At 45.9% G+C, this 224495-nt stretch overlaps 1 protein-coding gene across 1 annotated transcript; it reads left to right on the top strand.

The window, feature by feature from the left end:
- Positions 1-42520: 42520 nt before the first annotated feature.
- KCNH5 (potassium voltage-gated channel subfamily H member 5) lies at positions 42521-220069 on the top strand. The gene is made up of 11 exons (XM_053404510.1): positions 42521-43014; positions 60358-60481; positions 63741-63847; positions 68247-68375; positions 84649-84764; positions 85472-85864; positions 101670-102099; positions 157337-157536; positions 173601-173853; positions 188707-188903; positions 218606-220069. Exons 1-11 carry the CDS (start codon positions 42942-42944, stop codon positions 219551-219553), a joined length of 2970 nt encoding a protein of 989 aa, XP_053260485.1. The 5' UTR covers positions 42521-42941; the 3' UTR covers positions 219554-220069.
- The last annotated feature ends 4426 nt before the right edge of the window (positions 220070-224495 follow it).

Genomic DNA, 224495 nt, shown 5'->3' with positions numbered 1-224495 from the left:
CACTACATCCACTCCATGGACAAAGACAACAGACCAAGGGTACATATTGATATAGGAATGTATTAGATAAAATGTAAAGAAATATACAATAATAAGAGTACAGTCATACCTCGGGTTTCAGCCGCTTCAGGTTGCGTTTTTTCGGGTTACGCACCCGCCGAAACCTGAAAGTACCGGAACGGGTTACTTCCGGGTTTCGGCAGTTGCGCATGTGCAGAAGCGCCAAATTGCAACCCGCGCGTGCGCAGACGCGCCGCTGTGGTTTGCGAACGTTCATCCTACACGGATCACGTTCGAAAAATGAGCGTCCACTGTACATTCATTTGTAAAAAAGGAATATACAACAGGATAGACAGGAAGTCCAAAGTGTTGGTACATATATGATTTTGGAATAGTTTTTTTGTCCTTGTTTTTTCTTCTTTAGGTATATAAACTTTGTCTATAAACTTTGTATACATGCTGAAAATTATATTATAATAAGCCTTGTAATGTAATATGATAGTGTTTACCGATGTAACATAAGAACGTTAATAAATAAATAAAACTTTAAAAATAAAATAAAACTCAAGAGAAGTGAAGGGGGTCAGAAATGTTGAGAGTCAATTAGGGATTTTTGGAATGTAGGGTGAGGAATTGACTTTCTTGAGCTCCAAACATCCTATGGCATTCAGTGTGGAAGGAATGGCTGGCTAGTTGGAGCACTCTTGTTAGAGAATGAGGATATACCGACACATTTCTATTGCAGCTCTCACTTGTTATATACCAGGTGCAGGGAGCCTGGAGAAGGCATCCGTGTGTTGCTAGACTCCAACTCCCATCATCCTCTGCTCTTGCCAAGCTGGCTGGGGCTGTTGGGAATTGGAGTCCAGCTTTATCTAGAGGACCACCCCCCTCCCTCGCCCGTTCCATACCCCTGTTATAAATAGTGAAATGGGCCTAAAAGGGATAGATGCCAAAGACACAAGTCCCATTAATAAAATTGTGTGCGTGCGCGTGAATGTTTGACCTGCGCTAACAATGTTGCTATTCTTATTGCTATCGAGGCAGAAAGAAAATAGCCTCAACGAACGTTCTTAAAATACGCTGCTTTCTTCTGCAGTTTAATCTTGGCTATATCCAGGCTTGAGCCTTTGAGCTCTGCTGCTAATCTGTCCACCCACCCACAAAGAAATCTCTGTGTTTTCCACTTCTGCTGGAATCTGAAATTCCGCCCCCCCCCATCAGTCCTACATCAAGTCTTAAAGTCAAAAGTGACCGGGTTGTGCTGTAGCACCAGCCCCCCGGTGGGTGAGACCTGCACCCCCAACAGCAGTCTCTTTCCCTCCTCCCACACTTTAAAGCACGACCTGAATATTGTTTTTCAAAGGGCACAGCTGCACCAAAGCCTTCCTTTTGCAGGGGAACTGCAGCTCTCATAGCAAGCTTGGATTAAAGTATCGTGCACACCCCAAAACTACAGTTCCTGGGGTTCTTTTTGGGGGGGTGGGGGGGAGCCACATGGCAATTAAACCGTTTGCAGTTGAGCTGTTCCCCAATCTTAAACACTTTTAGACTTTTCAATTCAGGTGATCCTTTTCCAGTCTAGGCTCCACCACTGATGTGCAGCTGATCTCTTAGCGGTGGTAAGATCTGCGCTAGTTTAGGGGCTGATGGGAATTGTAGTTCCAAACATCTGGAGGATGTCAGGTTGGCAAAGGCGGTATACGGGACATTTATGCAAGCAGACCTTCTGCATCCCTGTTGAAGCATAGTGGAGGACGGCGAGCATCCTAAAACACCTTCATCAGTCAGCAGTGCATGAGACTCTTAATTTCAGGCTTGTGGGTTCGAGCACCACGTTGGGCAAAAGATTCCTGGGCTGCAGGGGGTTGGAGTAGATGACCCTCATGTTCCCTTCCAACGCTACAGTTCTACCATTCTATGAATGCTTTGGTCATTATCTGAATGCATGTAAAACAACAACAACATATTACTTCTACCCTGCCTATCTGGCCGGGCCTCACCAGCCACTCTGGGTGGCTCCCAACATAATATTAAAAAGAGAATCAAACATTAAAAACTTCCCTAAACAGGGTTGTCTTCAGATGTCTTCTAAAAGTCAGATAGTTGTTTATTGCCTTGACATCTGACGGGAGGGCGTTCCACAGGGCGGGCGCCACTACTGAGAAGGCCTTCTGCCTGGTTCCCTGCAACCTCACTTCTTGCAGTGAGGGAACTGCCAGAAGGCACTCGGAGCTGGCCTCAGTGTCTGGGCTGGACGATGGAGATGGAGACACTCCTTCAGGTCGGAGGCCATTTAGGGCTTTAGAGGTCAGCACCAACACTTTAAATTGTGCTCGGAAATGTACTGGGAGCTGATGTAGGTCTTTCAGGACCAGTGTTATATGGTCTTGGCAGCTACTCCCAGTCACCAGTCTAGGTAAAGGTAAAGGTAAAGAGACCCCTGACAGTTAAGTCAGTGGACCGGCCCCCTGCTGAAAAAGTTTGCTGACCCCTGGTTTAAAACAAACACAAGGAACTAAAACAAACATACTGGGAGCCAGTGTAGGTCTTTCAAGACCATAACTGCTGTTATGTGGTCTCGGCGGCCACTCCCAGTCACCAGTCTAGCTGCCGCATTCTGGATTAGTTGTAGTTTCCGGGTCACCTTCAAACGTAGCCCCACGTAGAGCGTATTGCAGTAGTCCAAGTGAGCGATAACTAGAGCATGCACCACTCTGGCGAGACAGTCTGCAGGCAGGTAGGGTCTCAGCCTGCGTACCAGATGGAGCTGGTAGACAGCTGCCCTGGACACAGAATTGACCTGCGCCTCCATGGACAGCTGTGAGTCCAGAATGACTCCCAGGCTGCGGACCTTCACCGCCTTCACTGGTTCTGATTTAAAAAAGAGTTAGAGAGCTGGGTATCATCCGCATACTGATGAACACCCAGCCCAAACCCCTGATGATCTCTCCCAGCGGCTTCATGTAGATGTTGAAAAGCATGGGGGAGAGGCGGAACCCTGAGGCACCCCACAAGTGAGGGCCCAGGGTCTGAACACTCATCCCCCCCCACTTTCTGGACATGACCCAGGAGGAAGGAGAGGAACCACTGTATAACAGTGCCCCCTGTGCCCCCTTGCATCTTGCATTTCAACTGGAGTTCTTCCTCTTTGTGAAATTTCTCTACTTCAAACTATCCCTCCCAAACTGTATCTGCAGTGCGCCGTTCCATCCTGACTCCTGAAATCCATTCCTCCATGTCCAAAATCATGGGGATGACATTGCACTGTGGTGAAACATTCTGATGACTTATTTTCTCAAGGCTCCCGTCATCATTTTTACAAGGGAATGGGGGAGAGAGAGAGAGAGGGAAATAAACCTCCCTTAAAACTCCATCCACTGGCAAACAATGCTCCTTAGTCATCAAGAATCTCTGTGTTACCAGGATCGACGTGCCTGTTCTTGGGTAATCTGCCTACGCGTGATCTGAGGAACATTCTTCAAACAAGCCAGAATCCTTCCGCTGTAGGCCAGAGAAGGCTTTTGTCACAACACAACCGGGGTCTCTCAAAGGAAGGTTAATCCCTAATCTGTCAGGACCCCAGAGTCCAGGAGACAGCGGTAAGGATGGCGGAGAAATTCGATTCCGCCTGCATTGCATGACAAATCCACCTAATTCGCTGCTTCCTCAATAATACGCAAACCGAAACACAGCCACCCTTCAATGTTCACACTTCTCTGAATGTTGCAGTGCCGTAATGTGTACAAAAACCCATATGCCGAGGGTAAAATGTGCATATAAATGAGCAAAAGTCATACAAAAACTGCATTATGTTCGGGGAAATGGCTTTGCCAAAAGGGGTGTGTTAGGCGATACTGCAAAAATGTCTAGAGTGGGACGGATTTGCATTGAAATGTTGATTAATTTTCATGAGGACCTAGTAATTCTGAAGTGGAAACGTGGAGAACTGTACTGAAGGTTTTTTGTTTTTGTTTTTTTAAAGAGAAATTGAGAGAAACTGACGTTCACAGCTTTGCCCATGACAAGTAAGCAGGAGATGGAGTTGGAGGCTGCAGGACTACCAAGTAAGAAGTGGATCACGATTCCTGGCTCCAGTGTTGGTGATCTGAGACTGGCTAGCAGGAACCCACTGAAACAATTCTCAAGGCCTGTAGAAGGGGAGCAGGACCCTCACAGCCACCTTCTCCTTGGCTCAAGGAGTTGATCGCCTCCCACTGCACCTTCCCAGCCCAGTAGAGCAGGGATGTCAGAACGTAAGGAGAGCACTCCTGGATCAGACCAAAGGCCCAATCCAGTCCACCATCCTATTCTCACTGTTGTCTACCATACAGATGGCATTTATAAGTGGTCCACGTTTCACAAATGCCATCTGCAACTCCTCAAAAGATTCCATCAACGGTGCCTCTGAAAATTTTTACACATCACTTGGGAAGACAGGCGAACTAATGCCAGTGTACTGGAAGAAGCAAAGATTACCAGTGTTGAAGCAATGATTCTTCAACATCAACTTTGTTGGACTGGTCATGTTGTGTGGATGCCTGATTATTGTCTTCAATCTATTCCGAACTTAAAAATGGAAAGTGTAATGCTGGTGGTCAACAAAAGAGGTTCAAAGGCAAAATTTTAAAAATGGAGTATAAAGGTAAAGGTAAAGGTACCCCTGCCCGTACGGGCCAGTCTTGACAGACTCTGGGGTTGTGCGCCCATCTCACTCAAGAGGCTGGGGGCCAGCGCTGTCCGGAGACACTTCCGGGTCACGTGGCCAGCATGACAAAGCTGCATCTGGCGAGCCAGCGCAGCACACGGAAACGCCGTTTACCTTCCCGCGGTCCCTATTTATCTACTTGCACCCGGGGGTGCTTTCGAACTGCTAGGTTGGCAGGCGCTGGGACCGAGCAACGGGAGCGCAGCCCGCCGCGGGGATTCGAACCGCCGACCTTTCGATCGGCAAGCCCTAGGCGCTGAGGCTTTTACCCACAGCGCCACCCGCATCAACAATTGGGAAACACTTGCCTGTGAGCGCTCCAACTGGAGAACAGCCTTTACCAAAGGTGTCATGGACTTTGAAGACACTTGAACTCAGGACGAAAGGGAGAAACGTTCTCAGAAGAAGGCACGCTTGGCAAACCCTCACCGTGATCAACTCCCACCTGGAAACCTACGTCCCCACTGTGCAGATCCAGAATTGGCCTCCACAGTCACTTACGGACTCACTGTTAAGACCGCGTTTATGGAAGACAATCTTACTTGGCTATGAGTGATCGTCAAAGAAGACCATACAGATGTCTACAGGATGTATGCAAGCAAGACCTGAGCACATCTAATGCTAGCCTCACCTTTGAAGAAGGGCCAGAGCTCAGTGGCAGGAGACATGGCTGGGTGTTCTGTTATCCCTGGCATAGGCGTAATGGAGGTGGGGGAAACTGCTGAAACTCTCTTGTCTTCACAGCATTTAAAGAGACAGGGATCCCGTTCTCTGCAGCTGATCCGTCTCACAGCAGAAGGATTCTAAGCTGACGACCCCAGCCTTGAAAAGCTAAGTGTAACGAAGCGGTGGACCAAGAGGGAATATATTGCATTATTATTATTATTTGGAGTCCCTCCACTGAAAATGACATCGTTTTGTAGCTTGTCGGGTTGACCCTCATCTTTAAAGTATGCTATTTCCCCCCAAAGGCAAATATTGCGTAATGTGAATTGCAAAATGATTGCTAGCTAACTTGCGATGGGGTGTGTGTGAGAGCCAGTGGGGAGGAAAGGGGAGCCCGGCGCATTAATGCGCAGTTATTTCTGAATATACTGACCGTGAAGAGTGTCGAGTTACTCGCTCACGGAATACAGCTGTTGCCCCTGGAGCAGAGCAGAATCGACGTTTCCAGCTGCTTCGTTCATCGCTTCACAGTTTTAATTTTAGTTTTCCACAGCAGATGTGATGACACATCGGGAGTTCTGAGTTCATGCAACGACTTGTGGGAATGTCCGTGTTCTTGGATTCCCAGCAGAGCCCTTGCTTTTCCCTTAGGTCTAACTTCTGCCTCCCTCCTTCTTCCCCCTTCGCTCCACTGCCTTCTTGAAAGTGTTTTCCTGCAGTGTCTTTTGCTTCCTACGGCTTGCTTTTGCTTAATCCCCAACCAACTTTATTATCTGTAACACTCATCCCGGGGATCTCCTTGCTGACAAACGCCATCTTCCTAGGCAGCTGGCTAGCAAAGGGTCCCCCAGGACGGATACCATTTTCAGAAAGAACTGCAGCTCAGTGGAAGAGCACATGATTTGCATTCTGGACACCCCAGGATCAACCTGTGTTATCTTCAGGTAGAGTTAGGAGATCCCCCAGTCTGAACCTTTGAGGCATGTGTAAGGAAAAAAAATAATCCCTTGGGGGTTCAGTATGGAGACACATATCAAATTCCCAATTAGCCAGCCTTTATTCAGGGATGCATTAATTAATGGTGACTGGGAGTGGCCGACGGGACCACATAACACCGGTTCTGAGAGATCTGCATTGGCTCCCAGTACGTTTCCGAGCACAATTCAAAGTGTTGGTGCTGACCTTTAAAGCCCTAAACCACCTCGGTCCAGTATACCTGAAGGAGCGTCTCCACAACCATTGCTCAGCCCAGACACTGAGGTCCAGCACCGAGGGCCTTCTGGTGGTACTCTCACTGCGAGAATGAGGTTACAGGGAACCAGGCAGAGGGCCTTCTTGGTGGTGGCACCTGCCCTTTGAAACACCCACCCACCAGATGTCAAGGAAATAAACAACTACAGTGGTACCTCGGTTTAAGAACAGTCCGGTTTAAGAATGATTTGGTTTACCAACTCCGCAAAACCGGAAGTAGTGTCTTGGTTTGAGAACTTTACCTCAGTCTAAGAATGGAATCCGAATGGTGGAACGGCACCAGCGGTGGGAGGCCTCATTAGGGAAAGCGCACCTCGGTTTAAGAACAGTATCGGTTTAATAACGGACTTCCAGAACTGATTAAGTTTGTAAACCGAGGTACCACTGTATCTGACTTTTAGAATACATCTGAAGGCAGCCCTGTTTAGGGAAGTTTTTAATGTTTGATGTTTTATTCTGTTTTTACTGTTCTGTTGGGAGCCGCACAGAGTGGCTGGGGAAACCCAGCCAGATGGGCGGGGTATAAATTGGCTGGGTTGCCCCAACTACTCTGGGCAGCTTCCAACACACATTAAAATAATAATAGAACATCAAACATTAATAGTAACGATCAGACCCTGTATAAAAAGTCACAATAACTTTAAAATAAACAATGCATATCAAATAAAGCAATACCCAATAATCCATTAGGATCCAATACTAAACAGTAAAATCAAACATCAGCAAATAATGATCCAACAGTTTACACTTATCAATTACAATAAAGGATTACTAATCTATAAAATAGCAGCAGATCACAATGCATAAAAAGGTAAAGGTAAAGGACTCCTGACAGTTAAGTCCAGTCGCAAACGACTCTGGGGTTGCGGCGCTCATCTCGCTTTACTGGCTGAGGGAGCCGACGTTTGTCCACAGACAGTTTTTCCAGGTCATGTGGACAGCATGACTAAGCCGCTTCTGGTGAACCAGAGCAGCACACAGAAACGCTGTTTACCTCCCCACTGGAGTGGTACCTATTTATCTACCGTATTTTTCGCCCTATAGGACGCACTTTTTCCCCTCCAAAAATGAAGGGGAAATGTGTGTGCGTCCTATGGGGCGAATGCAGGCTTTCGCTGAAGCCTGGAGAGCGAGAGGCGTCGGTGTGCACTGACCCCTCTCGCTCTCCAGGCTTCAGGAAGCTATCCGCAAGCCTTGCAAGCCCAGCGGGAGTTCCCGCGAGCTCGCAAGGCTTGCAGGCAGCAGCCTGCATCCCAAAGCACGGGGCGCCCTCCGGAGGATGCCCCATGCTTCGCGCAGGTGTCTGCAAGCCTTGCGCACCCGGGGGATCTCCTCCCAGGAGCACAAGGCTTGCGGGCGGCAGCCGGCAGCGCGGAGCATGGGGCGCCCTCCGGAGGACGCCCCGTGCTTCACGCAGGTGTCTGCAAGCCTTGTGTGCGCAGGGGAACTCCCCCCGGACGCACAAGGCTTGTGGGCGGCAGCCTGCAGCGCGGAGCACAGGGCGCCCTCCGGAGGACGCCCCATGCTTTGCGCAGGTGTCTGCAGCCTGCCGCCCGGCACGTAGAGCGCCCTGAAGCAGAGCGCCCCTCGCGCCGGGCAGACACCTGCAGTGTGGGGAGCTCCCCACGCTGCGGATAGCAGCCTGCCGCCCGACATGCGGGGCACCCTGAAGCAGAGCGCCCCTCGTGCCGGGCAGACATCGGCCAGCCCCACAAGCTCGGGGGACAGCGGGGAGGCACAGCGCCGCCATCCCACTGTTCCCCGACCTGGTTTTGGGGGGGAAATAAAGGAAAATTTTTTTTCCTTTATTTCCCCCCCAAAAAAGTAGGTGCGTCCTATGGGACGGAGCGTCCTATGGGACGAAAAATGCGGTACTTGCACTTTGACGTGCTTTCGAACTGCTAGGTTGGCAGGAGCTGGGACTGGGGAATGGAATCCCCGTCACAGGGATTTGAACCGCCATTTAAAAGGGTCAAACTGAGCAACAAGGACACACAGCTTACAAAATTATTTTTAAAAGCTATCCCTGAACTCCTTTCTTCCCGCTGCTACTGCTGTTCTCAAATTCATGGTCTGGGAAAGGCTCACAGGGCTGGAAGGTGGGGCAAGGCAGGTGGGAAAGCTATTACAGAGGTACCTCTGGTTGTGAACGGGATCCGTTCCGGAGGCCCGTTCGCAACATGAAAGGAACGCAACCCGCGGCAGCGTGTCTGCGCATGCGTGAGTTGCGATCTGCTGCTTCTGTGCATGCACGTGATGCCATTTTGCACGTGTGCGCATGCGCGAGTGGTGAAACCCAGACGTAACCCTTTCCGGTACTTTCGGGTTGCCGCGGGACGTAACCTGAAAGAACGTAACATGAAGCGGACGTAACATGAGGTATGACTGTACAGGACAGAGTCCGAAGGAGTCCATTAGCACACACCCTATATAGGAAATGTACATCATGTCATCCCAGCATCCCACCATCTCTCATCCAGCAGCAGTCCTTGAAAACACTTGCTCAACTCAAGGTTTTTTGCTCAAGGTGCAGAACCCTCCTTGCACCTTACTGGGAGCTGTTTTTCACTCTGGCACGAGGTTCCGCCTAAAGTGGTCCTTGCCAGTTCCGTAGTCAGGCCACACTCTTGCTTACATGGCACTGACCTCCCTGATAATGAGCCTAAGAGAAATCCCATGTCAAGAGTTGCTGCCGTTCAGTGTATACAATGCTGCGCTCGATGGCCTAATGGTCTGACTCAAATACTGCAGAAACCTACCTCTTCTTTTCCTTGGGAGTCAAAGCGGCCCAGTTGGCATTACGGCTGGAACATGTGCTTGCAGCTGACTGCGCCGTGTTCATGGAGATATATATATTTAAACTGCATGCTTGGAAATTAAGAACTGTGGCCTGCTTCCATGGGAAACAATGTGGTTTGTGCCTTGTAAGGGCCTTCCGACCTTAATGTGTGCAAATAGGCGCAAAGGGATTTCAAGAGGAAGCAGTTGAATGGAGAAGGCAGTTTTATAAGTGGGGAAGAGCTGCTCCAACTTCACATCAATCAATTAATGTTGGAATCGGCCAGGTTGACATGGAGGCCTGTAGCTCAGGAGAAGGTTCAACTGCTGGCATCAGAACCAGTGCAGTCTGCAACCCGAAAATGCGCAACTTGCAGCTTTTGTAACCCAAGGTATGACTGTATTATTATTATTATTATTATTATTATTATTATTATTATTAATAATAATAGAGTTTATATACCGCCCTATACCCAGAGGTCCCAGGGTGGTTCACAGAAAAGATCACAACATATATAACATACATAAAACATCTCTCTCCCCCGCTATTTTTAGTTCTGCTTCATTGATCTACAAATACAATATAAACAGAATGATGCTCAAGTGATTGACTGGCTGACTCACTAACCCGTGGGGATACAAAAGTGGTTATGGCTGGCGCATGGCGCATAAATCTTAAATCTAGGACATGGAATTCACTCCAGAATGCAGCCCCATCACTAGAAAAGCTTTGAAACAGAACAGCTGGAGGTCTCTACTTCAAAACAGAGCACTTAAAATCTACTTCAAAATGTCCAGGGCGCTTTGAGTTCAGGGATTTTTGCACTGCCCTCGGTCATCTCTTCTGCAAGCTCAATGTACCCATTTCCTGCAATCTCTCCTGACGTTGCTTGTTTCCATACCCCTGACCAACTTCTTTTGCTCTCTGAACTTGCTCCAATTTGTTTCCAGATTACAGTCATACCTTGGGTTGCGAACGTGATCCACGCGGGAGACACGTTCACAACCCGCAGAGCTTGCAGCCTGAAGCGCCGTGTCTGCGCACGTGTGTGACGCAATTTGGTGGTTCTGCGCACGTGCATGATGTCATTTTGTGTTTCTGCGCATGCACGAGCGCCGAAACCCGGAAGTAACCTGTTCCGGTACTTCCGGGTTCGGCACGGTCCGCAACCCGAAAACGTGCAGCCTGCAGCGTTCGTAACCCGAGGTATGACTGTATTATTATTATTATTATTAATTGAGTTTATAGACCACCCTATACCCAGAGGTCTCAGGGTGGTTCACAGAAGAGATCACAACATATATAATCAGATTAAAAACTACAACCCCTCCTCAACTGAAAAGAGCCACAATTAACAGGGACGTGTTTCCCTTGTCTCTCTTTTGGCAGAGGTCATCATACAGGGCGACCAAAGCAGTTTCTGTGCCAAAACCAGGCCTAAACCCCAATTGAAATGGATCCAGAAAATCAGCTTCTTCCAAAAGTGCCTGGATCTGGTCTGCAACCACTCGCTCCAGAACCTTGCCCAGGAAAGGGAGATTAGCAACTGGCCGGTAGTTAGTTAGGTTTTCTGAATGTACCGTTTTAAACCGTCCCTTTAAAAGCTTACACCCAAACCACGGAAGGATGGTTTTGGCCAAGAAGTACCGTATTTTTCGCCCTATAGGACGCACTTTTTCCCCTCCAAAAATGAAGGGGAAATGTGTGTGCGTCCTATGGGGCGAATGCAGGCTTTCGCTGAAGCCTGGAGAGTGAGAGAGGTCGGTGCGCACCGACCCCTCTCGCTCTCCAGGCTTCAGGAAGCTATCCGCAAGCCTTGCAAGCCCGGCGGGAGGTCCCGCGGGCTCGCAAGGCATGCGGGCAGCAGCCTGCAGCCCACAAGCTTGGGGGATAGCGGGGAGGCGGAGCGCCGCCACCCCGCTATTCCCCGACCTGATCTGGAGGCTGGCGGGGGGGAGAAGCAAGCTTGCTTCTCCCCCCCGCCAGCCCCACGAGCTTGGGGGATAGCGGGGAGGCGCAGCGCCGCCACCCCGCTATTCCCTGACCTGATCTGGAGGCTGGCGGGGGGAGAAGCAAGCTTGCTTCTCCCCATCGCCAGCCCCACAAGCTCGGGGGACAGCGGGGCAAGCCGCTGCCCCACGGAGGCTAGAGAGGCTGTCCCTGAAGGCAGAAGAGGGAGACGGAGCGCTCCGTCTCCCTCTTCTAGCTTGGGGTAGCTTGGGGATGGCTGCGCAAACCTGCGGGGGGGGGGGAATAAATTTTTTCCCCTTGATTTCCCCCCCAAAAAACTAGGTGCGTCCTATGGGCCGGTGCATCCTATAGGGCGAAAAATACGGTATATTGATGAGGGCGATGAATACCGTATTTTTTGCTCTATAAGACTCACCTTTTCCCTCCTAAAAAGTAAGGGGAAATGTGTGTGCGTCTTATGGAGCGAATGCAGGCTGTGCATCTATCCCAGAAGCCAGAACAGCAAGAGGGATTGCTGCTTTCGCTGCACAGCGATCCCTCTTGTTATTCTGGCTTTTGAGATTCAGAATATTTTTTTTCTTGTTTTCCTCCTCCAAAAACTAGGTGCGTCTTCTGGTCTGGTGCGTCTTATAGAGCGAAAAATATGGTAATTAAGAGCGAAAGAATTCACACCGTAAAAAGTCTGCTTGGCCACTGCGGAGAATATGGAGACAAAGCACCTTATGGTGGAACCCAAGGAAAGCAGTTCAATTAAACGTTAGTACCCTGATAATCACAGCATTTCAGGGAGCTTTCAAAATGCAGTTTAGCAACCCAACGGACATGTGTGGAGCTCTGGCAATCTGTTCAGCTACAGCCTTGGCTAATTGTGCTTGGGGAGTTTTTAAACCATCAGTTTATGGGTTTGGCTCCAACAGGGTGTGATTCAATGTGAAGTGAGAGTTTGCTTGCTCTCGAGATGGCTGAAAAACAAATAAAAACCCCACATGAAACCCTGTACATTTCAGTTTCTCATTTTGCCAACCATAAGTTGCATTATTATTATTTTTAAGAAAAAAATCTGAATGAAAACTCACATGCATTTTTGTGTCAGTTTCTCCTCAATATATACATGTGTCTTTGAATGCAGTTTTGCTCAATCTAAATCTGGGGCTGTCCCTGGAAAATAAGGACACTCGGAGGGTCTGATAATATATTGATTGTAACGTAAGACATCTGAAAGCAGCCCTGTTTAGAGAAGTTTTGAATGCTTGATGTTTTGTCGCATTATTATTATTATTATTATTATTATTATTATTATTCTGTTGGGAGCCACCCATTCTGTTGGGGAAACCCAGCCAGATGGGCAGGGCATAAATAATAAATTATAATAATATTATTATTATTTCTAAGGTCTTCAGCTTGCTTTGGGAAGCATTGCCTGCTCAGTGCACCTGCTTGAGAAGTTTAGGAATGTTCAGATGAGATCTCTTGGATTCTCTCACAAGATCTCTCAAGAGCACCCCAGATCCTTTGCTCCTCTGAGTGAAGGATAAGCAATACCATTGCCAGAAACTTTATTGTCAGTTAACTTTTGTCAGTACTTGAGCCCAGCTTGGTGGGTTGCTGTTCTTTCTTCTTCTTCCCAATATTGAATTTATTCTGTATTTGCTGAATTGTTGATTTTTACTATTTTGCATTTGTTGACACGTTTTGTATTTTGTATATTCGCATTTCCACAGTTCTCTGTTTTGATGTTTCGAATGTTCATTGTAAGCCGCTTTGGGCAATGGCACATTGTGGAAAAGTGGCATATAAGTAAAATCAATCGATCAACAAGCATTAGCAGGTTCTCCTTTCACTTAATTGCAGTATCTTGCTGATGATGACTGAAAAAGCTTGTGAAATATACTCGGAGTCGAGTGCGGATTTCATGCTCTCTATTCAACTCATAGTGGTGAGGAGGAATGGAAGTTCCCCCAGAATGTCTGCTTTATATACATTATTTACACAATGGGCCCCACGTGATTGGCTAATTCCGGGATTCACCTGTAGGCCAATCAGGTTGCAGATTTACTTCCACCTGGAGCTGGATTGGGTGGCTCCTGTGGACCAATCAGACTGCTGCATTCTGGATCCTATTGTTCTAGGGCCAATCAGACTGCTGCATTTTTGATCCCATTCAACTTGGTACATAACAGGTTGCCACATACAGGTCATAACAGACCTCTCGAGTGTTCTGACAGGGGGTCTAAGGTTTAAAACTACTCCAAAATCTGGTCACTTTACCTCACTCTCATCTTTGTAGAGGGAGGTTACCACAGATCACATAGAAATGGATTAACAGTTAAATATAGGGACGTGGGTGGCGCTGTGGCTTAAACAAACCACTGTGCTGCTTGGGCTTGCTGATCGGAAGGTTGGCGGTTTGAATCCCTGTGACAGGGTGAGCTCCCGTTGCTTGGTCCCAGCTCCTGCCAACCTAGCAGTTCGAAAGCACGTTAAAGTGCAAGTAGATAAATAGGTACCACTCCAGCGGGAAGGTAAATGGCGTTTCCATGAGCTGCTCTGGTTTCGCCAGAAGCGGCTTAGTCATGCTGGCCACATGACCTGGAAAAACTGTCTGTGGACAAACGCCGGCTCCCTCGGCCAATAAAGCAAGATGAGCGCGCAACCCCAGAGTCGTTCACAACTGGACCTAACGGTCAGGGGTCTCTTTACCTTTACCTTTTATACAGTTAAAGAAGTGCTTTTCTTTCTTAAAAAATTTAGGGGTACTCTCATTTTGACTCAAGAAAACCACCATTTTATCGTTCAACTTGGGGAAAATAAATACAGTAAATGTACAAAAGTACGAAGATTCACAAAATATGAATACCCGTGCAACCCCCCCAAAAAAACCACTGAGTTAAAGCACTTAAAGCCACAATCATGAAGCAATTTCCCTGCTTTTGCTCTGTTACTCTGAATATTTCAAAGTTTTTTGCACCTCCCTCCAGGTCTGGTTGGCTGGCAACAAGTTGTGGGGATTTGGTAAAGTTTGCTTAAACCATAGGGAAATCTGGTTTCTCCTCCCCCCTCCCTTTTGCTAAAATGTGGTACTTTTCCTGTAAACCGCAGTGATGGTTTCTATCTTTCTCCCCCTGGTGGTCAGTATGTGTGACAGCAGCCAATCAATTGAAGGAGAGCACCAAGCTGCTGAACAAATACTTTATAAAACCTTAAATGACCTTCAAAGAAGCATTCCAAAGCCACAATGCACCCGTTTCCCCAAAGCGCACAGCCCTGAAATAATAACGAAGTGCATCTGATTGATCGCCTTGCGCTGATTAGCTGTAGAAATGGAATTTATTTTATCTCCCTCTACCCCCTGTCCTACGAACTTAGGGATTTTTCCATGTGTTTCTTCCCACTTATCCTCATGACAACCCTGTGACGCCGATAGGTATTTATTTATTTCGTTTAAAACATTTGTCGTCCACTCCCCCCCACACCAGGAAAGGATCAAGGCAGCTAACAGCGAAATGAAAGCATTATATAATCATCATATATTTTTATAATAGAGGAAAATGCACCAACTTTCTTTCTTTCTTTCTTTCTTTCTTTCTTTCTTTCTTTCTTTCTTTCTTTCTTTCTTTCTTTCTCTCTCTCTCTCTCTCTCTTTCTTTCTTTCTTTATCATTTATTTATTTATTAAAAAGATTTTAAATATACAAACATACAAACATACATTTCATACAATCCTTAAAAGTGTTCAAACATACCTACACTCAATCCCACGAATAATTCATTTTCCCATCAGCATCCATCACCCCTCACCCCACCTTTGTGTTTGACTTCCAATCTACTCAATTGCCATTTCTTTCCACTTCTATTACTTTCTTTCACACACCTTTAACCTTTAACTTTCTAATAGGCCAGAGGATGTAATGAAAAATACACAGACCAGGCATATATCCCCCAACCAGCAGAGTCTTTTCAGCAATGGCACCCTGATAACATCTCTCTCTCTCTCTCTCTCTCTCTCTCTCTCTCTCTCTCTTCCAACAATCATTTAACATAGCTTCTTATCCTATACAAAGTTTTAGACTTCTGTCAACAACCTCTGAAGTTTTTCTGTTCTTTATCACTTATTCAGCATTTCTTAATTTCTCTATTGTCCTTAACTAATATTTTTTTCCCAAAGTCTTCCTTGCAATATTTCACAGAGTCCTCCTTATAGAACTTCGTGCGGTCTTACTAGCATAATCTGTTTATTACAATTGCTTTTCAAATAGTTCAAATATTTACTCCAGTCCTCCAAAAATCTCTGATCCCGCAGGTTTCGAATCCTGCCTGTTAATTTATCTAATTCTGTATAGCCCATTAATTTCATTTGCCATTCTTCTTTCGTCGGTAATTCTTCTGGCTTCCATTTTTGTGCCAACAATACTCTTGCTTGCCTGCGCCCTGAGAACATCTTGCATCTTCTCTTTCCAAGACAACTCTCTTTAAATCAGACAGAAGGATATGCCAGTGATGTGTTTTCTTCCTAAATACATAAAGATGTAAGACTGTCATTGTGCAGCCTGCGTAGGAGGAGTTGTAGTGCTTTGGCACAGCTGGGTGGGTGGGGGGAGCAAAAGACAAGGCAGGTTTCAAAATGAAAGTTTAAAAAAAGCAGAGGCTTGAATAAAACAGGGATAGGGGGATTATGAACCTATGTGGACCCTGAGATCATCCTTTGAGGCCTTTCTTTGTGTGCCACCTCCAGGTGAGGTCCAGAGGGTGGCAACACGGGAACAGGGCCTTTTCTGCAGTGCCTCCCCGTTTGTGGAATGCTCTTTCCAAAGAGGCTCACCTGGTGCCTTCATTATACAGTGGTACCTTGGTTCTCAAACTTAGTCTGTTCCAAAACCAAAGCTTTCCCATAGAAAGTAATGCAAAATGGGTTAATCCATTCCAGACTTTTAAAAACAACCCCTAAAACAACAATTTAACATGGATTTTACTATCTAACAAGACCATTGAGCCATAAAATGAAAGTAATAAGCAATGTACCGTACTATATAAAATAAATAAGACAGTATTGTAGATGATAAAAATTTAAAAAACACTTTTTTTCTTACCTGCACTGACGATAGTCATTGTTTGGATGGGGGGCTTTTATCCATTTCCACAGTCACACAATCAATCAATCAATCAATCAATCAGTAGCTGAACTGGGTTCCACACAGTCACAAAAACAAATTAACCAAAAAAGCCTCAAAACCAAAAACGCAAAATAAATAGCAAAAACTAAAGCGCAAAACTTAATCCGCTCTGGAACTCCGTTTGACTTCCGAAATGTTCGAAAACCAAGGTGCCGCTTCTGCTTGGTGCAGGTGCCCCAGAAACAAGAGCCGACAGCCGCATCGGACATTTGGCTTCCAAAAATCATTCAAAAACTGGAACACTTACTTCTGGGTTTTCGGCGTTTGAGTACCAAGGCGTGTGAGAACCAAGGTACCACTGTATACCTTTAGGCGCCAGGCAAAAACATTCCTCTTCAACCAGGCCTTTGGTTCTGATTGACACCTGACAGCCCTTTTAAATGTATTGGGGTGGTGGTGATTATGTATTTTTTATATATTGTAATTTTATATTGTGAACTGCCCTGAGATCTACAGACTTGGGGTGGTATACAGATTTAATAAATAATAATAACAATTTTGGAAGATGTAGTTCAATATGATGTGATGGTTTCCCCAGTAGTGATGTATGGAAGTGAAAGCTGGACTATAAAGAAGGCTGATCGCCGAAGAATTGATGCTTTTGAATTATGGTGCTGGAAGAGACTTTTGAGAGTCCCATGGACTGCAAGAAGATCAAACCTCTCCATTCTTAAGGAAATCAGCCCTGAGTGCCCACTGGAAGGACAGGTCCTGAAGCTGAGGCTCCAATACTTTAGCCACCTCATGAGAAGAGAAGACTCCCTGGAAAAGACCCTGATGTTGGGAAAGATGGAGGGCACAAGGAGAAGGGGACGACAGAGGACGAGATGGTTGGACAGTGTTCTCGAAGCTACCAACATGAGTTTGACCAAACTGCGGGAGGCAGTGGAAGGCAGGAGTGCCTGGCGTGCTCTGGTCCATGGGGTCACAAAGAGTCGGACACGACTAAATGACTAAACAACAAGTTCAATATCATATGGAGGGTGCTACACCCACCACACCAACACTTTTTACCCTTCCATTTACGCCACCATGCCAAATTTGATGACACCATGGAGGGTCAGAAAAATGTTGGTGCGTTCCTGCTGTTGGTGGGTGAAGCACCGGGATCAGCTACCCCCACCGTCCTGCCATAGCTGAACTGTCTGTCAGTCACTCATCCCAAGAGCAGCAATGAAGGAGATACGGTCCCCTTGATGGACACATCAGGAAGAGATGTGAACAATTGGCTTAGGTGGACCTGATCCAAACTTCGTCAAGATCATTAAGGAGGTGGCAAGTCCCCATCTTCCGAAGAGCAGATTTGCAGCTACTGGGGAAACCGGCACACTTCATCTGTGATTCAACAAGACATTTCTAAAGCCTCAGGAAGGCCACTGGGGAGGCCCTGTCCATGCAATTGCACTGCGCTTCTTCATAAGTCTTTAAGGAGCTAAGAGGCAGTAGGAAAACAATGGCAGAAGACCAACAGGCAGTCAATTAAAGTGACACAAAAGCCCGAGGGGAAACGCCGGCTGCCTCACTCACGCAGATGTCCTGGGTGAGAAGCAAGAGCCGCAATTCTCCCACAATGCACAGGGGGTAGAGAGCAGCCAATTCACTTCCTTCACAGGCAGCCGTGACTGGTATCCCTGCCTGCCTGTCTGTCCCACCCAATCACAGATTCACAGCCCACGAAATGGACTGGCAAGTCTAACGCGGTGAATCGTGAACGGGGAATTTAGCTGAAAGCGAAAATTCAGGGGTTCTTTCTCCTCTGGTGAAACTTCAGAGACATTTAGAGGGAATTCAGATGAGAGTGGACAGGACACCTGATTTGTGTGTGTGGGGGGGGGAGGATGTGTGTGTTCTGTCCATCCCTAGTTTGCTAGGGAACTTTTAACGAAAGGAACGCTGGTGTGACTTGATGCAAATGGAAGCATTTCAAGGGATTTCAATACACTGAGTATATGCCCCTTAAACCTCACCAGGTTGTAGAGCTCCTCTGGGTGGCCGAGCCATCTCTTGAACAGCTCCATCAGCTTCCAGTCTCACCGTCTCCTTGGAAGGGTTTCTAGTCCCTATGAGTCCCTGGCGGCTCCTCTTCCTCCCTCCCCGCCCGTACAGCCTCCTCTGCCGAGATGCCCGGACAGCCCCGAAGAAAGCGCCCCCTCTATTTCCAGGGGCTTAAAATAGTAATTGTTGTTGTGGTTGTTTAGTTGTTTAGTCGTGTCCAACTCTTCGTGACCCCCTGGACCAGAACACACCAGGCCCTCCTGTCTTCCACTGCCTCCCACAGTTTGGTCAGACTCATGTTTGTAGCTTTGAGAACACTGTCCAACCATCTCGTCCTCTGTCGTCCCCTTCTCCTTGTACCCTCCATCTTTCCCAGCATCAGGGTCTTTTCCAGGGAGTCTTCTCTTCTCATGAGCTGGCCAAAGGATTGGAGCCTCAGCTTCACAATTTGTCCTTCCAGTGAGCACTCAGGGCTGATTTCCTTAAGAATGGAGAGGTTTGATCTTCTTGCAGTCCATGGGACTCTCAAGAGTCTCTTCCAGCACCATAATTCAAAAGCATCAATTCTTTGGCGATCAGCCTTCTTTATGGTCCAGCTCTCACTTCCATACATCACTACTGGGAAAAGCATAGCTTTAACTATACGGATAAAATAGTAATTAGTATTTAAAGCCCTGTCTGCATTATACAGTCATAGCTTGGGTTACAGACGCTTCAGGTTGCATTTTTATGGGTTACGGACCCGCTGAACTCTGGAAGTACCGGAATGGGTTACTTCCGGGTTTCGGGGGGGGTCGCATATGCGCAGAAGCGCTAAATCGCGCTTTGCACATGTGCAGAAGCGCCAAATCCCACCCGCGCATGCGCAGATGCACCACTGTGGGTTGTGAATGCTGCGGGTTGCGAACGTGCATCCCGCACGGTTCACATTCGCAACCCGAGTGTCCACTGTAGATTGAAAGAGGCACCATACCACTTTAAGCCATCATGACTTGCCCCAAAGAATTCTGGTAGTTCTCACTTGGCATAGGGCCCTGAGAGGTGTTAGGCCATTCCTATTCCCTTCACATCAGTATGGCTGGCTTATCATTTCTTACTTCCAGGTATTCCAATATATTAATAATATGTCTCACATTATCCTTCAATTGCCTACCTGGCAAGAAACCTCCCTGGTCTTTATGAATTAAATCATTTAATATTGTCTTCAATCTGTTGGCCAAGATGTCCGCAAAAAGTTTATAGTCATTGTTTAACAATGATATTGGTCTGAAATTTTTAACACTCTGACGGTCCGTATCTTGTTTGGGGATCAACGTTATGTAAGCCTCCTTCCAGGAGTTTGGTATTTTCCCTTTTCCTTGTAAAATAGCATTCATTGCTTCCCCTAGAGTTCCTTAGGAAAAGGGATAGACAGTTAAACCACCCTGCAAAATGACAGCTGACTTGACTTGAGCAGCCTGAAGGGAACTGGGCCGCTTAAGAAGATCTGTGTGGAACAGGGATTACTTGGCACAAAAAGAGACAAGAATGGAGAGGTAAACTGGCTTTGAGACCTGACAATAGAGGTTTTTGATGGGAGGAAGATTACTCCCAGAGATATCCCTTACAGTGGTACCTCAGTTTAAAAACTTAATTCGTTCCAGAGGTCTGTTCTTAACCTGAAACTGTTCTTAACCTGAGACACCACTTTAGCTAATGGGGCTTCCCGCTGCCACTGCTCCGCTACCATGCAATTTCTGTTCTCATCCTGAAGCAAAGTTCTTAACCTGAGGTACTACTTCTGGGTTAGCGGAGTCTGTAACCTGACGCGCCTGTAACCTGAAGCATATGTAACCCGAGGTACCACTGTATTTCAAGGGGAGGCTTGTATGGCCGAAGCCATACAAAGATCAGTCAGAACCATTTCTGTTGTCATGGTCCAGATTCCCAACAGTGAGCTGGACAGAGGCTTGGAGAGGTTGGGACTAGATGAGTAATGGCCACAGTAGCCCCGGATCTGGAACCTGACACTGAGCTTGAGTCCAGAAACCAGGGACCGTTGGAATATGACACCTGTGAAGCTACACAGCTTGAGCCAGGAGCTCCAGGGACTGCTGCCCTTGAGCCAGGGGGACTCCCCAAGGAACCAGCATCCTTGCCCCCCAAAAAACCTTGCTTGCCAGGTCTCAACACCACCGCAGGCAGTGTGCCTGGCGAGAAGCAATGTCCCTATGAGGACTTCCATTTTCCAGCAGGCGGGCAGAGCCTGGGCTGGGTAGTCAGGCTGAAGAATTTATTAGAAACATAATTGTTGGAATGAGATGCTGGGCCAGATAGAGTTTTGCTCCGATGCAGCAGGGCTTTTAATGGTCTTATGTTCAGAATGTGGCTGTTTTCTAGAACACCAGTCATGCCGCTGAAGTGTGAAATTTGGATCTGGCGAGCAGGCACTGAACAAACTTGATCTCCGAGCGCGGAAGGGAAAAAACGTCGCCTGGTGAAACAACGGCTGATTCCAACAGCACTTTCTCTTAATTAAGTCTTTGAAGCCAAAAGCACCCTTTTATATTATCTATATATATATCAGCTAGTTCAAGCAGTACTTCTGAAATGTTTTAAGCTCATACCCCACATCCTAAATGTAGGCTGTCCTTCTGGGACACTGATTTGCTGCCTGTGTGAGGGTGCAACATTTTTTGCACGTTGCCAGGAGATATTGAATCTGTTCAGATAGGGGAGGAATAGGAGCGCACCTCTTGAATTAACTGTGCACAGGGTTGAGCTATAAGAATATATGATGAGCCTGCAGGATCAGGCCAAAGGACCATCTATTTGCCTGTAGGAAATCCTCAAACAGAACTCAAGCACAGGAGCACCTTCTATGATTTCTCTTTTTTTAATAATAATTTTTATTAATTTTAACATATAAATTATAATACATACCACAAAACTTCACCACATATACAATCTTTTTTGGACTTCCATCAGCACCTCTGATGACCCACCGTTTTTATCACTTCTTATGCATTTCTTAAATTCATATTGCCTTTAATTATCTTAACTAACCATCCTCCCCTTTATTCATTTTTGCAATAGTTCCAATAATTCACCTCACAAAACTTCTTGCAAACCTACAAACGTAGTCTGATCATCACAATTACTTTTCAAATAGTCTGTAAATCCTATGATTTCTCAACCTATCTTACAGGGTTGTTGTGATGGAAAGCAGAGGAGAATATGCCTGCCACCTTCAGCTTTTTGGAAGAAGAGTGGGGTATGAATGTATTAGTAATAATAATTCAAAATATAAATACATAAACAAGCCAGGCTGCATAAATATATGCCAAGCTCTTTCCCTGGAAGGAATCCAATGTTCTCCTGGAGTGAGGCAAGCAGTCTCTTGAGACAAGGCTCGAAACAGAATTTATTTAGCTAAATAGAATTCAACCTTTGGCCAGCGCCAGGGAGCGAGGCGGATTGCTTCCCTCATTTCCAAAGCGCTTTTAAATAGTTCAGCCAAGCAAATTCCATGTACAAATCCAAAATGTAACATCTGTCGAAAATGATGTACCGGTGGTATTTGACTCCTACTAAGCTGTCAAAGTGCAAGTAGGTAAATAGGTACTGCTCCGGCGGGAAGGTAAACGGCGTTTCTGTGTGCTGCTCTGGTTTGCCAAAAGTGGCTTAGTCATGCTGGCCACATGACCCGCAAGCTGTTCACCAGCTCCCTCAGCCAATAAAGCGAGATGAGCGCCGCAACCCCAGAGTTGGCCACGACTGGACCTAATGGTCAGGGGTCCCTTTACCTTTAAGCTGGCAAAAATGTATAGGGCAAGCGCAAATGTCTGCTGGAAATGCAAAGAAAAATAAAGTACTTTTAATCATATGTGGTGGACTTGTAAGGTGGCAAAAGCTTTCTGGGAGATGATATACAATTAAATGAAAAAAGAAATGTTTAAAATAACTTTTGTTAAAAAAACCAGAAGTGTTTTTTATTAGGAATTACAGGTACCGATATTCCAAAGGACCAGAAAAGACTACTTATGTATGGAATAATAGCCGCTCGGATGCTACTAGCCCAGAGATGGAAAGAAGACGAAGTCCCTACCAGAGAAGAATGGCAAGCCAAGCCGATGGACTATGCCAAAATGGCAAAGCTGACTGGAAAACTCAGGAACCAAGAGGATAAAAACTTTACCAAAGAATGGGAAAAATGTATAAGCTATTTAAAAGACCATTGTAAGCAGATGGAAACACTGGCAGGGTTTTGATTTCACTTGTAGTGTGACAATTATCACAGAAAATATGGACTGATATAATAGAGTATGGAAGAAGATGCAGTTGTAATTGATCAAAACGGGACTCCGGGGAAGGGATGGGGGGAAATCCCTGAGATTTGGAGGAATCTCTGTATATGGTTGTTTTCTGAATTTTTTAAAAATAGTTTTGTATTGTAGAATCAAGTAAAAATGTTTTTTAAAAAACACAGAACAAAAACAAATGTGGCATCTGTAGCTGTTTCCGTGCACCCAAACTGCAAGGCTGGCCTCAGGTGGACCACTTCTGCAGGCGACTTGTTTTTCTGCTGATTCATTAAAAAGGCGGGGGGGGGGTCTGCTGCCCCTCTTCCCCCAACAGGAAGGCAGCTCATGAGATAAGAAGGCCTTGAAAGGCCTGGAGCATTTCTAAGCAACTAGCACAGAACTGTATAGGAGGGACCCCCAAATGTGGTGTAGTGGTTAAGAGTGGTAGACTCGTAATCTGGTGAACCGGGTTTGCTTCCCCGCTCCTCCACATGCAGCTGCTGGGTGACCTTGGGCTGGTCACACTTCTCTGAAGTCTCTCAGCCTCACTCACCTCACAGAGTGTTTGTTGTGGGGGAGGAAGAGAAAGGAGATTGTTAGCTGCTTTGAGACTCCTTAAGGGGAGTGAAAGGCAGGATATCAAGTCCAAACTCCTCTTCCTCCTCCTCCTCCTCCTCCTCCTCCTCCTCTTCTTCTTCTTCTAGAGCCAGTATGGTGTGAGAGCCAGTGAGGTGTAGTGGTTAAGAGCGGTAGACTAGTAATCTGGTGAACCAGGTTCGCTAGCACAGAACTGTAGAGTTAGGAGGGACCCCCCAAGTGTGGTGTAGTGGTTAAGAGTGGTAGACTCGTAATCTGGTGAACCGGGTTCGCTTCCCTACTACTCCACATGCAGCTGCTGGGTGACCTTGGGCCAGTCACACTTCTCTCTGAAGTCTCTCAGCCCCACTCACCTCACAGAGTGTTTGTTGTGGGGAGGAAGGGAAAGGAGAATGTTAGCTGCTTTGAGACTCCTTAGGGTAGTGATAAAGCGGGATATCAAACCCAAACTCCTCTTCCTCCAAATCCAAACTCCTCCTCCTCCTCCTCTTCCTTCTTCTCTTCAAGGGTCATCTAGTCAAACCTCTGAAATGAAACCTACTGCAACATGATGCAACTCCATCTGATGTGTAAGAAAGATCCTTTCCTTAAGTACCACCAGGCTTCTCAATGTTACCTTACCAGATTTCTCATTTCAGATGTGATGTGTCCCCTGCTTCCCTCCTCCCCATCTGGCCCTACCAAGCAGTTATACAGGGATTTGTGACGTATTCCATGTGTTTTCTTGTTCAAGCTCTTCTTAAATTGGATTGCCTCTCCCGGGCTCCCAATCTCACGGGCAGATTTGTAGGAATCCTTTAGAGATATGACATGGCATTACTGTAAAAGCTCTTCCGCCCTTATTGTCACAGCCCTGCAGGGTCAACGCGGATGACACGGGAGGATTAACGTCAGCAGCCTTGCTCCCGAGCAATTTATACAGACCGGATTTGACGAAACACTCTTAAACAAATAATTCAGATCCTCCTTTCGGTTTATCCCTCATTCACCTCCCTGCGCAAGTTGGCTGTCGAGGTTTCCCAGACGCCGTTGAAGATGTTTTGAGGGGTGGAGGAGAAAACTGCAACTTTCCTGTTTTTCAAACACACATGGGGGGGGGGGGAAGTACTGCAGCTAGATCCGTGGTTATGTGTGCTGGTCCCAGGGGGGGTTACTGTGTGGCGTGGTCTAAGTCCAGTCCTAGGTCGAGGGTATGGAGGCTGTCCATCAGGGGCGAAGTGAGGTCCAAAGCGAGGAGTCGAGCGTGGTCAGGAACTATGGCAGGAGAGCAGGTCAGGATGCCGGCAGGAACAGGTTACCAACGATGTTGCTCCCGCAACCTGGGACTGGCTGACTGGCCTTTATCTCCTCTGAGGCATAGGGCGGCCCCGGTCCACAGGTGACTCGCCTCTCCTGGCCTGGAGGTGAGCACTCCTCCTGCGAGAACTTAGTTCCCCCGCCTCTCTGCCCTGAGCCTCTGCAGCTCAGGAGAGGCTGGAGGGTTACCGGACCCAGAGGCAACCTCACCTTCCCCTGACAGGGCTGGGAGAGGAGCACCTGCAGGCAATGGGTCCTCGATCAGCTCCGGAGCCAGAGCGGATTCAGCTGGTGTCTGCTCCTGAGGATCCGGCACAGGTGAGGGCCCTTCAGGTTCAAGCCCCTGCCCCGGCTCAGCCAGCCCTGGAGGCGGGGACTCCTGTGCAGGCTGGGATTCCTCAGGTTCAGCCTCTGAATCAGATTCCCAGGCCATCACATTATGCAAAGAATCATTGACATAGAGAGACAACAGGACTGTACAAGGGACCCCAATTATAAAATCATAGAAAATGGGAGATACGTAGCCGCTCCAGCAGCATATCTCTATGTCCTCACATCCAGAAATGCAAGAAGGGCTTTTACTCTTGCTAGAGTCTCGGCCTTGCCCTCACTGGTTCTGGAAGGCTCCTATAGAAGGGTCCCGTATGCACAGAGACTTTGCGCCTGCCCCTTAGGGGAAATAAGAAGCCTCGAACATATATTTTTTAGATGTCCTTTTTATGTTGAGATTCGTAGAGACACCATTGATCCTTTGCTGAAGAGGCTCGCCGATCTTTCAGACAAGTCTAAACTTAATTCTCTCCTCTTAGGCAAAGATCACAAGACGACCTGGCTAGTAGCCAGATTCTGTGCCCAGATTTGTAGGCACAGATCATCCTCTAGAATAAAATAGCTTACTAGGGAAATGCTGAAGTTGCCCTTTGGGGCGCCTCAGGGTCAATTTTTTTCAGTAGCCCAAATCTCAGTTGTACGGGTGTATGCATATATCTCAATTTTAACTCATGAGCTATTGCTGCAATCTGCTCCGATTGTATATTTTATCTTTATGAACTCTGTTTTTATTGTGTTATGTTATGTGAGCTGGTCTTTGACTGTAATAAATTATCTATCTACTGCAGTGTGCAAGTGAATTTTGCTGGACTCCTTAGCAGGACTGAAACAACACAGGCTTCTCTAGATTTTTGCCTTGGATTATTTCTGCAGAAGCAGTTAGGCAATTTGCAAACTCAAGTTTAGGGCTAGGATATCTGAAGGACACACTTGCATCCATAATAGCTTCCCTTGGCTTTGCAATCTGTTTAAGACACCCTTATAACTGTCCCACCAGTGTGGGCTGTTGGATTGGAAGGCATTGGGGACAGGGGCTTTTCAGTGGTGGCTCCACACCTTTGAAACTCCCTTCCGACGGAAATATATATGGATGCATCTTTTCCATTCTTCAAGAAGTCCTTAAAGACATTTGTATTCCAGTCTGTGTTTGGTTAATGTAAAACATTTTATTGGTGCTGTTTATAGGTTAATGGGGTTGATGTTTGCTTGTTGTTGTCAATTATGATGTAATTACAAAACAAATGATGTGTGTTTTACATTTTCGTAAATTACCTAGTGAGGACAGAGTGCCAAATATTTAAAATAAATCAATGCATAAGCTAGTGCTTCCATCTGTATGAGTTTTCAGCGCGTACTTTGTAATTTTTATTCAAGTGGATTAGGGGTTTATAATTAAAAATGTGAATTCATTTTAAAAGAAGAAGAAGAAGTAAATGGAAAATGAAACAAATGAGCCTCATTTGCTTAGTTTGCTTTAGCTGGGAAAATGAATGGAAATCCAAAGAAATTGATTCTGAATGAAAGTTCATTCATTTTTCATGCACTAGACTCTCTTTTGCTCTTTTCTATTAGAATGAAAAAATAGATGCATTCTGCAGCAGCCTGTACAGGTCACATAAAGGATACAAAGGTGTGGGCAGAGAGGGGTGTGGGGGAAGGTAAAGGTAAAGGGACCCCTGACCATTAGGTCCAGTCGTGACCAACTCTGGGGTTGCGGCGCTCATCTCACTTTATTGGCCGAGGGAGCCGGCATACAGCTTCCGTGTCATGTGGCCAGCATGACTAAGCCGCTTCTGGCGAACCAGAGCAGCACACGGAAACGCCGTTTACATTCCCACCGGAGCGGTACCTATTTATCTACTTGCACTTTGGCGTACTTTCGAACTGCTAGGTTGGCAGGAGCTGGGACTGAACAACGGAAGCTCACCCCATTGCGGGGATTTGAACCGCCAACCTTCTGATCAGCAAGTCCTAGGCTCTGGGGTCCCTTTACCTTTACCTTTAATCTTCATACAGGGAAATTCTGCTGGTGAAAAAACAGAACTCCACAGCTCCATCTGGTGTCGTAGTGTTATAACACATATAAAACGCTTTATCTTTACAAATGTAGCTGAGTCCTTAGTTTACATGGAAGTGCTTTGATCTGCAGCAAGTGCTATACAGATATATTTATTAATTATTATAATTATAGTTTGTCCGTTTCAGACCTAAGATAACAAGAGGAATATAATTTCCTTAAAAAGATGTTGAACCATCCCTCGCATCTCAAACAGCCATGCCTGCCCTGGACCAGTGGTACCAGTATAAATGGTTATGTTATTTAAGCACCCAGTGGAGCAGCAAATTAGGGACACTTTCCGTGTTAATTAATTAGTCATGTCCGACACAGCTGCAGGTCTAAAGGAAGAAGCAGCAGCAACGGAATTACTACAAGCCAGATCATATATCAGGAGATCCTGTGTCTATCTTGCATTTTAGCCATAGTGTGAAGCAATTAAAAAAAACACAGGAAACGGTCACAGAGTGAAGAATGGAAATTTGATATTCTGGAAACGTTAGGTGTTTGAGGTCTTTAGCATTGGCTCGGAAATTCACCTACAGCAAATGGGCCTTATTTTCCGTGGCAGATGGTCATCTAATGTCAGGCTTTGGGTAATCCTATGCCTCCTACGGTGGCAGCAAAGAAGCAGAGAGAAAAAAAAGAGTTCTTACCAATTAGTTTATTCAATAATCACAGAGAGAGGCAAAGGAATGCGGTCTGTCTCTAAATAATAGCGTTGCTCCAAGTAAAGTCCCACCCCCTATGTCAGTGTGGTGTAGTGGTTAAGAGCAGTAGACTCGTAATCTGGTGAACAGGGTTCGCGTCTCCGCTCCTCCACATGCAGCTGCTGGGTGAACTTGGCCTAGTCACACTTCTCTGAAGTCTCTCAGCCTCACTCACCTCACATAGTGTTTGTTGTGGGGGAGGAAGGGAAAGGAGAATGTTAGCCGCTTTGAGACTCCTTCGGGTAGTGATAAAGTGGGATATCAAATCCAAACTCTTCTTCTTCTACTCTTCTTAAGCACCATCATTCTCCAGCTGATGATGTATTCTGAAGACATAAGAAGGGCCTGCTGGATCGGGGCTATGGCCAGTCTGGTCCAGTATCCTGTTCTAAGAGTGGCTACACAGATACCTGTGAGAAGCAGGAGCTGAGCACAAGAGCACCCTCCTTTCCTGTGGTTTCTAGGCAGAGACGTACCCAGGGGTTAGTGAAACTGGCCCCTGCTGGTGTGTGTTTATGTGTGCGCAGGTCCTTCTGCTTTACAGGTGGAACTTGGAAGCAGCTATGCAGGAGATCTGCTCCTGCCTCTTATTTATTTCACAGGTAACCAAGGTAACACAGGTAAGTCTCAGAACAACACCACAAGCGCTTTGGAATAAGTTGGCTCTGCATCAGTTCTTTTCGCCGAAGGAAGAGCTAAGACCTTTGATGTGTTTAGCAAATTTAAATGAAAAGGTCCTTCCATAGGAGGAGGAAGCAAAGAACTTCTCAGTGCCTAAAGCCACTTTGCAGCTGCCCCTTCCCAGCGATGGTTCTCTGGTGCTACAGAAGGCAAGAAGAGCAGCATTTCAAATCCTGCATGTGGCGAAGTTATGCAAATGGAGAGAGAGAGAGAGACTATGACCCATTTTAGTTTGGGTGGTATTTTGGGAATGGAGAACAGCAAGCGCTACTTTCCTTTTCTTGCACTGGGTGTGCTGCACTGCCCTTTTAACATGCCTTTTGGCACTCATCTCTTCGCTTGATGTCCAAACTATATTTATAATTGAGATGGACCTTTGTTTTTAAATATATATTTCCCTAGGCTGAGATGGTTGAGGCTGGAATGTAGGGCAGCTCTAAGCATTCCTGACTGCGTTTTGCCTCTCAGTGATGCATATCTGGTCATGTTTATAGAGCTATGTGGGCAGCTCTTGCCTGGTGCCTGGGCAGGCAGCTCCGTATGTGCCTGCCACACCATGCCAACCACACACACACACACACACACACACAAACACACTTTCAGATAGATAGAAGCAAATGACCCAGGAGCCCAGGAATTTGCCTTTCACTGAGCCAGGCAATTGGTCCATTTGACTCATTGTTTTCTATAACGAATGACAGTCATCCTCTGTGGTTTCAGGCGCAGGAAATCCTCAATTCCATCTTCAGATGCTGGGAACTGAACCTGGGACCTTTTGCATGTAAAACTGGTGCATTTTTGCATGCAAAACATGTACCGTATTTTTTGCTCTATAAGACTCACTTTTTCCCTCTTAAAAAGTAAGGGGAAATGTGTGTGCGTCTTATGGAGCGAATGCAGGCTGCGCAGCTATCCCAGAAGCCATAACAGCAAGAGGGATTGTTGCTTTCACTGCGCAGTGATCCCTCTCGCTGTTCTGGCTTCTGGGATTCAGAATATTTTTTTTCTTGTTTTCCTCCTCCAAAAACTAGGTGCATCTTGTGGTCTGGTGCGTCTTATAGAGCGAAAAATATGGTACATAGCTACGACATTTCCCTTAGAAAACCAACAGTAAGCTGTCAGTTCTCGTGGTTTTGAAGAGAGGTAAACAAAGCTATAAGAAGAGACCTTGTACCAACTCAGACCATTAGTCCATCTAGCTAGCTATCATTTAACCTGACCAGCCCAGATGTGCTTTTCCCCTTGTATTTCCAAGTCACTTCCCCACATAGGCCCAAGACCATCAGTGTTTCCCATGGACGAGTCTATAAACCATTTGTATAATTGGGAAAGTGCTCCCTTTTGCTGCTTAATCAAGCTCTTTTTGCGTTATGTTGGCATGTATTCCTAACCAAATGGGATACATTCATATCAAATATAATGGCCCCTACAGTATTCCATCTCATGCCTAAACTGGTTTATCTTCTGCTTCAGATAAACACTGTTTTCTAGCTGCTAGCTGGTGTATCTTCTTGCTTCCCAACCACTCAACCTATATATTTGTTTTCAAAGAGATGTTATAAAAACACCTCAAGTTTCTGTGGCTCTCTCCTCGCAAGGAAACCATGGAAGGCACGACACATCTCACCTCAGCTTTCTATTTTCGGGCATTGGCATTGCAAAAACTCTTGCTAAGCTCAAGGAAAAGACAGCGATTAAGAGCAGCCAAGGCATCGACAATTGATTCGGGAAATGTGATGCTCTCAGGCAAAACAGTTACAATACAGCAGAGTTGCATAAGATTTGTAAATGTCTTATTATCTGTGGGAGCTAAGAATGCTGATCGATGTAGATTTCTTAGCGCTTTGGGTGGAAATGTGTTCACATAGAAAGACAGTATGTATATATTTTTATTCAGATTGTAAGTAAGATTATTGCACATTGAACACTGCTCCATCTAAAAATTTTTATGACTCAGCTCAGGCAAAGGATAGAGATCTATTTGGGAGGCTGCTAGTAGTTTTTACTGTTACATTGGCATGGAATTAAAAGAAAATAAACGAGCATTGAAAAACAAACTGTCCTTTTAAAAAGCACATGGTATACTGGAACTGAACCAGATAATTGTATATAATAATAATAATAACAATAATTAATTATTTATACCCCGCCCATCTGGCTGAGTTTCCTCAGCCACTCTGGGCGGCTCCCAATCGAGTGTTAAAAACAATACAGCATTAAATATTAAAAACTTCCCTAAACAGGGCTGCCTTCCGATGTCTTTTAAAAATAAGACAGCTACTTATTTCCTTGACATCTGATGGGAGGGCGTTCCACAGGGCGGGCGCCACCACCGAGAAGGCCCTCTGTCTGGTTCCCTGTAACCTCACTTCTTGCAATGAGGGAACTGCCAGAAGGCCCTCGGCGCTGGACCTCAGTTTCTGGGCAGAACGATGGGGGTGGTCCTTCAGCACCAACACTTTGAATTGTGCTTGGAAACGTACTGGGAGCCAATGCAGATCTCTCAGGACTGGTGTTATGTAGTCCCGGCGGCTACTCCAAATCACCAGTCTAGCTGCCACATTCTGGATTAATTGCAGTTTCCGGGTCGCCTTTAAAGGTAGCCCTACGTAGAGTCCATTGCAGTAGTCCAAGCGGGAGATAACTAGAGCGCATTCGATCCAATGGCACATTTACATTTGACAGCAAATCCTCCCTTTGTTGGTTTCAAGGTTCTGAAAATTGAGGTGTGCATTAGATTCGATGGTGCATTAGACTCCAGTAAATATGGTATTCAGAACTTTGCGGTTTGGAAAAAAAAAATATTTTGGCTCAAGCATGAATTCATTAGATAGGCCACTTATAATCTCTTGGCCTTAGTTCCCCATGCGTTAAATGGGGTAATCATGTTAATGATAGCCTATTCCACTCTATTTCTGTGTGTGGAGGGCAGAAATGATTAATGAAATAATCACGGTAATGAACTTTATGTGGTAGAATACATATGGTAGTATTTTCCATTACATATTTCCTTTGGTTGTGAACAGGATCTGTTCCGGAGGTCCATTCTCAACATGAAAAGCCTGCAACCTGAAGCCCCATATCTGCACAGGTGCGCGGCACGATTTGGCGCTTGTGCACATGCACGAAGCACGATTTAGCGCTTCTGCGCATGCGCGAGCAGTGAAACCCGGAAGTAACCCTTTTTGCTACTTCCAGGTTGCTACGGGACGCAACCTGAAAAAACGTAACATGAAGCAAACGTAACATGAGGTATGACTGTACAGTGCTACCTTGGTACTCAAACAGCTTGGCTCCTGAACAAATCGGCTCCCGAACGCCGCAAACCCGGAAGTGACTGTTCTGGTTTGCGAACATTTTCCGGAAGCCAAACATCCAGCGCAGCTTCTGCAGCTTCCAACTGAGTGTAGGCAGTAGTGGAGCTCCATGCTCTAGCACTGGGGGGCAGAGAGCAGGTGGGGACGGGGCTGGTGCGCGTCCTGGGGGCGTGGTGTGCCGCCAGCGGGGGCGTGGCACCTAGAGCAGGCGGGGGAGGGGGCTGCCACGATGGCACCCCGCCGGGATCGCGCTGCCGGGGGCGGTGCGCTCCCCCCGCACTCCTCTTCCTCCACCACTGAGTGCAGGAAGCTCCTGCAGCCAAGCGGAAGCCGCGCCTTGGTTTTCGAACCGTTTTCGGAGTCGAACAGGCGCCCGGAACAGATTAAATTCGAGAACCAAAGTACCACTGTAATAGAAGCACCCACTGTAAGAAGCAATGTTGGTAAGCTACCAGGTTGGGTGACTTCAGAATGAAGGACCCTTCCTTTTTTTGTTCTTTGGGATCCTAGGAGCAATCAGGGAAGGCTTCAAAGAGTCAAAACGACAGCAGTAAAAGAATTATTTTGTCATGACAAAAAGGGTACAGACAAGCGTTTGCCCGATGCCTGCACACCCCTCTCTGGGCGTGCCAGCCTTTTATACCCTGTAGATTGGACAGTCATCTGATTTCCAAGAAAACACGTGTTTTACGAGAAATGCCATAACAATTAGGTTTCATTTTTCCATATTTGGATCAACTTCCTTATTTCACGTATTTCCAGCCCGTCCTTCCTCCTGTTCCAATAACACCATTCAACCTTGCTCTTATCTCTATCTGCCTAAGCCAGACATTCCTGAGAGAGGCCTATTTTCACTGTAACATCTAAGCAAGAAGAAAAAGCCTTGCTCTTCTGGCTGGTGTAAAAACCTCCCCCCCCTTAAAGGAAGGGGTTTGGGGATAACATATGAGAGAGGAGAAAATGCCTCAAATAGTTTTTGGGATCATATATAGAACAATATTCTAATGGCCCTTCAAGAAGAGGAACAGACCAATTCATGGAGAAGGAGATTATTATGGCTGTGTTCTCTTTCCACTGTTGGAATCGGTACAGCTCTGAAAACCAGGTGCTGGGGTGTATGAGGAGATCACATCCTGCTCGTGGCCTTTCTATGGGCCTCTGGTTGGCTGCTGCGAGAAATGTGTGTCAAACCAACAATCCATGTTTTGCTAGACAGGCACATGACGGGAGCTGAAGCTCATGGAGTTTTCCTGTAAACTTCCTAGAGAGAACTCTGTGAGAGACACCCCCACTGTGCGGGAGAGTTTAGCTATATATTCTCCTACCTTCCCTGGCACTGCCTTTTTCCATCTCTTTTCTGCTCTGCTAGCGAGCTCAGGCACCATTTTAAGCTAGACTTAAGTATGTCTTTGTAACCAAATTACCATTTTAAGCCTGCCTGAACAAAGCCGCTGTATCTGTTCGTCTTCAACAAATATTCTGAGTAAGCAAATGCTATTTTTACCTTCTGCAAGGTGGTGTGATTGTTGTTTTAAGTGGGAGAAAAGGGGGAGATACCAGGAGAATCCAGTCTGCCTCAAAGCATCCTGGATTACTTAAACCACAAGGCTAAAACTAGCCTATCTAAGCTTCTCTTTAAGGACTTGAGCACAAATTTATTGACAGCTACATTAATTATTATAGCTAGGAAAAGGAAGGGGCAAGAAGAATATAAAATTGAAGAATGGTATAAAGAAGTGTGGGATATAGCTATTAATTATAAATTAACGTGTGCCATTAAGATAAGACAGGGAATACACAGGAGAAATGATTTTGAGGAAATATGGAACGTATTTGGAGACTTTGTATTGTTACAATGGAAAGGGGACAAACCATCGCAAGAGGTGTTGAAATTTTGTCAGTTTGGATAGTTACAATGGAATTGTCTCAGTGGTGGGGTGCACATTTTTATTCTTATTTGTTTATGATTATTTATTTGTCAAAATAAAACATAAAAAGCTACAAAGTGATGGAAGCACTCTGCTGAACTCACAAATGTGAGGAAGGACAATCTCTAATAAATATATCCACTACTAGGATCTAATCACATCCCAACACATACACCCCAACATTAAAACATTTAAAAGCAAGACAAGATAAAGGGACCCCTGACCATTAGGTCCAGTCGTGGCCGACTCTGGGGCTGCGGCGCTCATCTCGCTTTATTGGCCAAGGGAGCCGGTGTACAGCTTCTGGGTCATGTGGCCAGCATGACTAAGCCGCTTCTGGCGACCAGAGCAGTGCACAGAAATGCCGTTTACCTTCCCGCCAGAGTGGTACCTATTTATCTACTTGCACTTTGACTTGCTTTCAAACTGCTAGGTTGGCAGGAGCATGGACCGAGCAATGGGAGCTCACCCTGTCGTGGGGATTTGAACTGCCGACCTTCTGATCGGCAAGCCCTAGGCTCTGTGGTTTAACCCACAACGCCACCCACATCCCAAAAAGCAAGACAAAGCAACCATTAAAAGAACCGGTTACTCAAGGGACATATCAAACAGGTGCATAAGAAAGAGGAGGGCGGCATCTCATCCCTGCACTCCTCATAAGAACAAGTGTCTGCTGGATCAGGCCAATGGCCCATCTAGTCCAGTATCCGTTTTCGCAGCGGCCAACCGGATGCCTGTGGGAAACCTGCAAGTGGGACCTGAGTGCGAAAGCCCTCTCCCCTCTTGTGGTTTCCAGCAAGTGGTATTCAGAAGCATTGCCTCCACAGTTGGAGGCAGTGTGGGAATGTTGAGGGTGGCAGAAGAGGATACGGCCTAGGACCCTCGTTCCTACGGGACCGCCTCTCCTGGTATGCCCCACAGAGAAACTTACGGTCTTCAAATAAAAACATCTTGAAGGTCCCAGGCCACAGAGAAGTTAGGCTGGCCTCAACTAGAGCCAGGGCTTTTTCGGCTGTGGCTCTGACCTGGTGGAACACTCTGTCACAAGAGACTAGGGCCCTGCGGGACTTGACATCTTTCCGCAGGGCCTGCAAGACAGAGCTGTTCCGCCAGGCCTCTGGCCAGGGCACAGCCTGACTCCCTCCCTCGGCAATCTTCGCGGAGCTCTGGCCCAATGGTGGCCAGTGGCTTGAATTTAATTAATTTTATAATGAATGATTTTAGAGTGTTGTTTGTGTTGTACTTTTGTATTGTTTTATTGTTGTTAGCCGCCCTGAGCCCGGCTTCGGCTGGGGAGGGCGGGATATAAATAAAATTTAGTATTATTATTATTATTATTATTATTATTATTATTATTATTATTATATATTGATTGTTAATATCCTTCCTAACTTGCACTAGCAAGTTTCTTCACTTAGCAGAGTGCATTCCCCTTCAGCAGAAAGCTGGTTGCAAACTTGTGTGAGTTTTTTAAGACAACAAGCAAATCAATTTGGCTTGTCCAAATTGAAATGTGTTCTAATATTCTTGGCAAGACCCCATTTGAATCCCTCCTAAAAGAATAAAGGCATCACAGTCTTATTCATAAGTAACAAAAAAAGTAGTTTTAACACCACCACCACCACCAAATTTTATTTATACCCCGCCCTCCCTGGCCAGAGCCGGGCTCAGGGCGGCTAACACCAGTAAAATTACAATAGAAACATAATGGGGAGGGGGGGACGGACGGACAAAAAACAAACAAACACCCCAATTTAAAATACAGGTTAAAATGCAATTTTAAAAGCAGCCTCATTTTAAAAGTAGCCCATAAATCAAAACCATAAGGGGAGGGAAGACATAAGGGTCAGACTGAGTCCAAATCAAAGGCCAGGTGGAACAGGTCTGTCTTGCAGGCCCTGTGGAAAGACGTCAAGTCCCGCAGGGCCCTGGTTTCTTGTGACAGAGCGTTCCACCAAGTCAGAATCAGTACTGAAAAGGCCCTGGCCCTAGTTGAGACCAATCTAACCACCTTGCGACTTGGGACCGCCAAGGTGTTGTCATTTGTGGACCTTAAGGTCCTCCGCGGGGCATACCAGGAGAGGCGGTCAAGAATCCTAGAGTTGGAAGGTCAAAACCAGCACATTAAACCTGACCCTGTACTCCACTGGGAGCCAGTGCAGTTGGTAGAGCACTAGATGAATGTGATCCTGCGGCATGATCAGGCAGAGCACAATGTGATCCCTGAAGGCAGGCTTAAGGCTTAAGGCTACAAACATGTACAAACAGGTTTACCCCATATGGAAGAAAACCTGGGGGACTGCTGGTTGGCAGCCAGCAGTCCAGTCCAGGTGAATCAGGAAGTTCGCAGGATGAACTGGAAGGTCGAAAAGGGAGAAAGGTAGCAGCATGACTTGGCCTTTTACCAAGTCTGGAAAGGTCACGCCCACCTACTAGTCACATGCAAGAAAGGATGCTCCAGTCCAGGAGGAACAGGAAGTGGACCAAACATTCCCTTGCATGTCCACTCTAGCAAAACAAGGAATGTGGTACTTGACTGCTCCCAGTGGATTACATCCCACAGGCAGAGCACAGTCTTTGTGGCTAGTAGCCACCGATAGCCCTCTCCTCACATCCATACCAACATCTGCAACATTTCAGAGGTTCCTCCTGGGAGCTGGCTTCTTTTCCAAACTCACCAGCCCAATTGAAGCTGCTGAAACCAGCTGGGAAGTCTCACCACTCAACCGCTCAGAGTTGGATGTGCAAAGCAGAGCAGATGGGGGAGAAGAACTGCGCCATTTTGAGGGTGAGGAGAAAAATGAAGCTGTGAAGCAGAGACAGAGTTAGGGGCTTTGGTCCAAAAAGAAAATTAACGAGCCAAGGATTTGTTTAACGTTTCAGGGATGGTGAGCTAGAGGGGAGAAATGCAACTTGGAAAATAAAATAGAACTTCCTGCCTAAGCAATTTGTTTTGGGTTGGTAACATCGGCCTGGAGTGAATCCTAGAGTAACAGAATCGTGTAGCTGGAAGGGACCCTGTGGGTCATCTAGTCCAACCCCCTGCAAAACATGGCGGACAGGAAGTGTGTATCAGTGGGGAGAGCACACGCTTGGAGCACAGAATGCAGAGCATCATGATACGCTTAATCTCAGGGTTGTGGGTTGACCAGATCACTTGATGCTATAAGCTGGAAGAGACCTGTTCTGCTCCAAGAGCACTAAGAGACATTTTGCAAAGCTTGAGAGAATGTCTAGGCTGAGCCAAGAGGATTTCACCCATCGCTAGTTGTCAGTACAGCTAGTCTCTCTGCTGATTTCTCTTCCTTCACTTTTGGGCATCTGGGAGAGGCTAGGAGGTGGACAGATCTGGAGCCTCTAGCTACTGACCGTAATGCACAGGAAATGCCTAGAAAGCAGCTTCAGTATACAGGTGCAACAAGCAGGGGCTTACCCTAAAACAACAAGAAATGCAACCGAGGCCTGCTGGTGTGGGCTTTTCCTAGTGCAATAACCATTGACCTGGTTTCTAGAACGCCTTGGGTGCAGAGGCTTCGTTCCCCCAGCTTGCAGAGCAGAAGCCAGGCTCATGATCTTGCCAGGCGGGGGAGGCTGCAATGGTTCGAGAATGCTGAGAAAGCTCGCATAGCAATTAATGTCCAGCCTGACTCATGGATTCCATAGGGGCTCTCACTCTGAAAAGGGAAGATGCAGCAGATCTGTTCCCAGAAATAAAACGCTTCAATCTGCAGAGGCGATTGAGCGTCCTGCCCCAGCTGTACTGCCGCCTGTCTCTTTCTGTAGCCATCTGTAGCCTGTCTTGTTTCCCCAGATTGTCCTTTATATAGAACACGGAAAGCTGCCTTATAGTGTCAAACCATGAGTCTAGCTAGCTCAGTATTGTCTGCAATGGTGGGCAGCAACAATCCAAGATTCCAAGCCAGAGTCTCTCCTAGCCCCCCCGGAGATGTTGGGGATTAAACAGATTCTGCATGTGAATCAGGTGCTCTAACCACTAAGCAATGGCCCTTCCCTTCAACTAGAGGCCCATTGCCAAAGCATATCCCAAAAGCTCTTTGAGAAGGCCTTTCTTTTTTTAATCAGTGGGAACTCATGTACCTTGTGAACACTCCACACACCCTTTGTGCATTCAGAGCTTGTCCAGACATGCCTTTTAGCTTCAGGTAATACTGATAAACCTAGACAGCATCTTAAAAAGCAGAGACATCACCTTGCCAACAAAGGCCCGTATAGTTAAAGCTATGGTTTTCCCAGTGGTGACGTATGGAAGTGAGAGCTGGACCATAAAGAAGGCTGATCGCCCAAGAATTGATGCTTTTGAATTATGGTGCTGGAGGAGACTTTTGAGAGTCCCATGGACTGCAAGAAGATCAAACCTCTCCATTCTTAAGGAAATCAGCCCTGAGTGCTCACTGGAAGGACAGATCCTGAAGCTGAGGCTCCAATACTTTGGCCACCTCATGAGAAGAGAAGACTCCCTGGAAAAGCCCCTGATGTTGGGAAAGATGGAGGGCACAAGGAGAAGGGGACGACAGAGGACGAGGTGGTTGGACAGTGTTCTCAAAGCTACCAGCATGAGTTTGACCAAACTGCGGGGGGCAGTGGAAGACAGAAGTGCCTGGCGTGCTTTGGTCCAGGGGGTCACGAAGAGTCAGACACGACTAAATGACTAAACAACAACAACAAATACTGACTACTGACAGATAAAGTCTTGTCTCTATCTTGCCTCTGTGTTGTATTCGGGCACAATGAACCCATTATACAGATTTCTCCTTCCCTTCTAATCGAGACCCTGCTGCAGACCTGTGTTAGGAGATGTTCCAGGAAGCTCTAAGTTTGTAAATAGTTACCAACACCTCTATGAAGCCTGAGGCCAATGCTCAAGGTTTAACAAGCGACACATTTAGACCCTTCCAACCTTTCTTTCACCTAAAGGCAATCCGCTTTCCATCCTTCAGTCTACCTGTTTCCCTGCTGCAGGCATGTCTTAGCAGCCTTTCTAGGGAACTGCATAGAACACCATAACTAATTTATATTAGTTATCAACACTTTCATGAAGCCTGATTCCAACAATTAGGAACAGACAGCACAGTCCCAAAGGATCCTTCATCTCCCCGTATTCTTTCACCTTCCAACATCCTTACCTAAAACTGCTTAGAGGTATTCTTACGACCAAGCAGCATATACAGTTTGTTTCAGAAAAGAAATGAAAAAGCCTTGTCAAAATATCTAGTCCAGGTCCAACAATTTCCAGAAGTTTAGGGGAAAGAAACACAGAAAAACATTTCCCAGGTGTGGCTGAATTTAATTTCCTGATCGGGGAATTAGATTTTAAACATCCTTTCTATTAAATTAGCACATTCTGATGCTGGATGGTTTTCAATATTTGCTCTCTGTCAGCTTTAACTTCTTTTCACCTTGATTGCCTCCACGTCCAGCTTTGCATTAACTTACCTTGATTCTTTGTGCATATTGATGTGCACTTTCAGAAGGTAAAGGCTTGCTTAAAACGAGACGGTTCAATCGAGATCAATACTTGGTGTCAACTAACAGCCAAGAGGGAGCTCCAGAATGACTGAAGTGGCCAAAAACGTGAAGGAGCGGGGGAAGAAAAGGGAACTATCATTGATTTCCTTGCAAAAAGATTCCAACAGGGAGCCAGTTTTCATTTGGGCGGAGAGGAATTTGGAAACTGACAACCGTATCTGTTTTCAGATTACCTGGCTGGATAATATGCAAGGTAGTCTTGAGCAAGAATTAGCAAGTAGATTCATCCCCTCCTACAGCACTTTGCATCTCCCTGCTTTTTTGGGGGAGCAGCTTTGGCGAGATCTGAATAGAAACTAGCAGGAGGACATTATTATGCACACAGAAGAAGGCTTCTCTGGAGAAATCCATAGCTAGATGAAGAAACATGCATACATATAGTACTTTGCCCACGGTCCATGTCCTCATTCCAGATGCTGGGAATGCATGTATGGAATTTTCTTTTTAAAAAGCCATTTGGCAGGTGGAGCAGAGAGGCTGGTGCCTTTCCCCCCTCTCCAAAATCTGATCTGCATTACTCCAGGTTGCTTTGAAAGAGCTCCACAGACACACAGCTGGATGCAGATGTCTTCGTCTATCAAATTTTATTTCATTTTCCTTTCCTTCTTCCTCCCTTCCTCCTTCATATCACCTGATGGGGAATAACACCGATAAGGATATGCAATCTTTCTTTAAAAAGAAAAAGAAGGGGGGGGGGGAGCTTACATTGGTCAGAAGTGCCAAATAAGGATGGGAAAGAGAGCCTGTTAAAAAGGAGTGGCACCAAAACACCACCGTGACGCATTGGCTCCCTCCAAATGGCCGCAGAAGAAATGCTAAGAATATAAACCGAATGGCCGTAGAAATGCATCCAGTTAAATGTGTCATGAACCAACCCAAGTGCCTCATACGGAGGCAGAAAGGGAAGGCTGAAAAATGCTTTTTGGTAAAGACTAATAAAATAAGCAGCAAAGGTGGTTTGGTACTTCTTACTTCCTGAAAGGGGTTGTTGGTAAATAGGAAATAGGAGTCTTATTTACTACTGTCTTTTGCCCAGACTAGACACGCACCAACCTAACAGATAACATACCAAGAGAGTATAATTTAAAACTAGGAATAGGTGAGGGGTCTATGATTTAGTGCTTCCTGGACACCCATTCCGTCAGATCTTGAATGAGAAAGGAGGAATTATTCCTCTGTTATGTCTTTCACTCCCTTTGCAATCCAGTGATGACTCCCACGCTTGAAGTCTAGACTTTGCAGTGGTCTCCTTTCTCCAGTTAACAAAATTTCAGAGCTGGGACAGTCTTTGGAGGTCCAATAGTCCAACCCTTTGCTCTGTTCAGGGTATAACTAGCGCAACGTCACTGCCAGGTAGTTGCGCAACCTCTTTCTAAAAATCTTGAGCAGAAAAGGCTCAGGAAAAGTTCCCAATTGCCCTGGAGGCTGAAGATGGAGGGTTGGGCATAATCAGTTGCTCTGGAATGCCTGTTTGATGGACTCAAAGCTTCAAAGCTGGAGAAGGAAGAGAAACAAGGACCCTTTGTGTGGGGGGATCAATGAGCTGGTGAGGGCAAGGAGAAATTCACCTTAGTCTCAGGTTAGAGCCCCACATTGGGAAAAAAGTTTTCTGCATTGCAGGGGGTTGGACTAGATGACCCTTGTGGTCCCTTCCCACTCTGCAGTTCTATGTTTCTGTGATTCTATGCCGTAATACTGCAGTCGCTTGTACAGTTACTTAGGAATAGGTCCCAAGGCATTCTGCCATGTAAGAATGGTTAGGAGCAGGCTGCATGGCTGTAACCCTGTGTACATTTACTCATGAGCAAGCTCCACTAAAACAAGTGGACAAGGAGCAAAAAAATAAATAAACCGTGTAGGATTGTGCTAAAAGGCTTTAAGGTCCCCACAGGAACCGCTTGTTCCTCTTGACACTTCTCAATATTCCTATATTGGGTTGGTTATTTCTAATTCATCCGAGAACGAAAAGAAACGACTTGCTGGGTCAGGCCCGGGAGCTGTCCAGTCCAGCCTCCTCCTTTCCAGCAGAGACCAGGAAAGATGCCTCAGGGAAGCCCCCAAGCAGAGCTTGAGAACAGCAGCCACCCCCACCTCCTTGCTTGCGTCTCCAGCGGCTGATGTTCAGAGTCGAGCTGCTCATTCCATTGAGCTATCATGGGCGACGACCAAGCGGTCAGTAGAGAAGACATTTCTAGATAGAAGCCCACCCACCTTCTCCCTGCGAGGCAGGTGCAAAAGCCCGCAATGCCTTTCAACATTTCAACGCGCGCACCCCCCCCCCTGCCCCGCAGCTCTTCTGAAGCAGAAAATAAAGTTGCATCTCCCTCCCCACCCATCCTCCTCTCCGGCTAACCTCTCCTCCGTGCCAAACCAATGACTGGAATCATCCCCTAGCCTTTCGCCTCCCCACCCGCGCTCCTTTCTTCCCTTTGCAACCCCCCCCCAACTCCCCGAAGCAAACGCTAAATTATTCAGCCTCCTCCTCCCCTGGCGGAAGGGCAGTTCGGGCGCTCGCCTCGGAGCATCTCGGGCGAAGAACTTTCAGCCCTGGCGACTGACTGTAGGAAGGAAGCAGAGACAGAGAGAGAGACAGAGAATGGGATTCCGGATCAGGCTGGCAACTCAGCCCCGCCTCCTGACGAGCCTCTGATTTCGGGGAAAGCATCCCATAGCCACTCCGGCCATTGGCCTCTTTCTTCTCCCCCGGCTCTCTCCTCCCCCCCACCCTCTCTAGCGTGGGTTTGATGCTCCATCCTGGGACCTGCCCAAGTTGCGCTGCCTTCCCCGCCAGCCTCCAGCAGGTGTGCAGCCGCCTCAGCGCAGCCCCTCGCGCCGCCCGCCCGCCCTCCTCCTCCTCTGCTCGCCTCGCTGGGCGCGTGTGGGTGCAGCCGCAGGTTCCAGAGGGCACCCAGGCTGGGAGGGGAGAGAGGGTGGGGTGGCGGCTCCCTGTTGGCGACCCTTGGAGCGGCGGCGGAGGAGACCTCGGGTGGCGCTCGGTGGATTTCTTGCCCTCCGCAGTCTAGGCGCTCCGGGAGAGAGAGCTGTCCAGGGTGCTGAACGCTCCAACTTGGCAACGCGCTTTGGGATTAAAGCCGCTTCTCCGGAGCTCTTGGGATGCGAGCGCTTGGTTGGCGAGGCAGGAACCGTCTCTCTTCTTCGTCTTCTTTTTAAGGAAAAAGAGTACAGAAGAGTTTGGTGGCTTTTTATATATATATATAAAAAGCAGAGCCTCTCCGCATCTGTTGGAGTCCCCGTTTCCCCGACGCGCCCCTGTTGCGCCCAGGAACGCAAGAAGTGGCCGAATCCGCTGGCTGGGCTGGGTTGACTCTTCGCTGTCCAGCCGCAGGCAGCCCGGTGGGCTTCGGAAGGGCGTGTGGTCATGCTGTCTGCCCGTTGGGGTAGCAGCAGCAGCAGCAGCAGCAACAGCCAGGCACACGCGCAGGCGCAATCCCCTCGGAGGCTGCAGTTCCCGAGCTGTGAGCGCGGCGTTGCCACAGTCTGGGCTTCACCAGCCGCTGGAGCGCTACTACCATGAACTGCCTCGTCCACCTTCCCACAGCTACTCTACGGCACTGGGTGCAAGAGACCTGCCGAGACCCTCCCAGCCGCCCCCGCTGCGACCCCTTGGCTCCAGAGCCCGGCTCTGCAGGCGCAGGATGCCGGGGGGAAAAAGAGGGCTGGTGGCACCACAGAACACGTTTTTGGAGAACATCGTCAGGCGCTCAAGTGGTAAGCGAGGCCCCTCTTCCTCTTCTTCTTCTTCTTCCTCCTCCTCTTGACTAGGCAACGGAGCGGGAGAGCGGGAAGAAAGGGTTAAGTTGCTCCCGAAGTTCGTAAAAGCGCCCCCACACTCCCGGACTTAAGCAAAACGTCTTAAAAGCTGAGGAGTGGTAGTTTCCACAGGGCTAGTTTCTAACCAGAACTTTTATAGGCATATTTAAAGGTGCAATCATTAATTTATTAATTCATCAATAAATTAATTTGTTCGACTCCTCAGCTGCATCATTCCTGTCCTTTCAGCACCTTAACGTACCTGGTGATTTTTAGAGTTCAAGGTGCTGCTCTCAGGGAGCTTGCAATCTAAATTTGACTGCGAGGAAAGATGGACTAGATGGTAGGGCATGACTGGTGGCACCAGGGAAAGAGTTAAAGCAGAGGTGACAGCGGGAGAGACGGAACAGATACAGCTGTTCCTTGCTGTATGCTCCGAGACTCTTGAAAAAGTATGGGTATAGTGTCGGTGTGTGTGTGTGTGTCTCCCGTCATTGGAATTTCCTCTCTTTGACTGAAGAAATTGAAGTGGGTGGCTGCATTATGGCGAGAAGGAAGATTTAATTGCCTTGGGTAAAAAACAACAACAACAATCATCTCTCCATCGATAGAAGCCAGAGGCCCAGAGAAGCCTCAAGGCGATTCTGTGGTTTGGAACAGAAACCGTCAAACAGGTTAAAGGATCGGGGATATTAAACCCTCATTTCCGCCAGCAGTTTACTTTCACTTCTCTCCTGGCCATTCCTGAAAATTCCAGCCCCTCTAGGAATGTAGTTTGGAGTTGAAGGTTTGCCTATGTGGTGAGACGGATTATTTGATAAAGTGTCTAGGAGTGTCCACGAGTAAGCATAACAAAAAAAATTAAAAAGCACACACTTTGCTGGCCAGAGGAAAATACGCTCAGTGTAAAATCTACAGAAAGAACTCACCCTCAGCAGCACTTTATGTTGGCAAACCATTTACACTAAGTTTGCATGGTGCTTTACTGTGTGTGTGTCTGTGCGTAAATGCAGAATAAGGCATGATAAGCAAGGTGTACTCTGAATTTTTCTTAATAATGCTGCCTTTAGATGATTTCTGCTAGTAAACATTTGACATGACTTTAGGAACTTCGTGTATGTGGTCAGTTTGAATGCTATCATACCACAGTGATTTTTATTTTATTTCTAAATACAAACTTCTTAATTTTATCTCTTTTTGAATTAGTGCCCATATCACCTGTGCAGTAATTTATGGAACAACCCTCTTTAACCTGAACTTATTGATTAAGTTATCATGTTTGTATATCTTACCTTTCACCCGAAGAGCTTGGGGCAGCAAAGATGGGGTTGTCCCACTTTATTATGACTGATGGACAGGGCCAGTTTAGAGGACTGTGTCTCCTAACTCAAAGCCATCAAGTGAATTTCATTGCTGAGGCTGTGGTTCTATATCCACTTACCTTGGAGTAAGCGCTATTGAACTCTACAGGACTTACTTCTGAATTGTCATGTATGGAATTGCCCTTCAGTGAGGATCTGAAAACCAGCTTACTTGACTGCATACCTACTAATACACACCAGCGGCTCATACTCTTTCTACATCTCTTTTCTACAATATAGGCCTTTTAAAAATACTGTCATTTAAATGTATCATTGTGTTCTATAGGGTGTGGGGTGTGTGTGTGTATGTAGAATCATAAAATTGTAGAGATGGAAGGGACCCTTAGGGTCATCTAGTCCAACCCACTGCAATGCAGGAATCTCAACTAAAGCATCCCTGACAGATATCCACCTGACATCTCCTAATGTTTTTATGTCTTTGGACCAAGGTGTATGTTCAAAGTGCTTTGCCAAAGAGGTTATAAGGAGTTCTGCTCACCCTGTAATTCCGCTGCTTGGGATTCCTCCTTACCTGTTTCAAAAGTGGCTGAAAATATTCCACGCTGTCCCATTAATGTAAATATGTAAAAGAATACAGATAATCCTTCAAACTGAACTAAGCAAAAGAGATGACGAGGAGAAACAGAGCCCTAACATTTCTTATATGGGTTTTTATTAAGGGATGACCACCATTATATATATATATATTCTCCTTCCAGCCTTCCTGGACTATGAATTCAAACTTAAATGCAATTCTAAAATTTATTCATTTACAGAATTTCTAGGCTGCCTTTCTGTTGTTCAGCATTCAAAGCCATTTGGAAACGATCCAGTACAAAGCAACAGCACATTCTATAATGAGACATTGTTCTATAAAACTTGTTTTTGTTTTTTATAAAAATAATAATTGTTACCCAAATCCAGGAAGGTTAGATTGAGTGTTGGATTACCCAGCAGGCAGATTAAGCACATGTTTAGGGAACTAGCAAATCAGGGGCACACATGCAAAAAAAAAAAAAAGGAAGAAAGGAAGGAAGGAAGGAAAAAAGAAGAAGAAATGCAGAAATGTAGAAATAATTTTACATTTGAGGTTTCAAAAACAGCATTGAAGTAGTTCATCATGGGGAAAATCTGAACTTTGTTAGACTTCCGCTCCGCACTCTTCCCCCATTTTTCTGGTCTCTTTTTTATTACTTATTCCCACCTAAATGAGGGGGTGTCCTACTAACATAGGTAATGCATGAAAATCAGACCCTGTCATGCGTTGCACATGACATACATGCATGCACATTTTGGCACACATGCAACTTTTGTGTCATTTTGAAAATGAAATGTTATTTCCTGTTTTGGTATTGTTTTTATTTTGAATTACATATGTTGGGCACTACAATCTTTTCAGTGCTTATGATCTCTAGAGGTCTTGCTCTGGCCTTGGATTGATCTATCCATGGCTAGTGGTCATGATAAGTGAGACCTGCAACAAAATGTTGCAGTGTGGAGCGCTTCTGTTGAAAGTTACGGCCACTTTACCCCACCCCAATTCCCCCTCCCTTGGACAATAAGTATTATGTGGCCTTTGAGAATGTTAGGTCTTTGTTGAATTGTTTGGGGCTCTTTCCCTTAGGGTTTTGAACCCCACTGATTCCCGATCTTGCAAGGCCTGATCCTGCCCAGTCCTGCAAGACTCTTACGCTTCCCCCTTAAAAATAATGAAGTTGCATAACGAAACAAAGGATTGCATTCAGTGTTAGTCCTGCTCAGGGTAGACCCATTGGAATTGATGGGCTAATGATGAACTTCACACCCCATTAATTTCAATGGGCCCACTCTCAGTAGGATTCAGTCGGAGACAACCCACAGAAAAGAATTCATAGCAAACTAAAAATGCACACTCCTTGCCAATCACATTAAATGTTGTGTACAGTAGCAAATTGGTACGATTCTTGTTTTATGTCCACCAGAAGCAAATCTGAAACGTTCATGCCAGCAGCACAATTCGGTTGTAGATTGCATTAAGCAGAGATTGTAAGAAGCCGTGTACTTCAGAGGAGATGCTCTCCACTCCCCGCCCCGCGAATAAAAAAGTTACCAAGCTGCAAATATGGAAACGCTTTCAAGCTCTTAATTCCATTTATATTTTCAATTACTTTGAGGCTCTTCGTGTACACAGCCAGCTTATGATGACTGTCGTTTAATAATCTTCTTGATATACCACCCAGTGTAAGAAGAGGAACATGGCTGGATCTAGAGCAGCTCCCAGTTTCTCTGTATGTGCAAAATTTGGTCTTTCTAAGCACAACAGGACTCCGGCGTTTATCCCGAGCTAAGAGCTTTGGAAGTCACCTTATAATGACTCAGACCTATTGGTCCATGTAGTTCAGTATTGTCTACACTGACTGGCAGCAGATCTGATCTCCAGACTGGGGTCTCTCCCACTCCCAACCAGAGGAGAACATGAATTGACCCTGGCACATCAACTTGCGATGCAGTTTCTCCACTACTGAGCTATGATACTTCCCTGACCAGTATATTAAAATAAAACTTGCATAATTTGCAGACTGGGTGGTTAATGGCCTTAACAGGTTGGGAGCAGTTCCCTTGAAGGACCACCGTGCCCTGTATGTGCCTATCTAACTGGTTTGATCTGTGGAACTTGTACTTTGACAAGTGCCTTATCATATTCAACCCACATTTTAAAGGAGCCATGCTCAGTCGGTAGAGCATGAGACTCTTAATTTCACGGTCATGGGTTTGAGCCCCATGATGGGCAAAAAGATTCCTGCATTGCGTGTGTGTGGACTAGATAACTGTTGTGGTCCTTGCCAATTCTAGGTAAAGGTAAAGGGACCCCTGACCATTAGGTCCAGTCGTGACCGACTCTGGGGTTGGGGCGCTCATCTCGCTTTATTGGCCGAGGGAGCCGGCGTGCAGCTTCCGGGTCATGTGGCCAGCATGACTAAGCCGCTTCTGACAAACCAGAGCAGCACACGGAAACGCCGTTTACCTTCCCGCTGGAGCGGTACCTATTTATCTACTTGCACTTTGACATGCTTTTGAACTGCTAGGTTGGCAGGAGCAGGGACCGAGCAACAGGAGCTCACCCTGTTGGTGGTAGCTCGGGTTACATACGCTTCAGGCTACAGACTCCACTAATCCAGAAATATTACCTCGGGTTAAGAACTTTGCTTCAGGTTGAGAACAGAAATCGTGCTCCGGCGGCGCAGCTGCAGCAGGAGGCCCCATTAGCTAAAGTGGTGCTTCAAGTTAAGAACAGTTTCAGGTTAAGAACGGACCTCCGGAACGAATTAAATACTTAACCTGAGGTAGCACTGTAGTATATATGCACAAATTCCCATGCAGTCGGATGGAAGTTTGGATGAATGAAGTCACGCATCTGGTTAGCTGTTGAGACTGTGGATGCATGTGGATTCTAATGGGGTTGATGTGCATTAACAATGTTGGACAACCCAACCACCGTGCAGAAGCAGACTGCACTCTCTCTTAGCATTCTACCGCTGACCTTTGCTAGGTTCAGCCTCTTCCTGCCAGTGTGTTCAGCAGAGAGGAAGGGGTTCTCTACATTGGCCAAGGCTAGCAAGGCTGGATGGAGGGGCACCATTAACCCCGCCCTCCCCAAGAGCTGCAGTGTTGGGCTGCTCTGCCAGACAGGGATATCCCTGTAGCTATTGGTTCACCCGCTCTGATGTCAGTGGAAGGTTCACAAACTTCCTTTTTTTAATTTTTAATTTTTTAATTTTTACATATAATTTCCAAAATTCATATAACATACTTTCTTATCTTATACAGTGTTTTGTACTTCCATCAACCACATCTAAAGATTTTTCAATCTTTATCACTTAATCTACATTTCATTAATTCCATTATTACTTTTCGCAATCCTTAACTAACAATTCTCTTCATAATTTTCTCCGCAATATTTCGCACAGTCCTCCTTACAAAACTTCTTGCAGTCCTACTAGCGTGATCTGTTTATTACAATTGCTTTTCAAATAATCCAAGTATTTACTCCAGTCCTCTGAGAATCTCTGGTCCCGCGGGTTTCGAATCCTTCCTGACATCTTATCCAATTCTGGATAGTCCATTAATTTCGTCTGCCACTCTCCTTTCGTCGGTAGCTCTTCTTGTGTTCACAAACTTTCTAACTGCGGAGGGAGACAGCCAATCGTTCCGTTTTGACTGCCACTGCTGTGAAAATAGGCAGAAAGTTGCTTTGGCTGAGAATATCTTTCAGGGCAGAGGCTGGGAGCGGAAAGGGATGCAGGTAGTGGGGTGAAAGAAAATGTGTGGAAATCAAATAGATTGGAGCCCTTATGGTATGGGAGCCCCATAAGCGGACAGCTAAAAGGGTGTCGCCTTTGTGGTAGGGAGCCCCATAAGAATAGTCAGTGGGGGAGGACAGTGGGTCCAGTTGTAATAAAATCTGAGTTTACCTTGTCATGCTGTAGTCAGTCTGTGCTTGACCTACTTTCCCCTTACTTATTCCAAGTCTCTCCTCATTGCTGCATTACGGAACAGGGCAAAGAGAAAGGACAGATCAGTTGGAAGATGTGAACGACTGTAATTCTGACGTTGTTTTCGGGATGATAGTCAGATGGGGCCACTTTTCAGGATGCACCAGAGAATTGGGGTGTTTTGTTTTTTTCTGTTTTTATTATAGGTGCTGGAAATGGTGCAAAGAAGAAGGGAAAAAACCCTGTAAACCTGTAGTTTGCAAAACCTCCCAGGATAATTGCACTCACTCTTTCATTCTGGCCATTTCTTCATCCTCCTTTTTCTTCATGGCCACAGTCTCCCCCTTTTCTCAAATGGGGAATTTGCACCAATGCACCTGTGTGTTCATTCTGCTTCCACAGGCCTTGGTTTCTTCAGTTAATTTGTTCTCTTTCTCAGAACCTTGACGCAACTACTTCATTATGATCCCAGATCTTTAGCACACAAGGTACTAGGCTGTATTCATTAGATGACAGTGGGGGCATGTGGGTGCAATGCTAGACATTCAGGGTTACCTTTGGGTGGACTGCAGTGGTGGAATAAAAAGTCCTGTGCCAGTTTGAGAGGAAGAAATGCAAATGAATGGGGGAAAGACACAAAAATTATGAAAGAGAACCGACGTGAAAATACCCTCATTTCCTACAAAGCCCCATAGTTCTTCTCAGTGATGCTGAGCATTCCCCCCCCCCATGTTTGAGTATTCATAATTAATTTATGCAAATTATGCAAATCGCACTGCATAATTCCATTTCAGTGCAAAAGAAGCTCAAATGCCAATGGAGAGAATGTTTTTCCATTACATATTGGCTGTGGGCTGAAAGGAACAGCAACAGTGAATTCCAATTGTATTTGCCAGATTGATTTCCATCCCAGATATGGGAGGAATAAGGGGGCACCGGTAATTGCAATTCCCGTTTCCACTTTTGATTAGCCACATTGGATATGTTCTTCCTTTGCAGTTGGAGGCAGCAATGGTGCTGAAAGCCAATTGCTTGAAACCACAGGAGAGAAGAAGACTTTTGTGTAGGTTTCCCATTGAGGCATGTAGTTGGCCACTTGAGAAGATGATATTGGATGAGATGGGCCCTGGCTCTTCTTATGTCCTTATGGGATGGGCAACATCCTATATCCCCTTTTAAATGTCTTTGTGAGAGGCATGCCACTGGTTTTTGCTTTTATTATATATCTTCTGGTTTTTATCTTGCATTTTGATGTTGTGAACCGCCGTGCAAACCACGGATGAAGGGTATTCATTTATTAAATACAGATTTGATAAATAAATATGCAGACCTCAGTCATTTCTCCTCCCCTTTCTACTTTTATCCTGCTCAGTGCTGTGTGCATAGCACTTTGTCCACAATGAGCAGAAACAGGACAAATTGTGTTATAAAGCACATATTTGTATTCTGTATTAAGGTTATTGGTAAATTCTCAGTGTAGAATTTAGGTTACCTTGGTAGGTAATTTTGGAATAATAATAATAATAAATACAGCCCAGAGTCCTTTTTATTTACATTAGGTTTGTTCCACATTGTGCTGAACACAGGTAGAGGCCATCTCTCTCTCTCTATACGTGTGTGTGTGTGTGTGTGTGTGTGTGTGTGTGTGTGTGTACTAATTTGCCGATTAGTACAGCTCAGCTATTTGTGCACACAGACTGCACATTCGTCGAGCCTCATATATGAACACCCCGATTCTGTCTGGGCAACCAATGTTTTCAATCTTAAAGGTAAAGGGACCCCTGACCATTAGGTCCAGTTGTGACCGACTCTGGGGTTGCGGTGCTCATCTCACTTTATTGGCCGAGGGAGCCGGCGTACAGCTTCCGGCTCATGTGTCCAGCATGACTAAGCCACTTCTGGTGAACCAGAGCAGCACACGGAAACACCATTTACCTTCCCGCTGGAGCGGTACCTATTTATCTACTTGCACTTTGACGTGCTTTCAAACTGCTAAGTTGGCAGGAGCAGGGACCGAGCAACGGGAGCTCACCCCGTCGCGGAGATTCGAACCGCTGACTTTCTGATCAGCAAGTCCTAGGCTCTGTGGTTTAACCCACAGCGCCACCCGCGTCCCTTTTCAATCTTAGGAACACTTTTAAACCGGAATAAATCCCATCAGTGCCATGCAGTGGTGTAATCTGCAATGCATCCTTTGGTGGCAGTGATGAAGTCTCTGGGTCGTGATGGGTTGATGCATCCTGGTGTCCCAGAAGGGCAAGGCGAAGGGCAACAGGAGAAGTTCATGGGAAGAAGAAGAAGAAGAAGAGTTTGGATTTGATATCCCGCTTTATCACTACCCGAAGGAGCCTCAAAGCGGCTAACATTCTCCTTTCCCTTCCTCCCCCACAACAAACACTCTGTGAGGTGAGTGAGGCTGAGAGATTCAGAGAAGTGTGACTGGCCCAAGGTCACCCAGCAGCTGCATGTGGAGGAGCGGAGACGCGAACCCGGTTCCCCAGATTACGAGACTACCGCTCTTAACCACTACACCACACTGGCTCTCGGGGTTCCCGTGTGTCTCCCGGGGTCTCCCGGGGTTCAGTGTGGGGGAACCCCACACTGGGAGGGGTTCACTGGCTAAATATCAGCTCCCACCATTGAGCACCACTGAACAAGGGAGAGAGTGCCAGCAGCCTTTCTGGAGCGGAATCGGGAGGAAGTAGCAGATGCACCTCGACAGCTATGTCAGCAACAGGCAAGGATGCAGCTGCAGATTGGATAGCAGTGCCTGGAACAGGTGCAGATTATGACACTGCTGGTCCCTTCCAGACTCTGCTGCCCATCCAATAGGCACCCGCATCAGAGGCGTAGCAAGGTCAGGTGGTACCCGGTGTGGAATTTTTTTGTCACCCCCCCTTCTAATTGAAATTATTAAAAGAAGGGAAAATAAGATACTTACAGTTGCAAGTGTTATTTTCTGGTTTATTTGCTTAACATTGTGAGCATAAGCACTTAAAACTCCCCCTACCTTTGATCTCACCCCCCACCTCTCCTCCTGTGTGTTCCAGGGTTTGAGTCCTGAGTTGAGGGAGCTTTTGCTCCTCTCCTTCTCTCCCTTCTCTGCTTGCTTGTTTGCCTGCCTCCTTCCCATCCTCTCCCTGCTTGCCTGCCTGCCTCCTCCAGCAAGTAACCAAACAATTTAACCCCTGTGTTGCAAACAATAGTCAGTAATATCCAAGGCAACACGATGACCAAATACAATGATACGATATCAATATACACTCTTTATATAATATGAAATATATGAAATCACAGAAACAGAAAACTTATGAATCTCTGAAAGTCACAAAATATGCACTCTTAATGATTATATAAAGGTAAAGGTAAAGGGACCCCTGACCATTAGGTCCAGTCGTGACCGACTCTGGGGTTGCGGCGCTCATCTCACTTTATTGGCTGAGGGAGCTGGCATACAGCTTCCGGGTCATGTGGCCAGCATGACTAAGCTGCTTCTGGAGAACCAGAGCAGCACACGGAAACACCGTTTACTTTTCCGCCGGAGCAGTACCTATTTATCTACTTGCACTTTGACATGCTTTCGAACTGCTAGGTTGGCAGGAGTAGGGACCGAGCAACGGGAGCTCACCCCGTCCTGGGGATTCGAACCGCTGACCTTCTGATCAGCAAGTCTTAGGCTCTGTGGTTTAACCCACAGCACCACCCGCGTCCCTATAATGATTATATAAAGAGTGTATATTGATATCGTATCATTGTATTTGGTCACCGTGTTGCCTTGGATATTACTGCTTCCTCCAGCAGCCCAGGAGTGTGGGGCAATGGTGGGCCATCTGCCCCCCGACTCCCAAGCCTCCCCAGAGCTGTCAAAACAAAGGGGGAAGGGGGGAAGGCCACCAGCAAAAGTGGCACAGCTCCCTCCCTTCTCCCAATGGCTCGGGGTAGGCTTGGGAGTTGTGGGGCAGGAAGTGCCCCGAATGTCACCCCCTCAGCGATGACATCCAGGGCGGTCCACCTCACTGCACCCCCTTCCTACACCTCTGCCCACATTTCACTGAACCAGAAGCCCTGGAGATACTGCTGTCACCTTGCCTGACACCTTTTGATAAGGGCACCGCATCTCCGCTTCTCGGGCAGCAGAAGCTGGTAGCTCACCAACCACTGGCAGGGAGAATGGTCTCTTCCAAGGCTGCAATCCTCACCTTGCTTGCCTGAGAGTATGCCTTGTTGAATTCAACAGGACTTACTTCTGAGTAGACGTAGGCTCTCACTGTAAGATGCCATTGGCTGAGGTCCTCTGAGCATTTTGAAGGTGTCACGGACTGAGCTCTCAGGGTCTATGAACTTGGTTGGCTGAGCTTCACGGGAAGTCTAGCTGCCATTGGCTGAGCTTCTCTCAGGGTCTTTAGCTGCCATTGGCTGTCTTATTCTGGGGTTAAGGCGGGGATCAGTAAGCTGCCATCAGCTGACTCCCCAAGCATCACCCTCTGGAAACAGCCATCTAAGTAGGGCTGGAACCACCGCAAAGCGGTACCACCCATCCCTAGCTCCAGAAGGATATCACGGTTGATGGTATCGAAAGCCACTGAGAGGTCAAGGTGAATTAACAGGGACACATTTCTCTCTCCCGACAGAGGTCACCATACAGGGTGACCAAAGCCATTTCTGTGCCAAAACCAAGTCTAAACTCCAATTGAAATGGATCTAGAAAATCAGTTTCCTCCAAGACTGCCCTGATCTTGGGCTCAGGATTTCAGCCTTAATTTCTACGATACTCTACGGCTCACTCTTTTAAAATCTTTCTGGGCCTTTTATCTAGTCCTCTTTCATGATCATGATCCTCTTTTGTGTTTTGGATCTCACATCGTATCTTGACCACTGTTTACAACTGCAAATTTTATTCAGTTCAGAGATGATTGTTTCGATCATAACAATGCAAAGAATTACAAAAACCAGGTAGACAAAGCAAGAAGATAAATGAGAAAGAAGTTTCAAAACATGTATACAGTAAGACAGACGAATGAATAATTATGCAATTAAACAGCCTTAAGACAATTTGCAGCATGACTAGGCATGGAACGCTGTTATGATTCCTCCGCTGCCTTTGCAAGTGAAACAACTTTTTGGATTATGTACCTGTCTTCATTTGCCATCAAAACTCTCTCTCTTTTTTGCCGATTAGACCAAAAAAATTAAAGCAAAGGGGGAGCTGAAGGGGAACCCCACTAATATCTAGCTTCCTTATAAATGGGGCAACCCTACTGGTAATACAGTGGTACCTCGGGTTAAGAACTTAATTCGTTCCGGAGGTCCATTCTTAACCTGAAACTGTTCTTAACCTGAAGCACCACTTTAGCTAATGGGGCCTCCCGCTGCTGCTGTGCCGCTGCCGCACAATTTCTGTTCTCATCCTAAAGCAAAGTTCTTAACCCAAGGTACTATTTCTGGGTTAATGGAGTCTGTAACCTGAAGCAGCTGTAACATGAAGTGTCTGTAACCCGAGGTACCACTGTAGAAACAATTCCCTCCAACCCTGCTCTTCATCTCTACCATACTGTAGTTCCTCAGAACAGTAATGACCATCAAGATCAACAGATGACATTTGCTGGAGCCTGAGATAAGCAGGCACTCTCTTTTCAGAAAGAACAGACCTGGAGCTAGCACACAGCACCCTTGGACAGTTGCCAGCACCCAGACACCCTAGATGGGCCCACAACTAATGCTTGCCTGAAACCCCTCTTTGAAAAAATAAAAAATAGCTGAGGCTAGGACCTTCGTGTGAGCTTCCCGTAGGTGCTTGGTTGGCCACTGTGAGAACCAGCAAGGTTCTTCTTATATTTCCCACAATGCTCTACCAGCAAGGTTCTTCTTATATTTCCCAGAATGCCACTGACCTACATGCCTAAGGTCCAAGCTACCTGAAAGACCCTTTACCCTCATACAAACTTGCCTGGGTTCTCAGATTTTCAGGGGAGGCCCTTCTCTCGGTCCTGCTACCCTCGCAGGCAGGCTTGGTGGCGACACAGGAGAGGACCTTGTCGGTGGCTGTTCCCAGACTTTGGAACTCCCTCTCTAGAGAAGCTGCACTGGCTCCCTCCTTGCTGTCTTTCTGCCAGTACTTTTGGGAACTGACTGCTTTTAATGAAAGGGATGGTGCCATGCTGTTCTTACGACGATTACCTGTATACTTCAAATGGATTTTCTGCAGAGCAGGGACACCCAACTCCCAATAGACTGGGATCTACAAACAGTATAAAAAAACTGGCAGTGATCTACCCATTGTCATTGGATGGACCAAACTTGTTGAGCTTATTTTAGGAAGCCAAAGTTGTTCAGATTTTTTTAGGAAGGCAAAGTTGTAGAGTTTTATTTTTAGGAAGCCAAGCCGAAGTTGTTGAGCTGAAGTTTTTTTTTTGGGGGGGAGGAGATCACTGAGACACCAGAGATCTACCAGGATCTACCAGGAGCACCCAGCGATCTACCAGTAGATCACGATCTATGTGTTGGACATGCCTGCTATAGAGTTTTTAATCCTGTTATTGTTTTCTTGGGCTTTTTTTAAATGATTCCCCCCTTTTGCCTTTAGCTATTCTTATTTATATCTGTAAGGCACCTCGAGGCACTGCCAGGAGGAAAAATGGGGTGTAAATAGCAACAGTAACCACACTTTGGGGCAATGGGAACTTAAATTCCATGTCCCAGAAGGCTCATTATCACTACCTGGTAAGCCGGGGGGGGGGCACTGAACCCAATGCCCGCCTTCCTACCAAACTTGGAAGTAACCTCAAAGTCAGTCCCTAAGATTCTATCACACCCAAGTATGACCAGGATGGGACTATGCAAATGAAGAGGCGGAGATATGCAGATAGGAGCAGGCTTTTTATGGCCAGGTCTCTGGTGTCAGTGAGCAGATGCAGCTCTTGCCCTACTCATCTCCTTGAATTCATTTGGGTGAGTAGGTGCTGTTCATTCTTAGGAAGAAAAGCATAGGCATCACCCCACTTCCTACGTAAAGGTAAAGGGGACCCCTGACTATTAGGTCCAGTTGCGGACGACTTTGGGGTTGCGGCGCTCATCTCGCTTTACTGGCCAAGGGAGCCGGTGTACAGCTTCTGGGTCATGTGGCCAGCATGACTAAGCCGCCTCTGGCAAACCAGAGCAGTGCACAGAAACGTTTACCTTCCCGCTGGAGTGGTACCTATTTATCTACTTGCACTTATGTTATGTACTGAGTTGAGTCTGAATGGTCCTAGAACTTGGACGTGCTTTCGACCTGCTAGGTTGGCAGGAGCTGGGACCGAGCAACGGGAGCTCACCCCGTCACGGGGATTCGAACCGCCGACCTTCTGATCGGCAAGTCCTAGGCTCTGTGGTTTAGACCACAGCGCCACCCGCATACACAGGGGTTAAATCGCCTAAAGTGTGGAGCACCCTCTAAACACCCTTTAAGTGCCCTCTCTGCCACTCTCTCTGCAATCCATACTTGCAGGCTTGCAGATCCACCCGACCCACTTAGAATCGTGTTTTACAATTGTAAAAACAGGCTGCCTCCTGAGTCCAGGGATGTCGTGACAAAATTCCTGCTTATGAAACAATAGCCTGCAATGCCAGGGCCAGGCACCAGGGGTCATCCTGTCTGACATTGCCTCCAGCGGCCAGCAGGATTTAGAAAACACTTGTGAAGTAGAATCACTGGGCAATATTGCCAGTGAATCGTAGAGTGGAGGCAATTGCACACTTGAAGAACAACTCATTGACCTTCTCTCTACTTCAAGGCTAGCCTGAGTTCAATGTTGGGCATGCGGTTATTCCATAAAACACACTGAAACCAAACCCCCCAAAAAGCAGTGTTTCCACTTGAACGGGCAGATTTAATAGATGGCACAGATGTGGTTGTGCTGTTTCTGTTTTATTTTCAAACTGAGAGCTTCCAAGAGGATCTCAGGAAAAGTTATTTTGACAGGCAGGAATTTCAGTCCGTTTCCAGTTCTCAGTTGCTGGCAGTGAACGGCTGACAATATTTTGACAGCCTGGAGGCTGCACAGAAGAAGCAGGCCTTGATTTCTTCTCTGGAGGGTGTGTGTGGAAGGAACTGCGTCAGAGCCAAAGTCCACAATTTGGAGCCAGCTAAGCGCTGCTTCTCTGGACATGGTTGAGGCAGATAGAGGTTCCTGAATGTACAAGAGACTTTCGCAAGCTAGCAAAGAAAAGTTTTCCTTGCTATCTGAACTGTTTTTAGTATTGCCTTTCAATGTTATGGGACCTTAGGGTGGGTGATACTTTTAATCATCATCATCACCGTCATAGTAATACTTGTCTGCTCACAATAGAGATTGACTTGACTACGGCTTTCCGCTTAGTCACTGATGAAAGACAGGCTATGTGAGGAAATCAAGAGAGCCTTAGTCATGTTTAAAAGGAAGAAGGAGCTGTAAACCTGACCTTTTCATTCCGTTGTTCCCTCTGATTTCCTCTCTTGTGACTGGACATAGAAAACTAGCTGTCAAAGGAGATGTGCTCTGGTCTGGCTTTTCCCCTGATGAACTACTTTTCTCTGTGCAGGATATATACATTCAGTCTGAAGCAATATAGCCCAGAAAAAGGATGACAACACCTGCCATTTGGGAGAAGCAGGATGAAGTTTCTCTTTAAAGAGGAACTTACTTTCTTTGAAAGTATCTGAGCTTATAGTGTGTGGCAGTTGAAATCTGCTGGCTGTATGGCCTCTTCTGCCCCCCAGCCCCAAACGGAGCTGCCCTCACAATTGACAGATGTGCCATGGGGAGCTGCCATGCTTTGCTGGCAAAGCAGATTCAATGCCAGGCATCTCCAGGCAGGAGCGTACGAAGTGGAGGGCGGAGGGGGTGTTCCGCTCCAGGTGCCACTCTGGTGTGTGTGTGTGTGTTACAGGATGGCCCCTGCCTCCCCCCAGCTGTAGAGTGGCTGAGGGTGCGCGCAGTCCATATGGGCACTGCCCATGCGGCATCCATACAGGCTGCCTCTTGCATGGCGACTGTACAGGCTGTCACGCATGGGCACTCCATACGGGATGCGGCACATGCGCAGTCCGTATGGAGTGTGCATGTGCCGCATCCCGTACGGAGTGTGCATGTGTGGCATCCTGTATGGACTACACGTGTGGCATCCCATACGGAGTGCGCATGTGCAGCATCCCATATGGACTGCGCATGTACGGCATCCCTTATGGACTTTGCATGTGCGGCATCCCGTATGGACTACAAATGTGTGGCATCCCATACGGAGTGCACATGTGCAGCATCCCATATGGACTGCGCTTGTGCGGCATCCCGTATGGACTGCGCATGTGCGGTATCCCGTATGGACTGCACATGTGTGGCATCCCTTATGGACTGCGCATGTGCGGTATCCCGTATGGACTGCACATGTGTGGCATCCCTCATGGACTGCACATGTGCGGCATCCCGTATGAACTACAAATGTGTGGCATCCCATATGGACTGCGCATGTGCGGCATCCCTTATGGACTGTGCATGTGCGGTATCCCGTATGGACTGCACATGTGCGGCATCCTTTATGGACTACAAATGTGTGGCATCCCGTATGGACTGCGCATGTGCGGCATCCCGTATGGTCGTTGCACATGCGCAATCCGTACAGGGTGCCAATCGCAAGCGGCAGCCTGAACGGAGTGCGCATGTGCAGCATTCCGTACAGAGTGTGCATGCGCGGATGCCACACATGCGCACTCCGTACGGGCTGCCCCGTCCAGGGTACCGGAGAGGGTTTCTCCCCCACTGTCTCCAGGTATGGCTGGGAAAGACTCCTGTGCTTTGGGCTACAACTCCCATCAGTGCCAGGCAGCATAACCAATGAAGAGGGATGATGGGAGTTGTAGTCCTAAACACCTGGCAGGTGTGAAGCCTTGTGAAGCTGCTTCAGAACAAGCCTGTGTGATGCCTCGCTGAAAGGAGAGACTCCCCCCCCCCCAATTGTCAAGTTGTTCCAGCATCTAGGGAGAATCCTTGGATGGTTGTGTTGGAGCCAAAATATGCACACCTGGGGGAAACAGCCATGGCACGAGAGGGAAGACAGATCACTTACGGAATATAAAATTAGTGTGCCTAGAGAAGCTCACTGCCTAATTTTGCATGGACTCATTTTTCATCCTGATGCATCTTTCGAAAAGCTAAAGCAGGCCCGATGAATTAGCCAAAAGAACTGCCACTTTCCAGCCACAGACCCCCCTATCTGGATTTCCCCTAGCTCCTGAACGTACACGGTTATCTTAATTTTGTTTTGTTTTATTCATCCATTCCACTTTCAAGCTGCTCCCCCAGGTGTGTATGTCCTGAGGCAGCCTACAAAACAATCAAACAAGCTCTCAAAATAATTCTAGTTAAAACAGAGCGTTGGGGGAGTGTGGACTTGTTGGTTCTCTCTGGCTTTTGAGACCATTGGCCATGACGTTCTTCTGGAGCAACTCGAGGAGAAATATAAAAATACCGTATTTTTCGCTCTATAGGGCGCACCTGACCATAGGGCACACCTAGTTTTCAGAGGGGGAAATCAGGAAAAAAAGAAGACCCCCCCCAGCTCTGGGAGCAGCGGACAGGCTGCACGCAGCCTGTGCACTTCTCCCAGACCTTCTCCCTGCTATTGCGGGAGGTGGGGGAATTCCCCCATCTCCTGCAAAAGTCCACAGGAGCCACACACCCTTTAAAGAGTGCGCAGCTCCTGCGGGCTTTTTGACTGAGCTTGTGGGGCTGGCAGTGGGGGGAAGTGCTGCTTTCCCCCACCGCCAGCCTCAAAACCATGTTGGGGAGTAGCGTGAAGGTGTCACGTGCCTTCCCGCTGCCTCCCGAGCCTGTGGGGCTGGCGGTGGGGGGAAGCGCTGCTTTCCCCCACCGCCAGCCTCAAAACCACGTCGGGGAGCAGCGCGAAGGCGTCACGCACCTTCCCACTGCCCCCCGAGTCTATGGGGCTGGCGGTGGGGGGAAGCGCTGCTTTCCCCCACCACCAGCCTCAAAGACCAGACTCTCCTGGCTTCAGAAAAGCAACGCAAAGCCTCCGGAGCACACGCTTTGGAGGCTTCGCATTGCTATCGCTGAAGCCAGGGAACCTTCATTCGCTCCATAGGACGCACACACATTTCCCCTTAATGTTTGGAGGCGAAGAAGTGCGTCCTATAGAGTGAAAAATACGGTATTCCTCCTTTCCCAGATGTTTGATGCCTGAAACACCCTGGAAACCCTGAGATCCCTGTTTCTAGAATGCTTTAAATTTTCGAAAAAATGTTTTCTTATTGATGAGCCTGCCCTGGGCACCTTCAGGAGGAAGGGTGAGATGGAAATTGAATTGAATTGATTGATCAATTGCCCTTACCCTGTTTTGACGATCCTACATGTTGAGTACTAACAACAGTAGCTTGGATGGTTTGGGGGAGTACAGTACTTATTCCTCTCTCCCCCCCTTTCTTTCTTTCATTTTAGAATCAAGTTTCTTACTGGGCAATGCACAAATCGTGGACTGGCCTGTAGTTTATAGTAATGACGGATTTTGTAAACTCTCTGGTTACCACCGAGCCGACGTCATGCAGAAAAGTAGTACCTGCAGGTAAGTCGCCTTGGATTGATTTTCTTGGGTGGGGGCCGAATCCTGCTGTGCTTTTGAGTTTCCTCTTTGTCGTGTCATAAAAGGCCGATGCCCGAAAGCTGCCACCTCCGCCTCTTCGCCACCCCATTAGGTGTGCATTCATTTTGCAACAAATGGAAAAGGAACCCCTGTGAGCCTCATTCAATTTCCATTCATTCCGAAACAAATTCGCCAAGGGGGAAAATAGGTGGCAATGGCTAGGCTGTTTTTCAGTAAAAATGGAGGAAAAGGCTGTTCAGACCACATTTTTTTTTAACCACACCAGCCTAATTCATATCTCCCAGCCCACAACAGAGAGAGGAATATAACTACTCTTCAGATTTTTCTTTTTTTGTTGCACTTCTCTGAATTTTGCAATGCAGAGTCATCTTTTTTAAAAAAAGTACCAAAATGAATTAAAAATACATATCTTAGGATAAAAAAGTTTAGAAATTTGTACATTAAGAGAAATTATCATCATCATCAATTTAGTTAACTATCATAATCATTATCATCATTTCTATACCACTTCATTTCTTCTTCTTTTTTAAAAAAACAAAAGCTTGGTTGTTTACAACCTAACAGAACATTAGAAAATATGAAAAGAAAACATTAAAAATTAAAATCAAAGACCCAAAATGCAATTGAGATCTACATTTAAATAATCAATTAACAGAAAACTACCAAAATATTATCTTGAACATAAAAACAAATTGCAAATAGAAATCAAGCACAGATGTAAATATGTCTTTAAATTATTTTTCCGTGTATAAGACGCCCCCATGTATAAGATGCGCCCTATTTTGGGGGACTCCAAATTAAGAAAACACCCCCTCAGCACTACCTGTGTATAAGATGAGCCCCAATTTTAAACCTAATTTTTTGGTTAAAAAACCTAGTCTTATACATGGAAAAATACGGTATATTTTGTGGCTAACTATTTTGCAATGTTTAAATACAAATATTTCTATAAAAAGCACACATATTAATGTAGAAATGGGGTAGGATAGACTTATGAATTAAGTCACATGAAACTGACTCTTAATGGAAATAAACTGGCCCTCCCCACTTTTCAGTGTTCTCATTTGTCTCTATCAGTTCCATTCCACATTCATCCCATTTTGAGTTGGGTGGGGTTATCCTTCCCTGGTGGAGAATGGATTTTGCCAGATGTTACTTTCTCTCCCAGAATGCTCCAGATGTGTGTTCTTCCACTGCATTCTGTTGTTGTTTTAACTGCTTTATTGGTTTTAAAAACAAACAAAACAAAACAAAACAAATAATACAATACAATACAATACAATACAATACACAACCATCAACAAAAGGCAATCCAAGATCAACACTCAATACTACAAAAAGAAAAGATTGAAATCACATGTCATGAATTCCAACATGACTTCCAATCCCCAAATTGTGACTCCTAATTTACATTACGACTGCGCACTTAACTTTATCTCTCCTAGGTTATTCGGTTGTGTTAATTTTGCAAAGTTCTCTTATTTTCATGCAGAAATCAATCCAGGCCTGCCAAAGACTTTAGATTATCACAATGTTCTTTTAAGTACTCTCTGTAAATATTCCACTCTCTATTAAATATTTGATCTGTGTGGTCTTGAAATCTTGCTGTCAATCTGGGGCATTCTGAGGGTGGAAAAATGTGGTTGTGCACAGTCCATCTCACCTCTCCCATCGCCCCGATCCGGAGTTGCAGGCCGGAAAGGGAGGGTCTTGTCATCTGCGCAGTCCCAGGACCTCTTTAGATGCTGCTCAGGGTTGTGTTATTAATGCAACAAAAGTGTCGAAGTCAGCAGTTGCGAGTTACCAGTCTCCGTAAGGTCAGGGAGAAAACAATGGTGTCCAGGGTTGTAAAGACTGCGGAGAGAATAATTGGGAGCACTCTTCCCAACTTGGATCAAATCTATGCTTCCAGGTGTCATAAGAAAGCTGTAGAGATAGTGCAGGATAGTACGGACCCTGGAAACGATCTCTTTCAGCTTCTGACTTCTGGAAGAAGGTACAGGGCTATAAAGACTAGGACTAGCTGCCTGAGAAACAGTTTTTATCCAAATGCGATTTGGTTTTAAACGCAGTGTAAGGTAGTCTCTGTGGGAGTATATTGTATTTAATTATGGGGTATCAGAGTTTTTAGGGGGTTAACCAGGCTGGGATAGCTGGGATAGCAGGCTTGTTGGTTTTTGAATGTCTGATGTAGATTTTTTTGATTTCGTTGTTCTGTATGGGACAATGACAATAAAGATTATTGTATCATAGTCTCTCGAGACAGATGGATGTCAACAACCTTGAGCCAGCTCAGAGTCCACCTGCCCCACCTTGGATCTGATTCCGAATTAGTTGGCGGGTGGGGCAAATGTTTAATTATTATTATTTTAATTTCCTAGGGTGGTAGGGGAGGGAGATGTTGTGTCTCCTTCCTCTCCACTCCTGACCGAGAGAGTGTGTGCCACTTCTGCTTTGCAAACTGCTCCCTTTGCAGAGAAGGTGTTTGCAGAAGTGCACCCTGCAGGATCTGCAATTGCTGAACAGCACCCTGCAGAATTTATCCCCCCTTGCTGTCAGTCCAGTGTGTGGGGGGGGGAGGGGAAGAGGCTGGTGGGAGTTGTAGTTCATCAACATCTGCAGGACCAAAGGTTCCCCAAACCTGCCCTTAAAAAAACCAATGGAAGCAGTCAAATTATCGCATGATAATGAAAGTCAAGAGCGAGTCAGAAATCATTCTCGAGCTCTTTCCCCTAAAATGTGGCATTTGGAGGAGGGTTTCAGCTTTCCTGGTGCTCAGCAAGACGCTCTCCGTTTTCCCAAGTTGAAACCTGTGTGCATATTTCAGAAAATAAATCTTTTATGTATTGTCAGCTTTCTCTCTCTCTCTTTTTTGAAAGCACCGCACTCTGGAAAGTGTACCCAGAGCGTCACTTAAATTGAACGCTATAAGGCAGCAATATAAATCCTTTCCCCCCGGCAACAGACCCCGCCACAATTATTTGCTTTAGAGGGCTTCATAACAATTTTGCAGCTGTAAACGTTGAGCAAAACAAGGTGTAAATCATAGTTAAGCATACATAGGTTGCAATTACACTGCAGTCTGGACCATAAATACGCCTGTAAGGGTGTTGTTAGGCTTGTTTGTTTGTGAAGCCCATGAAAATGTGTATTCTCTCTCTCTCTCTCTCTCTCTCTCTCTCTCTCTCTCTCTCTCTCTCTCCACCTTTCCTTTCTCCAGTTTTATGTATGGTGAACTCACAGACAAGAAAACCATTGACAAAGTCAGACAGACGTTTGACAACTATGAATCGAACTGCTTTGAAATCCTCTTGTACAAGAAAAACAGTACGTATAAACGTGAAATCATTTATTTGTTTTTGTTTAATGTATCCCACCTTTTTCTCCAAGGAGTTCAGAGTGACATGAATGGTTCTCCCCCTCCTCATTTTATCCCCACAACAACCCTGTGAGGTAGGTTAGACTGAAAGGCAGCGACTGGCCCAAGATCCATGACTGGGTGGGGATTTCAAGCGCAGTCTCCCAGGTCCTAGTCAAAGGATAAAGGTAAAGGAGACCCCTGACCATTAGGTCCAGTCGTGACCTGCTCTGGAGTTGCGGTGCTCATCTCGCTTTATTGGCCGAGGGAGCCGGCGTACAGCTGCCGGGTCATGTGGCCAGCATGACTAAGCTGCCTCTGGTGAACCAGAGCAGCACACGGAAATGCCGTTTACCTTCCCGCCAGAGTGGTACCTATTTATCTACTTGCACTTTGACGTGCTTTTGAACTGCTAGGTGGGCAGGAGCAGGGATCAAGCAACGAGAGCTCACCCCGTCACGGGGATTCAAACCGCTGACCTTCTGATCGGCAAGTCCTAGGCTCTGTGGTTTAAGCCACAGTGCCACAAAGGATAAATGGACATAAATCTGACACCAGGAATCACAAGACAGAGAAACCAGTAGGAGAACACTTCAATCTCCCAGAACATTCTATGGATTCTTATCTCATAGAATCATAGAGTTGGAAGAGACCACAAGGGCCATCGAGTCCATTATACATGATAAAGCTATTTTTAGCCATCTCACCCCTTGCTTTTTCCTGTAAGACCAACTGCAGTCGTTAACAGTTGTCAACAGGTTTACCACACCTATCAGCCAATCACCCATTCCCACCACCCTTCTGAGTAATACCCCTCCCCACCCTCCCACTATATATAAGGGTCTGGTGACTTCTGTTTCAGTGTATCTGAAGAAGTGTGGATGCACACGAAAGCTCATACCAATAACTATCTCAGTTGGTCTCTAAGGTGCTACTGGAAGGAATTTTTTTATTTTGTTTCGGCTACGGCAGACCAACACGGCTACCTACTTGTAACTAGGTCCTAGTCTGACATTCTAACCATTGCACCACACTGCCTTGCCGCATGGTTACATTAACAGCTTGTTGCCTTTGAAATCACATACCAACTTTTAGGTGTTTGGGGTTCCAGTGCTTCAAAAACGTCTGCAGAGCACTCAGTTGGCAAAGGGGGACTTATATGGAGTATGAGGACTATGGGATGCTAGAAATTAGCGGTGTCACTGAAACCTGCTAATTACCTGGCACAGAATGTGACTTTGTTTCACTCATACTGCTTAGGGAAATTGCAAACACGGCACTGCACCTCTGAAATATCTTTTCTCTTGCTCAGAATGGAAAATGGGATTCTGCATCTGGGCAAAGGAGTCTTTTCTTGACTTAAAGCTGTTTTTAGTCCAAAACCTGGACATTGATTTGCACTCACACGGAGGTAAAGGAATGCTCAAACGCTGACCCATTTCCAAATTGAGCCAGAGGGAATTTCCCATACTGACTCTTCTTGTGTTCTTATGAAAGATGGAGAAAAACTCTTAGACTGCATTCACACGGCGCTTCGCTCCATTTTTATGTCTTTCCCCTAACTGTTAACTTCCGCATTATAGCTGAGCATCTACAGAATGTGAAAGCAGCTTCTCAAACTATATTGGAACATAGTGAAAGTTTAGTTCTCATTTCTGCGCTATTTGCTTGCAGGAATTTTTTTTCCATGTATTTATTATTATTTACTTATTACATGTATATGCCACTTTTTTTCTTCCAAGGATCTCAAAGTGGTGATTGGCCCGAGCTCATTCATGGCTGAGTGGGGATTCGAACTCTGCTCTCCCAGAGTCCAACACTCTAACTATGACATGACACTGGCTCCCAATAGTTTTAAAGCCATTGACACCATTCCTGGCTGATATTAACAGCAGAATTAACCAATCACAACCTTATTTGCAAATAGTCTGGATATGGGCACTAAGCTTGTGCTATGAGGGCTGGCCAGATCATAAGAAGTTGCCTTACATGAGGTCAAAGCATTTCGCAGTCTGGTCCAGCCTTGCCTTCTCTGACTGGCAGATGTTTCCTCTCGCCCATCACATGACTCATTTCCAGACTGGAGATGGCAGGGATTGAATCTGAGCCTTTCTGTACACAGAGCAGATCAGACCCTCCCAGTGCCCCTATTTTCCAGGGACAGTCCCGGATTTTCAGAAGCCATCCTGGGATAAGGGAGTTTCCTGCCAAATAAGGGACGGTTGACAGCTATGCTCTGGCCCCCGCGATGACCTCTTCTGCTTTGTGTTTCCGCTTGCCTGCCCTTTTGTCTGTGCTGCCCACCTGAGTGCTCCTGTACATGTTAGGCCAAATCCCCCAGGGAACAGCTTGTCCGGATCAGCTGCGCTGGTCACAGTCTCAAGCCCTGTCATTCTTTTCTTTCCAGCTGGTTGCATAGCAAGATCCTGACCTTAAAAAACAGAGATGCACCGCAGGGTCTTCCTGCAGCCTGGATTTCTCGAAAGGAACAGGGTGGCTTTGCAGTTTCTGAACACGAAAGGCCAAGATCTAATAGGAAGAGGCAAATGCGGCCCTCTAACCTCTCTGTCTGGCCCTGGGGACACCCTTCCCAGGCCACGCCCCTGCCTTCCAGGGCACACCCTCATTGGCTTTGCTCAACCCCTTCCTGTCGGTGACTCATAGAAGTCATTTGGTAGCTGACCACACCTCTGCTTGTGTGACGCATCAGCAGATTATATGGAGCTCAAACAAGTCTTTTTTTGTATATAATTTGTTATAAAATTTTCTGTTTTACAATTTAAAATATGCATTTTACATCCTTAAGATATCAATGACTTCCTTCTTCTCTTTCCATGGTTCGTTTTACATATAATAAATCCCTGCATATTTTACAAAAACTATACCATTCAGTATTCCATTATTGCGTCCATCAAAACTTATTTACACTGTTGAATTTATCTTAATGCTGCCAGCGTTTTCAGCTGTACACAATTATTTCCCATATATTCAATAAACGTTTCGCAATGTTCTCTAAATGTATGTTCTTCTTCTCTTATTCTATATGTTAAGTCTGCAAGCTGCGCATATTCCATCAGTTTAAGTTGCCATTCTTGCTTGGTTGGGACCTCGCTCATTTTCTATTTTTGGGCTAACAAAACACGGGCTGTGGTAGTAGCATACATAAATAACATTTTTTTGGCATCGGGGAATTTCAATCTGAATTATCCCCAACAGAAAGGACTCTGGGTTTTTTTTTGGGAAAGCACTTTTAAACGGGACGTGGGTGGCGCTGTGGGTAAAATCTCAGCGCCTAGGACTTGCCGATCGCATGGTCGGCGGTTCGAATCCCCGCGGTGGGGTGAGCTCCCGTCGTTCGGTCCCAGCTCCTGCCCACCTAGCAGTTCGAAAGCACCCTTAAGTGCAAGTAGATAAATAGGTACCGCTTTATAGCGGGAAGGTGAACGGCGTTTCTGTATGCTGCTCTGGTGCCGGTTCACCGGAGCAGCTTCGTCACGCTGGCCACGTGACCCGGAAGTGTCTGTGGACAGCGCTGGCTCCCAGCCTCTAGAGTGAGATGAGCGCACAACCCTAGAGTCTGTCAAGACTGGCCCGTACGGGCAAGGGTACCTTTACCTTACTTTTAAACACCCCCCCCAATTCATTATAGATCATTTCCCAATACTCTGTTTACCCTTTTCCAAGGCCACCACATATGAAAGTATGTTCCCTCCACCTCTTTGCATCTCCAGCACTTATCTGATTCAGTCTTACACATTTTAGCAAGCCCAACCAAGTCTTCAGGGATTTCCTGCTCCAAGGAGAACAACTTATTCCAGAGTTCCTGATTAAGGGGAAAACTCCTCTCCCACACAGTTCAGAATAACAAACTGATTATTGTCTTCAGGCATAAGACAAAGCTAAACACTACAATGTACTATACATTGTTGTTCTGGTCTCTGAAGTCAAGATACTTAGGCACCCACTAACAATATCAACATGCTAGCTAACGCTGCTGTGTAAAACCCACAGCCTTTTCCCCTGACCCCAAATCCTAGAATTCCAGAGTTGGAAGGTAGATCAAGGGTCTAGTCTAACCCCCTGCAATGCAGGAATCTCGGATATCCCTTAAAAAACAAAAACAAAATTATATTGGGCCATGGACGCTCCTTTAATCCCCACACAAAATGAGTCTGTTATATGGTTAAGCAATGTTAGGTTTGCATTTCAGTGTTTAATTCTCCCACTCTGTTCTGTTTGATTAGTTTAAGTGTCACCTAGGATAAGCGGTAATCATGAATGTGAGCCTGCCTCTATGTTATGATTGTGCTCCATGCTGTGAGTGTGTTTATTTTATATCCTCTTATTTTGTTTTTTTTTTAATTACAGGAACACCTGTTTGGTTTTACATGCAAATTGCACCAATAAGAAACGAGCATGACAAAGTGGTTTTATTCCTTTGCACTTTTAAAGATATCACTTTATTCAAGCAACCCATCGAAGATGAATCCACCAAAGGTAATTTTTGAAAGGAATATGTTTGCAAAAGGGTCAAAGAGATCGGGGTGGGTGGGGAGAGGAGAGTGCGTTGACTCTAGCCCAGTTCTTGCATTACTTGTGTGTAAGGGACTCGTGAGTTCTAGCCGGAAGGGGGCTGTGCTTCTTGCCACACCCAGAAAAGCACATCACAGCACTAGCCCCAACCCCAATGGCCACGTGTTGGGTGGGGTTGTCTGCAAGGGAACCCCCACTGCTTCCATGAAAGGTTTCCTTTGCAGCTCAAGGTGTGGGTGTCAGAGGGCAGTGCAAGAAGTGTGTTGTTGTTTAGTCGTGTCCGACTATTCATGACGCCATGGACCAGAGCACGCCAGGCACTCCTGTCTTCCATTGCCTCCCGCAGTTTGGTCAAACTCAGGCTGGTAGCTTTGAGAACACTGTCCAACCATCTTGTCCTCTGTCGTCCCCTTCTCCTTGTGCCCTCAATCTTTCTCAGCATCAGGGACTTTTCCAGGGAGTCTTCTCTTCTCATGAGGTGGCCAAAGTATTGGAACCTCAGCTTCAGGATCTGTCCTTCCAGTGAGCACTCATGGCTGATTTCCTTCAGAATGGATAGGTTGGATCTTCTTGCAGTCCATGGGACTCTCCAGAGTCTCCTCCAGCACCTTAATTCCAAAGCATCAATTCTTCGGCGATCAGCTTTCTTTATGGTCCAGCTCTCACTTCCATACATCATCACTGGTAAAACCATAGCTTTAACTATACGGACCTTTGTTGGCAAGGTGATGTCTCTGCTTTTTAAGATGCTGTCTAGGTTTGTCATTGTTTTTCTCCCAAGAAGCAGGTGTCTTTTAATTTCGTGACTGCTGTCACCATCTGCAGTGATCATGGAGCCCAAGAAAGTTCAATCTCTCACTGCCTCCATTTCTTCCCCTTCTATTTGCCAGGAGGTGATGGGACCAGTGGCCATGATCTTGGTTTTTTTTATTTTAAGCTTCAGACCATATTTTGCGCTCTCTTCTTTCACCCTCATTAAGAGGTTCTTTAATTCCTCCTCACTTTCTGCCATCAAAGTGTGCCCTGGTCCAACTCCAAACCACAGGTGCCTTACCAGGGCTGGATTTACATTTGATGAGGCCCTAAGCTACTGAAGGTAATGGGGCCCTTTATAATGTAATTTTATAATGGGATCAAAATAAATAAATTATGTATTACATGAAATCAATCAGTAGGCATAAGACTCATACCCTTAGTCTATGCTGCCTGATCACCAGTCCACAAACACTCTTTAATATTAGATAACAGGTACAACAGCTTGACCTACATTCAACTGTGCTGCACTGCAGTCTGCAGCTGCATGCTACATATTGCCATGCAACCAGTCCATGCAGAATGTAAAGGTAAAGGGACCCCTGACCATTAGGTTCAGTCGTGACTGACTCTGGGGTTGCGGTGCTCATCTCGCTTTATTGGCTGAGGGAGCCGGCGTACAGCTTCCGGGTCATGTGGCCAGCATGACTAAGCCGCTTCTGGCGAACCAGAGCAGCACACGGAAATGCCGTTTACCTTCCCGCCGCAGCGGTACCTATTTATCTACTTGCACTTTGACGTGCTTTCAAACTGCTAGGTTGGCAGAAGCTGGGACCAAGTAGTGGGAGCTCACCCTGTCATGGGGATTTGAACTGCCAACCTTCTGATTGGCAAGTCCTAGGCTCTGTGGTTTAACCCACAGTGCCACCCGTGTCCCTATGCAGAATGTAGGCACCCTATATATAGAAATGAGCAAGCCAGTGATGTTTTAGGGAGCAGGCTAGCAGGCAGCCCATTACTTACATCACAGGAGCCTACGCAACACAAAACACTGTTGCTGTATGTAGGTTTTGTTATTTTATTTATCTTATATTTTGGAAACGTACATTCAGTTTTTTCTCGCTTTAATTTTTTGGGGGGTCCCCAAGAGAGTAGGTCCCTAAGCTATAGCTTGCTTAGCTCATATGTAAATCTGGCACTGTGCCTTACGCATGAGTAATGGGTAGAGAAATAGGAAAGCAGAGATTTCTGTTCTGACTAGTATTTGTCCCATTCAGTCCTGTTTCTTTTCTGCTGCAGTTCAGTTTCCACCTAAAAGCACACACGTGTTATTCATCTTGCTGTTGTTAGAAGAATTTTAAGGTCTCAAATATAGAATAAATATTCACAAATGCACACATATCTAAACGTATAAACCATGGGTTGGTCTTTGGCTAAGGGGGATGGGCAACGTCAAAAGTCTTTTAAGGTTCCTGCACACTTTTGTTCAGGGTCTCTCCCTCCTTGGGAGGCGAATGGAGGGGAGGGAACTTTGTTGCAACAGAAAAATAAATATCTGCCTCACTTTCCACTGGATCCTGCCTCCCTCCATTCTTCTCTGACCGATCATGGACTTAGGGGACTCAGAGTCTAAGGGGAAGTGGGCAGCAAAAGCCAAACTCCAATTTTTACATCACTGTCCTTTATTTAATCTAAGTTGCAGAACGTAACTTCAATTTAACATTGCGAACTTAAAAACAGCAACGTCAATTAATCTCGGTTGTATTTGCCTGGTTGTTTTCCGTTCCTGACCACAGGATGAGCATGTGAAATATAGCGATTTCCGCTTCCTTTTCCATTTCCATTAGATTTCCCTGACATTCTTAGTAATGTTTGCTATCTCTCTGTTCCTAAAGTGCTATTAGGAATGTAACTAGAATTTCTTCAGCTTGCGAAGAGAAAACGGATGCATTGCTTTCTCCTCCTTGTCCAGTCCGTTTCCAAGACAGATTTCAAAAGGTTAAACATTATCAAGAGGATTTAGGGAATCAGGAAACTCAGGCTGCAGTTCTATTCCAGGATTGAAGAAATATTTTCTTCCCCTGTTCTGGAGATGCTAATGGACAAGGTGGACTTATGCTCTGGTCCAGCGTGTGACAGCTTTTGTTAGATGAACTGGCCCATGTTAAACTTGTATCTGAGACAGGCAGCTTTATTTTGTCAGATGTTGCACTCTGGCGTATGCATAATTCATCTTCTGTCTCATTGCCACACACACAGAGGCTTTCCAGCTGAGTTTATTTTGGAATTATGAACCACAAAGATACATAAATTACAATGGTACTGGGAAATGTAAGAATCGGAGGGAAGGGGGAAGATAGGGAGGCACTAGAGTGAAACATCACTGAAAAGGAATACAATTCTTAGCTGGAAAGCCATATTTCATGTAGAAAAAGATGCAATGATTCTCCCCTCCCACACGCCCTGGGTCTGTGAGATTTGTATATAATACATAAGGAGAATGTCACCATCTCACAATAGTGGAAGAGTATATAAATATGAAGGAGCATTCATTATTCATGGAAAGGGTAAGTTTCGGTGAAAGTAAAATAAACAGAACTAAAATATGGATGCTATCATTCAGCAGACTCCCTGTGCCAATGTCATAGAATTAAAGAATTGTAGAGTTGGAAGGGACCCGAGGGTCATCTAGTCCAACCCCCTGCAATGCCGAAATCTCAGCTAAAGCATCCATGACAGATGGCCATCCAACCTCTGCATAAAAACCTCCAATGATGGAGAGGCCACCACTTCTCATGGGAGTCTGTTCCACTGCTGAACAGCTCTTACTGTCAGAAAGGTTTTCCGAATGCTTAGTCGGAATCTCCTTTCTCGCAACCTGAAGCCATTGGTTTCAGTTCTAACCTCCAGAGCAGGAGAAACCAAGCATGCTCCCTCCTCCATGTGACAGCCCTTAAGACATCAGAAAATAGCTATCATATCTCCTCTCAGTCTCCTCTTTTCTGGGCTAAACATACCCAGCTCCTTCAACAACTCCTCATCAGGCTTGATTTCCAGACCCTCGATCTGCACATGTTCCAGCTTGTCAACATCCTTCTTAAATTGTGGTGCCCTTTAGTTTTAGTTGCCTTTTCTGAAAAGGGTTCCCTACCTCTGCTATATATAGATAAGTCTGGTAAATATGGAAAAAACATTGAAACTGCTCACATAATCAATAGCACTTTGACAAGGCCAATATTGTGTCTTTATGCTGTTGGTTCATAAAAGATCTTGGCACAGAATTCTGGGCTATAGAACAATACCATGCATCTATTCCTTTAAATAATAATAATAAAAAAGTCTGGGGGACGAAGACAGCAGAACCAGAGTTATTTCAAGATACTATCTTTATTAAGGCAATTTGAAGAGTTTGGGATCAATAGCCGCCAGTTATTGCTATAGCAAAATCCCCTTATATAACCAGTTTTCTATCGTGACGTCTTTTCAGAGCGGTAACAAAGCAGATTTTTTATTTTATTTTTTGATGTTGGAAGAAATAGCAGTGAGATAGCTCATGTCCTTACACACAGCACCCTTTCAATGATGCTTTCAGTTTTATGGGGGGGGGGATCAGAGCTGCTCTCTTAGGTAATAAATGCTCTTAATAAGTAGAGCTTCCATGTTTAATTGATTCATCATTTGTTTTTTAAAAAATGCATTGCAGGCTTATGCATGTCAGTCCCGCTGAGTTCAGTGCTCCTTACTCCCAGGTAGGGATGGGAATATCTATCAATTTCAGTTTCTCTCAAGCTGTATTCATGGAAGCATAGAATTGTAGGGTTGACAGGGACCCCCAAGGGCCATCTAGTCCAACCCCTGCAATGCAAGAATCTCAACTGAATAATCCCTGACAGATGGCCTGCCAACCAGTGTTTAAAAACCTCCAGTGGGGGAGAATCCATCGCCTTCCAAAACATTCTGTTCCACTGTTGAGCAGCTCTTACTGTCAGAAAGTTTTTCCTGACATTTCTTGGAATTCAGGGTTGCCATATTCCAAAAAGTAAAAACCAGGACACCCCAAAAGTTTCTGAACCAGAGCAGCACACAGAAACACCCTTTTACCTTCCCGCCAGAGTGGTACCTATTTATCTACTTGCACTTTGAAGTGCTTTCGAACTGCTAGGTTGGCAGGAGCAGGGACCGAGCAACGGGAGCTCACCCCGTCGCGGGGATTCAAACCGCCAACCTTCTGATAGGCAAGTCCTAGGCTCTGTGGTTTAGACCACTGCGCCACCTGCGTACACAGATTTTAAATCGCCTAAAGTGTGGAGCACCCTCTAAACACCCTTTAAGTGCCCTCTCTGCCACTCTCTCTGCAGTCACTCCGTCGTGGGGATTCGAACTGCTGACCTTCTGATCGGCAAGCCCTAGGCTCAGTGGTTTAACCCACAGCGCCACCCGCGTCCCTATGGAAGTTATATTCAGTGCTTTCTTCTGGGAGTATTCAAGGGTACGCAGTACTGGCGCTTTTTTTTTCCTTTCTAGAAGAAAAGCACAGGTCATATTCTAATAGCACCTGGAGGATTAGAATTCCCCATCCCTGTTATTGTGTGTGGATGGTGCCATTCTGGCTCTGTAAGGATCCACATGCAGCACAAGGAACTTGCTATTAGTATGTTGGATCCTGGATCAATGCCCTGATGCAGCTAGGCAAGTAAGAAAGAAGCCATTTCCATTCCAACCTCTCCAACAGCCAGTTCTGTTTCCATTCCACTGAAGCCTAGGTTTCGCTAAATACTTCCTTGCCCTCCTTCACCGTCCGCACAATTTTATTTAACATGCATAATTATTTCCATGATTTATGCAAGTTGTGAATTTGGTGTAACTATCCCCGTGCCATTCATTTCATTGCAGAGGCCAGTCGTTTCAGTGGAAAGGAAAACACAATTTAAGTGCTGTCATTTATGTATCGTTTGTGAACTGAAAACAGCGGCACCGGTGTATATTGACGGTTGTTCCCTGGATTGATTTCTGTTCCGGATACGGGACAAATAAGCAAACAATGGCAATTTATAACCCTTTCCCATTTCCATTAGAATTCTCCCACATTCTTCGATTCAGCACAACACAGTACTCTCTTTTCAAAGGCAGAGCTTCTTTGCATGCAAAACAAGACAACAATTTGCATTTATTATTAAAGCTAATCTTTAAAACATTTAGCAGCAGAATCATGACACATCTAAAAAATTGAACGGGGAGAGGGTTCTGAAATGCCTGTTTTGTGTTTTTAATGAGCTGGCATCCTATAGAATTTCAGTGCCTGTAAAGCGAGGCTGCAAATGTTCCCTGTCTCTCCTCCTACATAGATGATGGGGCCCCAGTAGAGCACTAAGTACGTTTTACACTCTGCTGGCTGACAGGTCCTCCATCATTTGAAAACGCTCATCTTCTTCCTTGAGTAGAGTTTGGCTCAAGGCAAGGCGTCAGCTTAAACAAGTCTTTGCCTCTGCTTGTCTGGGATGAGAATGCCATCGGCCGCGGGCATCTTGCAACTGGCTTCTTTGACATTAAAGGAGGGGTGGGAGACTGGACCTGGCTTGGGGGCCAGATTGTTATCTCCTCCAATAACCTTTATGGGTGGTGGAAAGCGTTTCCTGCTTGTCAATCACCTGATGTGACAATGATGTCAGGTGACCCTCTTTTGCCCCTTTCAAAGCGCTATCTTGACAACTGCTCTGCAAAGGGTTTTTCATGTGCAGTGCCCACAGATCTCTTTTCAGCACAGATTTTTAAGTCAGCCACATAATAATAATAATAATAATAATAATAATAATAATAATAATACAGTTGTACCTTGCATCTCAAATGCCTCGGCTCCCAAACAAATTGGCTCCTGAATGATTGAAACCTGGAAGTGAGTGTTCCGGTTTTCGAACGCTTTTCAGAAGCTGAATGTCTGGCGCGGCTTCCATGGCTTCTGATTGGCTGCAGGAGCTTCCTGCAGCCAATCAGAAGCCACACTTTGGTTTCCGAATGTTTTGGAAGTTGAATGGACTTCCGGAACAGATTCCATTTGATTTCCAAGACACAAGTGTAATAATAATAATAATAATAATAATAATAATGCCCCACCCATCTAGCTGGGTTTCCCCAGCCAGCTTCCAGCTAAATATAAAAACATAATAAAACTTCAAACATACAGGGCTGTCTTCAGATGTCTTCTAAAAGTTGTGTAGTTCCTTTCCTTGGTGCATTGTGTAGTTCTGTAGTGCATCCGGTGTGGTTGCACTGGGAGATTTGCTGCAGGGGGTGCCAAAACAATGCGGTAGACCTGAGTGCGAGAGGCGAGGAGTGTGCGCGCCAAATTTTTAGCATTGCACAAGGCTGAAATTTGAAATCCCAAAGTTTACCACTACTGATGTTTTTCATTGGCTCTTCTTTGCACCCTCCAGCCTGGGTTGGAATGTTTTCATGAGCTATGATTATGCTCATTGCTTGCCTGGAGGGAGGACAGAGACGAGTGTGAGAGTGTGTATAGAAACGAGCATTTTGTATTAAGGTAAAATCACATTTCTTGTTTTGCCTACATTTGCCTCTGGCTCCACCCACTGCTTATTGCATTTATTGATATTGTGCATTTGGAAGCAATAGGATGAATAAAAACTGACTTGGAATAAAAATTGCCCAGTCCAAAAATAGGTTTCAAAAGCTTTACTAACAGAACTTGCTCCAAAACAGAGACTCAAAACAATGATGTTACATCCAAATAGCTGCAGAATATCACGTGCACAGGTGCAACATCTTGTTGTTGTTGTTGTTGTTGTTGTTGTTGTTGTTTAGTCGTTTAGTCGTGTCTGGCTCTTCGTGACCCCATGGACCAGAGAACGCCAGGCACCTCTGTCCTCCACTGCCTCCCGCAGTTTGGTCAAACTCATGCTGGTAACCTCGAAAACACTATCCAACCATCTCGTCCTCTGTCGCCCCTTCTCCTTGTGCCCTCCATCTTTCCCAGCATCAGTGTCTTCTCCAGGGAGTCTTCTCTTCTCATGAGGTGGCCAAAGTACTGGAGCCTCAGCTTCACAATCTGTCCTTCCAGTGAGCACTCAGGGCTGATTTCCTTCAGAATGGATAGGTTTGATCTTCTTGCAGTCCATGGGACTCTCAAGAGTCTCCTCCAGCACCATAATTCAAAAGCATCAATTCTTCGGCGATCAGCCTTCTTTATGGTCCAGCTCTCACTTCCATACATCACTAGTGCAACATCTTAGAAATATGTAATTACTTCACCCAGCGCTGTAAACAAAACTCTGTCTCTCTACACACAGCCTGCATTCGAGCCTGAGGCTGTGTTCCTGGAGATAGTCATTAGCACAGCATCCTCTTTGGTGGCTTGAGAACAAAAGACTAACTCACACACTCAACATGGAGATTTGCAGTGGAATACCCCGTATGATCTAAGTTAAACACCTCGTGGCAGAGTAGCAGAGATACATTCTAAGTTAATTATCAACTGTCAGGCTCTCTGCAACTCTTTTGTTTAGCTTCAGTGGAAGTTTCCATGCTATGCATTTAGCAGTACACATACACCCTTGTGCAAATTAATTGAAACAAAGCATATTTTTTATCTTACTCGTAATTCTATGCTCAAAACAAACACAAAAAGTCAGTTGATCGTTATGGTGTCGGAAGCCTGCAGCCAATAGAAGGAATGGTGTGCTCACCACAATACTGTATATTGAGGTTCTACGAAAGAGAGTTATTCCACAGCTGGAAAAGAGGTATCCTGATGGTACTGGGATATTGCAGCAGGACCTAGCCCCCTGTCTCACATCGAAAGTGGTGAAGAAATTCAGGACAGAGCAGCAAATACAGGTACTTGATTGGCCAGAGAATTCCCCGGACATAAATCCCATTGAGAATTTGTGGGCTATATGCAAAAGTCGTCTCCGTGCTGTAGACTGTATGACTATGGAGAAGCTCATTCAGGTGCTGATTCAAGTGTGGTACAGGGATCCGAAAACCAACAGTGACTGTTGAAAACTAGTAGACTCTATGCCAAACCATGTTCAAATGCTGCTGAAAAATGTATTGTTTAGTCGTTTAGTCGTGTCCAACTCTTCGTGATCCCTTGGACCAGAGCACGCCAGGCACCCCTGTCCTCCACTGCCTCTCGCAGCTTGGTCAAACTCATGCTGGTAGCTTCGAGAACACTGTCCAACCATCTCATCCTCTGTCGTCCTCTTCTCCTTGTGCCCTCAATCTTTCCCAACATCAGAGTCTTTTCCAGGGAGTCTTCTTTTCTCATGAGGTGGCCAAAGTACTGGAGCCTCAGCTTCAGGATCTGTCCTTCCAGTGAGCACTCAGGGCTGCTTTCCCTAAGAAAGAATAGGTTTGATCTTCTTGCAGTCCATGTCATATCCGTTACTAATGTACGTATACATGAGTTTTGTAGATGTATATGTGAGTTTTGTACAATAAACTACATTGTTTGTTTCAATTAATTTGCACAAGGGTGTACAGGCAGTTGTTTTCCATTTCAATGTACAATTAAACAATTATTTTTAACACCGCTAGCATGTGGTGACTGGGAGTTTGCTCCCAAGGAAGTGCATTCCTTGGGCTGTTCTCTCTGCTGCGCATCATGTATACAGCATTGTGTGCAGCTGTTGTGCACAGGTATGGTGGACTGCAAGACGAGCCCAATGACCCTCCCATTGTCTTATGGTGTCACTTCCACTTGTGTGGGCAATGGTCAGTCTGAGAATTGCCATCATTACCCTCCCGCAGTCCTTCTACCCTGAGCATCGTTGTTAACCCAAGCATTTTTGTTACCGATTAAAATCTCGAATGCCACTCTGACACATTGATTTAAACGCCTTCATTATTTCCCTCGCTTTCAGAGATGAGGCAATCCATGACAAAGAGGTTAATTGCAACCCAATAGAGCTACGCTAATGTTTTATTAAGGAAAGAGCTAGTCACGGTGGCCTTTTTCGGCAGAGGAAACCTGCTAATAATAACGTAGCCAGATGGAACCCAGTTCCCGAGACAGCCTTGAGGACAGTGCTGTAATTCGCACCAGTCTGCTTTTGGCAAAGAACAAAACAGAAACACTTCCCTGGTGATGACGTGCTTGGCAGTGGTCCAGGAAAGAGCAATATAAGAAGGTGCCCTGTTCTGGATCAGACTATTTCTTGTCCATCTAGCCTAGCAATCTCCTGTCCAGGGGTAGGCAATGTGGCGTTCCCTAGCTGTTAGAGTCCAACTCCCATCAGCCCCAGCCAGCAAGGGTCAGGGAAGATGGGAATTGTAGTCTTTAGGCCACCACGCTGGGGAAGACAGCCCTTGAGAGCCACAGGTAGATGGGCCAATGGTCTACTATAAGATACCTGGCAGGTTCCAGCTTTGCTACTCATGGTTTAGTTGGACCAGCAGCGGTTCTCAGGGTCCACAGGAAAAGTCATGATGCCAGACTTTTAGACTGGTGATACCAGGGATGAAACCTGATACTTGCACACAAAGTGTGTGCTGAACTACCCCCCTGCAAAAAAATCCCCACTCTCTCAACTGATAAAGACTCTCCATCCTTGGGACATCATCATCACCATCATCATCTATTATTTATACCCCACCCATCTGTCTGGGTTTCCCCAGCCACTCTGGGTGGCTCTCAACAGAATATTAAAAACACGATAAAACATCAAACATTAAAAACTTCCCTAAAAAAGCTCTAAATCAGGACTCAGAAGCTCAGGAGCAGGGGCTGACTGAGGCTGCCTTCAGATGTCTTCTAAAAGTCAGGTAGTTGTTTATTTCCTTGACATCTGATGGGAGGGCGTTCCACAGTGAGGGCGCCACTACCGAGAAGGCCCTCTGCCTGGTTCCCTGTAACTTGGCTTCTCGCAGCGAGGGAACCGCCAGAAGGCCCTCGGTGCCAGATCTTAGTGTCTGGGCTGAACGATGGGGGTGGAGATGCTCCTGCAGCACCAGCCCAGTGTCAGAATCCTCCTTTTCTGGATCATGGAAAGGACTTCCCCCATTTTCATTCCTGCTTTTAGAGCTCAGTAAATCCCACTGGACGCCGTTTTTTGAGCACACTTAGCTCAGATCAGATATGTTAACCCTGCAACCTCCCTCTCAGGCAAACACCCCTTCTAGCTATGCCCCTTCAGAGCAAAGGAAGGGCACCTCCAACATAGGGCAACCTATATGCCATGGAACTGGTTTATACTGTAAGTAAAGGAATTGACACTACCTAGAACTGTCTGGTGTTTTTCCTTTCCATTTGGCACATTCCTCTGGCATGCCCCAACATTTTGATGGCAATTCTGCTTTTCCAATGCACAGACCACCTTCCCCCAGCATCCAGTCTTCTTAAAGTTGAGCGTTGCTAGAAAACATTAAGTTTGATTTATGAGCCAGAAAGAGAGTGTTTGATGACAAAAGGAGGAAACACCCACCCACCCACCCACCCACCCGTCAGTGTACAGCCAGCTACTTTGTTTATTTGTTTGTTCATTTGCTTCCTGCCCTTCTTCACCAGAGCTATGTGACATGTCATGTTCAAGGTCCACGAGCAGATCTCCAGGTAATGATATCTTGAGAGGCATCCACACTGGTGCAGTTTGGAATGATTTGGTTCACCATCTGTATTCAAAATGGCACCCACTAGGCAAAAAATCACCTCCTCCACCTCAGGAACCATCATGCCAAACTGGGTGATGATCTCTTGAGGGGCATCTGAAACCAATAGAGAACAGACAAGACTTTCCAAAATAATATAGTAGATTCAAGCAAACTCTGACCAGAGTTAACAGACACTTTCTAGCCAAGCAAAAACATCCAAGAAGAGTGAGCAGCAGGCCAGTGAGGATTGGGGCTGGGCAGGATCCCAACGGCCAAAGACAGAGGTCTGGTGGGCCTCAGTCAGCGCCTGGTCCTGAGCTTCTGAGCCCTGATTTAGAGCTTTAAAGGACAGAACCAGCACCTCGAAATGGACCCAGGAACAAATCTAGAGCTATCAATTTTAACGGAAAATTAATGTTATGTGATATAATGAATGGACTTCCTTCAGCACTCTTATAATGGTGGCAAAGAAGGTTGTTGTTTTTTTGGAGGTAGCTGGTGGCTGAATGACCCTTCAGCTCTCAAAGACAATGACAGATGTCCAGATTGATTTTCATTGTTCTGGATCAGGTCTCCTCAGGCTTCCTGGCCCTGGAACACTCCATAATCAGTATAATCAGACGAGAAACCAATGGAGAGGCATACTTTATGTTTCGGACTGGGAGTCAGGACGACACAATTACAAAACTGCTCTATTGATTTTTGGCAAGTGAGAGCATTTTACTTTCATTAGCTTAAATGAAGAAGAAGGCTGGAAGCACAGTCTTTCGCCCTGTGTCCTGCCAATCCACTGCACAAGAAGTCGTTTTCGGAAGGTTCATTGATTTGGAGGGGGCGAATGAACAGTACAGGCTCCAGTCCGTGGGAGAAAAAACGTTATTCCCTCCCGAAGGCTAGAATGATCCTATGCTTCTGCAGTTGCTTCAGAAGTCTCAGAGTGGTACCAAGTCAAGGCCATGTCCCAGGCATCTCCATGCAGAAGGCCCTGATTAATGTGTTCTGAGCAGCCAAAACGCTAAATGAATGTTGAGGAAATGTTCCTTTTCTGCTTGAAGAAGTTAACCGCATCAGTGGTGCTCCACCACTGCCAGAGAAGAGCCTTAGGGCTTAGCAGTTGCTGAAGTGTGATGTGAGGGATGGAGTTTGCTCCCACAAGCAGCAGTGATGGCCATCAGCTTAGATGGCTTTAAAAGAGGATTAGACACGGGTGGCGCTGTGGGTTAAACCACAGAGCCTAGGACTTAACGATCAGAAGGTCGGCGGTTCGAATCCCCGCGACGGGGTGAGCTCCCGTTGCTCGGTCCCTGCTCCTGCCAACCTAGCAGTTGGAATGCACGTCCAAGTGCAAGTAGATAAATAGGTACCGCTCCGGCGGGAAGGTAAACGGCATTTCCGTGTGCTGCTCTGGTTCGCCAGAAGCGGCTTAGTCATGCTGGCCACATGACCCGGAAACTGTATGCCAGCTACCTCAGCCAATAAAGCGAGATGAGCGCCGCAACTCCAGAGTCGGTCACGACTGGACCTAATGGTCAGGGGTCCCTTTACCTTTAGACAAACTCATGGGGAACAAGCCCATCAACGGCTTCTAACCCTGAGGGATAGACTTTACCTCTGGGAGGTAGATATGATAGCTATCTTCAACCACAATTTAAGAAGGATATTTACAAGCTGGAACGTGCGCAGAAGAAGGCAACCAAGATGATCAAGGGTCTGGAAATCATTCAGAGGAATGGTTGAAGGAACTGGGTGTGATGGCCTGGGACTGGGACTCGGGCTTGGAACCAGAGGAGACTCAGTCTGCACTGGATCCTTTGCCTCAGGCATCACCTGAACCAAGTTTGGGGCCTGATCCCGAAGAGTCCCAGTCTGCACAGGTTTCCCTGTGCTGGGCTAAGTCAGGGGCCTGAGCCTGCCCTGGCTCCATATGTGGGGAGTACCTCGTTGCCTTCAGCTGGGCAATCACTTACAGCTGCTCCACTGCCAGTTGGGTCAGGAGAGGCTGAGGCGGCCTCTGGGTCCAATAACACACCGACATCTCCTGAGCTGCAGAGACTCAGGTATGAGAGAAGGAGAGACCTGAGTACTTGCAGGAGGAGTGCTCACCTTCGGGCAAAACAGGGAGGTGAGTCGCCAGGGGATCAGGACCAGCCGTTACCCCGACACAGATAAAAGGCTGTCGGGCCCTGCCCCAGGTTGTGGGAGCAATGTTGCTGTATGCTAGAACTTGCCTGAGATCCTGTCCCTGTCCTTGCCTGGTTTCCTGCCTTGGCCCTGTCGGACTGACTCCTAGTGGAACCTTCAGATTCTGTACTGGTTCTGGACTGCATTGCACGGGTTACCGCCGGGCCCAGCACACAGGGTATGTTTAGCTCGGAAACGAGGAGACTGAGAGGAGATATGATGGAGGAAGCTTGTATTTTGCTATTCCAGAGGGTAGGACCCAAACTAATAGATTCAAGTGACAAGAAAGGAGATTCCAACTAAATTAGGATGAACTTTGACAGCAAGAGCTGTTCAACAATGAAATGGATTATTTCAGAAGTTGGTGGGCTGTCCTTCCTTAGAGGTTTTTAAACAGAGATTGGATGGCCATCTGTCAGGGATTCTTTAGCTGCGATTCCCTCATGGCAGGGGGTTGGGCTGCATGAATCGTGAGGATCCTTCTAGCTCTTCAATTCTATGATTCTGTGAAAATATATCAGTAACAGTAATAATACTTATCTGCAGCACCCAGTGTTGTATTTCCGTAGTGGAAGTGGGGTGTTTTGCATGCAGAAAAAGAGTTCCTTTTGAACTTTCAGAATTAGCACCTGCATTTTCCATTTATCTCTTCCCTTCCTGTCCTAGTCCCCAAACCCATTTATTCTCCCTGCCCCATTATCCATTTTGTGTAATGTGTATTAGATTGTTAAATCTGCAAGCAGGGACCACAGTGTTTTCATTGATTGTATGCAACCCACCCTGGGAGCTTAACTGGCTGAAATGCGGGGTACGGATTCCCTTAATCAAATGAACCAAACAAATCAAGGGAATTCATTCCTTCTGTGTTCCTGTCACCTTAAGCAGCCCAAGGTTCTTAATTCTTTTTTTATAAAAAAAAAGGTTATTCTGTATTCAGTAAGCACTGGCTCTGCTGAATGACCAAGGAGGAAAGGGTCAGGCAAAAGCATGTTCTATCATTTTGAGTACAAAGAGGAGGAAATAAAATATTAAAAGCTTTAATCTGATCACTATGCAGATTAATGACCTAAACTTCTGGGAATAAGTATTGACTGACTGACCATCTGCCATCAAAAATTCAAAATAGCTGACTAAGCTGAGATAATTCAGATAAATGTAGGAGTCATAAACAGCATCCAAATATTGCCCTGCAGCAATGGAGCAACCGCCCTCTTCCTGTAATCCATGGTTGGGGGGACATTTTACACCCCAAAGGACCTGTTTGCTCATGTACCACCTGCCAGCAGGTGCATACTGGGGTGGGTGGGGCCAGAAGCAAAAGTAGGTGGAGCAACAGATACCATTTGGTTCAGTAGGCTACATCGAAAAGGGAACAAGCTTGTTTTCTCCTGCTCTGGAGGGTAGTACTCAAATAAATGGCTTTACAAGAAAGGAGATTCCGCCTAAACACCAGGAAGAACTTTCTGACAGTAAGAGCTGTTTGACAGTGGAACAATCACCTTGGGAGGTTGTGGACTCTCCTTCCTTGGAGGTTTTTCAGCAGAGGTTGGATGGCCATCTGTCATGGATGATCTAGTTGAGATTCCTGCAGAGCAAGGGGTTGGATTAGAGGACCCTTGGGGTCCCTTCTAACTCTGAAGTCTACAATTCTATGAGTCTATGATTCTAGCCACACCATAAGGAATGCCAGAGGAGGGAAGGAGGGTCAAGCACACTCCACAAACAAAGAGCTCACTTGCCCACTTGCCCCCCATTTCTGAACTCTTGTCATTAATATGTCACCCACCTACAAATATACTTTGCCCATTCTGTGCCTGCCCAGATTTTGTTTCTGGTGCCACCACTGAACCACACAAAGTCCTTCTACACCCCCATCTCTCCATTTGGGGCAAGTGGCATTATCATGGTTCAATCAAACTTTTCAATTAAGCAAAAACATTCAAAGGCCTGGATGGAGTCTGAAGGCTCGTTAGAGAGGGCTGCAATTGAGCCCTGGACCTGAAGTTCCCCACTCCTGCTATAATAGCAGGGTAGTTACTCTCTGTTAACCTTCCACCCTAGACTCTACAAGCAACAAATCTAGTCCTAGCAAGCCTGGACCATCCACGGCATGCCTTGGAGGAGTGTCTCAGATGCTGATCTTATATAGTTGCTGAGCTAGGATACCTTTTGCCCCTGCCCCTTCTACTTTCCAGCTCTCAATATGATTGTCCTCTGTTTGTTCTCCTTTATGTTGGTCGAACCCCTGTAACTGCACAGTAGGATTTAAAACTCTTAAGGAAAAGAATTTTGGCTATATTGACCCAAGTCCAGTTAGCTTTTTGTTGGCCAAGGAGACTGATGGAATACACTTAGTTGGCTTCATTTGAAGGTCTATTCTGCAGGTACTGATGAATTATCCCTTAAATCCTTGTAAATAATGCTAGATTTATGTAGATTCCAGAGTGCGGATGGGGAAAAGATGATCAGGGAAAAAAGCTTTTCAGTTCATCAGACAATTTTTAAAATCAGTTTAATCCTAGCTATAGATTGGCTAAACATTGCAGACCTTAACGTTCTAAGATGGACTGTAGGAATAGCATTTGGATACCAATGCTGGCACTGGGACATTGTTGCGACCACTATGTTCTGAATGAGAAGATGACCGATGGCCATTGCCAACCAGTGAACCTCACAGTGTTCCCCTTCCTCTTTGCAGGCTGGACGAAGTTTGCTCGATTGACACGAGCTTTGACGAACAGTCGGAGTGTTCTGCAGCAGCTAACGCCTATGAACAAAGCCGAGGTGGTCCATAAACACTCACGGTTAGCTGAAGTAAGTGTCAAACAAATGCTCTCCTCTCCTGATCTGAAACTCTGTGTGTGTGTGTGTGTGTGTGTGTGTGTGTGTCTGTGTCTGTGTGTGTGTATGTGTAACACTGCAGACAGAAAGAACCACCAGCCAAAGTTTCAGGTATAAGCTGCAGGGCCACATTTCCTTTCCCAGGAAGAAAAGACCTTGTTGAGATGGAAGCAACACCAAGAAAGAGAGATAGAGAGAAAGCTTTGATTGTTCTAGGATGGTGATGGAGTAGGATGGGAAGCCAGCAGATCAAAAGGGCAAGAATGAAAAATATTTTTACTTACTGATGATGACAGTAGTGGTGGTAATAATGATTACACACACACACCCATCGTTAGCATTAGAAGACAGGTCCCAGCCCCCAAGATCTTACAACTTATTTATTTAGATGAGGACCTCTACCCCATCCTTTTACATAGGAAATATATTGAGCTGCCTCACACTGAGTCAGACCACTAGTTCATTCAGCTCAGTAATGTCTATACTGACTGGAAATGGCTTTCTAGGATTTGAGGCAAGGGACATTCCCAAAGTTACCTGGAGATGCCAGGGATTGAAGTTAGAACCTTCAGCATACTCTACCACTGAGCTGCCGTCTTTCCTTGAATTGGGTTTGTGGGAGTTCATGATGTAATGAGCAATAACCCATGTGGTAACACCTGCATATCTTTTATTTTAAGGTTCTCCAGCTGGGTTCCGATATTCTTCCACAATACAAGCAAGAAGCCCCAAAGACTCCACCACATATCATTTTACACTACTGCGCTTTCAAGACCACTTGGGACTGGGTCATCTTAATCCTCACCTTCTACACGGCCATCATGGTTCCTTACAACGTGTCCTTCAAAACCAAGCAGAACAACATTGCATGGTTGGTTCTGGATAGCGTGGTGGACGTTATTTTCCTGGTGGACATAGTCCTGAATTTTCACACAACCTTTGTTGGACCTGGTGGAGAGGTCATCTCAGATCCCAAACTCATCAGGATGAACTACCTGAAAACCTGGTTCGTGATAGACCTTTTGTCATGTTTACCTTATGACATCATCAATGCCTTTGAGAATGTGGATGAGGTAAGCAATCTCAATCTGGTTTTGCCCAGGACTGCTTGAGGTTCTGTAGTTTATAATGTTCCGAATGTGGGTCGTGACCAAATGTTAGAGCACTTCCAGTTAAGCTAATTCTCTTGCACTGAAATCAATGAGAACATATGAAGCTCACAAAATCCATAGTAGGTCAAGGTAAATGCCACAGAATAGGGAGCAAGCTTCTGGTCTGCAATGGTGTAAGTCCTAAGATTGGAGTGTGGGGGGAAGGTAGCAGAGTTATTAGGTGAAACTCTCTTGGGTTCACCAGTTTCTGGGGCCCATTGGAACTGGTGGTGCAGAAGGCTGGGAGGTCAACAGTAGGTGTAGCCAGAGCCAAGCTTTCATCCTCATTCTCCTCTCTGCTCAGTTCTACAACGGAAGCACTGAAACGAAGGAGGAGGTGCCACCTTCTGGATTGGTTGTAAGTGGGAAAGCAGGCAGGTAGAGGCTGGTGGAAGGCAGCCTGAGATTGGTGCCCAAATGGACCACTATTCACTGCCTAGGTGCCAACTAGATTTTAGGTTACACCTTGGGATGCTGGCCTGAAGAAAGATACAATGACCCAGTTTGCTTGTAATGCATAGCTAAACAATGGCTTAGCACAAACAAATGGGTTCCCAGAGCAAAGACAGCAGCTGCTGCTCTATTCCTCCACTCTTCCTGCTGCTGCGGTATCCGGGGCTAAGCCATGGTTTGGTTTAGCATTACATCTATTCCCAGGTTTGTGGGTGGTCTCACTCCAGACAAGCTGTGAACTGTAGCCAAGGTTTGCTCTTGGTTTTCTTTTTTTCATGGGGAAGACAAACCATGAACTTGGTTTCAGATGTAACACTTAGCCAAACCATCACTTAGTCCCACGTAACAAGGCAATGGCAGGACTAAAGGAAGAGCCCAGTGGCTGGTCTTCTCAATGAACCCTTGTGTTTGCTTGTTTCTGCCAAACCATGGTTTAGTGTTATTTGAAGACTGGGCCAGTGGCTGATTCCCCTTTTCTGAAAATATATAATCCAGCAATTCTCAAGATCTGTCAACAGAATGAAAAAAGGCAGGTTCTTGGGGGGAGAAAATAGCAGAGACCCTGTTAATTCTTATATTAGCAAAGCAGGATATTAATTTTAGATGGAACACCAGGTTAAACAAGTCAAAAGTGGCAAAATAAGGTAGCTTTACCTGGTGGTTGGAGGGAACAGATATTCAGAATAAAGTCTGATGAAGCTTGCCTCACTCTAATATCTAAATCTGGAATTAAAATGAAAAACTGGCAACAGCTAAAAGCCGATCAACACAAAAACAACAGCAGTCAGGCCCGCAGACAAAGGCTTTTAATAAGCATATTATTTAAGCATTCATTATAACACTACAGATGTCGAGCTTGACACACGAGCAGGACAAAGAGTAAATAATATGCCAAATTAAGAAGTCTTCTTTCTAAATGAAGATGCATCATCTCTTCAACATAAGGCATTAATTCACCCAGTCAAGTAACGTTTCATTTTTAATGCCCACCCTCGAGGCCTGAGCTAAAATTTTAGCATTGCTTATCGGCACCAGATTTTGTCCATGCCGAGAAAACTTGGTCTTTCAAAGAGCAGCAAGAATCATTTTTGAAGGGTGATCAAGACATGCGACCAAGAAACAGATCCATGATGTCTCCCTTGGAAGGTGATGGACTGTCCTTCCTGGGAGGTTTTTAAGCAGATGTTGGATGGCCATCTGTCATGGATGCTTTAGCTGAGATTCCTGCATTGCAGGGGGTTGGACTAGGGATCCCTTCCAACTCTACGATTCTGTGATTCTACTTTGGGCTGCAGCTGGGAATCTCAGGTCTAGGGGGACAGATCCTGGCCTTTTTATCTGGCATCTGGGTCTCTTCCCAAGCCACACCGCTTGGTGACCTCCCTCTTTGATCTCCCTGGGTGCTTGTTCCTGCCTGGAGTGTGTCCTTGAGCTGTGACCATGCCTGGCTGCAGGATGGGGTAAGGTGTGTGGCTGTACCCTGTTGCTCCGCCCACTTTTCCCTCAGGTTCCACCCACCACAGGCATACAGTGCCCTGAAAATTGACCATAGAGGAGTCTGGCCCCTCAACTGAAAAAAAAAAGGCTCCCCCATCTTTGACGTAGGGCAGGCATGTCCAACAGGTCGATTGCGATCTATTGTTCAATTGTGGGGGTGTTTTTGGTCGATCGCGGTATTAATATAAGGGACCCCCCAAATAAGCTCAACAACTCTCGGCATTCTCTTGGCAATGACAATGGGTGATAATAATAATAATAATAATAATAATAATAATAATAATAATTTATTATTTATACCCCGCCCATCTGGCTGCGTTTCCCCAGCCACTCTGGGAGGCTTCCAATCAAGTGTTCAAAACAATACAGCATTAAATATTAAAAACTTCCCTAAACAGGGCTGCCTTCAGATGTCTTTTAAAGAGAAGATAGCTGCTTATTTCCTTCACATCTGAAGGGAGGGCGTTCCACAGGGCGGGCGCCATTACCGAGAAGGCCCTCTGGCTGGTTCCCTGTAACCTCACTTCTCGCAATGAGGGAACCGCCAGAAGTGCTGGATCTCAGCTGAACGATGGGGGTGGAGACACTCCTTCAGGTATACAGGACTGAGGGTAGATCACTGCTAGTTTTTTATATACTGGGAGTAGATAGCAGTTCCTTGGGAGTTGGTGATATAGGGAATGCGGTGTTGTGTTGAGGGCAAGAACCTGCACTGATCATACCAATGACGGGGATTTCATAGTCATAGGGGGAATACCTGCAATTAACAAGGCATTTCCCTTTCTGCCCTTCACCCATTGACACAATGTTGGATATTTCCCACCCCACCCATTGCACACAACGTGTCTGTTTGTCAGAACAGTTCAGCATCTAGCTCAGCATCCAGAAGATTATGCCAATGGCCCATCTCTCCCGTCTATGTCCACCTTCCATAGATGGTCAGTGCCATTAGGTTGGCTACTGTGAGAAGAAGATGCTGGACTAGGTGGTCCATTGGCCTGATCCAGCAGACCCTTATTATGTTCTTATCATGTTCTCACAATGGCCAACCAGATGCCCACCGGAAGCTCACAAACAGGACCTGAGCTCAACGACACAATGCCCTTCCTGTAGTTTCCAGCAACTGGAATTCAAAGGCACTTACTGCATCTGACAGTGGAAGCTGAACATAGCCATTGCATACCCTCCAACATTCCTCCAAAGAAAATAGGGACACCCTATTCCATTTTTATACCCCACCCATCTGACTGCGTTGCCCCAGCCACTCTGCATGGCTTCCAACATATATGAAAACAGAATAAAACATTAAACATTTAAAAAAACTTCCCTGTACAGGGCTGCCTTCAGATGTCTTCCAAAGGTTGCATAATTACTTATCTAAGCTAATAAAGCAGATTGATTGGTTGGTGGATTGTTACTTATCTTCTTGGCTCAAGGGTCGCATAACTCCATGCCCTCCAACATTTCTCTGAGGAAAATAGGGACGTCCTAAGGAAAAGAGGGACATTCTGGGATTGTATCAGGAACCAGGATGGCTTTTGTAAACCCCCTAACTGTCCCTGGAAAATAGGGACACTTGGAGAACCTTCCATTATGATACGATAATCTTTATTGTCATTGTCCCATACAGAACAACGAAATTGAAAAAAATCTACACCAGACATTCAAAAACCAACAAGCCACCCCAGCTATCCCAGCCTGGTTAGCCCCTAAAAACTCTGATACTCCATAACTGAATACAATATACCCACATAAAGGCTACCTTACACTGCGTTTAAAACCAAAATTGCATTTGGATAGAAACTGTTTCTCAGGCGGCTAGTCCTAGTCTTTATAACCCTGTACCTTCTTCCAGAAGGCAGAAGCTGAAAGAGATCGTTTCCAGGGTCCGTACTATCCTGCACTATCTGTGCAGCTTTCTTATGGCACCTGGAAGCATAGATTTGATTCAAGGTGGGAAGAGTGCACCCAATTCTTCTCTCCGCAGTCTTTACAACCCTGGACAGCCTTGTTTTTCCCCTGACCATTGTGACTAGTAGCCATTGATAGCCAATCTCCTCCATGAATTCGTCTCATTCTCTTTTCAAGCCATCTAAGTTGCTGGCCATCGCTGCCTTTTGTGGGGCAAATTCCACAGTTTGACGAATTTGCAGTGTGGGAAAGAGCCTCCTTTTGTCTGTGCTGAATCGGCAAATGTTCGGCTTCGTTGGATGGTGTTAGGTTTTCGTATTCTGAGATACGGGGAGAGAGACTTCTCTCTATCCACTTCCTCCACACCTTGCATAATATTTGTACTGCAACAATGCCCAGAATCCGCAGCCGTGTTGTACAAAGCAACACAATCTGTTGTTGTGGGGATAATTCTAAATACATATTCATCTTTTGGCAGCCTGTAATGCTTCCATTGGCAGCTGCCTTTGTGTTACTGCTAGGGCTGCATTGCTTAACTAACTCTTCTGTTCTAGTCTACAAAAGGCATGCAAACATACGCACACAGCCACAAATAAACATAATTTGGGGAAAGAAAGAAAGAAAAGCAGGAAGGGTGGGGAGGGGGGAATCCACAGTGTTGAAACACAGTCCCTGGAGGTGAATTCAGAGTTTGCATCCTAGAATTGTAGAGGTTTATATGACTTTTATCATGGGTTCTTCCTGGTGACTCCTTTATTGAGCCTTCATCCTGATTGGTTTGCAGGGAGATTAGAGAATCTTGACTATTTAACAAACCTTCACTCTGATTTGTGGGGAGGTTAGATGACGTTGCATCAAAGTGTGGGTTATCCCATGTGTTTCCTCCTCAGTTTCCTTATCAAAGAAAAATCTGATCATTTAGGGGGAGGGGTTTTTGTGCAATCAACTGTAATTGTGCAACCTGAATTTCCTGGTAATTTGTGCGAATCCCACCGGAAAATAGTGGCAGGCTATGACTCAGCCAATGCACAACCCTCTGGTGAGCTGGTGTAGTCTTGTGATTAGGAAGCACAGCTAAAAAGCAGGGGCTCTTGCCTCATATATTGACTCCACAATGGACACACAACAGTTTTATTTATTTATTTTTGTATTTGTCTATTAAGGTTCTGTCCTTCCCTTCCTCTCAGAGGAGCCTAGTACAGCAAACAATTAAACTGCAAAGCAATATAATTTGCAGGGTTTCTAAAACACAACCGAACACACAAACACACAAACAATTTTATATTTGTTCTTAATGCTTATCGTTGGTGATTGCAATGGTGACAACAACAACGAGCGGAACTGAGTAGTTTGGAAGGCTGTGGACTCTCCTTCCTTGGAGGTTTTTAAAGAAAGTTTGGATTCCACCAGGGGTTCTTTAGCTGTGATTCCTGTATTGCAGGGACTAGATGAAGCTCTGCGCCCAACTCTACAATTCCATGTTTCTATGAATAATAATAATGCATATTTGTTTTCCATTGATCTGTGGATTTTAGCCATGTCTTAGCCATAATTTTATTTGTAGACAGTTTGGAGGGCCTTTTGACCAAGCATTTAATACCTTTTCTAAATAGAAAGATCAAGGGCCACAATAGCGAAATAATTTCAACGTTGCCAGGAGCAGTATTTTTCAGCCATGAGTGAACAGGATTCTCTCCTCCACCCCCATTTCACCCAAATGTTAATAATGAGGGAGACAGACACACCTCACCAGGAACTGTGTTCCACAGATGAGGAACTGCCACCGCTAAGACCCTGCCATCATGGCACCACCAGCAGAGAATGGTATTTGGGGTGGGGTAGGGGATGGCTGTGGTCTAAACCATAGAGCTTCTTGGGCTTGCCGATCAAAAGGTTGGTGGTTCGAATCCCTGCAACGGGGTGAGCTCCCGTTGCTCTGTCCCAGCTCCTGCCAACTTAGCAGTTCGAAAGCATGCCAGTGCAAGTAGATAAATAGGTACCACTCTGGCGGGAAGGTAAATGGCATTTCTGGGTGCTGCTCTGGTGTCGGTGTTCTGTTGCGGCAGAAGCAACTTAGTCATGCTGGCCACATGACCTGGAAAAACTGTGTACACAGCAGACAAATGCTGGCTCGCTCAGCCTGTAAAGTGAGATGAGTGCAGCAACCCCAGAGTCGTTTGTGACTGGACTCTTAACTGTCAGGGGTCCCTTGACCTTGACCTTTAGAGAATGGCAACCCTTTGGCTAAGTGCCACAGTGGCAAATGGAGCCATTATATATTTGGAAGGAAATTTAGGTCAACACACTTTTGAAGACTCCTCACTATCTGGTGCACAATGTTTTCTAGCTATAGAGAAATGGAGAATTGTGGCTCCGTCGTATGGAGGAAATGGGATTTGAGTACAGTACTTAGATTCAGAAGAGAAGTTCTGCAGTGATTTTGATGCCAGCAAGGAGATGTAGGTTTACCTGCCAGAAGATGCTGAGACAAGAAGATAATAGAGAGCTTAGAGGAATTTGGACGATCCGACAAGTACTGCAAACAGTACAAGGAGGAGGAAAAAACCAAATCCACATAGCGATGGAGAGCTACATTGACATGGTAAATGAGAGATTAGGTGTAAGACAGAAGAACTATGAGGAAGACAGCAGAACTGCGTGGATGAATATTTTCACAGAAATGATGCGTTGTGCCAAATGCAGAGAGGAGCATTTCTCTTGCTTCCTAATGACCAGTAGTGGACAGAGGATGTTTCTGGAACAGGGCACAGCCCTACCATGCAATGAAGTGGAGCAGACTGCTTCAGGTGGCAGAATTCAGAGGGCTAGGAGAAGGAAGAAATCGATGCCTAAATGTTGCTGTGAAGTTTAAAAGCATCACCTCAAACATAAGTAATAATAATAATAATAATAATAATTTATTTATGCCCCACTCATCTGGTTGGGTTTCCCCAGCCACTCTGGGCGGCTTCCAACCGAATATTAAAAACAATACAGCATCAGACATTAAAAACTTCCCTAAACAGGGCCGCCTTCAGTTGTCTTTTAAAAGTAAAATAGCTGCTTATTTCCTTGACATCTGATGGGAGGGCGTTCCACAGGGCAGGCGCCACTACCGAGAAGGTCCTCTGCCTGGTTTCCTGTAACCTCACTTCTCGCAGTGAGGGAACCATCAGAAGGCCCTCAGCGCTGGACCTCAGTGTCTGGGCTGAACGATGGGGGTGGAGACGCTCCTTCAGGTATACAGGACCGAGGCCATTTAGGGCTTTAAAGGTCAGCACCAACACTTTGAATTGTGCTCGGAAATGTAAGGGGGGGGGGGATAGGTGCTGCTCTTGAGGTAGCAAAGTGTCTTGGGCCACAAAGTTCTGGAGGAAGCTGAAAATAATTGCTCAGCAGCTTTTGATGACTAGAAGAGTTTTTGTTAAAGAGCCTTGATGGCTCGTGGTTCCTAGCTGTTACATATATGCTTGACCGGGATGAGTGTGGCGGCTGGAGAGAAAAAGCTGAATGTTGAAATGTATCAGAAAAGAACACCTAGTCTAGTCAAAGGTCTTCCCTGTCATAGAGACAGGGTGTGTGGGAATGTTTAGGAATGCGGGGGAGGATATATTGTCTAAGATATCCTATCCCAACTTGTCTTTATAAGTTCCACAAAATCAGCAGAGTTAACATTCCCCCTTTTAAAACACACGCACAGCAGATAGCTTGCTCAGACTCGTTAGAGTCTCTGTAAACATTTCCTGGTATTTTCCCTGTTTAATCCCTCCTAAAATAAGATGCTACACAGTCTTCTGTAAAGTATAAAAGGTTTACTCACAAGTAAGCATCTGCTCACACAAAGGTTCCCAGAAGGCAGACTTAAAAGGTTAGAACATAGTTTAAATGTGGTGACTATCTCCTTATGGGAGAAAGCCCCGCTATTCTTCTCTTGGCCTGGAGCCAAGGTTGCATTTTAGTAGTGCTGTCATTAAGATGGCATCGATAGAGACTAGATGGTCGCCAGCCTGTGGTTCTGGTTCTTTTTACTTCAGGAGAGGCCACGCCCATCTCAAGTTACACATAGGAAGTTTCGTCTCAGTCCTGGAAAGCAGGAAGTTCTGGCTGGAGGACTGAGACAACCTTCATGTCTACTCTAGCAATGTTGTGTTTGACTGCACCTGATTCTTACATCCCACAAACAAAGGTGGGTTAAAAGGATCCCAGACTACATACTTGATCCTTTAGGGGGAGTGCAATCCCACCCAGAAAAGGTTGAATATCACATCTTTCTATAAAGCATCCAACTATCTGAAAATACACCTTATCCCATACTACCTGCCCGTGCATTAAGATCAGAAGATGAAATCTACTTGGTTGTCCAAGCAGATACAAGATTTGGAATCCCAGAGAAGGGCCTTTTCAGTGGTGGCCCCTCGCATGTGGCACTTCCCTACTGAGGTGTGTCTGGCCCTGTCTCCTTATACCCATTAGGCAGCTGGTTAAGGCTCACCCTTTCTGCTGGGCATTAGTAGGAGGAAACATCTGATTAAACAAATGGATTTGTTTCGGCTGCTGGTACTGGTAATTGCTATTTGGAGATTTGTTATGCAAATGTTATTTTAAGGATTGTGCTATTCCTTGATTGTATGTATTCCTTTTATCTGATTTGCTTTTTTTGCAAACCACCCTGTCACTTGTGCAAAAGGCACAAGTAATGGAAATAAATGAATCCAAAGCTGGCCCTATCGTTAGACAGAGTGAGGCTGGTGCCTTTGGAACCCTATTTGGGGGGGGGGTGTCTTGTGAAAGGGCTAGTTATTTATCATCATTGCATTTTTACTGCTGGGGAATGGTGGAGTGACTTGTGGGATTATCTGCCTCAGGTGCCAAAATAACTTGATTGGCCTTGGACATTACATATCTTGACTGTTTGTGTGTATTTGTTGCTTTGCTGCAGGCAGCAAAATGTATTGGGCAAGCCCTGGCTTCCTTGGCTGGTTGTCTGAAGGAAGTTTCTGCTTGCCACCAGGTGAACAGCAACTTACAAAGCCTGGTTTGGATACAGGAGACCAGTTCTCAGGGAAACTGGCTTCTGTTGCTGATTTGATGGATGTGCGTGTAGCTTGCTTCATTTCCTCAGCAGCAGCTCAGAAGACCTCAGTGTATTAATGTTCCCTGTGAAAACCATGACAAGCCTTACAAATGGAAAACCAACACAATTAGCTCTGAAGTACTCCCATTTCCTATAGCTTCCTGAGAAAGTGCTACTTCTGCTTAAGCCCTTGAAGGAAAGTTTATGAGCATTGATTCCTGTATGCTATAGAAGAGGGCAATGAATTCTGAGTGGAATAAATATATATGCCATGGCTGGAGAACCTGTGGTTCTCCAGGTGTTGCTGGACTCCAGCTCCCACCCTTCCTGACCATAGACCATGCTGGCTGATAGGAGTTGGATGTCTCTAGAAGCTCCTTTTATTGTGGTACATAAGGATGTGGTACATCGTAGGAAGTGGCCTCACACCCAGTCTGGCCATTGGTCATAGCTGTCAACTTACAGATTTGAAAATAAGGGACCAGCAGCCTCGAAAATAAGGGATCAGCAGCCAAAATAAGGGATTTTAGTCAAGCAGCTCCCAAGCCAAAGGCAGAAAGCCCACCCAGCAGCCAAATGAAGCCTCAAGTGGTGGTTCCCGCAGCTCAGCAAACCGGCAAAGGGGATGCAGCAAGGAAAACTACCGTCACCTCTCCGCTGGGAAGCGCTGAGCAAAGGCGAGTCCCCAGGCAACGCACACAAGGCATGCAAGCTCCACCCCCAGTCGTTCTTAGACTCCTTATTGGGTGAGCAACGCAGCCAAGCAACACAGTTTGAGCCTCCCTCCTCCCTGGCCGGCAGGGAGGGAGGGAGAGGAGCTGCTTCCTTTGAAACCCGGGACAGCATCAATAAGGGACAGCAGCAGGACACAGCGCTGGGATAAGGGACTTTCCCGCCAAATAAGGGACAGTTGACAGCTATGCCGTTGGTCCTTCTAGCTCAGGGGTCAGCAAACTTTTTCAGCAGGGGGCCGGTCCACTGTCCCCCAGACCTTGTGGGGGGCCGGACTATATTTTGTAAAAAAAATATGAATGAATTCCTATGCCCCACAAATAACCCAGAGATGTATTTTAAATAAAAGGACACATTCTACTCATGTAAAAACACGCTGATTCCCAGACTGTCCGTGGGCCAGATTTAGAAGGCGATTGGGCCGGATCTGGCCCCCGGGCCTTAGTTTGCTAAATATTGCCTACACAGAGGCAGTAGCTTTCCAGGTCTTCAGACAGTTCCCCCAGTCTTACTGGGAGATGCCAGGGACTGAACCAGAAATGCTCTGCATGCAAAGCAGATGTTGTACCACTGAGCTCCATCCCTTCCTTGAATTTCAGCAGATGCAACTTTTCCTGTAAGTGGGACTAACGCCCCCTTGCCTTCATCACTAAGACACAGGAGCCCCTCTCATTCTGAGACTGAATCTGTGGCTTCCTTAACTCTAAAAACAAAGTGGAACGATCTAGTGAAAGAGGCACCTTTCCCAGTGATGTGTGTCTTCTGATTCCATGCAACTCTTAATGCTGTTGGGTGTTCAGAAGTCTACGATCTGCCAGTGCTAAGCTGGTGTAGGGTGGAGAATACTTAAAAAGATGGGATGGGATGAATATTCTATGGAGAGCCGGAGGGAAAGGAAAATTTAGTTTGTACAAGTTGCTCTTAGGCAATCCCCCAGAGAGAGACAGCAAAAAGTTTGCAGAGGTAGCCTGGGGGTGAAGTGAGCCTGAAGCATTTGTTTAGAGTGTCTCAGTTTATGTAAGATTTATAACCGAGCATTTAAGCTATAGGATATTTAATTTGAATTACCCTTCTCAGACACCTCCCTCCCTCAGATGCACTGTATATGTTAATGGGGAAACAGATGTTGGTTGCACAATATTTAATTTCAAATCCTATGTGAGAGAGACATGCTAACAACTGACAGCTTTAAATTGAAGGCTCGTTCAGCCTCTGAAATGTCACAGGGGAGCATTGTGGTCCCTCGTTTCCCCTTGGTACTGGGCCACGAGGAGTGGTGTGGCGGCAGAAAAAAGAAGGGAGTTTTGCTCAGGAAACAAGGGAAATGAAGTAATCCTTTTGGACGCCGGCTTAAAAGAAAGCTGACGGCAGCAAAGCTGATTTGTAACATTTGCTGCTGTACACAGCAGGGAATTGGTAGAGGAAGCAAACGGCATAATGCTTGGAGCATCTCCAGAATGGTAATCCAGATGCAGCATGGGAAGAAGAGGGGGAGACAGGGAATAATCCACATTGCAGTGTGCAAAGGGATTCCGCGCTGGTGGCTGAGCTGCTGTGAAGTTAGGGAACAGCGGGCAGAGGACCTCTTGTCGCCATTGGCTGAGCAGCTCAGGGCCTCAGAGAGAGCAGGGCAGGAAGAAAGAAAGAGTAGGGTAGGACAAAAACAGGGAGAGTGAGGTCAATGGAAGGAAAGGCAAGGAGAGGGGCAAAGAAAACAAAAGTCCTAGGAATGCAGGAAGCCCAGGAAAGGGGGGTTGGGGCAAAGGGAGGAACAAAGGCTGGAAGGTGGCTGGAAGGAGAAGTTTGTAAGGGAAAGGAAGACTCAGAAGCAGCAAGGGGAGCTCAAAATCATATAGTCAAATTCTCCTGGTCTTCTCAGTCATTGGTGGAAAATGGTTGAAGGGAAAAGAAGCTGGATACTTTTTCTGGTGCAGCACTGCTACTTCTGCCACTGGTGTGACGTGTTCGTTGCAGTGAGAAAAAGCTTGCTACCATATTTTCAACCAAGCGTATGGCATTAAACAATAATGTAGGCTGGATATGAGCAACGCAACAGCAAAGTGTTCCTTCTCCTAGAAGGGACCCCCGGCTGCCTACCTGAATTCATGGGACATTCAGTTTTTCTGCTCCCATCTAAGCAGATGCTTCTGTGCTCCGCATGTACTGGAGATTCCCTTGTACTAAAGTATCAGTTGAACACTAGAGCAGCCCAAATGAACCACACGACAATGGAGAGCAGTGCTTATGGTGCAGCACTCAATCTACTTAAATTGCTGCATGGCAGCAGTAATACCCAAAGTGAGCTCAGGTCTCCCAGCTATATGTAAATTCTGGCTCTGAGATCACATTGCTCATTCCTTAGGCTGGCCCCAAATTTGGCTTTCCAAAGGAAGGCCGCTAGAGCTTTGTAGCAGCGGTGCATTTATAAGCGTAAGTGCACTTAATCATTTACCTTGAAATGAAATCTCTCTGAATGAAGAGTGGGGATCCTTGAATATGTATGCTGCTAACATTAACACCAGAAAAGAAGGATTAAAGAGCTCATGGGGCTTTAAGGGCTAAGCTCTTTATAAGTCGCTCAACTTGAAATGTCTCTCTCTGTGGGTTCATTTGCTTGCAGAATTCCCACCCGCTTATGATTTACGGCTCTCAGCAGTCATGCAACCACTTTAAGTGTCAATTGTGGACAGAGGTGGGCCAGGGAATCTCCAAGCTCCAAAGCCCACCTGTCCCAAAGTGACTTCTCTTTTCACACACATTTCTTTCTTTAGATTTGGCAGGTAGGGTAAATAGCTGGTTTTTCTCTTGGGGCTGGACTTGCCTCTTTGTGTCCAGTTCTGTGGGCACTTGAGGGTTTGCAAGGGAAACAGGCAGTGTCCAGTCACAAGTCCAAACTAAGCAGAGAACTTTCAGGACCTTGGAGAGCTCCAGGGGGCCCTGCTAAGAGAAGTTGTCCCTGCAGGGAGCTCAACAAAGATGTTGACCCACTGTGCAGCAGCTGTGAAAAGGGCACATTCCATGCTAGGGGTCATTAGGAGAGGAACTGAAAATAAAATTGTCAATATTATAATGCAATTATACAAAGCTATGGTGTGGCTGCACTGGGAATACTGTGTGTACTGTGTACAGTTCTGGTTGCCTCACCTCAAAAGGGATATTGCAGAGTTGGAAAAGGTTCAGAAAAGGACAGCCAAAATGATCAAGGGGAAAGGTAACAACATCTGGGCCTTTTTAGTTTAGAGAAAATGCATGTGAGGGGAGACATGATAGAGTTCCCTCTCTCAGAACCCTGGAAGTCATTGGCACTAAAAGGTCACAGATCTACATAGGGATCATAGAATTGTAGAGTTGGAAGGGACCCCAAGAATCATCTAGTTCCAACTCCTGGCCATGCAGGAATATGTAGCTGTCCCTTACGGGGATCAAACCTGTAACCTTGATGTTATCAGCACCATGCTCTAACCAACTGAGCTATCCTACTACCAAAGAGAATTAGGCAAATTCATGGAGGATAAGGCCATCAATGGCTTCTAGGCATGGTCTCAGTATGCCTCTGGCTACTAGCTGCTGGGAGTTGCAAGTGGGAAGAATGCTGTTAGGCTCCTGCTTGTGGACTTCTTCCACAGGCACCAGGTTGGCCACTGTGAGAATAGGATGCTGAATGAGGTGGTCTGTGGCCTGATTCAGCAAGCTCTCGTTAGGTTCTTATGAAGCCTTATGTAGGCCAATCAGGCTTGGAGTGGAGTAGGCTTTGCCTGTCTAGAGCATCTGGCTGGCTGGTTAAAGGTCCCTCGAGTTATTTCATAGCCTTTGGGGGGGTGGACAGAGGTTCTGTAGGAGACACATCCTCTGAGTTGGAGGGTGGTGGCAGGGCTGTGTCTCCAGCTGGGATGGCTCCAAATGAAGTAGTCTGAAAGTCGTCCTCATCTGAGTCTTCTCCTGCTCATGGCAAGTTTCCCAGGTGGCCTCTTAGCTGCTGATCTCTACCGTAATGTACTGGGATGAAAAATAGCAAAATGTGTGGGACCTTTTTTTAAAGAAGAAGAAGAAACATTGCAGACAAATAAAGGAGCTTCAGTTTTACTCCTGTACTGAAATAAACTCCAGTGTTTTACAGGTTTGTAATATAATTATCCAAGATTTTGACTAGACTGATTCGATAATGATGTGTAGAAAAGGGCAATTTAAACTTGGCATGGGAAGAAGGAACACTTGCCTCGTTGCTTCCTGCTAAATGAAACATCTTCAGCTGTTGAATCGCTCCCCCCCCTTTTTTTTACTGTGGAATTCTGGAGCGCTGGAGCGCTCCTGCAGTGAGTCAGTAATGATTCTGAATGCAAGAGCTAGTTATTTATAATTTAGACTGTAATTAATTATGAGCCCATGGCTCCCTCTCCTTCCACGTACAACTTCCAGCATAAGGCATATGGTCACTTAAAGATGAACAACAGCATCGAAGGGGGGGAAAACAAAACACTCATGTAAAGCAATTGCATGTGGTTGATGCCGTTCAGCAATCGCCATGATAGCTAATTAGTCTTCAGTGGCTAGACATATGTTCGGTTGAGAACCATGTAGGAAGGCAAGATTATGTGATCTGACCATCTTCAGTTATTCAGAATCTCAGAAGAACATAGGAAGATCCCCACTCTTTCAGAACCACAGTCTTATAGAAACAAATGAAATCAACTTGTCACTTTTAAAGCACCACTAACTCAAGCTCCATGGAGGTCAAGTGGGTGGAAGCCCAAGCAAATCTTTACGTTGCTGAGTTTTTCCATGCCGGGGCTACGTTTTGCATTCCTGGTGGCTCAAAATATTCTACGTAAATATTAGAGGAATATTACAGGTCTTCTTCAGCAGAAAGTACAAAATCCAGCCTTTGCTCTTGGCAGCAGAATAGTTCATGTTTCTGTTCATTTTTAGTCAATGTCCTGGGCATTAATTAGCATTCATACAGAACTAAGCAAACAATCCACAATGGGTTTTTTTTAACTCCCTGGGGACCAATTGGGAAGTTCACATGTTCCCAAGGCAAACAAAGAAAGGAAGAAAGCTGTGCAGATTCAGAGCTTTCTCAAACCAACTGGCCAACAGTATAAGCAAAGTCTTTTCTAACAAGCCCTGCTTACTGTTCCCCAATCATCTGCTTCCAAAATAGCTCAGCAGCAAAGCATCTATTTTGTATGTGGGAGGTCCCAAGTTCAATCCCTAACATCTCCAGTGAAAATGAAAATGAAATCTTTGTGGTCCTGTCAGAGTAGAGTGAGGAAGGGAGGACCTACCAATATTGGTTCTCTCATGGCTCCCAATTCACATTTCTGCAGCAATATGCATTTTTTTTTTCGCAGTAAAAAGCTCACATGAAAATTCTTTAGCATTTTTGTGTGAATATCTCCTCATAAACTTTTTTTTTGTCTGCAGTTTTGACTAAAACACATATTTTTGCAAGTAATTTCCTCTAATGTGATGAATGTCTAATGTTGTGTTTTAATTGTTTTAGCCCACCCTGGGATCTTAGGGTGAAACAAGAGTGATAAGAGAATCATAGAATTGTAGAGTTGGAAGTGTCCCCAAGTATCATCCAATACACACACACACACACACACACACACACACACACACACACACACTTCACACACTTCAATTCTGGAATCTCAGCTAAAGCATCCATGACAGATGGCCATCCAACCTCTGCTTAAAAACTCCCAAGAAAGGATAATTGCATAATATGGAGCTAATTGCACAAATAATTATTGTATGTTGATTTCACTAGCACATTCATTTTTGTGCACCATTTCCTCTAATATACGTATTTCTGTAAACACTGTTCGATTGGAGAACTGCATTGCAAAATTCAATGATGTGTGAATTTCAGAGGAAGGCTATGTTTCAGTTCTTGTGTTGTTTCAGAAAATGTGGGTTTAAAAGATTTGCCTGTAAATGTGAACTGAATCAAATCTCTCTCCCACCCCTACTCCCAGGTGCCTCAGTGCAAACAAGAGCACGTGGTGTTTATCATTTTGCAAGTGAGTAAAGCTTTCCCTCCTTCCTTCTTAGGGTATCAGCAGTCTCTTCAGTTCCTTAAAAGTGGTGCGTCTCCTGCGACTGGGCCGCGTGGCCAGGAAGTTGGACCATTACCTGGAATATGGTGCTGCGGTTTTGGTGCTGCTGGTCTGTGTCTTTGGACTAGTAGCCCACTGGCTCGCTTGTATATGGTACAGCATCGGGGACTATGAGGTCATCGATGAAATCACCAATACCCTCAAGAAGGACAGCTGGCTCTGCCAATTGGCGGAGAGCATTGGAACGCCATATCGGTACAACTCTACGGGATCAGGGCAGTGGGAAGGAGGACCCAGCAAAGACTCGCTTTATATCACTTCCCTCTACTTTACCATGACAAGCCTTACCACGATAGGATTCGGGAACATAGCTCCGACCACCGATGGAGAGAAGATCTTCTCAGTGGCCATGATGATGGTGGGCTGTAAGTAGGATGGTCACTTTCCCCCTCTTTGCATTTCTCATAATTGGTTTTCCTTACGGGTTCTCTTTTTGCATGGGACTGGTGCATCATCGCAACTGAATCACGAAAGCTGGGCTCCTTGCATTAGCACCGAGTGGTCAGGAGTTTGGTCTGTAGACGTTTGACTCAGTTTTTGGGTAGGGAAGCTGTTCTGGAGGTCTAATCTGTGGAAGATCTACATTTTGGGGGCTCTGAAGTTTGATTTGTGCTGGGGCCCCCTTCTCAACCAGCAATGAGGTCTGGGTAACCACTATTATCTTCTTCAATGGTAGATCAGCACTTAAAAAACAAACAAACTACTAAATCTCAGCTTTTGCTTAATCATGCTGTACTGTGACACACCACTACCGACTCTCAAACTTTGGGACTGTTGAAATACATGCAACAAAAAAATTGATCAATTTAAGTTGTGCCACTCAAATTGGGTCTACGTTTTTAAGCAATGTGGACTGAAGTTGCTTCTGGGGCCCCTCCAAGATTAGTGGCCCTGTAGCTTAATTAGTTTCAAAGCATCTCTGCCCCTGTCAATGTAGACAATACAAAAACACCAACGGCCTGGCTTTGTATAAGGCTGATTACTAAGGGAGAGGTTGTCCTCAGTCCTAGGATGAGCTGAAGGTCTTAGATCCAAGAGGAGGGACCAAGAACGGGGTTAGGCCTTGTCCTCTGGCGTGACAGGAGGCTAAGAATGCTCTGAGGGTTGTGGACTTGTGGAGGGAAGAGAACAGGAGAATAGCTCAAAGTCCTCTCCCTAGTGCAACTGGTTGGTTGGATAGCACCTCCCATCCTGTTTATACAACCACAGCCATGTTGCAGCATCAGTGCATCTCTCTAGCCCTGTGGCTCCCGAACCTTTTAGAGCCACTTTCCCCTTGGTCCCATAAACACATCCCCAGTGCCTGCTACTCTATGAAAAGCATTACTCAGAATAGTGGTTTCCATGACCCACTAAAAAGAATAATAACACAATGAAATTCAGAACAGTAAAGATTAATTGCACATTTATTCAAAACCCAATTAAGACTGTTTAGCTTAATTAATTCAACAAAGCTCTTGAGCTGGATCCAGTGATAACAGGTTTTCAAACTCTGATACTCATTTACCCCTCTGGCCCCCATCCCATATCTGTCCCCTTGCCTCTTAGTGCCCCACTAGGAAATCCCCCACACTGGGGTCGCTACCACCTACTTTGGGAACTATTGATCGAGTCAATTATTTTATTTCATCTGCTCTTAAAATGTCTTCACTGGTTTAAAATGGCACACCATGCTCCAGCTCATCGAAGGTCCAGCTGAAATTATTTTGATGGCTTGGAAATGACGTTGGTGTCGGAGGCGTTCTAGTGAGTTCTCAAAAAATGGGCAAAGGCTTTGCTGCTTGGGCTGGGTTTGTGAAGGCGACATCTATTTTTATCAGCTAAGAATGGAATCCCATGTTGTCACCATGGGAGCTGGAGGCAAGTGAGACGGTTTCTAGACACAATAGATTGTCGGGGTTCTTCTCCTCCCTGCTTTCATTTTTTGTGGCAGATCTGCAGCTCCTCTTAGAGCATCCTTAAAGCTGACAGGACAAAGGAGACTTATTTCTTCTTCTGTGTGCTCTCAAAGCAGCAGCGATTCTGCTGGATGAGACTCTTCAAACCATAGTATAGCTTTGAGTGGCTGGGAAATGCTGTCGCAAGGTTGTGTGGATGGATGTAAGGCATGCTGATAGGATTCAGGAAGGAGTAGTTTCACAATTTTAACTGCTTGATGTGTCGCGATGCCTTGCATAGTTTAGGGAAAAGGCAAGCAAGAGAGGACGTGAAAGAGGGGTCTGGAATTATGCATGGTGTCGAGAGACGTTTATTTTCTCCCCCTCTCTCAACTCAGGGACATCCAGTGAAGGTGAATGTTAGATGATTCAGGACAGACAAAGCGATGGTTAATCAGACGGGTCCCTAGCTTGATCCAGCAGGATTTTCTTATGCTCTGATGTTCTCATGCTTTGCATCCAGGCAGAACATCTTGTGACACATTAAGCCCAAATCACTCCATAAGCCATGTGGCATACCCCTTGTCCTATTTGGCCCTGTGTGCGCACGGGGAGTGCATATCAATATAACTTCTCCACCCCCACCCCACGAAAAGGTTGTGGTTGTTAATGGAAGGATCTTGGGTCTTTGAGCTGGGGAAACTGCGTGAGACCTTGGAGAGCTGCTGTCAGCCTGAGTAGACAATATCAGGCTGGTTGGGCTGATGGCATGACTCGGTACAAGTCAGCTCTGTCTGCTATAGATCACGTGGCTTGGGTACAGGAGGTTCCATGTTTACTCCCCACCATCTCCAGTTTAAGGGAGGGATCTCTAATGGGGAATAGGCGAGTTCGAGGAGGATCTCAGTGGTTGCCTAGACATGATGGCTATGGTCTAGCTCCAGAATCAGGGGTAGCGTGCCAGTTGAACACCCATTGCTGAAGAACAACAATGGCTGAAGGATCTGCTCGTGGGCTTTCCATCTGTCATCTGGCTGGCCAACTGGGGGAAGCAGGATGCTGAATTAGATTGGTCTCTGGTAAAGCAGGGCTTTAAACCATTAGGTCCAGTCGTGACCGACTCTGGGGTTGCGGTGCTCATCTTGCTTTATTGGCCGAGGGAGCCGGCGTACAGCTTCCGGGTCATGTGGCCAGCATGACTAAGCCGCTTCTGGCAAACCAGAGCAGCGCACGGAAATGCCGTTTACCTTCCCGACGGAGTGGTATCTATTTATCTACTTGCACTTTGACGTGCTTTCGAACTGCTAGGTTGGCAGGAGCAGGGACTGAGCAACGGGAGCTCACCCTGTCATGGGGATTTGAACCGCTGACCTTCTGATCGGCAAGTCCTAGGCTCTCTGGTTTAACCCACAGCGCCACCCGCGTCCCTGTAAGCGGGGCTTTACATATCATCTAATACTGGGCAAAACCCCCACCCCATGAAGGTCTGTCAATACTTGGTTGCAGAGCTGCGTTCACTTGAATGGGTTACAAGGCACACTTGCCTGCTTGAGGGTGTTGTTTTTTCATAACCACTTCACCCTGTTTCAGATTGGAACTCGCTGCATTGTCTCTTTCTTTCTTTTTTAAAAACAAAACAAAACCCAGTGGACACTTTGAGCCAATTGTTTCAAAATAGCTGACTGCAAAAATAAAAAGTTAAATAAAATTAAAAAGAAAGAAAGAAAGAAGAAGAACCAAGAGGTGTGTGAGCAGCCCGGGGATATTGTGCTAGTTTGGGCAAAACCTTTTCAGCTGACCTCAGAAATGTTCAGATGGCTATTCTCTGCCTCTGCAGTTAGAGGGTCCAGCTCTTCAAACTTTTGCTGCTTATTTTGGAATTCAGCGCTGCAAATGAATGTCGCTCAGCGGAAGAGCATCTGCTTGGCATGTAGAAGGTCCCAGGTATAATCACAACATCTCCAGGTAACACTGGGAGAGGATCCTTTCTGAAATCCTGGAAAGCCACTGCCAGTCAGTGTAGACCAGTGTTTCCCAAACTTAGGTCTCCAGCTGTTTTTGGACTACAACTCCCATCATCCCTAGTTAACAGGACCAGTGGTTCAGGATGATGGGAATTGTAGTCCCAAAACAGCCCAAGTTTGGGAAACAATGGTGTAGAGCAAAACTGGACACTGACTTAGCAGTAAGAAGGCAGCTTCCTCTTTCCCTGTCTTTGGCTATTGGCTTTGCTGCTGCTCTGAGGGTAGAGTTGATTGTTCTGCTTGCAAAGCAAACATGTCTTTTACTTTCCTCTCTGGAGATGTTAATTGTGCGGGGGATTAAATTCCTTGTTGTGCTCGCAAGTGGGCCGTTGAACCTCCATTTGCAACACGGTGATGAATAGGCCCGGCTAGACGCATCTGTTGTAATAGGATAAGTGATGCCAAACGGGCACGCGGCGTGCAGATGGTTCTGCACAAAGGAGAACCTGATGTCCCAAAACAATTACAGTAAAAGGGACCATTTGTAAAGTGGGACGAGATGGTTCTTCCTTCCTCTCTCTGCCGCCACTCCTGCACCTTCCAGTTGCATCTCCAGCAGTTGGAAGGAGGGAGGGAAATGGAAATCAGCCCCCCCTCCAAATAGAGCAGGCATAGGCAAACTCCGGCCCTCCAAATGTGTGGGACTACAATTCCCATCATCCTTGACCATCGGCCCTGTTAGCTAGGGATGATGGGAATTGTAGTCCCAAACACCTGGAGGGCTGGAGTTTGCCTATGCCTACAATTCCCATCATCCCTGACCACTGGTCCTGTTAGCTAGGGATGATGGGAATTGTAGTCCCAAACACTTGGAGGGCCGGAGTTTGCCTATGCCTATGCCTACAATTCCCATTATCCCTGACCGCTGGTCCTGTTAGCTAGGGATGATGGGAATTGTAGTCCCAAACACCTGGAGGGCTGGAGTTTGCCTATGCCTACAATTCCCATCATCCCTGACCACTGGTCCTGTTAGCTAGGGATGATGGGAATTGTAGTCCCAAACACTTGGAGGGCCGGAGTTTGCCTATGCCTATGCCTACAATTCCCATTATCCCTGACCGCTGGTCCTGTTAGCTAGGGATGATGGGAATTGTAGTCCCAAACACCTGGAGGGCCGGAGTTTGCTTATGCCTGAAATAGAGCAAGGGAAAAAAAACATCTGGCCAATGGTTCCTTATTCCCTCCCTGGCAGGAAAAACAAGACCCACTCTTGCAGGAGATGAGCTGATGTGGAGGCTGTCTTCAAACCCCTGAATACCAATTCCTGGGAATCACAAGTGAGGAGATCACTGTTACACCCAGGTCCTAGAATCATAGAATTATAGAGCCTCTGAGCTGATGGCAGTTCCCTGACATAAATAATAACAATAACAATAATAATATTTATACCCCATCCATCTGACTGGGTTGCACCAGCCACTCTGGGAAGTTTACAGCATATATAAAAACAGAAGAAAACATTAAACATTAAAAAAAACCCTTCCCTATACAGAGCTGCCTTAAGATGTCTTCCAAAAGTTGTATAGTTACTTATCTCCTTGGCTTGGGGGGGTCGCATAACTCCATGCCCCCCAACATTTCTCCCATGAAAATAGGCTGTCCTGTGGAAAAGCAGGACATTCTGGGATCAAATCAGAAACTAGGAAAGCTTCTGTGAATCTGGGACTGTCCCTGGAAAATAGGGACACTTGGGAACATGGTTGTTGTTGTTTTTTAAACAACCCTACAAACAGCCAGGCTTTGGGCCTGGCACTCAATTGCTGCCACCTGTTCCAAGAGAAATACGCCAGGTTTGCTCCTGGGTTCCGTCTGCAGAAAATAAATCTGTGAAGCTTTTTTCATCACATGGAAATAAACATGGTCCCCGGGACTCCTGCCTGCAGACTGAGGTGCTTTAAAGGTATCATTGGAGAAAGCACTGGCCAGAAAAAAAACAGTTGGCAGCCGTATTGTGTGTCTCCTACACGCTCCCCAAACCCAGCTGCCTGAGGATGATTCACACCTTACACTTTTTGAAGGCTCCTTCAAAGTCCCTGCCATGAGGATCCTCACATTTTCACAGGCACCGGGGTGTTTGCAGCACTGCGGCAATCCCTAAATAAATGCAAGGAAAACATTTCTGTGTTATTGAGGACACCTCGGGCTATAAGCATTGCATTTTTAATCAGGCCCTCTCCGACTCTGAATATATAAACCCCAGAAGGGTTTATTTCGCTCACCACCTCCCACCCCGCTTCATTTCTAAGAGCTTTAGAAGTGCCTTGAAGTTCGGTCTTCTTTTCATGGGGCTTCTCCCTTTCCAGATAAAGTAGCGCGCACACACACACACACGCATCCACTTCGGATTATGGTGGGATGTGGGTGACTTTCTGGAAACTCCATTGATTCTTCAACTATCCTATTGAAAGTGAAATTTATTGTCTGCCTGTTGCCCCCACCCTTTCTAACTCCCCCCTGCCCCATATTACAGGGCTTGGGGATACAAAATGCAAACAGGTTACACGAAGCCTTTCTCAACCTGTGGGACCCCAGATGTTGTTGAACTACAACTCCCATCACCTCTGGCTAGCAATGAAGGGCCATTAGAATATTGTTCTATATACGATCCCAAAAACTGTTTGAGGCATTTTCTCCTCTCTCATATGTTATCCCCAAACCCCTTCCTTAAAGGGGGGAGGGAGGTTTTTACACCAGCCAGAAGAACAAGGCTTTTTCTTGCTTAGATGTTACAGTGAAAATGGGTCCGGCTTAGGTGGGTAGAGATAAGAGCAAGGGTCATTGTGTGCTATTGTAACCCAGACAGGGGTAGGCTGAAAAGGAGGAGGCGAACTGAAAAGGAGGAGGGTAACACAGGAAACAAAGCTATATCTTATTGCTATTAGTGTGAATCACATGTTTTTACATGTGAACACATGTCTATGCAGTCTAAGGGGTATAAAAAGCTGGCATGCTCAGAATTGGGTGTGCAGATTGCGAGCTTATCGCTCTGTACCTTTGTTCTGCATATCCATTTCAAATAAACCCTGTTAATAACCTGCAAGGACGTTTTGCTGCTTTGTGTGAATCTGTGCTCCAGGGACCCAATAGCAGATATGGAACAGGTCCAACAGCAAGGCCAGAGTTCAGGGATGATGGGAGTTGTAGTCCAACAACATCATAGCCCCCCAACATTCCTCTGGTGAAAATAGGGACATTCCTCAACTGACCCTCCTTTCCCCCACATTTTTTGTTGTCCCCCACCCCCACAGAACATTTCCAAAACCACTACATGAACAGGACACACATCTCTCAAGAAGGCCAGGTATCAGAGTCCAAGGGCACATTCTTCAGAGAAGAGTGTCTGTGGAGGGGGCATGGCCTCAGGAGAGCCCTGAGGGCCAGAGAGAGGGGGCTGGGGGGCCTTGTTCAGCGTCTGGGCCTGGGATTCCCCCTCCTTGCTCTTTACAGCCATACCTCAGGTTACAGACGCTTCAGGTTGCAGTTTTTTTGGGTTACGGACCCGCCGAAACCTGGAAGTACCAGAACGAGTTACTTCTGGGTTTTGGCGGTCGCGCATGTGCAGAAGCACTAAATCTGCAGGTTGCGAATGCTGTGGGTTGCGAACGTGCCTCCTGCACAGATCACGTTCGCAACCCGAGCGTCCACTGTATTTATGTTATGTATTCAGTGATCTGTGTTTGCTTGAGCTTGAGTCTGGACTAAGGATTCTGAGCCCATGTGTTCTGATTCAAGACATGATATCCAACCACGGAACATTTCAAGATTTGGGCCTCTGCCATTGGCCCTTAAAGTCATGATTCACAACTTGGAAGTTTAGACAGCCAATCACGTTGGGAGGGGGAGTGGCCCAGGCCTTCAGAAATGTATATAAGCAGCTGCTTTGTCCCTGTTGTCCAGTTCTGTTAGTTCAGTAAAGGTTCTTGCTGTTATCTCTGTGTCTTGCCTCGTGGGAACCCACCTACTCTTCAATGTGTGCAGATATTGGGTTACTGCCTTTGGTTTGATTTTATATGTTGCAGTCTTGTTGTAAACTGCCCTGAGATCTCTGGATATAGGGCGGTGTATAAGTTGAATAAATAATAATAATAATAATAATAATAATAATAATAATAATAGTAAAAACTGAGGATATCAGCAGGAAAGAGGTCTGGATGGAGAAACAGCTGATTAAGTTAGTATGCTACTAGCAGGAGAAAGTAGGGGAAAACATCAAAGGGGAAGGCCAAGCTATTTTAGAACAGCAGGTTCTGTAATAGGGACATTGCATTGTGGTCAGTACATGGGATCAAGGTGTGGTCCAAACCCAAATATGCAATTTGGTTCCACAAGGATGCTTATCTGATGGCCTAGACGGGCCTTGGGTGTGATCTGCTCTTAGGTCCTAATGGAAAGGGGCTCTCTCTCACTGGAAGTCTGTAAGCAGAAGCTGTTGAGGATATGCTAGTTCTGGGTTGCCTGTATTGTTGGAATCAATGACTTCCATGGCCCCCTCTGACTCCCCAATTCTCTCTATCCGCTTCCCCCATCATCCCTATTAAGCCCTGTGGACAGTGTGAATTAAAGCCCCCTATCGGACTGCGAGAAGATCAAACCAATCCATTCTGAAGGAAATCAGCCCTGAGTGCTCATTGGAAGGACGGATCCTGAAACTGAGGCTCCAATACCTTGGCCACCTCATGAGAAGAGAAGACTCCCTGGAAAAGACCCTGATGTTGGGAAAGATGGAGGGCGCAAGGAGAAGGGGACGACAGAGGACGAGATGGTTGGACAGTGTTCTCAAAGCTACCAGCATGAGTCTGACCAAACTGCAGGAGGCAGTGGAAGACAGGAGTGCCTGGCGTGCTCTGGTCCAGGGGGTCACGAAGAGTCGGACACTACTAAACAACTAAACAACAACAACAACAACAACAACAACAACAACAACAACATTGAAGCAGACTGAGTACAAAGCTCTTCTGGTTTCTCAAACAAGAATGCAGTGGATGTTTGCCCCATGCCTCTAATCCTATAGCAAGGTGCCGTTCTTTGGAACCAGAAGATGTTAAGGAGCACTTTCTCTCCGTTTCCTTCCCACGTAGGCAGGAGTCGGACACGTCACTGCCTTTGCAGGCATTTGACTACTTCAGAGAACCTGAAACCACTCTGCAATTTGGCACAAGCCCCCAGGACTGGCACCTGTCCAGGGGAGGCCCAGGACTGGAACAGGAGTAGATTTGCAAGCCATGGTTGAAATGCAATGTCAGGAGGAAGCCTGTACTGTGACAGATAAGTCCTGTCTTGCATTGTGCCTGGCTCTGAGTCAGGCTATCGCATCTCTCCCTTAAGTAAGTACAACATTGACACAGAAACGTGTATGGCTGAATAATCCTCCTGCCCTTGCAAAGCCTGACAAAAGCCAGGAGGCTGGGCATGAGGAATTTGCAGGAATTAGTTGCGGGGAAGCTTCCAAAATCCTTCCTTTCCATCTTTCTCCCCAGATCTTGGAGTTCTGAATAATCTGGAATTAATTATCTGAAATTAAGTTTGCAGTGGAACCATGAGATGCACTATGAATGCCCCATATTTCCACTTTGCCTTTCCAAATGTTGTGTGGGGCAGCTTCATGCACAGTTTTGTCATAAACTTTCAGTTCCTTCGTGTCTCTCCTTCCACTAAATTACTGATGTGCATGCTAAAACATGCCAAAAAAAAAAAAAAAAGCAATCTTGGTGTGACAGCATAAATAAGCAATATTAGGGTCATTGCATTTCTGATCATTTGTCTCTTGCTTAACTAACGCTCACATGTGCATTAAGATTTCTTTTTGGAAGTGTTCCCTCACTGTAGATATGAATAGTAGTAATGGTTGCTCGAGCTTAGTTTTGTGGACCCTCCAAGTATCCCTATTTTCCAGGGTCAGTCCCAGATTTACAGAAGCCAACCTGGTTTCTGATTTGATCCCAGGATGTTCCATTTTTCCTTAAAAAGGTAAAGGGTAAAGGAACCCCGACCGTTAAGTCCCATCGCAATCGACTCTGGGGTTGCAGTGCTCATCTCGCTTTACTGGCCGAGGGAGCCGGCGTACAGCTTCTGGGTCATGTGGCCAGCATGACTAAGCTGCTTCTGGCGAACCAGAGCAGTGCACGGAAACGCCGTTTACCTTCCCGCCAGAGTGGTACCTATTTATCTACTTGCACTTTGACATGCTTTCAAACTGCTAGGTTGGCAGGAGCAGGGACCGAGCAACGGGAGCTCACCCTGTTGTGGGGATTCAAACTGCCGACCTTCTGATCAGCAAGTCCTAGGCTCTGTGGTTTAACCCACAGCGCCACCCGCGTTTACCATAGTTAAAAGCAGAAGTTGGCAAATGTGTCTTCTTTTTTGCTCCTCAAAATATGGCAACCCTGATCAGCCTCCGCCTCTTCAGAGTTTCAGACAGGGAGATGTTGAAGACTGGACCTGGGGCCATTTGCATGGAAATCATCGGTGCTACCACTGATCTATAGCCCCTCCCTGAAAATTGCATTTAACTGCATATGCTACTATTCCAGAACTGACCATGCTGTATCTTTATTTGACCACTTGCTGACACCTAACAAACTCATCTGTTTCCCTCAAATTATTTCCCTATCATAAATACAAGGCAGGGATTATGTTTCCATTTGGTAGCTGTTACAAGCAGTCCCCGCACAATAAAATTAATACGCAGGCTGGGCCTTGTTTTAGGGGCAGCTCTGAAAAGGATGAGACCTCGCCATCCGAAGAGCATCATTATCTAGCGTGGCTGGCCTTGATTTGTATCTGCCATTGTCTCGGGGGCAGGTTTTTCGTTATTAAAATGTTTCTGGCATTTTCAAGTGTAGAACTGCCTTTGCACAAGCTACATGCGAGGTTCCTGTAATGAAGTGGATTTGTGGGGAGATGAGATGGAGGAGGAGGCGGAGGAGAGGGGAGAAACAAAGAGGGAATGGAAACCCTATTTAGCTGTGACTGTACCAGAATACAGAAAAGAGTGGCTGGGGAAACTCAGCCAGATGGGCGGGGTATAAATAATAAATTATTATTATTATATAAAAGAACCCTGGGTTGTACAAACTGCGGTTTTTCAATCAATGGGAGCGTACAGATGAGGGAGACCTTGAGGTGATATGTCTGCTGATTTGCATTTTATGCAGATAAGCACCTGAAACTTATAGTAGCTGGTAATTCCTATTATACCTGTCTCATCATCTCGTCGTAAACCAGGCTTTCTTTTAATTAATCCAGCTAGACTACGGAGCTCCCTATGTGTTAGATTAGGGGGATAAACAAATCCAAGGGGGGGGGGAGTAGCAGAGATATTAGGTAAAATTGCTGCAGATGCTTAATTTGCAATCCTAGCATTTTGCTAATTCAAATGGGCAATTAATTGTTTTGCTGGGAGTGAGCCAGTGGCTGGGCTCTTCAGTCAGACTGGCACAAACGCCTTTTGCAGATTTTGTATTCATGGACTGCACATTGCTGGGAATTGAATTGCTGGATACCTAATCTCTGGGCAGCAGTTTTTCCTCATGCAAAATGCCTTATGATTGTTGCTGTTGTTTTACATTTACATTTGTTGTTGTTTAGTCATTTAGTCGTGCCCGACTCTTCGTGACCCCATGGACCAGAGCACGCCAGGCACCTCTGTCCTCCACTACCTCCCGCAGTTTGGTCAAACTCATGCTGGTAACCTCGAAAACACTATCCAACCATCTCATCCTCTGTCGTCCCCTTCTCCTTGTGCCCTCCATCTTTCCCAGCATCAGTGTCTTCTCCAGGGAGTCTTCTCTTCTCATGAGGTGGCCAAAGTACTGGAGCCTCAGCTTCACGATCTGTCCTTCCAGTGAGCACTCAGGGCTGATTTCATTAAGAATGGATGCGTTTGATCTTCTTGCAGTCCATGGGGCTCTCAAGAGTCTTCTCCAGCACCATAATTCAAAAGCATCAATTCTTCGGCGATCAGGGACAAGAAGCTACAGTTAGAACTGGATATGGAACAACTGATTGGTTCAAAATTGGGAAAGGAGTACGACAAGGTTGTATTTTACATTTACATACCTCCAGCCAAAGATCACAGGGCACTTTGCAACATAAACATACAAAATAAAAACACCAAATGCAACTCCCCCCACCAAACCAATAACTCTGCTCTCACAACCATTCAAAAGGCCGTAGATGGTTTATTCAGCCAAAGACCTGTTGGAAGAGGAGGAACATTTTTTGTCCAATGCCTAACCATATGTAATGAGCCAGGTGAGCCTTCTTGGGGAGAGCAGTCCACAAAAGGGGAGCCAACACAGGAAAGGCCTGTTTTCATGTTGCTGCCCTCAGGTCTCTTGTGGAGGAGGCACATGAAGGAGGGCCCCAGATAATGATCTCAGGTTCCGGGTAGGTTCATATGGAGAGAGGCAGTCCTTGATGTATTGAGGTCCTGAGCTGTTTAAGGCTTTATAGGTCAAAACCAGAACTTTGAACTGCGCCTGAAAACTAACTGGCAGCTGGTGCAGTCAGGCTAGGATTGCTGCCATATGCTTAAAACGCATTGCCCCAGGGAGCAACCTTGTGGATGAAGGATAACAACAACAACAACAACAACAACAACAACAACAACAGTCCAGTCATGGCCAACTTTGGGGTTGCGGTGCTCATCTCGCTTTACTGGCCGAGGGAGCCGGTGTACAGCTTGTACAGTTTATTCAGACCGGTGTACAGGTCATGTACAGCATGACTAAGCCGCTTCTGGCGAACCAGAGCAGCGCACAGAAACATAGTTTATCTTCCCACCAGAGCGGTGGCTATTTATCTACTTGCACTTTGACATGCTTTCGAACTACTAGGTTGGCAGGAGCAGGGACCGAGCTACGGGAGCTCACCCCGTCGCGGGGATTCGAACCGCCGACCTTCTGATTGGCAGCTTTTGCTGATGGTTTTCTTCACACCTCCTGCATGCGGCTTTGCTTTCAGTCCAACTTGATCTTGTTCGTGTTTTCACCGTAACGAAAAAAGAAGAAGCTGACAAGAGAGCTTTGGGCGCAGCAGTTTGTGTGCACACAGTCCCTGATCACACTTGTGGGCTTTGTTCTTTTAATAGCAAAGCAGTGACAGATTCGTAAGAAATGACCAGAATAGGACCGGGACAGCATGTTGCAGAGTGAAAACTCTGGAGAGGAACTATCATAATTCACACACTGTGCATGAGCAGCAGAGGGGGCTAGCTGTGGTTTAAAAAATGAGCCAAGATACTTGCCCCTCCACCCAACCTCCTTTTCCATGGGGAAGGGTCGTAGCTTAGTGGTACAGCATCTGCTTTGAGTGCAGAAGGGCCTACGTTTCAATCCTTGACACCTCCAGGTAGGAATTGGAACATCCTATGCCTGAAATCAGGACGATCAGAAGGTCGGTGGTTCAAATCCCCGCGATGGGGTGAGCTCCTGTTGCTCGGTCCCTGCTCCTGCCAACCTAGCAGTTCGAAAGCATGTCAAAGTACAAGTAGATAAATAGGTACCGGTCCGGCGGGAAGGTAAACGGCATTTCCGTGCCCTGCTCTGGTTCGCCAGAAGCGGCTTAGTCATGCTGGCCACATGACCTGGAAGCTGTACACCGGCTCCCTCAGCCAATAAAGAGAGATGAGCGCCGCAACCCCAGAGTCGGCCACGACTGGACCTAATGGTCAGGAGTCCCATTACTCTTTACCTTTTATGCCTGAAATCATGGACAGTTGCTGCCAGTCAGAGTGGAAAGTATTGAGATAGAGGGACCAGTGATCTGACTTGGTTCAAAGCAGCTTCTGATGTTCCTATGTTCTGCTGCAGAAACAAAATGAAGGGCCTATTTGCTGTTGGGTTTTGATTAGATGCCAGGAGAGGATACATTTATTAGATATTATCCTTCCTCACCTTTGTGAGCTCAGCAGAGTGCCATCCCTTTGCTGCTTAAAAGAGAGAGCCAGTGTGGTGGTGTGGTGGTTAAGAGCTCTAATCTGGTGAACCAGGTTCGCTTCCCCGCTCCTCCACATGCAGCTGCTGGGTGACCTTGGGCCAGTCACACTTCTCTGAAGTCTCTCAGCCTCACTCACCTCACAGAGTGTTCTTTGCGGGGGAGGAAGGGAAAGGAGATTGTTAGCTGCTTTGAGACTCCTTAAAGGTAAAGGGACCCCTGACCATTAGGTCCAGTTGTGGCCAACTCTGGGGTTGCGGCGCTCATCTCGCTTTATTGGCCGAGGGAGCCGGCGTACAGCTTCTGGGTCATGTGGCCAGCATGACTAAGCCGCTTCTGGTGAACCAGAGCAGCCCACGGAAACTCCGTTTACCTTCCCACCAGAGTGGTACCTATTTATCTACTTGCACTTTGTGCTTTCGAACTGCTAGGTTGGCAGGAGCAGGGACCGAGCAACGGGAGCTCACCCCATCACAGGGATTTGAACCGCCGACCTTCTGATCGGCAAGCCCTAGGCTCTGTGGTTTAACCCACAGCACCACCTGCGTCCCATAAAATGGGATATCAAATCCAAACTCTTCTTCTTCTTAAAAGGGAAGCTTAGGCTAGTTTTAGTCTTTTAGTGTTAGAAATCCAGGATGCTTTAAGGCAAACTGGATTTTCTCCCCCTTAAAATAATAATCACACCAAGTCTTGTAAAAGGTAAAAATCATATTTGCTCACTCCATTTCGGAGAATAACAGATAAAGCAGCCAGACTTAAAATGCTAATTGAGTTACTAAGGTTAACTTAAAAATGGAGTCTGAGCTTGAGCTTCGAGCTACAGATGTTTTCACATTGCAGGCATGGTGAAAAAGAGAGAGTGCGTCCAGGCAGGGAGGAACATATATATAGCTATGCCCTCTTCCTGTCAGGGCACCATAGGGAAGTGATCTCACAAAGTTCCCTCTAGCAAGCTTACAGGAAAGCTCTGTGAGACTCAGCCCGTTCATGTGCCTATCTGGCAAAACATGAATTGTTGGTTTGGCTGCCATCAATACCCCACACTCACTACCTCAAGTACAAGGGCCTCATGAGAACCTACAGGCCTCTCAATCTGGGCCTGGGGAGCCTTCCCAGGCCATGCCATGCCACTGCTCATCTATTGTTTTTAGATTGGGATAAAGGACAGGATAGAAAGTTAAATAGATGATGATGATGATCATTTTCATTCTATTAGCTGCTTCACTCATAAGGCATCTCCAAGCAGCTCTCAACATTTTAGAAGTATAAAGCATGACATAAAATCAGGTAAAAAAAGAACAATGGGCTCCAATAAAAGCCATACAGTGAGCTATCAGAGAAACCCCATAAAACAGCAGCAACAAAAATTGAATTTCTTGATTTCAATAAGAGGACAAGAACAGATTGTATTGTAACCGCAGGTATGCCAGTAAAAATGATGTCCCTCTGCTACAGTAACCTCATTCCAGCTTCAGCTCCTGCAGGTGCTCACCACATAGATGTGGGCATTTGATGGGGTTTTTGTTACGATTCTTGGCACTTTCATTCCCACATGCCTGATGGCTGCAGGGGACTTCTTGAAACAAATCAAGAAGAGCAATTTATGCAGAAGGTTCCAGGTTCAATCCCTGGCATCTCAAGGATAGGGTTCCTGGGAGAGAACACCACCTGAAGCCCAGGTGAGCTTCTGCTAGTCAAGGTAGACAATATTGATCTAGATTCAGGTAGGTAGCCGTGTTGGTCTGACACAGTTGAAATAAATTAATAAATTTAAAAATTAGCACCTTAGAGACCAACTAAGTTTGTTCTGGATATAAGCTTTCGTGTGCATATTATCTGAAGAAGTGTGCATGTGCGCGACAGCTTATACCCAGAACAAACTTAGTTGGTCTCTAAGGTGCTACTGGACAATATTGAACTAGATTAGTGTTTCCCAAACTTGGGTCTCCAGCTGGTTTTGGACTACAACTCCCATCATCCCCAGCTGGCAAGACCAGTTGTCAAGGATGATGGGTACTGTAGTTGGAAAACAGCTGGAGACCCAAGTTTGGGAAACACTGAGCTAGATAGACCAATGAATCTGACTCAATATGAGGCAGTTCCCTAGGCCTAGAATGCCTAGGGTTTGCCATGGATAGATAATACACAACACAGCAGCATTTCACTAGTTATGTTGATGTTGGGTCTTGCTTACACAAGCCATAGATCGTATGCTCACCCTGTTCTTGGACCATATTATTTCAGATTCCTGGTGGGAGGATTGCTTCCTTGGATGCCCTAGAACTGAAAACTCCTTACGCACAGAAAAATAGCCTGACAGAGGGAAGTCCGAGCTATGAGTTGTCTCTAACTATTCCCTACTCAGAGTGGTCTCATTGAGATCAATGGGGATGACTGACTTGTCCATTAGTCAGGATAGAAGTTAGTTGGAGACAACTCTGGCCTTTCATGTGTGAGGTTTTTTGTGGGGTGGTGTGTGGGGTTAGAAAGGTAAGATCCATTTCCCCACCTGCAACTGAAAGTGGTACAATCCAGGCTCAGTTTCACCCTCTGGTGCTATCAGCCCCACAGCTACAAAATATGGGTTATGCAGAAGAGACTATAGTTTTGCAAGGTGGCAGATAATTCTGAGATCATTTGCAGTTGCGTCCGCTGATTGCGAAGACCTAATATTTCGTAGGCTCCCGACGATTCAGTTCAGTGTTAATTTTTTGCTCTTCATCCTTTGCAAACTGCCGTCTGCTGAACTGTCTCTCTCTCTCTCTCTCTCTGTGTGTGTGTGTGTGTGTGTGTGTGTGGATTAAGCCCTGAAGCTGGTTAGTGCATATGGTACAGTTCTAGTCAGGGTCACACGCCAATAATGATTAAAAGCAAGGCTGAGCATGCCCAGTGGCGTCTGTGGCAGGACATCATACAGCCTCTTAACTCTCCAGTCGCCTGCACGCCCCCGAGTTAAGGGCAAAAGTTTCCCGCCTCCAAAAGCTCAGTGGGCAGAGAAGAATTGGCCGTCACTCGTGGAAGATGAACAGTTGTGTGTTTATAGTGCTGCTAGGCTGGATTTTCATAATGCAGAATTAGAGGGGATTTTTGCCTTCCCTCCGCACGCATTAGTCTGGCTTTCCAAACAAAATAAAGTATTTTCTTCTCTCGGGTGTCTCTCTGCCTCTCTGTGTTTTATATGTCAGGGATCATGACAGCCATTCGTTGTTCACGATGCATTAAAAGAGTATTTTATGGGGATTAGAATTTATGGGGATATGTGACGTTCCAATCGTCCCTCCAGCACAGTCTGTTTTTACTGTCTGCTTGAAATGGGATTGAGGTTTTATGTTTCCAGAGTGCAGGGTGAGGCCGCGGGTTGGGGGGAAAGGGCAGCGGCCTCACCCTGGCTTCCCCAACCTGGAGCACTCCAGATGTTGTTGGACTACAACTCCCATCATCCCTGACCACAGGTCATGCTTGATGGGGCTTATGGGAGCAGCAGTCCCTCTAGAGCAGCTGGAGGGGAGCTGGTTGGGAAGGCTAATCCCAATGGTTGGAGCAATTCCATGATTAATAGCCAAATTTAAATGCCTGACAGTTATCCTCTTGATAGTTCACATAAGTTAAGCTCGCACTACAGCAGAAAAACGGGTCCTTTCCAAAGAGGTTATCTGAGATTCGTGCAGAGAGAGTGGGGCAGAATCAAAAGCCATATTTCCTAATACAGGGGCCAGGAACCTTTTACAGACATCATCATCATCAACAACAACAACAACAACACCACCACCATCATCATTATTCCCCACTTTCCCCCCTCATAGAACTCAAGGAAGCATACAGCTAAAAAAATAAGAGCCACTAAAAGAATACTGTTATATACTGAGCTTGGATCCTAGAACAATAGGCAGGTAGGATCCTAGAAGGCAGCAACCTGATTGGTCTGCAGGAGTCGCCCAATCCGGCTACAGGAGGAAGTGAATCAGCAACCTGATTGGCCTGCAGGAACAGTCCAATCAGGCTCCAGGAGGGGAGTTGAATCAGCCAATCACACAGGATCCATTGTGTAAATAATGTATATATAGCCAGAGGTTTTGGTGGAAGGCACTCACTCACTGTTACCATGAGCTGAAATAAAGAGCATGAAATCAACACTGAACTCCGAGTATATTTCACATACGATTATAATTATTATAATTATTAATTATTTGCAGAATACTTAAAAGCTCAGTGTAAGTACGTCAAAACGCAAATAGTATTTGAGTAGGAACAGCAGTGGGGGTGAACTTTTCTGCTTTTCTTTTATGGTAATGTGAAGGTACAGAGCAACTATAATATGCAGCATAAATTGAAATTATGGGGGAACCAGGGAGGGAGGGGAAGTCATAGGTGGAGTAGTTGATTGTTAAACTTGAAATGTTGTTGAATTGTTTACTTGTTTTAAAAAAATATTAAAAATTATTTTTTTTTTAAATTAAACATTGATAGAATTAAAATCATACACATATATAAAGTATATTAAAAACAAGGACCACATGTCCCTTCTGGGCAGCCTTCTGAAGCCCACATACCAATGATGTTGGGTGGAGGGCAGAGACAGAAGTGGGTAAATCAATGAATGCACATTTCTACCTTTGTACAGTAGCTCTATGTAAGAAAATAAGGTGTCCCTGCAGGATCAGGCCCTTGCCCCATGTAATCCAGCCAACTGTTCTCAAAGTGGCCTCTAGGAAACCCACCGACAGCACCTGACAACAGGAGCACCCAGCAGGTGGAATTTGTCCCTTGTTTGCCCCCAGGGCTTGGATGGGAACCTTAGATGCAACAGGGGGCAGTGTGGTGGGGTGCTTAGACTGCCAGGCTAAGTCTGGCAGCACCTCCTATTGCCCATGGAAAGTGTCCGTAAATATCCCCTTCAAAATCCACAATGCACAAGAGACTGTCTCCTCTTCAGGCTCAGCTTTGTGTTTGCAGTCAATTAGTTTCTCATATGTTGAACGCCACCCTTTCAACATGCTCACACTTCATTGGACAACAGGATGAGACATGCTGACACTCTTATTCTGACCAGAAGAGAGAGGCAAAAGAGCTTATCTCTGTGAGCAAGTACAGCAAAAGCTGATTTCTCCACAACTACTGATGGACGGGGAGGACGGGTAGCGCTGTGGTCTAAACCACTGAGCCTCTTGGGCTTGCTGATCGGAAGGTCGGCGGTTCGAATCCCCGCGATGGGGTGAGTGCCCATTGTTTAGTCCCAGCTCCTGCCAACTTAGCAGTTCGAAAGCACACCAGTGCAAGTAGATAAATAGGTACCACTGCGACAGGAAGGTAAATGGAGTTTCCATGCACTCTGGTTTCCATCATGGTGTTCCGTTGTACCGGTAGTGGTTTACATGACCTGGAAGGCTGTCTGTTGACAAACGCCAGCTCCCTTGGCCTGAAAGTGAGATGAGCGCCGCAACCCCATAGTCGTCTTTGACTGGACTTAACCGTCCAGGGGTCCTTTATCTTTACCTTTACTTTTACCTATCATGCCCACACCATTTTGTGACCCTGCCTCTCTTTCTGCTCTTTTAGATGTGGAAGCCATTTTGTGTTAAGTCACCCCCCCAAAGCAGCCAAAATCCCAAACGCGGCCACTGGCTTTAAAAGATTGGCAGCCGCGGATCTAATGAACAGAATATGAAGTGCAATGTTGATTGAACACACACATACAGATAGGAGCAGGAATGGAAAGCAAGTAATGCATATCATCCAAAAATGTCTTTCCCACGGCTGGCAAAAGTTACCTGCTTATTGATACACGCACACACAAAAGTACTATGCTCCTCTTTATAGTTCTGCACTACTGCATTAATGTCACTCTTCTTGTTGGACAGGGGGAGATAATGGATCACTGAGGAGCTATTTATCTTTGCCTCATGCTCCGTAATAAGAGAATTGCAATAGCAACACAGAGAGTGGTTTTATATGCACTATCCAAAGATTTTCATAGAAGCCCAGGGCCAGTCAGCCCACTCGCTGCCAATCACCATGAGATCCAGGAAGTTGCACTCTTTGTATCATTGATCAGCAGTACCAGGAATTGATGAGGCAGGCATATTTTCTTTCTTTTATTTACAGTGGTACCTCAGGTTAAGTACTTAATTCTTTCTGGAGGTCCGTACTTAACCTGAAACTGTTCTTAACCTGAAACACCACTTTAGCTAATGGGGCCTCCTGCTGCTACTGCACCACCGGAGCACGATTTCTGTTCTCCTCCTGAAGCAAAGTTCTTAACCTGAAGCACTATTTCTGGGTTAGCGGAGTCTGTAACCTGAAACATATGTAACCTGAAGCGTATGTAACCTGAGGTACCACTGTACTTTGAAGATGCTCCCCCCGCCACCCGGTCCGGCCAGCATCTCTCATTGGCATGATGCAAGCTAGGACAAGAGTTGAATGCTATTCGCTTGGACCTGTCTTGCATTCTCTTAATGATGACCAGATTTTTCAGTATTAAGAGAGCAGCCTGCACATTCATTGAACCCCATGAAATTGGCTTGTGCTGGTGGCCTCAGTGATTCATGGTAGGCAGTAGTGTCCTCTTCATAACATTCAGGATGAGGACGGGGCAGGGCAAGGTGGGGATGAGGTCAGGCAAAATCTGGCTTGGTGATGGTCCTACAGGTATGTTCAGCACAATTCAGAGGGTGCCACTAGCCTCCCCCTCCCCCCCTACACACATGGCAGGCACATAGGAAACCAGCATAGCAGGAAAAAGGGGTTGCTGACACCCTAGCCTTTTAAAAATAAATTAATAATTAAGGGTGTTTCACCACAGGTGAGCATTCTAGTGTGTGTTAGAGGACGTGGTTGGTGCTGTGGTCTAAACCATTGAGCCTCTTGGGCTTGCCAGTCGGAAGGTCAGCTGTTCGAATCCCCGTGACGGAATGAGCTCCCGTTGCTGTGTCCCAGCTCCTTCCAACTTAGCAGTTTGAAAGCACACCAGTGCAAGGAAAAGGATCTAGGAGTCTTGGTTGACCACAAACTTGACATGAGCCAACAGTGTGACGCGGCAGCTAAAAAAGCCAATGCAATTCTGGGCTGCATCAATAGGAGTATAGCATCTAGATCAAGGGAAGTAATAGTGCCACTGTATTCTGCTCTGGTCAGACCTCACCTGGAGTACTGTGTCCAGTTCTGGGCACCACAGTTCAAGAAGGACACTGACAAACTGGAACGTGTCCAGAGGAGGGCAACCAAAATGGTATAATAATAATAATAATAATAATAATAATAATAATAATAATAATAATAATTTATTATTTGTACCCCGCCCATCTGGCTGGGCTTCCCCAGCCACTCTGGGCGGCTTCCAAAAAAATATTAAAATCCTCTAATACATCAGACATTAAAAGCTTCCCTAAATAGGGCTGCCTTCAGATGTTTTCTAAAAGTCTGATAGTTGTTGTTCTCTTTGACATCTGGTGGGAGGGCGTTCCACAGGGAGGGCGCCACTACCGAGAAGGCCCTCTGCCTGGTTCCCTGTAACTTGGCTTCTCGCAGTGAGGGAACTGCCAGAAGGCCCTCGGCGCTGGATCTCAGTGTCCGGGCAGAACGATGGGGGTGGAGATGCTCCTTTAGGTATACTGGGCCGAGGCCATTTAGGGCTTTAAAGGTCAGCACCAACACTTTGAATTGTGCTCGGAAACGTACTGGGAGCCAATGTAGGTCTTTTAAGACCGGTGTTATGTGGTCTCGGCGGCCGCTCCCAGACATCAGTCTAGCTGCCGCATTCTGGATTAGTTGTAGTTTCCGGGTCACCTTCAAAGGTAGCCCCACGTAGAGCGCATTGCAGTAGTCCAAGTGGGAGATAACCAGAGCATGCACCACTCTGGCAAGACAGTCCGCAGGCAGATAGGGTCTCAGCCTGTGTACCAGATGGAGCTGGTAAACAGCTGCCCTGGACACAGATTTAACCTGTGCCTCCATGGACAGCTGTGAGTCCAAAATGACTCCCAGGCTGCGCACCTGGTCCTTCAGGGGCACAGTTACCCCATTCAGGACCAGGGAATCCTCCACACCTGCCCACCTCCTGTCCCCCAAGAACAGTACTTCTGTCTTGTCAGGATTCAACCTCAATCTGTTAGCTGCCATCCAACCTCCAACCGCCTCCAGGCACTCACGCAGGACCTTCACCGCCTTCACTGGTTCTGATTTAAAAGAGAGGTAGAGCTGGGTATCATCCTCATACTGATGAACACCCAGCCCAAACCCCCTGATGATCTCTCCCAGCGGCTGCATATAGATGTTGAAAAGCATGGGGGAGAGGACAGAACCCTGAGGCACCCCACAAGTGAGAGCCCAGGGATCTGAACACTCATCCCCCACCACCACTTTCTGAACACGGCCCAGGAGGAAGGAGCGGAACCACTGTATGACAGTGCCCCCAGCTCCCAGCCCCTCAAGACGGTCCAGAAGGATGTTATGGTCGATGGTATCAAATGCCGCTGAGAGATCCAGCAGAACTAGGAAACAGCTCTCACCTTTGTCTCTAGCCTGCCGGAGATCATCAACCAGTGTGACCAAGGCAGTTTCAGTCCCATGATGAGGCCTGAATCCCGACTGGAAGGGATCCAAATGGTCCGTTTCTTCCAGGCCTGCCTGGAGTTGTTCAGCAACCACTCACTCAATCACCCTGCCCAAGAATGGAAGATTTGAGACTGGGTGATAGTTGGCCATCGTGGCCGCATCTAAAGATGTTTTTTTAAGAAGCGGTTTAATAACCGCCTCTTTCAGCGGGTCTGGGAAGGCTCCCTCACGGAGGGAAGCATTCACCACTCCACGAAGCCCATCGCCCAGCCCTTACCGGCTAGCTTTTATGAGCCAGGATGGGCAAGGATCAAGGAGACAGGTGGTTGGTTTCACTCGTCCAAGCAGCCTGTCCGCATCCTCGGAGGTAACAGATTGGAAGTGATCCCACGCAATTTGACTAGACAGGACTCTGGCACTCTCTCGCCTCGGCCCTGCTCCCACGGTGGCGTCTACCTCTTCCCGAATCTGAGCGACTTTATCTGCAAAAAACTTTGCAAAATCATTGCAGGAGATCATGTGGCCCGTACTGGGCCCCGATGTAGCAGGTGGTTCCGCTAGATTGCGAACCACCTGAAAAAGTCTCCTGCTGCTGTTTTCTGCAGATGCAATAGAGGCGGTGAAGAAAGTCTTCTTTGCCGTCGCTACCGCCACTTGGTAGGCTCGACATTGAGCTCTAACCCGTGTCCGGTCAGCTTCAGAATGGGTCATCCGCCACCGGCGCTCTAGCCGTCTCAACGATTGTTTCATTGCCCTCAGATCCGTGGAAAACCACGGGGCTGTTCAGACTCCATGCAATCGGAGAGGGCGCTTCGGAGCCAAACAGTCAATAGCCCTGGTTAACTCCACATTCCAGCGGGCCACCAGGGAATCAGCTGAAAGGCCATCAACATGGGATAAAACATCCCCTACCACTCTCTGGAAACCATTTGGATCCATTAAGTGGCGGGGGCGGACCATCCGAATTGGTCCCACCTCCCTGCAGAGGGGATGGGTCACGGAGAAGTCCAGTTGCACCAGGAAGTGATCTGACCATGGCACTTCTTTCGTTTCGCTTTTACTTAGTGTCAGATCACCAACATCCATAGAGGTAAACACCAGGTCCAAGGCATGTCCGCGGCTATGGGTTGGGCCAGACTTATTCAGGGACAGCCCCATGGAGGCCATGCTTTCCACAAAGTCCCGAGCGGCCCCTTGTAAGGTCGTGTTGGCATGGATGTTAAAATCCCCTAGGACAACCAAACTAGGTGTCTCCAGGAGAACATCCGCCACGACCTGAAGCAGCTCGGGCAGGGAATCCTTGGTGCAGCGGGGAGGTCGGTACACCAATAGGAATCCTGTACTACCTCTATTGCCCAACTTCCAGAACATACACTCAGAAAACTGGGTTTTCCCAATAGGACGCCTGGTGCAGACTAAAGACTTCCTAAAAATCACTGCAACCCCCCCTCCCCGCCCACAAGGCCTGGGTTGCTGTGCGTAAGAGAAACCTGGTGGACAAGCAGCGGCAAGGACAGGCCCATCTGTTTCATCCAACCAAGTCTCCGTTACACATGCCAGGTCAAATCCTCCATCCACGATCAAGTCATGGATCACAGTATTTTTATGGATCATTGACCTGGCATTGCACAGCAGCACCTTCAGGTCGTGTGGGTATCCCTTGCTGATTCCAGTATCCATCCGGTCAGGACCAGACCTGGAGGCAGGGATAGTCCTCAAGCAACGACTAAGCCTGCTTCCTCGGTAATGACATGGTCTGGTCTTAGCGTAACTCCTCCTCCTACCCGTGATCACTGAGATCGGTTGTCCTGTGGAACCTGCCCCAGCCATTTTGTTTGCTGGGACCCACTCCCAGGCAGCCCTGGCCCCACCCCTTGAAATCAAAATAAAACCTATACAAAAAACAAACCAACAAAACAATAAAACAGTAAAAACAAAAAACAAAGAAAGTTACAAACACAACATAATTAAATGAAATTAAATTAAACAAATTCCCACACCCAAATAAACACCCACCCCACCCCATATACCCGAGGCCTCCTTGGAGCCTTATACACTGCGGTAGTGAGTATGGGGCCCACGCCCAGGCCCAAGGTGCAAAATGGGCATTGCAGGGGGAGCGGTCCTCCCCAAGACTCATTGGCAGAGCAGCAGCAGCAATGTCCCAGGCCTCCTTGGAGCCTTATATGCTGTGGTGGAGTATAGGACCCGCCCCCAGGCCCAGGGTGGAAAAAGGGCTTCAAGGGGGAGTGGTCCTCCCCACAAACTCACGGCAGAGCGGCAGGCCTGGAAACGATGCCTTATGAGGAACGGCTAAGGGAGATGGGCATGTTTAGCCTGGAGAAGAGGAGGTTAAGGGGTGATATGATAGCCATGTTCAAATATATAAAAGGATGTCATATAGAGGAGGGAGAAAGGTTGTTTTCTGCTGCTCCAGAGAAGCGGACACGGAGCAATGGATCCAAACTACAAGAAAGAAGATTCCACCTAAACATTAGGAAGAACTTCCTGACAGTAAGAGCTGTTCGACAGTGGAATTTGTTGCCAAGGAGTGTGGTGGAGTCTCCTTCTTTGGAGGTCTTTAAGCAGAGGCTTGACAACCATATGTCAGGAGTGCTCTGATGGTGTTTCCTGCTTGGCAGGGGGTTGGACTCGATGGCCCTTGTGGTCTCTTCCAACTCTATGATTCTATGATTCTAAGTAAATAAATAACTACCGCTGTGGGGGGAAGGTAAATGGTGTTTCTGTGCACTCTGGTTTCCATCACGGTGTCCCGTTGTGCCAGAAGAGGTTTAATCATGCTGGCCACATGACCCAGAAAGCTGTCTGTGGACAAACGCTGGCTCCCTCAGCCTGAAAGCTAGATGAGCGCCACAACCCCATAGTCACCTTTGACTGGACTTAACCACCCAGGGGTCCATTATCTTTACCTTTACCTTTACCTTAGGTGTGTGACACACACACCCCTGCCCCCAAGCTCTCATGGGCAGTGGGAAGAGCCCTCTATCCAATGCCCACTAACCAAATTCACATTTTTTAAAAATAAAAAGACATACTTGTTTAAAACCTATAAAACTTAAAAAAACTAAAACAGATTTAAATTACCCAGAAGGCTTTCCTGCAAAGGTCCAGTTAAAATTTGACATATATGTCCTTGTCTGTAAGCAATCACCATCACCAGAAGATGATGGGGGGCAAGTCCAGACAGACCTGTGCAAGCCAACATCATGCTGAAGTGCAGTCAGGACCCTGGACAGGGACAAGGGGGCTGATAGGCCTGCAGAACCAAAAGGTTCAGGACCATGGACAGCAACACTGCAACTAAGAGCAGGGAGAACAAATTGTTTCAGCACTAAGTTGGTGCAACTGCTAGAGATTTATTAGCAGGGGAGGGGAATCTTTTGCTCTCTAGATGTTACTGAATTACAGCTTCCATCACTTCTGATCATTGGCCTTGCAGGGACTGAAACCTGGAATTCAGGGCCCACGGTACAGATTCTGGTGTGGCTGAGTCTGCTGAGGATTGTCTCTCCCTTTGAGCTACTATTGCTTGGAGACTCTGAGGACTAAGGATCTAAGGCAGGTATGGGGAGCATTTGGCTCTCCAGATATTGCTGAATTACAACTCCAATCATCCCTAGTGAGCCAGTGTGGTGTAGTGGTTAAGAGTGGTAGGCTTGTAATCTGGGGAACCGAATCACTGATGATGAGATTTAAAGGAGAAGAAAATGAAGAGATCTTGGAACTTGTTGAGAACAAAGGTGAGGACTGTCGCTTTTGGGCAACAATGTACTTCTTTGGAGTATTATGGGATGGAAGTGCTGAGCTGGGGAGGAGGAAGGGCAGAGTTAACCTTGAGATACCAGCTCTGTACCGATCAACAACCGTATTAGTACTGTAGGCGCCCAGAATGGATTGTAACTGGAGATAATGTAAAATACTTAACGCAGTAATATCAGAAGATAAGCAATGGCGAGTGGGAAGTCATTTAATCAAAATTGTAATAGTTTGTGAAGATTGGGTTGAAATTTGGAAAATAAAAAATAAATAATTGGCAAAAAAGAAGAAAATCATTCTGAATCTATTTTTTTTTAAATCGCTTTTTTTCTTTATGAAAGGCTCCCCTTTCTCCTCCTGTCATCTCCTGTCCTGTCAGTCAGCCACTTCCTTTGACATCCAACTATGTGTCCTGTGCAAGAAAAAAAAAATCAGGAAATTTCTTCTTGACAATTTATTGTAAATCGATGATGACTGCGACCAGCTTGAATTTGTGCGGTTGCCCTTCTTTGTGCAGTAACCACCCACCTCGTTCCTGCAGTGCAAAGAGACTCTGTTCAGCCTTTCACACAGCAGTGGAAGAAGCAATTTTTTATATATATATATATATATATATATATATATATATATATATATATATATATTCCATTAGAGTCCTGCAGGAGTTGCACATGCAAATTGGTATGTCCTGTTCAGCTTTAATAAAGTTACCAATATTTGGTTTTGGAATCCCAGGGCACACAGGACGCACCGTCAAGCAATTACTTCTTGATTGCTTTTAGCAGTAGTCATCTCTTCCCACTGCTTCTCCCTCCCCCTGCCCAGTATTTGCTCGATAAGCCAAAGGGATGTAGTTGCAGGTCAAATGTTGGCAGGGAGCCCAGTTTTAAACAGCGGGGGTCCTTTTTCCTGCTCTTGAAGGTCTCCTTTCCCTTCTTTCCCAATAATTCAATAATGGATAGCTTGCCCACTGCGGGCTAAATTCAGCAAATGTGACTTTTTAAAAAACGTTTTGAGGTGTTTTAAGTGTTTTTAAATATCTATTTTTGTTTTTAATGGGTTTGTTTTACTGCTTTGTTGTTGCTGTGTTTTTTTTTTTTTTTGCTGCCCCCATTCCTTTGCGAAGAAGGGTGAGGCAGTAATCACATTCGTTAATGACAGTAAGGTAAGAACATAAGAAGAGCCTCAAATCCTCTTCTAAATTCATCCAAGTGGGAAGCTCCATAGTTTAGTTTAATTTTTGCTGCATGAGGAAGTATTTTCTGTTATCTGTCTTGAATCTTCCAGCATACAGTTTGTTGAATGTCTGCAGGTTCTAGTATAGCGGTACCTCGGGTTAAGTACTTAATTCGTTCAGGAGGTCCGTACTTAACCTGAAACTGTTCTTAACCTGAAGCACCACTTTAGCTAATGGGGCCTCCTGCTGCTGCCGTGCCGCCAGAGCCCAATTTCTGTTCTTATCCTGAAGCAAAGTTCTTAACCTGAAGCACTATTTCTGGGTTAGCAGAGTGTGTAACCTGAAGCGTATGTAACCTGAGGTACCACTGTATTATGAGAAAGGGAGAAAAAAATTCTCTATTCACTTTCCCCATGCCCAGAGGCAGAGCTAACTTCTCCAGCACCCAGAGTGGCATACACCCAGGGGGTGGGGCTAGCCACCCACGGGGCGGGGCTAGCACCCAGGGGGTGGGGCAAGCATCCCGGGAGTGCACGGCCCCCTGTTGTGAACATCTTTGGGGTGCACAGCCACCCACCATGAGCGCGGCGATGTCACCCCCCTCTGCGATGGCACCTGGGGCGGGCTGCATCCACCTTTCTCCACCCATGCCTATGCCCATGTCAGCTCTTACTCAGCTTTTCTCTAAACTGCAAAGTCCCAAATGCTGCAACCTTTCTTCATATGGCAGTGGCTCCGTCCACTTGACCATCTGGGTTGCCCTTTTCTGAACGTTTCCCTGCCTTGCAATATCCTTTTTGAGGTGAGGTGACCAAAACGGCAACCTTGCCCACCCTGTGTTCATTCTGAACCAAAACTTACAATCCCCAGGCTCTGGGATGAGAATTCCAAATTGACCAGGGGATTCATGGTCCGTCCAAGTCATAGATAGGCCTGCCCTGACAGGAAAATAGGCAGGAGAACGAGGTTCGTGTCACAACTGTTTGCTGCCTAGCGCATGGAAGTGAGGATAGGGCGAGCATCAGCACAGGTGGGCCCTGTCCAGATGTTGGGCCCAACAGCTGCCTGAGGATGCTTAGTGAGGGCATCAACCCTTGTCTTTATCCTTCATGTGCAATTGGTGTGTGTGTGTGTGTGTGTGTGTGAGTGCGTGCTTGCGTACATATACAGTGGTATCTCGGGTTAAGTACTTAATTCGTTCTGGAGGTCCGTTCTTAACCTGAAATTGTTCTTAACCTGAAGCACCACTTTAGCTAATGAGGCTTCCTGCTGCTGTCACGCCGCCGCCATGCGATTTCTGATCTCTTCCTGAAGCAAAGTTCTTAACCCGAGGTAATATTTCTGGGTTAGCGGAGTCTGTAACCTGAAGCGTCTGTAACCTGAAGCGTCTGTAACCTGAGGTACCACTGTATGTATAATCAGGTCAGTGTGAGGTGTTTGTATAGGGAGGGGGGACTTATAACGACTGTTGACATTTTAAATACTTGTACGTTATATGAATATTTGCTCTCCTTAGATTTGCAGCCATTTAGGGCCAGGGGAGCAAGAGTGAGTGAGTAATTAGATTGGCCCTGACGGCTTGCATTCCAGCATTACTTTAACTTGCTTTGACATGCCTTTCGGGAAACGGGAAAGAGAAGGGGGACCGGTTAGGTTTTCTGCATCAGCCCTGCTGTGGAAATATATCTTAATCAGTGCAAGTGGAAACAGAGAAAACATGCTGTGTTTCATGTTCTGGTCCAATACCAGAACTCAAAGAGGGAAAGCAGTGAGGCTGGAGACCAGGTAAGGCTGAAGATTGCGAGACCATGGACAGCTCCAAGGAAGCAACATGCTCTGATGAAGGCTGGTAGCCAACTTAGGCCTTCTATGGTTCTGGGCTCCAGAGCTGTCTTTCCCATTGGTCTTAGTGGTTCGTTGCCTCTCAGGGACAACCTAGCGAGTGGGAGAGCTGCGCGGCTTTGCCAGCAGCCTCCCCTTTCCCTGCATGCCTGCCAGCTGTGCTGCGCCAACTATATGGCTGGCGGGCGCACAGCTTCCCTCCCAAGCCTCTGCATCTGCCAAAGGCAGCCCTGATCCCAGTCGTTGTCCTCCTCCTGCTTCCTGGCAAAAGGCGGCATTCAGCCTTCACGGGCTGCCTTCTTGGGTGCCCCAACGCCGGAGAGCATGTCTGCCAGCACGTTTTCCTGCTTGATCGCCGCCACCACGCTGGGGATCGGGGTGGTGGGGGAGGCAGAGGACATTTTCCACCACCCTCTCCCTTGTTTTGGAGTTGCCGGGGAGGGGCACCGGAGGGATCATTGCACCACGGCACTGGATACGCTTAAGACGGCCCTGCTGGGCTATCTCCTTTAGAGGCTTCAAAAAGAGGTAAAGAGACCCCTGACCATTAGGTCCAGTCGTGACCGACTCTGGGGTTGCAGCGCTCATCTCGCTTTATTGGCCGAGGGAGCCAACATTTGTCTGCAGACAGTTTTTCCGGGTCATGTGGCCAGCATGACTAAGCCACTTCTGGCGAACCAGAGCAGCGCACGGAAACGCCATTTACCTTCCCGCCGGAGCGGTACCTATTTATCTACTTGCACTGGTGTGCTTTCGAACTGCTAGATTGGCAGGACCTTTAGAGCCTTAAAGAGCCTTAAAGAGATAACTCCCTGGCCTGAAGATGGGCACTCCTCCTTTGTTCCATAGCTTCCCTCCTGGTACTGCCAGACTGGTCCAGACTGGTGATGTGCAGTGGGAGCCATCTGGCTTCACAGGCTCAGAGGGAGGGGTCTGTAAGGGTCCAGGATCTGGCCTTGTAGGCCCTGGTGCTCTGAGAGGTTTCTCTGGGAGTTCTTATCCAACTGCCTTAGGTGCAATGCTCTCTCAATCTTCCACAGTTAGCTCTGAGCCCTGACCTAGACGCAGCTCCCCATCTGCTGCCCCTGCGGCCTCTGATTTAGCTGTGATTCCTGTGTCGCAGTGGGGTTGGGCTAGATGACCCATTGGGTCCCTTCCAACTCTACAGTTCTATGATTCTGGGTCCAGATCACTGCTGGATACAGGGGTCACAACACCATGAGGCTTCCTTGATCTGCCCAGTTCTGTCACTCATGCTTTGCTGTGATACACAAAGTAAATTCTATTAAACTGATGAAATGGAATCTCCCCAACTAAGATTATCCATTTGGAAATGAATCTATGGAGAACCAGCAGTTCACATCCATTGTTTACCAGAGGAATTAAGGGAAACAGTGAGAAAGCCGACGTCATGAAGATAGGGTGGATTTATCTTTGCAAAAAAAAAGTGTTATTGTTCCTTTTGCTGAGGCAAAGCATGTCTTAAAGATTGCCAGGCTTGGAATGTACTTCTAGACTCTAGGCTTGCTGACAAATAAGCTGCACTAGGCTGCCTCACTTTGGCATTTTATTGACCTATTTATTGGGTATTCATCCTGATTTGCTGCTGGGTAGGAAAACATTTGAGTTTGACCAAACTGCGGGAGGCAGTGGAAGACAGGAGTACCTGGCATGCTCTGGTCCATGGGGTCACAAAGAGTCGGACACAACTAAATGACTAAACAACAGCAGAACATTATCCAGAGTGTGTGTATATGTGTGAGAGACCTGAGCTAGAAAACAGGCTGGGAGCTGGAGAAACAGAGACGTGCTTGCTTTGTGCTGAATCCAAAGTCATGATGAATGGAGAAGCAAGATCTGTTGAGATGTTCATGCCGTGAACCCCTCCATCTTCTGCTCAGGTTGGATATATGTGTGAGTGTCTGGAGGCGGTTGGAGGATGGATGGCGGCTAATGGATTGAGGTTGAATCCTGACAAGACAGAAGTACTGTTTTTGGGGGACAGGGGGCGGGCTGGTGTGGAGGACTCCCTGGTCCTGAATGGGGTAACTGTGCCCCTGAAGGACCAGGTGCGCAGCCTGGGAGTCATTTTGGACTCACAGCTGTCCATGGAGGTGCAGGTCAATTCTGTATCCAGGGCAGCTGTCTACCAGCTCCACCTGGTACGCAGGCTGAGACCCTACCTGCCCGCGGACTGTCTCGCCAGAGTGGTGCATGCTCTAGTTATCTCCAGCTTGGACTACTGCAATGCGCTCTACGTGGGGCTACCTTTGAAGGTGACCCGGAAACTACAACTAATCCAGAATGCGACAGCTAGACTGGTGACTGGGGGCGGCCGCCAAGACCACATAACACCAGTCTTGAAAGACCTACACTGGCTCCCAGTACGTTTCCGAGTACAATTCAAAGTGTTGGTGTTGACCTTTAAAGCCCTAAACGGCCTCAGCCCAGTATACCTGAAGGAGCGTCTCCACCCCCATCGTTCTGCCTGGACGCTGAGGTCCAGCGCCGAGGGCCTTCTGGCGGTTCCCTCATTGCAAGAAGCAAAGCTACAGGGAACCAGGCAGAGGGCCTTCTCGGTAGTGGCGCCCGCCCTGTGGAACACCCTCCCATCAGATGTCAAAGCGATAAACAACTACCTGACATTCAGAAGACATCTTAAGGCAGCCCTGTTCAGGGAAGTTTTTAATGTGTGACATTTTAGTGTATTTTTGGTCTCTGTGGAAGCCGCCCAGAGTGGCTGGGGAAACCCAGCCAGATGGGCAGGGTACAAAGAATAAATTATTATTATTATTATAAATTAAACCATGTGTCCTAAAGACACGGCTGTCCCTGATGACCTTCATTCCAAGGAAACTCAACCTTGGGTAAGAATGTGGAACCCCTGGATTATTCCAATGCTCAGTTTTTGAGATGGTGTGTAATGAAGTTAGGTTCCAGCATCTGGGCCCTGCTTCTAAGTTGAAATCAATTGGTGAACGAAAGTGTTTATTCTGAAGAGACGCTGGCTTTCCCCCTTGGAGGGAAGCAGAAGTGGCCTAAACCATCCTTCCTGAGATATTAGTTACAAATAATGAATGGGTCAAGGAAGCCTTACAAATTCATGGCAATCGATGATAAATTTCCTAGCGAATGTGGTGAGTAATGACTCCTGGCCTCTGCTTTAGTTATTCAATGCACGATCCAGTCTAAGTTGAACATTGTTAAGTCCCATTGATTTTAATTGGGGGGAGATTTTAAACGGTGCTCATTTCTCCCACAGAAGTCGATGGGCCTTTTTAAAAAGGGCTTATCTTTTGGCTGGAACATACATGCCATTCTTTATCCAATTAAGCAATTTTAGCCTGTCTTTTCTTAAACAGTCTCTAAAACTGGCCTGAGAGTTCTTTTTGAAACTGGAGTGGCCCACATTCACCTGAGTCATTCCTTATCTTGTGATAACTTTGTTATAGCATTTGTACACACACACACACACACACACACACACACACACACACACTGAACATGAGATCCCATGAGCCCACCCTTCTGCACTGCAAAATGAAGCCAGTGGATGAGGCCAGCAGCAGCTTTTCATCACCATAAATATAGAAATGTATCGCCAAATGACAAGACCCAAGATCTGCATGAAAAAATAATAATAATCTGCTAACTGTATAGAATTTAGAAATGACTACAGTGGTACCTTGGTTCTCAAACTTAATCCGTTCTGGAAGTCCGTTCCAAAACCAAAGCGTTCCAAAACCAAGGTGTGCTTTCCCATAGAAGGTAATGCAAAATGGATTAATCCGTTCCAGACTTTTAAAAACAACCCCTAAAACAGCAATTTAACATGAATTTTACTATCTAACGAGACCATTGATCCATAAAATGAAAGCAATAAACAATGTACTGCAGTTACACAACCAACCAACAAACCAATCAATCAATCAATCAATCAATCAGTAGCTGAACTGGGTTCCACACAGTCACAGAAACAAACAATAAAGCCACAAAAACAAAAACGCAAAGAGCAAAAACATACAGACCTCAGCGTAACACTCAAAATGGAAGCATAACACTCAAAACAGAAGACGTTCGGCTTCTGAAAAAAGTTTGCAAACCTTACTTCCAGGTTGCAGCATTTGGGTTCCAAGTTGTCTGAGTACCAAGGTGTTTGAGAACCAAGATACTACTGTACTGTGGTCATGTCAACACCATACATTCAAAGTACTTTTACACCACTTTAAGAGTCATGGCTTCCCTGCAAAGAACCCTGAGAACTGTAGTTAAGGGTGCTGGGAGTTGTAAAGATAACATCAGCAAACTACAGTGCCCAGCATTCTTTGGGGAAAGCCATGACTCTTAAAGTGGTATAGTAGTCCTTCAAATGTATGCTGTGGATGTGACAGATGAATTAAATGGAAGTCCAACGCATCTGGAGGAGGAGGCTGTGACCAGGTGACTGTGGGCCTGCTCTCTGCTAATGGACAAGTTCAAAACCCACCTCCTCTTATAATTCTTCTTTATCTTTAAACTGGAACCAGACAGAAATTCAGGTCCAGATTGGGGTGGGGGCATGTGCCCTGGGCAGCAGGTTAGCAAACAGCTTTCCAGTTCTTCCTTTTTTCACTGCCTGAAGCAATGCAGAAGCAAACCCTTTCAAAATGGGCTTCTTTACAGGGTTTGCTATCTGCCTAGGGAAAAGGGAGGAAGGGAACAACTAGCTAGGGAAGGAAGGAAGGAAGGAAGGAAGGAAGGAAGGAAGGAAGGAAGGAAGGAAGGCAGGCAGGCAGGCAGGCAGGCCTGGGCAAAAGAAGGGAGGAGCTGGCTAGTGATAGCAGCAGCAGGAAAAGCAGGTAACACAGAAAAGAGGAACAGTTTGGAAAAGCCTGCAAGCTGAACCACGTCTTCCTAGAAATAAGCCCTATTGAATTCATTGGATCTTAGTAAAGGTAAAGGACGCCTAACCATTAGGTCCAGTTGTGACTAACTCTGGGGTTGCGGCGCTCATCTCGCTTTATTGGCCGAGGGAACTGGCGTACAGCTTCCGGGTCATGTGGCCAGCATGACTAAGCCACTTCTGGCGAACCAGAGCAGCGCACGGAAACGCCGTTTACTTTTCCGCTGGAGCGGTACCTATTTATCTACTTGCACTTTGACGTGCTTTCGAACTGCTAGGTTGGCAGGAGCAGGGACCGAGCAACAGGAGCTCACCCCGTTGCGGGGATTCGAACCGCCAACCTACTGATCGGCAAGTCCTAGGCTCTGTGGTTTAACCCACAGCCCATGGAAATGGATCATGCCTCCTCTTATTGTGTTGGGGAAATGAGCTGCAATGTGGTGTATTGTCTCGCAGAGGTGTAGCATGTAAAATCTGAGCGCCAGTTGAAATTTGCTGTATGCGTGTGTTTATGCCCACCATAATTGATTGCATACAATTGTCAACTAGGCACTTGCCTGTGGGAGGTAAATTTCGCTGCCTGCCTGATGACCAGCGAGTCTTCCATGAGCCCTAAATATTTAGAGACAGGTATATTCCAATGCTGGTGCTCAATCTGTATAGAGCTCATCCAAGTGGGAATCTGGAGGCAGAAATCCAAAGCTTCGGAAGGGGGAGAAGACCACAGCTCAGCAGCAGAGCATATGCTTTTCATGCAGAAGGTCCCAGGGAGAGAACCCTGGAGATCTGCTGTCAGTCTGTGTCTGCAGTACTGAGCTAAGTGTGCTAATCATTTGTTTGCTAAATTTTACCCAACCTTTCTCAAATGTAGCTGGGCTAGGATCCCGCCACTGATTGAGGAAATGGCCACATTTTGTCTAAAGGGTGGGCTGGCCCTGAATGTAGGACACATGGTTCCTCCTACCTTGGGCATAGGGGACATGTGGCCCTCTGCAGTGTGCCACAATCTGGGGCATGGGAGGCAAGAGTCCAGGGCTGGCACAGTGGGGCTGGAATAAGGGCACTGGTACTGGTAGCAGAAGCGGTCTAATTGGTGGGTCCACAGTCAGGAACAAGTCCAATGGAGGAGGTCAGGATGCAGGATAACTGGAACGGGAGCAGGAGCAGGCTACAGTTAGGCAGGAGACCACATTGCTGTGGCCAAGACCAAGGCTGAAATGCAGGTGTAGTGGTTAAGAGTGGTAGTCTTGCAATCTGGTGAACCGGGTTCGCTTCCCCGCTCCTCCACATGCAGCTGCTGGGTGACCTTGGGCCAGTCACACTTCTCTGAAGTCTCTCAGCCCCACTCACCTCACAGAGTGTTTGTTGTGGGGGAGGAAGGGAAAGGAGATTGTTAGCCGCTTTGAGACTCCTTAGGGTAGTGATAAAGCGGGATATCAAATCCAAACTCTTCTTCTTCTTCCTTCTGAGCTTGCCCCCAGCTGCAGCACATCACATCATCTGACTGCACCTGCCAGCCTTCACCAGATTCCCCTAAGGCAAGCACAACCAAGGCCCGGTTCCTGCAAACACTTACAATGCTCATGACCTGGCTCCTGGAAACCCTCATGGTCCTCATTGCACACTGTGACTTTCTGCTTCTCCCCTATGGTCCCTTTCCACCCTTCCCCCCTCTCTCTTTCTCTCTGTCCCTGTTGGGACTCTGATCAAGGTAGCAAAGCTCAACAGAGTTCCTCTCCCTCTGCAGCCTCCCGGTGCCTCTCCCACTGGGATGTTAAGCTTGCTCTGTTGTGTTCAGAGGGCCTGGAACTCATAGGAATAAGAATCTGGAAGCAGCTGAAGCTTCACAGATGTTGCGATGAATTCAAGGTCACACTACAGTGGTACCTCGGGTTAAGAACTTAATTTGTTCCGGAGGTCCGTTCTTAACCTGAAACTGTTCTTTACCTGAAGCACTACTTTAGCCCATGGGGCCTCCCACTGCCGCTGAGCCACCGCTGCACAATTTCTGTTCTCATCCTGAAGCAAAGTTCTTAACCTGAGGTAATATTTCTGGGATAGCAGAGTCTGTAACCTGAAGCATATGCAACCTAAAGCGAGGTACCACTGTATTATTACCACTGTCTGTGCACACACACCAGCTCTCCAAATGACCCCCCCTTCCCTGTCCTGCTGTTCTTGGGCATCTTCCAACCCTAATTTGGTGTGGGGAGGTGCAGGAGTTGCATTGGGGAGGAGGTGGGGGGGAAGCCCCATTGAGCAAACAGAAATTCAGGGCTTCCACTGACAGGGTTTGTTAAGTGATTCCTGCCCATTCAGTTCCACGTGTTGGTTCCTTCCTGGTTAACACCCAGAAGCAAGACTCCTGTTTTTCCTTTCAGAACCCCCCTTGGCTTTTCAATGTAGCATAAGCCCTGGGCTGGATTCACCTATAGAATGCAAAGTTGCATTCTGGTTTAGCAACTTGCACCTGCATGATGTTGATGCCCGAGGCACCTGCTGCCTCCATTGCCCACCCCTCCCCCATAGATGCAGGTAAGGTCTGGAGTCCCCGCCCTCTTCCCATGAACCCCATGCTGTCAAAGGAAGAGCTGTTGTTGTTGTTTAGTCGTGTCCGACTCTTCGTGACCCCATGGACCAGAGCACGCCAGGCACTCCTGTCTTCCACTGCCTCCCGCAGTTTGGTCAAACTCATGCTGGTAGCTTTGAGAACACTATCCAACCATCTCATCCTCTGTCGTCCCCTTCTCCTTGTGCCCTCCATCTTTCCCAACATCAGGGTCTTTTCTCTTCTCATGAGGTGGTCAAAGTACTGGAGCCTCAGCTTCACAATCTGTCCTTCCAGTGAGCCCTCAGGGCTGATTTCCTTAAGAATGGAGAGGTTTGATATTCTTGCAGTTCATGGGACTCTCAAGAGTCTCCTCCAGAGCACAAATTGTCTGCTGTTTTAGCTTTACCTGGTGGCCTCGCAAGCCGAGGGCAGCCAGGTTTATGTAATTCCTGCCGAGACTTTTTACCTGCGCTCCCCAGCTCTGCTCACATGGAAAGGAACGTGCTTTAAAAGGGAGCCTATAAATATCTGTTCACTTATTTGTGTATCTGTACTCCCTGGAACGGCTCCACGAGCATCAGCATATTGTTACCTGGGTTTTTACGAGGAACAGCTGCCATATGTTTGCCCCGCTAGGTAATCAAAAGGAAAAGCCAATTACGGCGGCAGCGTTGCAGACATTAAATATGAAATACATGGCGCGAAGCCGTAAGAGATGCCCGCAGTTTAGTAATCGCACAGTTTTGCCATCAGTTTTAACCACCCCTCTCGTCTTTTTGATCCCTCTAAAACTCATCATAGCATTAATTAACTGCACTGACATCTGATGGGCGTCATTGTTTTGCTGCTACAGAACGATCTGTTCTCTGGTTTGATGAAGACGACTCATTAGTGGAAGTCGGAACAGAGTAGGGGTGGGGGAGAAATTGCATTTCAAGGTGAATCCACCTGAATCACACTCTCCAAAATAATACGTGAACCAAAAACACAGCCGTCCTTTGACATTTTGCACTTCTCTGAATTATGCGGTGCATTTCTCTAGCTGGGTAATGTGTGCAAAAATGCACGTGCTAGGGTGAAGTGTGCATAGAAATGCATATAATAGTGAAAAATGACACACACGCGCGCACACACACACACACACACACACAAACGTATATTGGGGAAATTGCTTTGCAAAAAATGTGTTAATTGGGCAAGATTACATACCAAAAATATTTGTTATCAGGAGAAACGTACACTAATATGCTGATTAATTATGATGAGAATTTTTTAAAAAATTGATGTGGAAATGCGGAGAACTCAATTGATGATTAGTAAAAATGAGAAACTGAGAAAAACCAAAATGGGCAAACTTACTCATTCCTGGAACAGAAAGTGCAAACACACAAACACACAAGAGGGGAAAGAGCAAATTTGCACCTGAGAAACCCAAATCTTGTTCTCTGAATCAACTGTGCAAATAGTATACTTCTATTAGGGCCATTATCCTTCTTGCCATGATGGACTGGGATCACTAATGTGACAAATCTGGGGGAGGGAAGAGAGAATAATCAAAACTTTGAACTGTTCCAACATGCCTTCCCCACCCAACTCTCCTCCCAAGATCTTTAGAAACCCACCAGAAACCTCTTTGCAACTTTCACCCATTATGAAACCCTTGGGAAATGGCTTTTGTAGTCCACATTCCTGCAGATGGATGGATGGATAGAAAGTTTGAAAATGACTGAAGTAATGCATCAATGCATGTTCCTATATCCCTGGTTGTGCTTTAATAGGCAGACAGATTTGTTTTCCAGCGTGGGAGTTGTGGATTCGGGAGCCTGCCTGGGGCGACTACCTTGTCACCCAATTTCCCTCAAAATATGACAAGGGCTGTGTGTCCAAGTCTGAAAATTTGCTGGGAATAAATTAAAAGAGCAGCACAGCAGCCCATCCCAGGAAAAAAAAATTTTTTTTAAAGCTTGGCTTGCTGGGCTCTCCTGAGCGGCACTGATGACAGCTGCCAGAATGACTCATGGAACTTTTTGATGGAAGCAGCTAATGTTGACCCCGTTGGCTTTTGGGCTGCCCTACAAGAGTGACACCGTGTCCCCCTTTGCGTCTCATGCTTATTACCTGTGACATCCCTGGCACAGCAAGGAAGGTGGCAGAACAAACATGACATGGCTTTAATCCGCAGATGTCAGTCGTGGCTCAGTAGCGATACCAGAGACAAGCACATTCTGCAGAAGCTGGTATATATATTTCTCCCCTCCCAGGCTTTGGACAGAAAACCAACTTGCTAGTTTCTCATGACGTTAATGCTGCTGAGCGCTTGGCAAATGCAATTTAGATTGGCGCTGCCAGACAAAGTGAAGCAAACGTAACTGGCAAGGTGTGCGTTTGTGTGTCAATGGCGATTGACAGTGGTTGGGATGCTTTTTAAAGAAGAGTGGAAATGATAGGGGAAGGGAAATGATTTAAAAACAAGTGTTTAAAACATTCAAAAAAAAATAATAAAAGTAATGATAAAAGGTAAAGGTAAAGGGACCCCTGACCGTTAGGTCCAGTCGTGGCCGACTCTGGGGTTGCGGCGCTCATCTCACTTTATTGGCCAAGGGAGCCGGTCATGTGGCCAGCATGACAAAGCTGCTTCTGGCGAACCAGAGCAGTGCACAGAAATGCCGTTTACCTTCCCGCCGGAGCAGTACCTATTTATCTACTTGTACTTTGACATGCTTTCGAACTGCTAGGTTGGCAGGAGCAGGGACCGAGCAACTGGAGCTCACCCCGTCACGGGGATTCGAACCACCGACCTTCTGATCGGCAAGCCCTAGGCTCTGTGGTTTAACCCACAGTGCCACCTGCATAATGATAAACCAGATTAAAACACACGTCAACATTCTACATTGAATCATGGAATTGTAGAGTTGGAAGGGACCCCAAGGCTCATGTCCATGAATCCAGACTCTGCTTAAAAACCTCCAAGGAAGGAGAGTCCACCACCTTCCGACGGGTAGACTGTTGAACAGCTCTTACTGCCAGAAAGTTCTTCCTGATGTTGAGTTGCAATCTCCTTTCTTGTAACTTGAACTTGGTTCAAGTCCTACCCTCTGAAGCAGGAGAAAGCAAGCTTGGTTTTTTTTTAGCAGGCACCGAAAATAGTACAGCGAAGGCCCCTGCCTGATGTTGATAACTAAAGTATAGGCCCATCCACACTGAAAGATGGATTTCTTACAAATGTGGGGAAGGAATTGTATGGCACTTGGAACAGATCAAAGAGGTCGAGTGGGAATATTGGGGTAAGGCCATCTCGTGAGTAAATGATCCCAAACTGTTAAGGGCTTTGTTGTCAGGCTTCAGGGAATCTGTTCCTGCCCTGTGGCAGTAACAGAAAATCAAACGAAAGAAGCGTCTTACCGGTTAGAATCTTTAATAATCACAGTGAGAGAACAAATAACACATGGTGGTGCTCCCAATTAAGGTTCACTCTCCCTGCTCCGTCCCTATTAATCTATGTCACTCCTACGTCTTGTAACCTGAGCTTGTACCCTCTGCATTTTCTGTTCTAACACTTTCTGAGCTCTCTGTGTCCTTGGAGAAGAGGGGTGAATGCTGTCCAGAGACTGTGAATCGGTTAATTCTCTTCCAGTGTTTCTTCTGCTAGCTGTTCCCCATCCAGTATTTCCCAGCTTCTGCCTTCTGAACTATGCCCCTCTGCAAACCACTGTTCCAAATCTATACTGTCCTCCTGCTCCTGGGAAGATTCAGGAGCAGGAGCAGGGGGAGGGGGTGGCTCCCACCGTTCCTCCTCAGTGCAGCCCTCCTCAGCACAGTCCCTGACATTTATATACTAACAATAACACCTTGAACTTGTCCTGGCAGTCTTAGCCCAGAACTTGATTAGTCCCTGTTGTTCAAGCGAAAGGAGACAGCATTCGCTAGCATGCTTGGTGGCATGTAAAGAACATCGGCATCTATATCTACACCACATGAGTGCATGTGCAGAAGCCCCATGTGGTTATGGCCGCATAAGTGAGATTTCAAACTGGGTTGCATGCCCCTCCCCTCCTTGCTTTGAACAGGGAGAGAGGAGTCAAGGCCGAGGTGTTTCAGATAGGTTCATTATACTCTTCACAAGCCTTTTAAGGCTAATCTAATATCGAGGAAGCCTTCGGGCAAAGGAAATAATTATGGAGATATGATGGCAGTGAGGTCAGCATCTGGGGGAGAAGACTGACAACAGAGCGTAGGGTTGTTTGAGTCATGGCTATGATGATTGTGATGCAGCCTGCATCGCGCGCCATATGTTATATCCAAATTGGATAAGAAGGGGGAGGTGTGTAATAGAGACTCTTCATGTTGCATATGAAAAATCTAGCAGGCCGATCTGAAATTGAAGCAAACGAGCCTGAATGAGGCAAAAGCTGAAATGTTCAAGTGACGTCTACTCAATTTCACTGTGAGTTGATCACCAGAAGGCCCAGGGGTATCCACAATGACCAGAAATGTGGTTCTCCACTGAAAGCAGTTCCATGAAGTTTTGCATCATTTAATTGACTGTTGGGGAGTTCTCCCGCCAGTGAGATTCCTGCATTCCAGGGGGTTGGACTAGATGACCTTTGGGTACCTTCCAACTCTAAGATTCTGTTATTCTTTTCTTCCTTTTTATTCTGGTTGCAAGTGCATTTAAGAAACAACAACCACCAGCAGAAGAGCTGGGATACCTGAGTAGCTTACACTGATGTGTGCACTGTTTAATAATAATAATAATAATAATAATAAATTTTATTTATACCCTGCCTTCCCCGGCGAGAGCCGGGCTCAGGGCGGCTAACACCAGTAAAATTACAGTAAAATTACAGTAAAACCATAATAGGAAAAAACAACAACACCAATTTAAAATACAGGTTAAAATGCAATTTAAAATGCAGCCTCATTTTAAAAGTAGCCCATAGATCAAAACCACAAGGGGAGGGAAACATAAGGGTCAGACTGAGTCCAAACCAAAGGCCAGGCAGAACAGCTCTGTCTTGCAGACCCTGCGGAAAGATGTCAAGCCCCGTAGGGCCCTATCTCTTGTGACAGAGCGTTCCACCAAGTCGGAGCCAGTACTGAAAAGGCCCTGGCCCTAGTTGAGACCAATCTAACCACCTTGCAACCTGGGACCTCCAAAATGTTGTCATTTGTGGACCTTAAGGTCCTCCGCGGGGCATACCAGGAGAGGCGGTCCTGTAGGTACGTGGGTCCTAGGCCGTTGCAGTTTTAGGGGGTTGAGTGTCCTATTTTACAGGTGACCATCCTCTTGCGGATAAGAGTCCTAAATATATGTAATGAAAGTGCCAGGCGAGCCTTATTGCAAGGAGCATTCCACAAATGGGGAGCCACTGCAGAAAAGGCCTGTCCTTGTGCTGCCACTCTCATTTCTAGAAGGTGTTGTAAGTCTTCGTAGAATTGGTCAATTTGAGTTTCTTCAGCACCAGTAGTTGGTGCATAAACTTGGATTACTGTGATGTTAAAAGGTCTGCCTTGGATTCGTATCGAGATCATTCTATCATTTTTGAGATTGCATGCCTGTACAGCTTTTGCCACTCTTTTGTTGACTATGAGGGCCACTCCATTTCTTTTACGGGATTCTTGCCCACAGTAGTAGATATGATAGTCATCCGAACTGAATTCGCCCATTCCCATCCATTTTAGTTCACTGATGCCCAGGATGTCAATATTTATTCTTGCCATCTCATTTTTGACCACATCCAACTTACCCAGGTTCATGGTTCTTACATTCCAGGTTCCTATGCAATATTTTTCTTTACAGCATTGGACTTTCCTTTCGCTTCCAGGCGTATCCGCAACTGAGCGTCCTTTCGGCTTTGGCCCAGCCGCTTCATCAGCTCTGAATCTACTTGTACTTGTCTTCCGCTCTTCCCCAGTAGCATGTTGGACGCCTTCCGACCTGAGGGGCTCATCTTCCAGCGTCATAACTTTTATATGGCTGTTGTCTTTGTCCATGGAGTTTTCTTGGCAGGGATACTGGAGTGGCTTGCCGGTTCCTGCTCTAGGTGGATCACGTTTGGTCAAAACTCTCCGCTATGACCTGTCCATCTTGGGTGGCCCTGCACGGCATAGCTCACAGCTTCTCTGAGTTATTCAAGCCCCTTCGCCATGGCAAGGCAGTGATCCATGAAGGGGAGGCACTGTGTACTATTCTGCTTTACCACACCTTATGAAAGCATGTTTTGGAACTGGGAAAGGTTCATAAGAGAATCTGCAAACCATGTGGGACTTCATCTCCTGCACCAACCAAACCACAGTCTGCCTTCTGGTAGTTCCCCATTTGGGATTAGCCCTCTAACCAGATCCTTTGTTTTTGACCTTGCTCACACAGAAAGCCTGCTCACACCATCTGCTATAGAAAATAATGCACACACACACCCAATCTGATTTTGGCCCTAATGTGGTGCTTTGGGGGGATACCAGACCTGGCTCTGCCCCCCACCCAAATGGGGGGGCCTTGCAAATTCATGTGGTTAGAGGGGGAGGGAGAAGAGTTTAAAACCCCATTTAAATATATGATCAGGAGGGAGGGAGAAAGAGAGGCATGTCTGCTTCCCCCCCCCCCCGGTGTTTTTAAACGTGTTTGTATTTTTCTTTTTGTGTCTGTTGTGTATGATTAATTACTGTTCAAGTTAATAACCATAAAGTTTACAGGGAAGTAAAATAAACAGCACAGTTTTAAAGCGGTTAATGTTCATCATAAAGAAACCTCCATCAAAAGGCAAATGTCGAACAAACTGTATTCACTGATAATACTATTTCACTCCCATTCTGACATCTCAGTCAATTAAATAAAATAAAATTCAGTGAATGTAACCTCTAAAAGTCAAAGCCAATCTGAGATGGCAGGAATCGTAGAATTGTAGTAGTTCTGTTGGCATATATAAAATAAAATAAAAAACCCCACCCCACCCACTATATACAAGGGTCTTGTGACTTCTGTTTCAGTGTATCTGAAGAAGTGTGCATGCACACAAAAGCTTATACCAAGAACAAACTTAGTTGGTCTCTATGGTGCTACTGGACAATTTATTTTATATATATATATATATTTCAAAAGAAAACCAGTTTGCCCACAATTTGCTCCTACAGTCTCTTGTTGCTTTTGCTGTTAAATGGAATGTTAAAGGTAAAGGGACCCCTGACCATTAGGTCCAGTTGTGGCCGACTCTGGGGTTCCAGCGCACATCTCGCTTTATTGGCTGAGGCAGCCGGCGTACAGCTTCTGGGTCATGTGGCCAGCATGACTAAGCCGCTTCTGGCGAACCAGAGCAGCGCACGGAAACGCCGTTTACCTTCCTGCCAGATCGGTACCTATTTATCTACTTGCACTTTGATGTGCTTTCGAACTGCTAGGTTGGCAGGAGCAGGGACCGGGCGACGGGAGCTCACCCTGTCGCGGGGATTCGAACCGCCGACCTTCTGATCGGCAAGCCCTAGGCTCTGTGGTTAACGCACAGTGCCACCCGCGTCCCAATGGAATGTTAAGACCCTGATAAAACATGTGTTGGGGGTGCAAGCTTGTGCCTCTTTTTCTGCCTCCTCCTTGACACCAGATTGCTTTCTGCTTTTGACGGACCTGCATCAATCCAGCTGGTCGTGATCCAACCGGGTTGATTCAGGGCTGCTTCAACCTGATCCAGTTGCATTCCGGGTTAATTTGAATTGGTCCGATTTGGTTTGTGGGATCCAGGATGTGGCCAGATCCAGTGCTCAGCCCTAAAAATTAAGCACTTGGCTCTTCTCCCAATCACTTTCTCTCCAAGCCAAGAAAAGAAGATTCACCTGCTTAATTTTTGTCTGTCGGCTGGCTGTATATTAGCATTAGAAAACACACTCGTAATTACCTAATAGATCTAATTTTTTTGCCAATTCCAGGCTCAGCATCTGTGGATAGCGATGAGGATTTCAGCTGTGTAGCTATTTTAATTGTGATTTCAATAATCCTATCGGAGGGGGATGTGGTTGTATCAGCCAGGTCTGACTCTGAGTGTATATACCGGCTGCATTCACATGGCAGCTTATTCTATTTCCCTGACATTTCCCTAACTTTTAATTTCCACATTATTTTTGACCTTTCACACGGCATATAAGCCACTTCTGGAAATCTAGCAATATATAGCAAATGTTCAATGTAGAGTTCCATGTTATTTGCCTCCAGGAAAAAAAAACTGTTTGAAAATAACACCGAAATGTACATTGAATGTGCGCTATATTCCGCTAGATTTCCGCAAGTGGCTTTTACGCTGTGTGAAAGCTCAAAAGATAATGTGGAAACTGAGAAAAATATTGGAAAAATAGAATAAACTGTTGTAAGAATGCAGCCAGATTCTGCAGAACAAGAGGAAAGTCTGTCTCGGACAGTCTGTCGCAAAGAGAGAAGCAGGTCTCCTTTAAAAACGAAAGCATGTTAAAGATATCAATTAGCTAAATGCTAACTACAGCAGCACAGCTTCCAGCCAGGTCTGGAATCACTATAGAATCATAGAATTGTAGAGTTGGGATGGACCCAAGGGTCATCTAGTCCAACCCCCTGCAATGCAGTAATCTCAGCTAAAGCATCCATGACAGATGGTCATCTAACCTCTGTTTAAAGGAAAGTCCACCACATCCCAAGGAAGACCATTCCACTGTCAAAAAAGCTCTTACTGCTGGAAAGCTCTTCTTCGTGTTTAGTCGGAATCTCCTTTCTTGTAACTTTAAGCCATTGGTTCGACTCCAAAGCAGGGGAAAACAAGCTTGTTTCCCCTTCCAATTGACAACCCTTCAGATATATGAAGATGACGATGATGATTAATAATAATAATAATTTATACCCTGCCCATCTGGCTGGGTTTCCCTGGCCACTCTGGGCGGCTTCCAACAGAATATTAAAAACAGGATAAAACATCAAACATTAAAAACTTCCCTAAACAGGGTTGCCTTCAGATGTCTTCTAAAAGTTAGAGAGTTGTTTCTTCCCTTGACATCTGATGGGAGGGTGTTCCACAGGGTGGGCGCCGTTAAAGAGAAGGCCCTCTGCCTGGTTCCCTGTAACCTCACTTCTCTCAGTGAGGGAACTGCCAGAAGGCCCTTGGTACTGAACCTCAGTGTCCGGGCTGGATGATGGGGGTGTAGATCATGGGTAGGCAAACTAAGGCCTGGGGGTCGAATCTGGCCCAATTGCCTTCTAAATCTGGCCCGCGGATGGTCTGGGAATCAGCATGTTTTTACATGAGTAGAATGTGTCCTTGTATTCAAAATGCATCTCTGGGTTATTTGTGGGACCTGCCTGGTGTTTTTACATGAGTAGAATGTGTCCTTTTATTTAAAACGCATCTCTGGGTTATTTGTGGGGCATAGGAATTCGTTCATTTCCCCCCAAAATATAGTCCGGCCCCCCACAAGGTCTGAAGGACAGTGGACTGGCCCCCTGCTGAAAAAAGTTTGCTGACCCCTGGTGTAGACGCTCCTTCAGGTGTACAAGACTGAGGCCGTTTAGGGCTTTAAAGGTCAGCACCAACACTTGGTGTTGATATGGCTATCATATCTCCTCTCAGTCTCTTTTCCAGGCTAAACATACCCAGCTCCTTCAACTGTTCCTCATATGGCTTGGTTTCCAGATCCTTGATGGGAAATGCTTGGGGGCACAAAAATGGAGGACCGAGGAGGGTCACCTGGGTGGGTGGGGGGAGTGAAAATGTCCCTATTTTTATCTGAGGAACATTGGAGGGTATGAGATGCTCTTCCACTGAGCCACAGCCCCCCTGCCAGCCCTCCTGTAGAGATTCTGAGCTTCAGTTCCATCCGCTGTTTCCCCTTAAATTGCTCTCACCTCACTTAATAGGAATCCGGGAAGCACTGCATGCTAATGCATTGTAAATGTTGCAATATGCTTCCCATTTAGGACACTACGTGCCAGTATTAAGGAAGATCTTCAATTCTGCTTGGAAAACCATAGGAAGTCAGTGCTGTATGCTTTTCCTCTTTTTTGTTTGCTTAGGTGTGTGTGTCTTGGGCCAATCCCAGTTTTTAGTGCTGCTAGGAAGCACCGTGGAGAGCATTTAGTTCTTCTGTATAAATCTCCATTAAAAAACACCTCTGTCGAAACACTTTGCCCATTAGAGGATATTATTAACCTGGTGCTATTTTGCTTATTTTTAATAGAGGCAATTTGGAGCATAAATTGTGGAGTTTCCAGAGCGTAAAGTCGGGGAGTTCTTTGAGTGTTACGATGATATCCTTGCTACTGAAGGCTATTTAGCTAACTCTGCTAAGTATTCCATGCATACTTTCAACCTCAGAAAGACTCAGCTCATTATTTTATTCAGAATAGTTGGCTAATGCAATACAGCAGCAAGTATCTTAGGATAAAACGACAATAACCACCTAATGGCAATTTCCTGATTAATTTGCGGTAAGGAGGCATGTTGGAGAAAACAAAGTGATTTCTCACAACTTCCACAAACTGGGGGGGGGGGGGTTGGGTCCTAATGAGTCTCATTGCATTATGGATGAGATCCAGTTGTGCCCCCCCCCAGCAGAGCAGTTGTCTGCTTGTGCTACAGAACCTCCCCTTCCTCTCCCCCCTATGCAGCCCCCTGAGGACACCCCAAATCTTCTCCAGAAGGCTGCTCTACCCTTCTAAGCACAGATGGCAGGGCCGCCTCACCCATGAGGCAGAATAAGGCAGCTGCCTTGGGTGGTGAAATCCCACGGGGCGGGACTGCCAGAGAAGCGGGGAGAAGCAGCGTCTGCCAGTGAGATCTTGTGAGATGTTGCAAGAGTTCCATGAGATCTCACCAGAAGATGCTTCAGCAGTGGGCAGTATTTAGCCTCAGTTCCTTGGTTCCCCCTTCTAAAAACGGTCCATTTTAGAGTCAGTTACCTATCGAATCTCCAGCCGGCATCACTTAGATTCACTTTTATTGAGCTGCGTTTTCAAGTTATGCCCTCTGCCATCCTAGACGGATGATATAACAGGGTACCATATGAAGACAGCCTCTGTATATGTGGGCAACCGCAGGTTGAAGGCATCTTCCACTATTTACTGTATTGCTCACTATACATTGGGCCCAGGAGGTGATTTCTCGCCTTACTATCCATACAGGAAAGATGTCTCTCCCCAGCAGAGAAGGTCCTATGGCTTCTTAGTGATGTAAACACTTCAGTGACTCATAAAGTAAGGTTACCAGATTTTTTTCAATGAATCCGGGGACACCTTTCAACTTCAATGGATTTTGTGAAGGGACTGATTTGTAAATCTGGGGACTGTCCCTGGGAAACGGGGACATCTGGGAACCTTATCATAAAGTCGCCATTTTTGCTTTGCCAACCAAAAAGATCAGAAAGGGAGACACAGAGATCTAAACAGAGACCTTCTTCTTCTTCTTCTTCTTCTTCTTCTTCTTCTTCTTCTTCTTCTTCCTCTTCTTCTTCTTCTATCACTTGTAACCGAGTAAGATTGTCTTCCATGAACAAGGTCTTAGCAGTGAGTCCTTAAGTGACTGTGGATTCTGGATCCAATTCTGGATCCCCACGTCCTTCCACAGTGGGGACATAGGTTTCTGGGTGGGAGCTGATCACAGTGAGGGTTTGCCAAAGCGTGCCTTCCTCTTAGCACTCTAAGATAGAGACCATTACTTGTGGCGCTACATCCCTTTTGCTTGTATTTATTTTTGATTCAGATTTGTCATGGCCAGTGGCTGGTACAAAAAAGTTATTTGGATTGGCCTCAGACAATGGAATGGGATGGGCTGCCCCTGACAATTGGGAGGGCTCAGGGGTCTATAGGAAGGTTAGGAGAGAAGAAGCCTTATTGAATGAACAGACAGTTGCTCATGTGACAGATCTCCCTAGTATTTATTTATTTGTTATCCACTATAAGGGACGCAGGTGGCGCTGTGGGTTAAACCACAGAGCCTAGGACTTGCCAATCAGAAGGTTGGCGGTTCGAATCCCTGCGACAGGGTGACCTCCTGTTGCCCGGTCCCAGCTCCTGCCAACCTAGCAGTTCGAAAGCACGTCAAAGTGCAAGTAGATAAATAGGTACCACTCTGGCAGGAAGGTAAATGGCATTTCCGTGTGCTGCTCTGGTTTGCCAGAAGCGGCTTAGTCATGCCGGCCACATGACCCGGAAGCTGTACGCCGGTTCCCTCAGCCAGTAAAGCGAGATGAGCGCCGCAACCCCAGAGTCGGTCACGACTGGACCTAATGGTCAGGGGTCCCTTTACCTTTACTATAAGGCCACAGATAATTTCTCTCCGCAAGCTGTCTTCATCTTGTAAGCATTCTGTGTTTAGGGAAGTTTGTCCAGAGTTCTGTAAGGAGAAGGAATCATTGATGAGTTTCCAAAAGCTCATGCAACAAGGGGAGGGGAGTCCTCCCATTGCATTGCACATTGCTGCATGTATAACTATCTTCCTGCTGGACAGAAGTCGTGGTGTGTCTTCAGTTTGGTGAGCTCCTGGCTCTTAGGTGATAGGCTTGTTCCCTTGAGGCTAAGGTGGTTGACCAGGAGAAACCGAGGAAGGCAAAGAACTTGGTGAAGGAAGCCTCTGGGGAGATTATAGCTGTGTGTCCTGCTCCCAGGTTGGCACACCCCTAGTGCCATGGAAAAGGTGGGTCTTGGGAAATTGCAGTGTCACTCTGAGGGAGAGGAAAATTATCCCTTAGACCATTGGTTCCCAAACGTTTTGGGGCTACCTTCCCCTTGGTTCCATAAACTCACCCCCAGTTCCCCCTGCCCTGCCCTGTAAAAAACAATTATCAAGAACGCTGTTTGCACAACCCACAAGATAGTGTTGTTGTTGTTGGCATTTGTCCATCTCAAGAGACAATGGAAGATTGTTGTTGCTTAGTCATTTAGTCGTGTCCGACTCTTCGTGACCCCATGGACCAGAGCACGTCAGGCACTCCTGTCTTCCACTGCCTCCTGCAGTTTGGTCAAACTCATGCTGGTAGCTTCGAGAACACTGTCCAACCATCTCATCCTCTGTCGTCCCCTTCTCCTTGTGCCCTCCATCTTTCCCAACATCAGGGTCTTTTCCAGGGAGTCTGCTCTTCTCCTGAGGTGGCTAAAGTTTTGGAGCCTCAGTTTCAGGATCCGTCCTTCCAGTGAACACTCAGGGCTGGTTTCCTTCAGAATGGATAGGTTTGATCTTCTTGCAGTCCATGGGACTCTCAAGAGTCTCCTCCAGCACCATAATTCAAAAGCATCCATTCTTCGGCGATCAGCCTTCTTTATGGTCCAGCTCTCACCTCCATACATCACTACTGGGATGGAAGATAACAACATTCAAAACAGTAACAATTAATTGCAGATCTATTCAAAATTCCAAATTAAACTATTTAGTTCATTTAAAATATTTAGTTTAATTAAAGTCTTATAGTCACTTACACCTCCAGCGCCCCCCCTGCTGCCCACTTGCCTCTTAGAGCCCCCCAGTTTATATCATCATGCACACTCCAGGGTTGTTATCACCCACTTTAGGAAACCACAGTCTTAGAATGATAATAGGCAGGATGGTCAAAGGCCAGGGGTGATGGGAGTTGTAGTCCAATATCTGGAGGGTGCAGGGTCCCTATCCCTGCTTCAAGAGGACCACAGTTCTCTCTCCCCCACCCCTAAACTACAGAGGAAACATAGTTTCCTGCACACATTGTTTTTCTTTTCCTTCCTGAAAGGCCAATTTAGAACTGCTAGGAAATGCTGAAACAGCAACGAATCAGTTATTTTCTTTTTAAATAGCCAGAGATGCTCTGCCTGCTTTGTTTGGTAATTGACGAAATGGCCTTCATAGGGTTTTATTGTTGGGTCCCTGCCCAACAGAGCAAAAGCGCTGATGGCAGCATGTGTAGCCAGGGGGACACACACAAACACAGCTTTGTGGCGCTAGAAGCATCCTTCCAGACCGTCCTGCTCCGAGAGCAAGATCAAGAGTTGGATTTTCCTTTCCTTGATGTTGTTGGGATGTGAATAGATGCTAGGAAAGGATACGTTCATTAGGCATTATCCTTCCTCACGTTCATGAGCTCAGCAGAGTGCTGTCCCTTTGCAGCTTAAAGGGAAACTTACTTAGATAGGCTAGTTTTAACCTTTATGTAATCCAGGATGCTTTGGGTCAGACTGGATTGCCCTTGTATTTCCCTCCTTTCTCCCCTTAAAACAATAATCACTCAAGCAGTCTTGCATGATCAAATCTATGCTTCCAGGTGCCATAAGAAAGCTGCAGAGACAGTGCAGGATAGTGTGCACCCCAGAAATGATCTCTTTCAGCTTCTGCCTTCTGGAAGAAGGTTTGTTGTTGTTGTTGTCGTTTAGTCATGTCCGACTCTTCGTGACCCCATGGACCAGAGCACGCCAGGCACCTCTGTCCTCCACTGCCTCCCGCAGTTTGGTCAAACTCATGCTGGTAACCTCGAAAACACTATCCAACCATCTCGTCCTCTGTCGCCCCCTTCTCCTTGTGCCCTCCATCTTTCCCAACATCAGGGTCTTCTCCAGGGAGTCTTCTCTTCTCATGAGGTGGCCAAAGTACTGGAGCCTCAGCTTCACGATCTGTCCTTCCAGTGAGCACTCAGGGCTGATTTCCTTCAGAATGGAGAGGTTTGATCTTCTTGCAGTCCATGGGACTCTCAAGAGTCTCCTCCAGCACCATAATTCAAAAGCATCAATTCTTCGGCCATCAGCCTTCTTTATGGTCCAGCTCTCACTTCCATACATCACTACTGGGAAAACCATAGCTTTAACTATACGAACCTTTGTTGGCAAGGTGATGTCTCTGGAAGAAGGTACAGGGTTATAAAGACTAGGACTAGCCGCCTGAGAAACAGTTTCTATCCAAATGTGATTTTGGTTTTAAATGCAGTGTAAGGAGTCTCTATGGGAGTATATGGTATTTAAAAATGGGGTATCAGAGTTTTTAAGCGGCTAACCAGGTTGGGATAGCTGGGACAGCAGGCTTGTTGGTTTTTGAATGTCCGATGTAGATTTTTTCAGTTTCATTGTTCTGTATGGGACAATCACAATAAAGATTATCGTATCGTATCTTAAAAGGTAAAAATAACTTTCAGTCACTCAGAATACAGTAGTACCTCAGTTTAAGAACAGTCCGGTTTAAGAACGATTTGGTTTACAAACTCTGCAAAGCCAGAAATAGTGTCCTGGTTTGCGAACTTTACCTCAGTCTAAGAACGGAATCTGAATGGTGGAAGGGCAGTGGCAGTGGGAGGCCTCATTAGGGAAAGCGTGCCTCGGTTTAAGAACAGTTTCGGTCTAAGAACGGACTTCTGGAATGGATTAAGTTCATAAACTGAGGTACCACTGTACTTACTGAAGAGATATCTGGCAGGCTTAAAATGGCCGTTCAGTTAAAAAAGGGATACAGTGGTACCTCGGGTTACAAACGCTTCAGGTTACAGACGCTTCAGGTTACAGACTCCGCTAACCCAGAAATAGTACCTCGGGTTAAGAACTTTGCTTCAGGATGAGAACAGAAATCGTGCTCCGGCGGCGCAGCGGCAGCAGGAGGCCCCATTAGCTAAAGTGGTATCTCAGATTAAGAACAGTTTCAGGTTAAGAACGGACCTCCGGAACAAATTAAGTTCTTAACCAGAGGTACCACTGTACTTACAGTAAGTCTAGCTAAAAATGTAGCAGATGTTGTCACATTTCTGGCAGAGCAGGGAGAGGAAGAGAGGAAGTGCACAGTGGGAATGTCTCTCATGGCGTTCTCGCTAGCAAGTTTCCAGGAAAACTCTGTGAGTTTCAGCTCAATCATGTTCCTATCTAGCAAAACATGGGTTGTTGGTTTGCCTGCATTTTAAAGAACCCACAGACATGGCATTCCGCTCCCTAATGAAGCCCAATTCATGCTGCTGGACATCAGCTCTGGCCAAGTGATGACTTCAGTGAGCATCGCAACCAGCGAGACTGCATAGCCCCCTGCATTATGGGACCAGGGTTATTAGCCATGGTACAGTCGTACCTTGGTTCTCGAACAGAATCCATTCGTTCGACTTCCGAAGACGTTCGAAAACCAAGGCGCGGCTTCCAATTGGCTGCAGGAGCTTCCTGCACTCAATCGGAAGCCGCAGAAGCCGTGTCAAGACGTTCGGCTTCCAAAAAACATTCACAAACCAGAACACTCACTTCTGGGTTTGCGGCATTCGGGAGCCAAAACGTTCGAGTCTCAAGGCGTTTGGGATCCAAGGTTACGACTGTATCTGAACTGAAACTCCATAGACATGGCAAAGGGAAGGGTTCTAGGTTTTCATGTTCTGCTTATGGGCTTCCTTGAGGAAGGGCTGGCATCAGGAATCAGCATGGCTGGGCACCTGCCAACAGTGGCCTCAGGGATCAGAAGAGCCCTTAGCCACTCCTGCTGTTCCACCAAGGCTCCTTCCCAGTGTTGTTGCTGTTGAAGGATCTCAGCCATAACCTGTTGAATATTGCAGAGCATACGCCGACTGTCCAGAAGCAGTCAGATGCAAGCTGGCAGGATGAAGCAGGAACAAGACGCTGCTACTAGTAACTTGGTTAAAAGGTAAAGGTACCCCTGCCCGTACGGGCCAGTCTTGACAGACTCTGGGGTTGTGCGCCCATCTCACTCAAGAGGCCGGGGGCCAGCGCTGTCTGGAGACACTTCCGGGTCATGTGGCCAGCGTGACAAAGCTGCATCTGGCGAGCCAGTGCAGCACACGGAAACGCCGTTTACCTTCCCGCCAGTAAGCGGTCCCTATTTATCTACATGCACCCGGGGGTGCTTTCGAACTGCTAGGTTGGCAGGCGCTGGGACCGAGCAGCGGGAGCGCACCCTGCCGCGGGAATTCGAACCGCCGACCTTTCGATCGGCAAGCCCTAGGCGCTGAGGCTTTTACCCACAGCGCCACCCGCATCCCAGTAACTTGGTTACTTATAGGTTTATTATTTACAGCAGACTCACAAGTTACTATATACAGGATACAGACACGGATCTTAACTCTCTCTGAACAAATTCCAACGAACTCTCAGAACAACACTGACCAACCAACCACAGGAAGGTCATGAGTCATCATGCCCATGTGGGTGACCTCGACCAATAGCAGAGTTGTATCCAAGGTCTCAGATCTCTAGGCGGAATAACTCCCTCTGCTCAGTCTTCTTGGCCTTCAGCCAACTCCTTAATTGCTACTGTGGGAAGCTGCAACAGATAGCATGTAGGCAAAAATCCCAACAGTTGCAGCTGTGGATGCTGATAAATTTGGGTGAAAAGAACTTGGGGACATGGGGGAAGGGATGTGGCTCAGTGCCAGAGCATCTGCTCTGCATACAGAATGTCCCAGGTTCAATCCCAGGCTGATCCAGGTAAGACTGGGAATATCCCCTTGCTTGCAGCCCCAAAGAGCTGCTGCCGTCAGAGTAGACAATATCAAAGTTGATGGACCTTAGGTCAGTCTTGCCATGAAACAGAGCCCGATGTTTAGATGTTCCTATAAAACTGGCACCATAATTCAAAGTCAGTTTTGAATTATGGTGCTGGAGGAGACTCTTGAGAGTCCCATAGACTGCAAGAAGATCAAACCTATCCATTCTGAAGGAAATCAGCCCTGAGTGCTCACTGGAAGGACAGATCCTGAAGCTGAGGCTCCAAGACTTTGGCCACCTCATGAGAAGAGAAAAGACCCTGATGTTGGGAAAGATGGAGGGCACAAGGAGAAGGGGATGACAGAGGACGAGATGGTTGGACAGTGTCCTCGAAGCTACAAACATGAGTTTGACCAAACTGCGGGAGACAGTGGAAGACAGGAGTGCCTGGCGTGCTCTGGTCCATGGGGTCACGAAGAGTCGGACACGACTAAACGACTAAACAACAACAACAACATAAAACTGGACTCAATGAAAAATGAAATACAAATCAAATAAACGTGTTGCATTTTCGCCTTTGCACCCTTGGGAGTGAGTCCTGATTATTTCATTGGGATGCCTGCAGGTCTTTGGGCCAGGATTGTAGTGGATTTTCTGCTGTGACTTGAAAATTACAGCACATTCAGGTCTGCAGAAATCTGATCAACGCCGGGAGATGGAAAAATAGGGCAGCTTTTATAACAGGCAGGCAGCATTTTAAATAAACAGAGTTTAACACACGTCGCTATGTACCAGCCAGAGTGCCCACTTTCAAGCAAAGCTAATTCAAAAATAGCAGAGTTTATATATGCATGCTCCCTCATAACCACCCCCTCACCCTTTCAGGGAAAATAATGTTCCACCATCATGTTGTTCAGCCCTAAACATTTTTCATTAATTTCAGTGACATTTGCTTGACTCTTCCAACAATTCCAGTGGAATTACAGCTGCAGGTTTTAGAAATGACTGAACATTTTTTCATGGTGGTTCCCAACACGTCTCAGCAGTATCTGTAATGGCTCAGATGATTAAACCTTTCACATGTTTTGAGAAGCACCAGTTTTTCCACTACACGTTGATACATGCTATCTTTCGCTTTTGAGGGGGAATAGGTCACCTGGTTGCTTTTTTATGTTTTTATTAAAATATTTTCATGAGTAACAAAAGTACATTCAGTGTCTCTGTTTTCAAACCATAGAGTCCTTCATGCAGGTTAGTTACATTCAGTTTGAGACATTTTTGATATGGGTAGAATGGGGTTGGTGGGGGAAGATAATTGGGGAGACAAAGGGAGGAAATAGGCATGGGGGAGGACAATAAACTTCCATTCTTTTTTGTAATATATGAGCGTCACATGGGTTGGTATCTTGATTTTGCGGGTGGAGGGCAAGAGAGCATCATCATCATCATGGTTCCAGAGGCACAGCTGGCATGACTGGCATAGATGGCAGGCATGACTGGCATAGATGGAGCTTTGCTGCACAGTGCACCCAGTGAAACAAGGAGCATGGCTTGGGCATGTTACGTGAACACCGACCGTTTAGCGCTTCTAATTCTGCTTCTTGCTCTTTCCCAGCTCTCCTTTATGCAACTATTTTTGGGAACGTCACCACAATTTTCCAACAGATGTACGCCAACACCAACCGCTACCATGAGATGCTGAACAATGTGAGAGATTTCTTAAAGTTGTACCAAGTCCCCAAAGGCCTTAGCGAACGAGTCATGGATTATATCGTCTCCACCTGGTCAATGTCCAAAGGGATCGACACAGAGAAGGTATGATATTTGTGCATTTGTGAGTGTGAGTGTGGTCACGTTAAGCCAATGTGCATTTTCAGAGCAGAAGGAGTGGTGTAACAATTCAGAATCCCATTCTTATTCATTAAATAATGTTACTATGATGCATACTTGTTTTTTTAAAAGGGTAGAATGGTCTGTGTTCTGTACACCCATGATAGCATGACACAATTGCAGTAATTGGCATTAAAATTAGTTGGCAACAGCCTGAGTTCGTTCCTTCCTTTTTTAAAAAATCAACTTTCTAGTCCTTAAGACTGAGAAGGTAAGCTTCAAAGTGTATGGGTAATATTTAGTAAAATCACAGTAGGATTTTCTCTAAAAAATTCCAGCAGCTGGCCGTGCAAAAGGGCTTCATATTTCGCTACTCCCTCCTTGACTGGCAAAAGCAGAATTATGGAAGATAAGCAAAGATATGCAAACTAAAAGGTAAAGGTAGAGGTACCCCTGCCTGTACGGGCCAGTCTTGACAGACTCTGGGGTTGTGCGGCCATCTCACTCAAGAGGCCGGGGGCCAGCGCTGTCCGGAGACACTTCCGGGTCACGTGGCCAGCGTGACAAAGCTGCATCTGGCGAGCCAGCGCAGCACACGGAAACGCCGTTTACCTTCCCGCCAGTAAGCAGTCCCTATTTACCTACTTGCACCCGGGGGTGCTTTTGAACTGCTAGGTTGGCAGGCGCTGGGACCGAGCAGTGGGAGCGCACCCCGCCACGGGGATTCGAACCGCCAACCTTTCGATCGGCAAGTCCTAGGCGCTGAGGCTTTTACCCACAGCGCCACCCGCGTCCCTATATGCAAACTACTTAAGTGCATAATTAACTGGTACAGGTCGCAGCACCAATCATCTGATGGGCAGAGCAAACACACTTCAAAGGGACTCTCCCTCAGTGTTCATCAGCTGATTGGTGCTGAGAGCAAGCCCATTGGCTGCACTAGGGAGTTCCCATGTGATACAGGAAGTGTCACATACGACATCAGGTATTAGGCAGGAGGGTGTGGTTTGGGGAAAACTGGTGTCATGGGTCCTATTAGGACTCCACTTAGCCTAATTACGCTAGTGGTTGAGGTCCCCCACCATTGGGCTAATGAATAAATGTGAAAGTCAGACTGATTGTTTTTTTGTTTTTGTTTTTTACAAATGGGTACAAAATTCACTTAATGAAAATAAACGGGGCACTAAAGCAAAAGAGAGAGAAAAAGATATTGCATTCCCTAGTTTGTTGAACTTCTCAGGTACTGTTGCTTCTGCAAAAATTGTTACTGCATAGCAGAAGTTGGGTGGTGTTTGGTTCAGAACTCACTATACTGATCCTTTAAAAGAACAATCTCTCTTTAATATCCTGAATCCTTTTTCCTTTATCAAATTACTTTGCATATTTTTTCCTCTAGTGCCACTGCTTTGCTCCTGGTGGATATTAAGCCCTGCTTCTGGTTGTTTCTTCCTTCTTTGAAATATTGGATTTCATATATATTCTCTGTGGCCTTTCTAAGTATCGTCTTTTACTTCCCAGCTCCATGATGCTTAAACAAATACATCAGCGTATTTATCTTTTCTCAACCGTTGGATAAGGTCGATAACCGCAGTGCAATATGTAGCAGGATTTTTCTTCTGCAAGTCTTGGGACCATGGGCTATTGGTAGCCAATGAAATGCCCTCCAAATGGACTACAACTCCCATCCCTTCCTGACCACTGGACTGGCCTGCTGGCTGGGGCTGATGGGAGTTGTAGTCCCTGACATCTGAAGAACATTGTGTTGTTTAGCCCTGCCATAAGCTCCGCCACATCTGCAGTCAGTGGATGTCTCAAACAAGAAACTCATCTCGATCTGTGCAGTGGGATTTATTATATTATATAGCATTCTTTACCCGAGCCTCACCTGCTACATTGCAGGCAGTAATGTCTTCTGTTATGAGAAGTTTAATTCCCTCCTTTACAAACCAAATAAGAAAAGGAGTAGCGAAGAATTGTATATCCCTGGGGGGTGGAAGGGGGGGGGGAGATGCTATATTTAAACCTTTGCAGCAAGGTTCCTATGGCGACAGAAAATGATAATCGTATGGAAACGTGAGGGTTTAAAAATAACGGCTGTCCAATACGTCACGGAGAAAGTGTGTCTTCTTAAAATAGCACCTGGCTGTATGTTTGTCCAGAGGCAAGAGAGTCGGCGTGTGAGTTTTCGGTTTAGACTAGGTAGCCCTCCAATTTGACTCAACACCTGAGCCAAATGAGATGCAGCCTTGTAGATGCTCTGATCTGTTTAAAACCTGTGCAAATAGCAGGGCAAAATCCCTGTAACACCAGTTGAGGATACCAGGTGTGCTGTGTCTATGCAGCTTCCTGCTTTAGTGTTGCAGGTTTGGCTCTTAGTCGTCGGTCATAATACAGTAGCGGCCAGATTCCCAGAGACTGGTATTCAGACGTAAACTGCCTACAGCAGTGTAGGCAGCACATAGGCATCAGGTTCTCTGCGTAGCAGGACACCTGGGTTTTCTTTGCGTGGCTGCAAATTGCGGGGTCTGGGTGAGATGCAAAGGGTAGGCATTTGGCAAGGGGGTTTGGGGTCTGGCAAGGGAGAGGGGGTAGGTGGGGCTGGCGAGCAGCAGCCCCTCATATATCTGTGCATTCTCAACAGGGATCTGCAGCTTATTCAGGCTCCTCAACAAGCATACATGTTGTTGTTGTTGTTGTTTAGTCGTGTCCGGCTCTTTGTGACCCCATGGACCAGAGCACGCCAGGCACTCCTGTCTTCCACTGCCTCCTGCAGTTTGGTCAGACTCATGCTGGTAGCTTCGAGAACACTGTCCAACCATCTCGTCCTCTATCGTCCCCTTCTCCTTGTGCCCTCCATCTTTCCCAACATCAGGGTCTTTTCCAGGGAGTCTTCTCTTCTCATGAGGTGGCCAAAGTACTGGAGCCTCAGCTTCACGATCTGTCCTTCCAGTGAGCACTCAGGGCTGATTTCCTTCAGAATGGAGAGTCCATGCGACTCTCAAGAGTCTTCTCCAGCACCATAATTCAAAAGCATCAATTCTTCGGCAATCAGCCTTCTATATGGTCCAGCTCTCACTTCCATACATCACGACTGGGAAAACCATGGCTTTAACTATACGGACCTTTGTTGGGAAGGTGATGTCTCTGCTTTTTAAGATGCTGTCTAGGTTTGTCATTGCTTTTCTCCCAAGAAGCAGGCATCCTTTAATTTCGTGGCTGCTGTCACCATCTGCAGTGATCATGGAGCCCAAGAGAGTAAAATCTCTCACTGCCTCCATTTCTTCCCCTTCTATTTGCCAGGAGGTGATGGGACCAGTGGCCATGATCTTCGTTTTTTTTATGTTGAGCTTCAAACTATATTTTGCGCTCTCCTCTTTCACCCTCATTAAAAGATTCTTTAATTCCTCCTCACTTTCTGCCATCAAGGTTGTGTCATCTGCATACATAGGAGGACTCAATTCTTTGCTAACAGATGCTGGCTGCATTCTCTTCCTTAAGTGTGCGCTTGACATGTCTTAAGAACGTAGTGCCTGAAGTGGCCCGCTGAAAAAGGAGACGAGTGCCAGAAAAGCACTCTTCACATAAGATCTCTTAAGCGGCCATATTAATATTTACAGCATTTCTTGGGAACGGGGGTGGGGTGGGGGAGAGGGGAATACTCATCTTGGATTTAAGTTCCTTGGTTTTTAATTGAAACACACTTGACAGCAGTTGAAAAATTAATGGGTTACACAGGAAAATAGGTCGTTACACAGAGAACTGCAAACAGTGGTTGCTCAGCCAACATTTTCAATTAAGGGAGCTCACTGCTAGCAACAAAATGTTAAGTCCAGATAAAGATATAAAGATCCCCCCCCCCCCGCTTTGGGCTTCTTGATTGCTGTCAGGCAGGGGAGGGGTCAGCAAACGTTTTCAGCAGGGGGGCTGGTCCGCTGTCCTTCAGACCTTGTGGGGGGGCAGGCTATATTTGGGGGGGGGGAATGAACGAATTCCTATGCCCCACAAATAACCCAGAGATGCATTTTAAATAAAAGCACACATTCTACTCATGTAAAAATATGCTGACTCCCAGACCATCTGCCGGCCGGATTGAGAAGGCAATTGGGCCGGATCCGGCCCCCCGGGCCTTAGTTTGCCTACCCATGCTGTCGGGCTTTGGTGATGCTAAGGTACATAAAGATGAAGGATGGACTTTTCTGAAACGCTCGATATTGAGCGCATCTCTCTTTTCTTTTTTTGAAATAATCTTTATTAAAGTTTCAAAGATATTACAAAATAAAAAAGGAAAAAAGAAAAATGAAGAGAAACAAAAAACATACAAAATACAGAACAATAAAAAACAATTAAAAAACAAAACAGTCTTTCCATTTCTTGTCTTTCATTTGCTTATTTCCTTGACCTCCTCATACCTCCCTTTTTTGTATTCTAGTTCAATAGTTGTTTCAGCAAATCCTTACCCTTTTTACTTTTATCTTAATATTTTATCTTAATATATTATAGCCTTACATTTTCAACTGTTATCAATCCATTTTTACATACTCCTTTATGACATTATTGCTAAAACCACATAACTTCATTCCAGCATCCCTCTAGCATTCCTTAATTTTACAGTGTTTCTGTAAGTAGTCTTTAAATTTCTTCCAATCTTCTTCTTCTGACTCTTCTCCCTGGTCTCGGATTCTGCCAGTCATTTCCGCCATTTCCATGTAGTCCATCACTTTCATCTGCCATTCTTCCTGGGTGGGTAGATCTTGTGTCTTCCAATACTTTGCGATGAGTATTCTTGCTGCTGTTGTTGCATACATAAAGAAAGTTCTATCCTTCTTTAGCACCAATTGGCTGATCATGCCCAGGAGAAAGGCCTCTGGTTTCTTCAGAAAGGTATATTTAAATACCTTTTTCATTTCGTTATAAATCATCTCCCAGAAAGCCTTAATCCTTGGGCATGTCCACCAAAGGTGAAAGTATGTACCTTCATTTTCTTTACATTTCCAACACTTATTATCGGGCAAATAGTATATTTTTGCAAGCTTGACTGGTGTCATGTACCATCTGTAAATCATTTTCATAATATTCTCTCTTTAAGGCATTAAAAAGGTAAAGGTACCCCTGCCCATACGGGCCAGTCTTGCCAGACTCTAGGGTTGTGTGCCCATCTCACTCAAGAGGCCGGGGGCCAGCGCTGTCCGAAGACACTTCCGGGTCACGTGGCCAGCGTGACAAGTTGCATCTGGCGAGCCAGCGCAGCACACGGAACGCCGTTTACCTTCCCGCTAGTAAGCGGTCCCTATTTATCTACTTGCACCCGGGGGTGCTTTCGAACTGCTAGGTTGGCAGGCGCTGGGACTGAGCAACAGGAGCGCATTACATGCCGTAAATTTCATACCTGTGGTCCATAACTTTTCCCAGTCAGCAAACATAATGTTATGTCCAACATCTTGTGCCCATTTTATCATAGCAGATTTCACTATTTCATCCTGAGTATTCCATTCCAACAGCAAGTTATACATTCTTGATAGTATCTTAGTTTTGGGATCTAACAGTTCTGTTTCCAATTTTGATTTTTCCACCTGGAAGCCAACTTTCTTGATGTGGAGCGCATCTCCAGGGTCTTTCACCTCCAGTGCTCATTTTGCTCCTTAATTTACATGAGAGGTGAGCCCACCCACATCCCTGGGTTCCACTAAAAATGCTAACAATTATTGCGTACTACACATATTTCCCCCCACACGTAGCATTAAATGCATATGTACATTAAATGCACACATGCAGTGTTGGTAAGATGCTTTGAGTTACCTGCGGCAAAAAAGTGACTAATAAATTTAATTAATAAATGCTAATAAAATATTTGAGACCTCACCCTAAAGCTGGTGGGCATTGCCATTCAAATGGTGTGCCTGTGTTGCGTCTTGTGATCGTTTATATGTGGGTGGGGCTTATCTTTCCCCCCATATTTTATTCAAGTTGGCACCCCTGGGCAGTCACTAGTTCTCAGTCTAACTTACCTCACTAGATTGTTGTGAGGATGAAATGGGGCGGGGACGGGGAGAGGGGGGAAGAACCTTGTATGACACCTTGTCCTCCCTGGTGGAAAGACGGGATATAAATGTAATAATAGATATAATTTGGGTTGTGGTTTCCATTACTTTCTCCCCTGCCCCCAAGAAAAGTTTTCATTGATTTGCGCAATTAAAGAAGGTGAAAATACCTCTCTCCAGAAATACAGCAGTCTTGACAAGCTCTACGTGAGATTATTCCAATCAGATCTAGTCAAGCGGTTCATTAAACCAGGCTTTGTATATCGGGGCGCCATTTCAGGTTTCGCGTCGGAGCAAAGTGGTTTCAGCCTGTTCTTGGATTGACTCAGGATTAAATGGCATCAAACACCCTGGTGTATTTTAAGAGCATTTACGGCTGCTCCTTTAATCTCAGAATGATTATATTGATGATATTCACACCCAACAGTTCTGAGCCTTTGAGGCGGGTACCCAGTCTGCAACATCTGCAGTTTGTTTAAAGCACATCGGCATTGGGAAAGGAGACAGAAATGCTGGCCGTGTTCCCACAAAGAGCAGAGAAGATGCTAATTTGGGGACTGCATGCCCTCTAAGCGCCCCGATTTTCCAGGGACAATCCTGGAATTGCGAAAGCGCATCTAGGCTTCTGATTTGATCCTGGGAAGCCCCTATTTTCCCCATCAGTGCCATCGCCAGCGGAGGATGAGCCGGCGCTGGCCCCAAGCAATGGTGATGGTGACCGATTTTGAAGGGGTCCACAATTTGCGGCACCCTGGATCCATACAACTGGACAAATAGGGACCTTATCCTATAGATGCGTGCAGGTGTGGGGACCCTTTGGCTCTCCAGATGTGACTGAACTACAATTCCCATCAGCCCAGCAAGCATGGCCCATGGCCAGGGATGATGCGTGCTGTAGTTCTGCCACATCAGGAAGGCCAAAGGTTTCCCATCGCCTAGCATATGGCATGCCGCATGGACATGGGCTCGTCTCCAATTGCTTTTGAGGACTTTGGCTATTCCTTTCTAACCCTAGATCTCATGTGAAAGCACACAGAGGATGCAGACAACAACAACAACAACAACAACAACAACAACAACAACAACAACAACAACAACAACAAATTTATACCCCGCTCATCTGGCTGGGTTTCTGCAGCCACTCTGGGCAGCTGCCAACAAAAGATTAAAAATACATTAAGACATCAGTCATTAAAAGCTTCCCTAAACAGGGCTGCCTTCAGATGTCTTCTAAACGTGATATAGTTGTTCATTTCTTTGACATCTGGTGGGAGGGCGTTCCACAGGGCAGGTGCCACTACCGAGAAGGCCCTCTGCCTGGTTCCCTGTAACTTGGCTTCTCGCAGTGAGGGAACCACCAGAAGGCCCTCAGCACTGGACCTTATGTCCTTATTACTTGAGTCTCATGAAAATGTGCGTAAGCAGAAAGCATGAAGGTTATGGGCCTAATTTCAGCACGTTTTCTTTCGTCTTATCCTGCGTTTAAAAACAAAATAAAAAAACTGGCTTACTTAGGAAGGACCAATTCCTATTCAACAGAGACAGTGCACTTTTAGGCAGCGGATCCTGGCCCGGTCGCCTGTGATGACTCAGGACAGGGCACAAGGCGAGTGTCTGTTTTGCAACCCTGCTTTTAGCATGGCCGATTTTATGGGGCTTGAAAGGACAAACACTTTCAGTGGAGTTGCCTGGTGTTAATTACGCTGCCCCCCCCGTGTCTCTCTCATTAACTGCATTTAACCGATTCTGTAGCATTTGCTAAGCCACCCAGAAGGCAGACCGTGGAGACAAAAGGAAACTGGGACAGGGCAAAGCCTTTTAGCAGAGGTTTGTCACTCTAGTACACAGCCCTAATCTACAAACGTCTTTGTGCTGGTCCTCCCAGCAAACGGTCCCACACCTTTTTTTTGTATCATCTCTGTTCCCTGCTGAGCTCTTTTCAGCTGCTCTGGAAGCTTATCTTAAACTGCCTGTGTTAAAAAAATGCCAGAGGAAAAGGCAAACAATATGAGATGCATCTCCTTGGGGATTTGAAGCTTGCTTTCTCAACAGAGGCAAAATGGTATCTCTTTTTCCCACCCCGCCATGGATTGCTTCCAGGTTTTCCTCCAAGTACCACACATGTATTGATCCATTTAGTCAAAGTGCATTTACCAAAGCCTTAAAATCGTCGTATGTACTAATAACAAACTCGGTCTGTTTAGAAAGAAAACGAGGCCACTCCATAATAAGGTACCATTTTTTCCTCTATACGTGCAGGGGACTTCTGAGTCAAATGGATCTCTCTCTTATATATAGAGAGAGAGGTGGCTATAAAAGAGGGACAAGGTAGACAAACAGAATACAACAATCAATTGCTACTAGTTATGATGGTTGTGTACTTCCACCAAGATCTAGGGGTGGGTGGATCTGTCATCTTCAGCCCCCCCCCCATTTCTCATTTTATCAATCTATAATTCACTTCGAGAGCTGGACCATAAAGAAGGTTGATCGCCGAAGAATTGATGCTTTTGAATTATGGTGCTGGAGGAGACTCTTGAGAGTCCCATGGACTGCAAGAAGATCAAACCGATCCATTCTTAAGGAAATCAGCCCTGAGGGCTCACTGGAAGGACAGATTGTGAAGCTGAGGCTCCAATACTTTGGCCACCTCATGAGAAGAGAAGACTCCCTGGAAAAGAGCCTGATGTTGGGAAAGATGGAGGGTACAAGGAGAAGGGGACGACAGAGGACGAGATGGTTGGACAGTGTTCTCGAAGCTACCATCATGAGTTTGACCAAACTGCGGGAGGCAGTGGAAGACAGGAGTGCCTGGCGTGCTCTGGTCCAGGGGGTCACAAAGAGTCGGATACAACTAAACGACTAAACAACAACAACAATTCACTTCTCCGTGTTTCTGCAGTAATTTGTGATTATTATTGTTATTATTTCAAAACTCCCATGAAAATTCATCAGCAGTTCACTGCAAATGTCTCCTAATTAACACTTTTTACTAACATGCACATTTTTGCCATCAGTTCCCCCTAGCATAATGCATTGTTGCCTATTATTTCCATCAATATCCTCACCCTTTCCCCATACCTATACTTTTTTTTTTTTGGTCTGAGAACTGTATTGCAAAATTCAAAGAAGTGTGAATTGCAAAGTATGGCTGTGTTTCGATTCTCGTCTTCTTTTGGAAAGTATGATTTAGGTAGGTTCGCCTTTAAACACAAGCCGAATCGGATTTCTTCACCATCCTTTGCAGGCTCAGAGGCACCAATCCCTGACAGTCATGAGCAGGAAAAAACTATTGTGATTCTGCTCTGCTTCTGGTTTCACATTAAGCACCTGATTATCTGCTGGGGGGTAGGTGGGATTCTGAACTAGAAAGGCTGTTGATCTGATGTGTCAGGGCTCTTACCGGTTTTTTCGTGAAAGCTCTGGGAATGAGGTTTCCACCACCTTCAGAGCGGCTTATATTTTGCACATTTTCTGCATGAACAAGGTACAGTCACTGACTATGATCATTGTGCTTCAGATTTGTTACACGACAGCCTTTTTGATAGCCTCAATAACTGGTCTTTGAAAACCATGCACTCCTAGTCTTCTGGAATCGAGCAGCGAAGGAGCAAAGGCAGTAGCTGGCTCGTTGTTGGTTGTTGCAATGAAATAGGATTCCACTGGGTGAAAAGAGGCGTCATGCCGCATGCTTAATTCTGTAATTTAGTAGAAAGCTAATAACACCCCGGGTTGGGGAGAGCATCTATCCAATACCCAGACATTTATGTGGTTCTTCTAGACTCATACAGTGGCGAAACAACTGCAGAGAGCAATAGAGTGGTTAAAGACAGCATCTTTCATTGGGTCAACCCCAGGGATGCTGAAAGGCGTCCTTTCGAAAACAATATCATTCACAGTTCACATTATCCACGTTATTAGCTGATAATGTATAGGACAGAAAGGCTAAAAGGAATCGAAACAGGATTTTCTGGGTTTTCTTTGAAGCAAGAGCACAGTGGTTGTGTGTCCTACTTTAAGGAGGACACCTCTCTATTTGAAAGTGCTGTCTGTTTGAAGGCATACCCAGCCCACGTCTGGTTTAAAGATAAGGAATTTACTGAGTGGTGATTGAGGCTGTGAATCTACACACGGAGCAGCTGGACCATAGACTGAGCAGGTCACCTGGTTACAGCCTATCCCACTAGGATGTGATGCTATTATTATTATTATTATTATTATTATTATTATTATTACAATTTCCATACCGCCCTTTATCCAAAGATCATAGGGAGGTTACAATATAGAAACAAAAAGATATATAACATAGTAACAAACCAAAACAATACCCCGCTCCCAGTTTAAAAGGCCATAGATTGTTTAATTAGCCAAAGGCCTGAGAGAAGAGACATGCAGTGAAGGCACCAGGCGAGGTTCCCTGGGGAGAGCATTCCACAAGCAATGAGCCACCATAGAAAAAGCCCATTTTCGTGTTCCTGCTGTCCGGACCTCTCAGGGAGGAGGCACACAAAGAAGGGCCTCAGATGATTTTTGCAGGGTCCAGGTAGGTCAGGCATAGGCAAGCTCCGGCCCTCCAGATGTTTGGGACTACAATTCCCATCATCCCTGACCACTGGTCCTGTTAGCTAGGGACGATGGGGATTGTAGTCCCAAACATCTGGAGGGCTGGAGTTTGCCTGTGCCTGAGGTAGGTTCATATGGGGGGAAGCGGTGCTTGAGATCTTGTGGTCCTGAGCCCTTTAAGGCTTTATAGATCAAAACCAGCATTTTGAGTTGGGACCAGCCAGTGCAATCAGGCCAGGATTGCTGTTATATGCTCAAACCATGTAACCCCGGTGAGCAGCCTGGCCGTCAGATTCTGCACAAGCTGGAGTTTCTAAACTGTCTTCAGATGCAGCCCCATATACACATGGAAATATTCTAAGGTTACCAGAGGTTACAAGAGCAAAGTCAACAGAAGCTAGGCTATCCCTGTCCAGATAGGGGCGTAGCTGGGCCACCAGCCAAAGCTGATGGAAGGTGCTCTGTGCCACTGAGGCCACCTGAGCCTCAAGCAACAGCAATGGACCCAGAAGCTGGACAACCGCTCCTTCAGAGGGAGTGTAACTCCATCAAGAGTAGACAACTTCCCATCCATCCAGTCTGGGGAACCACCCACCAACAGTGCCTTGGTCTTATCTGGATTGACACTCATTCAGTCTATTACTAAGGCAAGACAACAGTGCAGCACATCCAATTTGACTTGTAGTCTAAATTTGCACCCATCTGCATCTACTTATAAATTAGCATATGCAAACCTGATCCGACTGTGCCTTCCTTTCACCCTCCTCCACCCCACCCCCCTTCATGGGCTGACAGAAGAATCATTGTATAATGATGACAGAGCATTGGTAGGCGTACCTAAAATTCACAGCATAGATGGGGAACTTGTGGTCCTTCAAATACAGTGGTATCTTGGTTCTCGAACGTAATCCGTTCTGGAAGTCCGTTTGACTTCCGAAACGTTCGAAAGCCAAGGCACGGCTTCCGGAAACAATAGCCGACAACCGCATCGGACATTCGGCTTCCAAAAAAAGTTCGCAAACCAAAGCGTTTACTTCCGGGTTTGCAGTGTTCGGGTTCCAATTTGTTCCTCAACTAAGCCATTTGAGAACCAAGGTTCCACTGTACTACAAGACCCACAGTACCCATCATGGATGACTACTGGCCATGATTTCCTGGTGTTGATGGGAGCCGGAGTCCAACAACACCCAGAAGGTTACAGATTCTCCTTCCCGGATTGGACAGTGGGAAGAACTTGGCGAAATTGTCCCTTGCGCTTGGCCTGCACCCTCTTAGTTTGCTGGGGGGGGGGGATGCACATAGCTCTGAACTGCTCCCTCAATGAGACAGATTCCCCCCATGCTGAAAACTAGGGAGAAGGCTAGGCTAGCATCCCACCATATGCAGAGAATTCAAAGTATTTGTGATTCCCCTGCAGTATATTGAATAACACAGATCATCCCAGCCCAACTGTAATGTTCACTCTACTCCACTCCACGCCACTGGTTATGTGAAAGGAGGATCCTGGGTTCAGAGTCCTTGCCTTTTTAATTGAAGCTTACACTGTTTTCCACTTATCTCTCCTGCTCCCTTTTGAAAAGCCAAATCCATTTCCAAAAACGGCATTTTTTATAAAAAAAATCAAGCACATATCCTGGGGCTAGGCCTTTGTTCCCTTGTTCTTTAGAAGGGCCACCTCTCTTTCTCTGCGTCTTCAGCTGGAGATGGCTTAAGGCTGGCTGCACAAATAGAACCTTTTTGGCTTGTAACTTCAGTTAATTACTGGATTCTTCCTGATGGATTTAGCTGTCTTTTTTTCTTCGGCGCAGTGGAGGTCTCGCCTCCCCAACTGCTGGAGAACATGATGAAAGTGCCACTATTGTATCTACAAAAAGGAATGCCGTTTGCAGTGATGACACTACTAAGATATCTGAGCGCATCAGGATTCTTCCCTGCACATTCATGCGCTCTCTCTCTCTCTCTCTCAACACACCAGAGCTCTTTATGGCAGCATGAAAAGGATAACAAGAGCTGTTAAAGGCCTTTCTTCAGTGATATTTTACAATATAGTCCTAAATGCACTTCTCAGGGAGTAACAGAGCAATGCATCGCCCTTTGTGCTGGGCTGGGGTTGGGCTGGGTGGAGTTGTCCCTCTGCCAGCCTTGCCAGCCTGTGTTGACAATCCCACAGACCCCTGCCTGTGCAGAGATGCCAATCTCATTCCACCGTTATTGACCTCCTGTTGCCTCCTGCCAAAAGGGCAGGTGGAAATACAGTCATACCTCGGGTTACAGACGCTTCGGGTTGGGCAATTTTGGGTTGCGCACCGCACTGAACCTGGAAGTATCAGAACTGGTTACTTCCGGGTTTTGGCGCTTGCGCATGCACAGAAGCACCCAATTGCAACCCTTGTGTGCGCACATGCAGTGCTGCGGGTTGCAAACATGCTTCCCACATGGACCACGTTCGCAACCCGAGCATCTACTGTAGAATCATAGAATGGTAGAGTTGGAAGGGATCTGAGGGTCCTCTGGTCCAACCCCCCGCAATGCAGGAATCTCAGCTAAAGCATCCATGACAGATGGCCACCCAACCTCTGCTTAAACACCTCCAAGGAAGGAGAGTCCACAACCTCCGGAGGGAGACTGTTCCACTGTCAAAGAGCTCTTACTGTCAGAAAGTTCTTCCCATCTTTAGTCGGAATCTCCTTTCTTGTAACTTGAAGCCGTTGGTTCGAGTCCAACTCTCCACAGCAGGAGAAAACAGGCTAGTGCTGGTTTTCTGTGGCTTTCCAGGGGTGAGGAGGGCATGGGGCTGAGCTGAACCCACTGCTGTCACATAGTGGCTCTGGGCTCAATCTCTGTGCCAGAGATTCCACCATGTGTGGAAGGGGTGAAGTTTAAGTGGTGGCCCCACAGCTCAATAAAGCCCCAAGGTAGGATGGCATGGTTCTCACCCTCAGTGAGCCATGTTTGGGATCGTTCTCTGAGCCCCACTGGACTTGGTGAGGCTTACTTTATACTGGGCTGGAAGAATCCCAGAAAGAAGCTAAATAATTAGGAAAAGGCAAGGTCATAAAATCATAGAATAGGAGCCACAACTAAAGAATCCCTGACAGATGGCCATCTAACTCTGCTTAAAAACCTCCAGTGAAGGAGAGTACATGATCCTTCAAGGGAGTCCGTTCCACTGCCAAACAGCTCTTACCCTTGTTTAAATTGTGAAATATGGAAGATGAGGTTTGGATTGAATAGCTTCTAACGCTCTCTTTGGGCATTCTGCATGAGATTTTAAATCAGGGGTCGCCAACATGGGGTGCAGAGGCATCTCTGTGTTAGAATTCCTGCTCCATGATTGCAGTCATGGGATTGTTGTCTTTCACATGACGGTATGTGTTTTGACTCCACAGAGTGGGAAGTGACAGAGACAGGATGTTTGTGTTACTGTGTTCCGTGAAGTGGGACTATTGTCCTTTGTTCTTTTTCTCTTTGATGTCTGATGCTAGAGAGAGAGGGAGCCATGTTGCAGTGCTCCGTGTGTGTTTATATGTAAATAAAGTAGATTAGCCAAAATGCTGAGTTGCTGAGGTCTGTCATGCAATTTGCACAAACTCTGCAGATCCCTAAGTGTGCTGGTGTCAGTTGGCATCGGTCGCTGTGATGTTCGGGCTGAAGAAAGTTTTTGAAGCTCCCAAACAATCGACCAGGAGGGAGGGAGAATGCCAGTCGGGCCTGTGTCTCTGCCAGGGTCCTACTCGAGTGTAGGCTGAACTCCTGACACTGTGCACCCTTAGAGGGTATATTCACCCATCCCTAGCCGTGTCTCACCCCATCCCAGATCACAAATTTAAATAACCGATATCAACATGTGCAGAGCTTAACCCACCGAGAACAGCGAAAGAGAGTTCTTGATTTGCTAAAAGGTTTCTGTTTGATTAGATTTCATGTTTATAGACTCCCCGTACGAATGGCATTAGAGTAAAGCGATAAATCAAAGATAAACGAGCCTGTAGTCTTGTCTTCAGGAAGCTGAATTGTCTTGCATGTGGGGAGAAGACTGGTGATAAGGGCGCAGTGTGAAGACATGTGAAGCTAAGTAAGCAGGTCTGGAACAAAGTCTCGCGTTCAAGTATTTCTTCTGCTGTGAATTCCATGGCGTGAATTTCATTGCCATAAAGGCAGTGTGGTGTAGCAGTTAGAGAGCTTGGAGACCAGGGTTTGAACCCCAACTCAGCCATGAAATTCATTGGGTGCCCTTGGGCAAGTCAGTACCTCTCAGCCTCGCCAACCTCGCAGGGTTGTTCTGAGGATAAAACGTGTGTGTGTGTGTGTGTGTGTGTGTGTGTGAAGTATATATGTCAAATTGAACCCCTGGAAGGAAAAGTAGGATATAAATGTAATAAACAGTAATTGTTATAAATATAATATAATATTATTATAGTATATTTAATTATATAATAATAATTATAAATATAATACTGATTATTATATTATATAATATATATAATATAATATATATATATTATATCATTAATTAATAATATTATATTAATATATTAATATATTATATAATACATAATATTATATAATAATCATATTGTACAGTGGTACCTCGGGTTAAGTACTTAATTCGTTCCGGAGGTCCGTACTTAACCTGAAACTGTTCTTAACCTGAAGCATCACTTTAGCTAATGGGGCCTCCCTCTCCTGCCATGCCGCCGGAGCACGATTTCTGTTCTCATCCTGAAGCAAAGTTCTTAACCCGAGGTACTATTTCTGGGTTAGTGGAGTCTGTAACCTGAAGCGTATGTAACCTGAAGCATATGTGACCCAAGGTACCACTGTATTATAATAATACAATAATATAAATATAATAATCATTATAAATAATAATATTTATTCACGAGTTGGCCTGAGGCAATCTACTTCTGCCAGCCTCAATCTCCATATATGCAATATGGGTACAGTAGTATGGGCCTACGGTACAGGTGTGATGTTGCTAAAATAATGTTGGCGAAACTCTTTGAATGGTGTATGGCACTATATATACCTGAAGGAGTGTCTCCACCCCCATTGTTCAACCCAGACACTGAGGTCCAGCTCCAAGGGCCTTGTGGCAGTTCCCTCCCTGTGAGAAGTGAGGTTACAGGGAACCAGGCAGAGGGCCTTCTCGGTAGTGGTGCCCGCCCTGTGGAACACCCTCCTGTCAGATGTCAAGGAAATAAACAGCTATTTGACTTTTAGAAGACATCTGAAGGCAGCCCTGTTTAGGGAAGTTGTTAATGTTTGATGGTTTGTTGTGCTTTTAATTCTGTTGGGAGCCACCCAGAGTAGCTGGGAAACCCAGCCAGATGGGTGGGGATATACATTATTATTATTATGAATCACAGACGGGGAATCTCCACCCCAAGGACAGAATATTGGCTTTTCCTTTCGCCTATCACTGCCATGTTTCCTCTCTTTTCCCAGGTCCTTTCGATTTGTCCCAAAGACATGAGAGCAGATATCTGTGTACATCTCAACCGGAAAGTTTTCAACGAGCACCCGGCCTTTCGGCTAGCTAGCGACGGCTGCTTAAGGGCCCTGGCAGTGGAGTTCCAGACAATCCACTGTGCCCCCGGAGACCTCATCTACCATGCGGGGGAAAGCGTGGACGCCCTCTGCTTCGTCGTCTCGGGATCCCTGGAAGTCATACAGGACGATGAGGTGGTGGCTATTTTAGGTAAGATGGTTTCCATTTCATCATCCCTATTCAGCGGAAGCGCTTCGCCACAGTGTGAAACCCGCTCACGCGCAAGCCGATGGTGCCCGCCATCTTGGATGGCTTCAAAAGATGATTGGACAAATTCTTGAATGGTAAGGCTATTGATGGCTGCCACAGTGCCGGATTTACATATAAGCTAAACATGCTATAGCTTAGGGCCCCACTCTCTTGGGGGCCCCAAAAAATGTAAAGGGGGGGGGAACTGGATGTACATTTCCAAAATATAAGATAAAAAACAAATAAAATAAAACCTACATACAGCAACAGTGTTTGTGTTGCATAGGCTCCTATGATGTAAGTATTGGGCCCTGCCTGCTAGCCTGCTCCCTAAAATATCACGGGTTTGCTCATTTCTATATCAATTACTTCGAAAAAATACATACAGCAATGGAACACTGTGATGGAAGCCAGAGCGAACGTAAACGCCATTTCCCTTCCCGCCACAGCGGTACCTATTTATCTGCTTCCACTGGCATGCTTTCGAACTGCTAGGTTGGCAGGAGCTGGGACAGAGGAATGGAAGCTCACCCCGTCGCATGGATTTGAACTGCCAACCTTCCGATCGGCAAGCCCAAGAGGCTCAGTGGTTTAGACCACAGTGCCATCTTCTGTGAATCCCTGCAATGGGGTGAGCTCCCGTTGCTCTGTCGCAGCTGCTGTACTGATAGTCTTGTATATTGTGTGGCGTCAGATTATCAGAGGTATACTGCGCTTGAATGTGGGGGCTCCATTTAGCCAGCATTTCTAAGAACTGTTTATCATCCCTTTGCTCCCCAAGTCTGTCCAATCCTTTTCTAAAGATATCTAAGCAAGGAGTTCCTTTGTGCACTTACGATAGCAGATTTAAGACAACAGTGTGACTATTCAGCGCTAGGAAAAACAACAGGTACAGGGTCAGCAGGGTGTTTGGAAATTAGTTGCTGATTTCTAGTAATTTGACATAATTTTCTAGCCGCGTGAATACTAGCTGCTAAACGATATTAGAATCAACAAAGAAAAATTAACAAAATAGGTGTTGGTTTCTTCCCTCCTCTTGTTTTAATTTAGCAGTAAAGTTAAATGTGTAGTATACTTGGCTATCGTAACAGATCTCTAATGTGGTGGTAATGAAGTATTGTCCTCCCTAGGGAACCATGTTCACAGAGTGCATCCCTCAGCTCATCAGGCTCAGATAATATTGTTCTGGAGCTTTGCCCACCAGTGTTAAACCCTTTAAGATATACACACAGATCTGTGCACTTAGAGACAGGAATATGTGAAACACTATCTATTCTTTGATATAAACATCTTGTAAATATATATATATATCCCTTCCAGATTCTTTATCTCTTAGGACCCCTGTTACAAACCACTTCCTGTTTTTATCTCATTTCCCCCATAATACTGTTTTACTGTTTGCATTTTCCTACACTATTTAGAGATTTAACATATGAATGGTTTTAAAAAGTGTGTGCGTGTGTGTGTGTTGGAAAGTCGCTTGTCTGAACAACTCTTAAACTATCATAACCAAATTTGCATGACTCCTGAGACAAGAAGTTTTTTGGTCAATGTTTGGCTGCGATTGGATGCCATGTCGAATCAAGATGGTGAACTGAACCTTTTAAAACTCCACTGATTCCAAAACTGTGCTGGTTCTTTTTTGGGGAGGGCTGAGAATTCCCGAGCAATGCCCCGTACAAGAGTAGAAGTGTTTTATATTTGGAAATGTTGTAAGTTGCTCTGGGAGTTTTTTATTTTCCCCATCATGATTTCACTTCTCCCCATTTCAGCATCAGTTTGATTTTCTTTTCTTTTTTTGTAAGTCTGCACAAAAAATGCCTCCAAATGCATGCAATTTGTACACAATTTTGCATACTATGCACGTTTGCCAGCAATTTCCCCTAATGCAATGCATTTGTGTTCACCGCTATAAGCATTTTGTGGATGCTTTCCCCCAGTATAAACACTTTTGTATGCATTTTGTTGTTGTTGGATAACTGCATCACAAAATTCAGAAAAGTGTGAATTTCTGGGTGTTTCATTTCGTATATTAGTTTGGAAAGTGTGCATTAGATACATTAGTATAAAAATCAAAGTACATTAATTCCCACCCACCCCATTCGTACGCTTTACTCTCCCTGAAAAATGGGGGTAATTTTCACCCTGGATCTGGGAATGCCCCTGTGTTGTGAAGGCCATTACTTTACTGCCAGCTTTTTCTGCAATATCTGCTTTTGCAGGAAACAATCTCATCCCACTAGGTTCAGTGATGTTGTAAACAAAACTGGGATGATGTGTAAACAAGAATTACAGCATAAGGAGATTTGCATTTGCCCTGATAACAGCGTTTGCAGTTCCTTTCATCTGGAATCAGGAAAAGTATTTTCTTTTGTTTTGCCAATTAACTAGTTCTGATCCACTGCTTGCAAAATGTAGCTGGGCTCCCTGGCCAGTTTATTTCCCTGCTATATACAACAAGGTTTGTGGGTGTGTTTTTTTACTGTTGGGCGAATAATCCATTTTATGTCAAAATACAGAACAGAGACCTGCAGATTGATGTAGCACAAGAAGCACAGAACACGATGCAAACTTCTAAACCTTTCCAATCCAGCACTGGGGAGCTTGCTTTTAAATTGGCACCCAGGTGGTATCTGGCACATAAAATGTCACTTACTAACAAGCAATTCATGAAGTATTAGCAGGGAAGATGCGGCAAAACAGGCATGCGTATTTGCCCTTGGTGACGGTGTTATTATAAGAGATGGGAAATACTGTGAATAAAAATCTCACATTCATTAAAATAATGTGCTCTTTGGGGGAATGCTTTCCCGCTCCAAATGTAATTGACTCAGTTAACTAGAAACTAAGCCTGTGAGCCGGATTCAGCTGAGTCCCGAAGCCCCAAACAAATTGGGCTGAATTGGGGGGATCTGGGCCAGGTTGAGATAGTCCTGGATTGCCATGGGTTGGGTAGCCCAGAGTGATCTGGGGCTGCTAGAGGGCAGGACATAGGAAGAAGCCAGACCCTTCAAGTGCCCCTATTTCCAGGGGCAGTCCCAGTTTTACAGAAGCCGCCCTGGTTTCTGATTTGATCCCGGAATGTCTCATTTTTCCTTGTTGTTGTTGTTTAGTTGTTTAGTCGTGTCTGACTCTTCGTGACCCCATGGACCAGAGCACGCCAGGGACTCCTGTCTTCCACTGCCTCTTGCAGTTTGGTCAAACTCATGTTGGTAGCTTCGAGAACACTGTCCAACCATCTCGTCCTCTGTCGTCCCCTTCTCCTTGTGCCCTCCATCTTTCCCAACATCAGGGAAAGTATTGGAGGCTCAGCTTCAGGATCTGTCCTTCCAGTGAGCACTCAGGGCTGATTTCCTTCAGAATGGATAGGTTTCATCTTCTTGCAGTCCATGGGACTCTCAAGAGTCTCCTCCAGCACCATAATTCAAAAGCATCAATTCTTTGGTGATCAGCCTTCTTTATGGTCCAGCTCTCACTTCCATACATCACTACTGGAAAAACCATAGCTTTAACTATACGAGTCTTTGTTGGCAAGGTGTCTCATTTTTCCTTAGGACACCCCTATTTTCAGTGCAGAAATGTTGGAGGGTATGGAGTTATGCAACCTCCAAGCCAAGGAGATAAATAACTATACAGTAGTACGTTGGTTCCCGAATGGCTTAGCTGTTGAACAAATCGGCTCCTGAATGCTGCAAACCCGGAAGTAAGTGTTCCCGTTTGTGAACGTTATTCGGAAGCCGAACGTCCGATGGCAGCTTCGGCAGCTTCCAATTGAGTGCAGCCAATCTGAAGCTGCGCCTTGGTTTTTGAACGGTTCCAAGAATTGAATGGACTCCCGGAACGGATTAAGCTCAAGAACCAAGGTACCATGGCACAACCTTTAGAAGACATCTGAAGATAGGGAAGTTTTTTTAAATGTTTAATGGTTTACTGTGTTTTATATATGTGAGAAACTGCCCAGAGTGGCTGGGGCAACCCAATCAGAGGGTGGGCTACAAACAATAAAATGATGGTGACGATGATGATGGAATAGGACGTCCCTATTTTCATTGGAGAAATGTTGGAAGGTATGAGAAGCAGGCATGGATGGGAAGGAGAAATTGCAAAAAGGAAGGGAGTTACCAGGCAGCTACATGTTTGTGGGAGAAGGTGGTGGGGATGCGTTTCCCACCTGATCTCTCCTTCTTCCTGCCCCCAAAGCAGCACCACACATGACTGAATTTTTTGCTTACCAGCTGGTAAGCTGCAGGATTTGATCCTGTGCTGTGCCAAGATGCTGTTCCTTTGTTGCCAGTTTCTCTGTGAATTGATGGGGGGGGTGGAGAATCCAGGGTAGGTACCCAGAACTGGATACATTATCCCAGGTGTGGTTTGACCAAGGCGGGTTACATACGCTTCAGGTTACAGACCCTGCTAACCCAGAAATAGTGCTTCAGGTTAAGAACTTTGCTTCAGGGTGAGAACCGAAATCGTGCTCCAGCGGCACGGCAGCAGCAGGAGGCCCCATTAGCTAAAGTGGTGCTTCAGGTTAAGAACAGTTTCAGGTTAAGTACAGACCTCCGGAACAAATTAAGTACAGTGGTACCTCGGGTTAAGTACTTAATTCGTTCCAGAGGTCCGTTCTCAACCTGAAACTGTTCTTAACCTGAAGCACCACTTTAGCTAATGGGGCCTCCCGCTGCCACCGCACGATTTCTGTTCTCATCCTGAAGCAAAGTTCTTAACCCGAGGTACTATTTCCAGAGTCTGTAACATGAAGCGTATGTAACCCGAGTTACCACTGTACTTCCCTTGATCTGGATACTATACTTCTGTTGACGCAGCCTAGAATAGCAGTTGCGCTCTCTTTTTGCTGCTGCTGCTCTCTTGCATTTTGCAAACTCAGTATGCGTTCCATGCCTTGAGTTACTTGGAGGATCTGGGCTGCCCTGAGTTCAAGGAACGCAGCTTTAATTACTGTAAGTGCCTTTCATTCTTTTTTCCCGTCGTCACGGGCAAGCCGTTCTGGGCATTAGTTACGTTTATGGTGCAACGTAGAAGCCGAGAGGAGATATAAATCTCGCTCAGAGGGAATTGAACGGGGAGAGTCTGACTAAGGCCTTTTCCACATGTACTTTGGCAGACCATTTAGCAGAAGCAAGCTGTGATTAATCGTGCCCGTTTTCCTCCAAACAACACAGAAAAAAGGTGGCGTTTTCTTTTTTCTTTTGCAAGTGTGGAAGAGAAACTATGCCAGATGAATATGCAAAAGCCTTCCCTCCTGATAGCTACCATGCATGCGATGGCAGAGAAAACCGTTCTCTCTGCCTTCCACGAATCTGCCCCACATTGAGCAGTTCAAGCAGAAGGCAGGAAGAGCATGCATTAGTTCGAAAGTGGAATTTTAAGGCTTTCCAACACTGAAATTAGTCACTCTCTACCCTCGCTACATTACAGTGGTACCTCAGATTACAGACTCCGCTTACCTCAGGTTAAGAACTTTGCTTCAGGATGAGAACAGAAATCATGCAGCAGCAGCGGGAGGCCCCATTAGCTAAAGTGGCTCTTCAGGTTAAGAACAGATTCAGGTTAAGAACAGACCTCCAGAACGAATTAAGTTCTTGTTCTTTTTAAATAACTTTTTTATTGAAAATTAAAACATATTATCCAGAAACATATCATCCTTATTCCCCCCCATGTTTCCTCCCCCCCTCCCTCCCCCCACAGAACCCACCCCCCACCCCCCAACTTCCCTCAGTTCCAGTCTTTGATTTCTCTAAAAATGCTGTTTTCTGCATGTTACACAGTTGTATGGATCCTCAAACTATTTAGCTGATTATTATCAATAAAAAGTTTGTGAATGTTTATTCAAATACTTTGTAAAGGGTTCCCATTCATCTTTAAAGTCACAGTTATCCTTGTCCCGTAGCTTGTATGTCAGTTTTGCCAGTTCTGCATAGTCCATCAATTTTTCTTGTCATGATTCTTTAGTTGGGGTTTCTTCAGTCTTCCATCCTTGTGCTATTAAAACTCTTGTGGCCGTTGTCGCATACATGAAGATGTTTTTCAGCTTTTTTGGCAGATCTTTCCCTACAATCCCTAATAAAAATGCTTCAGGTTTTTTAACAAATGTTAAATGGAACATTTTCTTCAATTCGTTGTATATCATTTCCCAAAATTTTTAATTACCTTACAATCCCACCACATGTGATAAAATTTCCCCTTCTTTTCCTTACACTTCCAACATATATATTTGAACTGGTTTTGTACATTTTCCCTAACTGCACTGGTGTTGTGTACCATCTGTACATCATCTTCATGTAATTCTACTTCAATAGGGAACAAATTAAGTTCTTAACCCGAGGTACCACTGTATATGCATGGTTTTTTCTTGGGAAAGGCCCTTAATAATGTTGATCCTCTCCCGCCCCCCCCCCAGTCTAATTCAGTGACATTTTCTCCCCTTATTGGCTGCATCTTCTTGCCCCTGCTGGTTTAGGGCTTATTTTTCTTTCCTAAAAAATATGATCCCAAGCAAGCAGGGATGCTGAAGTGAATGTGATGTCATCACAATGCTATGTAGCCAGATTTGGCCCCAATGACACTGAGGCCCATCTGCACTAGACATTTAAAGCACTCCTACACCACTTTAAGCAGTCATGGTGTCTCCCAAACAAATCCTAGAATTGTAGATTGGGGCAGAGGGCAGGCAGCTGTCAGGATGCTGTCAGTAGCTCCCGGCTGGTTGCCCAGGAAAGTATAAAGACAAGGAAAGGTGGGAGAGAGAATTGGGGCCATTAATTGCGAAGCTGGGGGAGGGGCCCAGATGCCAAATTGGCTACAGGGATAACAACTTGGAGATGTGCTGCTGGTCCTCTCATCTCTCTTCTTGAAAAACTGGATTTGAGTGCGAGGCTTAACTATATTTTGTTTCATTTGTTTTATGGGGTAACATTGAGCGAGTTTTCTGTACCTAAAGTGGCAAGTGGTTTGGCAACAAGCCCTGCAGAAATGAGCATAAGAAGTAAATAATTCACAATGAGTCCCACAGAGCTAAGTCTTCTTTAATGACGGCTAACTGATGTGCCATTAAGATTCCTTCGTCAACATTTTATATCCCCAAGAATGCTGTATCTTCCTCGTTAAATGACTGCTGGTCTAATATCTACGGCACCAGAGTTAGCTGTGAGGCAGTTTAAGTGGAACCTATGTCTTCCAGTAAAGAATCTGTGACTTTTCCTGTAAAGCAGGGATAGGGAGCCTGTTGCTACCCAGATGTTGTTGGATCACGAGTTCCATCATCCCTGACTGTTGACCATGGCAGTTAGGGCTGATGAGAGTTCACATCCATTAATGTCTGGAGATCCTTATGAGGAATGGTTGAAGGAGCTGGGTATGTTTAGCCTGGGAAAGAGGAAACTGAGAGGAGACAGGATAGCCATCTTCAAATATCTAAAAGGTTGTCACACGGAAATTGCAGCAAGCTTGTTTTTTCCTGCTCTGGAGGGTAGGACCCAAACCGGTAGCTTCAAGTTACAAGAAAGGAGATTCCGACTAAACATCAGGAAGAGCTTTCTGACAGTAAGAGCTGTTTGACAGTGGGACGGTCTCCCTTGGGAGGTTGTGGAGGTTCCTTGGGAGGTTCATTGGAGGTTATTAAGCAGAGGTTAGATGGCCATCTGTCATGGATGCTTTAGCTGAGATTCCTGCATTGCAGGACTCATTTAGTCCATTGCATTGGACTAAATGAGCCTGGGGAACCCTTCCAACTCTGTGATTTTATGATTCCTCAAGATCTTCACCCTGATCTAATTCATATTGTCTGCACTAGCCTTTCTCAGCCTGGGTTCCTTCAGATGCTTAGAACTACAATTCAGTCAACCAGTGGTCATGGATGATGGGAGTAGGAATCCAACATCTGGATGGCGTCAGGTTGGGTTGTGGTGTTTGTGTCAGTCATGAAAACTGAGTACTCAAAGGGAGTATGTTGCCATAAATCATTATTTATTTATACATACATACATACATACATACATACATACTTCGTCCATCTGGCTGGGTTTCCCCAGCCACTCTGGGCGGCTTCCAACAAAAGATTAAAAATACATTAAAACGTAGAACTGTATAGTTGGAAGGGTCAACTAGTCCAACCCCATGCAATGCAGGAATCACAACTATTGTTCAGATGTGGGTGCCAAATGATAGGAAGCCAAACAATTGGTCCACCTAGCAGTCTTGCTTGGGCTGGGGTAGCCAACATGGTGCCCTCCAATGCCTATCAGCCCAAGCTAACATGGCCAAAGATCAGGGATGATGGGAGCTAGAGTTCATCAACATTTGGAGGGCACTATTTTGGCTGCCCGCTGGTCTACAATAATGCCAAGCAGCTCTTCACCCTTTGAGACAGGAGCCTTTTACAGCCCTACCTGCAACTAGGTATGGACAGATCAACCTGTTCCTAGCCCATGGCTATCTCAGATCTGTTCATTCCTAAATCTGTCCCATCCTTTCTCTTCATTAATCTTCAGCTTGAAAAACACACACAAACAACTCAAAAATCCCCGGAGAACTTTGAATGAGGAAAACATATTGCTGTGCTTGAAATCAGGACCAAATGCAACCTTGTATCTGCTGGACCTGACCAACTTCGTAATAAACGACAAGGCAGTTAATCACCAGCTCAGCAAGCATTTTGGGGGGGACAGCCTGCAATAACATCAAGTAATATATGCTGGTGTCCTTGCTGTGTTCCTTCTCCTGCTACGGGAGTTTAGAACTCACTTTGCTGCACAAAACAGCTTCGTTCCATCTTTCTTTCTTGTTGTTGTTTAGTCGTTTAGTCATGTCCGACTCTTCGTGACCCCATGGACCAGAGCACGCCAGGCACTTCTGTCTTCCACTGCCTCCCGCAGTTTGGTCAAACTCATGCTGGAACCTTTGAGAACACTGTCCAACCATCTCGTCCTCTGTCGTCCCCTTCTCCTTGTGCCCTCCATCTTTCCCAGCATCAGGGTCTTTTCCAGGGAGTCTTCTCTTCTCATGAGGTGGCCAAAGTACTGGAGCCTCAGCTTCAGGATCTGTCCTTCCAGTGAGCACTCAGGGCTGATTTCCTTCAGAATGGATAGGTTTCATCTTCTTGCAGTCCATGGGACTCTCAAGAGTCTCCTCCAGCACCATAATTCAAAAGCATCAATTCTTCGGCGATCAGCCTTCTTTATGGTCCAGCTCTCACTTCCATACATCACTACTGGGAAAACCATAGCTTGTACTATACGGACCTTTGTTGACAAGGTGATGTCTCTCACTTCCATACATCACTACTGGGAAAACCATAGCTTGTACTATACGGACCTTTGTTGGCAAGGTGATGTCTCTGCTTTTTAAGATGCTGTCTAGCTTTGTCATTGCTGTCATTGCTTTCTTTCTTAGCTTGTGATGGATTTGGTCATGTTTAGGGCATCCTTTTTTCACATGGGTGTCCTTCCAGATGTCTTCAACTGCAACTCCCTTCAGCTTCAGCTAGCATGGCCAATGGCCAGGGATGATGGGAGTTGTAGTCCAAAATGTCTGGAGAGCTGCAGGTTGGGAAAAGCTAGTCTAGGGTTTGGAAAAAATGTTAAGGTTGGCTTCCTAGAAGAAACGTACTCTACTGCTGTCCTTCAGAGATATGTGGATCAGGGATAAGGAACGCATGGCCCTCCAGATGCTGTTGGACTACAACTCACATCATCCGTAACCATTGGCCAGGCTGGCTGGGCTGATGGGAGCTGGATACAATTTTAATCTCAAATGACATTCAGAAGGAAAGGGAACAGCAACTGGACAGAAACTTCATAGCACAGACAATTTCTGTGGGTCTCCTCAACTGATTTACTTTTGGACCTTGTCCTATAGCAAAGCAGCTTGTAAAATTCTGAATGCTGAGGGATGGGAGATAACAAGTGCCACAAAGTCTCCTTGTTGCATTTGCATCTGCTACAGCAGACTAAACATGACTACCCGTCTGGAGTTTGCCACCTTGCAATAACAGCTGACAGTAGACCAATCCCTATCCTCTACCCACAACTATTTGCATTGTTTGTCATGCCTGACAGCAAATGAGTAGGGTTCAATACTTTGGAAAGGTCATTTGAAAAAGGAACCTGTTCTAAGTCTTGTTAATCCTGTCCAAAAAGGAACTAGTTCCACTTCCACTTTGTCCTTTCCCAAAATGAACCAGATTAGTTAAAATTCATTTCGATGAACTTTTTAGTTCATTAAAAGGTCATGTGTCATCCCCTGTACCCAGCATTTGAATTTTACAAATTTATTGCTAAAGGGTAGGATCCAAAAGTAAATAAGGGAACCACGTTCTTCCTATATTTTTACAGTGGTACCTCTGGTTACGTACTTAATTCGTTCTGGAGGTCCATTCTTAACCTGAAAGTGTTCTTAACATGAAGCACCACTTTAGCTAATGGGGCCTCCCGCTGCCGCCACGCCACTGGAGCACGATTTCTGTTCTCATCCTGAAGCAAAGTTATTAACCCAAGGTACTATTTCTGGGTTAGCGGAGTCTGTAACCTGAAGCGTATGTGACCAGAAGGGTATGTAACCCGAGGTACCACTGTACTTCAAAAGCTGTTCCAGTTGGAAGAGAATTTCTTCCAGGGAAGATACAAGATATAACTCACACTCCTTCTTTCTGATTGCCTAGCAACAGTGATTAAATTACTAAGCAACTTTAGCAACAGCAGCGCTTCCATATCTGCCTAATAAACTGTAGAATATAGCCTCCACATTTTGTTTGCTAACTTTCTTTATAGGTGTGTCGTTGACTTTTTCTAAATATAAAAAATGAAAATGAAAGCTAAGCGTCCTCCTGCTTTGGAAACAGGGAATGAAGATGAACTAGAAATAACTCAAAGTTCTGCTCCAAATGAACTTAATTCACCTTTAGTTCACCCAGGAATTATGGGAACTACTTTCAGGTGTAGTTTGGCAATTTTGTAACCAGATCAGTGAACTGATGTGGCTTGGAGAGGGGCCATAGCACATGCTTTGTTGGCAGAAAATCCCAGATTCAATCCCTCGTGCATTGATGCAAAACAATCTTAGCTGGCAGAGTTGGGGAAAGTGCCTCCCCTGGGACCTTAGAGAGCCACTACCGTCCAGAACAGACAATACCGGCAGAGCGTAAGACATTTCTTTTATTGTTAACTTACAAAATTCAGGTCTGGGTTACCTTTGTGCAAAGTGATGTTTTCAGGGTTCGGGGGTTTTTTTTAGGTCACAGTATGCCTAGAATACGATAGTGCAGTCGAACCAGTCTACCTTTCTCCAAAAGTAGTTGAAAGATGGCAAGTTCAGAAGAGGGCTTTGAACTGCTTACTCAGATGTTCCTTGAACACAAGATCATACAATGCTACCATACCATCCCTCGGGACCCTACTGCTTTGGCAAGGATGTTCTTCTGACATACGTACAAGGTTCTAACAGCCAGGCAGATGTTTTGATCCTGCTTTGCTTAAAAGACGCCAGAACGTTATTGAAATCAAATAGCTCTGTGACTTCTGCATAAATAAACCTGTCTAGACGCTTGGATGATATCTGGTGAAGCTAACCATGAAGCTAATGCCCACCCCATTTTTTTGCAGGAAAAGGTGGCAGGAGATCTATGTACAGTACATTCCATAACTGTGTTTTTATGCAGACCCATCTCCTTCTTTAAAGGGACGCGGGTGGGGCTGTGGGTTAAACCACAGAGTCTAGGACTTGCCGATCAGAAGGTTGGTGGTTCGAATCCCTGCCACAGGGTGAGCTCCCGTTGCTGGGTCCCAGCTCCTGCCAACCTAGCAGTTTGAAAGCACGTCAAAGTGCAAGTAGATAAATAGGTACCACTCCGGTGGGAAGGTAAACGTCGTTTCCATGTGCTGCTCTGGTTCACCAGAAGCGGCTTAGTCATGCTGGCCACAGGTCCTGGAAGCTGCACGCCGGCTCCCTCGGCCAATAAAGCAAGATGAGCGCCGCAACCCCAGAGTCGGCCACAACTGGACCTAATGGTTAGGGGTCCCTTTACCTTTACCTTTATCTCCTTCTTTTGTCATGTCCCCTTTTTAATTTCGATCATGTTATTTCCTTAAATATAGGGAGTCCTGTTTTAGGGATGAGGAACCTGTGGCTCTCCATGTGCATTTGGATTCCCAACTCCCATTACTCTGTACCAGCATGGTCACCGGTCAGGGATGGTGAGATCAACATCTGGAGGGTTACAGGTTCCTCATACCTGGGCTAGATGGCTAACAGGTGTGGTCCCAAAGTATGTTTTGAAGGCACCTTGCCTAAACTAAGTAAGTTTGGGTCTGGGAAGTGCCTTCTATAGAGCACCGTAGGCTCAATGATCAAAGGAATGCAGGACATGAATAAAGGCTTACAAAAGTTGCTAGCAGAATCATACCAGTGTAAGTTATTGGTGAAGATGCTTATCTGGGTTAAAGAAACTTCTCTGTTGATCACCTGGAACCAATTTCCCCCCACCATGGGTGAGTAGGCAAGTGGCTGTTTACAAGCTTGGTTTCTTATAATCAATTTTCTGTTATTTAACTACACACACACACACACACACACACACACACACACACACACACAGACACACAGAGTTTCTAGACAGATGTAGAAAACAGGAGGCACTTATGAATAAGTAAGCTTTTAGTAAGCTTTGTTATTCTGGATTTCTAAAGAAAAACATTCAACTACTGAGCAAGTACATCTTGAAACAGCACACCGTGCAAGGAAGGACATTTTAGCAGGTTTCGTTATGCCGCGGTTATGAGCAAGAAGAGCACTTAACCAACGGGAGAATAATTTTAACTACCATAAATAAATAAATGTTAAAGCAGTACACCATGTAAGCCATCCATTAGCAGCGCACTCAGCAAGACAGACATTGACTTTCTGCCATGTTGTTATCTAAAAAATCATTAGTGGGATTATTTTATTCCCAATTCCCTGTGTTCCTCCCCTCCTCCCCCCACCAAAAAGCTATTAAATCCTTTCAAAAAGATCCATCTAGAATGTTCCTATAAAATGTATTATATCAGCAGTAGCTGCAAAGCCCACAAACAAATTTAAAGAACCCAAACGAATGCAGATTGATTTAGATTCATGAACCCTGGTATTCTGTTGCTGGGAATGAAAAGCAAAGTACTCTACCACCCGTATCATGTTAGCTAGTTCAATGCTGAAGGCTGGATGTGCCAGGGATAACCTCAGGCACCTTCAAACAGGGCTTGGAAGCACCCTGCACTGCTGGGGGTTGGACTAAATGATAATAATAATATAATAATAATTTATTATTTACACCCCGCCCATCCAGCTGGGTTTCCCCACAGGCATCTAGTTGACTACTGTAAGAACAAGATGCTGGACTAGTTGGGCCACTGACTTGGTCCAGCATCTCTTCTGAAGTTCTTATTTTCGTGTGCAAGGAAAAAGGAGCTGGGAATAGGTGTGGCTTGCAGTTGAGTGTCGTTGCATAGCCTAGATTTTGCCCTAGGCTTCCAGATACATTTCCCCATAGCTCTAAAAACCCCACGAGACAGAATGTTCTTTGAATCCAGTTTCTTCCCTTGCGTGACCCAGGGGAGGAGAAGCCTGTTGTGGCGTCCCTTCCTTCAGGATGTTGTAGGTTTTAACACCAAAACCAAAAGCCGTGGCACGGCGGTGCTTTTTCTTGCCTCGGTTTCCCTTGTGTACAAATGAGGACCCATCATTTCCCTTTTGGCAGACGCCTAATTAAAAGGAGGGTGGGGATATAACAGATGCCTTCTCTGCAGTTTGCCACTCCGCACAACTTTGGAACAGTGGCTATTTTTAATGTAGCAGTTGGTGAATTAAATGAGGTGAAACCTATTCCGGTTTCTGCAAGAAGCTCCCATAAATATTTATTTTCAGGGCTGTGTGCATTCTATGTATCTTTAGAATAGCTGTGGATGTGTCAGGTCCAATATTTGCCAGCATCTCTGGATTAATGCAAATGTTTTCTTAACCCTCGGCCTCGGCCCAGTATACCTGAAGGAGCGTCTCCACTCCCATTGTTCAACCTGGACACTGAGGTCCAGCTCCGAAGGCCTTCTGGCGGTTCCCTCACTGCAAGAAGTGAAGTTACAGGGAACCAGGCAGAGGGCCTTCTCAGTAGTGGCTCCTGCCCTGTGGAACGCCCTTCGATCAGATGTCAAAGAAATAAACAGCTATCTGATGTTTAGAAGACATCTGAAGGCAGCCCTGTATAGGGAAGTTTTTAAATGACTGGTGTTTTAATGTATTTTTAATCTCCTGTTGGGAGCCACCCAGAGTGGCTGGGGAAACCCAGCCAGATACGATACAGTATGATAATCTTTATTGCCATTGTCTCATAAAGAACAACAAAACTTAAAAAATCTACATCAGACATTCAAAAACCAACAAGCCTGCTATCCCTGCTATCCCAGCCTGGTTAGCCCCCTAAAAACTCTGATACCCCATGATTAAATACAATATACTCCCATAAAGACTAGCTTACACTGGACGAGTATTAATAATAATAATATTGATAATGATAATGTTGAAGTCACAACTGTACCGCTCCGCCCTGCAGAGGTGTTGTAAAAGTGCCTCTGCTCCCCCTTCCAAAGTGCCTAAAATCAGGGTGCAAAGGGGAGACCCCCCCTCCTGAACCCAGGTTCTCACCTTCAACCCTTTATTTCTTCCTCTTCTTCTGATGGATCCTGCCAGTCCAAACCAAACCCGATTCCAACAGCTCTGTGGGGCTTTGACACCAGGCATGTTTTAACTGAACTTTCCCTGCTGCTTTCCCAGGTAAAGGTGATGTGTTTGGGGACATCTTCTGGAAGGAGACCACTCTGGCCCACGCATGCGCCAACGTGCGGGCCCTGACCTACTGCGATTTGCACATTATCAAGCGGGAAGCCTTGCTGAAAGTCCTGGACTTTTATACAGCTTTTGCAAACTCCTTCTCCAGGAATCTCACGCTCACCTGCAACCTGAGGAAACGGGTAAGATATCGTCGTTTTGATTTTGATGGTTAGCCATTCATTTATGGATCACATGTGTCTCAAGGAAATTTGCAAACCTGTGGTAAGACAGCTAAGAATACTATTGAAAACACTTATGCAACACACAGTCAAGATAGGTTTAACAGCAATGCAAAATGAACACTTAAGGCACATGTATTTTCACCTAGCAGGAGAAAATGTGTTGGGGCCGGAATGTCTTCAATTGTTTCTGGAAACCACAAATCATGGGTGTGTCTGTGAGTCAAGAGTGGATTTCATGCTCTTTATTCAGCTCATAGTGGTGAGGAGGAACGAAAGTCCCCTCAAAGTATCTGCTTTATATACATTATTTACACAATGGGCTGCACGTGATTGGCTAATTCCGAAATTCTCCTGTAGGCCAATCAGGTTGTGGATTCACTTCCATCTGGAGCCGGATTAGGTGGCTCCTGCAGACCAATCATACTGCTGCATTGTTGTAGGACGAATCAGACTGCTGCATTCTGAATCCTATTGTTCTAGGACCAATCAGACTGCTGCATTTTGGATCCTATTCAACTCAGTACATAACACTCTCCTAACTCAACTCAAGCTATTCCATAAAACAGAGGCAGTCCCAATGAATGCCCTTCTCTGGGTTACTCTGGAGCAGATTTCTGATATTTCAAGAATTTTTAATAAAATGTGTCCTGAGAGCATGATGCAGAATGGTCCTCTGAGTTGTAATTTGGTGAAGGCACTAAGATTAGAATGTCTAAAACACCCCAGATGCTACCCTGCCCAGGATAGAATATCTAGATCTTTAGTAGCTTCTATTGTTTTTAGAGCTCATGATGATTAACAACTGCAGAATAAGTTATCTAAAATAAATAAGCAGTTGCCTCCTTGACAATAGTCAAGGAGCAAATGTAGACCAACTTGGAAGACAGTTGGGTTTTTGTTTTGCTTTGTTTTTCGCTTGTTTGTTTTTAAAGATTTTATTTGCTTTTTTATTTAATCATGTCATCAGTGCATACTGTGTTACAGTCAAGTACAAGGTAATAAGGGGGGGGGGGACTTTAAAGACAGTTAAGATTCCAGGCAGAGTCCCAACACAACCAGGAAGCCTTGCAGAGGTGCTTCTTTCCTTGGGAGATCCTGAGAATAATACGACTGGGTGGGGCCAGTCCAGAACCTGAGAACACATTACTGCCCAGGCATGTGCTCTCAACCACAGTCCTTGGAGCGCATTGCATGGTGGTAGCTCTGCAGATGGCTTCCTATAGGAAAGATGCACATGGCCGGGTGCTTTGGGGGCAGGAAGATCAAAGGTCACAAATGAGTTTGAAACAGCCCTTCGGTTTTTGGGCTGTGTGCCACTAGCTTATCTGGGGATCATGAAACCCAAATCTTTATACCTACAGGACCGCCTCTCTTGGTATGCCCCACGGAGGACATTAAGGTCCACAAATGAGAACATTTTGGAGGTCCCAGGTCACCAGGTGGATAGATTGGTCTCAACTAGGGTCAGGGCCTTTTCAGTACTGGCCCCGACTTGGAGGAATGCTCTGTCACAAGAGACTAGGGCCCTGCGGGACTTGACATCTTTCTGCAGGGCCTGTAAGACAGAGCTGTTCCACCTGGCCTTTGGTTTGGACTCAGTCTGACCCTTATGTTTCCCTCCCCTTATGGTTTTGATCTATGGGCTACGTTTAAAATGAGGCTGCATTTTAAATTGCATTTTAACCTGTATTTTAAATTGTTTTTGGGTGTCCCCCCCCCCCGATTTACTGTAATTTTACTGGTGTTAGCTGCCCTGAGCCCGGCTCTGGCCGGGGAGGGTGGGGTATAAATATATTATTATTATTATTATTATTATTATTATTATTATTATTATTATTGCTACTACTATACAGGGTGAGTCCTTTAAAATAGGCCCTGTGGATACAGAGTACACATGTTCCACAGGGTCTCTTCTAAAAGACTCACCCTGTATAAGGAAATGTGTATCTTTACACCCGTGAATAGGCTCAGAGCTGCCTTAAGAACAGAGAGTGTGTCAAAAAACAGTGCCTTCCTGTTTATTTTGCAGTCAAGCCGCAGATCTCCCTGTCAATTAGCCTCCGTGGAAATAATACAATATCTACACATGAATTAGCTATTAACGATATGCCTTTGGGACTGGGTTCGGAGATGCCTTCATTTTTATGCAGCTGGAGGGGGGGAGCGAATGTTATTTTTTTTATGTGGGTGTTCCTAAAACCATATTAATGAAGGTCATATAAATGTTATCTGCATGAAGAAATCTCATAATTGTGATGAATAGATTTATGGAGCATTAACTCTGGCGCTTTTATGGCTGGAATGAATTTTTCTTTTCTCTGTAGCTCTACTTTTTTATCGTGAGATGAAGAAGTTTGTAGCAGGCAAAACAAAACAAAACAAAACAAAAATACCCTCCAAATATTATAGTACGCTGCAATGCAATCCCCATATTAATACACAGATGGTATCAGTGGTACCTGTGAATTAACGTCTGCAGAGCACTAGGTGTAATTCCAAAAAGGTGGAAGATATTGGCAAAACCTGTTGCTGTTTCGCAGCTTTCTGACTAGTTGCAGGGCCTTAGCCAGATCTAGCAGAGTAAAAGCAGAGTCTACGGAAGCAATTGGCGACTTGGCAGCAGACAGGATAGACGAAGCAGAAACCAGGAACTTGTAGTTAGGTGTTTATTATATACAGTGGACTATTTACAGGAACAGAACAGAACACGGATCTTTAACTTGCTCTCTCATACACAGCTCACAACTCCTGAACTCAAACTCGTACACTGACACATTCCAGTTAGTGGGCCATTAATCATTATTGCCATGAGAGAGCTTGACCAATCATGGAGCTGTCTCCATGCCTCTGCATCACCAGGCAGACTTACTCCTTCACATTGCCTTGGGTGTGGGCCAAACCCTTATTGACTCTGTGTGTGTAGCTGCACGTATACAGATTCCCAACAGAAGAACCATACCACCCGTTAAGTATAGGGTCACTTCCTCTAGATCACTGGACTTCAGCTTGTGGGCTGGGACTGTACCACCAGTAGTGTTGTAATGGTTAGAGTATTGGACTGTGACTTGAGAGACCAGGGTTCGAATATCCACTCAGCCAACCCAATCTGACAGGGTTGTCGTGAGGCTGAAATGGGGGCGTGGAGAATCATGAGCTCTTGGGAGGAAAAGGTTGGATATAAATGTCAGAAATAAACAAATGGCCTGATCCAAAGTGGGTTGCAGCAGTAGCACCATGGGAAAAGATTCAGAAAGTGGTCCCCAAACGCGTGCTTGGGTGAGAAGAGTGGATTCTGGGTCAGAAAAAGTCAGGTGACGACTTCTCCAGATGTCATTGGACTACAGCTCCCATCAATCCCAACCGCCACGGCCAATGGCGAGGAGCGATGGAAGTTGAATAGGCCGCCTTCATTCTAATGTCTCAAGCAAAAGGTTGCATTTTTGCATTTTACCTCACCCCGCCTCCTTGAAATACAGCCTTGCAGCCTGAACGTGTGTGCCACATTTAATTCCAATATTTTGATCTTCAGTGTAGTGGTCGGACTGGAAACCAACAAACCAAGAAGTTTACAAGCAGGGCTCCGGGAAAACCAAAGGCCTCAGTTAGGCCAACAAGCAACCACTAATAGCTTTGCAGTCAGCTTCATTGGATTGCCATGAGTTCCAATGTTATGAGAGACGGGGGGGGGGGGACTTTTCTCTATCTACTCTCTCCATCCCATGCACGAGTCTATGGACCTTGATCATGCCTAGGTAAAGGTAAAGGTTGTTGTTGTTGTTGTTTAGTCATTTTGTTGTGTCCAACTCTTCGTGACCCCCTGGACCAGAGCACACCAGGCACTCCTGTCTTCCACTGCCTCCCGCAGTTTGGTCAAACTCATGCTGGTAGCTTCGAGAACACTATCCAGCCATCTCGTCCTCTGTCGCCCCCTTCTCCTTGTGCCCTCCATCTTTCCCAACATCAGGGTCTTTTCCAGGGAGTCTTCTCTTCTCATGAGGTGGCCAAAGTACTGCAGCCTCAGCTTCAGGATCTGTCCTTCCAGTGAGCACTCAGGGCTGATTTCCTTCAGAATGGATCGGTTTGATCTTCTTGCAGTCCATGGGGCTCTCAAGAGTCTCCTCCAGCACCATAATTCAAAAGCATCAATTCTTCGGCAATCAGCCTTCTTTATGGTCCAGCTCTCACTTCCATACATCACTACTGGTTAAAGGTACCCATGAGCATTAGGTCCAGTCGCGGACGACTCTGGGGTTGCGTGCTCATCTCGCTCTATAGGCCGAGGGAGCCTACTCTTTAGCTAAAAAGTCCCAAATGTTGCAACCTTTCTTAATGGAGCAGTCTCTTGATCACTTTGCCTGCCCTTTCCCAACTCTGCAGTATCCTTTTTGAGGTGAGGCAGCCAGAACCACACACAGTAAAGTGGTACCTCTGGTTGCGAACGGGATCCGTTCCACAGCCCCATTCACAACCTGAAAGGAACGCAACCCACATCTGCGCACACGCGGGTTACGATTCGCTGCTTCTGCACATGCGCATGATGTCATTTTGTGCGTCTGTGCATGCGCAAGTGGCGAAACCCGGAAGTAACCCTTTCTGGTACTTCTGGGTCGCAGTAGGATGTAACCTGAAAGTACATAACCTGAACCAAACGTAACAAGAGGTATGACTGTATTCTAAATATGGTTGCACCCTAGATTTGCATAACAGCATTAGGATATCAGCAGTTTTATTTTTTATTCCTGCATTGCAGGAGGTTGGACTAGATGACCCTTGGGTCCCTCCCAACTCTAAGATTCCATGATTTTCAGTTCCATCCCTAACGATCCCTTTCCTAACGATCCCTAGCATGGGACCTGCTCAGACAATATGGAGATTAGTGTATACCTATGGTCTGCCTTCATATAACCATCTGCTTCCTGAGCTTAGACCTGGGCCCTTAGAGAGATGGAAAATCAGGGGTGACGAGAGACATCATATGGCTTTTACAATTTTTATCTGAGGGCTAAGGTTCCTCCGTTCTTCCACAAGCTCATTTTGGCTGCGTATGTCGCTACGCAGCACCATTAGCTTGTTTTTGGAACTAGCACACCTCACCACCTGCATTCTAGTAGTCGTGTCTCTGCAACATCAAATTAGCTCCCGTATGATTTCTCTTGTGATTCTTTTGCAGCTTGTTCCACAAGGCAAGAGCACATAATGACAAAATAAATTACACACTGCATTTTTTATTTTTTAGTTCAAACGATGGCAAAGAGGCTCTGCCGAACAGCAGCGATAGAAACGCTGGCTGGTTTCTCAGCTCTGGTTTGACTGTGCCCATCTTGAGGGGAAAGATTCAGTGACATGTTCTAGACCTGCCTGGCTTTGAACCCTTTCCAGGGACCCAATTTGCTACTGTCAATACTTTTTGTTCTCAAACAGTTAGAGATAAGGACTGGAAACATGTGCAGTGCTACTACTACTACTACTATTCTTCTTCTTCTTCTTCTTCTTCTTCTTCTTCTTATTATTATTATTATTATTATTATTATTATTATTATTGAATGTTTTTAATGTTTGATGTTCTATTGTGCTTTTAATTCTGTTGAAAGCCACCCAGAGTGGCTGGGGCAACCCAGCCAGACGGGCAGGATATAAATATTATTAGCCACCCATCTGACTGGGTTGCCCCAGCCACTCTGGGCAGCTCTCAACAGAATATTAAAAACACAATAAAACATCAGCCATTTAAAACTTCCCTATCAGAGGTAGCATTATTATCAATTTACGATGGACTGGAAGGTTCACAGGCTATGAAAGACTTGCTCACATATTTATTGACAGCTGCACAAGTTATTATATTTAGGAAGTGGAAGGGGCAAGCAGAATATAAAATGGTATAAAGAGGTGTGGAATATTGCTATTAATTATAAATAAACATGTCCCATTAAGGTAAGACAGGAAATATGCAGGAGAAATGATTTTGAGGAGATATGGAAGGTGTTTGTAGAATTTGTACAGTTAAAACAGAAAGGGGTCAAAGCATCGCAAGAGGTGTTGAAATTTCTGGAGGTTGGATAGTTACAATGGAATGGTATTGGTGATGGGGTGCACATTTTTATTCTTATTCATTTGTTACTATTACTTTGTCAAAATAAAATAACAAAAAATTAACAACAACAACAACTTCCCTAAACAGGGCTGCCTTCAGATGTCTTCTGAAAGTCAGATAGTTGTTTATTTCCTTGACATCTGGTGGGAGGGCGTTGCACAGGGTGGGCACCACCACCGAGAAGGCCCTCTGCCTGGTTCCTTGTAACTTCACTTCTCACGATGAGGGAACCACCAGAAGGTCCTCGGAGCTGGACCTCAGTGTCCGGGATGAACAATGGGGGTGGAGAGGCTCCTTCGGGTATACAGGGCCAATGCTGCTTAGGTGGGACATGTTCTGTCTCCCCATGGCTTGAGGCTCAGGAGAGGCTAACTGCACCAGAAGCACTTACTGGCAGGGAAGAGTTACATCCAGGTTGGTTAGGACCCTGGACAGCACCCAGTGAAAGGTAAGGGAAAATGTTGCTTCAGCAGAGCAATGAGGCCTTGTTAAAGCTGGTTGGTCTAGTCCTTCTGTTGGCTCTGACCACCTGAAAAGCATCCTGTGTTCTTAAAGGGCTGTTGCCTGATTCTGAAGCTGTAGGTGTTTATGGCGTGATAGTGAGGACTCCAGAAAAAATAGTGAGGACCCGGAAAAATGGTCTGTGGACAAACGTCGGCTCCTTTGGCCAGTAAAGTGAGATGAGCGCCGCAACCCCAGAATCGTGCGACGGGACTTAACTGTCAGGGGTCCTTTACCTTTTTATTTTATAGGAGGATTCAGTCACATAATGGCAAATTCATGTTGTGCAGTTGTAGTTGGTAGGGGGGGTCTTGTGCAACAAACCCGGGGGGGGGTTGTGATAAGGAAAGAGACAGGAAAATGCACTGGGACTTGGTTTTACACAATATCACCTAACCTTGCAAACCGACCAGAATTAATGCCTTACATTAATGTCCTTGCGAAGGCCCCTGAGTCATACTGTTTGAATCAGTTGCCATGTGAAGTTGCCTTAGCCCATTATAGCACACATGTATGTCCTATAACCTCCTGGCAATCTAGCAGTTCGAAAGCACGTCAAAGTGCAAGTAGATAAGTAGGTACCGCGTCGGCGGGAAGGTAAACGGTGTTTCCATGCACTGCTCTGGTTCGCCAGAAGCGGCTTAGTCATGCTGGCCACATGACCTGGAAGCTGTACGCCGGCTCCCTCAGCCAATAAAGCAAGATGAGCGCTGCAACCCCAGAGTCGTCCGTGACTGGACTTAATGGTGAGGGGTCCGTTTACCTTTACCTTTAAGTTATTGAACTTTGGGGGGGGGAGCCGAAGTTGTTGACTTCTTTTAGGAGAGGGAAATCACTCACCTAAAACAACGATATGGCCTTGGTCCTGTATACCTGAAGGAGCGTCTCCACCCCCACCGTTCAGCCCGGACGCTGAGATCCAGCGCCGAGGGCCTTCTGGCAGTTCCCTCATTGCGAGAAGTGAGGTTACAGGGAACCAGACAGAGGGCCTTCTCAGTAGTGGCGCCCGCCCTGTGGAACGCCCTCCCTTCAGATGTGAAGGAAATAAGCAGCTATCCTATCTTTAAAAGACATCTAAAGGCAGCCCTGTTTAGGGAAGTTTTTAATATTTAACGCTGTACTGTTTTTAACACTTGATTGGGAGCCGTCCAGAGTGGCTGGGGAAACTCAGCCAGATGGGCGGGGTATAAATAATAAAATATTATTATTATTATTATTATTATTATTATTATTATTATTATTATTATTATTAAGATGCAGTGCTGACGACTACTTTCGTTTTCCATACCATTTGACGCTACAGACTAACACAGTGGCAGAGGAAGGGGATGGGGAATTTCCTTGCATTGCTTTTCACTTCCGCCAATATAGGGGGTCTCGTGATCGACCATGATTGACACCGATCTTCCAAGGATAGACCTGTCGATTGGGGTCAACCGGTTGGACATAGAATAATAGAAACATAGAAACATAGAGCTGGAAGAGACCACAAGGGCCATCGAGTCCAACCCCCTGCCAAGCAGGAAACACCATCAGAGCACTCCTGACATATGGTTGTCAAGCCTCTGCTTAAAGACCTCCAAAGAAGGAGACTCCACCACACTCCTTGGCAGCAAATTCCACTGTCAAACAGCTCTTACTGTCAGGAAGTTCTTCCTAATGTTTAGGTGGAATCTTCTTTCTTGTAGCTTGGATCCATTGCTCCGTGTCCGCTTCTCTGGAGCAGCAGAAAACAACCTTTCTCCCTCCTCTATGTGACATCCTTTTATATATTTGAACATGGCTATCATATCACCCCTTAACCTCTCCAGGCTAAACATGCCCATCTCCCTTAGCCGTTCCTCATAAGGCATCGTTTCCAGGCCTTTGACCATTTTGGTTGCCCTCCTCTGGACACGTTCCAGTTTCTCAGTGTCCTTCTTGAACTGTGGTGCCCAGAACTGGACACAGTACTCCAGGTGAGGTCTGACCAGAGCAGAATACAGTGGCACTATTACTTCCCTTGATCTAGATGCTATACTCCTATTGATGCAGCCCAGAATTACATTGGCTTTTTTAGCTGCCGTGTCACACTGTTGGCTCATGTCAAGTTTGTGGTCAACCAAGACTCCTAGATCCTTTTCACATGTACTGCTCTCAAGCCAGGTGTTACCCATCTTGTATTTGTGCCTCTCATTTTTTTTGCCGAAGTGCAATACTTTACATCCCTGTTGTACTACAATTCCCACCAACCCCAGCTAGCATGGACAATGGCCAGGGCCCCTGAGTGTTGCAGTTCAGCCATTCTTGGAGGGGAGCATGTTGACTGCCCATGTTCCAGAGAATGTATTTTGCTGGCAACTGAGCTACTGCAGGCGCAGTTCTGCTTGATTATGGAGAAGCTATATTTGACAAGAATCAATGTTGTTTCATTTTTGCTCACCTCTCAGCAGCCCTTGAAGGATTTTTTTTTAATGTTCTAAAATGTCATTGTTTTCAGCGCACAGTGCTTGGGGGGATGTCTTTATTTGAGTCTCAGTTATTGCCAAGTCCCTTCTCTGCCATCCAGTTTGCTCCTGGTGATTAACCTTTGCAAAGCATGTGTGGGTCTTCGTTAACTACTGGAAAAAAAGAAAGCATCATGATTGTGATTGTTAATTATTTACATAGAGCCGCCCAGGGGCACAGCACTGCCAATAAAAGAGATCCTTTGTAAGAGCAACAAAGTGAGTTGCATCTGCGAGCCGTAGTATTTAAAGCTGCAGGCTTGAAGGGCTTAACTGGCAAATTATTTATTTACTTGCAGTTTTCTTCCCCTGCTGTTTTAGCTGCTGTCCCCAAAGGCAGCTCACAATAACCAATAATGAGACAGTCCCTGCTGTGGGGTTTGCATTCCAAAAGACATGACAAGAAAGGAAAAGGGGTTGGGAGGGAGAAGGAAAAAAGCAAACTTGGACCCTAGTTCTTCGTTACAAAGTTCAGGTAAGTGTTCTTTCTAACAAGGTTGGGTGCAGAAAGCTCTCTGCAGTTGCTTTGTGTCACGGTTGTCTCTTCCAAGTCGTATGCTAGAGCTGTAACTCTGTGGGGATGTGCATAAAACTAGGATAGGATATACCGTATTTTTCTGTGTATAAGACGACCCCTATTTTTTCAGCCCAAAATTAAGAAATAAATAATCACAACATTCTGTGTATAAGACGATTCCCAATTTTAAACTTAAAAAATTTGGGGGGAAATATAGTCTCATACACAGAAAAAATGCAGTTATTTCTTACATATTATCTTTCCCTACTCACGTTTGCGAGTTCAGCAGAGTACATCACTTTGTCGGCAAAAATAAGGAAGCTGTTGATATGTCTCCTTTAGAACAATAAAAACGCGAAACAGACTTATAAGTAAAGGCAGATTCACACGCTCAGTGTCACAGTAGCAGTCTTGAGGCAGGCTTAAAATGTAGTTACAGAAATATATGATAGTTTAGATTAGGATTAGGGTTGGCCCATTGCCGGATTGAAGGTCTGAAGCTCAACATCAAAAAAACGAAGATCATGGCCACTGGGCCCATCACCTCCTGGCAAATAGAAGCGGGGGGAAATGGAGGCAGTGAGAGATTTTACTTTCTTGGGCTCCATGATCACTGCAGATGGTGACAGCAGTCACGAAATTAAAAGATGCCTGCTCCTTGGGAGAAAGGCGATGGCAAACCTAGACAGCGTCTTAAAAAGCAGAGACATCACCTTGCCAACAAAGGTCCGTATAGTTAAAGCCATGGTTTTCCCAGTAGTGATGTATGGAAGTGAGAGCTGGACCATCAAGAAGGCTGATCGCCGAAGAATTGATGCTTTTGAATTATGGTGCTGGAGGAGACTCTTGAGAGTCCCATGGACTGCAAGAAGATGAAACGCATCCATTCTTAAGGAAATTAGCCCTGAGTGCTCACTGGAAGGACAGATCCTGAAGTTGAGGCTCCAATACTTTGGCCACCTCATGAGAAGAGAAGACTCCCTGGAAAAGACCCTGATGTTGGGAAAGATTGAGGGCACAAGGAGAAGGGGACGACAGAGGACGAGATGGTTGGACAGTGTTCTAGAAGCTACAAACATGAATCTGACCAAACTGCGGGAGACAGTGGAAGACAGAAGTGCCTGGCGTGCTCTGGTCCATGGGGTCACGAAGAGTCAGACACGACTAAATGACTAAACAACAACAATTGCCGGATTTATGTATAAACTAAACAAGCTATAGCTTAGGGCTCCACTCTCTTGGGGCCCCCAAAAAAATTTAAAGGGAAAAAAACCTGGATGTATATTTCCAAAACATAAGATGAAAAACAAATAAAATAAAACCTACATACAGCAACAGTGTTTTGTGTTGTGTAGGCTCCTATGATGTAAATAATGGGCTCTGCCTGCTAGCCTGCTCCCTAAAATATGACTGGTTTGCTCATTTCTATATACAGTGGTACCTTGGTTCTCAAACTTAATCCATTCTGGAAGTCTGTTCCAAAACCAAAGCGTTCCAAAACCAAGGTGTACTTTCCCATAGAAAGTAATGCAAAATGGATTAATCCGTTCCAGGCTTTTAAAAACAACCCCTAAAACAGCAATTTAATTTCACTATCAATATACTTCTTCTTCATTGTATTTCAGTTCAACAATTACTTTGATAAAATAACATATTTTGTTATGTGCCAATGGCTTTAGATACATCTTAGGTCCATAAATTACCATACAGCATATATTTCACACAAAAAACAGCAGCAATTTGTTGTTGACAAAGGACAGCTGGACGTATAAAGGGCCCCATTACCTTCAGTTGCTTAGGGCCTCATCAAACCTAAATCCGGCCCTGGGTTGGCCACTGCGAGAACAGGATTTTGGATGAGATGGGCCCTTGGTCTGTTCCAGCTCTTCTTGTATTCTTTTGTTATTATTCCAGCTAACTCTGGCTCACAAGCTCTCAGGTCTCTTGAACTCTCTGACAAGCATTTATATTTCCAAGGCAACTTATAATTCCATCATTTTGTAACAATAGCAAAGTAATTGAGGGGCTTGCAATTAGCATAATTATCAAGTCTGATGCACTCAGGTCTGATTACAGCTGTGAGGGGGCCTTGGGCAAGGTGCCTCTCCCCCCCAAAAAGAGCACTGGCAGATAGCGAAAAATTCAATGTAGTTTTACTTTTGCATGTTTTGAAACAATATAGACACTGAAACGCAGTCTTGAAAAGCCACAATTCTGCAAATTTTGCAGTGCAGTTTTCTAACAAAGTAATGTGTACCACAAGGCATATACAGTGGTACCTCCGGTTACATACCCTTCAGGTTCATACGTTTTAGGTTACAGACTCCACTAACCCAGAAATATTGCTACAGGTTAAGAACTTTGCTTCAGGATGAGAACAGAAATCGTGCTCTGGCGGCGCAGCAGCAGCAGGAGGCCCCATTAGCTAAAGTGGTGCTTCAGGTTAAGAACAGTTTCAGGTTAAGTACGGACCTCCGGAACAAATTAAGTACTTAACCCGAGGTACCACTGTACTAGGATAAAGTGTGCATATCTATGCGTCGATTAGTGAAGATAAGATACCAGGGAGCTTTGTTTTGCAAAAACATGTACAGTGGTACCTCGGGTTACATATGCTTCAGGTTACATACGCTTCAGGTTACAGACTCCACTAACCCAGAAATAGTACCTCGGGTTAAGAACTTTGCTTCAGGATGAGAACAGAAATCGCGTGGTGGCGGCGTGGCGGCAGCAAGAGGCCCCATTGGCGAAAGTGGTACCTCAGGTTTAGAACAGTTTCAGGTTAAGAACGGACCTCCAGAATGAATTAAATTCTTAACCCGAGGTACCACTGTATGTTAGGGGGAAACTGCACACACAAAAATGTGCATGTGAGGAGAAATGTGTGCCAAAATGCTGACAAATTTTCAAGGGGCTTAAAAAAATAAACCACCAGCAGATGTGAAATGTGAAAAACTGAAGACTTTGGAGATGGGCAACAGAGAGAAACTGAAATCGGCATATTCAGTCATCTCTAGTGTCTCACAGCATCCTAGAGGAAGAATTTAAACGACTGGTGCCAACTTATGTAAAGCTTAACCCACAAAAATCAGTGAAATAGAGTTCTTGGTTTGCTAAAAGGTTTCCGTTTGATTAGATTTTATGTTTATAGACTCCTCGTGCCGATGCCATTAGGGCAAAGTGATAAATCAAAGATAAACGGCCCACTAGCCTGCAGTCTTGTCTTCGGGAAGCTGAATTCTCGCTCGTCTATGGAAGATGCTGGACATCAAGGTATGATCGGAGGGCGTGTGATGCCACAACCTGGCTGAAGCTACACCAGCAGGTCTGGAACACAGGGTGCTGCTTTCTACTGAGTGAGGCCACTGGTCCATCCACCTCCGTATTGTCTACACTGAACGACACCAATTCTCTAGGGTTTCAGAAAGAGATTCCCAGTTCTGTTCAGAGATACCGGGGACTGAACGCGGGACCTTCTGCATGTATGCAAACTCCCTCCTAGTGCTGTTCAGAAAAGGGTCAGTTATTGCAAGTGGCTTTTTAAAGAAAGCTCTCACCAGAAACACACACACACACACACACACACACACACACACACACATACACACACAGTGAGGGGGGGGGAGTATTTGATCCCCTGCTAAATATGCCCGTTTGCCCTCTGACAAAGAAATGACTGCTCCATAATTTTAATGGTATAGGTTTATTGTAGCTGTGAGAGACAGAATAACAACGGGAAAAACCCCCGGAAACCCAGAAGACAAAAGTCAGAGATTGATGTGCATTATAATGAGTGAAATAAGTATTTGATCCCTTTGCACAAGTTGGCTTAGTACTTGGTGGCAAAAACCCTTGTTGGCAATTACAGAGGCCAGACGTTTCTTGTAGGTGGCCACCAGGTTTGCACACATCTCAGGAGGTATTTTGTCCCACTCCTCTTTGCACATCCTCTCCAAGTCAGTAAGATTTTGAGGCTGATGTGTAGCTACTCAAACCTCCACAGCTCCCTCCACAGATTTTCGATGGGATTAAGGTCTGGAGACTGGCTAGGCCACTCCAGGACCTTAATGTGCTTCTTCTTGAGCCACTCCTTTGTTGCCTTGGTCTTTTCTTCCTCTTAAGAGCGCAGAACTGATTTATAGTGTTTGTTGCAGTATATCAGAGTGTGTCTGTGTAGCTCTGCATGAGTACTAGGGCAGAACTTTAGTACTCCAGGGAGAATTTGGTTTGATTGACAGCCAATTGCCACTTCTGCTTCTCCCAGGTGCACGAAACAGCCTAGAATGGGGGCAAGGAAGTGTTTTTCAGTATTTTGTGTTTGTGTATTTTGTATTTTTTATCTTGCATTTTTATGGTGTGAACCGCCCTGAGATCTGCAGTTGAAAGGCGGCATACAAATTTAATTAATCAATCAATCGATTAATTAATTAGCGGTGATCACTTGAATACCGGATGCTAGATTCTTGGGAGCCATTCTCAAACAACAGGCCCTTTAATATGGGAGCATCGATCAGAGGTAATGTTGGTTGTAATACAAATGCCAGCCCAGGAAGAACACAAGAAACAATGACCTTCCAAAACAATGTGCTTTTTTCATGGCCAAAGTATAATTGGATCCTAAGGGAAAGATTGCATGCATTAAGTTTGCTGGAAAAATATAGGTAGGGGAAGTAAATGGAAGAGTTCTTGGTATAACTGAGTCACAATTGGAGTTCAGGAGCTGACTGCATTCCAAGAAAGGCATCTGGAAAGTCTATGCCAATACTTGTGGTGAAGAACTCTATGTGCAAAGTAAGACATTTTAATAAATCTGTTGCTAGGCCTGCCCTGGACCTCACTTATTATTTACCAGAGGCACCAGCTTGCAAGGGTGATGAGGGGAGGGGCCGGGGAGGATCCAAACTTGGTGGTCTGTCAGGCTTTGGGGAAGCAGATCCCTCCCCTGGTGGCAGTAAATAAGCGGATCAAACGAAAAGAGTGTTTTTACCAGATAAGTTCTTTAATAATCACAGCAAGAAACAAAGGAATGCATATCTCTCTAAAAATGGCGTTGCTCCCACTAAAGGTTTACCCCCTCCGTCCCCATTAATCTACTTCAGGCACATCCAGGTCTCTAGAGACTGAAATCTACTCCCAGCATAATAAAACTGGCAGTGATCTACCCATTGTCATTGCCCATAGTTGTTGAGCATTTTTTTAGGGGGGAGGGAGCAGAGTTCTTGAGATATTTTATGAAGGATGCTCATGGATGCTGCTGAGAGCCCCAGCGCCTCACCTAGCCAGACTGGCCAGGAGGGAGGCACGCCACTTCCGTCGTCCAGCCTGCGCAGAGGGGTGAAACGTAAGGAGGGGAGGAGGAGGCTTGGGGTGCCAAAGTTCTTATGTTGGGGGAGAAACCAGAAGGGGCCACTCCCGGATTCTGCAAGTGACTAAGACGGACATGAACTTTCTGTATCTGCACTGTAAATAGTTTGCACAATAAAACCTGGAAAAGACAGGTTGGAGTCCTGCCTGGTTACTCACGAGCAACCACCACCACCACCTGACAATTACCGGTATATTAGGGAAAATTGCTTTGAAAAATGTGTACGTTAGGCAAAAGTTTGCACTGAAAATTCAGATGAATTTTCATGTGGATATATTTTTTTGGGGGGAGGGAATAATTAATTACAAATTAATGTAGGGGACTGAACTGGAAAAATGGAGAGGAATCACAATTTGACAGATCTGCATGCCCCTAGTCACAATAGCTTAGGAGCAAATGTCAAATTTACAACTATTTGGCAAATTTTGAACTGTGCCCAGATGCAAGCCTTTTTTTTTTTAACCCCCACCCTTTTATTTGCATATGCCAGTATTTGAGAAGCAAGGATCAATGACAATGTGGAAAAGGCAATTATCTTAGGTATATTTCAAACAGCCTGTGGAGGACTATCCGGCAGAAAAAATCTCTGTCTGCAAAAGCACCAGTTTGAAGGAGGGCAGGTGTTTATGCAAGGGATCAGCTATAATGGTGCAGTCAGCTCATTACATAACCCAAAGCAGGGCTCTCTCTCCCCCCCCCCCAACATCTCCTCTTGCAATTTAAGGGCATTGTTTTAATGGCAAAATGTAGCTTTTCGTACACAGAGGATTATGCTGAATTTATTGGGAGGGCAATTTAAGCGCCAGAGGGATAGTTTGTTTTAAAGGCCGAATTGCAAATCAAAGTGAAGCAACCTGAGAAAAACAGCCAGTTTAATAGCAGCTAAGAAGCTCCGCTTTGGGTCATCCATTAGCCGTCCCAAGACTTCCAATTAATAAAACGAGAGGAAGGTTTTCGTGAGAAATAAGGGGAATAAAAGAGCCAGAAGCTGGATTTTGCAAGCACTCGTAGCGTTGAGTTATTTCGTTCGCTGCACACACAACCCAGCCACTTTGCTGGTCCACAGGGGCAGAGCAAGGATGGGGCAGGAGCTGAAAGACTGAACAGGGAAGCAAGAAGTTTGGGGAATTCAAATGTTGCCTCTGCCATGAATAAACTATGCAGCTTGAAGCAAAACCATTACCTGTCAGCCTCCATCTCCCAGCTCTCAGCTGCAAAACAGGGATAGCAATACTGACTTGCATTGCAGAGTTGTTGTAAAGATCACTGAGATAATGAAGGTGAAATATAATAATAATAATAATAATAATAATAATAATAATAATAATAATAATTTATTTATACCCCGCCCATATGACTGAATTTCCCCAGCCACTCTGGGCTGCTCCCAATCGAGTGTTAAAAACAATACAGCATTAAATATTAAAAACTTCTCTAAACAGGACTGCCTTCAGATGTCATTTAAAAATAAGATAGATGCTTATTTCCTTGACATCTGAAGGGAGGGTGTTCCACAGGGTGGGTGCCACTATCGAGAAGGCCCTCTGTCTGGTTCCCTGTAACCTCACTTCTCGTAATGAGGGAACTGCCAGAAGGCCCTCGGCGCTGGATATCAGTGTCCGGGCGGAACGATGGGGGTGGAGACGCTCCTTCAAGTATACTGGGCCGAGGCCATTTAGGGCTTTAAAGGTCAGCACCAACACTTTGAATTGTGCTTGGAAATGTACTGGGAGCCATGCTTTTTAAAACCATGAACTGGAGGTTTTTAAGCAGAGGTAAGGAAAGTCATAGTACCACTCTATTCTGCCTTGGTCAGACCACACCTGCAATACTGCGTCCAGTTCTGGGCACCACAGTTTAAGAAGGATATTGAAAAGTTGGAAGACGTTGCAGAGGAGGGCGACCAAGATGATCAAGGGTCTGGAAACCAAGCCTTATGAGGAATGGTTGAAGGAGCTGGGCATGTTTAGCCTGGAAAAGAAGAGACTGAGAGGAGATATGGTAGCCCTCTTCAAATATCTGAAGGGCTGTCACATGGAAGAGGGAGCAAGCATGATTTTTCCTGCTCTGGAGGGTAGGACTTGAACCAATGACTTCAAGTTACAAGAAAGAAGATTCCGACTGAATAGTCGGGAAAACTTTATGACAGAGCTGTTTGGCAAAAAGAGCTGTTTGGCAGTGGAACAGACTCCCACGAGAGGTGCTGGACTCTCCTTCCTTGGAGGTTTCTAAACAGAGGTTGGACGGCCATCTGTCATGGATGCTTTAGCTGAGATTCCTGCATTTCAGGGGGTTGGACTAGATGACCCTCAGGATCCCTTCCAACTCTACAATTCTGCGGTTCTCTGTATATTTCACGAATGACTCAGCCGTTCTCCTTTGCCTGTGCAGCAGCAGGCAGTTGACACCTCAGCGGAGTTTTGCCAACCTTCTTCAGCCGTTCCTCAACAGACACTTCTTATTTTTAGTCCTTTGTGATCTTGCAGTGCCACTGGCTGTGTATAAAATTTAAATTCTTCGCTCAGCATTTCCAGCATTGCCCAGTGAATTTCTCAACATTTCCCTAATTTTCACAAGTCTGTAATACCACTGAAACTGAATCTTGTGCAAAAATGATAAATAAACAAGAATTAAAAACAAGAACAACTAAGAATCTTACAGCACTAGCTGTCATACCATCATTAGACGTGTTTCCTCCACTAATTCTACTGTGGAATGTGAGCTTCTAGAAGCCAGTCCTATTCCGTGTGAAGGCAGCACACAGTAACATTGATACCATATAGAAACTTAGAAATTCAGGAAAGCCACTTGACCAGCGTGGAGGGGAAGACCTGACCAGAGCTGTTGCTGTTTCTCCAATAAGGGAGAAAAGAGCTTTGAGCACAGGTGTGTGTGTTCCTGAGCATGAAGCTTAAATGTGCCATGTCTCAGTTCAGAGCTCATTGGGCACATAATAGAATAGAATAGAATAGAATAGAATAGAATAGAATAGAATAGAATTTATTATTTATACCCCGCCCATCTGGCTGGGTTTCCCCAGCCACTCTGGGAGGCTTCCCACAGAGTATTAAAATACAGTGGTCTGTTAAACATTAAAAGCTTCCCTAAAGAGGGCTGCCTTCACATGTCTTCTAAAAGTCTGGTAGTTGTTCTTCTCTTTGACATCTGGTGGGAGGGCGTTCCACAGGGCGGGTGCCACTACCGAGAAGGCCCTCTGCCTGGTTCCCTGTACCTTGGCTTCTCACAGCGAGGGAACCGCCAGAAGGTCCTCGGTGCTAGACCTCAGTGTCTGGGCAGAACGATGGGGGTGGAGATGCTCCTTCAGGTATACTGGACTGAGGCTGTTTAGGGCTTTAAAGGTCAGCACCAACACTTTAAATTGTGCTCGGAAACATACTGGGATCTTTCAAGACTGGTGTTATGTGGTCTCGGCGGCCGCTCCCAGTCACCAGTCTAGCTGCCGCATTCTGGATTAGTTGTAGTTTCTGTAGTTGTCAGGATTCAACTTCAATCTGTTAGCCACCATCCATCCTCCAACCGCCTCCAGACACTCACACAGGACCTTCATCGCCTTCACTGGTTCTGATTTGAAAGAGAGGTAGAGCTGGGTATCATCCGCATACTGATGAACACCCAGCCCAAACCCCCGATGATCTCTCCCAGCAGCTGCATGTAGATGTTAAAAAGCATGGGGGAGAGGACGGAACCCTGAGGCACCCCACAAGCGAGAGCCCTGGGGTCTGAACACTCATCCCTCAACAACACTTTCTGGACACGGCCCAGGAGGAAGGAGCGGAACCACTTTATGACAGTGCCCCCAGCTCCCAGCCCCTCTAGACAGTGCAGAAGGATGTTGTGGTCGGTGGTATCAACTCTCTCGGTTGCATGGAAGAAGCATGGAGTTCTTCACTTTCATTCACATATGACGTAGAATCATAGAAGGGAGTTGGAGGTAAATCTAGTTCAAATTCTCGCAATGCAGCAATGCTTAAAATCCTCCAATGAAGGAGAGTCAACTGCTTCTCGAGGGAGACAGATAGTGCGGGGGGCGGTGGCAATTGGTTGCATCCGCGAGCAGGAGATTGTCAGCAGTGATTGTGCTGGTGATTGGTGGCTACGGGCAAGGGCTGCTGTTGATTGGCTGTTGCTGCAGCAATTGGGTGGATGATTGGCCTTGGTCCAGTATATCTGAAGGAGCGTCTCCACCCCCATCATTCTGCCCGGACATTGAGGTCCAGTGCCTGGACCTTCTGGTGGTTCCCTCACTGCAAGAAGCCAAGTTACAGGGAACCAGGCAGAGGGCCTTCTCGGTAGTGGCACTTGCCCTGTGGAACACCCTCCCACCAGATGTCAAAGAGAAGAACAACTACCAGACTTTTAGAAGACATCTGAAGGCAGCCCTTTCTAGGGAAGCTTTTAATGTTTGATGCATTACTGTATTTTAATATTTTGTTGGAAGCCGCCCAGATGGGCGGGGTATAAATAAATAAATAAATAAATAATAATAATAATAATAATAATAATAATAATAATTGGCTGTGGGAAGCCCTGCTGTTGATTGGCTGCCGCTGCGGCATTAGGGTGGGTGATTGGCGGCTGCTGGTGGTGAGCGGGCAGACAATTGGTGGCTGTGGCGCCGTGTGCGATTTGCAGCTCAACAACTCTGGGCAATCACCCCCCATTTTCTTAATTTGGAGTCCGTCTTATACACGGGGGAGGGGGGGCGTGTTATACACAGAAAAAATGCAGTATATTTTTAAGTACAACGTTGCAGTCTGAGGCTGCTGTGCTGTGCCCATTTACCTGGGAGCAAGCACCCACTGGATTTAATGGGGCTTGCTTCCTCGTAGACAGGATCGCCCTGCACATTAGGCAAAATAGCCTTGAGTAACCCACAGCATCCCTTCTGCCTTTCTGCCCCTCCGGACAACTTTGACTGGAAGCTTTGAAATCCCCTTATCATTACTTAATCCAGTTCCTGGCAGTTTTCTGCCTGCATTTTGTAAATAATTTTATGTAACATATGATGCTCTATAGTTGCTACATTTGGGCAACCGAAATGCCCCGGCCCCTTTGAACAATTCTGCTTGCTCACTTTTGATGGGTGTGGAATATTTATAGTCTGTGTTATGTAATGAGGATTACTTACTTTTGTTCAACCAAGTCTGTGTCCCATTTGCAAAACGGAAAAGGGGAAGGGTGGGGGAGAGAGAGAGAGAGAGACTCATCTCAATATGCTGTTTCATTTAATGCATTTGATGTTTTCAAACCTAATTGGAGCTTGGGGGGTTCTCAACCTGCAGTTTTTCAGCAGACACATCTCCCCCAAATCAGATTTAATTATTTGAACTAAAGCGCGGGGGGGGGGGGAGGAAATGAAATTCAATACAGGAAAATAAAAGAGGTGTTGTTGTTCAAATAACCTGCAGGCAGCACTTCTAAGGTACCCAACGTCTCGCTCTCCTTTGGACCACACCAGTGAGGCCAAGAGGGGGGTCTTGTCATCTGGGCAGCCCAGGACCTCGATACACACTGCCCAGGCTTGCATCTGGGAGAGGTGACTTCAGTGCAGCTAACACAGTGGTTTGACTCCACCCCCAGAGGCACACTCCATTGCCTCCAGAAGGATGCCAGATGCTCTTTGAGGAGGCAAGACCTCCATACACATTGCCCTGGGGAGGTTGCTGCTGATTCAGCAAAAAACCAATGCAGGAAGCATCTGTTATGAGTTACCAGTCTCTGCAGCCACAGCAGGTGCTGTGATTCTCCAGTGGTTTGAATTCACCCCTGGAGGCTGTTGTAAACAAAAATTGCCCTTTTCCCTTATGGGGTATCCAAGAGCCCATATAGAGTCCTTACATAGGTTCCCTATTGGTAGGAGAGAATAACAGAGGCCAACCAGAGAATATTGAGAAGCAAAGCAGCTAGTAAGCTTGATCTTTATTGATCTGTTGCAACAGGGTGCTCCCCTCACCCGCAGGAGAGGAGGAGGAACCCCGAAAAATGGCGCGCAAGGCCTTATAAAGACTTTTGAAATTGCCACCCTGTAGATCAAGACCACCCCCAGAAACATCATACATACATCACAGAAGGGGTGTAACCTAAGACCACCCCTCAGATACCTCATACCTACATCACAGAAATGGTGGTCTAAACAGAAATTTGAATGTTGTTTTTCTCCTGTCATTGTTTATCTCCTGTCTGACAGGTTACTTGATTGGATTGCCTGGGTAGCCTGGCCAGTCTTTTGTAATGATAAATAGTTTCTGGGCCATGCCACAGGTCACACCCTATTCATATCTTAAATGTGCCCTTAAGACAGGATTTGTGAGGAAAGAGACAATGGGGAGGTTTCCCACTTTGACCTTGCAGAGAAAACATTTGCTCAGTTTAGGAATCAAAATGGTTCCAGGTTGGTCTTCCTGTGCTGATCTATGTACGTGCTTGGCTGGTACGCTTATGAACGTTACCATATATCTAAGATCTCAAAATTCCTATCACAAGTCGCACTCCATTGTCTCTCGAGACAGCCTGCTGCCAGCTAGGCCACTTTAGGGAGGTGAGAATGCTTGCCTGAAATGTAGCCCATCCTCTCTTGCACCTGTTCCCACCCACCAATGGAATGTGGCCCCCGGGGAGTTCCCCACAAGGGAATGTGGTCCTTCATGAGATCTTAAGAATGGGGCGAGATGGTAGATGAAGAAGCGCTCTGGATGTAGGAACCCAGCTGGCTATCTGGGAGTACAGTGGTACCTCGGGTTACAGACGCTTCAGGTTACAGATGCTTCAGGTTACAGACTCCGCTAACCCAGAAATAGTACCTTGGGATAATAATAATAATAATAATAATAATAATAATAATAATAATAATGTATTATTTATTCCCCGCCCATGTGTCTGGGTTTCCCCGGCCACTCTGGGCAGCTTCCAACACAATATTAAAATAAAGTAATGCATCAAACATTAAAAGCTTCCCTAAACAGGGCTGCCTTCAGGGTTAAGAACTTTGCTTCAGGATGAGAACAGAAATTGTGTGGTGGTGGCATGGCGGCAGCCTTGAGGCCCCATTAGCTAAAGTGGTACCTCAGGTTTACAACAGTTTCAGGTTAAGAACGGACCTCCAGAATGAATTACGTTCTTAACCTGAGGTACCACTGTTTTCCGCCTTGATGCCAGAACTGCTTCACTCAACAAAACTGACTTCTGTGTGCAAGTTGCTCCTTTGGCTGGTGCAGGCTCTGTGTGAAATGAGACTAGTGTCGGGGTTGGGTTAATGTCCAGGACTGAATTACCTTTCATTACCTTAGAGGGACCGTGCGAGAAAGATTGGGGTTAGGATAAAGGCTGCAGAGCATCTCACATTACTGCTATCTTCACCACCCCTGCGTTATAGATAAAGAAACCTCCTCAGTTTTCCAGGGCTGACAACCGGTTAACTTTTACTTAACCTTCGCTTGCCACACCGACAACCTCCCTCTCCCTTCCTCACCCCAAGCCGCTTTCTAACCATCTCTCAAATAACCCTTAAACCTAAGCCATTTGGGAGGACAGGACCTCAGCGGCAACCCTTCTTCTTAACACACAAACCTGCGACAAAGGACCCCCCTTCTTAGACCCCCGCCCATGGGAAACAAATCCTGACAGCAAATTCCCATCACATTAATGACTGTTGATCTTGCCATACAGTGGAGTTTTTCCCCATTTCCCTTGAGAAGGTGTCTATGCAGCAATTAATTTAGTTCTCCCCCGCCCTCGTCCTTTGGGGCTTAACTTTTAACTCTGGTCTCCTCGTTTTGAAATGTTTCTCTCTGTGTGGGTGCCTGTAATCTCAAGGAGGCCAAAGGAACAACAACGGGAGCTTGTTCTATTATTAGGACTCTTTTCTTTATCTTGTAAGAGAAATCTCGTCTAATTTCCCATGGAGCAGATACACTTATGGGCTTGGGGACTGTTGCCCTTTCGTTTGGTTGGATGTCCATTTTAGACAAAGTGAAATTCCATTGCAATTTCAAACGTTTGGAAAGCCTGCATAGGAAATATCAACTTGTGGAGAGTAGCTTGTTTCCTTTCTGTTCCTCTCTTTTAACATTAATTTTACACCAGTAATATAGGTTGCTTTATTGGCCGAGGGAGCCAGCATACAGCTTCCGGGTCATGTGGCCAGCATGACTAAGCCACGTCTGGTGAACCAGAGCAGTGCACGGGGTGGCGCTGTGGGTTAAACCACAGAGCCTAGGGTTTGCCGATCAGAAGGTCGGTGGTTCGAATCCCTGCGACGGGGTGAGCTCCCGTTGCTCAGTCCCTGCTCCTACCAACTTAGCAGTTCGAAAGCACATCAAAGTGCAAGTAGATAAATCGGTACCACTCCGGCAGGAAGGTAAACGGCGTTTCCGTGCACTGCTCTGGTTCGCCAGAAGTGGCTTAGTCATGCTGGCCACATGATCTGGAAGCTGTACGCCAGCTCCCTCAGCCAATAAAGCAAGATGAGTGCCGCAACCCCAGTCGGCCACGACTGGACCTAATGGTCAGGGGTCCCTTTACCTTTACCTTAATATAGGTTGCATCAGTTTGACCATAAACATAAACCACTTTTTTCCATTTAATAAAAAAAAACAACCAACAACATCTGTATTCCATGGCTAGGAATCAAAAGTGGGGAAACTCCTCGTGTCCCGCTTGCCATTTGGTCAGACCGTGTGAAAAGAGGTTTCTGGGCTCTTCTTATATTCAACAGATTGCATAAAGAGGGGCTGAAAAACTACTCATATTAGAAGAACATAATTGCATTTTTTTTTCTGCAAGCAAAAGGAAAAACTAAATAATTTGTTTTCCACCCCCCTACCCCTCAAATTAGATCCATGGTAAAAAAAAGAAAAAGGTAAAGGACAGAGCGTTCCACCAGATCGGGGCCACAGCCGAAAAAGCCCTGGCTCTGGTTGAGGCCAGCCTAACCTCCCTGTGGCCCGGGATCTCCAAGATGTTTTTATTTGAAGACCATAAGGTCCTCCGTGGGACATACCAGGAGAGGCGGTCCCGTAGGTACCTGGGTCCTAGGCTGTATAGGGCTTTAAAGGTTAAAACCAGCACCTTAAACCTGATCCTGTACTCCACCGGGAGCCAGTGCAGCTGGTATAGCACTGGGTGAATGTGATCCTGTGGCAAGGACCCCGTAAGGAATCTCATGCGGCATTCTGCACCCGCTGGAGTTTCTGGGTCAGTCTCAAGAGCAGCCCCACATAGAGTGAGTTACAAGTGATGGACTTCCTATTCAGGAAAAACAGGCATATCAAGGACTTATAATACTGGAAATGACCTTGAAACCAGTGTCAGTTCATGGGGAATATTAACATGGAAAATTATTTTAGTGGGAATTGTTTTCCAGAGATAAGTCTGGGAATAAGATCCAATAGGAATCTGCCTTCTTGTTCTCTGATCCTTCCTCTGAATAGTGCGTTCCCCATGAAATGTTTCCACGGGGCGGCACTCCTGTGATGGCTTTCAAGAGCCTCACCATGGAACTCACACACATTTCCTGTTTGCACATAAATCCTATCTTCTGCGTATGCTATCTTTAACTGAGATATTTATTTATGTATGTGTGCATATGGTAGATACTGTTGGAATCTGCATGCCCTACGCCAAGATCTAATTTAAGTCTGCTGCAGCAACAATCTGCGCATTGGAATTAGACTTGTCACTGGAATTTTGCAGTGTACAGCCAAACGTCTGCCGAACAGATAGATCGCAGGTGCAACGTTTATTTATTTCATTTCATTAATGAAGCGCTTCCCACAAAGCATCCCAAAGCAATTAACAATAAAATCATGAAAACCGCAATGATAAAGACATCCATAAAAACAATGCCAAGTCTAATAAAGGCATAAATATTTCCTCTTGTTCAATAAGTGCCAAAAAAATAATAAAAAATAGAGAGAGGATGCCCGCCCCATCTGTAAAGGGAGTTCCAAAGGAAAGGTTCTAAAGACCCAATTTCTGCATCGTATGGAATGGAAGTCCTGATGAGATGGTGTCTGCAAGAGGTCCTCATCTTCAGAGCTTAGTGATCAACTGTTTATATAAGGGGTGAGTATATAAGGTCTCAGGGATGCGGGTGGCGCTGTGGGTTAAACCACAGAGCCTAGGACTTGCCGATCAGAAGGTCAACGGTTCGAATTCCCGCCACGGGGTGAGCTCCCGTCGCCCGGTCTCTGCTCCTGCCAACCTAGCAGTTCGAAAGCACATCAAAGTGCAAGTAGATAAATAGGTACCACTCCGACAGGAAGGTAAACGGCGTTTCCGTGTGCTGCTCTGGTTTGCCAGAAGCGGCTTAGTCATGCTGGCCACATGACCTGGAAGCTGTACGCCGGCTCCCTCAGCCAATAAAGCGAGATGAGCACCGCAACCCCAGAGTGGGTCACGACTGGACCTAATTGTCAGGGGTCCCTTGACCTTTATATAAGGTCTCACGAGGGACAATAGCTCAGTAGTAAAGCACGTGTAGCCTACAGAGAAGTCAAGGAAATATAGTGGAGCATATGCCTCTTCTGATCTCATAAGAATATAAGAGCCTGCTGGATCAGGCCAATGACCCATCTATTCCAGCATCCTGTTCTCACAGTGGCCAACCAGACCCTTGATCATCTTGGTCGCCCTCCTCTGCACACGTTCCTGTTTCATAGCTCAGTCCCTTATTCTTATGCACAAGGAAATCAGCCTATTCAATGTAACGTTCATCACCATTTTGCAGAAAGTAGGAGGGGTGAGCAAAAGAAGAGCCTGCAGGATCAGGCCAGTGGCCCATCTACTGCATCTTCCCCTTCTCAAATGGCTGACCAGACACCCACAAGCAGGACCTGAGCACAAGAGCAAGTCTCCCCTCCTGTGGTTTCCAGCAACTGGTTTTCATAAGCCTCCAGCAGTAAAAGCAGAACATTGCCATTGTCCTGCATGGATTCATCTAGTCCTCTTTTTAAACCATCCAAGTTGGTGGCCATCACTGCGTCTTGTGGGAATGAGTTCCACAGTTTAACTATGCACTGTGTGAAGAAGTCCTATCTGTTGCCTGTCCTGAATCTTCCGACACTCAGTTTCACTAGATGTCCCTGAGTTCTGTGTTGTTGTGAGAGAGGGAGAAAAAATAGTTTCTCTACTCACTGTCCCCATTCCATGCAGAATTTTATGCATTTCTTCCTCCTCCTCCTCCTCCTCCTCCCTCTTTGGCGATCCCTCGTAGCCAAGTAAGATTGTCTTCCATGAACACAGTCTTAACAATGAGTCCATAAGTGACTGTGGAGGCCAATTCTGGATCCACATGTCCTTCCACAGTGGGGACATTGGTTTCCGGGTGGGAGTTGATCATGGTGAAGGTTTGCTAAGCGTGCCGTCCTCTTAGCACATTTCTCCCTTGCGTCCTGTGTTCAAGTGTCTTCAAAGCCCATGACACCTTTGGCAAAGGTGTCCAACTGGAGGGCTCGTAGGCCAGCGTTTCCCAGTTGTTTGTGTTTTTATTCTACATTTTTTTTAGATTTTCCTTGAGAGAGTCTTTAAACCTCTTTTGTTGACCACCAGCATTACACTTTCCATTTTTAAGTTTGGAATAGAGTAGTTGCTTTGGAAGACGATAATCAGGCATCCGTACAACATGACCAGTCCAACGAAGCTGATGTTGAAGAATCATCGCTTCGACACTGGTGATATTTGCTTCTTCCAGCACACTGGCATTACTTTGCCTGTCTTCACAAGTGATGTGTACAAATTTTTCAGAGACACCATTGATGGAATCTTTTGAGGAGGATATTGGCAGTCTGCATTCAGTTCCTTTCCTAAAGATTCCTAGCATGGAATTCTCCTTTTTCACAGCTGCTGCACGCTCAGCACCAAACATTCCTTGCCATTATTGTTCTCCAAGAACTGTTGCCTCTTTTTAGCATATGTTCCTTTACATACCCTCTTTGCCTTAAAAACATGCTTTAATATTTTAAACATGATTTTATTCTTTTTTTCTGGTTGTGCAGGGTTCGCTGAGTATATTAATATTATTAAAAATTTTTTGCAAAGGGCCCCAAACCCCAGCTGGCAGCAGGAGCGGCGTGACACGTATAATTAAAAATATTATTTGCCATCCCCTGCAGCTTTCGTTGTAGACTATGACAGCCAAATGAAAGCAAGAACAGCTCTTAATTGAAGATCCATGCGCACTCTATTTGGGTCATAGCAGGGAGATAAAAGCACCAGCCTGTTCCCCCCTGCCATAGATGCACACACCCACACCCTGCACACTTTTTGCTGTTTCAACTCATTACTAATAAACATGTTGTGGTTCTAAATTATGCTAAGTAGCTGCGTTAACTCCAGGCCATCACCCGTGTCCTTACTGTAGTTGGAAAAAGGCTTATGCGTGGTGCATTTCAATGAAGCCAAGGGGAGCTTTGATCACGGAGTTGATTTCCTAGATTAACTTTCAGTGTGTCAAATTCCCCCAGCACCCCCGCCCAGTCGCCATCGAAACCAGCCTTGCCTGCGACAAACTACTGTTTCATAGAACGGGCAGAAACTTCTGGTTGCTGGCTCCAAAAGAGGCGAGGAACTGGGTGATGACTCGTTTGCCCTGAACCCCTGAGTAGTTAGAATGGGATCGGAGAACACCATCAGAACTAAAACACAGCCATCCTTTGAAATTTTCATTTCTTCCAAATTTTGTCATGCAGTTTTCCAGCCAAGTCATGTGTTCAAGATGCATACACTAAGGTAGAATACATATCTTAGTGAAAATAGCATGCAGCAATCATGCATTATATTATTTTATTGGGTGTGATTGTGTGTATTGTGGGGAACTTTGCAAAAAAATGCGTATTTTAGGAGAAAATTGCATTCAGAAACAGGTGCATGGGAAGAAATTTGCACTAAAATGCTGATGAATTTTCCTGAAGGCTTAAAAAAGAAAATGTAAACTGATGTGGAGAACTGGACTTAAGGTTGGAAAAATGAGAAACCAAAATCAACAGATTCACCTATACCTAGGAATTGCTTCCACATAAAGGCACATTGAACCAGGTGTGGGGATTCTGTTTCTTCCTTGCATAATCTGAAGCCACATCAGCTTGCCACTGTTGGAAGCGCTACAAACAGGTTGATTGTGTGTCATGCTCAAGGATTATCATAATACACATCAACAGATGTCAGCGCACTTCTTTCTTAACTTGATACTCTCCAACAAGAACAGGTCTGTGTTGCTGGACTCCTATTATCCCTAAGCATTGGCCGTGCCAGCTGGGGTCCATGGGAAATGGAAACCTCAAGACTTGGTTGTTACAATATGCTCTATGTGGGGCACTTGGACTTTGGCCTGGACTTGGGAGCTCCACGTGTTGCAAAATGCCGCAGCTATACTGTTTAAGGGAACAGATTATCACCAGCACAGAACTCCAGTGTTTTAAACCCTGCACTGGCTGCCCATAGGCTCCTGGGTCAGGTGGGATGCGGGTGGTGTTGTGGTCTAAACCATTGAGCCTCTTGGACTTGCCGATCAGAAGGTCAGCGGTTTGAATCCCCACGACACAGTGAGCTCGCGTTGCTCTGTTCAAGCTCCTGCCAACCTAGCAGTTCGAAAGCACACCAGTGCGAGTATATAAATAGGTACCACTGTGGCGGGCCGGTAAACGGCATTTGCTCTGGCTTCTGTCACAGTGTTCCATTGCACCAGAAGTGGTTTAGTCATGGCTCGGAAGCTGTCTGCAGACAAACGCCGGCTCCCTCAGCCTGAAAGCGAGATGGGCGCCGCAATCCCATAGTCGCCTTTGACTGGACTTAACCATCCAGGGGTCCTTTACCTTTTACCTTACCTGGGTCAGGTTCAATGTTATTGTATTAATTTACAAGGTCATTTACAATTTGGTTCCAGGATACCTCAAGGACCACCTGATCACTTATATCCTTGCCTGATCATGAAGGCCCTTGAGGGAAATCACTGTCTTTGGTCTCAAATGGCTCAGATACACAGTTCATACCCCCTCTTAGCTGTTTATTCAATATTGTGGGCACAATTTTATGGTACTCCCTTCCAGTTGGGGTCAAACAGGGTCACTCACTACTGGACACCTGGAACCTGATGAAGATTTTATGGTTATTATTATTCAAGCAAGCATTCTAATTTTAATTTCATTTAATGGTTTTAATTGATTTATATTTATATTTATTTCATCTTTCAAACCATTTAGGGACCATTGCAGTTAAGCAGAACATAATTCCTTCAAATAAAGAAAGGTAAACAAAGATCTAGGGAGCCACAGTTATCCTTGTAAGGAAATATTGTGGCACAACATATGGATGGTTGGAGACAGGAGCAAACGATGGATAAAATGAATTTGGATATCTGTCTCCACCATTGACAGCTTGCCTTGGTCAACCACCCATGTATTCACTTGCAGAGAAAATACCAAAGAAGAAACAAGAAGGCATTTCCCCCACTAAACCAGCTTTTGCCAACCTAGTGCCTTTTTGGACTATAACTCCCATCATCCCTGACCATTGCTGGCTGGGGCTAATGGGAATTGGAGTCCAACAACATCTGGAAGGACATCAGGCTGGGAAAGTTACACTAAGCCCATGATATTTGGTCCCACTCAGAAAATATTTGCTCACCAAGGAAAGCTGTTTTGTTGGTTTGTTTCTTACTACATGTTGGATTTTTGTCCCTTGCAGATTATTTTCCGGAAAATCAGTGATGTCAAAAAAGAAGAGGAGGAGCGCCTGCGTCAGAAGAACGAAGTGACCTTGAGCATCCCCGTGGACCACCCGGTGAGAAAGCTCTTCCAGAAATTCAAGCAGCAGAAGGAGATGCGGAACCAAGGCACAACCATCATCGACCCAGAGAGGAATAGCCTCCAAGTGGAGACCCGGACCATGCAGAATGGGTCCTCCATCACTGGCACAAGCGTGGTCACCGTGTCTCAGATCACACCCATCCAGACATCCCTGTCTTACGTGAAGACCAATGAGGTCATCAAACAGAACAACAGGGATGCTATGGAGCTGAAGCCCAATGGCAACAGTGAGCAGAAATCCCTCAAGGTGACCAGTCCCGTGAGGATGAAAAATGGGAATGGGAAGGGGTGGCTTAGGCTAAAGAACACCATGGCGGGGCAGGAGGAGAAGAAGGAAGACTGGAACAATGTCACCAAAGCAGAGTCCATGGGGTTGTTGTCTGACGACCCCAAGAGCGGCGACTCGGATAATGGCGTAACTAAAAACCCACTGCGGAAAACGGACTCTTGTGACAGTGGGATCACAAAAAGTGACCTTCGTTTGGACAAAGCTGGCGAGAACCGGAGCCCCCTGGAGCACAGCCCCAGCCAAGCGGATGCAAAACACCCCTTTTACCCCATCCCCGAACAGGCCTTACAAACTACCCTCCAGGAGGTCAAACACGAACTCAAGGAAGATATTCAGCTGCTAAGCAGCAGGATGACTGTCCTGGAGAAACAGGTGGCCGAGATCTTAAAGATACTGTCTGAAAAGAGCGCGCCACCGACACCTTCTCCCAAGTCCCATTTGCCCCCTAAGCTGCCGTCCCAAATACCTTGTCAGGATATTTTTAGTGTTTCGAGGCCCGACTCACCTGAATCAGAAAAAGATGAGATCCACTTTTAATAGATATGCCTATTTCTCTTTCTGTACTCTGCGTTGTCTCCGACTAAGTTGGAGTAGGTCCATTAGACTGAATGGGCTTAAGTTGGTCACGCCCATGCATTTCAATGGGTCCTCTCTGGATATGACCAACATTGGATACAACTATACGGGTATGCTGTGAAATGAGCAGGCACACACAGAGAGAGACATACACACATGTATACATAACGTACCAGAACAGGTGTATATGTTCATGTGTGTGTGCATATGTGTGTGTGTGTGTATATATATATATATATATATTGACTAAATAATATATATATATATAATATATATATATATATAAACATATATATTTTCACTTGCATTCGATATGACTTGAACACACACACAAAAATGGATTTTGATATGTAAATATTGCATGTCCAGCTGGATTCTGGCCTGCCAAAGAAAACAGTTATTAACATAGATATTGCTTGTATAATATGCAGTTGACTGCATGCACACTTTCAATTTATTTATAATCTCTATTATAAAATAAAAGGATGAATTTTGTTTTTAAAAAAGCAAGCAACGAAGGCGACAGTGTGCTGTTTAAAGAATCACAGACCAGTTTGCCAGTAAATAAACTGAACGTATTATTTCAAGTGTGGGGAACATGGGTGTAGCCAGAGGGACAGGGGGCAGCTGCCTCCCCAATCAATCCGATCAATAAAAATAAATAAATACTAAAAGTAGAAATTACTTACCTGGCAGGGGAGATACCATGATCAAAAAATACTAAAAGTAGAAATTGTAGAAAGATTTCGACAGATTTTTCTGAGCACTTGGGGTCAAAAGTAATTTAAAATGACCGTTGTTGAGACATTTCATTCTGAATCTGCTAGACAGAGCCAGATGGAGGACGGTGACAGATGGGTGTCCTGACCCCCCCCCAAAAAAACCCCATAAATCCTGGCTACGCCCATGGTGGGGAAACATTTCGGGCTGGTACCATCTAATAACATACTAATTTATGGAATGGTATAGGATGTCAAAAGTAGGCCACAAACAATCCCCAGATTCTGTCTTTTTGTCACACTCTTGGACCAACAACCTGAAATGGGCTGGGGGACAGAGCTAAGCAGATATGTCAGTGGTTGCTCTTTGCACTGTATGGTACTAGGCAAATGGCCAATATCAGCCTTCCTCAACCTGTTGTCTTCCAGTTGTTTTTGCACTCCAGCTCCCTGATCATTGGCTCTTGCTGGCAGGGGCTGATGGGAATTGCAAGGCATCTGGAGGCTACTGGGATGGGAAAGGGTGATCGCCAACTCTGAGCTACATTCAGGAGCTGCAAGTGCTCCAGAAACCACAAGGATTCCTACATATATTCGCCACCCCTCTCTTAAAGTATTAGAAATATTTACGGCAGATGAGACCAATTGTGGGTCCAATGGTCAAGAAGGCGGTTTCTGCCCGTACTGTAGAGGGACGTGAGGGGCAGATGGGGCTCATCAGCCCACCTAGGAGAAGGAAAACTCTTGTCCTAAACCTCTGCTGCCTTGCGGGTTATACTCATTCATGAGGTAGTTTATTGGGAGTAAAGCCTGCGGGGAAATCTACCCTTGTGGGACGTCTTCAGGAGAAGAGAAGAAAAGTACTAAGGAGCGAACTGTACACAAATCTGCAGTAGAGTCCCTAAGACAGTTGGATAACCCCTTGTACGCCTCCTTCCGGCAACTCCTTCAGCCAAGCTGGTGGCAAACATATCGCTCGGCTTTCCTTTCCTCAGTGAGGCTGAGAGTGGGAGTTTGTTGTCTCCATACACATTATCTCCCCCCTGCACCCACCATAAATCTCCTCTAGAAGGTTGAGAGGGAACGCAGAAGTATGGGGGGGTGACAGGGAGAGAAGAAGAGGGCAGGGAAGTTCCATTGATTGATTGATTGATTGATTGATTGATTGATTGATTTTCCTTATATGCTGCTTTCCCACGACGAGCTGTGCCCAAAATGGCTTACAGCAACCATTTAAAACATCAGGACGTCAAAGTAGAGGATGCTGGAAATACAAATATACAAATTGCATAACATGTCAGTAGGTTCAAAGGAACAAAAGCCAACAATTTAGAAAGCACAGAACAACAACACAAACAAACAAATGTATTATTTGTATCCCACACATTTGACTGGGTTGCCCCAGCCATTCAATAGCACCTAAAAACCAGTTAGGCATATGTACATAAATACAGAGCAAAAACAAAAGTAAAGATTCTGCTGTTGGTCTTGCTCCACTCCCAGGAGACTGGCTTAAATACAGTTCGGGGGGGGGTTGATGGTATGATGGTATATAGCTGGCTCCCCCATCTTTCTCTTCCAAAGGAGGCTGACAGCATCAAAAGGCAAAAGTGTTGTAGTGACCAGTGAGGGCAACTACCAACTGCTGGTGCAGGTCTTGCTTCACTTCAAAGCCATCTCAGCTAAAACTCCTTGCACTGGCAGAACTGTTTACCCAAAAACCACAGGTGGTATTCATTTACTATCATTTATTCATCTGCAAACTTGGTGGATAAGGATAGAAATAGTGAAAAATCAATGCTGACAATGTTCTCTGCATTCTGCGTTCTTTTTCTGATCTTTCGTAGACAACAGGAAAAACAACAACAAGCCGTCCATGCAGATATTTATATCTATGCATGCATGTGTGTGTGAGACAGAAACACACACCCAGGATGCCCAGTACACCTTTTAGGGGGTTTTAACAATTCTCAAAATCATGGCGTGGAAGTGTGGGTATTGCCCATCAAATCTATTTATGCTGCATCATTAAAAAAAACCCAACAACATTGGAGTAAGGGAACTATTTGTGGTGCAAACTGCCTTCCACATTCACTGGGTTGGACACAGCCTACTTAGAGTCACATCTATGGCTTAGCTCAAGTATCTACCTACCTACCTACCTAATATCATTATAACACACCTTTTCATCCAAAGAACTCCTGCTGGTATTAGGGATGTAGAAAGGTATCATTTTCCACTCCACCTTGTATTTGTTGCATGCAGATCACATTCTCTGACCCTACAAAGCACTGTGCTTTGTTCCAGGGCCTTTCTTTCCTCTTGTGATCAGAGGACCAAAATGGCCTATCTTTTGGAAAAGGTAAGTTTCTATAGGGGGTGGGTGGGGCAGCGTGGCACCTGTGGGTGCCTGCTTGCCCACCAAACCTCCAATGGTGCCCACGGATGGTCTCAGTAAATATTGCCCAAAGAATCTACAACGCATGAGATACTGCCCTATAGGCGACACAACACATATAGGCTTCTGCCAAAATATGCTACATAACTTCTATAAAATCACTTCTAATTTTTGCATCATTGTCAAAACCAGCATCATATTATGAAAAGGCTGAGAACCTGGATGATGGGAAGTGTGGTTCCAAACATCTGGAGCCACTGGGTTGGAGATGGCTGATATAGGTCAGGAATGAACCAACTGATGGATAAACAGGCCTGGGGGGAAATGTTGTATCTGGCCCCTGACAGCTATACCAAATTTCAATCCAGGTATCGTAAAATATGTATTCAATGTTTCCTGGTGAATGTAAAATTTAAAAAGTTAAGAACAGAGATGTTCTATAATTTGACGTTGCTTCTCTCATTGGGGTGTTACATCTCTCATTTGTACCTATTTGTATGTAACATTATATCTAAGCCCATATGTTCCAAAGAACCATGAAGCTCTGAATGCTAGATGCCATTAATGGTGCCTAAATATTCATGTGATGATTCATTCATGTAGCAAAATGCATTTCTAGCTTCCGGAGAGACTCTGTTTGGAGAATAGGGAGGACCTCCCGAGACCAATTATTCGTGGCATATCTTGTTTCGAACATTTTTCAACCTTCGTTCGGATTTTGAATTGAGTTCCTGCCCCAGAAAGGTGCAAAATAAGACAGACAGACACACAGACAGACAGACAGACATGGATACCTGTTCATTGATTCTGGATCTGCACAGAATGAACTGAAAAATTATTAGTAGAACCTGTCACGAAATACTGCATCACGGGATGCTCCTTTTCAGAATTCCAACCAACCATACCCAGTTTCAGAACACTCCATTCCATTCCTCCTTCACATTTGCTTTCTCGTCTCCCCGTCCACCTCCAAAGGCCAGCCAGAATTCTATGGGCACAGAATAGGCTCAGTCATCATTCCACTATTTGGTGGCGGGAGAAGTGGTAGTGTCTGCATTAGGGTGATTTTATCCTAAATACTGGGACGTGAGTGGCACTGTGGGTTAAACCACAGAGCCTAGGACTTGCCGATCAGAAGGTTGGTGGTTCGAATCCCCACGACGGGGTGAGCTCCCATTGCTCGGTCCCTGCTCCTGCCAACCTAGCAGTTCGAAAGCACATCAAAGTGCAAGTAGATAAATAGGTACCGCTCCGGTGGGAAGGTAAACGGCGTTTCCATCCGCTGCTCTGGTTCGCCAGAAGCGGCTTAGTCATGCTGGCCACATGGCCCAGAAGCTGTACTCTGGCTCCCTCAGCCAATAAAGCAAGATGAGCGCCACAACCCCAGAGTCAGCCACGACTGGACCTAATGGTCAGGGGTCCTTTACCTTTATCCTAAATACTTACTGTACCTCGGCAAACCTTGGGGTATTTTGCAAGCCCTGTGCTATCTCCCTCTTGAGCATGGTTGGTGTCATTTTGTCTAACTTGAAGGATTGAGTTTGCTCTGAGTATACAGGATTAACCTTAAAGATGATTTCTGAACTTTGTCCTCAGATGCCTCTGGCAGAAAACTCTTTCTGGTTTCCGGTGCTGCTTGGTGTGTAAATGGAGAGAGCGGCCTTTCTGGACATCCGTGCTAGATGATACTTCACACCTCTTTGCAGTGAGGGAACATGTCGCAAAATGAATCTGACCTTGCAAATTATTTGCCTCCACAGTGTTGATTACAGTTCAGGTGGTATCC

This window comes from Podarcis raffonei, chromosome 1 (genome assembly GCF_027172205.1).
Source record: "Podarcis raffonei isolate rPodRaf1 chromosome 1, rPodRaf1.pri, whole genome shotgun sequence".
Lineage (NCBI taxonomy): Eukaryota > Metazoa > Chordata > Lepidosauria > Squamata > Lacertidae > Podarcis > Podarcis raffonei.
The sequence above is the reverse complement of the archived record's forward strand: the minus strand, read 5'-3'. Positions and strand labels throughout refer to the sequence as shown.

What these genes read in the sequence shown, in the direction of transcription:
- KCNH5 (XM_053404510.1), top strand. Translation starts at nt 42,942, where the DNA reads ATGCCGGGGGGAAAAAGAGGGCTGGTGGCACCACAGAACACGTTTTTG. An exon ending in CCTCTTGTACAAGAAAAACA is followed by an intron (nt 63,848 to 68,246) that starts GTACGTATAAAC and finishes TTTTAATTACAG; the next exon opens with GAACACCTGTTTGGTTTTAC. An exon ending in CCTGCAACCTGAGGAAACGG is followed by an intron (nt 188,904 to 218,605) that starts GTAAGATATCGT and finishes TGTCCCTTGCAG; the next exon opens with ATTATTTTCCGGAAAATCAG.